This window comes from Emydura macquarii, unplaced genomic scaffold (genome assembly GCF_026122565.2).
Source record: "Emydura macquarii macquarii isolate MOO-44397 ecotype Brisbane River unplaced genomic scaffold, CSIRO-AGI_Emac_v2 contig_2481, whole genome shotgun sequence".
In the NCBI taxonomy this organism is placed as follows: domain Eukaryota; kingdom Metazoa; phylum Chordata; order Testudines; family Chelidae; genus Emydura; species Emydura macquarii.
Window position 1 is genome coordinate 3,513,677 of NW_027132618.1, and position 257,795 is coordinate 3,771,471.

At 41.7% G+C, this 257,795-nt stretch overlaps 2 protein-coding genes and 2 long non-coding RNA genes across 25 annotated transcripts; 1 reads left to right on the forward strand and 3 right to left on the reverse strand.

The window, feature by feature from the left end:
- Positions 1–26,696: 26,696 nt before the first annotated feature.
- Positions 26,697–36,195, reverse strand: LOC137163237 (uncharacterized). 6 transcript variants are annotated; one of them, XR_010922670.1, is made up of 3 exons: positions 36,172–36,195; positions 32,447–32,583; positions 26,697–26,894 (listed from the first exon to the last, which is right to left on the reverse strand). It is a non-coding gene; the product is annotated as an uncharacterized lncRNA (long non-coding RNA). The 6 variants fall into 6 exon arrangements; XR_010922671.1 differs by lacking the exon at positions 36,172–36,195 and adding an exon at positions 33,362–33,502; XR_010922668.1 differs by lacking the exon at positions 36,172–36,195 and adding an exon at positions 33,085–33,128.
- Positions 33,349–52,964, forward strand: LHX8 (LIM homeobox 8). 12 transcript variants are annotated; one of them, XM_067563395.1, is made up of 10 exons: positions 33,356–33,577; positions 34,123–34,281; positions 35,857–35,943; positions 36,019–36,180; positions 41,647–41,768; positions 43,418–43,638; positions 44,129–44,232; positions 50,751–50,846; positions 51,465–51,648; positions 52,648–52,964. In XM_067563395.1, the coding sequence occupies exons 1-10, from the start codon at positions 33,521–33,523 to the stop codon at positions 52,722–52,724; spliced, it is 1,269 nt and encodes a 422-aa protein (XP_067419496.1). In that variant the 5' UTR covers positions 33,356–33,520; the 3' UTR covers positions 52,725–52,964. The 12 variants fall into 12 exon arrangements, 11 of the variants coding, with proteins under 11 accessions (XP_067419500.1, XP_067419499.1, XP_067419501.1 ...); XM_067563399.1 differs by lacking the exon at positions 51,465–51,648 and adding an exon at positions 47,759–47,817 and having other exon boundaries at positions 33,349–33,577; positions 35,857–36,180; XM_067563398.1 differs by lacking the exon at positions 52,648–52,964 and adding an exon at positions 47,759–47,817 and having other exon boundaries at positions 33,349–33,577; positions 35,857–36,180; positions 51,465–51,601.
- A 374-nt stretch (positions 52,965–53,338) lies between these two features.
- LOC137163238 (uncharacterized) lies at positions 53,339–76,490 on the reverse strand. 2 transcript variants are annotated; one of them, XR_010922673.1, is made up of 3 exons: positions 76,446–76,490; positions 69,823–69,885; positions 53,339–54,665 (listed from the first exon to the last, which is right to left on the reverse strand). It is a non-coding gene; the product is annotated as an uncharacterized lncRNA (long non-coding RNA). The 2 variants fall into 2 exon arrangements; XR_010922674.1 differs by lacking the exon at positions 76,446–76,490 and adding an exon at positions 74,300–74,356.
- A 4,026-nt stretch (positions 76,491–80,516) lies between these two features.
- SLC44A5 (solute carrier family 44 member 5) lies at positions 80,517–243,321 on the reverse strand. Of its 5 annotated transcripts, none has more exons than XM_067563407.1 (22): positions 243,063–243,321; positions 164,253–164,301; positions 134,062–134,135; positions 125,596–125,680; positions 121,698–121,782; positions 118,565–118,693; positions 116,964–117,024; positions 115,630–115,753; positions 114,196–114,279; positions 111,535–111,647; positions 110,965–111,096; positions 109,852–109,951; positions 106,454–106,546; positions 104,726–104,813; positions 102,492–102,754; positions 100,751–100,845; positions 100,209–100,312; positions 97,695–97,768; positions 90,821–90,891; positions 89,134–89,222; positions 88,314–88,398; positions 80,517–82,312 (listed from the first exon to the last, which is right to left on the reverse strand). In XM_067563407.1, exons 1-22 carry the CDS (start codon positions 243,097–243,099, stop codon positions 82,206–82,208), a joined length of 2,142 nt encoding a protein of 713 aa, XP_067419508.1. In that variant the 5' UTR covers positions 243,100–243,321; the 3' UTR covers positions 80,517–82,205. The 5 variants fall into 5 exon arrangements, with proteins under 5 accessions (XP_067419508.1, XP_067419506.1, XP_067419510.1 ...); XM_067563405.1 differs by having other exon boundaries at positions 80,517–85,952; XM_067563409.1 differs by lacking the exon at positions 243,063–243,321 and adding an exon at positions 199,259–199,296 and having other exon boundaries at positions 80,517–85,952.
- Positions 243,322–257,795: the final 14,474 nt, after the last annotated feature.

Sequence of the window (257,795 nt, forward strand, 5' to 3'; positions counted from 1 at the left end):
AGAAGGTTTGAGTTAAAGAAAAGGCTTCAGAGAACCTAACTGAATGGCTGAACTCTTACCCTTCTTTACTTATTCCTTAGAAATCTGTCCACAGGCCCAAATCTGAAAGCTACCCTTTCAGTACACTGTGAGATACTGAGACCCTCCACTCCTACAGTCTTCAGTGGGAAATGCTTCCCAGGGGCAGCTCCCAGGAAGTGCTCAGCCCCTGGAGGAAAAGGCCCTCAGCCTTCTTTAGGACTAATTTGGATACCCTGCTTATGGTGAATAACATTTCCCTCCACAAATAGTCCCACTGGCATCAGTGGGGATGTCTGTGGAGTAAGGTGCTAACCCAACATGAGCAAGAACATCAGAAGTGGGTCCTTTATTAGGAGTGATATCTTTGCCATGCAACTCATCCCTCCAAAAGAGGAAACCGAATCAAACCAAAGTGCTATAATCTTCCTCTAGAGCTCTGTTTGTGTGAGCTCTTGTATGAAAAAAATGCATCAGTCTTCCACTCAGGATCCTGCAGATCTCACTCATACAAGCACTTCCATTGAAATCCCTAGGAGATTTGTTCTGCAGAACTGGGGTGCCAGTCAAGTTTTGTAAATCTGATGCAAGAGCTGGCCAGCTGACAGGATCAAGTTTGTCAAAATCCAACCCATTAGGAAACTGCTTTGCCTGGCTCAAAACAAAAAGTGAGAAAGTTGTTTGTTAGCCTCAAGTCAGGCTGTGATGTCATTAGAAGCTATTTCTGGAAGCCTTTTTAGTTTTTCTTTAGTTCTGTTAACTCCCTTACACTAGCCCTGAAGTGAAAAAGCTTCTTCTAAATTCTTTCAGGCTAAACCCTCAGATAAATTATCAGGCTAGTCTCTTCACCTTCCGGTTATCCCAACTATTTATATAATTCCACAGATCATTGTCAACACCTCTGTGCTGTCTCTTTCACAGCTATTATATTGTTTGGATAAATATTTACATCCTTCTCTATTTTCCCTGTTTCCATAGCAAGTTACTGTAGTGCTAAGGGCCAGGAAATGGCATTCCTGTCTTATTTAAGAACACGGAAATGTTAATTAAATCTTGAAGATTTAGCTTTACTTAAAAGAAAAAGAAATGACAATGAATTATTTAACTGAGCACTAATTTCACTCTCCTTCTGTCTTTGGACTGTGTTAGCCTGTAATATGTAAATAACTTGACAGTTTATCCTTCACTTGGAAACTTTGTCAGAAAAAGGGGAGAGTAGATTAGTCACAAAAATACCAATAAATGGCTGCTCATTTTTAAGGTCATTACACAAAAGGGATAGTCTCAAAAAAATGCAACAGTAATGAAGAGATACAAGGGCATGATAAATTAACAGGTAGAACCTATTTCCTTAAAATGTTGCTATTGTGGCATGAAGCACAGCCACTTCCGTTTTCCTATCGCTTCCTATAGGTACCTCAGGAGGCTGTAAAACGTATCAAATTTGGGACATTCTTCCCTTTTTAGCTGATGTAGGTCTGGCTATTCATAATAATAGAAAAGAATCAATGTTTTCATAGTAGATTTAGCTCTCTTCCTCCAAGTCTCTGGAGAGGCTTGGCAAATATACCCTTTGGGGCAGGGGAGTCAGTGAAGCCCTTAGAAGTCCATCATAAAGTGTTTTGCCCTTGCAATGCCCACATTACCTAATGTCCTTGACTGGGTAACATGGAGCTCTCCTCTTCCAGCTCTGTTTCTTGGATAATGGCTTCCAACCCACAGACCTAGCTCTGCATTGACCATCCATGAAACGTGTGCTCAAATCATGTCACAACATGGCTCCATCTTAGGGGGCAAATCCTTGCAAACTACATTGTTAGAATTGAACCTTCTTGAAAACCATCCAGCGGATGGGCTATGTAAAGACTTGACACATCACAATGCACCAGTCATATTGCATCATCTGGCATGACATGCTACTGAAACAAGCTGACATGAAATCACAAGACACCTGGAATGCGTGCCTGAAAAACGTGCCGGAGGGAACACCGGTTTTGAAACAGGGATGATTTTTTTTCCTATAGAAGCAAAACTTTTGTCTATTCATAAAATAAGAATAATAAGAATAATACTCGTCATTTAAAGGGAACATTTAATCATCAAAGAACTGTACGGATACCAGCTAATTAATCCTCACACCACCCTGCACAATGCCACAACAGGAATCAGTGTCAGCGCCAGGATTAAAGCTCAGTGGTTTCTGGTTCTCAATCCTCTTCTAAATCCACTAGTTAACACCTTACACTAGCTCCCCTGAAAAACAATTTTGCCACTCACCCATTCGCCACCTTTAAAGGTGTCTAGGTAATAATTATTCGTTGCGGCTTCTGGCAGATATATTCTTGCTAAATGCAGGAAGAGGGGACGAGTGGTGATAACCTCCTCATATCTTTAATCAAGAGTAAACACTTTACTGCCTCCCTGATGAAAACAATATTATATCCCAGTATTATATCCCAGTATGCTAATACTACAGAGAGCCCGCTGCTGACTCAGTTTAAGCTCCTTATTCTCATTATACTGGTGGAGAATAAGAAAAATTAGCAGGGCAAGAAAATCCTTCCAGATCATGCAGTTGTACACTACCACCACAACAGACGTAAGGCTGCCTATCCTCAGCTACCGTGTACCACAGAAGGCAGCCACTCCTTTCAGCAAGGGAAAATCAGCAGTGATATGCACTGATGGAAAGCGCGGCTTCCTCAAGTATCAATTTAGCACAGCAGGGGGGAAGAGCGGCAGTGGCAATATGCATTTCAAAGCAGGAGAAAAATGAAAGGGAGGAAGGGAAGGGATGGATTTGGAAGTGAAGGTAGGGGTGAAAAGTAACAATAGTGACAGAGATGGGTAAATAGGAGGGGTGGGTGATAAAGAATAGAAAGTGAGGCTGAGAAGAAAACAGGGAGATGGCACATGGTAAAAGCAGCGTAGAAGCATGATCAGACAAATGGGAACATAGAGAAGAAAGACAGGAGCCAAATTCAGAGGTGATATGCAAGATGGTGTAAGCTAGACTCCTCACACTAACTCCAGGCTTCTTCCAAAGCCCACTGTAGTCAGTGGGAGTCTTTCCACTAACCTCACTGTGCTTTGGGTCAGGCCTTCAGTCTCCTTGCACTCGGCCTCTCTTAAACCAACATACACTCACCTTACTGATGTCTCAGCATCTAAGCTGGTGCAATATAGGTGCTGAGGAGCAAAGGGAGGAATAAACTAAAGGCATTTTAATTTTCACCTTCTCCCCGGCTCTTCATTGTGTCGGTTCCATCAGCTATTATTATCTTCTCTGGGGAATCGCCTAGGGACTCAAAGAGGATGACATGCTTCCCTTTGTTCTAATCCATCCGTCCCACTCTTCCCCATACCCACTCAGTCTCCACAGACCGCCATGGGCCTGCCAATGTCTTGAAGGCAGCTGAGTCTGATCCATTCACAGATTTAGGGGGCACATTCTGGCCCGAGGAATGGGGAGCCATGAATTCCTACCCAAGGATAGGATAAATTTCAGTTGATCTAACCCCATTTCAAGAACTACCCATGAGGGCAAGCAGGCCTAAAAGTTGTGAGTTTACACGCATAGACATGAACCCAAATCTTGGGGAAAACTTGTAATACATTAATACCAAGACATGGCAAAACAACATACACAATCCACACCCGCCCAGTCTTGGTGACCAGCAGATGCTCCATTAACCAAGCATCATTCAGAGTCAAAAAGTAAATAAATACTTATGAACAGCCCAGTTAGGAACCTCTGAGTACAAGTAGGAGAGTTGGAGCCAGAAGGCTCCAGGTACAAGACAGCAATGAAATAGAGAGTGCCCTGTTTTGGTTCTGATGGCCATCATGGAGGTGGCTGGCCAATAGGAAGACCTAAATCTCCAAGCCAACCACCCTTCTACAGCAAATCAGTCCTGAAATTATTGCTGAAGTCCCAGCCTGTCCCCCATGGGCCTGCATCAGAGGTGAATCAAAAGGAAGTGCCTCTCCCCGTGTGTTCCTTCTTATCATCCAAGGCACACCCAGCTGGGGGACTCAGAAGGCATGTCTCCTTCTCAGCTCTCTCTGCCTTTTTGACTTAAATGGCTGGCAAAGGCACAGGAAAGATAAGAGATTTACTTTGTTCCCCATAACTCATTTCCCTCCATATAAATGCCAAACCTTTCCTGATTAAAGTGTCAAGCCTTCGATATGATCATTCTAGGGGCACCAAAAGCACTGTCTCAATGCACATGCTATCTCCTTATTGCCTTGACTACAGAATCTATAACTCAGGGATAAGACCATAAATCTTTGTGCCAAGACTCCTGGATTTTATTCCTGGCTGTGCCTCAGACTTCCTCTGTGACCTCGAGCAACTCATTTATCCTCTGTGCCTGAGTGTAATTGCACTGATTTACCTTACATGGATGGCAAGAAGCTTAATACAGTATATTAAAATTTGTAGAGATTTTAAATCCACAGCTGGCTGCAGAAAGTGCTATGGATTCACAAAGTAATTTGAGATCCTGGGCTATATTGCATATGTGATCCGTGCCTAGGGCAGCCACCTGAAAATGCCAAGGTCAGGGCAGGCTGTAAAAGGAGGGCAGATTCTCCCAACACTGGTGGGTGACACTGAAGTCAGACTTCCCAACCAGCCACAAACAATGCTTCTGATTCCCCACACTGGTTATCAAGAAGCCAAAATAAAAATATACACAGTCCCATTTACTGCATTTCAGTCTCTGGCTCCCAATCAGCCACTAGGTCCAGTAAAGAAACCAGTTATTTAAAACTCTATGCTGTTTACCAAAAAGGTTTCTCCTGACCCCAAAGGGTCAGCCACAGTACCAGATCTATATAAGTTTGGATCTTACCCAAAATACCACGCTGCCAGCCAATCCTTTAGTAACTAAAGATTTATTATAAAAAGAAAGAAACAAACTATAGGATAAATGTTAAATAATTAAAGCAATCAGGCACATACAATTGATTTGAAAGTCCATATATATCAGATTTCTAATAGAACTGTAGAGTTTGCAGGCTTATATAGTCCCTCTGGTGTACATTCAGTACCTGGATGGGTCTCAGTCCTTTGTTTCACAGCTTCAGTTCAGTTGTAGATGAGTTGATCCAGAGGTAGACTGAAGACAACTGAAGACAAAATGATGTGGTACAGCTGCCTTTTATGTCCTTTGGGCTTTGCCATGCTGCTTGTGGAAATTTACAGGAATAAGATGGAGTCCAGAGTCACAAGAGTAAGTCCTGATGACTCATCAGGTATATCTCTGGCTTTTCCCCCTGGGCCCCTTGTACCTGTGAATTTCTTAATGGGCCATTAAGTAGGCTAGTGCTGCAGCCATCCTGTCTGGGGTGTCGCCCAGACACAGCACAATTTTAAATACAGATATAGCAACCATATCCATAACTTCCATTACACATATAACACATGAACATAAACATCATCATCTTACTTAGTACATTATAGCCTTTCTAACAGTACCTGACATGGCATATCTCACACAAATTATTATGATTCTGATGTATTGATGTTATAAAATATAATAAATGCCCCCCCAATCCAGCCAGCGTCACAGCATATATGTGCAAAGTATTAGTAGCAACCACACATATCCTGCAGTAGAAATTTGCATGCTTTCTCGGTTTCTTTTTAAATAGATTCATAACATTTGTCCAAACTTGCACATTCAAACAGAACTTCCTGGTGATGTTCAACAATCATATCAACTCATACCATTGACTGAACGTGGACACTGAAATACTGCACAGAGAAACAGCCAGTTTTCCACTCCAGTGCTTAATCCCTCAAGGCAAACTTCACTAACTTCAATGGGAGCTGGGAGTGAGCGATACCCTCTGAAACTCCGGCCCTTATTTGGATGCTTAAACATGGATTTAGGCTACCACAATTGTTGGCTTAATTATGTTCCCTGTCCGGCAACTGAACCCACACTGGTGGATCCCTGTGCCTAGGGGGAACCCTATTGAAATCAGTATCCAACCTCACAGTTAACACTAGCAGTGAGAAGCAGGACGTCCCAGTGGCTAGCACAGTAGCCTATAGTATAGGAGAGCCATGTTCAATTCCTGTTCCACCACAGCCAACCTGTGTGACCTTAAGCTGGTCATTTAAGTCTCTTGGTACCTCAGTTCCACAGTTGCACTTTCCAGCCTCCCCAGTGTTGTGAGGTTAAATACATTAAAGATTGTGAGGTGCTCAGATGCTGTGGTGATGGGGGCCATGTAGAGGATCTTACATAGACAGAATCTGTTTACAATTGTATTATTATTTTAGTTGGCTTTTTGGGGCAGAGTCTGCCATTGACTAGGAGTTTGCAGTGATGGAGTTGCTACCACAAGGCAAATCTGAAATAATTTACTTTTTAAGCACTGATATTAGGAGCATAGGATCAACGTACCTAACCTATGTGTAACTAGAGCTTTCCAAGATCAGTGTAGGAAAGATGTTCCTGGTAGTCTGTGAGAAGGTGCTTTTAGCAGCTACAAATTGAGACTTTTGGAAGCTGGCATACTGGTCCTTTAGAACACCCAGGGTACTGGCTGTGGTTAGAGTGGGTGTGGGCTTGGGAGGTAAGAAGGGATTACGTGTTCCTGTAGAAAACCTGATGAGCAAAGGAAGTAAATGGTGCTCCAGCTGAATAGCTGGGAGAAGGCGACCAGAATAAGGGATTATCTACACTTAATTATTACAGCAGCACAACCGTGCAGCTGCAGTTGCATTGCTGTAGCACTTCAGTATGGATGCTACTTACACCAACAGGAGGGATCCTCCTATCAGCGTAGTTAATCCACCTCCCAAAGAAGTGGTAGCTAGGATGACGGAAGAATTCTTCCATTGTCTACATGGGGATTTAGGTTGGTTAACTATGCCGCTCAATGGTGTGGATTTTTCACAATCCTGACAGATGTAGTTAAACCAACCTGATTAGCTAATGTAGAGCAGGCCTACACGGCAATAAAACACCTGCAGCTGGCCCATGTCAGCTAACTCAGGCACACAGGACTTGGGCTTCAGGACTATAAAATTGCAATGTAGACATCTGGGCTCAGGCTGAAGCCCAGGATCTGGGACCCCAGAAGTGAAGGTACCCTGTGAACGGTATATGCTTTTAATTGACCCAGAGGGCTTACCTGCCGGGTTTCCAGGAGCTGACGGGGAGACTTGTTCACATGGTCCAACTGACTACATAGATTTTGAATGTGAAAAAGACTACTCCAGAGGGAACATGACCTCCCTTGCTGCCCACCCCCTGTTGTTTCTGTGACTGATTACATTATCTCCTAGTTTAGTTTTAAGTTATTCTTAGTTTATTTCATTCACTACATTTCTAAGCCTTTTCTTGGTAATCATTTTATTCCCTTGTCTTCCTTTCGTTTGGCAACAGCTGACCTGGCAGCAAGCCCAAAACATGGTAAATGACAAATCACTACCAGATGAAGCTATGAGTTTACACAGAATATATCCTCCAGCCACAGAACACTTTGAGGTCCAATAAAATTACTGAAGCTATTGAAAATTACACCCAGATCAATCTTTACCCCGAGTCCTCCTGGTTGGAGAAAACCATTCGTGCTAATTCTCAAAGCTGTGAATTGGATAAATGGGTTAATAAGCCCTAGGAAAGATGCAGGTTGGGAGTCAGTGAGAGCAGTGCAAATCTAGAGTGGCTCAAGCCATCACAGATTTATACTTGTGTCACTGGCCTCAAGTGGGAGCAGGAAGTGAAGAGTCTTGCACTCACAGAGTGAAGCCGAGGGCAAAATGCTCTGCAAGGAGCAGCAAACCATAACATCCCAAAATTACTGAACAAGGGACGACGCATTGAAGTTTACAAAGACATTTCTGATTTTTTGCTGAATAGATAATCTGACCCAAGAACGTGGCATTTTCAGAGCCTGAGATGCCATTTGGTGAGTTCCTATTTCTTGGCATAATTCTACAGCCAGAGAGTTCTGAAGCTTTGGCTATAGTAATGTTATGAGAGATACAGAATGACAAAGTGGATGTAAACTGAAATATTCTGAGTCACAAAATGTAGTCTGAAAAATGCCTGGCCGTGGCTAGAGCCCAGTGACAAAGGAAAGCCAGCAGAAACCTAAACAAAGAAAATACCCGGCAAGTAATGCCCGTCTGATGTCTTTAAGATGAGCAATGTAGCTGGGTGGACAAATGTTTAAAAGAATAATCAGAGAAAGGAAAAGACACGCTAACAAAAGTGTTATTTGGCTGCAGTTTTGTATACCCTAGATGCCACACAACATGTTTTTCAGAATAGCTAGAAAACCACTCCCTAAAGAGGGTGTTGTTTGATTTTGTGGGAACGTGTATAAATTATGGAACTGTCATATATACAAACACAGAATATGCAGCGTCTGTCAAGCTCACTTAACTGTTTCCAAATTCAATCCTCTCTCACTACGGACTGGTTTCAACATTTGTAAAGTATGATTAGGAGGACAGAACGATTTGTTGCAACCCAATTAGTGGGTGTTTGGGAACAGTTTATATTTAGGCTCGTTGCCTTTCAGGATATACAGAGGTTAGACGCTTGCCAGTCCAGGCTACCCAGAGAACAAACTGCTTCGCAGGAGTTAGTACTCTTTCAGCTCCCCATCAGGGCTGTCACTCAGCCTCCCCAGACAGTAGACCAAAGGGGCTGTGACACACTTCTACTTAGTGTGTCAGAACTGAAAATGTTCCTAGAACAGGAAAATGTTATTTTGCTTTATGCTCACGGTTTACATTGAGATCGTGTGCAGCCTTTCACAGAAGGGCAGGAGTCCTAAATTTCATGAGCTAATAGCATGAGTAATAATGAGCAATTATATAGCTCTTTTCTTCTTCAAAACCCTTTAAAAATATGGATTAAGGTTCAAAATACCTCTGTGAGGGGATAAATATTACTCTCTCTTCTTAAAGATGAGGAAACTCAGGCACCGAAGTTGAAATGCAAGCACATCTTCACACAGGCAAATTAATAGAGACATCAGCGAGATAGTAGAACCCTCATCCATCAGCTCCAAAACCACTAGCTGCAACCATTTGAGCTATAGGAGAATGACCCCAGTGCCCCCTAATCTCGGGTACTCAGTAGACCAAGCATGAGAGAACATCATCATCACCATTTCACTCATTCAGCCATTAAGCCAGTACTTGACAAAGCAACTTGCCCTAAGCCACAGAAAAAATAGATATCAGAGCCAGGACTAGAACCCATGAGGTTCTGGCTTGTACTCATGTACTGGAGTGATAGAAATACAGGGAGTTTTGCTTTGTTCATCTAAAAATGCCAATATTCCATATGTATTTCAGAAGAGGTTTTAGATATATTAGAACACCAGTGCTGAGTCAGGGTTGATCCTGCATAGTTTTCATGGTGGGAAGTCACACTGAAATGAAAGAGAGGGCCCGATTTTTGACAGCCAAATTCCAGCACTGGCAAGTGGGTAGGAAGTCTGAGAAAATAACCACAAAAAGCCTGACTCTGGCATTTTGCTCAGATCTTACTTTATTACCATCTGAGTGACCATTTTTTCATGACATGCTTTTTCTTTCTTTAAACAGCTTTGAAGGACAGCATCTCCTGAGAAATAATTCTGCTACATTGCTTATTGAGCTACGCTTCGGCCTGAAACCTCAGGCCAGCCCGGGGCCACCCAGGGCTGGAGCGGAATGAATTCCAGGCAAATTCCACAGCCAGCCTGGCGTTTCCTCCAGTGCAGAGTAGTACAGTAAATGGTTATAATAAGCACAGCAGCATCAACAAGCTCTGAGCATTTTGGACTGGGAAGTACAGCACTGAAATTTCAGTGAGCTGGTCGATGGAGGTAAAGGAAACTTCAAAGGGTCAAGTCTAGACGATACTTTCCTGTCTCAGAGAATCGCATGCAGCCTGAGAGAGGAAAGAGAAAGGAGGCCTGTCAACCCTCATTGGCCATAGGTAATGGTACAGGGTAATTTCTTCTGATAATGTCACCAAAAAAGGAAATCCTACAGACTAAACTCATTAAGGTCTTGGGGAAATGTCATATGGGGAGTTCTGTTTTTGCAGGCAGGAAGACAATAGGACTGAGCTTGTCTTGAGAAAAAAATATGTTGTGACACACCGATTTATGCCTTTTGGAGGTTCCCTTTTAGATATATTTTAGCTCTTAAAATGTAACATCCCATGCCGCAGTCAGAAGCTATGTCTTTACAACAAACAAACAAAAAGCAGCTGTACCTTGCAAGAAAACAAAAGGAAAGTGGATGGCTGCTACTTGGAAGCCTCTGAGAAACGTCACATCATTTGCAATATTTTACTGAAGTGAGTGACTTGTTAAATAATAAATTCCACTCTCATGGAGACCTGTCTCAAAGTTCACTAAAGACAATGACACTGAACGTCTTTTCATTGATTTTAATAGGCTTTGGGACCAAGTTGTGTCTTAAATCTGAGAATCTCCGAGCACTTTACAAACGTAGAGGAAATAATCCTCACAACACCCCTCTGTCAAAGGGGAGAATTATTTTACAGATAAGAAAATAGAGGCATAGAGACATATAGCATCAAATACTGCTCTGCTTTAAACTAGTGTAAAGCTGAAGTAATTCCATACAGTTAGAGGGATAACAATCCCAGGTTTGCACTGATGTAATGAGAGCAGATTTTAGCCCTAAGTAATTTGCCCAAAGCCACTCTAGCGTCTGGTGGAAGTATGAATAGAACTCATACCCTGATTTACAATCCACTGCCCTGTCGTAAACTTTGTGTATTTTTATAATTTGATATGAGGCGTGAGGAGAATGCCTAGGTCCCTACTCTTCTGAATGTATAATACTCAGATGAAATCTTCACTAACTGAAGTCAACTAAACTCCCATTGACTTCAATGGGGCCAGGATCCAACCCTGGATATTTTGTATGCTTTTAATATAAAATTATTTTAAAACTATACAGCAACTGAAATGAGATTAAGCCACAATTATTCCTTGTTTATCTGCTAACCTGCTAGAAATTCTCTTGTAAATTTAAACCCAGATTTTCAAAGAGACGTACGCCAATACTTAGGCATACAAATCCTCACTTCTGTGTTCACACAAAACCTAGCCCTGCCCTCGTACATGATGGGGCGGTTAGAGACTGTGCTTTGGCACACCCCCAAGTGCACAGGTGATCAAAAAATTGGGCTTCATTCTTGAAAGATAAAAAACCTTTTTAGGACTTTTTATTAGAGCTGGTTGGAAATCTTCCAGTGGAACATGCCTTTGATAGCAAATGCCAATTCATCAAAAGTGAACACCTCCACAGAAATATGTTGCAATTACTGAAAATTCATTCTGAAATGAAAATTGAAAGAAAGCATTTTGTTAAGGGATAAGAAGCATTCAATTTCAAACTTTTCAAAATGGACGGTTTTGATTTTCCATGTCAAAATGACTTTTCTTTTTTACTGACTTTTATAATTAGGCTTGGAAAGATTAGGTTTTTATCAGTAAATGTTGGTAAACATCAATTTCACCATACACACATGATGTGATGAGAAATATTTCCATTTATTATAATCAAAATTTACAGACAGGTAAAATAAGAAAAATGCCACTTGAGAAGTTAGAATTTGATTTAATAATATGTACTTGGAATATTTTGACACCTAAGATTGACGTGTGTTTTAATTGCAAAAAAGCTTTAATTTTGTTAATCTAGATGTCTACTGTCATTAAATAATTATTGTCCAACCCCCACCATTTTCAGATCTTCCATAGTTTCCCACAACTGTGAAAATTTAAATCAATAAAAATAAATAAATGTTTAAAAATAAACATCTATATTATCCACTGATATTATAAAAAAAAAAGAAATTGAATTCTGCTGCGCTTATTTATAATATAAATAATATAAATTAAAAAAGATTAAATCAAATCAAAACATTTTATCTGAAATGAATTTTTCAAAATTTCAGTGTAAAGAAAATTTTAATATTTTTTTGTTTTCATTCTGTAATTGAAGAAATTTCAAAATTATGAAACTCCCCAAAATGAAGAGTTCAGTCCCCATACAGCTGTACTTTAGATCATTAATGCATCTCTTACAGGATTCCCTGTTACATATTCTAAAATATCCCCCTAAACATTAAATGTCAGGGAAAAAAGACATACGTATTTCATTGGCATACAAATGTGTTTCCATTAAAAATCTTAAAAATCTGCACAGACAGGACCAAATTCTGCTGCCATTATTCAGTCAAAATCTCCCATTGAAGTCAATTGGAGTTCAAACAGAGCAAAAACTGCAGGATTTTTAACTCATAAACAGGGACAACTTATAAAATCTTATAACATCTACACTTTGAGATATTGCAAAACGTAATCAGACTTTGAACAGCATCTAAAAATGTAAATACTGCATTATATGGATTGAACCACCTGGCTAAAATTTTCTTTCTTGGAAAAGACACTTAATGTTAAAGTAAAAAACAAGCTGTTCTAAAATGCAATCAATTAAAACATAGTAGTTGTAATTCAAGAGGAATATTTTAACTAAAAACTGGCTTGTGTACAGAATAAGTCAGAAAGTGTTAAAATATCCTAGAGGTTAAATTCTCTCTGGCCAAGTAAAACAGGTATATATACACACTGTAAAAACAGAATAAATATAGGTCTATATTGTACAATCACACACACCATTTCTCTATGTGAAAGGAACCATTCCAAGCATCAAATTCTGACTTACTGGTACCTTACACATATGTGTATGCCAGAAAAATTGCATACAGACACATGGTGTTGCAGTAGCAGGGAGTGAAAGATAATCACTCCAATTCTGGAGATCCTGAAAACACAAAGAGAGCCTGTTCCACAAAGCTTCTATGACAAAAATCAAGCATGCACTCAAGAATGAGATGTAGATATTGGGTGCGATTTTCAAAAGCACTTATTCAATGTTAGCCTAACTCTGCTCCCACTGAATGGTAAGGCTCCATTTGAGTGCAATGTGAGCAAAGTCAGGCCAGCATTGAGTGCTTTTTAAAATCCCACCATAAAGACTTTTCAAGTATTAGAACACAGTTTCCATTCGAGGCTATGGAACTGGATAATGAGCTAGACCTCCAACCCACTGAAACGCAAATGAGAGTCAAGTGACAGGAACAACAATTAGCAGCACTAGAAACTAAGTAGAGAACTTTTAGTTTGGGTAACGTTCCATGCTAATGGCAATAGGCCCAGTCCTTTTCCCATTGAAATCAATAGGCTCTTTGTCTTCAGTGTGAACAGGATGAGTCCTAATTTGAGGCTGATCCAAGTCTAAATTAAACTTTTCAGAGGCATGTTACAGATTGTTAATCTCTTACATGAGGCACAAACCTGCTACCACTGAAGTCAACGGCAAAACTTCTATTGTGTCCAAAGATGCAGGATCAAATGCTGAATACATGATGATCAAATGGCTCTGAAATGCATTTTATAAAATCTGTCCCTGAGATTGATTATTAGTACTGCAAATTGCACACATATAATCTTAAAATAACCTTTTCCTTCAGTGTACTAATTTCAGAGGAAGATATTATTCAGTACCTCTTAAGCAGAATCCATTAACTTTTCAAAGCCTCCCGAAAATGACTGCTTTGAGTGAGGAGTTTTAAATAGTAGGAAGTGTATATTTGCAACTCAGAAAATATTTAAGGCATCACTTCCAGATCAAAGCAATTTTCCTGCTTTCCTGTTTGATAGCATCATTGTGTCTTTAAAATGCTTTTCATCAGGTCCATTTATTTGTGCATGGTCTTGTTTAGTACCTGTCTTTAGCAACAATAGAAAGGAGGTACAAGAATGAACAGATCCTGCACCAGTGATGTGAATGGGAATTTTGACACTGATTTCAAAGGAAGGAGGATTGGGCTCAAAAGGTCCTGCAAAACAAAAGGAACTCTCCACTCTCACTGAATGAGACTAGAGGTACTGAGCACCTCGTAACATCAGACCCTGAAGGAATAACATGAACCCTGCATAGTAGAAATCTGGTCTTTATCTGTCTTTGAAATTACATATGATTATTTCTGCTAATGTGTGTATCAGAAAGAATGGCTCTTGTCATCCAGCAGCTATTGAAAATGACAAATATATTTGGTTGTCAATGAGAATTAGTTTAAATTAAAAGACACAGTTGTAGACAAAGTTGCCTTATTTCAATTAACTCTGTATGGTGAAGATACTAACCAAGATCATATCCAATAGCCAAATGAAACTAATGAAAGTGTACACATTTTCTCTCTCTCTGCTAAAATTCATTGATTTTCAATTACACAAGGTTTAATATAGTCATTATAATTTTTGTACATAACATACACCCCTCTCCCAAAAGGGGTTTTAGAAAGGCCTGGATCATAATCCCGTTCAAATCAATGGGAGTTTTGTGATTGATTTGAACTGCAGCCAAAGCAATTATTACACATTATGATGATGATTAATATGACACATTATTATCTTATTTTCTTAAAATAACTCCTAAGAATAACTCCTGGTTCCGGTTATAAAATACATTTTTTCAACCTTGAATATTATTGTTATGTGTCTCATATTAAGATTCGTGACTCCTACTTTATTTCCATCTGTATACTTTTGCTGTTAAATAAAACGTATATAAAAATAACCACAATGTTGTGAGGTGAATTTTAAATCCTTTCTTGTAAATCATGATCAGGAATCTAAACATTCATGTAAATAAATGTCTCTTACAGCTCAGCTGTGAGGTGCTTAGGCCCACCACTCCAATTGCTTGCAATGGGTGCTCAGAACTTCGCAGGATCAGGTCTGTGGTTAAAAACTCACCTAATTATTATCAAATGCACGTATGAATGACACAGGCTCATTATTCACTTGAAATGGTTACTATATGAAGGCCATAACTTTACTGCACTGCATACTGTACATGAAGACACACTAGCCATGGCAAAGGAAATTCTGACGGTTCTGACAGAATTCTTTGTTCACTTATCCTGAATGCTCCCTCTTTTTTGTTACTGATGACTGCAAGGAAATCCTCCTAAACACCCCACTAATTCAGAGATCATGTGCATTTTTCACTTTTTATGCACCTGCATTGTATTCTTAGTGTTATACAGAAACATAATAGACACAGAAGCATCTCTCTCTCTCTCTCTATGTAAGGCATTTGCACCTATCATAGCATCTAAATGCCAGATGTATAAATCCTGTCTTAAGGAGAGCCTCAAGAGAGACAAGCAATAGAAAAAAATGAATAGCACTTGATGCAGACACTTGTTGGTGCAGCAGAGTTGTGGGTTTTGGTGTTGATTGGGTTTTTGCTGCTGTTAGTTTTTTGTACTGAATTTAATGAGCTTACAGTGAGAGGCTTCACAGAACACACGGGTTTTCAGTAAGGATTTGAAAAAGGAAAGAGTTGGAGCTTGACGCAGTACAATGGAGTGTGTGCAAACCTTAATGAAGGGTTGTTGCACAGATACGGCACCAACATCAGAAATGCTGCCCATTCTCACTGAGATGGAGCACCCCTCTCTTTCGACCTACATCAGTCCAAAGTGATGTTTAATGGCTATTTCCCCACCCCACCCCAACTTTTCCAAGCAGAGGAGACGCCTGGCAGAGCCAGAAGCAGCTCTTTGGAGCCACACTTCAGTATCACCTCCCCGTCAATCACTGGCCCAAAAGTTGTGTTCATATTACAAAGGCAGAAGGACATTCAGACTAATGCCAGCATAACAGACATGGCCATTCAATGATTACATCTACATAGGAGGGAGGCAAACATGTGAGATTACACGGGCATGCACAGCAGGGCACCAGGCTCACCTGCTATAGAGCTTCCTGCATTTCCCCAAATGGCCTTGATCCCACTTACCACCTAAATTAAGGCGTGTGGGTGGGAGATCTCCTTACTGTCAGCATGCACTCACCAAGCCATCCCTTTTAACGAGCCGGCCCATGGGCCAGTTTGACAATCACGTTGTCAATTGGAGCCCATGCTTCAGCCACTCGTGCTGTGTCCCCTACAAGAGAAAATGCCATGGACCAGGTTGGCTGCCCTCTTGCTGGAGGAATGGTTATCAGACTTGTGCTGCCCACAATCCCATAAGCATAGCTGTGGGCAGATGGCCACTGCATGTGTTAGCATATGTAGATATTTGCAGCAGTAATCATCATTCCAAACTTATCTGAGTTACTCATTCATTATGGGAATGATCCCTTAGTGATAATGACTCCCTTGTAGGTCTTTAGGGATAATAGCTGTTTGGTCAGAATCCATTCCTCCTTGATGTAATATCTAGTCATAAGTTTCACAGCTGAACAGTACTTCTCATAGGTTCCGTCAATGAATAGGTTCCATATGTTCTGCTCTTTCTAGGGCCTATGAAATGATTTAGCTCTGCAATAAGACCCTGCACATCCCATAATACACTGACATTGAGACAAAGCAGCTTATCATATATACTCTTGTGCAAGAGTTTGGTGCACATTCATCTATCTGAACATCTTGAAAAAATGCTAGCATAAAGCTGCCAATATACCAGACGGATTGCAGCTAAGAAAGATAAATGTACCTTCTATTTCTGAACTAACAGTGATTTTGTCTAACCAAAATTCCAGGCTCCCAAAATAAGAGTGATACAGACACAGAAATATAACTACAACTGTTGCAATATGTACGCACCAAAATAAAAATCATTGTCTCTCTGCGCTGTGCGAAGTTTGGACAAAGCAAGCACCATTGCAGACCCTGCTCTTGCTTCCCATATATCTCTGGATATCTGGGCTACTCTGGATAATGAAGGAAGGAAAGGAGGAAGCCACTTCAGCCACCTTCTCACTCGGGGCAAATCTTGTCTTTACATCTGCAGGCAGGTACAAAGGGGCCTCAGCAATGGAACGGATTCTGCTCTTGTGTGCAAGGAGAGGTGACAGGATTTGGAATGTTTCCCCCTCCCCTCCCAAACACAATGCGGAGCCCAGTGATTCGGGTCCTTACTAGGAGAGTGATCTCAGTTCTCTATTCCTCTTTCCTCTAGGCTGTCTGTAGCTGCTACTTTTGAGTGTGTCATCAAGTAGCTGGACCAATAGCCTACCCTGGTATGGCAGCTACCTGAGGCATTGAGTAAGACACCAACCTTTTTTGCCCTCCGTCCCCAATATTTATATTTCCATCTTAACATTGGACATGGAAATTAATATTGTGTAAGTGCCTGATACAATAGCCCTTGGAATCATTGACAGGCTTTCTTCTGTATTCAGCGGGAGCTAGATTTGCCCTAAATGAAAGCAGGACTTTTCCCCACAGTATATTTACTGTGCTTTGCCCAATCCTTCTTAAAGCGACCCAAGTAATAGCATTCCCCCCTTTCCTTGGGAGATTCTCCCAGAGCGTGATAGAGCTCACTTGTCAGATGGCCTTTCCTTACATTCAGACAAAGTTTCTTTTCATTCCATTCCTCCTCCTCCTTTCCCTGTCAGCCATCATAAACAATTCTTCTCCAGCCCAGGCATCTACACCCAGGCAGTACTAAAGAATTACAAAGCAGAGAAGTGTAGAAAGCTTTGTTCAGGTACTAACCTGAGCTGACTAGTTTTTAGAATGTTTATTTACAAAAGTTAATACAAACGCTTGCCTTTAAAAACCCCAGCAGTTTCCTATGTCACTCTGTTCTTCCCCATTGTAATTCTGAGTTGAAGCAATAAAAAAGGTCACCTTTAAAAGTCCAGGTAAAACATCACATATTTCATGAGGGCTCACACCTTTTAAAATTCTACTCTGGAGAGAATAGCTTCAAACTACTTCCTGACCCAGGTGTAGGTAGTAAAAACAAGGGATTGCATGACCACGTGTGGAAAGTTCTACTGAAAACAATGCATCAGACCATGCTAACAACTCATGGGCCCAATACTGCAGAGACTTAAGCGCAAGTAACTTTGCTTAGGTGAGTCTTCTACTAAAATCAGAACACACAGGTAAAGCTACTCAGATGCAAAAGTCCCATGTATGCACGGTAAATTGTAATTTTAAAATAGTAATTCTCTCCACATTGTTAAATAAATGTAATTTAAATATTCCTTATTGCTCTTTGAAAATTGAAGGCTGGACATCAAGGGGCCTCACTGATGCAGTGGGAGCAGAACTGGGCCCTTATTTTTGACAGTGATGATTAAGGTATTTCAATGTATTGCTTTTGTCCAGAGCCGTAGTCTGTCCAAGAATTAGAAGACATTTTCAGAGTATTATAAATCCTGATCAATATACTCTTCTTTTATGTGGTATTCTTAAAGCCGCTGGAAAAGAAAGAAAAGAAAAGAGCTTAACTCCTTCAACAACTGCTAGGGATAAGCAAGCAGCCAAAGGGAGCTGCCCTCATGAGCTGCACATGGTTTCCCCTTATCCCTTCCCCCTCCCAGGAGTATTAGAAATCCTTTCCAGATATCAACCACTGACTACAGCATAAGAAGTAGGTGCACTGGCAGAAAAAAACATTGTCTAGGTGCTTCATCCTCCTCTAGAACCATACACCTCAGACCTGATTTTCCTCATTTACATGAGTGTAAGTCAAGGTAAAACTATAACGAAAGCAATAAGATCCCTTTTTCCTACCATAAATACACTCAAAAGTCAGAACTAGATGCCTGACTGCAGTCTGCCCACTTTTTAAAAGTATTATATTGTGTATTAAATTAATAGAGCTTCTTTATGTATGCTATACATAATACGTATAATGCTCACAGAGGCATAATCTTTTTTAATAGGTCTTCCTACTTGAATATATATGCATACATTGTAATGGTTGTAACTCACAGACATCAGAATATGGAATCTTTTGCTCCTGGCAATTCTTAGCCACATGTATATCTGATGTTACTCAATGGGAATACTAGGGATGAATTTGGCCATCTGAGTCAACTTTTTTCCTGGCTTTCCTTCCCAACATTCCATCTAATTAATCTCTGTAACCAACATCATTTCTAGTCAGGGAACCTAGTTAAAAACTTCTGCTGTTTAATGGATGTAGGGCCTTCTTAATACACAGCTAATGGAAGTTGCATCAGCATGTAGAGTAGGAAATTAGTTGGGGAAAGGGCTCTGACCACGTCTTCCAAGAGATTAAATGAATCTACCCTTTAACATGTCTCAGAAGAATAGCCCTTCACATCTGACATTCTGTCAGAAAATTCTAGAGAAGGATTTGTATTAAGTAGTAAAGTATAGTCTAAGAAACTGTCTCTTTGTATCTTAATTATGCAGGTAGAGTAGTAATCTGAGGAAGTGAGGACATCTTTCTAAGCACTACATGGCAGTCAAGATTTCCAAGAGTGACTAGTGATTTTGAGTGCCTCAGTTTTAAAGTGCCCAATTTGACACACCTTGTAAGGGGACTGATTTGAAGAGGGTGGGCTCTCAGCACTTTCTCAAGGCCAGGTTTGTCCTGTTGGGCACCCAAAAACTGAAGCTCCCAAAATCATTAATATTTTTGAAAATATTGCCTGAAATATTTGGCAAACACCATCTCAGCTCAAAACCATCTGTGTGTGCAGTACGTAATATTCCTGCAAACATGTCTGACCACTGACTATGGAAAATGGGGGCCAGGATGACCCCACTCAGACAGGCAGCCCCAGTGAGGGCTGTTGGCTTACTGGCATGATTATGGCAAGCAGAATCTGACCCCCAAGACAATACATATAATGTTGCTCAGATATGGGGGAGGGAAGTCTTGTGTGATTAAAATATCTGCCCCAGGCTGCATTTGGTTTGGCATTCAAAGGCACGATGCAAATGAAAGAGGGTCCTGTGAAAGAGAAAGCTGCAATACTCTGCAGGTCAGCTCACGACGAGAGATAAACTGGCATGTGATGGTGACCTTATTTCTTGTCTATAGTTTTAACTTTTCCCCAAGTTTCTGCGCCTAGACTAGAAATGGTCCCCTATACAGCTGGTTACATTTAACCTTGACTATTGCCACCAATGGCTGGTTTTTAACTGTTTTTTGTAAGATATCTGTAAAATAATTGTAATTGTTCACAAGGGAAAGTGGCAGAGTCTAATATTGCATATTGCCTGGGACACCTACAAAGCGGTACTATCATGGTTAATTTAGTATAGGTTTAGATCACTCCCCACACTTCACATCTATCCCTCCTCTTGAGGCTCTGTGTTCTCCTAGTTTTTCTTTAACCCTCCCTCTGCTCCTTACCATCTTCTGCAGGTGCTTGTCTTCCCCTCCACAGTGCAGACTTGATAGTATTTTTCACATGAGTAGTATTGTTATTATTTATTTGTTACCGTATCACCTAGAACCCCTAATCACAGACCATTGTGCTAGGCACTGCACAAATACAAAACAAGACAATCCCTGCCCCCCTGGGAGTTTGCAATCTAAGTGTAAGACAAGAGACAACAACTGGATACAGACAGACAGATTGGGGGGGGGGGGGGGTGCAAGGAAACCAATATTGGCCAGCATCATAGGCAGTCCCTACCCACATTCTCCAGCAGAGTATGTAATGATGAGAGACAATGGTGCCATAAATGTGTGTGTGTGAATGTATCACTGCAATTATCCCTGTGGTTATAATATAACAGATATAGATTTCTTCATTAAAGGCCTACTCTTCTGGCAAACACCCATATACATACCAAATGTAAACTTATCCACATTTATCATGTCTTCTTTATAACAGGCATTTTAACTGAAACAGACACATAGCCACATCAGTTGATGAGATCAGGTAATAAGCCCTTATCATCCTCAGAAATGGAGCAGCCATCTGGCTCAATTGCTAATTTGCTGTGAAAGCTTAAAATCTTAATAGGTCTGAGGGCCCATAACCATGACCACCACTTACCTTAGCTACCGAGGAACCTGTGTGTTAGAGTTTTATGCCAAGGTTGTCCATGTGCAGAACTCAAAAAATGCATATGGAGATGCATGGGGGGCAGGGGGGGCAGAGTCTAGATTTCCATACTCTGCAGAGTCACCTGGTACCCTGAGTAATACCTACATCCCTAAGCCACTCGTTTCTATAGAGCAAGTCTCAGAGAATATAAACTCGGTCGGGAGCACTGTGCCAAATTCCTTAGGGGATTGTTCGCCTCTCCAGGGGGTGGGTGTTGTGGGACAGTGGAGAGGAGTGATGTGGTAGTTGAGTGTCCATACAAAAGGCTCAGCTCATCCCATAGCATGGGGGAAAACATAGGGGGAGGGGAGAAATCTGTAGGAGCTTTCCATGAGCAAATCAAGAGGGCATACCCTGGGCCATGCTATGCACACGTATCACTCTGAGCCAGGGCAGACACTGAGGTATGACCGGACCGGCTACATCATGTCAGTTCTTTCAGCTATTACTAAGGCAAGGCAGAATAATTGAAACCAGCCTGGTGAAGATCCGTAAGGCAGGTCTATACTCGCCTGTCTGTAATCTCCTCCTCGCCTAGGATTCCACGGGTCTTATTTCAGGCCGACACACACATTTCCTTGGGATCCCTCTCCCCAGCCATCCCACAAGAGACGGCCCGTGGCTAGAGCGTTTTCTAGCAGCCCTGTGTAAACGCAAGGCTGAAATGAACAGACTCCGGCGTCACACTTCAATGGTTTGCGGCTCCTTCCTGCTGGCCCCCGCGCTCGGCTGGCTGCGCGGTGCACAGACAGCGGGGCTCCGCGTGACCCGCTCTTGAGGTGCGCCTCTCTGCTCAGCAAACCCAGCCCCCTCCGCCGCACAGGCCCCCGAGCCGGCTGCGCCGCCAACCACGCCGGCCCCTGCCCATCGCGCCCCTGCCCAGCCCCAGCCTGGCCGGGGAGCCGCTGAAAGGATGGGACCGATTGTTCCTGCTCCTGGCCCCCCCCCCCAAAAAAAACCACAAGCCCCAGGGCAGGAAGGTGGAGCTCTCTCTCTCATGGCCAGTGGAGACACGGGAGCCGAAGACACGTTCAAGCCGGGCTAAGCACCTGAACCGTGCTGAGCAGCTGGCACCGCCACGGCTCACCCCCAGCAGACACGGGCTATGCCGGAGCCAGGCGCCGCATAGAAGGCGGCTAAAGGGACGAGCTGGGCTTTGAGTAACCGGTGTGAGCTTTAGGGTGGCATCTTGCCCGTCGGCTAACTAACAGACCCCAGCAGCAACACTCAGCCCCCAAGAGCCCCCACTCACATTTGCCTCCCGGTGTGGATCTGGGGTAGGCTGCATGGCAGGGATCCCGCCCTACCTTCCAGAACAATAGAGCAAGTTCCCCTCCTGTTTCCTTGCTTCGAAAAAGCCTGGTCCTCCTCGGGCCATCGCTTTTGAAAGCAGAAGTTCCCACTGACAGCAACGAGGCAGGATTTGGCCCCTCTGTTTCCACAGAGCACCGTCAGATAGGCATTACCTTCACTGGGGCAGGCCATGTGCACAGAGTGGGTTGGGGGTTTTTTTAAATCAAAGGTGGTTGTTTATTTGAGTGATTATTAAGTTTCACTTTAATAGGCCTGACTCCAAATATTTTTCTTTAGACATCTTTATTATTTTAATATTGTTTTCTTCCAGCAAGCACTCAATGTAATTGCTATCGACGTGCGTAAATGCATTGTCAGGGAGAATAAACATATCATTTCATTACCGTTTAGTATAGATTCGGCTCCGGTGGGTGGGGAAAGAGACTTTTAAAAAGTGAAGGTGTTTGGCTCACGTTCAACGGGGCATCATACGGTGTTGGCAAGACTTTTTCTTAGTCAGATGAGGGTAAAAGCTTTCTGACACAACCGAGTATGTTGAACTCCGAAGAGATATCAGAAACACATGTGCTCGAAGTGACCAAAGTAACAACAGAAACAATAACCGTAGGATGTACATTACAAAGGTCCCCACTGCTAAAGGGGGCCGGCGGGGGAGGAGGAAAGAGAAAGAGAGAAAACAACAAATGCATATCCTTCGATATTAAATGGCACTGCGATTTTTTTCCAGATTCATTTTGGCATGTGAACATTTTCCTGTGTATCACCATGAGTATTAGGGAGCTAAGAGGGTGGTCAAAACAAATATTTTGTCTCGTATGAATTGCTGTAAATAAGAAGCCCGTTATTCTATTATTACTCTTCTTGCCCGTGTATAATTTAGTGAAGTTCTCATCAGGGTGAAATAGTTGTATACATTCAAAGTGGGCACTTTAAAGAAAGAAGAATCTAGAAAACCCGACATAAACACGTACAAATATTTTTCGTATGCTCCTCTTGCAGTCCCTGTACGTTATTAAAAATGGATAGCATGGAAATATGCTAACACTGCTACTTGAAAAATATCCAGTTGTACAATTAACGGAACTGAAGCAGCAATACTCAGTTTCCCTGGCATAGTACATTTTAGCATTAGGGATAAAAAGCCCACCCAGGAAGGATAACGGCAAGTAAAACCATTGTATTTAATATAAGACAAACACATTGAGTGAAATTGTACGTTTGATTTCCCCCTCCACACACACTCCAAAAAAGCAGTTCATCTCAAGACCGTACTCATTATAACGTACTTTGTTTTCGCTACGAGCCAAGTGAAAACACGAAATTACAACCGCTACAGTTTGCATAGGGGAATATAGAACAAAATATTATGAAATCAAACTTTATTTGTAGAGCTGTAAAATTGTTAAACTAAATACAAAAAATCATTATCAGTCAACTCAAACTGTAGAGCAAGAGAAGAAAATTCTATTTATAGGACTACTTCTGCGAAAATTATAGTTGATTTCCTGTCCATCTCAGTTTTAATTGAATATCTTTTATTTAAAAACCCCACTGTTCTCCCTCATAGTCTCCCTTTCTTTCTAGGTTTCTGATGATATTTACTTCTCGCTGTTTCACTGAAACCATTTATCCGGATTAGGTTGATAGAGCTGCTCCAGTTTGCTTCCTCTGGGTAAAAGTCTCACACACACACGCCAGTTACAAGCTAATGGTAAATGCTGTTGATCTCAGAGATGCTAGAATTGGCGGGATATGTATGGAAACTGACAACACTGTTAACTCTCACTCATCTCTGACTAGTGTAAAGCCCTGTGAGACCGAATGGACGTTTGACTGGTAATTAATAAGCCACCCTCGGGAGGTCTGGCTGCGTCGGGGCTTTCTCCCGCTAGTGCAGAGCCCCTGCCACGGCCCAGGTTTCATTTCTGCCCGGAAAATACAAAGCGGGTTTAGAAGGAGGCAACGTGTTAGAGCAGCCGGGCTGGAAAGTCCTTGAACTTCCCTGCGCCGGCTGCAATGATTGTACGTCTGTGGGATCAGTGTTGAAATCTGGAGCCGGGCACGGGCGGTTTGGGGGGGGGGGTGAGTAGAAAGACACAGGGTCCATTCTTCGTTCTCTTCCCGCAGGCGCGGAGACGGGGCAGCTTCCATCCGCCTCTCCGCGGGAGCTGGCGAACGCGGGTGCAAGGCAGCCGAGCGGTGCAGGAGTGGGGGACGCGCGAGGGACAGCGGCCGGGGCTGCGGAGAGCGCCCGGGACCCTGCCTTCCCCCTCTGCCCGCGGGTAACGCCATCGCGGGGGCTTCCGAGCACTGTGGAGCGGGGGACACGCTCACGCCTGCCCTGGCCTCAAGATCCAGCTGCACCCTGCGTCCCACCTAACCTATGGCGTCCTGCAGCGCTGTCCTAGGACGTCCCGGGCCCTGGGCTCGGCCGGGGCATCGCGGGGAGAGGACGGGGGAAGACCGATGCTCCCGTCGGGCAGCACCGAGACCTGCTTACTGCGGGCCGTTCGTTCAAGTAAACATCGCCCCCGGCCCCTGGCCCGGCTTGGAACGAAGCTCGAGCGCCAGCCGCGCCGGGCGCACACGCCGCCGCACGGAGACGGGGCTGGGCTGCTCTCACCCTGTGTGGTATTTACACTTCAACAGGCAGGTGACTGTTCTCGGGGCAGAAAATGACCCCCCCTGCCAGGATCTCCTAGGCAGCAAAGGGCCTGAGTGATAAGGGCCGGATCCTCCAGGGCAGGCAGCCCCCATGGCTCGGGGGGGGGGGGGTTGGCAGGAAGCAGGGCTGGGCCGGGGAGAACCAACGCGTAAAACGAGGATTTTAAATCGCCCCCCCCCCCTTTCATGTCTTCCAGGTATTTGTTAACCAGGAAACTTTCACCCTCAGACCAGCCACAAACCCAGCCCCGAGCTCCGGTCAAGGCAGGGAAAAGACACAGGCCCGGTTCTCCAGCGCTTCCCTCCTGGAGGATTAGAGGATCACACGAAGGGGGCGGGGGGGGGGGGTTGCAGGCGGCATTCCCGTTCTCCTCCCCCAGGAGCTAGTTCCATTTGTCAGCGGCGTTCTCCTGGCAGCAAGCAGTGTTTATGCATCACATAAACAGAGGTGAACGGAATTAAAGGAACAGATACGATCCCGCAGACCCCTGCCCTGGGTGGTTTCTCTGCCCCGCCTGAGAGAACAGCGCGGAGGGGAAGGGCTGCCTGGATTATGGCATATAACTTCAGCCCCACGCGACATTTAGACCTCGTCTTCACGTTTGGTTCAAGGAAGGGGTGAAAGGCGCTGCACCTCTTATTAATATAATGTATTGCACTCTCACTACACAGTCACACCCTAGAGAGACTTTTATTCTTCAATTCAACCACACACTGGCAGGAGACGGATAAGAGAGTAGAATAAATGTCCTTGCACGTGAGGAGCATGCAGACGGGCATTTAAAAAAGTAAACCCGGCAGCAGCTTTGCTGTGGCTTTGATATCCAACAGGTCGGGGGGGAAAATACTCTTGCATTAAAATCATATTTCGACGCTGCCTGTACATTTTAGTCTCTTCCTAGCACCTGATCCAGCTGAATTTCACTACAACACAGCGTGTGAAAAACAGGACAAGCATGTTAGCAAACTTCATTCCTCAGTTGCAGAAGTTAATGGGTGCAACATTTGCCCGCTTCCACGTGCAGGCGGTATAAACAGGGCTGGGGAAATTAATGCAAAATTAATATATTAAAATCTTCAAGTATCCATTCAGACGTTTAAACTACCCCATTCCCACCATGTTCTCCTCTCCTCTGAATACTGGGGCCATTCAAGCTACTGGCGCAAAGTCTAGAGGAAAGCACTTTCCAAAGCGAATATCAGTTTTGCTTGCTTTCTCATCTAATCCGAGGACCGAAGCATCACCCTGTGATTTACTTGACCAATCACACTTAAGCCACGCAAGTAGAATTCAGAAATGATCAAAATAGCCTCACTTTCCCGAAACCCGTTCCACTGTAAATTGGAGAAAGTCACAGCCCCTCCACTGCTACCGTACAAGAGGAGAAGAGCCTAAATTCACCGAATCCAATGTTTGCTGTGAAGTAACTGGCCCAGCCCTGGAAAATAAATTAGCTGGAAAAGCAAAGGGCTTGTTCTACCAGCACAGCACAAAAGCACTTAGTAACACGACAAACTCCCAGTTACCGGAGGCAGGGCGCAAGGGAGAAGGAGAAAGAAACTTGCTGGAGGGTGAGTGGCAGGCTCTGTTCTCTGGCTCTCTTTCGTCTGTTAGGATGCGGAAGGGACCGTGTGGCCCTGTGTTATTTATCAAAGGACCAAGCTGGTCCAATTCAGAGAAGCCTGTCTTTAGGACTCTGCCCCGCTTCTCCCCTGGAAAGAGAGACGATGGCCAATGACGGGGCGGAGAACGGAGATCTGAGCACAATTTTACTAGCTACCCCGAGGAAACTAATGTTCAAAGCATCTGAGAGAATTTGCCAAGGGGACAGATAATGTTGTTAGTGCAGCCAGCAAATCACTGGGCGCTGAGAGCTCATGATCCTGCCAGGTGGGAAGAGAGAGACACAAGATCGTTCACCAGTCTTCTTCAATAATGCCTGTCAGCTCTGCCCCCCTGTCTCCGGGCCGCGCTGGGTCTGGAAGCGTTCATAGAAGAAAGAGTTAGGGACCAGTCCTTATTAACCCGTTGTTGTTGTCTGGTACCAGCGGAGGGGAGAGGGGAAGGCTACTAGATAGGATTTCATGGGGAACAGGTGGTGCTGCTGCTGGGAGCAGGGAGACAATTTGCTAGGGGGAAGCTCTTCTTGCTTGTCACAAGATGAACTGCCCCCACACAGGAAGAAGTGGGCATTGCTTAGTGCTGGTCTCCTCTAAAGGTCCTGGTGCAGGAGCCGCCCTCCTTTCTAAAGGGCTAACGTGCAGGACCGGGGGAGGGGAAGCAGTGGGGCACTGTCGGAGTTGAGGATCTTTGCTAGTATTTATTCGGGAGTTAGGGACAAGTTTTGCAGGCCTCACTCTGACTGCACACTGGTCAATACCCTCAAATCACCGCCCACCGACCAGCCTGGCCCTAATTTCGCCAAGAACCCTCCCTACGATTTCAGGAACGTGGGGAAAGCTAAGACTTGATGGAGACGCCACCTCTAGGAAATCTCACTGTGTGCATAGCATAGCAATCATTGAGCATTTCACCGGTGGGAAAACTGAGGCAGAGAGAGGGGTGCCTAAAGGCTACACAGCAAGCAAGGGCACAGGGGGAGAATGCAGTGATACAAAGGTGTGGGTGTTACAGTCACCACCTTGTAATGATTTAAGCCGCTAGAAGGTGGCTTTACCTTGGAAAAATCAGAAATATACTTGGCCTTGAAGAAAAATAATTTCGTTTCAACAAGACTCAAGAGACACATATACCAGAAATATTTCTGCTTTTAAATTAGGTCCATCCATTATTCATGATGCAGTCCATATTATTCCTACTAATTTAAAAACCATATGAAATTCCAGCAAATGAATTATTCTGCCAGTTTTCACTCCATCCCTGGCTGGTTGCAGACGGTGTGATTACAGAATTAGAGATAGCCCAGCCAGAATTAAAACCATGCTCTGAAATGTTCCTAGATTCTGTTTGCCAGAAGCTGGAAATGGGATGGATCAGTTGATGATTCCCTGATCTGTTCATGCCCTCTGAAGCACCTGGCATTGGCCACGGTGGAAGACAGGATATTGGGCTAGATGGATATTGGTCTCACCCAGTATGCCCGTTCTTATGTTCTTAAAATGCATGATTTTTAACAAAGGTTTGATTAGCAACAGAACAAAGGGAAGCTCACATTCATTTTTAAACAGCTCCGAGAAGACAAACTATGCAGAGCAACATCATAATATGACAAAGACCACACAAGGTACATTAAAGTCTAAAATAGACCCGTTCTTTCTAGTCCTTTCTGAACATAAGCAACCTACTGAGTCATGTCTATTCATTACCGTCCATCTCTTCTCCTTTCTTTTGAAGCACACCACCCGGCTATTTTAACCGACTTTTAAAGCAAGTTGATTGTAATGTCATTTGAGTTTCTAAGGACCACCATTTTTTCATGTGTAAAATAGTTTCACTATTTAAAATTTTAAACAGTAACATCTAATACGGTTACAATTACGTTGCTTGTGATATTAAAAGTAGGGTTTTTTTTTTTGTTTTGTTTTGTTTTTTGGGGGGGAACAATCTGGTAAATTGTTCTTATATGCTAGTGCCAGCTCTTTAAAATTATGCGTCTGGTAAAAATCTTTTTCTTCAGCCTTTTCTTCGTGCTGTATTTTATCGCAGAATATTTACAAAGTTTCTCCTGTATGTAATTGATTAGCACTTCCACCCCCACACTTCCTTGCATTATTTCTGAATGCTCAGCTGTATAAGAAACTCTCTCTCCCTGCCCCACTAGCGTGTTTTTTCCCCCTAAATTCAAGGGAGGTAATATTTTAATTCCCACACACACACCCGCTTCTGGACTAGTCTGATTTACATTCTCCGTAGAATCACAGGAGTTAGAAATGAAAAGGGAGCAGTAGTTCTCCAACCCATCACCCGGCCGGTGAAGGACTGTCCCCGCTCTAGTGTTTTGTGCAGTATCGGTTTCTTTCTCTTTCCCAGACACTGTTACATGTTAATCAACAGTTTCCGCTGACAGTCAGCCTCAGAGTCCCTTTCATGCATTTTATCCCGGAGTTGCTGGGTAACTCCTCTAGCTACGTTGTACTTTGATGGTCAATAGACTATAAACCTGATAGACTGTCAGAGGATTCGTCTTTCTCTAACGTTTGTGGAAAGGAAACCGCTTGTGTTCCTGCAGGTAGGAGACAGGAACAAGGGAAACTCGCTGTAGTCTACACCTCTGAAAGTTTTGAACTGTTGCAGGCATGCGCCTGGACCATCAGACTGCGCGTTAAGAAGCGATGCACTTGGAGAGAACGCGGCTCCGCGCAGAGAAAGATGGGCACGGAGACACAGCACTGAATGGGAAGCACCAAGGGAGGAGTCCGATACAGCGATGTTTATTCACTCCCCATCTCCGCCCTCCCCAACTTACAGCATCCCTCACCACTACCTCTCTCCCCAGAGCATTAAGATATTCAGCTCAGCAGAAATGGTAAACGCGTTTGAAGGATGCACGGCTATACCTAGAACCACTCTATATTACCTGACTCCCATTTGCATGAATTACAGGGGTTTGGGTTTTTTTTTTTACACTTCTGGGAGATAGAAAATGCCCTTCCCCCGACCCCCCCCCTCCCCCCGTCTGCTAAAACGTCTGTTCCAAGGTGTGTCTGTATCCAGCGCTTTAGCAAAGGCATTAATTTCCAATAAGTTTGATCATTCACTGTAATATCACTTGGGCTATGTACACTGCTTGCAAATGAGTTTCTGCTAGGGGAAGACATAGGCAAGAGAACAGAAAAATTATTGACAAAACTCAGCACCACTTTCCCAGCGAGATTAACAAGTCAACTAGAGACACGCAGGAATTCGAAACGGTGGCTCGCCCCAGTCTAAATCCTCAATTTACTTCTCTAGATTAGGAGCTTCCCCACGCCCTTTACGGCAAAAGGGCAGCAAACCCTGAACGGATTTTAACGTGGTCTCTTCTCTTCAGCCTTCTTTTACACTCGAGTAGAATTTAAATCAACTCAGAAGAAATAAAAACGCAGTGAAAGTGGTTAAAGCAGAACAGTGGCATTGGTTTTTCTGTCCCTAATCACATGTTCTAGGGCAGACACCGAAGTTTCTGAGGGGTAGCCGTGTTAGTCTGTCTACAGCAAAAACAACCAGAGAGTGCTACAGGACTCGCCTTGTTTTTACAGAAGTTTCTGTTTAGCAGCCCAATAGTGTACAATACAGAATGGGGGTGAGGGGAAAACGCCGTTTGACAGGACAACCCAAAGTGTTGTACTGTGTTCTGAGCAACCCGACCTGCCCATGAGACAGAGAGCGCTCCTCGCCCTGGGGGTCTCTCCCCCCAGTCAGAATTTCTCCTACGGTAACGGAATTAAAATATTCAATTATTTTAAGCTTGCGGCGATGCATTCCAGAACCCAATTTGGATGTAAAGACGACATTTCCCATCGGTCTTTTTCTCTTGGCCCTGGCAGCACAATCAGTTCAAAGCCATGCCAATGAATGCCCAAAGATGACAGTTGTGCATTGTTTCAAAGAAACAAAAAGAAGGGGGTTGTGTGGAACAGCGTATAAGAGAAGGCAAGCATTAAGACACTCGCAGAGAAAGTCTAGAGAGCCGAATGATTTCGGTGTTTCTAGCGTTTTTTTTTTAACTCTGTGGAGGCTCAGACTGTTGATATCTTAAAAACGAAAAAATATATCTACGGCTGACCCTGAGAAATGCAGGAAAATCTATTTTGCTCTGGGAATACACTGGGAATTCCTTCTGCCTGTTTGCGAAAGCTTTCTGTTTGAGAACAATGTATGGACGGACTGTGTTGGCTCCAACGTCTAATATTTCTCTCTCTCACAAAACTGTATCTAGTTATTTCAGATCAAGCTAACCTCCAGTTCCCAATGAAGTGCAACAAACACATACTGAACTAATTGGTTTACAGAGTGAAGGAAGGACACCAGACAAGCAAACACGGTTTACTCCAAGCAGTTCAAATGCAGAAAGCGAGCCGAGTTGAAGCAAACTGCTTTCAGCCATTCTAACGTTTCCGAATGGCTGATCGACACATTTTCCTCGATTACGAGCGCCCCAGAACAGATTCCGGTTTTGTATCGAATCATTTAAACCAGATTATAAAGTCTAATGCCACACAGCAGTTGATATCAACTGGGGGGGGGGGGGTGGGGGGAAGGAAGGAAGGGAGATCCTGCCATGCTAGGATCAGCTCGATAATTGCTTGCACCTTCTGGGTAGGTTCTTTTCAGGACCCAAACATGTGGTTATTCACTGTGAGGAGCCAATGGAAAATGCTGCCTAGTCAATTTAGGGGGACTTCACTACTTCAATTATAATTTACTAATTCAGATTTATTGCCTTTAAATATCAAGTTTCAAGGGACTACCATCAATGCAGACTTAATTTCATCCCACTGATGAAGGGGGTTTATAACGGGCCCTGCGGTGAAAGCCAAGGGGGAAAATATCAGTTTGATGCTTTCGAGAAGAATGTCAAGGTGGCGCACAATTAGGCGATTACACATGTGACGGCTCAGCCCTGTACAATTACAGCGCGCCTGGCTGCTCCTTCCTTTCACGCGCTCTGCTCCCGGGTTCTCCCTCAGAGCGGAGCAGCTCGGAGTGACTCTGCCCGGAGCATCACTGCGTTCATCGTCTGCCAGGCGTTAATTCAGGACAGCCTGGGGACAGAGGGGCGCTGGCTTCTCTTCACCCCCCAGTAACGCATCAGTTGTGGGGTGGGAGGGGGCAGATCTCCATGTCCATCTAAGGGCAGCGTTTTATGAATCAGTATCCTGTATTATAGAGGTGCAGAGCCATGCAAGCAAGGTAATATTTTTTCCAGCTGGGAGTTGTACAGGCAGGATTCTCATCACGTGTGGTTCAACGCGCGTCTCGATTAAAACCCTCTTTACAGCAAGGGTGGGGGAGTTTGCTTTAATCTTGGGATCTAAGCCTTAATGACCCTGATCGGTCACGAGAGTCCCTTACAGAGACTAAGAACCTCTAGAATAAGAGGGGAGCTGAAGTCAAATGTTCTGGGAAATTAAACTTCCTAGGAAGCACGAGCCTCCTCTCTTACGTTACTTGTTTCTATTTCTATCGTGTGCGGTCCTAAAATGAAAGCAAATGTAACGTTTAGCTCAGACCAGTCACATCAGAGTTGGGGCTGTGATCAGACGCCTGGTAAAAGTGATCTCAACACCATTCTGATGGCAAAGGTGCCAGACAAGTCATTTTAAAGCCACCACCACCCAATTTTGTTTAGAGTATATAAATAAACGATTAACCCAGCCTCTTTTCCCATCCGGGGAGGTATGCTCCAAAGGGGTTTTGTATTTTGAAATCCTCCAGCAGTTATGCCCTTCAAAATAAGTGCATCTAAATCTAAACATTAATACAGTGTGACTTTCGGATCAGTCCCACATTTTAATTGCGGGGAATGGTGATGTGAAAGCACCCCTCTTGAATTCAACATTTCTAAAGCTAGAGAAATGAGAAACCAACCTTTCCTGGAGCTCTTCAGTAGGGGTTGTGCAGGATCCCCTCTGGATTTTATTTTGCCAGCAGAAGTTTCTTCACCCTCCATCTCAAGAATCGGTAGAGAATCAGCTAACGCCACTTCCCGAGAGTTGGTTGTCTGTCTGCACAAGGCATTAGGCGGAATGTTTAAAAATACAGCCCTAGATGCTGTTTGAAACCCTAGCCCCTGTCCTCGGAGTTCAGCCATTTCGGGTGGCTTGGCTTTCTAGCGTACTAACTGCCATAAAGCTAGTCATAATAAGAACAAAATACTGTCTGCCTTGCTGTCCTTCGGACTTTACGTGCCAATAGTCGACATGGATATTAGGATTAGGTTGAAAACCAAACTATCTAGGGTACGATCGGTTTTAGGGTCGATTTTGGTCCAAAAAGAAATCTCCCAGGGCCCGATCCAGCAAAGACTTTTGCAAACGAACGAGTAACTGTAGACAGTGACTTTCTGAACTCAATGGAAACTCTCCGCCGCTGTGAAAGTTGTTCAGGTATTTCAGATTTCGCAAGCTCGCTCTGTAACCTGGATAACGTTTTCAGTTAACTCAACGGCTTGCAGCATGCTTACCAAAGCGCTGACAAAAATGCCGTGCATCTATCTACACATTTACCTTTAGCCCGCTCTAAAACAAAAACTGGGTGAGAGGAAGGGGGAAATAAACACAACTTTAATTAAAGCCACATGGCTATGATTTAGCTAAATACCTACACAGCAGCAGACAGAGTATTTACCTCACCTGCAAGTTGCAGCTTTATTCTATTATAAGGGTTCAGAACACCCCACTACTAGTTTGTTTGGTGCAACTCTATGGGGAATCGGTTCTCTCTCCTATCAGGAAAAACGCACCCCAGATAACTTACACAGAATCGTTTGCCGATTACGCTCACCTCTGATTTCTGGGAGACTCTCAAGGCAATGGACAGCCAACTCATAACAGGCTCGGTCCAGCTCGCCATGGAAGTTATTGGTGCTAATCAGCAACACACTTTATTCTTTTGGTCTTGATTTCAAAACTATAGCGATACCATAAGCTTTTAGCTGCTCAGATGTTCTTTTTTTATCTTAATGAGGGAGGTTTTAATCATAGGAACCTGGAGCCAGGGGTAAGACCAAAAAACTAGCTAGGCGGTTTTAGAATTTGTTGCGTTTCTCTGGGCGAAACACACACATTCGGCTTTGGATTGCAGTCGATAAACCCTACAGTTCACACATACTCTTGCTTTCCCTGATGTCTGTCTTCTTTGTTAATACAGAAAGAGATGTAACCTGAATCTCTGTTTAGGTTGGGGGGGAGAAGCTGCGGCAAACGATGAAGACAGAGCTTTAAAAAAAAAAAAAAAAAAAAAGTTAGTGGTGCTGATTTTTTAAGACCAAAATCTGGAGCAAGTTGGCTTGTAACGATAAAGATCTTAACATGTACAGAAGGCGGGTTTTACACGAGGAGGTGAGGCTAGAAAGCCAGCAAAAGGCTGCGTTTGTGGGGGGTGGGTTTTTTTTTCTTCGGGAGGTTCCACCCACTTGAAAACAAAACTTTTTTCTCTGAAGGGCCTCACATCAGTGAAGTTGCGAACAGGATCTTAAGAACAGCCTTGCAAATAGTGGCAACAAACGAGCCTTGGATTTTTTTTTTCTCCCTCGCCCTTTAAAGGTGCTTTTGTGTTTTCTCTGTCGGTGGAAGCGCTGCGGTTTCTGGAGTTGGTATGTGATAAGAGGTCCTAGCAGTGCCATGTATTGGAAGAGCGATCAGATGTTTGTGTGTAAACTGGAAGACAAGGACATTCCCGCGCTTGCTATTTCCACGGAGAAGGTGAGCTGATACTAGGCAAACCCCAGAAACGCTGCAGGGAACTCGCGTTGTCGGTTTCTCAGGGCTGCAGGCTAATGTTACTAAACTTCTGGCTCCATAGTTTTTCCAAGTTTCTTTATACGTGGCAGTGGATTATAATTTGAAGCACATCTAGATCGCTAAAGCCTGCCCCACGAAGGAAGAGGCCTGGAAAAACTATTGCGTTTTTAGACCCACTAGGGCCTTTCAGTGAGTTTGACTAAATGGACGTTCAAATCAGCACGTTGCTTTTATATCGAAGCTGTAAACCGATCCTAGTACGCCTCATTTAAATCACCAAAGCGGATTAGCTGCAATAGACCTTTCGTTTGGTAAATGTGTATCCGCAAAATAGAGCCCGAGCCTTTAATAGAGCTAGATCTAGGGGAGAAAAAAAAGTAGGCGGCTGTGACTATGTGAACTTGCCTAGGAATATTTCAAGTATTCATGAGTGCGCGGCTATTTTAGGGCCAAACACAGTGAAATCTGTATTTTATTTTGGTGCAATCAAAGATTTAAAAAAAAAATGCAGCGTGATCCTGAGCAAATGGTAGCTGTGAGTGGAAGAATAGAACGATCAGTGACGATTCAGCCCGAGGGATTGTGAAGCAACATTACATCCAATGAGCTGGAGATTTGTACTAGTTTTCTGTGCAAAGATTTAAGTCTATCATCTTTATATTTCTTCATTTTAAGGCACTAAAAGGTGGATTTTCCCCCTGCTATAGCTTTAGTGTCATCCCAGGAAGTGCTGGGGGGGGGGGGTGCATAAACAATCACATCCACACACCCGCCGAAACGCACCGTGTAGGTGCAATCGGGCCCGTTGGTGTAAGAGCGCTCCCCATTGCATTGCTTTAAAAACACCAAACGGGGACCTGCCCTTGAACAAAGGTGCGGGGTGGGTTTGGTGGGTGGTTTTTTTTTTAAATGGCCCCAAATTGAATTCAGCTGGATATTTTCCATTCTTCGCTCCGCTTTCCGCACCGGTTAAAAATAATCCCTGAGTGGCGCCACTGTTGTGGCTCATTGAGCCTTTTAAGTGGCAATTTACACCTTAAAGAGGCCAGGGCAAGTCAGCGGCGGCTCTAATTGCGGCAAGTTTAGCGAGCAGCCGCTGGCTCCCTCCACGCCGCAGCCTTCCCATTCAGCGCGGCGCGGCAACCAGCGCCCGGCTGCGGCAATTAGCTCTCAAGTGTCCCATTAAAGGCTCTTTCCCGTTGGGGTCCTCCGGCGCGGGGGCCGCGCTGCACGGCGCAGCCTTGCCCTTTTAATTGCGGTGATTAAAGAAACCACCTCCCCGCCCGGCTGCAGGCCGCGGGGGGGGGGGGCAGGGTATTAACCTCGTGCCCCCACCCCGGGGGTCAGGCGCGTTCCTAGGGCGCCCGCCCTCCCCGGCTGTGTGGGTCCAGCCGGGAGCGACCACCGCCCCCCATAGGAGCCCCTCGGGCATCGCCTCCTGCAGGACTGCGGCTCCAGGTGGCCGCAGCAGCCCCCCCTCCGCGCGCCGGGGGAGGAGGGTTGCCGCGCGCTCAGCTCTCTCCTTTCCCCCTGCAGTTCCCGGGGCTCATGGCCGAGGAGTGCGGGAGAGCGGCGGCCCTGGCGGGGGGAAGGCGGCGGAAAGGCGGCGGGGAAGGGGAGCTGGTAAGTGAGCGCGGGGCGCGGGGGGGAGCCGAGGGGCGGTCCGAGCGCGCTAACAGGCCCTTCGCTCTCCCCCAGGTGAGCCCCGAGGCGGCGGGGGACGAGGACTCCTGCTCTTCCTCGGCCCCGCTGTCCCCCTCCTCCTCGCCCCGCTCCATGGCCTCGGCCCCCGGCTGCCCCCCCAGCAAGTGCTTGTGCAGCAGCTGCGGCCTGGAGATCGTGGACAAGTACCTGCTCAAGGTGAGTGAGTGAGTGAGTGAGTGCGCGCCGGGCCGGGCCGGGCTCCGCCCTGGCCGTGCAGGGACCGCTCGGCCGCAGTCTCTGGGGAGTGGCGGCGGGTCCCAGCCGGCGCCGGGCTGCTGCTGGCTTCAGCGGCGAGCTCTCCCCTCTCTTGAGCTCTCCCCGGCTCCCTCTCATTAGCATCAGCTGCCTGGGCGGCGGTGCCCCTTCGCTGGGCAGGGCTCGCCTCCCCAGCCTGGCTTTGGGGATGGCTGGCTGGCTGCCAGGGGTTGTACCCTGCTTTCACCCCGTTCCTCTCCACGGCTTGCTGGGGACTGGAGGGGAATGCCACTCCCCATCCGTTCCGCTGTGTACCAAGCGCTGAGAAACACATTTGTGTCCAAACTACCCTGATGAGGGGCATCAGGCTTATCTGGCTCTTACAAACTAGTGCTGAGGTTTCTCTTTAGCGAAGGGCCGGTCGCTCTTCAGCCTTCCCTGAACGGCTGCCGAGCCTGGTAACGTGGATAGCGCTCAGTGAATAACTTCGCTTCCTTGTTTTAAAAACGCCTCTCTCTTTTAATAATGGTTCTTGGGGGATTGCTTCTTTCCCTCCTTTTCTTGTCCCCCGTCTACGATGCAAACGTTTTCAGATTCTTAGAGGCAAGACTAAAGAGCCTTTTTCCATTTGAAATCCTATCAGGAATTCCAGGCAGGAGGCTATCGCCTTTTTTGCTTTTAGTGAAATAACTTCAAACGTTTCACTATTTTTATCTTGTGACCAGCAAAACCTAAAACACTGAGTTCCAGATTCTTTGCCCTCCTATCTTCACCATTAACTGTCTGATTCTGGAAACCGTAATTTTTACTAGTGGTCTATAGTTAAACTATTAAAGAATGTCCTCCTCTTGTTTTTACCACCACCATGTTAAAATCCAGTATGTTCATTTTTCATGGTTTCAGATATTGGCTATTTCAAATCACATCCCTCTAATACTTTGGAAAATAATACTCAGGTGAGGTGAAATCCTAGCCCCACTGTAATTAATGGCAAAACTTCCTCTCCCATTTACTTCAATGGGCCAGGAGTTAGTTGCCTCTGGTGTCTTACAAAAATGACATGTTGAAATTTTGATATGGAGTATCTTTTTATAGCATATTTTAAATAAGTACAATTAATTGAATGGAAAACTAGCATTGTTGATTCAGAACTAGTTCTGAAATTAGATAGAAACTAATACATCAAAAGTACATGGCTGCTAATATAGGAACTTCCATGAAAAGTTTGGTTGGAATTTTACTAAGTACTTGTATTGTGAAAGTACCATGAAAAATTAATCCTAACACTTTGATTTCAGTGCGACTAATCACTAACTGTTAGAAAGGGAGTTACATTATTTTGCATTGTCATGTATTTACAATATCTAGTACAGAACAATGTCCCCATAAGCCACAATATTTTTATAAGAATTTTACAAGTTTCTCTTCAACCACAAATACTGGGATGCTTAATTCACAGTGTTGTTTCTTGTTAGTGACACTGAGTTATACAAAGTACAGTAATCCCCTTATTTAACATCTGTCAAGCTGCACTACTAAGTGCGCTACATAGGTGATGAATGACATGGGTAATGTACAAATCACCACACAGGCCCCTAACCTGAGTTTGAATCTGGTTTGTTCAAGAGAAAACCAATGGTCAGAACGTCAGAGTTTACTTCACATAGTAAAAGACCACACTATCTGTGACTTCTACCCACAACTTGGGCCTTGTCTAGGGCAGACAAAAGGGTGTTTAGCAAAAATATTTCAAGTAATGCTTAAAAACGTGGGAACACCTAGTGTAAATAGATTTAAAGTCTTAAAAATGTGTTAGCTGCTCATAGTTGGCCCCGAAGTTGGAATGAATTTGATTAGAGAGCTACATAGATATGTAAGTTCTGTACAGTTTGTCTGCATTATGGATGACTTAATTCTGCCTAGTGAAATTTGCATCATCTTTGACACACATTCTATACAGTTATTCTCCGCCCACTCCCAAAAAATACTGGCAGCCTCGGCATTTTATTTTCTAATCTTTGTCCCGGATCCTGCAATACATATGTTCTTAAAATTACATGTGGGAGAAGTCTCATTGCAGCCAATGGAACTACTCCCATGTGTAAAATTAAACACATGAGTAAGTGTTTACAGGATTGGGAAGCTTTAGTTGAAAGGCAAACAGTTGGTGCTACTTTGAGAGCGTTCTAGAATTTAGCTTTTTCTGGATTCCAGGAATATGTTGCCTGAGGAAACACTTCCTTTAAAAATAAGATTGAAAGCTACTCTGACCAAGGACAGTTTTTCTGTTCTGTATGATGCCTGTTACATTGTCACTAGCTAATAATAAGCCATTTCGTGCACTTTGATCATTCTAAAGGGAAAAATTGCTCTTCAGAAGTGTTTGAGATATTGAAACAAGTTATCTTTGGTGGGGATGGTTTAGTAGCTTCTGCAGAGGGAGAAGGAGCTGCTTTGCATTGGAGCAGTATTACGGGTCTCAAGTTTTCAATACTATGAGTCAGACCTCCCCAGGAAGGGGGAAAAAAAAAATCGAGACTGGTTTCAAAATCACAAGACATTTTAAAATCTTGGTTTTTCATTTGCCTTCTGGGTTAGAGCCTTTAGGATATAGTTAGGTTTGGATGAGAGACTTTTGGATGCACTCAGGTCCGGCGTTTCAGCTTTTTTTCCACAAACAAAAGGATAGACAATTTCCCTATCATTTTTTTAAAAGTCACTATCACTTGACTCCATAAATGAACCTCAACTTATCCCAACCCTCTCAATCCATTGTGAGAACTGGTAGCACTCCTAGAGGCATTTTAAATTTCTTTTCTCTCTCCACGTTTTCTGTTTGCCCTTTCAATTCAAACATTGTCTTGAGGGTTGGAGGGGCGAGGATAGGGGACAGCTTTATATATTTATGCCACTTTAATATTCATTGATGGGTTTAGACGGGGAGAAAGTTGATGGAGAAGAATGTCACTTCATCTTTCCTTCCAGGGGATCCCCATCTCCTTCTGTGAACCTTTTTTGATAAGACTGTCAGGGTTCTCAAGTGGCTAAAGTACGGTGGGATACGGATTCGAACCCAGGCTTACCAATTCCGACTCAGTGATTCCTTGTGACACTCTGCATAAATCACTTAGCTGTTCTGAACATCAGTTTTCTCCCTCTGATAGCTATGGAATTCACAATTTGGGTAGAAGCTGGAATATAGGAGCAAGTATCAATAGTCTGTACCACTTAAATGAGACAGGATTTTAAATAGATATAAATATCTAGTGTTCCATGCTCCTCAGATTTCTGACTCTATTGTTACCTACACTAGGAAACTGACACATTGCTGACAGTGGTGGTCACCAATAGGTCTCCTAAATCAATGTTCAGTATATGGTTAAATAGGAGTGGAGATAGGACAACACTATACTGAGGACAGTTAGTGTGATAGGCCGTTTCTACAGTAGAGTGCTAGCAGCATTAGGAACCCTATGGTAAATGAGCTATGGGCTGTTGCCAGCATTTTACGCATCATGCTGATTAAATTTGTTCATAGCAGTTTCATGTGACATGCTGGAGCTTAATACCAGCAGCTCATCTACATCAGGGTACGGCCAATGTTGCTAACACCAGTGAAGCAAAACCATTGTTAGCAATAGTGGGAAATATTTAGAAAACTTCTAGTGCATTTTCCTAGAGCCACTGAGATGTGTTCAGCCCAGATGCTTTTGTCCTACCTCAACTAGCAGTTTAACTATTTTCAACATTGTCGACAGTCATTACCAACAGGGCAGCTTCTTACAAGAGACCAGGTTTTTGAGAGGTGCAGATCAGCATTAAATTGTGATGTACTGATAAATCTGTCAATTTGTTTGGCCTTCGTTTCAATAAAGACTGCTGCCAATATGATTATATATTGAGAGAGAATGCTGGACAATATGCAGACAACTTTTCATTTCAGTATATTAGGCTGAAATTTATTTCTCCTCAAAGCATCCTTCATATGCATACATATATTTTTGTAGGTTGTGATAAGTCAACTATAGCTCTTTTGGCAGCATTCTGATCTTTGACTAAAGACACAACACTGCTCATATCAAATCTGCTACTCTGCTGCATGCAGTAAACAGATTTTGAAGATCCCAGAGTTTGAGGTATCTGAGGTGAGAATCTGACTCCGAGAATGAACATTTCTGAACCAGCTTGTTGTTTGGTTGCCACTTTCATTAAAATGGACTATCCATAATGTTACTTACTTTTTTATCATAACTGGGAGTTGTTAAAAGTCAGTGTTTGGCTTCTGACAAAATTAATTTATTGGTCTCATTTAACATTTGCAAGGACAGTGTAGAAAATCTGTTCTGGACTTTATCAGATAATGAAAATGGACAATACTACCATTATACACAAACAACTGATCTTGCCAAAACACTAGACAGACTATTAATAAAAATTATAGTTTTGTTGATAATTTACTATACGCTTTCTATGATTAAGGATACGTCTACTGTACAAGTGCTACAGCGGCACAGCTGCAGTAGCACTAGTGTACACAATTGCTACAGCAACAAAAGGGGTTATTGCATCAGTGTTATTCTTCCGTCAACCCAGCTGCATCCAGTGGGGTAGGGAGGGAGGAGTAGGGGATAAGGTCAACTTAACCCACATCACACAGCACAAGACCTTTTTCGTAGCTCTAAGCAATTTAGCTAGGTCGACCTAAATTTTAGGTGTAGATCAGACCAAAGTCAAACAGCATTATAGATTTTATCTTAAACTATAGAAATAATGGTTGATATTTCCAAGCGGTCTGGAGAATTTAAGTCCCAAACTGCTTTGAAAATCTTGGCCCATATACTTAATTACACAAGTGCAGACTCAATTGGTAAAACAAAGTTGAGAGCTAATTCGTGTCTTGTTTTATTTGGCAAATGTCCTCTGCACTTAAATTTCAAATCACTTTACATATCAATGGAATTTCGCGCTTTCTGTTAGGCAGATCTTTTTGCAGATAGGGGAACAGAGGCACAGCAGTTAGATGACTTTTCCAAGGTCACTTGAGGCCCAATTCTGCTTTGTTATTCAGCTGGTGTGAGAGCAGAACTAGAACAAGAAGTTTGTGTGGTGCCTAGCACAGAATCCAGATCCCCTACTTCCCATTACCATGCTTTAAACATAAAGCCATAAAAGCTTGTACTGGGGATCTCTATTAACTTCAATAGTAGTTATTAATTGACATAGGATTCTATAAAATAAACGTTTCAATTTTCATCTGCGTTGCCTTTCAAAACGGGTTGTTTTTTTTTAATGTATGAAATATGCTGATAGTCATATGTTCAACAAGGACAAAAGTATGGACTTCTGCCTCACTATTTACATAAATCAAAAATACTCCAAAGTTTGTGCTACCAGATTAGTATGTTTTCCTCTTCCTCCCTTTTACAGGTAAATGATCTCTGCTGGCATGTACGCTGTCTCTCATGCAGTGTTTGCAGAACCTCTCTAGGAAGGCATACCAGCTGCTACATAAAAGATAAAGATATTTTCTGCAAACTTGATTATTTCAGGTACATCAGATGACAATTAAAAATGAAGCTTATTTTTTTGAGGTGACAAGTGAATGACCCCCTGACTTTCACTGAATACAAGGTTTCACTCAGAGCTTCACTTTCACCGTCACTATTTTCAGTAGGTATTATGTACCAGAGCCTCAATTTTCTTAAGAGGAGCTTGGGGAAACCTCAAGCAGTCTATCTAAAAGTAATTGCATCATAATAGCTTGTAATATATTTATTTAATGTGCCATGTTGTATATAATCACCACAGCATTTATGGAAAAGACCCCTCACTGGTGAGGCCCATGAGGCAACTAAACTATCCACAATAGAAGTCAAGGCCCTTGCTGTAATACAGACCCTAAAGTTATCAGATCAATACTTTCCTTTGGTGCTGTTTCAAGTCTACAAAGTAGAGCTGTGGTGTTCTATCCACTTTTGGTTGGACTAAAATTCCTTATAACATAAGCAAAGACCCTTAGGGTACCATAGAAAAGTATTACAAAACAATCAAATATGATTTTGTTTTAAAAGTATCTCCATGCAACCTGTCAGCAGCATGTTCCAATAATTATAAGGTATTGATTTATGAGCAGTTAGTTTTGGAGGTGTGGCACTCAGTGCAGGATTAGGGTATGAGCCTGTGAAATGCAGATTCTACTAACTTGTGTTGCCTTCAAAGAGAGTTGAAGGGAATTTGCACTTGACAAAATCAGGAGTGAAGTCCTGGCACCTTTTTGAAGTCAACAGGAGCTTTGTCACTGACTTCAGTGGAGCTAAGATTTCACCCCAAGTCCAAAGCAGGTAGGAATATTCAACCATGAAGTAAACTGATCAGTTGATGATCTCTCTAATACCAAAAGAGATTAATTTAAACTAAATAGTAATTTAAAATATACTTAGCCCTTTTGAGAAACTAGGCCGGTTGTTTAGGTTTCTTGGAGCCTAAATTTAAGCATCAATTTTGGAAGATCTTGGTGACACATGTAATCCTAAAGAATAAATATCCATGCTTTATAATAAATATATTCTAGTCACTATTTTCTTCTTGAAAAGTCAGATTCTGATGGGAAAATATTTTCTCAGTAGTCTAAATATACTTGGATATTTGAAGTTCTTCTAAAGATAACAAAATTAGATGCTGTATTTTTTCTCCCTAGTTATTTCCTGGAATCTAGTCTCTTTCCCTGTAGAAGTTCTCTAGGTATATTTTCTGTTTTAACTTTGTTAGTGGTTGAAGAAATATGTGGTTGAATACAATAGAATTAAGACTACCCAAATTATTTGGGCAACATGAAATACGTTTGGATAACTGGGAGGTCATAGAACGCTAGATAAATAAGACAGGGAGACTGTTGACCGTGCAGAGTAGGTGGATATTTGATTCCACTTCAGTGATTAAATGAACAAGTTTTTCCCTCAACCTTAAGGAAAGTATTAAACTTGTAATTTGGCTGTAGCCCTGTTTTTAAAACAACTAGATGCAAACTTTTAAAATAAATTCTATGGCCATCTAACCAATGAACAGGGTCACTGCACTTGCTACGAACCCCATGGACTGTTTCCCCATCAAACTGTCACAAATTTTCCTATAGTGATAGTCTAGTCTTAGATGATTAGCTTCTGTCACTTACCTTTTTGTTTCCTCTTCTTCGTTGTAGGCGGTATGGAACCCGTTGTTCTCGTTGTGGTAGGCACATCCATTCTACTGACTGGGTCCGAAGGGCTAAGGGAAATGTGTATCACCTGGCATGTTTTGCCTGCTTTTCCTGCAAAAGACAGCTTTCCACTGGAGAGGAGTTTGCTTTGGTTGAAGAGAAAGTCCTTTGTAGAGTACATTATGACTGTATGTTGGACAATCTAAAAAGAGAAGTTGAAAATGGTAATATGCTGCTTTTGTTGTTAAATATCTAGTATGACTGTTGTTTAGCCTTAACTAAATTTGCTGCTTTTTATGTCATCTTCCTTTGTGAAAAGCAGTTCTCTAGTTTCATTAAGGCTAGAGATGCATGTATTCAACTAAAGTAATGTTCAAACTACCCAGTATATTTAACTCTTATTCTAATATTTTCATCTGATTTTCTATAGTTCTAAAGAAAACAAAGTAAAACATGTCTAGCTTATCCAGTTAGTCTGACATTATAGATGGAATGCTGGACCAAATCCTGCTCTTCCTTACGTCAGTGAAATCTGGATGTCAGTGGAATTACTCCAAATTAATACCAAAGTAATTTTGAACAAAACAGGGCCCATTTTACAATTCCATAATAACCTGCTAATAAATATTGAAAATCTGTTCCAGAGTAGTGTGATTTAGGACTAATATCATTCTGAATCATCAACATACAGAATTTTTTTTTCCCCCCCGTCAGGGAATGGGATTAGTGTGGAAGGAGCATTACTAACAGAACAAGACGTTAATCATCCAAAACCAGCAAAAAGAGCTCGGACCAGCTTCACAGCAGATCAACTCCAGGTAGAGGAAGCATTGTGAGCACTGAAAACTCATCCAGTTCAGAAATGCATAAAGATTTTATGCAATGCATGACTTCAAATTGATATAAATATAGTTGCATATGAGCCAACTCTTCTCTATGTTCTAAACTTTTTCACAAATGATCAAGACACAGCATGTTTCTGGGATACTTTGTTAGCTTTGGCAGTTTAATATGAAATAGTTACTCTTCTAGCTTTTTGTTTCCCTCAGGGCAGCTAGTAAGTCTGCAAAGTGGAAACCAAAATGTTGATTTATTATGGCTGCTTGATGAAATCCATTTAATCAGACATTTACATCACTATACATCATTACAATAAAGAGAGAATCTTCAGAATTATATATTAAGAAGACATACAATAGAAACATCCTTCATATGACTTATCTGGACACTAGTGTGTTAGAGTTTTAGATTTCATTATACCACCACAATCAGCCTTTTAATGACCATCAAGACTGTGTCCTCAGAATTGGAAAGTATTATATTCTTATCAGCATAAACATGAACTCACAGGTTGGCTTGAGTCAAATGAACCCTTCCTTATTTTATATGAAGAGGGGGTGAAATAATTGAACTACTTTCTGCTGAAGTTTATCTTTTGTGGCAGAAGGACCAGTCTCACTGGTATGCTTAAATATAGTGAAGACTGTAATACATGTGACCTATAAAGCAAGTATTAATGAAGACTATCAAATGAATATTCCTTGCTTCTCCCCCACCGCCTTTAAAAACTGACTTTTCCAAAGCATTCAAATCTTGTCTCTCTACCTATCAAAACACATTCTCTTCTATATTTAAGAATGGAACGTTGGCTTACTTTTCAGGATCTTGGTTTCAATACTCAGTGCTACCTGTTCTAAGACAAAAACATTTTTTTCATAGAGTGTGGGGTAGAGGCAAAGTTAAATACGGAAACTGTATTTGAAACTTAAGTAGTGTGAGAATATCACGGTCACAATTTGCTCTTTGGGTTTGGATGTATAGTATGAAGCATTTTCCAACATCCCTCTATACCAGCTCAGTCAGTGGATATACTTCTTATGATGAACACACGGTAAACTGTGTATGTGTGTTGGAGGGTGATGAATCAAAACTCTTGTGAGGTCAAGTCTGCTCTAAAGGGGGCTGGCTAGCTGAATCTCCTCTGTCACCAGGGCTTCCTCCTGCATCATGACTGCCTTGCTAAGATTTACGGCTTTGGACCTGGTCTCTGATGTGAAGTTGTTCACTGGTCGCTATCCCCCATGAAAAAAAATAGCTTTTCAGTCATGGAATAGTTCAGACCTTTGAAGAAGGACCTGATTTAGCCTTCTCAAGATAAAATCTATGACTAGTGTTAGCCCCATCATTACACAGGAAAAACAGTAGGAATAGATTTAAAGACTCCAGCTCCTACAGACTAAGGTGTCATCCCTTTGTGTTCCATTTCACATTTGTGCACATTCCCATTTACATGGTATAACATACCCTTTCAGTTTTTCACTCTTGCTCTGCACATTAGGGCCTTGTCTTTTCTCCTGAAGATCAGAATCATTCAGACGAAGGGGTAGTCTCTGGAAGAAGGGACACTATCCACCCTGACCGGAATAATGGATGGCTGCAGGTAGAATCAGAAGCACATATGTACTTGGTAGAGAGGAGGATGCAGTCTTTTCTGGGAACTCTGCCTGAGTGACAAATTGAAGCAAAACATTGAGACTATTTTCCATCTCAGTAATAAGTGCCTATCTTGGGTCAGGTCTGATTCTCAGGTCAGCAAGATGTTTCTTTTGCAAACTCAGTTTCTGAAACAGAAGATGCAGTTCAGTTCTTTAGACTATAATAGTAAAGCACTGGTTAGTGTGTTCTCATTGGTGTTGGACTCTTTAAAGATATAGCCTGTTACATAATGTTCTTGGCAAGCTTTTACATATAGCCACTCTTAACTTCGGCTTTTCTGCTGCCTTGATCTGACTTCTGTCTGGCTAGCCTATCCTGTTTCGCTGGCAGATGTAAAAAGAGAGTATTCATTAGGTATTACCCCTTGAGTGGTGGTAATGGACATGAGGCGCGTCAGTCATAATGTTGTAATGTGACCACTGGCGGAGACTGGTCTCTCAGTCCACTGTCAGAAACAGAGCTTGCCACTTCTGCCACAAGTCAAAGGAGTAGGCAGTGATCATCCAAACAGAAGTGCAACGTGTGGTGTATACATCAGCAATACAGGGAAGGAGGGCACAATATGAGTTCAGGTTAACAGACGCTTCTTCTAGGGAAGGAGAAATTTCCCTTCTCTTGCTTCCATCCACATTGCTGAGATTCTGAAATCCAAAGCAACTGGTTGAGCTGGAGCCAGAATAGGAATTGCACTAATCAGCATTCTTCCAAATTGCTGGAAATGAAACCTCTCTCGGGTTAAACTGATGGTATCCTACTTCCTCAGGAAGATTGAGAGAAATGTTCTTCAGGTTTTAGACAGGGTCCATTAGATATAGGATTAAATGACTTTTACTGTCCACTTGAACTTTAGCATACTTTTGCCCTTAACCTTGATGGGCAGAGCCTTTTAGATTGCAGTTTCTAAATTTAGCATTGTCCCAGAGGGTACAGACTAGTCAAGGAGTCCTTAGCTTCTGGAGTTAATGCTGCTTTCTAAATCACCATCTCTTCCTCAGGTAGAATCTTTTTGATCTGGGGCTCAGATTGTCCTACCCCACCAGGTACCTGTCTCTGCTTGGTCTTTCCTCTTGGGTCAGGAAGCTTATCTCTGGAGAAATGAAATAACACATGCAGTGTCCTCTTTATATTAAGCACATGAAGGCTTCCTTCTATCTAAATCTAAAAAAAAAAAAAACTCTGTTAGAAAGTCAGATGCTGTGTGAATGCCACAAGAACAGCTTGTAATACTTCATCTCTGGTTTTAAAACTGCATTCAAGAAGCTTATGGTGGCAGGTATAGCTAGCCTTGTCACTCTTCAGAATCATTTGACAAGTGCCTCTGTGGAGGTTGGGGGGGGGTGGGGAATGTCTCTCTTCCAGAAATATGTAAATCAGCTACCTAGGTGTGTTTTGCATACCTTGTGATGTGGCTAAAGAGACTATGTGGGAAGCCTCTGGAGATGCATTTATGGAAATCTAGGCTTATATATGTTGTAATCCATCCATCTATTCTTCTATGGTACCCACCCACATGCCTGTTTTGGAATTGGAAGGTGCTTTTCAAGTTCCCACTCCAATGGGCAGAAAATTGAGAGGTAGTATTCTTGGTAGCCTAAGCATCCCACCCTGTCATCTCTTGTGTTGGTGAAGATGGGACTAATTTCTCCCTTTAACTTTTTTATGGAGTTGTAATAGAACAGAATAGACTTTTTAACGCTCAGGAAGTCTGAAGAGGTTCATCCAGCTAACAGCCTTTATAGGAAAAATAACTTATTAATTGACTCTTGCATAGTGCTCTGTATTCAAAGCACTGTACAAACTTTGACTTCACAAGAGCTTTACTTTTTTCCTGTTTCCATCTGCTGGTAGGAGGACTTATACCCACAATATGGGCTGGCATATTGGGACATGGAGAACCCAATTAACAAGTAAGAAACAATCATTTTTTTCATATAAAGCTTAGAGACAGAATGGGCTTCTGTTTAAGACAAACTAGAAAATAGCTGCTGGAGTAAAATATCCGCACTGTAAATGAGCTAAGTCAAATTATGGAATAGATTCAGGCTTATAGCTTCCGTTTACGAAATCCTTAGAGGGGTGGGGGAATTGCTATTGCAAAACAAAACTTGGAAAAGAAATTGCAAATTAACTAATACATGGTAATATTCAGTGAGCAAAATCATTCTAGCTCCATAACCAATTTAAAGCATAATATAATGTATAAACCAAAGTACTTTATCGATAATCTCTTGGGCTGAATTCTTATTCTCTGGACTCTATTGTTATTCATACTCAATGCGAATCTTTATTGGCAAATCTAAATACTAGTGTGGGTCAAAGGGAAGGGGTAAATTATCTAAAGTGTTGGCCTAGAGAATATAGTCCAGGTGGTACTCAAGTGGGTTATATGATGTAGTAAAGAGGTGATTTTCTAAAGATATCCTAAATCTTGATTAAACCATTTCTGCTATGGATTCACCTCTACAAGATGTCAACAAGCTTCTTATGTGAACTGGACAGCTAAGAGAACCCACTAGTTTAGACTGCATCTAGCCTACAAATGTCCTCTTCCACATATGAAACAAAAGTATGTCATCTAACATTACCACACCCATTCACACAGCTTTACAAACTGTGGTCCATGGAGGGCTGGATGGTAACAGGGTGTTGACTCTTTTCATTGTGTCCAAATAAGAGAAACAGAACGCATGGAACGAGAAGATTAAATGAATATCAAAACGGGAGTGCGTGATTAACTCACCTCAAAAAAGACAAATCACTTGTGGGCCTCCTTTGTGCCACACTTCTTAATGGAAGCAATTCATGTAGTTGCCACTGGAATTTTATGATACTATTAATAGGAGAGGAAATGGTCCATGCAATGGGGAATGATGAGGTTCAACAAGGCCAAGCGCAGAATCCTGCACTTAAGACAGAAGAATCCCATGCACAGCTACAGACTGGGGACCAATGAGCTAGGCAGCAGTTCTGCAGAAAAGGACCTGGGGGTTAGTGGATAAGAAGCTGAATATGACTCAGTAGTGTGCCCTGGCTGCCAAGAAGGCATATTGGGCTGCATTACTAGGAGCACTGCCAGCAGATCGAGGGAAGTGATTATTCCCCTGCATTCAGCATTGGTGAGGCCGCATATGGAGTATTGTGTCCAGTTTTGGGCTCCCCTCTACAAAGAGGATGTAGACAAGTTGGAGAGAGTCCAGCAGAGGGCAACACAAATGATTAGGGGGCTGGAGCACAAGACTTGTGAGGAGAGGCTGAGGGAACTAGGCTTGTTTAGTCTGCAGAAGAGAAGAATGAGGGGGGATTTGATAGCAGCCTTTAACTACCTGAAAGGGAGTTCCAGGGAGGATGGAGCTAGGCTGTTCTCAATGGTAGTAGATGCCAGAACAAGGAGCAAGGGTCTCAAGTTGCAATGAGGGAGATCTAGGTTGGATATTAGGAAAAAGTTGTTCACTAGGAGGGTGGTGAAGCACTGGAATGGGTTACCTAGGGAGGTGGTGGAATCTCCATCTTTATTGGTTTTTAAGCTGCAGCTTGACGAAGCCCTGGCTGGGATTATTTAGCTGAGGTTAGTCCTGCTTTGAGCAGGGGGTTGGACTTGATGACCTCCTGAGGTCCCTTCCAACTCTAATCTTCTATGATTCTATGAATGAGAGGGGAAGTGGTCCATGAGACATTGTTTGGTTCACACTATGAAAAAGTTTGCAAACATATATATCGCAAATGGATGGACTGCATCATTGGTCCCTGAAGTCCAAAAATAAAGGAAAAACTAAATTTTCTGATGCCGCCACAGAATCACCAGCAAAGGGCCATGAATTTTCACTTTGTTAGATAAGGAAAATTCTCACATTTTATAATAGCACCTTTCATACGAAAGGACCCCAAAGTGCTTTACAAACTGTATAGTTTGTTTCTGAGCATATGAATTATTTGCCTGCTACTGAAATTCTCTAGTCTAGAGGGAAATCTCAAAGGGCTCATTGACACATGGTTTGGGACAGGGAGTGAAAATTTCTTTTCTAGTTTCTTTTAAAACTATTGGAGGAGTTTAGGCAAAATCAGAACTTGGTCAAGACACAAATTAAACTGACATCAGCTTTTACCAAAGATGCTAGTCATTTTTTAATGACAAATAGTCAAGTCTTCAGTTTCAGTGTTCATCAGAAACATTGCTGAGCCTAATCTCATGCTGAGCCATGACTGGCATTGCTTAGTGAGGTTAGCCAGGAGTAGGCCTGTTATATGCAGCCTGTGTGTCATTCATAGATGGATTAAAGGTAAATTTGGCACAAACTGAGGGCTTCAAAATTACATACATGTTTCAGGGCAGCTGGAAAAGGATTAAGAGGACATCCTCTTTAGAACACAGGATTTAGATTTTTTTTTCTTCTTTTTGGTCTTTTTGAACTGGTCAACCACAGGAAGTTCTTTCTGTGCCTCTATTATATATTTAAATGATGTGTAGTTTAGACATTTTATCCACCAACATCATTTGTGATAGTCTGCAGTGAATTCTCTGCCAGAATCTCTCTCTAGTACAGTCATATCTGCACTCTTCCCCCACTGACTAGTGCAAACCAGAATAAAGAAAAATTCCTCTTCCAATTCTAAGTGTCTGAATGTGGCCTTTTTGTCAGTCAAAAAATAAAGGACTATCCCTGAAGATACTGATTTTAAAAAGATAAACTAAGACAACGTGCTTGGGGATTAAAGAGCATTATTCCCTTAAACTGATCAAGGAATATGACCATAAATTTGAGAGAAACCTGTACTATTATCTGCTTTGCTAATGCTTACGATACTTAACTTTTTTTTAAAAAATCATCTCTTATCTTTTCAGGTTATGCAAGCACAGTTTGCTCAAGACAACAATCCAGATGCCCAAACACTCCAAAAACTGGCAGAAAGAACAGGCTTGAGCAGGCGTGTGATACAGGTGACTGTACTGAAGTTATTTCACTAACACACAGTCTGAGTTATAAGAATTGTTTAATACAGCAAGTAAGACAATTGCTAATTCCTTACTTAGAAAGAGATCTAATCTGGTCATTTAAACATAACCGCAGGTGTAAACCATCTTTGCTCAAAAGATTTGAACACTTTTCCTCAAAGCTGCTACAATACCTTGTACAAACACTAATTCAGATCCAGAATCAAACATTGTATTGGGGGACTCCCTTCATTAAACAATACCACTATGGTTGCATCATAGTGTAAGGGCTTTCCTATCCCTTTTCACTCAACCATGGCCTAAAAACATCACAGAATATTTCTATAAGAATGGCTGACTTCTATAATCCCTGACTAATGGGTTCAAACTTTTTTTTTTTTTTTTTTTTAAATGGAGGCTAGATTACTTTTAATGTTAAAAAACCAAACTGGCAGACTAAGGATACTTCAGCCTTCTTGTCAGCAGCGTAATGGTGATCTAGCGAAGGTGCTATGTGTTCTGCACACTGATACTTAACTCAACTTCAGCTGAATTCAAAACTTGAGGATTTTATTAAAGGTCAAAATAAAGTACAACATGATTTACATTTTCCCCCCCTTTCAGGTGTGGTTTCAAAATTGTAGAGCACGCCATAAGAAACATGTTAGTCCTAATCATTCATCCACTGCTCCTGTCACAGCAGTTCAGCCCTCTAGGCTGTCTCCACCAATGTTAGAAGAAATGGCATATTCAGCATATGTACCCCAAGATGGGACAATGTTAACTGCTCTACATAGTTACATGGACGGTAGGTACAGTAACTTACTGTAACACTCTTCAGATCTTGATACAAAATACCAATTTTTTTAGCTAAAGAAAGCATTACCAGGTAATGTAAATAATAGTATAGTAAAGAAATATGACTAATTGATTATTTCCAGTATTCTCTCTAATATATCTTAGCACCTATTACTTAGCACTATAGCTGCTCCCTTTGTTGAACTAGTAGAGTTGAGGATTTGAATATGTACTTTGTGTACTTTCTACATAATATAAATGCTGGTAATGAGAAATCATATTAAACAAACTTGATTTGTTGCTGTTCATTTTAAAATGTAATTATTGCTCATTTTTAGCTAATCTTAAATGAAAAAATGTTTGCTATAAACATTTTATTTTCCAGTTCAGGATTTTTAGACATCCTGTGTTTTAGTTTGGGATTTGCATTTAAAGAATTGGAGTTTGAGAGATTAGTGGAAGATTTAGCAACTTCATTGCAGACTAAGGCACTTTCCACACTGGTATACCGAGGAGCCTGGGTACTACACAATGGTCTCCAAACCAGGTTACCAAAATCTAGTTCCAATTTGTACTGTAGGCTGGGACGTTAGTTGTTTCAACACCGCACAAAAGTCTACAACACAAATTTGAACCATATTTGTAACTAGGTTAGGGAACAATGATATTACAACCATGTCAGGGAACCTGGTTACATCTGTTGTGTAGACAGGCTCAGTCTGCTTTCTTCCCAAGCTGCAGGATAATAGGCCTGAATGGGATATGGATGGAAATGGCACTAATAGCTTGTGACCCAGAATGAAGAAGTTGGAAACAATTGTAATGCCATTAAAACCGGCTAGATCCTGTAATTGTGCTAGAGAAGAGCTCTTTCTGAGGTCCATGAAATTAGTGCAGCCCACGTGTGTCCCAGCTTTAATAATACAGTGGGTTTTGTTTGTTTTTTTACTAGCTTGCCATGTTTTCTACTTTCAATGAGGTTGACCAAAATTTTTTTCTATTTTTGTAGCTCATTCACCTACAGCTCTTGGACTCCAGCCCTTGCTACCCCATTCAATGACACAACTGCCAATAAGTCACACCTAATTCCTTTTTTTCAGGGATATAAGCTATTAAGGATGTACTCTTAAGAGTCATTTATTGTGTATTAAAATATCATTGAAAAGATAGTAATGTTAATTTTTATTTAACATCCAAAGCATTTTCAAGACCATTTTGCTGCCCAAGTATGTAAGTATAGTTTGGCCTGCAAGACACTTTTATGGATTCTGCATAAATAACTATATGTTGTTTACAAGAATTATTAAACACCTTTTTTGTATTGTCTGGAAGTAGTCCACTCTAGTTATGTATTTGTTAATTTATTCGTCATCAAGAGCACTTTGCCTAAAAGAAAAGACTGATAATTGTGCAAAATGTTTACAATTCTTTGTGAAATTGTAGTTTATCATTAGTTTGTATCTGTAAGTTATTGTTATAAAAAGTAATTACCTGTATTTGAGTTATATACAGCCTATACTTTAAAGCTTATGTCTGTGAGTTGGCAAAATAAATTTCATTTGCAAATATTTTCAAAATGACCTCAATAAACCCTCTGTTGCAGCATGCTAAACAAACACGTTATTGTGTTTATGGTTGAACTATGAGTAATTGTAAAGGGCAGCATAGTTTTAATCTTAAATTTTAAGATGAGGTCCTTGCACATTAGATCTAAATGATGCAGGGAACTTTGGTCTTCCCCAGGATTATGCAATAATGTCAATTAATTTAAAAACACAAACAAACAAAAAAACCTTTGATAACCTTAAATTGTTTTGAAATATTTCCAATATACTCCACAAGATGAAACTATAACTAAAGCATTTTTGCATTGCAGAGCACAATACTGCCTAGTACCTTCTGGAGGGAGGGGAATAGTAGGTTAAAGCTTTGGATGGGGAAACAACTTCTCATGCCCTGTGTGTGAAGTAAATGAGAAACAACACAGACCCTATAACTGGATTTAGGAAGAGGATATTGCTGAACCAGCTCCTAGTTTTGACTTCAGTAGTCACTATCTCACTGAAGTGAAAGGGGGTTAGCTTCAGAAGCTCACACCTGAGAGAAGAAGCTATGGGGAGAGGAAATTCATATTTGCGGCAGCTACTGTATGAGCAACAATGTATATTCAAGGCTAGAAAAATGATGGCATGGATGCATTGCTGGCAGTTCCAGGAAGACTTCAAGGTTTGCAAGGCAGCCACTGCCTCCTGCAGGCCTCTCCTTGTGTATGTAAATTCTGTACCCTCTTCTGCCACTCTTGCTGAATTTCTCTAGCTGGCTAAAAACTTTTGTCTGGTGGAATTGCTGAAGTATGTACAAAGGGAGAAGTGAAGGAAAATTCTCCTCCCAATTCAAGCCCTCACTGGGGTCTGGACGGTGAAGTGCTTGCCTCCCTGAAAGAAGGGCTGGGTTTTGCAGCCGCAGGTTTTCAGTTGCCCTTATTGCTGTACTCTCATTCTGGAAAGATCTCCCCTTTGCTGCCTTCCTGCTCCTGGAAGGCCAGTAATGTGGAAGCTGCAGTCATAGAAAATTCATGAAACTTCTCTGTGGGAAAAGATTGCAGCCTAAGGAGAAAGACAGTGAAGGAGAAGGGCAGGATGGCAAAATAGCAGTCCAAGAAACTTCAGCAAAAGGGAGCAGCACTCTTGTGGAGACTTGCACAGCAAGTTAACAAAAAGGTAAACTATAGGCCATTTGTGCAGTTGCATGATGACACATACACCCACCCTACTTACAGGTGCACTACCAGGCATGGGTTTGGGGGTGGGGAGGGACAGATGTGCACTCAATAGGGCCACACTGCAGAGAACGGTATTTCTTAATCTTTTTCTCTTCTGACCTCCTATTAGGGCTTCCTTCTTCAGCAGAGATCTTCCAGAAACCAGAGTTCTGTAATGGCACAAGTATCATGGGTTGCATGAAGACTTCTGCCATTTGTCTCATTTGGGGATTTCTTCAGTGCAATAGGAATCCCCCAGAGGATTTCTAAGGAGGAAAAGATATAATTTAAAATGACAAGTTAAAATTTCTGGGGTGTTCCTACTTTGACTTTACTTGTCATAACATTCCAGCCCCAATTACGAGAAGACAGGGCTGTTGCAGTTAGTATGCTCCATGTGGTAAGCTAGAACCCTTGCTGATGTGTCAGTGAGCCATATTGCTGCAGCAGAAATAATGCAATGAACAAGGTGAACATTATTCATTTTCTGTTGCAACTACCTCGTTTAAGTGAATTAAAAACTGCAGATGAGAGACTGGTGGTAAAGTTCAGACTACTTGAAACTTCCCCTGATCTGGAGACTATGTCTAAAAAAGTGTCTAAATGCTGCTAACTTATGATAAAGTATTTACATTGTATTTGCAGCGTAAAGGCATTCCCTAAATTTTACTATTACTCAAGATATTGTAAGGTAGGAAATCTTTTTTTACTACAATCTGTTTGTAACTTCAGTCAACCACTAAACATACACAATGGTGTGGTGGAATGAGGAACTTAAGTGTGAGCACGCATGACTATTCTGTGGAAATTCTAGTTTTTAACGTGCAGCTGTGTACTCCAATGGCAAAGTACTCATAGGTACATGGGATGGGAGTCTATTGAAAAACACTTCATAGAAACACTTGTCTTTCCTTCTTTGCCTAGTTTCTCCCATTTTCTCTTCCTGCACCAATCTTAAACCACTACTCAGCTACCCTAAACTAATCGAAACAGTGCATAATGAAAATGTCATGAAGTTGATGCTGTGTAATACGTACAAACCATGACCCCTAAGTTTACACTATTCAAAACACCAGCTAGTTTTTAATGTTAAAAAGGAGTTCACTTTTTTAAAGGTGCAGGCTTTTAACTCTTTTGCACAAATACTTAAGCAGTTTGTGTCCATATTCTACTCCATTATTTAAGAAACCGAGAACTTGATCCTGCCCCATTGAACTCTACAGGAGCAAAACGAAGCTCTGAGCACCCAATGTTTTCTAGTCACCACACTCACAAGGGGGGGGGGGGAGGGGGGAAGGTGGAAAGTCAATCCCTGCTCTGAAGATCTTGCAATCTTAAACCAAATTACAGAGAGGGAGAGGGGGAATGGCTTGCAAGTTTGTTCTAAGTAAACTATCCCTTGCCAACATTTTTACTTAACTCCATTGGTAGGTGCCACTATTGCAGTTTGTTAGCTAAGCTGGATCTATTGTTCCTTCTGTGATTTTGTTTGTCACCCTTGACTTTAAGAAAATAGACAAGGGTTAATAAGTGAAACTCTTACCTGGTCTAGAAATCCCACAAGAAGCTGAAAAATAACTTGATAAACTTTTCATAAACAATATTTTGGTAATTTTAATCTTTCGCAATCAAGTCTGTAGAACAAATCAAGTCACTAGTGCAATTTAAAAAAATCTTTGGTTTCTGTAAGAAAAAGCTTTGTTCTGCTTATCTTAAAATGTTTCTTTTTAAACACTAATATTTAACAGGAAGACAAACCAAAATTGAAATAACCCCTTAACACTTGGTTTAGCTAGGCACATTGAGAGCCTTCCCCCAAAATAGTGACATCTAGTGAGAGTAAAAGATAAAACTAGATTTGCTATATGTGAGGCTAATGTAGCATACTGGTTTTTTTTAGTGAGTGCATGTAAATTGTTAATGAATTGATTCAGACTAGAATGCATGTTTACATTCTTGCTGCTTTAGACTCATTTCTCTTTCTCTACTAAAGAAAAAGCTTAACCTTTCACTAAATGAGCTACTGCACTATCATAATGGCCACTACTTTACCACTTAACAAGGTCTAGGGCACAATACATCAGATAGTCTTTAAGGTACTATAGGACTCCCATTGTTTTTACTATAGCAAGTTGGCTAGAACAAACTAATACATTTCTGTGGGCATAAGCTTTCGTGGACTGTAACCCACTTCGTCAGATGTCCATGAAAGCTTATGCCTGCAGAAATGTGTTAGTCTTTAAGGTGCTACAGGACTCTCATTGATTTTGCTGTATACAGATTAACACGGCTACCCCTCTGGAACATTTCTCTGTAATGAGTGTCTGTAACATTAGGCCAGACTGTATTCTCAGAACTGGCATTTTCTGCTTGTAAATGAGTGGATTGTCTCTTGACTTGTCTCTTAGACTGTGGCAGAATGATAACTTTAATCACCTCTTCAGCCCCCAGCCTTTCTTTAAGTGTTTCTGTAATGGGTATTTTCTTAACTAAAGCTACCTTTTACAGTGAAAAGGAGCCGGGAGCGACCTGTTCTGCAGCAGGCTCCAACTAAGTATGTAGCCAAGTGCTACATGTGCTATCATCTTATGGCTGTTCCAAGATCTTTCTAGACAAGCAGGTATCTGATGTGTGCTTCAATCAACACTTACTTGACAATTTGTGCCTTGGCTGGGTAAAGATCTCTATTTCTGATGGCTGAGGAACTAACCATGTGGCAGACAACGTATATTGGACAATATTACATTACTCAAATGACTTGGAACTGTATATTCCCAAACTGTGGAGGAGTAGGTTTATGATAAGACCACCCATTCTTTGAAAACAACGTACAGATTTTTCCAATAAGCATATTTCTAATCCCTGCAGTGCAAACATAGCATAGCTTTTCAATTACATTCATTCTTTGCTGTTGTGGGTGGGGGAAGCCCTGTAGATGGATGTTATGGAACACAAGTCAAATGCAAGGATTTACTATGTCATTTTAGTTCCTGCCTGCTTACAGGATTGATCCCTCCCCTGTCATGTGTTTTGTCTATGCTGGTGTTTAATGAGTAATGCAATGTGCCCTTGCCCCTTAGCAACGTCTCTTGGGAGACTATTCTACAGTCCTTTTTGATTTTCTCAATGACGTTTATCTTAATATTGAGCTGACATTCTCTCTCATCCTCTTAGTCATTAGTCTACCCCTTTTGGTTTATCAACACTTAGTCCCCCTCCTTGGGAATGGTCATTACTGTATACCACACTTGGTCTTGATTTAGACAAACTGTTACACTCCCAGACTAGGGCATGTTTTAAAACTGGGATTTTAATACATTTAAAATAAAAGCCCCACCAAACAGCTTGCACAAACCCCAGTGTTGCTAAGCACCCGCCAAACTACAGCAACATTCTGCTTTCCACAGGATCCCTCCCTTTTGACCTCCAATCCTTAAAGGGGACAGACTGCTAACATTCCCTTATGAGAGCTATGCTACTCTGTCATAAATGTAAAGTTGGCCTGACATTAACCCAATAGAATATTCAGTCCATCCAACTGACTTAGTGGTAGTAGTAGTCCCTGAGTTCCACAAAACTCAAACAGTTGTTCTCCAGTAAGTCTGTCTCTCATCTTTCACAACTTCTGGCACTAATGGTGGAAACTTCATCTCTTTAGATTATTCCACATTAAACAGGAATTTTCTGTAGCAAGCAGATAGGCAGTTCTGAACAGTTTAAATTCCCAAAGATTTTATATCTTAACACTTTGTATATGATAAATGGTACAACCTAAAATTCCAAAGCATGGAGCACATGGTGAGTTCTTGTGAAAAATCCTCCTAAACAAACATGATAAATTATATAAACTATATAATTTCTCAAAGGCAGTAGTCTTACTATAAGTTGATATCACTTCATTTACCATTATTACATCAGTCTTGGCTAGAATACAGGATAAGGTACAGAAAGAGGTATCTGGTATGGAATGTGACAAACATGAGGTTAACTCCCTCTACATTCACTAGCCTGATGATTGGACTTAGACACTGATCAGTTAGCATCCCTAGATATTTATGTCAATGTCTCTGGGGTGCTGTTTTCTCTAGGTGGACAAAAGTGTCAGTGGATTGTTCTGGTGACCTGTCCACTTGTGTACTGCTGGTGTCAGGGTCCATGGTCTCATTTTGGCATGCAACAGCTGATAGGAATGTCATATCAGTGTGATCATTAGTTTTTATGTGTACAGAATCAACATCTTTATTTCTCAGACAATATCTGACACCATCAAATAGTGTAGTTGGTCTTAACTCCTGCTCTCAGAAGCACTAGAGTTTGAAGGCCTGTGCTCATTTTGACCTTACTGCACTAGTTTGTCCTGTTCTGGGTCTTCCTCCAGGATGGTTTAGCAGGTGGCATTATAATTTACATCTAAGGGCAAGAAGTCTCAGAAAAATAAAAGAAACGAAGAACTAACATCTTTTCCCATCTTCTGCTTTACTTCATAGATTTAGAATATCCCCTTTCTTTTGAAGTAGTACATTAAAATTTACCTTCTATATGGGATCTTAAATAGCATGGTCCCCTTCTCTGGCAGATTCCTGACGTATTCAGTCACCTGATAAGAGGGGGATTCTTACCAAAAATAGGAGATTTTTGAGAATGTTTTAATGCCAGTTCATAGGTAAACAGCTGATAAAAGAAACTTTTCTCCATATAATTTGTTTTGGTTCTCAGGTGCAAATTCAGAGTTTTTAGGTAAATGTGAAAATCGTCCATATACTAAATAGAAAGGGGAGATTGCTGTAGCTTCATCGCATGTATAATTATAGGCATAGATTACTTTAAGGAAGTTCTAGGCTGACTTGTTTTTTCTGGCAAGGCCCTCAACATAGCCAGAAGAGTTCAGTTCAACCTTTCTACTTGCCCATTGCCCAATGGGTGGTGAGGGGTTGTGTGAGGCATTGCAGTTTCGCAGTAGTGATCTAACTTTCTGAATATATTTTTCAAACTCTTCACTTAATCCTTTTTGGGAAACCAATTTTAAAAACAGTAGTTGAAGATCTTCTCTACCACAGTCTTGCCTGGTTTACTGGTAACAGGGTAGGCATGGACAGACCTAGCAAAGTAATCCACTAGGATAAATGTATTCATATCCTTTATTTTTATCTAGCTGTAAGAGGTCTGTTGATACAAGCCCAAGAGTTCTGCTGTAACTATGTTAGTGGCGCTTTGGTAAACTGCTCAAGTTTCTTTTGCTTGACACAAGAACAGACGCTAGTGACAATGTCCCTCGTCATCTGCAGTCAATAGAACCAATCGCTCATGAGACTGATTACTTGCTCTGCTCCTATCTCTCCTCTCTCCATGTAGCTCTTAATGTACTTGCTTTTTGAATTTTCCAGAAATACTAGTTGATTTCTTGATCTAGCTTTCTCAGGAAGTAGTCCAGCCGTCTTTATCCAAATGCAACAGATACCATTCACCTATCAGGATGAAGATCTTATCACATTCTCCTGTGTTCTCTTGGTTATTAGGCCTGTGCCCCCAACGACTTATGAATAATTTTTACAAGAGCTGGAACTTGCTTTTGGGCTGCCAAAATGTCTTCTCAGGTGTGATCAGGGGAGTGTTTCAGGACTCTTCTGTCCAGTGGTCACAGTTTAATATAGCAGCCCTCCTGCCTAGTAGCAATAGTTCAGTGTGGCAGCCATCCCGCCTCATGGCCACAGCCTCTGTGACTGCAATCCTGCCTAAGGGCTATTGCTTGTGCAGAAGTAGGGGAATCCGGTCCCACCCTGCTCCACTGAGTTTCAACACAGGGCTCTGTGAGGCTCACTCAGCTGCTCCCCCAGCTTCGCATGGTGTCCAGCTTCTGTGGGTCACTTCCCAATGCAAGTCCGTGTCCCTTTTGGCTGCTGCCTGACTCTGTGGTATGTCACCTTTGGGCTTCTGGCCCGTGCCTCTGGTGTTTGGCGCTGTGGCTCCCCCTGTTCACCAGCTCGATACCAGCTCAGTCCCGGTCCTCCCTGAGAGCTCCCAGGGTGTGTCCAACTGCTTGGCTTGCCAGCCCTAGACTGAGCTGCCTGGTTGGTTTTTAAACTCCTCTTCCAGTAAGAGCACGCTTGGCAATGGCGTGGGGACAGGACCTCCTTAGCCTGTAAGTGTTCCTTAACCCTCTCCTGGCCAGTGAGGTGTTCCTACAACCTGTCACATCATGGAATAGGCCTTATAGTGGATGTAATACCCATGGAGCTGCCTTTATCACCAAAAGGTTGGTAGTAATAGCTGCTAACCAAGATATCTTTCCCTCGCTTTCTACATCCAAGGACTGTAAAACATCATCTTTGCTCATCTCCTCTGTGCATTCAGTCATTTCTCCATATCCCGGGGCATTCTGGATAAAACATCTACCTCCACATTAGATTTCTATGGGCAATATTTAACTTTGAAGTTAGTTGATTAATTTTGCAACCCACCTGGGTGCTGTGGCCTTCAGCCTGGCAGAGTGAAAAATGTAGATTAAAGGCTTATCACTGTGCTTGTGACAGCTTTTGCTTAACAGAGATAATCAACACAATTTGTCAGTTACACCCCTTTTCAGAGTTAGAAATGCTACCTTTCCTGAGTGTAGGTGATAATTCTTAGCTGCAGTTGGTGTTCTTGACCGATAACCAGTAACAGCAATACGTGAAAGCGCACTATGGAACTTTTAGTGCCTGGTAGCAGGCTCCACCCATCCAGTTAGCATGCGACAAGCTGGTGCACTGCAGATTTATAACCTGGCTTCCTGTGCACTAAGTCTCCCTGTAGGCAAGCCTTTAGTGTACCTTTCTGACTTCGATATAAGACTGTACTCAACCCTTACTGGAAGCATCTACATGTAGCATAAAAGGTAAGGCAAATTTGGGATGGGCCATTTATTGGTGGCCATCCTAGGCAATCAGCCGCTTTAAACTCTTTGGTATTGCCCAGTCCAGCTTTCTGTCCAGATCCCTCTTCTTGTCCTTTGGCTTTCTTTTTCCAAGTCCACTTTTGACTGTAAGTCAAATTCCAGTGGGATAGTCAACGAGTAATACAATGGCTTTGCAATTAAAAAAAAAAAAAAAAGTCTTAAATGTACCCTCATTAGCAGGTGATGAAACCTCGCCGCCTGTGTAGTTCCCCTGTGGTGCTTGTTGGCTTCTCTGCAAAAGCATGAACAGCCAGGTTGTCAGCTGGCTCCATCTTAAAACCATCAGCAGCCATCACTATTCCCAGGTAACATCTCTCTCTCTCTCTCTCTCTCTCGGAGATCACGTTTAGAAGCCTGCAGCTTAGTACCAAGTTTCTGTATGTGGAGTAGGGAATCTGTTCCATGTCTCCATCTCTGTAGAAAACTTTGAACTCAGCATCTGCTGGGCCATTTTCCTTTATCTCTGATAAATGGCTCAGGTTCACTGCTAAGTTAAACAGATATTGATTACTCCCTCTGCTTACAAGCTGTTCTCCTCTTTACTGCCTTAGTTGATCCTTGGTACTCCTCCTCCCCGCAACACTGATGCCACCTATAAGGATTTTATCTGCTGAATATCCTCTGAAATTTCATATTTGCTTTCGGTAAACGTCCAAGCACAGTCTGTCCCTTCCAAATGCCATGTTTTAGTAGTTTATTGATAGGAACATTTATCTGGCATTTAAATGTTGACTAGTGTCTCCTAATGTCCAAATAATCAGGCCATTGAGTAGCAGCATGTGGCTCAAACATTGCTGTCAAACTTTCAGTACCCAGGCCCGCATGAGTCCAACATATTTCATTAGCAGGTTCTTTTATTTTAGTTCCTTCTCACTTTCAGTAGGCACAAGAATTTCTGGTCCAGTGGGCAAATCCCACTGCCATTTCCAATCTGGCCAGTTTCTTGAGTGATTCTTTTTGCAGGGCATCCTGCCTGATGATGGCCTTTGCACCAACATCTGAAACAATGGTCACAAGTTACTGCCTTTACCAGCACACCATCTTTTTTGAAGTTGCCTGTCTGCAGGTCTCCTCCCATGACCAGTGCCTTTCTCATGTGTCTGAACAGCCTGTTTTTAACGTTAGTGTAGTTTAATGTTAGCCTTTCGTGTCTCATTTATCAATAGGTTACCTTTGGAGACTCCTTTCCCCTTAAGCAGAGGTGTGGCTTCTCTTTCTGGCTCATGCTCTGTATACAGTGATCTCAGAGAAGTATACTTTACTGCCTAAGGCCATGTCTATGCTACAGAATTATGTTGACTTAACTTACATAAGCATACAGCCACCACAGTTATTAAATCACTTGTTTGTGCACACTTTGTTCCTTGTGTCGGCAACTCGTGTCCTCACCAGGAGCACTTGTGTCAATTATTCTGTCAGTGTCAGGTAAAGTGACCCGATAGCAAGTGTGGAAAATCAGGCCTGGTGCTAGGGAGTAATAGGCGCCCATATAAGAAAAAGCCCTGAATATCGGGACTGTCCCTATAAAATCAGGACATCTGGTCACTGTAGTATGTGGCAGTATGTGCTGAAAGCTAGTAAAAGTCGACGTAAGCAACACAGTGACTAAACTGACACTGCATTGACTCAATTACATCAACGGTGACTCTGCACTACTTGGGGGGATGGTGTTACTAAATTGGCACAGAGAGGCACTTAAACAGGAGCCAAATTTAAGTGAAGACACTTCCGCAGCTAGGTGGAAGCAAAGCAGCTTACACCAACCTACCCATGGAGTATAGACTAGACCTTAGTTAGAATGTTCTCCATTCCTCACCTTCCATTTTTCTCTCTCACTTGCAGCCAGAGTTGATTGATTTTAAACATGTTTTGCTTTTATACTTTAAGATATTTTTCTAAAGAAAATTACCAACCTATAAGAACCAGTCTATTAAAACATGTTGATTTGCAACTAAATATAGCCTTTACTCTAAATTTGGTGCTTCTTTTTGCTAACCAGGAGGATACACTATATCTAATATGCTTATTTAAGCAGTTATTTCGCTTAATTTACATTTATTCAGTTTCTTAATTTTTACATTTTTATTATGTTGAAAATGGTGAATGATGCATTTATTTACTAAATGATGATTAATTAACTTGTCATTGACATTAAGCTCTCTTTGGATGGAAATTCAAATTCAATTAAAATGCACAAAATCAGCATTTAATAGATTTATTTAATAAAACTAGCTCAAATATACTTGATTCATAAGGCAAAAGGTTATCAAAGCATGTTTTGTATTTAAATCTAACTCATTAAACAAAGGAAGTATCAGTAGTTAATGTAACATTGTTTCTGGTCACCATGTTCAAGATGTTAGAACTAGTAGATCTAATCCTCATACCTAATTTCTATTTATAGATTACACGAAAACAAGTTTTCTTGATTTTTCAACTCCCAATTGGCTTCTTTACTCTGAATGAACTAAACTCAAATGAAGAAACTATTCTCTGTGCACATCCAGAAAAGGCCCATGCTCTTAAAAGCTGGCTTAACACTTCAATAAACTCTTATTCCAGGTGCTTAGCTAGTGATTTCCACCAGTTCAGTGGTGTGACTTTCTTTAAAACAGCAAACATATACTGCATAGTATTTCTTTATAGTATTTAATTTACATTATTTTAATACACATATGTGCACCCGCACACAGTTTAGGATTAACATAGGTTGTCAACATAAAATTTAAATAGATATCTTAAATAAATACTTAATTTAAATAAAAAAATCAGATTTAAATTAAAAATACTTTTTTAAAAATAAGGTTTCATCTGCAACCTGTTTCTTTTTAATTAAGGTCACATGACTGTCTGAATGTTGTCATTCTGCAGTCCTATTGGGACTGGATGGGAGGAAACATGCTTTGTACAAGGACAGGATCATACATTTGGTTAGAGCCAGCTTCTTGTCAAGCAAACTTTACTTTATCTCAAACAGAGTTCTGACTAGATGACTCTCTTGGCTCTTAATAGCTTCTGGTAAAGTTCAGTTGCATCTTTCCCCTGGTAATAGAACTTTTTAAGATGCACCTAAACTTTGGCAGGCTCAGATAAGCTTTCCCTGTTGAATAGCTCCTGAAGGTATACCCTAGGCAAACTGCACCTACGTTTTCTGATTCAGTGTACCCCTTTTGAATCAGATTTTCAACTTGATAAGACAAGCTGCTAATGCTTTCCTTGAGATGAGGTGGGTGGGCTAATATCTTTTACTGGACCAACTTCTATTGATGAGCGAGACAAACTTTCAAGCTTACACAGAGCTCTTCTTCAGCTTTAGCTGTTCTTCTCATGGGGGTTGCCAATCTGTTATTTTAAAGTCTTTTTAGACACTGGCTCTGTTTTCTGGAGTGTGGTTGACTCATCTTTCTATGGGGTTGGACTTCACGCTTGCTTGAAATTTCAGTTTTTCATAATACTGTTCCCGAATGGCTCAACTTGTTTCAGTTTGATACTTTTCTGCTGAGGCCCTGCTGTGTTCAAATTTATCTTAACTGCAGCTCACTAGACAATTCCTGATCTTTATTATTTAAGTGGTTTGTTATATATTTAACTAAAGAAAAACGTTTTAGCTGCGATTTTTCTGCACACTGTCCCAGAAATACTCAGAGTTGCAGATTTCTCATAAATGCTCATCCTTTACCTGTTATAAGTGACCTCCCACTTTCATATGAAGGAACGCTAACTTTTTACCAGCCATAGTGCTTGCAAACAATTACTTTTTCCCCTTATGTTTCTGGAGAAAACTCTCTTTTCAAAAATCATTTTTCTGTTTTCAACACTTTGTGGTAACTTTATCAGAAACAAGCTGTAACAACAAGGTTAGTCTTACAGGTCAGATCACTGCAATTCAGCCTCCTCGTTAAAAATCCTCCTCACTTCCATAGGGTGAACGCTGCTCCTTTCCCATTCCTCTCTGTCTAACAAATGCATAGGAATCAGTCTATGGGAAACCAGGCCCGCTATTGTGGGGAACTTTCCTTGCTTATACACTACCGTAGGAGAGTTGACAAAAGGATCTGAATCCCTGCTTCCACTCTCTTTACTCAGAGGCCCACCTGACCTTGAGAACTCCCCTTCCACTCTCCTGTGTGGTGGGGTCCCTGTAACCCCGACAAGGCTGGGCCCAGAATTTCTGGGGCTCAACACCCAGTTTTGCCATGGTCCCTTAGGGCAGGGGCTAGGAGTCTCCACTGTGGGGTACTAACTCTGCACTGGGCACTTCCCCAACCCACTAATCATTGTATACAATGCAAAGCAATACAATTTATTAAACAAACAGCAATAACAATCAAATAAAAAATAAGAAAAGAAGAAAAAGGTTACGCATGTGGTAAAGGGAGCGGGTGGTTGCAAACTACAATTGCTAATACAGCTTGTGTTCAGTAGTGGGGAGCTTGATGGGACCAGAGACCTCTTTAAAGGCTGGAAGAAGGGGAAGTACCAAGGCTGGAGGCAACAGAAGTGCTGCTTCCTTTCCCCACAGTCTCCATGTACATTGATGGTATAATGAGAAGTAATAAGATTAATCTTCACCAAAGGAGATTTACATTAAATATTAGGAAAAACTAACTAAGGATAGTTAAGTTCTGGAAGTGGGTACCAAGAGAGGATGTGGGAATCCCTGTCACTGAAGGTTTTTAAGAATAATCATCAGGAATGACCGCTGTATACTTGTCCTGCCTCAGTCCGGGGGAGGGGAGAACAAGACTAGATGACCTATCAAGGTCCCTTCCAGCCCTACAATTCTAGGACTCTATGTCATGAATGTAAGACAGTGCCAGGCTGTAGATTCCCCTCCCTCAGCACCGTCCTTTGGTAGATTCCTGTTCTCATTCAAGTGCCTCTCCCATGTCAGTACTCCACTTTCCATGCCCCAAACATCAAAGGAGTAGTCCACAAGTCCCATCAGCTACTTTCTGGCCCCTCTCCTAGACACTGTAGGACAGCTCCTGGACCTTAGCCCTGGGCATGGATCCTCTCCCAGAGCAGTCAGGAGATGAGAGACACTGGGAGGAGTCATTCTGCTGACTTGCTGGCTTCATTTCCTTCCCTAAGTGCATCTTGTTCCTACAGCAAGGGTAGAATTCCTAGCTACAAAACATCCATCACAATTTATCCATTTCAGGCAGAAGCTTGAGGCAACAGAGAGGCTTTGCATTAGGCCCTATGGGTTAATCTCTAGCTCTGGAAGTAAGTCAGATTTCATAGTTGGACTGCCCACTACGAGCCACCAGATGTTTAAATCTGGGGCCTGTTAGCCAAAGCACCTATGCTTACCTTAATCATGGGGATGGTGCACAGAAGGAAAGCATGCAGCCAAACCCTATATCATGCAGACTTGGCAGATTAAAAAAGTAATTAAGGCTTAAATTGCAACGGGAAGCAGACAGGGAGCTAGTGTATACTTTAGAGCATTTAACTAATATGTAATATGGCCAACCCTTCTAACATTTTGAGCCACTGCTTTCTGTATCTTGAAGCCTTCAGGTATAGTTCCATTGGATTCATGTTACACTAATTCAATCTGGATCTCAAAGTGATGGAAGACCCTGATATGATCCACATCTGACAGAAAAAGTTGTAATAAATACAGAAACTATTAATATTAAAAGATACTTCTAGCCACCAAGTGCACCTCCAGTTTATTCCAGTAAGCACAGGTCCAGAAATATCCCTGAACTTGATTTACCCAGGACAGGCACACCAGCAATAAAGGGGAAGGCACCATTCTTGCCCTACTTTCCAGTAACTTTTCCATGCAACCGCATCAGCTCAGTGTTATCTGAGTTAAGTTTAAAATCATCTTCCCCTCCTCCAGAGTTCTAATTTGTCCAGGCATCAGGAAAGCACCATTCAGGCCTTATGAGGATGCACTATAGCTGAAGTGTGGAACATGAGAAAAAGTTCAAGCAAAGGGCATTACCGCATCCAAGCAGAGCTCTGGATCAGTCACCAAGGGCTTGACGCAGGAATGGGACGGTCATCAAAACTTAACAACTTTAACTTTTTCTGAAATGTAACAAAACTTTATTACAGTGGAAACTGCCTAGAGGGAATTCTGATAGAATGAAACTCCACTGAGATTGAAGAGGCCTGATTGCAGAAAACTCCACTGAGATTGCAGAAATCGGATATGGAAACAATAAAAAACAAAAACAGGCCCTGGTGATCCACAGTGCTATTGCCATATGGCCAAGTTACAGGGTAGAACCTCACTGCATTGTTGAGCTGTCAAAGTGGTTCAGGAATTTGAACTGGAGACATGAACCTCTCTTTTAGTACTGGTGTTTACACACCACATGCTCCAAGCCTGTCGTTTTTGCAGTAAGAGGGATATGAAAAATGTTTTGATGAGTACAAACACATTTCTGTTATGTGGAAAGAGGCTTCTGAGCCTGGGCTTTCACTTTACCCATTGACTCAGTCCATGGGGGAATCCCTCTATAACGAACATTATACTGAGGGCCTGCCTACGCACAAAAGCTGTACTGCTTTAACTATATCGGTATAGTTCAAGGGTACAACTCCTAATGTGATCACAATTATACCAGTATAAAATGTGTTTATACCAGTCCAGTATAGCTTATACCCATATGGGAAGGGGACTAAGATATACATCAGTGTATCTTCATACCAGTATAATTGTGTCCATATTAGGGATTGAACTAATATAACTCTATTGATAAAAAAAATATCCCTTACCAATAGTAATACCATTACAAAAGCTGTATGTGGCGCAGCATTCATGAATGGGGAACATTTCACTTTCATTGTGGGTGGGACCTGTGTGCGTCATGGTTGTACACAACTTTGCTGTTCCCTATTTGGCAATCCATACAGTAAGTGTCTGTGCCCTTAGGTGTCAATCCTGCCACACAGAATTAGTCAGGATCAGGCTCTTAGATTGCAAGCTTCACAAGGGATAGTGACTTGGTTCTCTCTCACTGTTTGGTACTGCACATTGACAGCACTGTATTAACAACAGTACCTAGCACTGTAGCTCAGAAAACTTTACACCGGAGGGTAGCCACATTATTCACGATTTTAGTGGTGCTGACCCCACATAAGCCATGAAAAATCACAGAACTGGCTTAAGAATCATGAGGGTTTTTTTTAAAATGAATTTTGAATTATTTTTATTTGCTCTCTGGTTTCTGAATCTATAGGGTACATTTGCTTCATGTTTAAGCTTCTCTCTGCAACCAGGAGAGCTAGAATATTTTTTTAACTGAGATTCACATGCAGTCTCTTGATTCCAAAAACTGGAGCCTTAAAAAAAAAACAAAAAACTTCACATATCGCCAGGCTTCCCAGAAGTGGCCATGCTGAATTTCACAGGTAGACAGTAGGTGACCACTCCCCCCCTGAAAAACCATCACACAGCAAGTCAGCAGCAGAGCTGGGAAAAGGACCAAAACGACAGACTCCACCTTGTGCCCTATCCACTGGTCTGCACTGCCTCCCTGCTAGGCTGACAAATTCCACTTCTGCATGAAAACTGCATTTCCCTCACTTAATACAACTCCCCACTCCGCTCTAACAGTTTTTCCCTGTTCGGTATTTATATTACCATGTGTCAGCTGTAACTGTTTTGGACATTGTGGTTTAGGGTTGTTTTTTTTTTTTTTTTTTAAACACCTCCCACAACATCTCAACAGGAACTAGCCACCCCCAAACAATGATAAACAGCTGCCATCACAAACCACACCATTATTATTTCCCAAGTTGTCCCCATGGGAAAGAGCTCCTACCCTCCTCCATATAAACCCTGTTACCAAAATACAATCAGCTTAGAACAAGTCACAATATGCCAGCATGTAAAAAAAGTGACCATTTTTTTCTTGTTTAGATGAAGCCAATGCTTTTAAGAAATGTATTATATAAAAGTGCACAAGAAACTGTTTTGAGTTTTGAATACAAGTTAGTAGGTCAGCCAAGAAAACTATTAACTTGAAATATCATTAGAAATGTAATTCAAACAGTATGCAAGATTTCGTTTGCGGAGCACAAGAACTGGTAGCAGCCATGCATTCTGCACATTTAGAAGCAATCAATGGAAATGTCGGCAATGTAGAAATAGGAACTTTAAAGGCAGTGTGGCAAAGAGCAATTGACTCGTTATAAATAAATCTGACTGTTTTCTCTGCTATACATATTTCAGTTAAACCTTTTAGGGTGGACAGGACCTTTCAAAACTATCTTTACACTTGCTGTGTGAGAGTCACCAAGTTAGCTCCATTTCTTCAGAGCTCAAAAACAAAGCAAATTTTGTTATTTAACAACTGTAAGGGAAAGCAAAGGGAAAAAACTATGCTCAGTATTCTAGACTAGGCTTCAATGGTCTTGAAAACATTAGTCCATATACAATTGAACACACACATTGTATTCCTGTGTTATGAATTTAATATAAAAGTTGAATGATCCCAGAAATACCTATGGGATACACTCACCAGAAGCTGTGAGGTGTCCTCTTTGGAAGTATGTTTCTTTCTCCTCTGTCCTCCTTCCTGTTACTAGTTAAAGAAGATAACAAGGTAGATGTAGCTCTCATCACTGCAATCACTGGAGCTTTAATCCAGTTTACAGTAACATTTTGTAATCAAAAGTTTAATCAATTATTGGCTTATAACGTGATTTTATCCCATTAACGTCTCAGGACCATATGGGAAAAGTTTACAATACCCCTCTAATGAAGGCTGCACTTTTATGAACATTTACTGGAATCTCCAGATCCTAACACAGAGCTTAATCCTGTGAGGCCTTGAGTGTCCTCATCTCCTTTATGGGAGCTGAGTGTTTGCAGAACATTGCAAGACAGAGGACTTTGAGAAACACCCCTGAGGGGCCAATGCAGTTTTTTATTCATTATGAATTATGTGCTCATAACTAGTGTAAAATAAAATAAAAATTTCTTTACAGTCCGACTTTGCATCCATAAAACATCAGGTTTTACATTTGTCAGTTTTCCAGTTTTTCTACTGACAATACACTTGATTAGTACATCTGTTTTTGTTCTTTAGATCTTTGTTAGTGGAAATCTCATTTTTACTAAAATGCCCATGATATGACTTCAAGGACATACATTTTTATACTCCTGTTCTGTACAGTCATGTGGTATACTGTTTTAATGTTTTATTATCCATTAGAGTTTGTAAAGTGAATTTGGATCTTCAGGATTAAAAGTATTATAAAATGTAAAATAATGCAGCAGTATTAAACTACAAAACTCTACTGTAAATCTCTGAGGAAAATTACCTTTCAAACTACATAGTATGACCTTCCCATAGTCTCAGAGAAGTTTGTCCAGATATCTTTGTAGTATATTGAAATTCTGTGTGAAGTTATAAATTTCTTATCATTATAGCTTGTCATTACTTTCAGAAAGACTAACTGAAACACGCAGCGAGAGAAAAATTGTATTAAAGCTTTCAAAATGGACATCTACTTCTGTAAACTCAAATGCCAGAAGAACCATTAAATATTAATATTGAATTGTAATGGTTAAAATGTTTTGACTGCCATAAGGGATTTCACAACGCAGAACAGCTGTGAGATTAATAGAAAAATTCTTCATGAACTACCGATGTACTTACTCAAAAATTGTCTCAAGGAATTGGAGCCGTATAAAGAACAAACAAATAAATAAATAAAAACAACAAACAAAAGACAGAAGGGAGGGAATAGTGATTTTGGAGGTTATCATTTGGAGCAAATTATGCATCAGACCTTCCCCTGAGACTACTTAGATTCTTTTCCAAATGGTAAAAACTCAGACTCATTCAGGCAGCAAAACTGAAAGAGATCACCTACAAAGCCCAGGCAAACCAGCAGAAATGAGAACTTGGGAGTGCATGAAATGAAAATTGATCCAACACAGGAAATTGACTTGGTCAGTTGTGTAGAAAATGATGGCAACCAGAGACTGCATTATGAAGCTCTGTAGAAAACAATCTCTTCCTTTCTCACCCCAAGCCATCTGCAGATGCATAGATTTCTGGGAGGGAAATGCCCCTATAGCAATGTGCATCTGTAACGTAACAGGACAAAGAAAACCCAGGTAGTACATGGTAAAGTTCAGGGCAAGACAAAGGCAGATATAGTATAGTGCAGATGTGCTTTGATCCCAAATTCTGCCACATTTATTCTACAAGAAGTCCCACGGCAACAGGATTGCTTGTGGAGTATGGATATCAGAATCATGCTTTTAGTCAATTTATTTCAAGTGACCAGAGACTTCACCTCTGCAACCAGCAGATGAAAAGGAAGCCAAGCAAAAGTTTTTACTAAGGCCCACACTGGATCGTGCCTTAACAAGGCTAAGCAAGTCAGTAAGGATTTTCCCCCTCCTTCTGAAACCTGAACTAGGGCTACCCAGGTAATATCTCAGGTTTGGGGAGCACAGAGACTGTGAGCAGATCCTCCTCTCCAAGAGCGAGTGGGTGAGGAGTAAGACGAGCCATATCTCTGCTCCTGCCATGCACTAGCAAGGAGAACTGGCAAGCAATGTGGAGGGGAAATATGCTGCACCCCATAAAGTGGTGTCACAAATTACTGAAGCAGGAGCTGATAGGGGACTGATGCTTCCCCTGGGCAATATGCAATTAGAGGCAACTAACTTTGCTGCGGAAATATGATCACCAAGGAAAGCCTGCAGCTCAGAACATCAGTAATCTAGAGAAAATGAGCGTAGGCTTTAAAAGTCATCTGGTTATGGATTAAAGTTTCTATGGCCTGCAGCCAATGATAGATTGAAATGTAATATGAATGTTAAGAAAACGTTATGTGATACATAAAACTCATCAGTCAAAGTCTGTTTACAAGCATGTTTTCAAAGGAAGGAAGAAGTAAGTTTGAAGTTTTCTGAAGCAGGACAAAACAACCAATAGCCAGAGCCAGCTCCAGCAGACGTAAAGATGCTGAAGTAGTTAAAAGAAAATCCAGATTTAATTAAAAATAACTCTGCACATATGGGGACAAGGTCTTGTTCTCGCTGAAATCCCCTACTGATAGCTGTTATATTACAAAGGCACTCTTTCAGCACGATGATGTATAGCCCTATGTAATCAATCATCTGAATTCAGAGATGATGGTTTATATTGTGTTTAAGCACACATGGTGCTGTTTTATTAATTATTATTATTATGCTCAAAAGTGTCCTCAATGCTTTAAAAGAGCACTCAAAGAGGGGATCCCTGACCAATTTCATAATCGGATGATGCTTTCGCAATGCGATGCAGTAGAAGCCATGGTCCCTTTTCCTAGAAGCTTCAAATCTTAATGACAGCATCTTTCATCTCTGCCAGGTGTCGTGGGGTCTCCATTCCCTTCTTCACCTTCATAGGTCAGGAATTTTTGGGTCTAGGGCTACACTACATTTACAGTGAGAGCATACAGTGGCGCAGCTGCACCGAGGCAGCTGTACCACTGTAAACTCTCGAGGCCATGTCTACACATACAGCGCTTCAGCGGCACAGCTTTATCAGTGCAGCTAAGTCACTGCAGCAAGTCTGGTGAAGAGGATCTATGCTGATGGGAGAGAGCTTTCCCATTGGCATAATAAAACCACCTCCACGAACGTCACCTCCACAAACGGTAGTGTAGACACAGCCTGAGTAATCCCTGGGAGCCTCTCACATACAGATTTCCTCTGTCCCATTTGAAAGAGGAAGGCAGAAACCGCTATAGCAAGTTTCTTCTGCCTTCCTGAGTCTCCACATGGGAAGTAAGCATGCTAAGGATCTAAATCAGGGGTGGTCAATAATATTCTCAGAGGGACCACTCCACAAATTTTGATAAGTCGTAGGCCTGGGCCACTTCCGGCTAACAGTCACGTGACCAGACGCTGGAAGTTCGGGTAGTGACAGGCCGAAAACTGCCTGATGCTCCAGGGTAGCTTAAGCAGAGCATTGGCACCAGAAGCAATGGATTGGGTGGGCCTGCTTTCAAAGTGCCCCAGGCCCACCTATAGCTACGCCCCTGCATGGCAGGCCAGACAGAAATGTTAGACGGGCCGTATGTTGCCCATCCCCGATCTAAATCATGCCCCCACCTGCCCTAAAGCGTGTGGGAAACTGCCTTGAGGGGAAGTACTGGGGGCAGCATAGCCAAGGGAAGCCCTGAGAGAATGGCTCCAAAGCAGAGGTTTTTTGCTCTAAGACCCTTCTTGCATGTGGGGTCCTTGTTTGGAGCATTCATCTGACCTTTCTTGGGCTTCTTCTAGTGCTGTGATTAAAGGGACACTGGCAACTTGTTTTGGTTTTTAAGCTCACCAATTTGACAGGACACTTTTCTGGGTAGGGTTTTCAGCTCACCTCTTTTTGTTTACAAGGGTCTTTAGTGCAGACCCAAGAGCACCATCACCAAACTTCATCAAACTGACGCCTGCCCCTCTCCCTTTCCTCTCTGCATACATCTACCTACTGCCTCTTCACTTTCAGTTTTCCCATTGTTACTGGTAAACACCACCTTGCACAGGGTAAGAAACAACAGACACCTGACTTCCGCAGGGAAGCATGTGGCAATGATGATATACCAGCAACTGACCAACACCACCATAACCCTGCTGACTGCACAATGTAAACACGTTTTTTTAAAAAAATGCTCTACTCCTCTCTCTGTTAAAAGAACCTTAGGGGCTGCCTGTAATAGACAAGAACATTTTCAGAGGGAGTTGGAAGGGTCCCCTTAAATGAGTGATGGTGTAAACGTGAATTAAGAGCCTCTGAGTGGCACACAAACGAGAGCAGAGTAACTCTGCATTTCTGATACGCTATTCAATAATTAAATCATGTCAGAACGTACTCACTCTTTTGCCAATAATATGTTTCTCATTGGCACCTTTTCCTGTCACACCTGCCTATTTCAAAGTCCCATTGACAAGAAAACTAAAAATCTTTATGGTCATTGTTTCTCCAGCCTCACACATACCAGATCACAGTGACGCTCAGCAGCACATATCTTGCAACCATTAATGATTCTTCTCTGATTCTTTCCCCAGACTAAAGCCGGTGGCTTCTGTTGTAACCCTGGCCCTAGCACCTGCTACCCTTTCTATCAAGAGGGGTAGCATTAGGGCCTGCAGCTGTGATGCAGCAGCATTGAATGGTGTCCTGGAGAGAGACAGCCAATGAGAAGGCAGCTAGAGCTGGGGAGCTTAGCATCCACCCCAAGGAGGGAGTGGGAAGCTGGTTAGAAAGGAAGGTGGTGGCAGCAGCAAGAGGCAGTGCTAGGATAAGCCAAAGGGACCTGAACCTTGAAAGGCAGTGTGTTAGGAGCCTGCCATGAGGGGTCTAGGGCTCGTGACCGATGAGTTTGATCACAGGGCTGTTGACAGAAGAAATATAGTTTGGGTGCCTGGGGAACAGCTACGGTACCCACTGGGTGAAGAGCTGTTCACAGGTGAACCTGGTGTGGTCATTGCAACATCAAAGCAAAGGAGCATCACAAACCAGAGAGAGGTGAAGCCGGACTTTGTAGTTGAGGAGTAAATTCTCTCTCAGGGTGAAGTGATGCCGGGTGCTGTTAAGATCATCTTTTATTGTGATGGTAAATTACAGTTTGTTTTCCTAAGCAAGTATTTGATGCTACTTTGTTATTTATTGTATTCCAATATTATTGTTCCTGCCACATTTGACTTCCGTTTATAACATTTAAAATTCTCTCCATTGTGTTCATTTGTCTCTGCCTCTCCTCACGGTCGGCATAACCTGGGTTGCGGCACTTTATCCTATCCCCATCTCAAAACCAGGAGCTTCCTCAACCACAGCTCCGCGTTTGATACGTAGACCTCTCCGGTGCCTTCGCTGTCTAGATGTTGGGTGTTATCCTGGACCGTGAACTGTCCTGCTCTTCCCTTGGCTCCTGCATCTGTAATCAGCCATTACCCATCTGCTTTGCTACATTGTCTCTGCTAAAAGCCTCATCTGTAGCTCTAGTTTGATACACAGCCCATCCCTTTTGAATTATGCCTACCCTATTTCTCCTTCCCTGCTGGGAAGCACGTGGTCTCATAGCAGGCAGTACATGAGTAATGATGTTGCTCATAGGGCACAGTTCTACTCTCTTCGCTTAAACTGTGCAAAACGCAGAGACATACCATGCCAGAGTAAAGCCTGTGAAAGCCAGGAGAGGGGAAATCATTTACTTTTCCTTCTCTAAAATTGTCGATAGTTGTTATAAAAGTGGTTCTATGCACAGTGCCAATGACTGAGGACCAGAGCCTAGCCTGACCTGGTGTAAATGGACATAGCTTATTGACTTTGGTGCTGATATGCCTCTTTACACCAACTGGGGATCGGGCCCTAGATTCCTCTGTTTGGCCAGAAAACAAACACAGCGCAGGCAGTGGTGCTGCCATCTTCCTCCCTCTACAATGTCAATGTGAGTCAGCATTGCCTTGGAGCAGGTAAAAGGGTGGGTTAATCTCCTTGCCTATTTAGTCCTTTGCCTCCCAGCTGAGATGGTTAGGCCAGGTTGTGCTACTCATTGCCTGCTGCTATAACGGATAGTGTCAAGATGGGATAGTACTGATATCCATGAAGGGCTTGTCCACCAAGACCAGAAAAAAATATTGCTAGCCATTAAAGATGCCACTGAGGTCAAAGATGTTTCTAGTAGATTAAGAGTGTAAGAAGCTGGGTTTTAGCTACTACTTATTCCAATTCAGATATTTTTCACTCTGTGTACATGTGAAAGGTTGTTTATTTATTGCCTTTTGTCCATATTTTATTGTCACCATCACAAACCTAGTAACCAAATGATCAGATTCCAAACTTCAAATAGTGACTCTGAAGCCTATCAGCAATTTCTATTTTTAAAGAAGTGAGAACAGGGAGTTTTCTGAGCTTGCAATAATAATTTAATTCTTGGTATCCTAAGCCAAAAAGACAGATTTATAAAACATGGTCTCAACTTAAGAAGCAGGTAGTGTGTGATATTGAAGAGCAATTTCCTGAGGTACCATCTGTAAAGTAAAAGCACGTCCTGGGCAACTATTGCTGTTCAAGGAGCCAGTCCTGCAAACACCCCCCACCAGACATGGTGCATACTGCTGTGAATCAGAGGAACTACTCACCATGATGAGCGCTATCCCTAGCAGTCAGTGGCTGCAGAACCAGCTCCAGGCTTGTGCTTTAGAAGGAAGGCTGGTGGAAGTATTGCTTTAATGGGCAGCCCATCTGAAGTCACAAGCTGCAGCAGATTGACCAGCTGTCTTTAACCTTTGTGATTCTGCTGTAATGAACAGCAGGGGCTGGTGCCCAACGTGAGTGGCGGAGCTGCAGCTGGCAATTAGATACCTCTGCTCCTCCCCACACACGTTCATTTCTCCCAAATACAATCATCCTGCCAAACCACTTGGGGCTTTTGCCCTAATAGTTTTCTTGCTGCAATTGCTCCTGTTCTCCTCCTGAAAATGAGCCAACATCCCCAATCTGTGCCCGGTCCATGTTCCCCTTTTCACCTTTCCTCACCAAGTCTGAGGCCCTTTCGCTTCCCCTTTCCTCTCTGTGCTGCTTCACCAAGGCACGGGCCCCTCAGCTGCCCCTTTCCTCCTGGGTGAGAGGCACCTGCTGATGCTTTGTCATCTCACCTGGCTGGGGCCCCTCCTGCTGTGCTGTTCCTGAGGTAAAGGAGGATCTCCGAACTGAGGCTGCTCAGACTCTTGGGTGCCCTAGTCCCCAAGGATTAAAAACCCAGCCTTTGAGTATGTGCAGCCCGCCACACTGCTGTATACTTGCAATGGAAGAAGGAGGGCACCACCTCATTCCCTCTCTCTCACTGGCCCAATGACTGGCCAGGCCATTCCCCCTGCTCCAACTGCTCTTTCATTAGTTATGCCACAAGGAACAGCTTCAACCAGAGAGCCTGAGGGCTATCCGGATATCTTATCACTCAATGGTTGGAGCACAGTCCTGAGCGGTGGGAGACCCCCCCAAGTCAAAGCCTTTCTCCTCCTCTGGCAGAGAGGAGGGCATTGAAGCTGGGTCTCGCACGTCCCAGGCAAGTGCTCTAACCACTCGGAGACAAGTTAGGCAGCAGCAGCACCTCCTCTTCTGGCAGCTAGCTTGTGAATGGGGCCTGCTCTGGTAGGGGCAGGCAGAGGTTGCCTACAGGATCAGGCCCTGCATGTGACTTAGGTAACCACATGCCTATGTTAGGGCTGGCAAGGTATTTAAAAAATAAGGGACTATTTTCTTAGCACCCCCACCCCACTCCTCCTCCTCACCATTATTAATGATCAGCAGGACTCACCTACAGTCACCAGGAGCGTTTCTTGCTGTTTTTTGCAGCACTCAGCAGTTCCTGAACTTGCTGTACTGAGATGAAAAAATAAGGGACGTCCCTTGCCTTAAGGGACTGTTGGCCGCGCACTGGCTCACGAATTGCTCAGGAGTTAGGCAGACGCTAGGAATCCAGGTGTCTAGAGTGGGGCAGCAGTGTTCATGCCCCAGGCTCTGAGCCTGAGGTGCCTCAGGAACTTTGCCAACAGAAAGTGAGGCGCTGCCGCCAAGTGAGTTTAGGGACCGCTGGGATTAGCTGGCAGCCAAGCGGGGGGTGTGTGGATTGCAGTGGTGCCATGCATGGGGACTCAAGCGCCTAACTCGGGCACCGAAGTATCTTTTGTAGATTGCACCCTGAGTGTTTTTAGCACCCCTGGCCAGTGTGGGGATGTCAGAGAAGCAGGTCCCACAGAGGCAGAGACTGGAACTGAAACAAACTGCCTCCCTTATCTGCGCTTGAGGGACGCATGCAGGGGCTAGGAGCCTGAATGACAAGCCCAGCAATGAACCGCAGCCCCTGGAGAGCCTGGGAGATGTGAGCTGTGCCAGGACAGACGCTGTGTTTGGGAGGAGGAGTTACCAGCCCAGAGCCTGATTGGTATGCCTGGGCAACTAGGAGAGCCGACACAGGACTAGGACATGTGAGCTGAGCCTGAGGGGGACCGTGGAGTAGAGAGAGCTGGCAGAAGGAAGCTGGGTTAGAGAAGCTGGAGAGAATGCAGCATCTAATTTGTTCTCTGCCACAGAGAACCTGAGAGTCCATTTTGTCTCCCTTGATGTGAGGGAAGCCTGCGCTGCAGCCCCCTTCCCCGCAGCAGTGGCGGCTGCGGGCCCGCTCCTGAAAGTTGCCGACCCCTGGTCTAAAGATTTGCATTATTAACACAATACACTGGGATATCTATTGTTAAAGGTTTCTGTGTCCAGCTAAAGATGCTGCAGTGTCCTACTTCCTCAGTTTAAGTGATAGTTTTGAGCTGTTATTAAAAATACAGCAGCAGTCTGCCCACCAACACGCAAGCGCTCTGAGCAAGTGTGTAAGAGTGAGGAGATGTGCGATGTTATCAGTCTTATTTCTATGTGTTAGCTCTCTAGATGCTATAAATGGCTGTTGGGGGAGTTGTGGAGGCACCTGAGGGTGGGGGTTGCAGCAGGCTTGCCTGGTGGTGGTGGAAGGGTGCTGGTTTTTTTGCGTTTCCAGCGTGACACCTCTAGAGCCAGGGAAGGCCTAGACTTGCAGCCACCAAGGACTCAGACCAAAAGGGACAGCTGTCAGTGTCCCAGCAAGGGTCACCGCCCCTTTTCAGTGAGCTCTAACTCCGCCATCCTTGGGGGCTATGGGCTACTGCAGGAGTGGGGTGCATTTTGAGGTACTGCTAGGATAGAAACCAGGGCCCATTGGGCCTAAGGTGGGTCACTAAGTCCCTGAGAAGGACAGACTAAGGGGGTCTGCCACCTGTGGAAACAGGGGTGCCTTAGGAGGGGACTACATGCAAATACCTGGGCAGACAGATGCTTTGCAGTTTGAGAAAGTTACTTCCAGAAGCTGGATATTCCTACATTACTCTCTCAACCTCACCCGAGGATATGCCCAGAGGTTTTCAAATGTTCTTTGAGGAGCTCTCCAATGGTCCCTCTAATCAGTTTCCTGACAGCGAGCTGGAGCTTTTTAACCAGGTATGTATAAGACAGCAAATGGTAAGTCTCATATTTTAGTATTGTTAACTCTTTGCTGTCTCTGCAACTACCACCTATCACTCTCTGTACTACCTAGGTACTAATAAGGTCATTTAGATTAGTGAGCACTTTCCATACTGGACTTCCCAGCCAATTTTGCTCTTTACATCTACCACATTCCAGAAGCTTTTCAAGTTTTTTTTGTTCTAAAAAAATGTTAGTGTTTCCTAGTCTTCTGCTACGGCAGGAAAGCTTTGGAAAATAGGTGGATCTTGCCACACATCTGCTGAAGATGCCCAGGTTTGGCTTATTTCTTGCCCTTCAGTTGCTTTTTCTAAAGTCAAACATCCCTTAAAATGAGAGTGCTTTGAGTCTGATCCTACAACAGCCTCCATGTGGGTGTAGGGCTCCACTCACACTGAGGCTGTGGCAAGAGACCCCCCACTCATAAGAGGTCTTATGAGCTTTGTCCAATTTAGTTTCTCACAGAATTTTTGCCACCTTTAGTCAAGGGAAACTTCTCCATTCATGTTCACTGGCATGTTCTGTGCCCTTCATAATAATGGGGATCTAACTAATGTAAGAATATTAAGATCATTAATTAGATTGTAAGGTCTTCCGGGGAGGGTCCGTCTTTCTGTTATGTGTTTGCACCTAGCACAGTGTGCCCCCGATCATTGACTGACAGCCTTAGTCACCACTGTAATATAAATAATAATATTAAATCTCCCTGTCACCTCTGGGTTCCAGTTCACCACTCATTCCCTTTAGTGTCAGCCCAGTAGCTTTCATGTTATGGATATTGATCCTTTAATTTTTTTTTAAGTTGTACAAGGTACTAAGGGAGTTGAAGAAGCATGTGCTAAAACAAATATAAATACATTAAGGAGAGTTCTTGGATTCAGCCTGAATACTCCTAATTGCCACATTGCAGTGATGCATCATTCTGGGGGTGATTTTGTTGGTGAGGTTTATTATAATCATGTTGCTGCCAAGTTTCTGTTATCTGCAGGTAATTCCTGGAGTCTGTTTATTAAAGGAGATGTATTAAGATGTCAGTGGTGCCCAGGGCGTGAGATGGATACACTTATATAGTGTAATGTAAATCTAACAAATATTTTTACAGTGAATTTTCATGAAGGTATTTAAAAGTGACACACCGAAATAAAAGCAACAGCATAAAGACATCCTTCTTTTATATCTAAATCTTTATTAGAACAAACCCCAAGAGCTGTAAAACAATAATTAACAACAAATTTCATTAAATATTAAACATTTTAGTTATCAAAGATATTTAAACAAGACATTCCCAATATTTCTGCACAGCAGAAGCAAACATATTTTAGAGCGCAGAGTGTCATATGCTCACATTAGTTTGGTTTTGGCATGATAATGATAAGTCTCTAAAAATCACTTTAAAAAGACAAATGTGATAAGTTAAAATGACAGTTACTTCTCTTTCATTTTTCAATCTTTAAATTGCCTTTTTGTGATTTTACATGTACTTATTTAGAATAAAGGCTTATGGGCCCTTCTGTAACATATAGTAACAGACAATCGGTTTTTATATTAGTAGAGTTAGTAATTTCACTTAAACATGAAGCAGTTATATTCCAATAATCTGTATCAAAAGTTAGAAAATTAAAGATCATTTATAAAAACACTTCCAGAATAGTTCCAGAGGGGTAGCCATGTTAGTCTGTATACAGCAAAAACAACGAGTCCTTTAGCACTTTAAAGACTAACAAATTAAACTTATGTAGGCATAAGCTTTCGTGGGCTGCAACCCACTTCGTCCGATGCCTTCCAGAATAGTACATAATCAGTCTTGAAATGAAGCATCTATTTTACATTTGGGCACATAAAAATACATATATAACATTGGTGTAACAGATACCTATTAACTTCCCTTTCCATTCTATTTTAAATACCCAGGACCCAATTCTACCCTCAGTTACCTAGGTACAATGGGTTATCTCTGAAGCTGAAGTCCAAATGGGCCTCAGTTAAAGAGTTCAATATTCCATTAATTAGATTTAGAAAAGTTCACTAAAGCAAACCAAACATTCTTGTATCATTTTCTTTTTGTAACAAAACCATTCTCTTTTGCTTTCTTGTTGGAGCATATAATACATTTTCATGATCTGACAATAGTAAAAGGGAAATTGTGCATACTGCATTATTAACAAAATTGTCAAATGTATTTAAATTGCAGTTGATTTTATATCATTTCATTTCAACTAAGCTGAAAGTCTTGTTTTTCCTATCTAGCAATTTCTATTTTGTGGTTTAAATTATGTATGTAAACTTCAAAATATAAGCTGGGTAATAATAAAAGCCAGTAAGGCACTTTTGTCATAGAGGACAGAGTTGTACAGGCTCAGTGACTGGCAATTACTTAAAAGACGACATTCTATACTGCAATACAGAGATAATTTGTTAAGTATAATCATTTTTATGACCATTTATTTTTAGAAGGATATTTAAAGACACTCTTTTTAGAATAAGTTTATATGGTGATTTCAGAAATCTTTTTACTGTCCTATAACAGAATATGCAACAGGAAAACATTTCATACTTTTAACATGCTTACATTTAAAAGAACATTCAGCATCTTCAAAACTTCCAAGCCACTAGAATTAAAAGCTAAATAGAACATGAAGAAGAAACAAATCTTAGTATAAAAATGTTCCCATCTTGGTTTGGTTTTTTTTGTTTGTTTTTTAAACAGTTTCCTTACCAATTCTGATGGCTTTACATAGAAGCTTTGGTATAAAACACACAAACAAAAGCCAACAATTAATAGAGTGTTGGGAAAACAATGCATCAAGCCAAGACTAAATCAAACATGACTGGGTGGTAACAACATTGACTATTTTCTAATGTTTCTTGGTTTCTACATTCTGTTTGTTCAAAATCTTCAAGAGAGATTTACTCATGTAATAGGGTCTTTCTGCAGAGCCATCATGTCTTTCTAAATCTTCCACTAGGAGGAAGAATGGCACAAAGTAAATGATCAAACCAGCACAATAAGAAAAGTAACAGCACCACCTGCTGAACTCTTACAGCACAACAGCACTCTTAGCTTTCTAATTTTTCAATACTTGATATTTTGGCATTTATTATACTGTAAACACAGCTGGAATAATAATAATCAGCCTTTTGTCACTACATGGGCCTGCCTCTGCCCTTAGAAATCAATGGGAATTTTGCCATTATCAAAATCTACATAATACACAATCTTACCATATCATACTTAGCCCTAAATTTAACTTCCCTAAAGTAAGAAAGTACATATTAATTAAGTTTTAGCTTCATAGTAAAACAAATAAAGTAAAGAGCCAAATTCATTGACTTCACTGGGATTGTGTGGGTTGTAAATTGGCCAAATTTGGCCCAAAAGATTAGTTAAGAATCATTATAATAATCAGGCTTAAACAGTCTTAAAAAATAAAAGTGTGATTTATTTTGCAAGCTAATATTTGTATTAATTTCTGCCTAATTTATTCCAAAATATAAAGTTCTCTATTACCAATTTGAATTTTAAATAATGTCAGCTGATTTACTGACTGCAGAATTAAAGCGATATTGCTTTGCGTTTTCACAGTTCTTAATTGCTTCATTAAAAATGGCTTTTATATTTTCTTCTCAGAAACATTGTTCATTTATAGTCTAATTCTCACAAAATAGTAATGAATGGAGGAAATTTATATAGATATGTATATAAACAATCAATAATTCAGTTTAAAACTTTTAGAAATTCTTCTAGCAAATGCATAGGTTTATTTAAGAAACTTCTAATCATATGACTGGTTGTATTACTACTATTTATATTGTCATATTTCTATTAAACTCTATTACATTCATACGAGAAAAAGCACATTGTACTCAGAAATATGCTTTTGCATTTGAGCACCAGGTAAAACTCTTCAATCCACTGCAGAATTATAGATCGCTCAACTCAGTCTTTCTAGATGCAAACTAATGAACGAATTACAGTAACATCCTATATTACATTAAGCCTGATCCAAAATAGCAGATCAACAGATTTTTAGATCATGGAAGGGGAATGATTGCACGTAGCCCCCAACAGTTCATTCTAGCCTAAATTTTCAAAAGACTTGCATTTTTGTTTCTCTCCATTTTTAATACCCAACTTGAGATGCCTTGTAAATCAGCCTGGTTTTCAGAGGGTGGGCGTTCAGCACTTTCTGAAAGCACCCAAGCACCCTTAAAGGTGTCCCAAGATGGGCACTCAAAAATCAAAACTCTCAAAAGCACTAGTCACTTTTGAAAGCGTAGGCCTTTACCTTTAATATTTTAAGGCTCAAATTTAACTCCTCATCCCTACTTCACAGTGAATTCCAGAGTTCACTGAGTGAAGGAGAAACAGCACATGAAAGTGATTCATCTCTAGTACTCCACTCCACAAGATCTCAAGATCCTTCCATTCCCCAGGAGTTACACCAACCATATGCATGGACTAACTCACCTATAGGTCATCTGAGCTCTGGATTCAACCTATGGGTCAGTATAAATAAACAAAATTACCTGGGAGTGATGGGAGCTTCCTACTCCTCTCCCATTCACCCAAGTGCAGGATGGAGGAAGGCCCTCCATTAATCTTTTTTGTATTACACTAACCCTTGCTTCTTGGTTGACCTTGGGATTGGAGCTCTTCTCCAGGGACTAACGTATGGTGTCTTAAAAATCCATTCCCATATGATTGACCTTCAGACAACTAGAAAAGAACCTACCCCTGTGTTATGACACTCAGGGTCTCACTGTGATGTAGAGTAATTTCCAGGAGCTCAATTTCTGTAGTAGTAACGGAGCTGGATGATGTTGCAAATTCTACCCTTGTTTAAATGGACTGCGATGGAATACTCCATTCAAACTTCTGTAGCCCATGAAGGCTAGAACGTAGTCTCACAGGCTTTGTGTCTTTGTATGCTCATGGGACGTTGGCCCATTGGGCCTCCTTAAATTTTAGAACAATTAGTATTTAAATAGGTTGGAGTATTTTTAGCCCAATTCACAAAAGTAACATCACCTTGAAAGGTAACTGCTTTCCTCCTACTTACAGTTATCATGTATCTTTGTATTACTCCTCATAATCCTCAGATAAAATGTAGGGCTGATCCTGGGAGCCCTACACAAGTGGAACTGTCATTGACTTCATGGTAGTTCCACCACAGAAGGCTAGCAGAATTGGGGTCTGAGAGTTTGCCTACATGGCACCAGAGGGCTCTGATTTATAAAACCCTCTAATGCATTGTACTCTAACTGCTCTGCATATACCCTACTGGTATGCTCTAAAACGTACTTAGTTTGCATTAACTAACTTGGCTAAATGGATAGTGCTCTGCTTTACCATGTGGGAGACTCAGATTTGATTTCCTGGCCACTTAGTCCACGGGCTAGCAAGAGCTGAGAGCCATGCAGAAGACAATGCATTCAGCCCTTAGAAGGAGGGTGGATCTTGCACTGGTCAGTAGGAAAAGCCCCTCTAGGATGGCCTCAGGAAATGATAATTCCTTGGAACTTATGAAGGGCCATGGAGACCTGCCTCCATGGAAAATGGATGCATTTCAGTTTTTCCTTTCCATACTTCAGGTGGAGCTCAACATCATCATAGAACCATTAGGCACAGGGGATACTAATACAAGGGCATCTCCCATCCACATCAGATGAGAGCTATACATGTTTCATCTTGCCTCAGGTGGAAATAGAAAGATTGTGGGAACCACAAACCATGTTCTTCAAGCTCCTACGGTGAGGTCAATGTTTAATCCAACTTCTGTTTTAAAAAGAGTTTTGTTATAACAGACTTCACTACACAGCAGATTTAGCTGTAGTCTCCTCTGGCTACCTTCTCTGAGACTGAACCTGTGTGATACCGACTCTCATTTATTAACATACACAGTTTGTAATGGAGGTGATAAGAAGATCGACGTAGGGAACCATTAGTACATGTATATAATCACAGTTTAAATAGCTGTCAACCAGCTTGTACAGTAAAAATACAACCATAGCACCATATTTACAAATTCAGTACCATCTGCTGGTTTGCTAGAGTCTTGATCTATCTTTTTTATGGCTAATTAGGTTACACTGTAGTGCTTTCAAAAATTGCCTGAATATTGTTTACAAATATACACTTATAAAAAAGAATTGTTATCAAAACTGCTGTCATCTGAAACAGCAATCTGTGTTACAAAAGTTATTAAAACACCATTAGCTATCGATAAAAAATGCTTCAAATTTACATTTTCCTTTTTCATAGGCACTCTGTAAACTAAAATGGGGCCTTGTTTCACAGCTCTTAATTTAAGCATTTCCCTATCGATTTAGATGTTATCAAATTGCTGATTTTTTTTTTTTTTAGACACAAGGAAAAAGAAAAAAATCACCCATTAACCAGAAGCATTATTTACAGTTTTAACTTTTGCCTAGTTTATACACATCCCACGTAAAAGTGATATTGTTTTGATTTTCAGCAATTTTTAAAAGTTATCCCAGTGCCTTCTTAGGGCTTAGTTCCTTCTTTCCCAGAATTTGGTGCAGGCTAGCTGACATGTAGTAGGGTTTTGCTGTAGATCCATCATTTCTTTCCAAATCTTCACCTGAATTTGCATCAGCAAAAGCAGCAAGCAGCAGTGCAAACAAACGAACAAACATACAAGGGTAGAGAATTCAACAGGAGGAAAAGCAGAAAAAACAACATTAGAAAATTTGATACCAGACAATGTAGCTACATTGTTAAGTTGCTGGTGGACACTGGAAAAGCACCAAGTTCCACTTTTTCCCCAATCAGAGAAGGTTTTAAACCAAAACAGACAAATGTCAGTGCAGGGCTCACTGGCATTCTAAAGTTATGCACATCAATCCTTTTAACTCTTCCAGTTCTTTTGTTTAAAATCACACTGGAATTTCAGAAGGGCTCAGCACACACAACTAGGGCCAGAAAAGCTTGGCTTTGTGGGTGCTTAGTTCTTGAAAATCTGGCCAAAAGTGTTACAAAAGAAACTGCTGGGTTTTGAGCACTGTTGAAAATCTGTCCCTAAAAGGAGCTCTTTTGAAAATCTGACCCCATACGTGCACAATGTTTCACTCCCATAATACACAGCTGTACATGGCACAGGAAGCAGAATGGAATGTAAATTCCAAATAATGCTCTGGAGACTCAGAGTTTTGCCATACAAGGAAAGAAACCTACAAGAAAATATTAATTTCCCCATTAATATTAATGCATTTCCCTTCTACCTTCCCAACCCCAACAAAGACGTACAAACAGTGAGTGAACTAGTGAAAAGTAGGAGATATCTTCAGAGCTGCGACATGATTTACTGCTGCTTATTAATATTATATCACAAACTATAACAGAATGATTTGTATCCCTCTGAAGTCTGCTCAAGACTGAATGGATTTGCTGTGCCTTGATTGAACTAATAAACTGTAACACTTTGCATGTTTGTACATTTCATGCAAGGATCCCAAAGCACTTTGGAAAGGCAGGGAAAATGGGACCTTGAGTGTCCCTAGTCCTGCAACGTGATGGGCATGATGCTGCTTGTGCAGATCATTTTGCAGGATTCAGGCCTAAGTGTCACACAATGAGTCAGTGGCACAGCCCAAAATAAAAAAAACCTTCAGGTCTCCCGACACCTAATTCCCTGCTCCAAGACATACACTGCTAGTGCGTCTAAGATGGCCACCGGTGCCTTGTGATCAAATGGAGAAGGAAACTGCTTGTGAGCCAACGGCCTCCTCCCCCTGTGATTCCTCTCTCATGTCAGTGTATAAATCCTGATTTACACGGTGTGAAAGGAGAAACAGGCCCATTGCAATAAATTAATACTGATGGTCATTAAAGGTGATAGGAGTTGGTCAGGAAATGATTTTGATTTACTTTAATCTGTGTCACTTCCCTGGCACCCCAGCGTGCTCCCAGTCATGTGTCACTGGTGTTTTGGCCTGTTCTAAGGGAACAGAGGCTCCAGGAGGCAAGGGCTGTGCTCAGGGCCTGATTCACCACTTTGTTTCTAACAATGGGGTTAGACTTCGGAGGAATTAGAGAATTTACCCCAATGTGAGAAGAGACTAAGCCCCTTAGTAGTGCTTACCTGCCTCCAAGTCCCTACCACAATGTGCACTTAGGAACCCTCAGCCACATGGACTATTTGACTAGTTAGCACAGTCAAATAATGCAGCCAGATGCAACGACGACCAGTTCAATATACTTCTGCCAGGACTGCTCTCCTTATAGTAGAATCAACTCTTTGTTTTAAATTTCATTAAGTCTGGCAAATGGAATGAATGCCCTGTAGTGAGCACACCTTCTGATAATTAGGGTCTAAACTGAGAGCAACTGATTTCTCCGGTGATTTGAGCATTCTCTGAACAAGAAGTCAAACATGCTCCTAACCACCTCCCTTTTAAAAGTCAGCTCCGGTTAGTTATGCGGTCACAAGAGGCTGACAGGTTTAAAATGGTATCTTCAGGAAATTTCATGTTAAGTCAGAATGAAGCTTTTGTCGTGGTTATTAGCACGAAACCAAAAGGACAGCGACATCATCAGCCACATAGCACATTTGCTGGAGGAGAACATCTGAGTGCAAAGCCTGTTGGCATTAGTACGATGTCTGAGTGACCTGTGTCGCTGGACACATCTGGTTACAAAGCACTCAAAAGCCAAGCGTTAGTAAAAATTAGGAGCCATTTAATGAACAAAAAGCCAGATACCCCAGTGAGCCCCAGATACATTTCACTAGCTTGGCAAATAGGCTAATGAAGGCATATCTGATGACTGAGCTTTACAATCCCCCGTCGTAAAATTAAACCACCTGTATTAAGAACAGCAGCAATTCCTTATTCCCACAATATGCCAGCATGTCATGTGAATTCTGTAAGGAAACTGACAAGGTAGCTCTTTACCTGCATGTCATCAGAAGAGGGGTGTCAATGAAAGAGGACTCAATACTTACAAAAGCAGAGGAAAAGTGTATCGACGCACATTGCATAGACACTAAAGAACCCATGTGCAACTAGGTAAGAGCCAATAATGACAGTCTGCAAAAAAAAAAGAACAAAAAACCCAAACACATGCATTTGACACGATCATGGCAACATTACCTCAAAATCAAGAGCTTAGACTGTTAAACAAACACGAAAGGATTTATTTACAGCTCCATAATTCTGCAGTAGTCTTGCTGCTGAAGCAAAAGTTCACAGATTAAAGTCACTGTGCGGTGATGTACAACTGTCACTGGTTTCCAAGATGGCAGCTTGGGGCCATGTTGTCCTCAGTGCAGGAATACCCACATGGGAACTAAGAAACTCTGTTCCCTCAGATTGCCCCTTCAAGAAACAGTGCCCACCCAACCTGCAGATATCCCAAGATCTATTGGGGAAGCCACAGGGAAAGCATTTACATAGGAGCCAAGTGCTTTCTCGTTGCTCTGTAGACCTCCTCTCTTAAGAAGAGATGCTGCAATTGGTTCCCCATCATCTACCCCAAGCACTGTCTGTGGAGGTTTGTACAGAGATGGCATGGAACCTAACGTTTCTGCACGCAGAAGGTTTGAAGTCCCTTGAGGCTCCCTGCTGCACCATAGTGGTATAAAGCTACCTGAAATGAGTCAGGGAGGGATGGAGTTTGGCAGAGCTGGCTAGCCACAGGAAAGGATGCTGCACCCATTGACAGGATGGTGGAGCTGCTGTTGCCAGTGTGTGCTCCCCAAGAACTGACACAGAGCTGCCCTCTAAACTCTCCCAGTGTCCTAAGAATGTAAACTGCATCCTTACCAACAGGGGTACCCAGTAGTAATTTAATGTTGGTGCTTCTTGTGTGAACACCGGTATTCTGTGTGTGAAGAAAAAGAAGGCTAGGACACCTGCAAGAAGCACAGAGTACAGACCTTTAGTTATTCACACAGGTATCTGGGACTTCACTCTCATGAGGAATGGGTAAGAGGCACAGCTGAAAGCACACTCTGGCATAGGTTATACAGGAAGCTTTGAACAATAAATCTCTAAATATTAATTACCCCCAGAATCTGTATTCTGACCAGAATGGAAATGGCATATAAATGAATTATCGTAAAGATACTTGTGGGGCCAGAAAGACATGAGTCAGTTGTTTTATTTCAGGAGTCAGACTGGGTTTTATATCAAAACTAATAAATAAGAATACACAGTACAATCAAATGTATGATAATAAAAAGGACCATCAGACTGATGTTTAAAAAAATAAAAAGAGAAGTGAGCAAAAGCCTGCAGCTTTAGCTTGCACTCTTTGGAGGAACGTTTAACTATTGGAGATTAAAAACAGAAATGACATAGCTACTGATAAACACACTTCATGATAAATCTAGAGCTACATACATTAATTCATCAGCACATTTGTGCTAAGCAGAACAGAAAAGGGATGTTAATGAATTATCCTAAAGAAAGTATCCTTAAGGAGGAGGAAGACCTCAATCTCTGCATTTCATGGCTCACATTTCAGAGACTGTGTTTCAATCATATTTGCCTTTCCATTTTTAAAGTCAGTCTACAGTAATGACAAAAACATTGGTCTCAGATCTAATTTTCATCTGCTGGTAAAAATTAATCCATTTAGGATTTTGTGGAAAAACATACAAAATATAAAGGTGGGCATCTATGAAATCATGTTTTGAAACTCTTGTGACAGTTTAAGAAGCCTGAAGGGCACACTGTCAACTTGAAATTTTGAAATGGACCAATTTTTAAAAAAAAAATTGTTTTCTGCCACAGCACACTGTAAACAGCATGTTCTGACTTTTATTAGTATGAAAGGAAAAACTGAAAGAATGTTAGAACGATTTTGTCTGCTCCCCTGCTCATATCTGGAAGAGTCTTTTGGACAGGCCTGAGTGTAACAGCAGAAAAGATGCTCAGGCCCACCCCATCTCTGCTCTACTCCACTTTCTCTCTGTGCACACACCTGCATCCTGCTTGCTGACAGTTCAGTTTCAGTTATAGTGCTGCTGTTGCTGCTGGTAAATACTCTCTTGCACAGCCTGGGGAAAGGTGTGCACCTGTAACACACTGGAGATTGTATATCACAGGTTCCCCTCTCTGCCAGATCCAGAGAAGATATGAGGCTATTACAATCAGGTTGCACCTTTAGTTCATGGTGTAGCGGCTTAGGCTTTTAGTTCTGGAGGTCCCTAGTTCAATCCCCAGTGTGTCAGCTAGAATAGCAGCCATCACACACTCACACAAGAACAGTAGAAGTGACTATACAAAAAATGCTATAAAATTCACAAAGTAAGCTGGAAAAAAAAGAGGGAAAACATGCTTCTTTGGGCTCAATCCTGTAATTCTTTAGTCATATGATTGGTGCTTATGGTATCGAAGTCTGCAAGAGCAAGTCCTTGATGTGTGGTCTGACCACACATAAGTTTAGCACATGGTAGGCTAGCAGGGATAAGAATCAACATTACATTGAAATAACTGACTGACTTACCTACACCACCAGCAACGAGAATTTTCCCAAGGAATAACAAGAAGTCTGTAACTTTGTCCAGCACCGCAACTCTGTTCAACAGAGGACAAATGATGTTTAAGTACCTCAAAACAGAAGCTCTCTATGCTTTTACATGAATTCCATGGAAAATTGATGAAACTGGGTCAGAAAGGGGATTTTCTTGCACTGGTTCTTTGGCCATCAATATAACAATGAAAGAAATCAACATGGAGAAGATAGAGGAGGATGGCATTTTAAAATTCTAGTTCTTAAATGTCCAATCTTGTGACGGGCTAAAGACTTTTGACTCCTAATGAAATCAATGAGAGTGGAGAGCACTCAGCACCTGGCTGAACAGGGAGGGCCATTTTACAGCAAAACTGCTGACAGCACTTGAAAGCTATTCATTGGATGTTACTCTTGGTGATAAAGAAATTAGCATATTTCTCTATTTCAGCTCTTCTTCATAGCCCGATCATGGGCAGACCAGCCCTAGCAGGAAATGTAGGAGGCCCAGCATCTGTATGTGCTGTTAGTAGACTTGTGTCAGTTTCATTCAGTTCTTGCTAGCCACATTGTCTCTGCTTTCAGAATGCACTGAAACCTCAAAGCTAGGCTGAGGTGTCTCAGCACAGCAGGGGGCAATCTCAAAGCAGAGAATCAGCCCCAGGTGAATGTCTGCCAGGAGTCAGAAAAATTGACAGTGAGCCTGCGTCGCTAATCATACTGAAAAAAACAGGAAGGAAAGGAGGCCAGAATGGAGGCTTATTGCAGGGAGTCTCTGATCAAAATCCTGCCTGACTCATGGCATGGAAATGAGACTTGTGTTGCGAGACACCTGATGACACTGAAGGCTATGTATATGGTAATGTAATGTACCTGCTCCCATGAAAGATATACATTCAACAACCAAATTAAAGAAAAGAAACCATCATTAGCCTTTCAGAGTTGGGAATTAGAACTAGAATACACGGACTAGAAAATCCTCATTCAAAACAATAAAAAGATTGGCCTGGCTCCTAGCTATTGCTCTTGGTGACTAAGAGCAATATCATAAAGCATAGTTTCTCAACCTGTGGTACGCGTACCCCTGGAGGTACACGAGACACAAGCAGGGAGTACGCGGCACAAAACCCAATGAAGAGAGGCAGGCGGCAGCCACCCGCTTCCCGCCCGGTCCCAGCTCCCAGAGTGGAAAATTGAGTGTTGGGGTACTTATTAAAATTTTAGGGGGTACTTGCTACTTAAAAGCTTGAGAAACACTGTCATAAAGAACAGGAGTGGAAGCGATAGCTAGGGCTATGATTTTGTCATGGAGGCCATGGTAATCATGAATTTGAATAAAGTCTGTGAAATCTTGGAAATGGCTGTAAAAACATACATGATTAGGCCCCAAATTGAGTGGTGTTGCTACCTGGTGCACAGTGTCACCACTCAGGTCTGGCCCATCTACCCATGTGACTCCGTCTACAGAGGGGTGGACAGGCCAAACCTAAATACTGCTGTGACAGTGTGCGCCAAGCTGTAATGCCCAGAGTGGGGAGCTGGGCCCAGCTGTGCAAGACAGGAGCTGCTGCTGTAAGGTAAGTACAAAGGGGCTCGATCACCAAACTCCCCCCCTCCCTCCCAGACACGCACCTCCGGGCCTATCTTTCAGCATCTCCCACTAGACTTTTGGGTATGCTGATGTAGTGAAAACGACATTGTTTGGTGATTTTTTCAGACCTCTGCCGTGAAATTTACTAGAGAGACAAGGTGGATGAGTTAGTATCTTTTATTGCACCAACTTCTGTTGATGAAAGAGACAAGCTTTTGAGCTACAGGCCTGGTCTTCATTGCAAAGTTAGGCTGACATAAGCCACTTTGCGTTGACCTAGTTGTGCATGTATCTACATTTAAAATTTGTTTTCCATGGATGTAAGTGCCCCGTTACAGCAATGCAGTAACACTGCCTCCCTGAGCAGCGTTGAGCCAGGGTTCCTTCCCCTTTAAAGTCCCGCAAATTTTTGAAATGCCATTTCCTGATTGTCCAGCTTGGTGAGCACACCCAGCAGTTCTCCATTGTTGTGTGCAACTGCCCAGCTGACCAAGCTGGCTATACACTCCAGATGCACTATGGCTTGGAGTAGACAGGAGATATTGGATCTCCTGGGCCTGTGGGGAGACGAGGCTGTGCAAACACAGCTACGGACCAGCCACAGAAAAATGGGCATCTCTGAGTAGATGGCTCAAGGGATACAGGAGAAGAGGTACAACTGGGACAAGCAGAATGCCATGTGAAAGCGAAGAAATTGCAGCTGGCATATCAGAAGGCCAGGGAGGCGAATTGTCAATTCGATGCTGAGCTGCAGACCTGCCGCTTTTACAAAGAGCTGCATGCCATACTCGGCAAAGAACCCACTACCACCCTGCAGAACACCTGTGGGTACCTCTGAGGAGCCCAAGTCACAGGATGTTGGTGTGAACAGCAAGAGGGAGGACAAAGAGGAGGGGGATGGGTGACATGCAACCAGGAGGTCCAGCTATGCCACGAGCCAGGATCTGTTTGAGGCTCTCGCAGTCCAGTCAGTCCTGGCAGTCGAGCATGGACGAGCCCGATGCAGGGTAAGTGTGTAACTGTATATCTCATTACAATGATAGGTCCCTTAACTTAACTGGACACAGCTATCGCCTTTTCATTAATTTGCTCATCCTAGAAAAGGTGGCGGTACAACAAAGAGACAGAGTTACCTGGTTTTCATTCCCCCGCAATGTTAGGCAAGGGGGAGGCCATGCAGGGCAGATAGTTTATGATCTCAATGAAACTTCCTTGGAAGTTCTCTGCAGTCCTCTCTGAAGGTTTCTAGGGACAGCAGCCTTTATTTCTTCCTCCGTAGTAGGACACTTTCCCATGCTAGTCACCAATAACTTCAGCAGGCACCATTGCAGTTCACAGGCTAGCAGCATACAGGCCCGAGCAGCTTTGGGACACCAGCATCAGCTGTGCTCTCTCTGCCTTTGTTACCCTCAGGAATGAGATATCAGCTAAAATCACCACTGTCTGTGGAAAACAGTGCCACTTTTCAGTGCCACTGCCCTGTACTCATACTTTCATGCAACCGAGCAATTCCCTCCTCATTTCCTTCACTCCTGCAGGCCATACTCACTATGGCCGGTGCTGTGAGTGATGCCAGATACAAGCACCCCAAAGCAGAAGTGTGCATGAGCGTGTCTTACTGAAAACTGTAAGGGAGCAAGGAAAGGGGGGAGTTCGGAATCTTAACTTTCACTTTTCATTGTGACTATATTGACAATGGTGCCTCTGTGTGTTTGATTTGCAGCTGCTGCTGTTGCGGCCTTGAGCAGTTCCCCCTCCACATCCGTGGAACACCTGAGCCACTTGAGGAGAAAAAAAGAGGACTAGGGATGACATGTTCAGTGAGATCCTACAAGCCAGTGCTGCATCAGATCATGAGCAAAGGGCCTGGAGGGTAAACACTGCAGACAGCCTGGAGAAGGAAAAAGGATACAGGGTTTCAGCCCAGGAGTCCCAGCAGGAAAAGGAGAAGGAGATTCACCAGGACGTAATGGGACTTCTCCAGATGCTACAGATTCTTGTGGACCTACAGGTTCAACAATCACAGAATCGCCTCCCTTAGTGGTCCATGGAGAACTCCATTACAGCACCTCCCTACACACCCTCAACATTCCACATGGTGTCAGCGGCCACATCCCTACCCCTGCCTCTCCACGCCGGGAGACATTAAGGGCTACCACAGTTTCACGCACACCGACCTGTGAAAGCCGTGGTTGCTGTAGGTGTAGGTGCAAATGGACCTGAATGTACTTTCCCTTTCTTAAGTTCTGATTCATTAAGTTATTAAGTTTTTAATGTGTTTACTTTTAGATTGCACAGTTTTTTCTTTGAACTGGGTGTGTTCCTGAATAAAATTCTATTATTTGGAAAATAATTAGTTCACAATATATGCTGCAGAGGGCCTTGCAGTTCTGAGAGCACCCACTTGTTACTGTACATAGCTCATAGGATCAGTGACAAACAGTGCAATAATCATAAATGTACACCGTAAAATTAATAGGTGCATTGACATTATATTCATAAATGTGCACCAAGCACCACACAATTCCTAAGAGGTCCCAGAACAGCAGGTCCAGGTAGAACACAGTACACCACATGCATTACTATGGCTCTCTGTTAAAGTGCTTTTCCAACGCCTCCCTGAGCCATACAGCTCCGTGCTGAGCTCTCTAATAGCCCGTGTGTCTGGCTGTTCAAGCTCAGCAGACAGCTGCTCCACGTCTGCCCGCCACCCTAGGGGCAACTTTTCATTTTTGCTTCACAAATATTATGTAGGACACAGCAGGCAGCTATAATCACCAGGATGTTTCTTCCCCACTGAGATCCAATGTTATGAGTAAACAACGCCAGCATCCCTTCAATCTATCGAAAGCACATTCTACTGTAATTCTGCACCTGCTGAGCCAGTAGTTGAATTTTTCCTTAGTGCTATAAAGGTGAGCAAAGGGTAGGCTGAGTGTCCCAGGATCACTAATGGCATTTCAACATTGCCAATGGTAATACGCCGGTCGGGAGAGAAAGTTCCTGCTTGTAGCTTTCTGAACAGTCCTGTGTTCTTAACGATGCAAGTGTCAAGCATTTTCCTTAATCAGCCAACACTGATGTCGGTGAAGCATCCACGGTGATCCACCAATGCTTGCAGAACTACAAAAAAAGTAGCCCTTTCTGTTGATGTACTCTGTGGCAAGGCAGTCTGGTGGCAAAATAGGGACATGCGTGACGTCTATCGTTCCACTGCAGTTCAGGAGCCCCTTTGCTGCAAATCCATCCGCTATGTCTTGCACGTTGCCAGGAGTCACAATCCTGCACAGCAGAAGATGATTAATGGCCCTGGCCACTTGTATGACAATGGCCCCCAATATGGATTTTCCAACTCTAAAATGATTTCCCACTGACCGGTAGCAATCCAGCATTGCAAGTCTCCACACTGCAATTGCCATTTGCTTCCTCACTGTCAGTATAGCTTTCATTCTGATGTCCCTGCACTGGAGTTCTGGGATGAGCTTGGCGCACAGATCCAGGAATGTGGTCTTGTGCATCCGAAGGTTCTGCAGCCACTGCTCTTCATCCCAAGCCTGCATTACAATGCGATCCTACCAGTCAGTGCTCGTTTCTTGGGCCCATAAACAGGCTCCACCATCTGCAGCTCCTCCGTGAATGCTACCAAGAACCCTGACATTGCTATGTCCTCCAAGAAATCGTTATGTTCCGCCCTGATTTGGTTATTCTTATGGCTCTGCAAATACTGGAGGATTCTGCGTCCTGTGCTTGCAATGCTTATGACTATAGTGCAGACTCCATGCTTCTGTCAGAGATGGCAGACAGAGAGGAGGCCTGCACAAGTTCATGGGATTTTTAAAAAAAGGCATGAAAATTATGGGCTATACATGACATTATAGGATGGAGACAACTTCATGCTGGGGACCCCTTGGTCCCAGTCACCCTTGCATGACTTGTTTCTGCCTGATCCTGCATTGCCTATGCTTCCCAAGAGACCATATGCTGGATGGTGGTGGGTTGCACATGGGGATATCTACCCATGCATTATGCCTCAATACAAGTACCCCGGTGAGTATTTGCAGCACTGATGAAAGGAGTCAAGTTTGCACGCACACAAGTAATATACTAACTATGGCAGCTTTATGCCGACAGAACTTGCATTGCCCAAAGTTTGTAGTGTAGACGTGGCCCCAGAGAGCTCTTCTTCAGCTCTGGGAAAGGCACTCAGAGTATCACAGCTAAATACAAGATGGAACAGATTGTTTAGTATAAGTAGTTAACGCATTGTCAGGGACCATTCACAGTGAAGTGGCCTTGCAATATGTGTTAACTACTTATGCTTAACACTCTGTTCCACCTTCTATGTAGTTGTCACACTCTGAGTACATGTCCCTGACCTGAAGAAGAGCTCTAGGTAGCTCTAAAGCTTGTCTCTTTCACAAACGGAAGTTGGTCCAATAAAAGATATACCTCACCCACCTTGTCTCTCTAATATCCTGGGACCAACATGGCTACAACACTGTAAACATGAAATTTACTAAAGATTTCCATGCCAAAATTGAAGCCTTAGCAATAGCTCTGAGAGGAAACAAAGACTGTTTAGCTTTCCCTTCTGCATGGAGACTGCAAAGGGGCGGTGACACTGTTCTGACATTAATCCTTGATAACAGGAGTAGAGACCCTGACCTCAGCATGCAGTCCTTTGTCTAATGCTGGCATGCAATGGGCAGAGGTGTTAACTGAATGGCTGCACCCACCAGGAAGGGGGGTGGTTCAACACCAGGAGAGATACTATTAAAGACATGGGTTTAAAAAGCAAAACACACCCTTCCTCCTTTGTCACTCTCCCAGCCCTCCCTCCAAGTTTCCTTCCAGGGCTTTTGAGGGTTAGATCTAGCTGTTCCTCTTATTAGGAAATGTGAACAGACCCAACTTCAAGCCTTGCAAACTGCTCCCAGATACCAAGGTGATGGGCACCCTTGCCCTATAATGTGTGTAATACATCAACAGAAATTTCTCAATTGACCCGTTGCTTTCTTGGCAGCCCTGCTACCAGGCCTGCCTAGCCACCTAAAATGTCAACCAATTAACCCACAGCAAAGCTGTCTGTCAGGTTAGATAAAATCATCCTAGCTCAGGCTACTGAATATCTAGCTCTATGGCTTGCCAGATGCATGATGAGCTGCTAAAAGGGAGAGCTATGTGTAAAAGAAGGACCAGTTACAATTAATTTTCTAGGGGAAAAGTGAGTTTCCTGGCCTGGTGTCACTCCCAGCACCAGGAAACATAACACCTTACCTCACCACGTTTCGCATTAGCAGAAAGAAAGCTTCCTTTGCTGAGGTGCAGAAGTTTTTACCATATATTGCAATCTGCAAAACAGAAACAGTTGATGCTAACTCTATAACCAGTCAGTGACAGCCCTAAGTTTTCTGGGCCCTGTAAAGCTTTGCATATGGAAGGCCCTACATAGTTATTTTCCCATCTGTGACCAAACCCATCCACCTCCACACATCCATAAACCATCCCACAAGACACTTCCTGCTTCGTTACTTCTCCCAGCCCACCCTCCACTCCAGATCACCTCTCTGTGAGGCTCTGCAGTCTCTGGTGACGTGCAGGAAGGAAAGGCAGGAGACAGAGACAATACTTAGGTTTCCAAGTAGAGCAGTGGAGGAGCTCAGTCTCTGCCACAGCTTCTCGCACCTGAATCAGATGGGCCTACAGTTGAGGGACTCAGGATGGCAAGTCGAGGGGAACATTGGGAGAAGCAGTGTGGCCTAGCCATCCACAAAGAAGTATCGAGTCACCCTTGTGATCTGTGCAGGATTCGGCACAATAACTGAACACAAAAAGTTACTTTAAAACAAGATTAAGGCTACAAATGAGCCAGAAGGAAAACCCGGGCTCCAAATGCCCCTGACCTTTGGGGAAATTCAGTCCAGATCTCAACCCTGCAGCTCAGGTCTTTCGCTAGTGAAGGCCCAAACTAACAATATCCATTTAGGCTGTCCCCCCCACCCCTGCCCTTAATGCTGCTGGTCTTATTACACAGATCATGGACATGATTCAGATCTCAGGATTCAGTTCTCACCCCGACGTATATCAGGAGTAACTCCATTGAAGTCAGTGGAGTTACATCAGTGTAAGATTGGAGCAAGATCAAATCAAGCCCAACTCGTTCAGAGCTCTGCAAAATTGCAGCATTATCAGTGACCGGGTCCTGCTCTCAGCTACTTCTTACTGGCTTTAGCTGAGTTAACTTGGATTTACACTGGCTCGTATGAAAGCACAGTGTGTCCAAAAAAGTGTAAAGAAGGGCAACAACTTTAACAGGGACATGGCTTGCTTTTCTTGGACAATCTCAGTTTTATTTTAATGTAGGTTGTTTAGTGCTTTTATTTTAAAACACACAAAACAAGCCCAGACTTTGTCTACATTGGAAAACTGACTGGCACAGCTATTGCAGAATAAGCTATTCTGTACTAGCTGTTGTAGAACAGCTGCCTGTGTGGAGACTCTATTCTTGAATAAAAGTGACTTTATTCCAAAGTAATTTCCTTGCTCACAAAGTGTAATAAATTCTCTTTCATTCCAGAACAGAGTGTCCATGTGGGGGAGATATTTTGGAATAGTTAAATTATAACAGAATAGCTATGCTGGTCAATTTTCCCCATGCAGATAAGGTCTTAGACAGAAAAAAATTCCTCCCCTGAAGACTGCATTAATTCTGAGATCCCTTTGGAGTGAATGAGGTTTTAATGAAACCATTACAGTGACTTCCTCTGAGATAACAGCTCTGAGACTGCAAAACACTTTACTGAAATTGTTTCAGGTCAAAACAAGACAACGTGGGTGAATTCTGCTCTTGTTTACAAGGTGGTAAAACTAGAATCTCTCCCCCGAAGCCAATGAAACTCCTCTGAAATTACACCACTGGAACTGAGAGCAGAATTTGGCTCTATGATTTTACTGGCAAATACAAGTCCTGAATGTTCTGTAGCTTCCTTGTTAACAGCAGCACATTTTAACAAAAACATCACGTTGGTATGTAATATGCAGTGTTCGCAGGATGTGGTGACATTCCTGTTGAGATCAGTGTTTGAAGCAGGTTAGGGGAAGTTAACCAGTCATGCTGTATCTCCATGTCTGATGGATACTTGTTGGGGGAGGTGGGAGAAGCAGGATGGTGAGGAGGGGAAATAAAAAAGGATACTACCATTTTGGGGGCTAGGGGCATATGAATTTCCCTGAAGTCACTAAAATCCAAGTCTTTACCTTCTAGAGTCATATAGTGACAGACTGTAGCCAAACTTAATATACTGCACACTCCTTCTGGCAGCTTGTAGGGTACAGACACTGCACATCCTCCTAGCACAGGTATAAACAGTAGTGTAGACGGTGAGGCATAGCTTGAGTCAGTAGTGTTAAGACATTCCACAATCTTAAGATATGTGCCTTACGCCATTCTCCACACACCCATGCGGTGTCGCCCATGTCTCCACTGCTATTTTAAGCAGCGTAGTGTGCCGCTGCCTCCCTGCCGCTGAAGACTTTCCCTATTGTAGTGAAAAGCTGCAGCAACAGGGAAAGACTCTGGCAGCTCTCCCGTCAGAGCCTTTCACTGCTCCACCTCACTACAAATCACAGTGTGGACACAGCCTGCTTGTCACCTCAGCATGTAGGTACAAGTACCCTACATGGCCCTGCCAGTGGTGTGCAGTGTACGCATACTTTGAGGCTTATATCTAAGATACTGTTGGTAGTGCCCCAGGCATCATGCTAGAACATGCTGAGAGAGAAAATACTCACCATGATGTAGGCATTTCTGTTTATGAACTTTATGAATTTTTCCAAACACCAAAAACAGCATTTGAGGCAGCAGAGCAGAAATCTCGTAAAGGAGTTCTGAGTACCTACAGAAAAGAAGGGAGAGCAAAACATGCAGACACATGATGGCTTAGTCTTTAAAACATGAGAGGCTGCCCACAATGGATGGATCCTCTGAGATTGGTCAGTAGTTGAAACATTGCCTGCTCTATCTCAGACGTGAATCCTGTTCCATTACTGGAGCAAGGAATTGCAATTTTCTCCTCCCTTCCAGAGTGAATCTAGCCCGCTAGCCTACATTATATCACATTAAATTCCTGCATGAATTCTTATATTAAGCTTTCAAGGACAAACACTCGATTGGAGTAAATCATCATAGATCCATTGACTTCAAAGGGTACTACAGTGATTTATACCAGTCCAGGATTTGCCTCTTAAATGTTTTATAGCTGAAGAATCATCTCGGAAAAGGAAGGAAAACAAGATGAGTTCTTAATATTCTACAGCAAGTTCAGAAATCTCACCTTTCAGTTTGTGATCCAGGTACTCCAAGATTATTCTAATCAGCTGGACTATTGCAAGAATTAAAGATCCAAATGCTAGTGAACCTGTATGGTATCTAATACAAAACAAAGCAGTATTATACTGTGTTACAGGAGACAACAGCACTATATAACTGAACGGACCCTGGCAAATATCACAATAAAATATCTTATAAATTGTGAAATCTGCAAACAGTCTTTTGAAAAAGATTAACGACAATGCAAAATTTGCTAAGAACTTGATGCTTATGAAAGATTTTGAAACATTACCTCTACTAAATACTGCTGTATAGAGTCCTGCACGGATACATAAATTTGGATCCACATCCATGATAATTAATTTGTATCACACTCCACCTTTTATATGTATCCCCATCTGCAGCCACACCGGCACTAGCACCCTATCTCACTGTTAGAGCCCTGCCCGGATATAAAAATTTGGATCCACAAAATGGTAAACAATACAACCGCATCCACAGATGCAGATATCTGCGGATATAAAGTGGGTATCCGCAGATTTGCAAGGCTCCATGAATAACCCTAGTGTTAGTTGAACAATTTGCCCTGCTAGATACAACTATAAGAGGTCTGACTTTCTGTAATATTATGGTATTTTTTTAATCACTGTTGCTCTTCCAAACAATACATACTATGTTGATGTAATATGATTTAAGGAAGAGAGACCCAAGGATAAATATTAGTTGAACATTATTTAAGGGCTTGTCTTCACTGCAGAGTTAAACTGAGTTATAAGTCAAGTGGCTGCCCCTAACTCAAGTCCTGCCCACATACAAAAAGTCTTAGCTGAAGCATAGAGATGCTTTTAACTCAAGTTGTCTAGCTTGCAGGAGGTATAGACTACAGCTTGAGTTGGCACAACTCATCAACTGCTACCCAGTCACTCTGTGCTGCTAATCCAATCACTCTCTTCAGTTCTGGAAGAATAGTAATTATTCTGGAATAATGTCACTTTTATTCTGAAATCTAGAGCCCACACAGGACAATTAATAATGATATATAATTAGTCCAATATAGCTATGCCGGTTAATCTCCTCATTAAGACATGCCGTTAGTATAAGCTAGTTCCCTTATACCTGCTAAGGGAAGACATATGTATCACATGATTGCTATAATTACAATAGGCCTACAACTGTGTTGTGGTAAAAATGTTTATATCCTTAATGTGTTTTCCTTTGTTAATTTTAACTAAAGATTATTAATATATAGCTGAATGCTGATACAATGTAAATGTACAAATTTAAATATTGGGTTTAAGTTTAAACTATACAGTGCTTTTAATAATTACACCAAAGGTCAATATGATCCTGATTTTCAATAAAGCAAAATGCCCAGACCCATGCACAAAAATGTGTACATCCACATATCGTTATTGTGTTTGCAGTAAGATAATTTATATTTTTTAGGTGCCCAACTGGCCATTAGTGTGTTGCAATAACACAAAGGTGCAGTAATTGCTTGTATAAGTTAGGCGTACAATTTGTCAGAGCTTCCCGCTCTTTTGAAATTCAGGCACTTAATTAATTTGGACCTGATCTTCATACCACTGAAGTCAATAACAAAATACAGATCTGTAATGATTAGGATGATCGAGTCCTTAATGACTAATCTTTCTTGTTTTCCTTTGATACTCTAAGCATAGTGAAATCGTTATGAGCAGTGCTAGGAAATATGAAGAGATTAAACTCCAGATTCTTCTCCTTACCGTATTGCTCGTCCAAATGAAGAAAAGAGTGGGCAAGGCGGAATATCAGCAGGTTTTCTAAAGGCCCAGTAGTAAGAGGCAAAGGCACCAGCAAGAGTACACTGACCCAGTGCAATTGCAAAGTTTACCAGCCAGAGAAAGACAAAAGCATTGGAGAGTTGAAAGATGAAGATGTATTTGTAGTACATGCTTTCTCCTCCATAGAAAGCAAAAGTACACTGAGCACCAACACATAATTTGGTCACATTGGTTGTATTAAAAGTCTGTTTAGAAAGAAAAACAAACAAAAATAATCATAAGCAATGAACAGGGCATGTCAGGACAATTTCTGAAATTAAATGGCTTAGCACAAAATATTCTGCTAGATGTTTCATTAACTCATTCAATCCTGAGCTCCACATGGAAGTCTAACTGAATTAAAAAACATTTACATTGATTTAAATAATTAAAAACTAAGGCCCTGCTTAATTTGCGATATTGTGGAAATTGCGGATTCCACAATATTAGGCTTCCACTGCAATTTTGTCAGCCGCGCATTAAGGACTGTAATATAGTTGCAACAAAATTCTGGTTATCAAAAAAATTAGCATGCATAACATAATAGTTGAGTGTTTATATTGTTCCAGCAATTTTTTCTTAAACAAATAGGTCTTTTCTGGCTTTTCCAAATTACTGTAGTTAATAAAGGTCCAGTATTACTTTTTTCACGATTTTCCACATCTTGTCCGCAACTCAGCCACAATTATTTGACAATGATCCTGCGATCCAAGTAGGAACTTATTAAAAATCCAATACTAAAAAAAGACTTAGATATGCGCTTAACTTAATGCTCTGTGATTACTCCATGGGCTGCTCACCATGCATAAATGTAAGCACATACACAAGTCTTTGCACAACTGGGCCCTACGGATCATGGCCGTATTATCTATTAGGCACAGTGCCTAGGGCCTATGAAACTTTCAGGGCCTACGAAAAATTTTCTTTATATATAATTTTTTATTTTTATTTTAAAAATTATTTATTAATAGCTTAAAATCAAATGAGTTATATCAGTCGGGGGGCCTACGAAGGCAAGTGTGCCTAGGGCCTACGAAGGTCTTAAAACAGCCCTGCTACAGATTCAGGGTCTGAATTACACAAATCCCCTCTCCTGATACACAACTTGTTCAGTTTCCTTACAGAGCAGCTGGTCAGGTTAAAGTCATATTTATTTAAAACTCACGGCTAGATCCTCAACTTGTGTAAATAACTAGCTCAACCAAAGTCAATGGAGCTACGACTTTTTACACCAGCTGAGTGAGGATCCAGTCACAGAATTTCTTATCCGTCTAAACTTAGATTATTATAACAAAAATTTTTAGAATTGAATTTACTTTTCTCTATTTGTGCTGTTTCCTCTGTCCATTTGTCATTTGGACAATGAAAACAGAATGATCAGACTGGAATCTCTTTCCCCTTCTGGTTCACAGACATCAGCAGAGTGCTATAGTCTTTGGAATGCGTGCATTTCAGGGCAGTGCTTTCACTTAAAACAAGCTGTTTCCATGGACATTTAAAATATCTGGAGACATTTCTACTGATGCTAGGTTTCATAAACATTTTTAGTGTCGGAAGAACCCGCAAAACATACAGAATCCGATGTGACCTAACTGCTCCCAATAAATGCCAAAAGATTTGAGAAGTGTTTTGTAAATGTTTTTAACTTATCCTCATTGCTATGATAGGCAGTATTGTCTAGTAACCAAACTGCAAACTGAGAGACTTGGTACCTAGTTGGGTCTCTGCCATTAACTTGCTCTTCAAACTTGCCCTTGGACACATCTCTAAGGCCCAAATTTTCAAAACTGGCCACTGATTTTGGATGCCTTTTGGTACCTCTCAAACTAAGCATCCAAAAATTGAAGCACCAAAAAAATGAGTGGACATTTCTGAAAATGTAAGCCTTTCCCTCTGTATCTCAGTTTCCCCACCTGTAGAACAGGGCTATTAATACTTTTCTCCCTCACTGGGGTGTTGTGAGAATTAATACCTGTTGCTTATAAGGTGCTTTGAATATACACAATGCTACCTAAGCGCTAAGTATTATGTGACCTATACAAAGAACGAGTGGGATACAAATATGCATGGTCTTTAAATGTGTGCTGCACATGTACTGAATGTCAATGAATTAACATAATTAGCTCCCTTCCCCCACACACACTTTTTCCCAACAGGCAGGCATTAGTTATGCTTACCTCTGGGTCACAGGTCAGGTTTGCATACTTGCACAGCGTTTGATTAGCCATGACTTTATACACAGGTTCTCCTGATGTAGACAGGAAACTGAGTGATTGTATTAAGGAGGAACTCATAGAACCACAGGGCCCTAAGTGCCGTCATAAACGAAACGATATAACAGGGAACCACTAACCCTAAAACCTGTGTGGGTTGAAGGGAGATTCTGTTTCAGAGCAGCACTTTTCCTATGCATGAGGCCAGTATATAAGCAGAAGGCCTAGCATGTAACACCTACATTTTCCTCATAGGCTACAGAACACTGCAGAGCTGTCTGAACTCTGCAGAGCCCTGACCAGACTCAGGGAAGGAGCTACCTCCACATTCCTCTCAACCCCCTCTGCACATATAGCTATGGCAGCATGGCCTAGTTGGTGACCATACTGCCAGTGGCTCTTGGCCAGCTCCCATGCTCGGTGACTGCCGAAGCGGGGGTCAGAGAGGATGAATTAATACTGCTCAGAACAAAGATAACTGAGACTTGTTGTCACCCAGTGACACGTTTAAGGCCACAGAGCTTCCCCTGACAAGTTGCAGGGCTTCCTGACTCCTCCCTCTGCTGCTTGACAAACCTCTGTGTAGCAGACAGGTTTCACAGAGAGATTGGTACTGGTAGCAGTCATGCCACGTGGGGAGCAGAACATGCTGTGCAGCTGCCAGTGAAAAACACGGCAGAGTGCAAGGGAGCAAACTGAGCCCCAAAATTAACTAAGAAACGAATGCAGGGCTAAGGAATATGAAGTCCTATGCAGGCCATACTCTCTATGGGTGAATAAACCTTGTGCAGCAAGCTCACACAAAGCCATATGTACCACTTAGACCCAGGTTAAGGACTTAAGTGGTGCACAAGGCCTGGTGAGAACCCACTGGACTCTGGGATGAATTCCTCCATGAGATTATTTTTTTTTAAAATAAAATACAGAATCCTGCTTGTACACAGTAACCCATTGTACAGTAGAGAACAACCCTGTGTTGGTGGGGAGATGGCCTACATGACCTGAGAGCTCACTCCAACATCAATGATTCTGTGAAGGTGTTATCATACAGTATCCGTCAGCATGATGGAACAGAACATCTCAATGAAAGAGAAGTAGCATAAAGCATCTCATGCACCCCCTTCATAAGATGTGAGAGGGAAAGAGGGAAACACATCCAGATGCAGGGCATTTCCCACTGTACTGTCCACTGGATCCACAAACACACTCGCACCAGGTGTGTGAAACATCATTGCCATCTCCAATTGTGTGTCTGATCCAGCACAGCCACACCAGCCACTTTAGAACAAGAATGGCAGAAGAAAAGTGCATTTATTTATTCCTTCTGTAAACACTAGGGCAGATAAACAGGCAGGGCGGGTGAGAAGTATGTTTTCCAGTGATGATGTCTGTGAAAAATACAATCCGTTGGTGTTAGAGTTCTTCAGAGCCTCCTAAGAAAGCACAATGGGATTCCAGTCAAAATGAAATGAAAGTTGCAAAATGAAGTTTTTCATAGTGATTTCTTTCCAAATCAGCCATGAAGAGAAGAACCTTAGTGGAAACAGGTATGCAAGGATTTTGCCTCTACCTTCAATGTACTGCTCATTCTGAGTGAAGGCCGATGTGAGCATTTACATAGAGTTATTTGGCAAGCAGTTCAGATACTACCATGATAATAAGATACAATTACTTAGACACATAAAAGGATACACAGCTGTCACTGCCCAATAGGAAATGCAGATTGCAATGAGAATAAAGGTGATGATTGGGTAGAATAACGTGGACATTATGTAGCCAATAGCCCTATAAAGGAAACAAAATAGGGTTGAAATCAAGAACGATAACAAAAAAAAAAATCACTTTTTATTAACCCTGTAGCATTAAACTTTTCACTTCTCTCTTCACTGACACTGGTGGTGTCACCTAATGCTGGTATCCCAGAGCACTGCCAGTACAATCTCCTTATTGCCTCGCTTCTGTCACCTTCTTGTTTTGTCTCCCTACTGTCAGCAACATAACCCTTCCTCCTCCCTTCGTCATATGGCTGCCCACCTCAAATCTGTGCTACATCCTGTTCCCATTCTCATTCTTTCCACTGACTTTGCCCTCCCTGATCCTACCCCTGCTACCTTCCTTCAATCCTGGGTCATAAACCCATTTTGCTCCCATATCCCCCCAGTTGCTGTCTGCCTCTGACACTGCTCCCCCCACTGCCTATCTTCTCCATATTCCCAAACTACCCAACTCCTGGACTCTTTCTTTCCCCTTGGCCTTATACATCCTATAACTTCCCTGAATCCTCCCTGCTGCCTCCCTTCCTAGTTTTCACAGATCCAGTCTGCTTCTGGACCCTGTGCTCTAATGAGCACTGCCTGCTGTGGACCCTTTACTCTCTACTTCTCCCTTGAGTCCCAGTCCATTTTGCTATCTCGCCATTGTAATGTATTTGTTGGCTCATGCAGGGGAGGGAGTGAGGGGGAGTGGCCTATGTTTGCTGGCCCACAGAAAGGATAAAGGGCTTTCTACTGCTACCAGTTAAGGAAGCTCTCCTTTAGTTCAAGAAACAGAGGCCTATGCTTTAGTAGCTGACAAACCAGACACTAGTCCCAGTGAGTAAAAAGCATGGGCAGAGCCTGGGCACTGGTAACTGTAGTCCCTGTTCTGACAATGACTCCCTCTGTGGCATTAAGTAAATCATTTAAGCCTTCAGTGCCTCTCTTGAAAATGCCTGCACCTATCTCACAGGGTAATAATGAGGACGGTTAATTCTTAGATACCACAGTGACAGGATAGGAAATAACTATACAGGTAGCTCAGTGTGTGTGACTTACAGAAAGTGTGCCAGTTGCCTAAAGCATGTGGACTGATTACACTGCCCTCTTATTTTCCTTTACATTCTCCAATGCACCTCATCCCACTCCTTCCAAACTTCTCCTTCCTGCGGCCCTTGATTGCTCCTCGGACCATTCCACTCTCCCTTTTCCCTCTGGCTTTTCTTCCCTAATCCCCATTGGGTTACTCCCATGACTTGTTCACTTCTGCTGCCAGCTGCTTGCCAGGAGCCAGTTCCCAGAATGGAAATGAAAAACAAATTCACTCCACTCCTGCTGTTAAACAAGACCAACCTGGGTTAATCCATCATGTATCGCAAAAAGGACAATGGCAACATTCTAGTAACATTTTCATATTGCCAAATCCCACGAGGATCTAGAGGCACAATACGTTCATTCTGAGTCATACAAACATACACCATTTTATTCTATTTAATAAATAATCACAGATCAGTCGTTTTCAGCAGTTAATGATAGGCTTGTTTGTTAATAGTAAAGCCACAGACAGTTTACTCTAACAAACTGCTTGTTAACTAGTCTAACAATGGATTCCAAAGAGCTTATTCCTATTATAAATTAAACTGTACTGCAAAAAAATAATTTGATTCCCAATCATTAGCAATTTATTTCCCATCATCCTGACTACAGGGCATGGTACGTTAGGTGTGCAGTAATTACTTACAGAGTTTCACCTCATGTGTTATACATGAGTGTAAAAGTATTGCCCTCAAGTGACCTTTCAATGTAGCTGAAAAACTAGAGGATGTTATTATCTCCCAGCAGGAAGTTTATGAAATTTCTGAAGTGTTTCTATTTGTCACATTTTTGAATAAAAGTGTCTTAGTGTGTAAAATGTTTCCAAATTATAATGAACAGGAACCAAAGGGTAGGATGTAGTGCTACCAAAATCGACTGCTATTCCATGCATGCATAGCTGTAGAAAGGGGAATAAGTACTTGGTTAATTATAATCAGCATTCCCTATTTCCACAGAAGACTCCCTAGTCCTGATACTACAGGCACTGGGATGCCAAAGAATGTAAAATAAAAATAAGGGAAGAAGTCACAGATTCAGATTCACATTTGGCACCACTCCGATTAATTTGGTAGCACAGTGACTACCAACCATCTACTAGCTCTCTCGACTAAATTCTGTTCTTGGTTACACACGTGTAGCCCACCACTTGATCAAAAAATGTGTCCTCGTTTCCACTCCATAAAAGTCAATGGGGTTTCACTGGTGCAACTGAGAAAATCTGATGCACCATGTTTACTAGAAGGACCAAGTAAATGCAGGGAAGTTGTTAAAATAAAAGTATAAACTGCTACCTGGAAACTGCTACAGGTAGAGGTGTTAACTAGTCTATTATTGCACATAGAGTAAGAGACTGAGGGAGTCCTCTATTTCGCTGACACTAATTCATCTGAGCAATAACTGAAATCAATGAGTATAACACACCTGGATCTGAGGGCAAAATTTGACCTTTGTTAGTTACTTTTTTCCCCCCATGACAATCAGCTATGTCCCAGGATGGATCTAAGCCTTCCAAATTGATTATATCAAGGTTCCTCCCACTCTCCCCACTCCAAAAAAAAAAAAAAAAAAAAAAAAAAAAAAAGGTTAAACCCCTCACAGTAACAATCCCAGTTTTTAAAGGAGATCTTTAAAACACATTTACTCTCAAATGGCACTTTCTCTGCACAGTAACATTTTCAGAAGGCTTTTGAATGTGGAATTTTCAAAAGCACCTCAGTCAACAGGCCTGGGCTCCTCAGTCACTTTGACACTTTTGAAAATCCTACTGCTAGTTGCCAATGAAACTTGACCCCATTTACAATGGATGTCAAGGGCTTGATCCTGCAAGTCCTTGTCTGGTGCACTGCAGGCCACACAAGGTTTTTCTGCTCCTTTTGCAAATATGAAAGGAAGCTCTATATTGGCACAAGCAAGGTTGAGCACTAGATGTAGTCCTCTCTGCTAAATGAAAGTATATTTGAAGACGTTTGCACATCTGCTACCTTAAAATGGGAAGGGGTGGGGAATAGGTGTGTCTGAGGATACAAGGATTTAATTGCACTCCCTCTGCCAGCTGCAAAGCCACATGCTCATCCATGTAGGATGGGCTTCCCTGAAATCCCTGGCCTGTTTAGCATCTTTTACTTTGTGCTTTTATCCACCACATTCTGCCCCAGGCAGTACAGGATCAAGTCCCAACAGAGTATAACAAGGAGGATATTACAACTTAAAAAAAAAAATCAATAAATCAAAGAAACATACCTACTTCCTTCCTGCAAGAGTGCAATAGCAATCCGGATCCGATTCCTCAGGAAGATCAGCATCAGTATGATGATGACTTCCACAATACAAAGTATTATCACTGCAAGCACAAAAGTTCAACTCATCAAAAATCAAACCGGCACACTGTCTTTCTACATTTCTACATTTTCACCTTGTACTTTACATCCTGGGTCTGAATTCCAAGAACCCCTATGCTGGAGCACGCTTGCGCTCTCTCTCACACAGCAAAGGCCAACATTCCATCCCCATTTAATACATTCTTGGGAAATTCTGCAGTAGCTTCTAGCCAGAATTCGTAGGGCCTTGACAGATGACATTAGAGTTCGTAACTTCCAAAGGAAAGCGAAGGATTGCAGTGTAAAACAGTTTACAAATATAATCCATTTATTGAAAACCATACGAGTGTAGCACTTGGCATTAAAGATCATTTATCTTTAATGTATTCTATTAAAGTAAACTTCTGCTTATTCATAAACAAGCATTTTTCAACGCTTACATTATACCACTGCTAATTTGTAGTCTCTGGACATAGGAAAAAGAATATAACAAAGATAGCGAGTCAGCCTGTTAATTAGGAGAGCTTGATTCTGATCTCCATTACACTGGTGTCATTCAGAAATAATTCCACTGAAGTCAATTGCCCAGTTTTATACAGGGCAAACCAAAATCTCAGTGAGGTACAAGGAGGGAATAGGGACATGGAATATTCTCTAAGGGCATTACTTTAAAGAGAATCGCCTCAGCAATATGTGGTGAATGTTTCCCCATTAGCTCATTGACCCAGACTCCCTCACCACCACCAATAAGACAAAGAAGGACGTCATAATAAGAGCGGTGTTCTTCCCAGTGTGCATGTTTTCCATAATTCTTAATAATGTGTTTAGATCAGCTTTTAGGCCAGATAAACTAGTAATCCTGAAAACTGCACTATATAATAAAAAGGCTTCACTGCACAGAGATCCCAGAAATGTAGCTAAAGGAAAATATTTGTTCAGGAGCTGTAACAAGGAGTACTTCTTAGGTTGCACCAACCAGCTGATATTCCTTCTCCTGGTTAAGAATTAACAGAAATGAATTTGAAGAGGCACTTACTAAACGCTAACCATGTTTGCCTCAGCTGCAGGTATACTCTGAAGTCAGTCTGGAAGCCAATGTCGTAGATAGTGAGGTCAGATCCAGGGGTCCCCTGAAGATGATCATACTCCCAGTAACAATGCCAGATACCTTTGGAAAAACAAAGCAATAAAGAGCTGAGTGTGTCTGAAGAATTTGTAAACACAAATGAGCCTTTGGGTTTTTGCCTTCAACATATCATACAGGAAAAACTATAAGTGATCATGAGACTAGTGGGTTATAAACCCACATGAACAAAAAAAAAAATCCTGGTGCAAATCCAGAAGGCCTAATCCAGCAAGCACTTATTAGTGGGTGAGTAGCCCCATGCCAATACACCTGGTGGTAAATGTTTGCAAGATTGGGGCCACAGAAGAAGATTCTTTAAAAAAAAAAAAAAATCGATACCTCGCCAAAACTATGCAATATTTTACCTGATTAAGTACAATTTAATTGGCAGTAATTACAGATTTTCTTGTACAAACATCAGCAGTAAGAACAAAATCTCTCTGCAGTTCCTCATTAGAGAGTCCAGGAAATAACACCTACCATAGCCTATAATTCCAATCACGCCAAGGATGAAAATCCAGAAGAGGACCCCCGCTGTGAACCTCAGGAGCACCAGGAAGAGCAGGCTCACAATCATTGCAATGAGCAGACCACTGGAAAGACAGGAGACAGGAATGTAAGGGAAATAGGCATGAGCAGCCCTCCTCCATGCCCATTCTATTTACTGCAAATGGAGGGTCACTCATTTGCACAATACAGAATGACTGGTCTAACATTTTATTCCAAAACCTCCTTTTGCAAGTCTAATGAGTGGGTCAATGTTTTAACGTTTGGATACCAGCAATTATTGGAAACCAGTCTGTCGGGTGATAAGTTTCTAGGCAGTATGATTACATTTCATAAACACATTTATAAATTATAGGCCAGCTCCTTAGCTGATGTAAACGGGCATAGCTTCATTGAAGTGACTGTACCGATTTACACCAGCTGCGATTTTGACCCAGTGACGTCTTCAGTACGTGGCTTAGGCAGCAGTGGAGACGTGTCAAAGTGGGAGGATGTGTACATATATGGCAAAACTCACTGGTTTAATTTATGTTCTTAAATGAGAACTTCTATTTTAAAAAGTAGATAAAAGACTTTGAATTTGAGAATAAAACAAAATTTCCTTTGCTATCCTTCCAAACAAATCATGTGCAATGCATTGGAGTTGGGAATAATATGTGCTTTAAAAGGAAGAGATAAAAGCTAGCCTTGGCAATGACCTGCCAGCAGTGCAATTGGGAAAAGACAGCTACCTAGTGAGTGTCTTCCTTTAGCCTACTCAGATCAGCGGCAAGATAAGTGTGAATTCTGCTTTCATTCCCAGCAAGCAAGCCACAAAGAAAGAGAAGATAATGATGGCTGTATAAACCCTTTACACGTGCGCAGGCATCTGAGCGTAAAGTCATAGGAGATAACAGCCAATCTCCTCTCACATATAACCACAACACAATACAAATCAGGTTAGACACACTAGTAAAATATTTCATTTCTTAATGACTTTAGCAGATGCCAAAACCAAATAATCGAATCCTGGACTTTGAAGACATACTCACTGAAATACAAAATCCATAGCCATTAATCTAGAGTTTGTTTAGTGATCGCTCTCCTAAGTGTCCTATCAAAGATGTGAGACTGGTCAAACTCAGTACCACAAGAGTGTGAGGGCAAGCCAGCTCTTTGGGCTTATAAACCTTACAGATGTGCAGCAGACAATGAAAAAGAAAGAGTCACATCTTGCTTTGGAGATCTCTTCACCATAACCTGCACAAGACATTCTAAATCTCCTCTCTGCCCTGTGTGGTTGCTCCCTTTCAAAAATTCACTCAAGGACATCTGCTTTCTCATTGAATGGACTTCCTCCTCAAAAATAGCTGACCTATTTGGCGGGTGGGGCCCTGATTCAGGAAAGCATTTAGTACATGCTTAACTTTTGGCATGTGCTTAAGTTTCATTGTCTTCATTAGGACTCATGCACGTGCCTAAAGTTAAGCACATTCTTAAGAGCTGCCCTGAATACACATGCTTTCTTGAATAGGGACCTCAGAACTGAAAGCTGCAGATTTTCCTGGGTATTATGGAAAGGCAGGAGCCTCTCCATAGTTAATGTTGCAACCCACCAGCTTCCATTATAAATGCCTACATATCATACCTATAACTTTGGCCTGGAAAATGTGTTCTGTCTGGAAATGGCCAAATTTACTCTGAAGCCAAAGGAGGAAGTTTTGGAAAAGTATAAAGAAGATTCATCCAACAGTTTCAGAAGTACAGATCATTCTGAGAAATGAGTAAACTTGCCAGTATACTTATCAACTGACCGTAGAAACTACTTGTAATTGCTGTTCTTAGAATAATCTATTATGTGTAGTGTGTTATCAGAAGAGTTTAACAGTTCTTAACACAGCTATCTGTCTGTAGAATTGCATTCAAGCCTGACCAATGTGTCATTAATATGCACATTATATAGGCACTGATCCTGCAAAGACTCACACGTGTTTAACCTTCCACGCAGTGAGTAATCCCACTGATTTCCATGTTATTGGTTTAAGGTTAAGCATGTATTTTAGAATTTGCAGCTTCAGAGCCATTCTTTTTTATTTTAACATTTTAGTGTTCAATTATATTGTGAAATTAGTACAGGAAGAATTTATTTCAGGTCCAAATTAAGAGTTGATAAACTGCATTTTTTTATACAATTAATTTGCCTATTACCTGGCAGTGTAAGATTTATGAAGGCCTTAACTATGCATTTGCTTTGTTTTGTAAATGGCATGACAAGTTACTACACTGTTATCACTTAGCAAATTTAACTGATTTTTTACATAAAGATTTTTGGTTTTGGAATAATGATACAGATGGGTCATGAAGAGACAGAAGAACCCTCATTATTTTTGCGTATGGTAAAATGCACACAGCTTTAGTAGATCTTCCACAACTGATGTGAGGCTGTATTTATGAATGACATAGCAGGATACTGGATTAACCTCACATTGTGTAGAAGATCTATGAAAAGTGCCATGATACAAATATGTGACAAGAGGAGACTCTTGGAGTTTAACAGTAGGGTGTCAGACATGCACATAAACGAATAATTCTTCTACACTTTGTACCTTCCCAGGTATGAATGGAGGAGCCAGGAATATCTGTAAATAAACTTACATTAAAATCCAATGCCAGGAACTGGCATAGTCTTCAAAAATTTTCATCCCAACTGATCTTGCATCAAGGACATTATTGATGCCACTTAAACAAAACAAAATAGAAAAAAAGTTTGACTTACATGGAAGACCACAGACCTTATTTAAGCAGCAAACAGGCACTTAATGTAGTTACAAAATATAAGTTATGCCACAAAGCATTTTTAGAACAGGCCTTTATTTGTAGCATTTGGTTTTTCAGCTAATCAGAGTTTGAAATCCAATTGCCAGTAATAAAGTTATATTATGAGGCTGTAGCTCAGATTTTGTGCATAAATGAACATCAGTTACAGTAATATTAAGTGAAGGAAATTCCACTGAGCTTGAAAGGCCGCCCAAACTGTTAACATTCATGCAGCTGAGGGGGAAAAAAATATAACGAAAAGCTCTAAATAATATTAGTATCACCAGATACAATCACTTATCACATCATGAAAATATAGTCAGCTGATCATAAAATCTGCTGTAAACCCCCAGAAGCCATGCAATAGTGGCTCCAATACTACCAGTACCAAAGATGCGAAAACCTGCATAACAGGTTTACTGCAAACCAGTAAAGCAATAACTTGCCCAGAGGGGAATTTTTTCCCTACCCCCCATAGTTGCCAACATTAAAATATTTCCCTAGGACAATGCTAGGAAGAAATAAAGCCAGTGCTTGATGAGAGCTGGGGACAGCTGGAGTCGGGGGCCTGATAAGCTGTGGAGTCAGCAGATTGGTGAGGCAGGAGAGGTTTGAGGGAAGGGAAGGAGTATGCCCTCTGGTCCCAGCCTGAATGGGGACTCGATGGAGGCTGGAGAAGCTGCTCTGGGCCAGCAGTTCCCTCTCTTCCTGGCTCAGTCCCAGCATGGGACATGCTAGTTCTTTATGTGGAGAGGCTTGGGAGGTTCCCACATTTACCACCAGTCCCAGATCACTGGCTAGAATACCCACTCCTTGGGACGGGTGTTAAAAACCAGAGGGCAGATCCTCAGCTGGTGCAAATGCCACAGCTTCATTGAAGTCAATAAGGATCTGCTCCCAGGACCGTTGGCAGGGATAGCCCAGGCAATTAGTGAGTGGCATGTACCCTGAAACTCTATCTGAAGTTAACCTTCCACAGGGAGAACCAATAGAATAACAGAACCAACCTGACAATCAACCACAAACAACGCACCTCCACACTGAATGGAAAAGCACTATATAAAAAAAATCCTTTGCCTGTTTCCTGGTATTGAATTTTTAAAAGCACTCAAATACAGATCTGTCACTTCAGTACATGGTCTCACTTGGTTAAATTTCAGTCATTTGCGACAACCGATTTTGATTTATTTTCTACCTATGCATGGATTCATTGACCCAGAACATGCACAAAGGTACCACAAAAGAAAAACACAAGAGGGAGGAAAAGCCTACTTCGCAGCTTCCCTGAGATCAGTTACACTTCTTATCTTCCCTCTTCCGTCTTTGAATGTCGTCTGATTCGCCACAGTCAGAATGCCGTTCTTCGTGGAGAAGTCAGGAAAGCATCTTTTAAGAACTGTTAAATAATGAAAAGGGTGGGTAATACTATACAATTATTTAATTTACTATCAAACTTCACTTTAAACTTTGATGTTTTTTGCCATCAAATTCTTGCTTAGCTGTGTGTAAATCATTCAGATAGGTAGTGCGGCCCAGATCCACAAAGGTATTCAGTTGCCTAAACCCTAGACCTAGGTACCTAAGGCCCAGTTTTAGGCACCCACTGAATCCACAAAACCCCCACATGGCTGCTGCTTAACCCTGCAGCCTACACTCACTTGGCTCTAAACTTTCCCTACAAAACTTCCTTCAGTGCCTAAATTTCTGCTTCTGGTCATGCACTCTGCTGTCTCCTGTAGGTCTCCGGGCACCTAAGCCCCAGCACAATCCATCAATCAGGTAAAGGTAGGCACTCCTCTGCCTATCTCACCTCTCGGGCCCAATCAGGTAGGAGTGCTCAGAGGCCACCTACCAGATCAGGCCCTATTCAAACTCTGGCCAGAGGAGGACGTGCTGATGCCACCACTGCATTGCTAGGGCAGCGGATAGAGCACTCACTTGGGATGTGGGAGACCGAGGCTCAATTCTCCCTCCCTGACAACTGTGAAGAAAGGATTTGAACAGGGATCAGAAAAGCACTCTGACCACTCAGTTGGAGCTATTCTGATCTGGGGCTCCCTCAGTCCCACCTGTTGAAGTTGTTCCACTAAATAAACACTCCTTGGAAAAGGGAACTCTGGAATTACACTCCTGTAACTGGGATCAGCACTGGACCCCCCTGTGTGTATTCGGAAACACTTCAGTGCTCCCTTTTTACCTCTCCGCCCTGCAGAGCCTGTACAGCTGTAGATGGTTAGATCCTAATTGGGCTCATCTAAACTCCAAATACAGGGCCATATTCTGCCCTTCCTGCACCTATGCTATTCACCGAAGACAATGCGGTCGCTTGCCCATGTGCTTCTGAAGGAGTAACTTAGTCTGCAGAATCCTCATTACTGGGGGTGATTCATGAGGCAGAAAGAATCCAACTTGATCTGATTCCAGGTTGAGTTTTCACAGCTCAAAGTTAGAAAAAAAATCTTTATACTTGTAAACTATGTAACATTAATTTGTTCGCCATTGACAGACAATGCAGAGCCCCATCATGACGTCAGAGTGGAGCTGCACTTTAATAACATACACACTAATCCTCTGCTGAGACACTTGCAAAAAGTGTAGCTACTCACAAGGCCTGCTTGGAATGATCATCGAAGGGCAATCTTCATCACGGATAACTTGAGCAACAGACTGAAAAAAACCAAACAGGAATTGGGGAATACAATGCAGAAGAAATAAAAACTGCTCAATCGGAGAAATTTTTACAATCAAGAAAATGTCCCATTTTCCCCTCATTTGTTTCTTAATCTCTTGGCATGATTTCACTGGTGACACTCACATGATAGAAGCAAGCAACCTAAGTATCCCTGGATGATCATGGGCAGAAATAAAATATGCTTCTGGCTTTTCTAATGGTAATCAGATAAAAACAGAAGGCATCAGACCTGACTCCGAACTACTGGTGCTTTGGCAGGTGTTTTTGTCCCTCTCTCTCATAGGAAAAAAAAAATGACAACATAATTAGCACATTTAGCTTCGGGCTGATGTCAGAGTTGCAAGGTGTTCTTATTGTGGGAGGAATATTAAGGTCCGTTTGAATGCTAACCCATGGGATTTCAAAAATGGTCACCTTATAGCAATTCCCTGACTAAAAATATGGAGTGGGAAGCTGCAGGTGACTTACTACAATGCCTGCTGATTCAGATACAAAACTCTCTAGAGTGAAGGGGACCTTGTCAGTACGTCTGAGCTCTCCTCCACTGTGGACCAGTGCAGCCTAAGCCTATGAACTGGAGAAAATTGACATCCATGATATGGTATGTCTATACTGCAATGTAAGCCCAGGCTCAGACTCAGGCTTGAGCCCAAACCCCCCTTCCGTCTACACAAAAATCTGTCAGACTCGGGCTCGGACCTAGGGTCTTAGGACCCTGTCGGGGTGGATGGTCTGAGCCCAGTCAAACCAGGACCTAGGGTTTGACCCTATTACTTTGCAGTGTAGATGCAACCCTCCTCCCCTTGACTCAGATCCTGGAATCTGCCAAAAGTATCTCACAATCCCATAGGCAAACTTCCTTTGTTCTCTCCGTCCCAAGAATCTTCAACTGACTCCAGTGAAAATGGAAGCAACTTTCCACTCCCTTGCTGCAGGTCGGTGAGTCAGCGTTAACCCTTCCATTGTCTTCTGACCACCAAGCTGTAAACACGTCACCGGAAAGCCTTCTGTGTTTGCAATGGAGACTGAACAGAAGAAGCTTTTTGCAAAGCACACTGCTCTATAGTCACAGGAGCACAGCCAGATTTTGGAAAATCTCTGATGAGAGGCCAGCAACATTCTTAATGTAGGATTAACAGTCAATGTAAAAACACAAACCCTGGGTTCACTAAACCAGGGTCAGCTGACTTGAGTCCCACTAACCCTGGGATTACACTGCAGTGCAGACATACCCTACAGCACCAAAGTCCACAGCCTGGAAGCCTGCAGATATTTTCCATTGAATTGAGCCTTCAGTAATCACTTAAGATTTGGGGATTTTGTCTGGTTAGGAGCCCTTAACTCTTGACAAAAATCAGAGCTGAAATATGCTTACAGAAGAGATCATCAGTTGAATTAATTTGGCATAGCTCCATTGACTTTGATGATGCTAGACTGATTTACATACAGTAAGGATCATGTATCGTTAATAGCAGAATGTATCCCATCTATAGTTATACAGATATATATACACACCTTCCCAGGCTTATTAAAACCGGGTTTGCAGAACTGTCTGTAGTAATCCCAATAACTTTTGTTATATCTGTAGGAAGCTTGCATATCTATGTATGTTGCAAACCTGTCTGGGCACTTTGAGACACAAAGCTGTAAGGGAAAAAAAAAAGCATAATGATACATTGGAAAAAAACAAAACAAAAAACAAACAAAAAACCCCAAAAACCAAACACTCATGCTATCAAAACAGCAAGACAAAACAATGGCCATCTACAAAAGTGCCCTGGTTTATCAGATTGCCTGGAGCAATGCTTACTGTAGCATTTAGAAAGGGACATAGTCATTTGGTTTTTGTTTGAATCTCTAGACAAACATTTTTTAAAGCTTTCGATAAGAGACAATTTCAAATCTCTCCCCAAGGTCTGAACCTCCCAACAGCTCTGCCTCCAAGTCTTGGTAGTATTCATACATTCTGATATACGTGTACAGTTTTAAGTTCGGTTTTAAATACCTTTTATTGAACATACACATGAAAAAATTCTCTGAAAGCCTTGATCTACCTTCTAAGCACAGGCAGCCCTGTATATGAATATGCAGGTGCAGCAGAACAAGATGAGGCATGGCACACAACACTTTCTCAGTGCAGTTTTAAAGACAACTTTGATCAATAAATCTGATTAAGCTAAAATTGCTTCACCCTCTTACACAGTAGCGTCAGTCAAATCGGCTTTCCGTGATGCTGGCCAAATGAAGTTCGGCTAATATGCCTCTGAGGGGCTGTACCAAATTAAGTCTGTAAATTGCCCTTTACTCAAGATAAAGTTCTCAACGGTGTCAAAGTGAGTCAGGTGCACATGCCAAGGGTGAAATTCACATCACCCCAACTAAACCCAAAGTTAGCAAGATGTGTGTGAGAAACTAAGAGCTGGGAACGACTGAGTCTACCACGGGTAGGCTGCTGTTCGGATTCATGTATTGGAGTGGTGGTTGCTGCTTCAGCACACACACTATGCAGGCGTTGCTGATCACTGGGTCCACATAAGCCTTGATCTGTTCTGCCCTCCTCGATGTTCCTGTGTTCTGTCTGGTCTGAGCAAGCAGAGAGCCCACCTCTGTGGCATGCAGTGGCTTCAGAGAGACTGCACCCCCTGCAGAGCTACTCTGTCTGGACCCCCTTCTCTTCAGAGGACATGAATTTCACCTCCAGGGCAGAGCACACAAGGGCCCTAAATAATTCTTTTACATTATGAATGTGTGAGGGAATGCTTATACCGGGAAGGAATCTTATGCCACAGGCCAGGCCTGGGTGGGTGTAATAGTCTCGTCAGATTAGCCATGGGCCAGGGAATGAAGAAATCTGAATTCTATCCTTGTTCTGACAATGAATCGCTGTCAGCACATCACTTACTATAACCTCAGTTTCCCCATCTATAAAACTGGCACTGGCATTTGCTATGCATGGGTGTGGCATGGCAACATTTAAACACTGACTGTAAAGGCCTCTATAATCCGTAGCATTGGTAAGGCCTGGTCGTGACAGAAGTAGGAATGGAACTCAGGCCCCCCTGATTCTCAGGCCTGCGCTCATTCAGCTAATGATCTGGCTTGGGGGATGGAGCGGAGGAAGGACCACCACGACCTGCTCTAAAAGTCCCAGAGTGACTTATCAAGCCAAAATGGTTCTTCAGCATTTCCACAGCCAGTGAGTTAAAAGTCTTTAGTATGAATTATCATCCAAAGACTATAGAAGGTCAAAACACGCTTCAGTTTCACAGCTATGTTGTGAACTTAAAAACAGATCAATTAAAACACAACCTATTTATGATGAATATTTCACCTTGCTTGCCTCACAATAGTGGCTACTTGACTACAGCACAGACCACAGTCCAAGGATGCACGCTCGACAGCAGTAGCATTGACTATGTATTTCTTAACATTATGCAGTATTCCCTGAGTCATAAGAAGCTGCCACACACTGTGCTAGGTAACAAACTCAAGACCAGAGCAGCACAAAGCAACAGAGAGCTTCACTGAATACGCTACCAAAGTGACAGGTACTAGCCTGTGTTACTTGGTCTACACACTAGGAACTTATGCTGGTATAACTACTTCGCTCAGGGATTTTCCACACCCCTGAGCAACGTAGTTATACCGACAATCTCTGGTATGGACAGCACTATGTCAACGTAGTTGTTGTTTCTTGGGGAGGTGGAGTACCTACTAAGCATTGCAGTGGCACAGCTGCAGAGCGCTACATCTCTGTCTCTGCCTCAGTGCCTGTCTTCTACTGGGATTAGCAAGCAATCAACTAGGGATTAGCCAAACCAAAGGGTTACTTAACATTAAACAATCGTGTTGATTACTACCAATTCCTCAGAAGGGGTGTAACATGTTTGGACAAACTGTGGCCATGTCTATACGTACAGCGCTGCAGTGGCACAGTTGTACCAACACAGCTGCACTGCTGCAGCGCGTCTGGTGAATATGCTCTGGCGAGTATACTCAGAGCTCTCCCATCGGCATAAAAAAACCCACCTCCACGAGTGGCAGAAGCTATGTGAGTGGGACAAGCTCTCCTGCCAACATAACGTTGTGCACACGAATGCTTATGTCGGTGTAACTTATGTCACTTGGGGGTGGAATATTCACACCACTTAGCGACATACGTTTTGCTGACATAAGCTGTAGGGTAGACATAGTCTAACGCTGCTGTCAGTTGTAAACAAGAAAATATGCCTTTTTTAAAAACATGGCTGGTTTGGAAAAATCCGTGTGCCAGTCAAAATGATTTTCTGAAATATGGCTATAATAAAGTGCACTAACTACATTGCTGTACAGTACTGGTGCTATATTCATGACTGACAATTAGCCAAATCGGGTCACACTCATATTGGGAATTTTTTCAACTCTAAATTCAAAACAAACAGTACTATGCACTTCTGTTTATTTTCGCCTGCTCATGGTTAACTGCATACGCTGTATGTGCTACGTTGTATACTCAGGGTATATTATACACATACACTGCACCACACTCTAAAATACAACCAAACTATCTTCTACAAAATGCAACTAGTTGGTCAAAAGACTTCTGTCACGTTTTAAGCAGCAGTAAGCAAGAGGCAGTGAGAACGTTTTCTCCTTATATTTCGCTTACCTGTGTTGTAGGGCACTGTAGGTTTATTAGCACTAATGGGCTGGCACACTTCAGAATGTTAAAGTAAAACAAAATGGTCTTGTTCCTATAGAGAAATAGGTATAAAAATTATTATTTGAATATGTATCGATGTTTAGAAGCTATGTTGACGGCCATCATACTCACAAACCATGTATGGATTTACAATATAGACTATCGATTGACATTTTTTATTTTGTTATCCTAAAAGACTACTGCAAATCCCAGGTGAGAAATGAAAATCAAGCAGAAACTGAAGTGCCCAAGCTTAAACGTATGTTCAGCTTGGTTTGAAGAGTAGTCATTCTGAGATGCATTTTCCTGAACAGGAGCCTTAGCTGACATCTGTATGTTCTTAAGATATTGCCCAAAACCCAGCTCCAGAACTGGAAGGCTGGCGCTTTACCTGGTAAACCACCTCTTCGTGCTCTGTGGTTCATCTGCACATGCTGAACCTGGTTTGTACATACAGCACATGAAGTTACTACCAGCACACAGCATGCTGTACCAACTGATGTTTTCATGTTAATCAGAAGGTGGCACCAAAAATCAATCAAGAGTTTTTTGTTGCTGGAAACATGAAGCAGCTGCCTGAGAAAACCAGAATCTGGAGCACCTGAAAGGAACTGTCACAAACCCAAGTACTGGTCAGAAGTACAGCAAAACTGCAACTGGCAGTGCATGAGAGGGAAGGGAAGGGGAAGAAGCCTTCTGACCCTTCACCCTTGCACCAGGGCTAGTCACAAGGTGGCCGGGGCATGCAGCTATTGCAGGAGACTTGCACCAGCAGCAGTGGAGACTACAGTGGGTTGGAACATTTTCATTCCAATGTGGAACTAAAACCAAATTCTGAAACCTCAGAAGTGGCTGTGAAACGGAATTGTCGTCCTGCGTTCAGCACTAGTGGAGACCTCCTCAAAGGGAGCAGGTATGGACAAGGCCATGTGGTCCTGCTCCATCCACAGTAGGCAGCAAAGTTAGCTGTGTGTGAGGGGACTGCATGCTGCAGCCTTGCAAAAAGTAATGGAGAACCCCCTGCAGTGTGTGACTCCGCCAGAGTCTCATGGCAACACAGTCCCATCCCACTCCAGTGCATGACTGTGCCATAAAGGCCAATGTTGGTTTATAACATGTAAGTACTGCAAACTAAGTCTGTGCGGTTGGGAGTAGCTCATCTGGCCTGAGAGTTGAGAGGCTCAGGATGTTTTGAGTCAGACCTGTTCAGTCATATACTAGCCAATGAAGTAGCCACACACTTCTAGCAAATGACTCCTGATCATTAGCTGTTATTTTCAAATCAATTGAGTAAAATTTTGGGCTGAAATGTCCTAGCTCTGTAAGAGTACTCAGCACAGCCCACGTCATTAACAAACTGTTTTACTCTCGTGTTAACGTGTTTGACTGGCTGCTGACATTAACAGGAGACAACAAAGATAAAGGCATAGGGCAGAGGAAAGTGGCCACACAGAGTTAGGTTTGAGCCCTTTAAGGAAAATTGTATTCTATGCTTGCATTGTGCTCCATATGAGTCAAGATTATAACGAGATTAATAGATGGATTACAAGGAGATGCAAAGGTGCAGAATTCCCCTAGAGAGACACTGAAGGCAACACAAGGTGGAATTAATTTCACTGTATGGAACTCATTGCAGTGCAATTGTTTTGTCAGATGATCTACGGATCCTGGACTGTTTTTACGTTTCACAGTTTGTGGAATATGACTTACTGCAATATTTGTGGGGAATGTTTGAGGCTATTAATATAGACACAAGAGTCGTAATAAAGAGATTGCCATCACTCTCCATGGGAAAGCAGCATGCAGGTATCAAAGTTGGCTTTTGAGGCCCACAAACCCACAGACTGAGGTCAGCCTGTGGGGTCTGCAAACCCCATCCTCCCTGGGGTTAGGTGGACCTGCCAGTGGGATCAGTAAAGGCACTGCAGGAGCCCTGGTTTTTGGCAGCTTGTCATTAGGGGTGAAAGTTTATCAGGGATTTAAAAAACAAAAAATTCTGAGTTACTCGTGCTTGACATTACAGCTGACCAGGATTTGGGGCTTGTGAAGCGCGCAGCTACGTCCTGTCCATCTTAGGTTTCTGGGGGTCAAGAAAAGCTGGTTTGTGATTGTTTAGAGGGGCTCCCCAGTCTCCCAGTGATGTTAGTGCTGGCATAAGCTCTCTTGTGGCCACTAGCCAAATATTGCTATGTCACGTCTGGCTTATCTATTTATAGCAAGCTCCTCAACATGGAAAGTGAGTGCAAACTCCCAGTCTCAGCAGCAAGTCAACCCACCACTGTCCTCCCCCCTGCCCAGGAAGGGAGAAGAGACGGAAAGAGGATTGGTGTTTCTATGAGGCAGGGAAAGGATGATGTACGAGGGAGAAGTAAAGGGGAAGCGCAAAGTAACAGAGAAAGGGAAAACAAGTGAGCAATCAAAAGAGAGAGAGAAACCGAGCACACACAATGGACAACAGAAAATGGGTGAATGCAAAAGAATCCTTCTGCTTCCCCCACAGGGAGGGAAGCCCCCAGCCACCAATGTCACTATGTGTATCTGCTTCTCCAAGCTCTGTGATGGGTGGATGAGTGAGTGTCCAGATCCTGCTTCCCTACTGCTTTGCATAGCCCCAAGGAAGGGTTGGCACCTGGTCCAGTTGCCTCTCCTGATCCCCCTAGGACTCCTACCTGGGGCAATGCCTCCGGACATTTCTGCCTCCCTATGCAGGGAAAGGTGGAACTCTTCGAGCCACTTCCCTGCAGCTCTCCCCACTTCCATGCAGGACTCTGCAAGAGCAAATGAAACAGACTCCCTCCAGGCATCTCCTCTGCTCCCTTCCCTGTCTTGGGAGGTGACACTATCTCAGGTGTTCCTCCACACTATTTCCTATCTCCATGCAAGGGTCCCGGTGGAAGCCGCTATGGCTCTGGACACTTGCTTCCCCAGTTTCATCCCTGCAAGCTGAATGGGAAGAGGAGTTAGTGGCAGCAGAAGAGCTGTATCAGCTGTGGGATGGAAGTGGAAGTGGAAATAATATCAGTGATAATGAAGTGAGGGGTGTTTAATACAGACTTTAAAAAAAGCAAAAAAACTTCCCTTTAATGTTTCATGGCTCCAGCTTGGGTTTCATAGAAATAATGTTTCGACCCATATAGTTTTTTTCATCTGCAAGCACTTCCCAGGATTAACTAGTCCTCACAGCCCCCCAGATGAACTCAGCATTGCCACCCACATTTAAGGGGTTGGAAAATAAAGATGTGTTAAAACACTAGCCCAAGACCCCAGAGAGAGTCGGGGCAGAGCTGTCTGTCTCCCAGACCTGAGCTCAGGCCACACGTCCCTTTCTCCAGTAGCACAAAGGTCACAATTAGATAGCAGCTGACAGTGAGAGCTCTCTCGTTACTTTCAGCTGCTGTTTGGCACTTAGTACCTGCTGAGAAGGGAAAGGCTGGTTTGTATAAAGTGAGACGCAGTCTGCCATACTTTTGGGTTATTCCTCCCAAGGGATGAACACAATAATTTCTCAGAGGACGTATTAGTTAAATATCCTAACCTTAGCTGTCAAAACCAGTGGCAGCCAATCAGAGTCTTCACTTCTTATAAAAACACTTTAAAATACGACTCTCTCTGCACTTCACGGCACAAGCCATACTTTATAATAATATTTTACTAATCAAGTCTCCATACTATGTGAACAGCTGCATTAGAGTAATAACTCAGGTCTACATTTCCACTAATCATCTTAGCTTTTCAGAAACCTTAATTGGAATAAATGCAGTAAGCTAAGGGTGGAGGTTGCTTCAGCCTCCCAGTTTAATTCCCAAGAGACTGAGGGCTGATGCTGCATGAGAAATAAAGTCAGATGAATGCTTTGAGTACTCACTCATTTATGGTGTCCTTCTGGCCGCAGAACTGCCCATAGCTGTCAGTTGGATAAATCACCTTCCTGGGGTCACCATGCACCCACGCTGTAAATATATACACAGATATATGTATATCTTTTAACACTATATTCCAAATGTCCAGCAGTAGCCTACTAATAGTTCAAGTTCACTAGCAATTAAAATGCACCACCTGTCATGTTGCTATTTTAACCTCTCCCAATAGCTACTGAAGAGAATTGATTTTCCTTAACCATAGATTTCTTAATGAAAAAATAAAATAAAATATGGATGAATTGGTCAGAAAGTAAAACATTTCTCTTTTTCCTTCAGGACACACATGTCTGGGTTAGGGCCAGAGTATGAGGTAATGCACTTAGAAAATAGTGGTTATTAAAAGGAGAAAGAGGAGGCATTGCAAAAGCTTTGTTGGCTGAAAGCCACACAGTGCTATAGAGCTATATCAAAGACCAAACCGAGCTTTTGCTTAGACCCATGACCCCACTGAAACGAGTGGGGATACACGGCTGGGTGAGAGGGCCGGATTTGGTGGCGACTGAATCTAACGGACATTGGGTCACATTAACATGGGATGCAAACCCCCATTTCAGGATATAAAACCACTTGCTCTCTTCCTTCTTAGTAATTTGTGCCACCATTTGTGTCTACAGCTCTCAGCGCTGTGGCTGGATATGCTGAGTTGTTCAGTACATAGTCGTAAAGACACAACAAGTGTCCGAGTAAAAGAACCTCAGCCTGAACTGGAGGATGCTGCTTCTATTCCTTCCTCACCTTCAAGCACGGAATGATTGCTCCTGAAAATCTCGTTTTCTCAAACTGCTTATTTCCTTTAGTGCAATCCTTTTCCAGTCAGGATATAGTACACCACTGGGAAAATAACCATTAGTATAATTTTTTTCTAAGCTACAGAGGCCAGATCTGAGTAATCCTCACAACTTCCCAGTAAGCAAACTCTGAATAATTTTGACTGCCCTTGGCTATCACAATTTTTATCTATATCCTCCCCATAACAAAATAATCAGAATTTCACCACACATTCTATCACCTTACATGTGCAGGATGGTGCCGGCATATTAGCCCACACAGTATGCCTTACATCCCTAAATCTGGCTTCCTAATACAACTGCTGCAAAATGTGGTTGGCTTTAATTTATTAACTGTGATCATTCCCCAGCCTTTTCTTTCCTCTGTAGTGTGAAGAGGAGGCTATTGCCATTATGATTATTTTCAGTCCCTAGTTTCCTCCTCTCAGCCGGTACACTGAATGTCAGGAGCCACTTAGCATATACTTTAGGCCCTGATCTATACAAATTACTTTGAATTTGTTCCTCTATAATTGCCCCACTTTTCTGTTGATTTTGTGGTGCTAAATTTAGCCACACTTGAAATTAAATCTTCCTTAAGGTCATTGCAATAGCAGGAGCACGCTACAGTGATGGGTGGAGTGGAGAGAGAGAACCTCTACAAGTCACAGAACAATAGATGTAATACTTGTCCTTGCAGACTATGGGCTAGATCTGCAATATACCCTCCAATGACTTTAATATAGCTGAACCGCTGTATACCAACTCATAATTCACTATGTTATCTTTCACCCTGAATGGTTTTATTTTACTGACACTTTTGGTTTATGGCTCTTATGCTAGTTTTTAATTCATTTTAATAATGTTTCAGTTACACCACACTTTTTAGTTTGTAAAATAATCTGCTGGTTGGTTTCAAATACCTTCTAGATATTCAGATAAATTCTATTTCCTCTGTTATCTACTAAGGCCTTGACTGCAATGTACAAAAAAGTTCTGCACCTGGGAGAAGACCCATTGACTTCACTTAGTAATGTGACCTAATGAAAATATGTATTAGACATGAAGTTCCTTATATGAATCCATATGGTCAGTCTTTACTACATTAGATATATGTACATTTGGCTTACAAAAGCATCTAAATTCTAGGTGAGTGGGGGCTGTTTCTGTGTTATACTGTATGCTTTCCTCCTTCATGACTGTATGACAATAGGGAGTTTTCTTTGTTCTTCAAATATTTTCCTGCATTGTGTGCAGTTAAAATACAAAGCCAAATGGATCAGTTTTCTCCATTGATACCAAATGTGTTTAATCCCTTATTTGTATGCTCTTACACAGGTTTTCTGTATCAATCTTTCCACCACCAAATTAGTTTTCAAAAGTATTTAAAAATTACTAAAAGAAACCAGTTGTTCCTTTCTTAACTGTATTTTCTCTCAAACTAGCACAGCAGGAGGCAGCAGGGATAAAGCCTGTTAAATCAGATTCGAAGTAGTATTGAGATTTCAGTAGCAAAGCTTCTATCGGCTATTGACAACAATATCCCCCCCCTTCCTAGGTAGGTTATTTTACCTACAATTATTTTTTCCCCATGTCAGACACAATTGGGGGGGGAGGGGGAAGAACGAAGAGAACTGCAGTATAACTTTGCTAACCATCTCAGAACATCACTTACACACAGAGAAATCAACTCTCCCCCCAGTGCTCAGCAAAGACCAGAGTGCTGTAAGGAGGCTGCCTGTGATAGCAGGGGACTGGATGAGATGACCCAGAAGATTCCTTCTAGTCATATGTCCCTATGACCAAGGCTTCCTTTTTTATATTTATTTAGACCTAAAGGGTATGCCCAGGCTCGGACTGGTGCCTGGTATCTAGGACTCTGGGGGGTGAGAGGGTCCCAGAGCTCAGGCTCTAGCCCACCCCTCAGGGTCCTAGAACCAGGCGCCAGCCCGAGCCTGGGACATCATACCGTTTAGGTCTAAATAAATAAAAATACTGTTTGCTTGCACCCAGCTACCCAAGCAATCCAGATGGCTCTGTATCAGTGACCCTCCTCTTCAATATTTGTGATTTCCCTATTTTTTGTGTCATCTGCAAATTTCATTTTAGGTCTTCTAATAAAGAATGCAGATGACAAAAATTGGATACTACATCTACTTGTATGCATTGAATCATCACTGGCAATCAAACTGTATTCAAATAAACAAATTACATTTTGTTATGTATTATCCTTACCGTGGTAGCATTTCTCCCCATTAGTCATCATCCAATGCCCACTGAAGTCATCGGAAAGACTCTTATTGGTTTCACCGAGTTTGGATTAAGCCCTTAACTCACTAAGTCTCCAAACTAGATCCTTTGCAATGGGCTTCCTGGGCATTAGTGGAAATTAGTGAGGTACAAGTGCTGGAACATTTTGCTCATACTTTTATTTCTTTTTGTGACGTATTCTGAACAGTATTTCCAGTCTTTTCAGACTCTTGTCCAGTTGCCATTATCAAATTGCCCATACCTATTCATTCATATCTGCTATATGGAAGCAGGGAAAATACATCTCAACTCATTTGCAAAGAGAAACCGAGAAGAATTGGTCTGTTATAGTTGATGGAGATTTAGCATTTGATTAATATTGCAGCAGAAAAGAGAAGAGGAAAGACAACTATTACTTTCTTTGTGAGTTAGGATTATTTTCCCAACATTGTTCTATGTGATGAACATCCCATTTCCTATCCTATTCAGTGTAGAATTGTACCTAAATCAGAAGCCTCCATTGACAGTGCAAGATTATTATCATGATTAGCCTCAAAACAGTAGTGTTTGAGTCTACTTGTTGCAGTGCACTATTGGTGACCCAATATCAAGTACTAAATGAAATGGAATCCAAGCGTATAAAACCTTTATGCCAGCAAAAGGTTGTGCTTGGTCTGATGTTTGTTAAGATCACAGTTTGAATGTTGGCACACACACAGCTGGGCTGAAACAAATATCAAGCAACCCAGCTTAACGATATTACACAACTGAGTCAGCCTTCACTGTAGCAATGGGGCAGCATATGACACAGGTTCAGCAGTTGACAGATAGGGCTCCACGTTTGGAATAGATGCAGTTATGTCATTATCCTGTCACTGATGTGGAGCAAGTACACAAGAACGATACCAGAAATGGCTAATGTCTACCATTTTGAATGTTTGCCAAATACATTCCCTTTTTTGTTTTGTGTTTTGCTCTAGGATTGAGTCAGTGGTTGCAAATGCTGGAAAATTCTGTCAAGGAGAAATTGTGATTAGAACAACTGCTTCCATTGACACTTAAAAACTAACTGCAAATCTGTTTAGATTATCTGAGTCACTCCCTCAACAGTGTGCTTCTTAGGAATGCAGGCTTTCATATCATTATTTTGTTTCCCTAAAGGTATGTTTTTAATGTTTTAATACATGGAAGAAGAGGCCTGCCAAATTGTGCTTATGGCTTTTAAACACAAGCAATTTACAAATGCAGTGAAGCAGATAATAGGACAAATGATATTGAATTTGTAAACCCATGCTGATGACACTGCTGTTGCAAAAACTTTCCTAGAAGCAGGACTACTATATAAGGAAAGTAGTGTTCACTACTTCACAGGTGGCCTACCAGCCCAGTGGTTAGTCCCCAGTTACGCTCCTGATTACAGATCACCTGTTCTAGAAGAGTACATTTTTCGTAGCTGGAGCTATGAAATTCAGGGGAGGAAAAAAATCGCATGAAGAGCAAGGAGCATCTTAGCTGAAGAACACCCATGATCTCAAGTTCCCATTTAGAATCTAAATCCATCAATCCTTTAGTAGAAAACAAAATTATGTTAAAACAGAAGAAAACATGAAGTGGACCCTTGAGGATAAGGATTACAAGTTGTAGAGATGGTTTACTTTGATACGCGATCATAATTCTTGGCTTGGCTAAAGCACAGTGAAGGATAAAAACAGCATTGTTCCTTTAATGTAAAAGAGACATCTGGAGAAATTTGCTATTGCAAATAATAATGTTTGCACTAAGAGCATCTGAACTACACATGGTGAAGCTATTGATTTTGATTCCATTCTTGGGAATTGGGGGAAAGTGATTTCTCTTTGTTCCAGAAACTCTTCAGGAGGCTGTGATCAGGTTAGTATACATACCACAGCTCAGGAGTGAATCTTAATCATACTCAGTTTTGTTCCTTTTTAATTACTCCATCCTTTGAAGGCTTGAGCATTTTCTATGGTAATTCATTGGCTGCCCTTCACATGCATTTTGCTTAATTAAAACTACCAGAGATTTTAGGCTGACTGGTAGATTATTCTTTTTAAAGTCTGTCCTTGATAAACCCAAAGTTTCCCAAATAAATATGAAGGACTTTAAGGAATAAAAGTTTCATTGAATGTTAAATTGGCACTCTTTTTTCATCTGTAAAGTTAGCACAATGATAGCTACTAATAACTCATGCAATAAATATTTCTGTTCAGTATAATCATTCAACAGCAACCATCACTGAAACAGGATAGAGATAGGCTATCACCATAAATCACTGAATTTGAGTTTTCAAGGAGATTAGGTTACCTTTTACCTAGACCCCACTTCAGCCCTCTTGAAACACACACCAAGCCAAATTATACCTGCGGTTACCTAAGTGCATGCACAGCTGAGGCCAGTGGGAGTTGCGCACACATAGCTGAGGGTACAAAGTGACTCACAGATTTTCAGTCAATAGCAGCTAAAAGGGAGGGGTTTCAGTATTCCTTTTCTTTATCAAGCCAAATGACATGTGGAGCGAAGAAGCTATTCTCACATAGTTAAGACATCAGGGAAATCTACTCTCTTATTTCTATAAAAAGCCAAAGGACAGGAGATGCTTAAAGCATAACTCCTGATGGAGAATTGATTTATAATCTATTTTCTCTTCATATGAACTTTATTGTCATGCGTTTTCAGCGGGGCTTGCATTTGGAGTAGGACCCAGGCTGATCTCATTTAAAATAAGATAGAGTAAAAGAAAGAGTGAATAACAATAGGAGAACAAAGAAAAAGCAGATCTAGATTTGGATCTGTTTTATGAGTGTTCAGATGAAAGAATTTGGATCTGTCCATCACACAGATAAAAATAATGGCCAGCTACAAAATTTGGATTTGGATCCAGGTTGGACTCCAAAACCTCTCAATGTTTTATACCCACGGATTTGGTTAGAAGGTTTTTTCCTAATAGGATTCCATGGCAGGTGCAAATGTACCCTATATGGACAAATTCACCATCACACCCCACACTATCTGAGACCACAGAGTCAGGAAAGAGAGAGGAATCTCGCCAACCACTCAGTTTTTGCCTCCCTCAGCTTATGCAACGTATTTCATGCAGAACATGATGTTTGGAAACTGTACATGCAAAGCTGCCATGAAGGTCTAGCCAAAGGATTAAAAGAGATTTATGCAGTGCTGGAGGGAGATTGTACAGGCTGGCAGGAAGATCTGAATGCACAAGAATGCTGCACAACTACCAATTGCTAGTGCTCACCTTTGTCTTTCTCGGTCTGCTCATCAGTGTGCCAATACTTTGTCTGATACAACATCCAGCGTAAGGGCCACTCACCTGCCCAACTCCTCCACTCAGGCCATGTGTTTGAGAAGTGAAGGAAGGAGAGGACCAGAATAACAACACAAACAAGCTGAGCAAGTAGGGGGCCAGGAAGAGCTGGTGGGGTATTAGAGCAAGAGGAGGGAAGTAAAATACTCCACATGTGGGATACTCCTGGCTTAGGTGGGCAGCTTGTCAGGCCTGTAAGTGCAGCGTACAGTCCTGCTGCTACTGCGCCAGGACTAAGCCATCTCCTTCTGCCATTTTCTGACCCAGTGGGTGATAACACATATAGTGTCCATGCTCTGACAACTGTTCCTCGTGTCTGTTGTAACTGTGATTGCAGTTACTCTCTCTCACACAAACAAACACACACACACACACGAGTGCTGATATCATCTTGGAATTAAACAAGAGGCCAGTGGGGTAGAGACAATGTAACTGGGCAATTAAAGTAAGGGGGACTCACATCGTAGCTTCACACTACAGCAAACAGCACAAACAGCAGGACCAAAAGAGCAGGCAGGGCTGAGATGAGAGAGCATATGCAAAATTTCACACACACGAGCTCCAGTAGCAGCAGCAGATACAGACCAAACGGATCACCCCCATCCCCAAGCAGGATGCCTTTGATGTTAATGTAAGCATCAGAATCTGACCTGCGCAAGGAAGCCACAGGACTGCAGACAAGCTAATGTGAATGTAACTAAATAATGCATGAATACAATTAGAGACACCCTTCTCCCTTACCCTCTACCCCGTACTGTACCCAAGAAGAATCCCACAGCTAATGAAACCATTAAAGGATTGGATCTATGTATGGCACACAGGCACAGGCCCTTATTAATAGATTAGTTAACTCTTTGGTCTTATGCAGATTTTTTCCGTCCACATATCTCAAAGTGCTTTACAGAAGTAGGTATTATCTCTGTTTTATTGATAGGGAAACTGAGGCATATAGCAGTTACATTACTTGCCCAACGTTGCACAGCAACTCAGTTACATAGTCATGAATGGAACACAGGTCCCCTGCCTGCCAGCATCATGCTCCATCCACTAGAAGACCATAGTTGTCTGTTATAGGATCAGTGATTAGTGCTAGCTTTCCACTGGGAGGACCCCCGTCTCCTATTATTGCTTGCAAGTGTATTCACTTTGTTTCCCTTCCCTTCCCTTCCCTTCCCCCTTCCTGAAAGCATGATGCAGAGACTCAGAGAACGAATTATGACTTTAGGGATGCTGTGCCAATGATATATTCTAATAAGAGGCTGGTACAGATTCCTGTATGTTTACTGATTTCTACTGGTTGTGTAAAATCAATCTTGCTTATTGTCATCTTCTGACACTATGCATAGCAGTTTGGTTTTGTACAGTAGAGAAAATACTAACACAGAATTTAAAAGATTAATGACATTTCTTGTGTCTCAGCCAGGACCATATTGTCTTTTATTAGGAAAAGAAGTTCAGCCAAAGATGCAAACACACAGTAACTGTATTTGTATGGTAGCTGGCATTTGCCCTCACTCATTTAGATTCTCTCAGTGAAGTTCTCTCAGACAAGCAAACTAAAATGATTATTAAGGAATATCCTGATAAGCAAACAGCTCTGTGTCCCACAATTAAATGAAATACTCTCTTTTATTGCTCCATTCATTGCTCCCTTAAATTATCTCTCTAATATTTTAAAGAATGCAAAGCCTCTTTATAAAAGCCATGTTATTTTCTAGCTTTTGTTTTGCTTCTTGTTTTTTGACAAGTGACAGGTGGTAGGATTTTCCTGCCTCAATTATAGTTTATGAGAGCAAAATGATTGAACCTGGCATTTTTACCTGCATACATTTTACTTTGGATTTTTCATCAATAAACACATTATTTGCAACCTCTCCCTGATTATAACATTTAATGTTAGCAGATCATTCATGATTTGCTTCTAGGAAAGACATTGCTCATTGGATTAGAAAGTTTAATGTTAATATAAGTTAAATGGACTCTTCAATTAAAAATGACACTTATTTACTCCCCCTGCAAGAGAAGCTACTACTGTACCTGTGTTTACTTACCCAGAATTCCTAAAGCAATGTAACCCAGAATGACGACTATGAAGATTACACAGCACACAACATCCGTACAGTGCCTAAAGACAGAAGGGAACATTTTAAAGAATTAGAGAAGTGTCCAATATAACTCCTTTTTTTGTAAATGATTGGTTCATACATTACATAGTCAGAAGCAACCACAGACATCACATGGTCTAACCTCCTGTATAACAAAGGCCTCGGGACTTCCCTGAATTAATTCCTGTTTGAAGAACATCATCTCTTTTAGAAAAACATCCAATCATTTAAAACTTGCCAGTCATTGAGAATCCACCACAACCCATGATAAGTTTCAACAATGGTCATTTACCTTTACCATTAAAGATTTGTGCCTTGTTTCTAGTCTGACCTTACCTAGCTTCCACTTCTCCTTCCTAAACTTATCTTCACAAGTCTGCTTTTGAGGACTAGAGAGCAATAATCATTCTAGAGGTGGGCTAAAGAGTGTTTCTAGTTAAAAAGAAAGTAAATGATTGCCTTACGAAACTGAACCTCCAACCTGGCCAAGGAGTCTAAACAAGAAGACATGTGAATTAGGTCCCAATCGCTACCAGTTGCAGCTGGTGTAAATCAGCATAGCTCCACTGAAGCCAACGCTGATTGAGCCAAACTGAGGATCTGACCCTTAAAGGCAGTCTGTTTTGAAAAGTGCAGACTTAATTAGCTGTACTCTTTAATGTGTATATATATTTATTGTATCTATCTATATAATTAACAAAATTTTCTACCGCAAATTAACTCTGGTAAATTAAAGCCATTTTTACAAGCACAGGCAGAGGCACGTTCTCAATGAGAGGTTTAGCCATGGTGAATTTCAAGTTTCAAATGTCATCTATTTTTGCCTCATTTTTTTAAAAGTAGATAAAGTGTGTGTGTGTGTGAGAGATTCGACTTGAAACCCACAAAATGGCTAAAGAGATCTTGCCAGAGTTTTAATTAAAAGTCCCATCATTCAGCTGCAATCTGCATGACTGTTACAATGAAGAAAGCCCAGAAATACAGTCCCTAAAAATTAAGAATGGAGGATTATACATAAGGATTTATAGCTCTTGGATTCTTCTGGCCAAAGTGATCCCCACTAGAAAGGCCAGTTTGAGAAATATGAAGTACAGAGGACATTTAGTTATAGGTTTGAAAGGAGGGGCTGAAGAGTAGCTCCAGATACCAATGATTGGGAAGCGGGACCAAAGGGGGAAAAGATGACACAGCTTTTAAACTATTGGAAAACTTGAAGAGAAGTTCCTTCCAGATGTGAAAAAGGAACTAAGAGTGAATGACCCATGCACCTCTCCACAGAGAAACAATCTCAGCACTAGGGCTGGAGACTTCTAGTGAGGTGAAGGAGCTAAAGGCTCCACGTCAGTGTAACAGTGGGGATGTGTTGAGGCAATCTAATGAAGGAGAGTTTGTTAAACTGAAAGAACAGACGATGGAGCCCTGCTTGTTCCTTAAGCTATTGTTCTCTGCAGATGAAGCTTTTCTCTCGTGCCTGTAATGAATGTCTGCCCAGTAGATAAATGACAATGTATTACAGTTATGAGGAAAACTTTAATCTGAAGATTTAGATTTTATTTGGTATCACAAAATGCCATTAATAAATAATGGATGGAAATAGAGTCACTTGCATCCTTTGCTTAACACCAGCAGAAGCATTAAACCTTTTTAAATGTATGGCTAACATCTGCTTCACACTAATTCTGACACTTTACTCAAGCTCAATTTCTCACCCTATCCGAGGGGCTGCTAAATGGTGCAGTGTTTAATAAAAGATGCCTCAGGTAAAAAGACTAATGGCAAGAGAACTAGGACACTGCAATACTTTATAAGTCACTTGTTGTCAGAACCCCCTTGAACACATGATATTTATGATTATGTATGATCAAAGACTCTACCCATGTGTGCCGGCTCATCCCTTAATATTTTGTAGTCACTCAAGTGCCGGACGTTTCTACCGCCTCACACCATTTTCTGTTCCGGGTATGACACATATTTTACTGTTCCTAGCACAACTGATCCTGGCCTCTGGGTGCTGCTATAATATAAATATTAAATAATTATAATAACTGCACAGAAACTATTTTGGGCATGGTTTAGAGAGTTCTTAAATAATTTACTGGGACTATTCCTTGCATTCCTCTGCCTGTCCAGCCAGGTGCCTTAGTTACCACGGGTGAAATCCTGAAGGCAAAGGCAAAAGTCCTGCTGACTTTGTAGGCGTAGGATTTCACCTTATAAATCCAAGCCTTGAATGGGACTGCCTGCAACGGCATGTGGCCCACTGGTGACTGCCAGCAGCAAAAATCCAGAATGGCCAGAGACTGGACACTAGAAAGGGAGGACTCTGAGTTACTACAGAGAACTCTTTCCCAGGAATCTGCCTGGTGGGTCTTGCCCACATGCTCAGGGTCTAACTGATCATCCTATTTAGGGTTGGGAAGGAATTTCCCCCCCGGGTCATATTGGCAGAGACTGTGGGAGGAGTTTGTCTTCCTCTGCAGCATGGGGCACAGGTCACTTGTTGGGCCTCTGTAACTTGAAGTCTTTAAATCATGATTTGAGGACTTCAGTAACTCAGCCAGAGATTAGGGGATGTATTTGAGGAGTGGTTGGGTGAGGGTCTGTGGCCTGCAATGTGCAGGAGGTCAGACTAGATGATAATGATGGTCCCTTCTGGCTTTAAAGTCTATGAATCTATGAGGGATCGAAAAATTAAAACAAAAATATAAAACATCTCAAGAAATGACCTAAAATAACTCTTCTACCAATATCATGTTACACCCTTAAAGTCACTTGGAGTTTTCAATGCTGGGAATCTCACCTCCCTAAAAGGATTAAGGTTCCATTCCCACTCCTGAAGAGTCACAAGATATTGGGAGATTACATTTTTTGCTGTAAGCAAGACTAAACTGGTTTTGTTTTGGAGCAGAAATGGTCACATGTAGGGGAGAAATAGAAACATTTTGGTGGTGAGTTGATTTTGCTGTTGTATTTGTATTCAAGACAAGGAAACTGTGAAGCTGCTCAGGGGTGGAATATTAGAATAAATATTAGTGGAGATGGATTAAGGGGCAGAGTGATGAGAGAGTGGACGATAAATGTAATTTATCATATGGCCCCAGCACTCTTTCACATGGATATCACTGCCATGTGTTTATAATATATTGGTACATACACACAAAGATTAACAACAAAGATACCCACCATCCTCATAGGTGCAAAAATTACAAAAGGAAAAATGTAACAATTTTTTCACCCCCAAACACTGAATCTAAACATTTTCCAAGCAGCAATGACTGCACAGACAACAGGGTGCTGTAACAGAGTATGATAATGCACACAGACAATATTTATAATGATTCTCTTTTGTCATGAATTAAAATGCACTGGCCAGCATGAAATTCATTGAAAGCATGGCTGTATTTGAAATTTGCAACGTTATTTTGTCTTTTTGCTGTTCAGGTTCACCCTAGGATCTTGCCCCACTTTTTGTTGTTAGCCTACCTAATCTATTTGAACATTACTGTTTCCACAGAAATAAATCACTGATAAGGCCATCAGATTCATCTTAGCCAGGTGAAGTAATAAAATAATCTCATTTGATAAGTGCACATTTCTGGCTCCCTTGCCAGATTTTATAGCCTACTGTTGTCATTTTGTTTAGTTTATGGGTACTGCTTTGCTTTCTGCCACCTTTCAGAAATGGATTAGCTTACTGGCTTTCTTACATGTGGCAGTGCAAAAAAAGAAAACACTTTGTTCCTGTGTTTTCCTGGAGGTTAGTAAAGTGCCTAGCACATAGGGGGTACTAGTGGAATACAGATAAATAAATAATTATATAAATTAGGCTATCAATATGGGGTATCAGAGATTGGAAGCACATCTGACAAACCTTGCATTTCATGGCTAATGATTCTGCTTGGAGACTACCTGCTTCTGCTGGCTTCAGCCTCCAATTCTACAGTTCATAATGTCTCATGTGTGCAATTCTGTCCAAGATGTTGCACTAGCAAGAAGCCATTATTCTTAATATTAGAGTTTTACTATTATTATGATAGCACAAAGGGATGCAGGTCTGCAGGTGCTATGCACTATGCAAACATATAAGAAATGAGACAGTCTCTGCCCCAGAGAGTTCACAATCTACATGCGTGAATACAGACAATTGGAAACATGACCCCTTTGTGGACAAATTTAGGGTGACCGCTAAGGCCTCAATCCTACTCTGAGCTCAGTGTTAATGGAGTTCTGCCTGAATGCAGGGGTCTGCCCACACAGAATTCTCTGTAGGACTGATATATGTTTGGAGATCCCTCTAAGGAACCATGTTGTGTGAAAGAGAATGTTGGTCTGTTTCATGATCTAGCACTAGTACCATGAACAGAGCTCAGGATCCCTGACTTCATTGTGGCTTGAACTGAAAGATCATCTCAGCTGGTATGGATCTAAATAGAGTGGCTGGCACTTTTATCAGACAGACAATGTGGTCAGGCCAAAGGGCACTATTCAGCAGAGCTGAGTAAGTATTTGAGTTGGTGGCAGATTCAGTGTGTTCAGAGATACTCCTTTTTGAGCAAACCACTCCTACTATGGAGATCAGAAAGTCCAGGAGAAAGGTACTAATGAGGTTCTAATGCAAATGGTGCTTTGTTAATCTATCAGCATAAACACTAGATTTTCTTAATTTTTCTTCAGAGAATTTTTAATGAAAGGGGTTGAACTGAGCTAGCCCACGTTGGCTCACTGAGTTGTACTTCTCTCTAATGGCTGAATCATGTGTGCCAGAAAGCTTTCATTTAAAAAAATGGTTGCGAAGGAAATCAGCAAAATGTGAACTGGAAGTAAGCCAATGGTGTGATGTTTGTCAAGATCCTGCAACAGGAGCTCTAAAAAAATGGAACTCCCCGATCAGCTCAGTGGGGTGTGTAACATCCTACATCAATATAGATCCCCGTGGGCTGCCAAAGATACATGCGCTAATTCAAACTCCATTAGCAATGAGGAATAATCTGTTTCTTGCCAGAACTCCTCTGCGTCAGACTCTTCAAGTTGTTGACTCTGAAGCCTGACGATGACAATTTAAATGTCAGCATTGTTAACTCTTTCAATACTGACCACAGAGCCCAAGAAAGGAGTGAGAAGATCCTATCATGAAGATCAGCATAATCTACTGTGGGCAGCACCTCATTTTAGAGTCATGAATGGGCAGAATTTGTGTTGTGGATGGAGCTCAAGAAATAACTAACACTTATGGTTTTTTCCTCAGCCTGACCCTTAAGGGAGATAACTACAGGATTATTGAAAGTGAACATTTACATTTCAGAAGCATCCATAAACTGCTAAGCACTTTCCAATCACAGCAGAAGACCCAGGCTTTGCCCCCATGAGTGTACAGTTTTAAAAAGTTCAAGTTTTCAGACCGTCAGAAAGACAGGTTGAGATGTGAGAGTGAGTGGATAATGGAGGTCGGGAATAGCAAGGCTGATTTGTGAGTCATTGGTGTAAAGATAGTAGTCGAAGTTGTGTAAGTGGACAAGATCATCTAGGGAAAGGGGGCAAAGGTAGAAGAGGAGCGGACTAAGAACAGAACTCTGAGAACCCGCCAAAGATCTAGTTGGGAAAGAAGGAAGGGGATTGGATGTGGATATCCAAGGTAGAGTCAAAGGCAAACATCACCTACGTATTTAAGCACCAATCACCTCCACTGTTGTAATGCTGTGTTTTATAAACTTCATCTGCTCATAGCTTATATCATATTCTTGGCAATGGCAGGGTAAAGACAAAAAACGTGTGGCTCTAGCTTGAAACACTGCATCATTTCTTGACAGTCAACATTGAAACCTTTATGAATCATGATTTTTATGCGAATGCACACTTATGTGACTTTTCCAATGTAGGTCACATCATTTGTTCCTACAAATACTTTACACGAGTGAAAATACCTGTTACATACTGTGACTCTAAGCACCCCTGTATTCACACCCGGCACACTATTGTAATAATCTTTGTATAAAACATGTCTTGTGAGGTATCATTTGAAAACTAATAACTCACTGATCATTAATATTCTTGCATGATCTATGTATGCTATGGGTATGCTGGAATTATAACCAAAATGTGTTCAAACCAGGTATTTAGAGAGATAAAATGGTGAGGTAATATCTTTTATTGGACCAATTTCTGTTGGTGAGAAAGACAAGCTTACACAGTTTTTCTTCAGATATGACCTCACCCATTTGTCATTTCTTGGGACCAACAGGGCTACAACAACACTGCATACAAAGCGGATATGTAGGGGGAGTTGTTAAACAGGTCTGCCCTAAACAAAGGAATCTGTGTTTACCTCAATTTACATAGAAGCAGTAAACAGATCTATCAAGATAAGAAGTGGAGGCACACCTCACACCTCATTAAAAAGTGAGGGAGAAGACAGCAGCATGTCATTTATACCAGTGTTTTCGCAATGACCGGTTCATGGACTGGCACCGGTCCCTGAAATCTCCCTGACACAGTGTAGGAAGGCAGCAAGCCGCTCCCTTGTATCAAAAAGGTTGAGAAACGCTGGTCTACACTCAGCAGGAGAGAGAAGGTTGGTCTGGGTTTTACTTTTCAGAAGAATCCATTTCAAAAGGCTTACAGGTCTATAAAGACAGGGGTGCTGAATCTCAAGTGATAAGCAATTGAATCAACTGATTGTATACAATATTACGGTATTATAAAAGTGTACAGCTAATGACACACTGGTGATTTATATTATTAACTGTATATATTGATACTATATAAGGAATGATGAATACTCATTGATACTAGGCCAGACAGTCTGCCCATATAGGAGAGAATGTCCCAGCTACCTACCTGTTTCCCATGTAAATTAAGCATGGTGGAATCAGAAACAGCGGAAGCACAATTTGTATAGAAATCATACAGAAGGATGGGAAGCCTAGAGGAAGAGGAGAACAGCATGAGGTCATCCTGCCTCTTGAAACTAGTTTTTTGAACTTTGGAAGATATATGCAAGAACAGAGTTCATTTTCGGCACCATCACTACACAGACACAATAGGCCAGAGCTCTTGCAAGGTGACAAAGATGGGTCCTTCAATCAAGGTGGGGTTGAAGTCTCTGGAATTGAATATTGATGAGAAACCTGCTTTGGCAAAGATCTGTCACCCAAGAAGAAAAGAGAAGCCAGCCCCTTGTGCTTCTGTGGAAAGTCCTCTCTGAGGTAAAGTCAGCCATGGCTAGGAAGAATGACGACTAATGAGAGAAACCATCTTGAACAAAGCCTGTATCTTCCTTGATTAAGTTTTAAACTTTTAGTGTTTTCATATTTATTTGCTAGTAGCCCTTTCTAACTTTATTTCTTTTACTCAGCATCACTTAACCTATGTCCTAGTGTTAATAAATTTGACACCTCTTAGGGGAGGATCTATTAATGGAGATTATTTATAGCCTAGTAAGGAGGAGAGGATAGAAGAGGATAAAATATGGATAGGACCTGATGAGAACAGTCAAATAAAAAAGAGTCCCATTTATTACATCACATAATGGCAGTCAGCTAAAAAGTGACAATTTTTTAAAGTGCTTACATACAAATGCTAGAAGTCTAAATACTACGATGGGTGAACTTGAGTGCCGCATGTTAAATGAGGATATTGATATGACAGGCATCACAGAAACTTGGTAGAATGAGGATAATCAATGGGACACAGTAATACCAGGGTTCAAAATATATCGGAAGGACAGAATAGGTTGTACAGAATAGGTTGTACAGGTAGGGGAGTGGCACCGTGTGTGAAAGAAAGCATTGAGTCAAATGAAATAAAAATCTTAAATGAACCAAACTGTGCCATAGAATCTCTATGGATAGTAATTCCATGCTTGAATAATAAGATTATCGCGGTAGGGATATACTACCAACCACTATTACCATCCGGTAATAGTGACTGTGAATGCTCAGGGAGATTAGAGAGGCTATAAAAATAAAAATAAAAACCTCGATAATAATAATGGGGGATTTCACCTATCCCCATATTGACTGGGTACATATCACCTCAGGAAGGGGTTCAGAGATAAAATTTCTCAATGACATCTTAAATGACTGCTTCTTGGAGCAGTTAGTCCTGGAACCCACAACAGGAGAGGCAATTCTTGATTTAGTCCTAAATGGAGCACAGGACCAGGTCTAAGATATAGCTGAACCACTTGATAATAGTGACCATAACATAATAAAATTTAACATCCCGGGGGGGGGGGGGGGGGGAGGGGAGAGAGAGAGAGAGAAACACCAAAGCAGAAGGCCATGGTAGCACTTAACTTCAGAAAGGGAAACGACACAAAAATGAGGAAGTTAGCTAAACAGACCTTAAAAGGTACAGTGCCAAAAGTGAAATCCCTGCAAGCTGTATGGAAGCGTTTTAAAGACACCATAATGAAGGCTCAATTTAAATATATACCCCAAATTTAAAAACATAGTAAGAGGACCAAAAAAATGCCACCGTGGATAAACAACAAAATAAAAGAAGAAGTTAAAGGCAAAAAAGACATCCTTTAAAAAGTAGAAGTTAAATCCTATTGAGGAAAACAGCAAACAGCATAAACTCTGGCAAGTGAAATGTAAAAATATAATTAGGACGGGAAAAAAAAGAATGTGAAGAACAGCTAGCCAAAGACTCAAAAAGTAACAGCAAAAATTTTTGCTAAGTACATCAAAAGCAGGAAGCCTGCTAAACAACCAGTGAGGCCACTGGACAATCGAGATGCTAAAGGAGCCCTCAAGAAAAATAAGGCTATTTTGGAGAAACTACATGAATTCTTTGCATTGGTTTTCACGGCTAAGGATGTGAGGGAGATTCCCAAACCTGAGCCATTCTTTTTAAGTGACAAATCTGAGGAACTGTCCCAGACTGAGGTGTCTTTAGAGGATCTTTTGGAACAAATTGATAAATTAATCAGTAATAAATCACGAGGACCAGATGGTATCTACCCAAGAATTCTGAAGGAACTCACATGTGAAACTGCAGAACTACTAACTGTGGTATGTAACCTATCATTTAAATCAACTTCTGTACCAGATGACTGGAGGATAGCTAAGGTGACACCAATTTTTTAAAAAGGCTCCAGAGGCAATCCTGGCAATTGCAGGGCGTAAGCCTAACTTCAGTACTAGGCAAATTGGTTGAAACTATAGTAAAGAACAGATTTATCAGACACAGATGAATACGATTTGTTGGGGGAAGAGTCAACATATTTTTTGTAAAGGGAAATCATGCCTCACCAGTCTACCAGAATTCTTTCAGGGGGTCAACAAGTATGTGGACAAGGGTGATCCAGTGGATATAGTGTACTTAGATTTTCAGAAAGCCTTTGACAAGATCCCTCACCAAAGACTCTTAAGCAAAGTAAACAGTCATGCGATAAGAGGGAAGGTCCTCTCCTGTATCAGTAACTGGTAAAAGACAAGAAACAAAGGGTAGTGGTCAGTTTTCAGCATGAAGAGCAGTAAAAGTGGTGTCCCCCAAGGGTCTGTACTGGGACCAGCACTGTTCAACATATTCATAAATGATCTGGGGAAAGGGGTAAACAATGAGGTGGCAAAATTTGCAGATGATACAAAACTACTCAAGATAATTAAGTCGAAAGCAGACTTTGAAGAGTTACAAAGGGAGTCACAAAACTGGGTGACTGGGCAACAAAATGGCAGATGAAATTCAATGTTAATAAATGCAAAGTAATCCATGTTGGAACACGGAATCCCAACTACACATATAAAATGATGGGGTCTAAATTAGCTGTTACCACTCAAGAAGGGGATCTTGGAGTCATTGTGGATAGTTCTCTGAAAACATCCACTCAATGTGCATTGGCAGTCAAAAAAAGCTAACAGAATGTTGGGAATCATTAGGAAAGGGACAGATAATAAGACAGAAAAATATCATATTGCCTCTTTATAAATCCATGGTATGCCCATATCTTGAATACTGCATGCAGATCTGGTTGCCCCATCTCAAAAAAGATATATTGGAATTGGAAAAGGTACAGAAAAGGGCAACTAAAATGATTAGGAGTAAGGGAAAGCTTCCATATGAGGAAAGATTAGTAAGACTAGGACTTTTTAGCTTGGAAAAGAGACGACTAAGGGAGGTGATGACAGAGGTCTATAAAATCGTAATTGGTGTGGAGAAAGTAAATAAGGAAGTGTTATTTACTCCTTCTCTTAACACAAAAACTAGGGGTCCACCAAATGAAATTACTAGGCAACAGGTTTAAAAATGAACAAAAGGAAATATTTTTCATAAAACTCACAGTCAACCTGTGGAACTCCTTGCCAGAGGATGTTGTGAAGGCCAAGACTATAACGGGGTTCAAAACAGAACTAGATAAGTTCATGGATGATAGGTCCATCAATGGCTATTAGCCAGGATAGGCAGGGATTGCTGTTTGCCAGAGGTTGGGAATGGCTGACAGGATGGATCACTTGATGATTACCTGTTCTGTTCATTCCCTCTGAAGCACCTGGCATTGGCCACTGTCAGAAGACAGGATGCACCATTGATCTGACCCAGTAAGACCATTCTTATGTTTTATTTTACTATAAACCAGCACAGTATGGTGTTTAAAGGGAGGGATGTATTTGCCTCCAGTTAAGTTAATAAGCGGTCATGTATTTTTGTGTCTTTTGGGAATAAACAAACCTTTTTCTCTGAGCTGTCCAGGAGAGGGCTGGACACTACACAGCACACAATTTTGGGGAAATTTGCAACTGGAAGTGTGTTGGGGTCACCCTGCAAATAGCAATCAAAGCTGGTGGAAGCCAGAGTGGGGCTGCAGACAGGCTGCTAGGGCCAGAGATGCTGAACCAGGGCTGTCTAGCACAGACAGTCCAGGTGTGACCTTCATTCAGGTAGGCTAGTTGTGAGCAGCCCCGGTTGGGAGCTGCACACAGCAAAGCATTGTGAGGCACTCAAAGTTATAGGGCAGGCATTGACAACTCCTCACTCTGTCAGTTCCTCAGCTGCTGTAAATCAATATAGCACCACTGAAGTCAATGGAGCAACACTGATTTACACCAGCTGAGGATCTAGCCCCAAGTTATTGTGGAAGGAAAGACTGAGGACTGAAATCAACTATACCACTCCAGTCAAAACTCCCTGTACTAATCTACCAGCTTGATTGTTATCCTGGGGACAGAGAGCTTTTAGCTTGTTTCAGTGAGTTTTTGTATCTGAGCATATCAGAAATATGTCCTCAAGAGATATTCCTATATTTAAATTAGAGATAAAAAAGGAAACCAGACCCATTGAATGGGAATATCTCCACCTATCTGTTTGAAAGATATGATTTTCAGTGCAATTTTATATGTACATTTGTATGGTTGTATGGTGTCTGTCTACAGAGATAACTAGGTGTATACAAAGAGTTAAGACCTGAAGTAAATGATCTGTTTACATTTTGCTACAAAATTAGTCTCTATTGTTAAGAACTTATTTTACATAAGGGGTAAATATGATCCTTAATGTTTTAAAGTCCATGCTTGCAGTATATAATCATGCTGTTCCCCTCAGTCTTCTAGTGTGTGTGAAATGTTAATGTTCATTGAAGAGGAGAACTGAAAACACTTGCCTTGAGAGAAGTATAGTGTGGCTATGCTTTGCACAAGCTTCCTCCCACAGCTCTGCAAATGCACCCCTGCTCTAACCTGCCAGACCCCACTTATTCCATTAGGAAGCCTCTTTTGAGCAGAGTCTGCCCACTGTATTGAAGTGCAGTGTTTTGTGTAATGTGGATCAGTGTTCATGAGAACTAAATAAGGTGCGACCATGGAATTCATTTGACTTGTGACCTAATTTCAGGACTGAAATCTAAGTTTCCAGAGGGAGAGGTTGTGATACCAACACACCATGCAATCTTCTATTCTATTGCTAACATTTGCTTTTATATTTTCTGAGAAGTTTAAAAAATTGGAGACAATTCTAATAAAGTATTGTAATCATCATGAGTCCAAAGCACATCATTTTCCTCTCTATTTTATGTTCATGTCTGGGCTACTCATCAGCAGACTGAAATGGATTATGTCAAAAACTCCATTTTCCCAGCAACTACCAGTATTAAATATTAAACACATCCCGAAAGATTAACACAGGAAGGCTGAATGCTGTACAAAGCTTGTACAATGCAAGTGCACCAAACTAAGATTCATTTCCCAGCAGAGCCTGGGATTGAGCTAATATAAATTCTAACAGAATAGCAAATTGTGAGACCTTATCACAAGGTAATAACATATTTCATATTCTGATGGTTAAATAATTTTTCACATTGTAGTTCAAACAAAAGGTGTCTGAATGTTAAGCCCACCTACGTTGTAGTGTAAGTATAATGTATACAACGAAAGGCATTTTAGTCTATAGACAGATTTTCAGTCTGAAGCTACAATAAAAAGCCATCACCAAACCTGACAGTAAATCTAATTATCATGTAGGTCATTCACACATTATATGGTCCTAAGTTTATTTTCTAGATGGTTACACAGATAAAGAGAAGAAAAAAATCCTGTCTATTTTATTAGTTCAGTCAGGTGAGTGGGATCCAGGAAGATGAAGTCTTGTGGTAATATCCTGCTTCTATTGAAGTTAATCTGAGTGTTTCCATTGGCTTCAATGGGGCTAGGATTTCACTCCAGATTGAAATCAGAGTCATAAGCACACTGAAATATAACTGATTCAGAAGATCACTCCTTGGGGCTATGATTTGTGTGTTAGGGAAAATGCCTGTGCATTTTAATGAGATATTTTCTGTCCCCAGGCAGCTGCCCACTGGTGGATCAGAGGAGAGGGCAGGAATATTGTAGAAAGATATGGCATTAATGAGCCCCTTACTGAAATACTGTGTACCGTTCTGGTGTCCACACTTCAAAAAGAATATTGACATACTGGAAAGAGTTCAGAAAAGAACTACAAGAATGATTCAAAAACTAGAAAAACATGCCTTAATAGTGAGAGATTTCAGAAGTGCAATCTATTTAATTTAGTCAATAGAAGGATAAGAGGTGAATTGAACACAGGATACAAGCACCAACATGGGGAAAAGATTTCTTATGGAAGGAAACTCTTCAATTTAGCAGGAAAAGGTGTAATGAGCTGAGATCCATTGGGTGGAATCTGAAACTAGACAAATTCAGATGAGAAATAGGGCCAAAAAAAATGTAACACTAAGGGTAATAACTGTTGGAACAACTTACTTAGAGATGTAGTGGATTCTTCATCACTTGAATTCATTAAGTCAAGACTGGGTGTATTTTAAAAAGATATGCTATAGATCAAACAGAAATAGCAGGCTTTATGCCGAAATTAAGGGGTGAGGTTCTATGGTTTGCAGAAGGTCACACTAGATGATCACAATGGTCTTAAAATCTATCACTCTATGAAACAACCGGGGAGAAGAGAGAAGAAAGCAAACTGAGTCTGAAAGTGAGATATTTATGTATTTATTCATTAATATGGGATTTACCTGTTACCTTTACTCAATGGTCACATACATAGACACTACCCACTGCCAACTAAAATGTAAGAAAAGCATAGAGCTGTCCCAGAGCCCTAAACACAGCACTCTGACTTTCAACTGCTGTTTACAAACCCTTATTCAATTAGTAGCAAAAGCAGTAGGGAAATAAGACTTGTATGAACATGCCTCTACGTGGCCACATGTAAAAGACATTTATCACCACCCAGTATCTTTCCTGATGCAGTCTCTTCCTTCTTTAACTACGCAGCCCAAGCTTTTAAGGATTTTGTTTTTAAAGACTGACGAACACCATTTAAGTCATTTAGTTTTTTGTTTTCAGTTTTATAATAGCTCCTCAAAAATATGCTGTGAATTTTAAAAGGCTGATTGTTTCTTCATGGGGGGAGAGGAGCATGACCCTGGCAGAGTGTAACTTGTGGGGCTACCAAAAAAACTAATATTTTTGGTTACAAAAAGTCAAAACATTTCATTTTGACCATTTAAAAACATTCTGTTTTCAGTTTTTCATTACAAAACATTTGTTTTGAAATTTGGTCAATAAAAAAAACCCTCCCAAATAGAACTCCCTCTCCCCCCCCCCCCCCAGGCCAAAGTACTGTTGACTCAAAATGATTTTTTGTGTTTTTCAATTTGATTAAAAATTCTTGAAAAAACTGGTTTCAGTTCAGATCAATCTGGATTTATCATTTTCGGTTCGGTTCCCAAACTCTGCTCTAATTTAAATCAAGGAAGGAATGTGTGTGTTGGGAGTGGGTCACACCACCTGTCCTTGCAGAAGATAGCAATGGTGAAGTTCTACTGCACAGAAGGCTCCAGGCCAAGGTCTGAACCTTGAATAATAAAATATTTGCCTTTCTTCTATAGCATCTCAAAAGTGCTTTACAAACATTATAAGGTAGTTAAGTACTATTGATCCTATCTTGCTTATGGGAAAATTGAGGCAGAGACAAGAACAGAATCCAGATGTTTTAGCAGCTTGTCTTTAGCTTTAACTAGTCTTGTGCTTGAGCCATAAAACTATCCTTTCTAAGTATGCTCAAGGTAAGTAAAGAAGGAACATAAAGAGTTCTGAAGGAAAGCATAACTCCATTTTCCTAGAGCATCCCTGTGCGGAAGGAAAAAGGAGTCTAAGAAGAGGAAAGGGAATAAAATCACAACCAGTGGAATTTACTAGGGGATAGGCAGGAAGAAAAAATATTTACACATCAAAGCCTTTATTGTAGACCTCCTCCACTTATCTGTGGATAGAGTATGCTAAAGCTTTGCTCCTGCACCCAAACTGGGAGTCCCCTTTCTCACCTGATCTCAGCTCTTCTCTGAAGTTCCAAGACCCTAATAGTGTATAGCCAAGAGACATTCATTTATGCACAAAGGAAAATGGGCTCATGAACTGCAAAAACGTTACCAAGTTAAATATGCTGAACAGCCAAGTAGCTAGGTCTTACAATCTTCAGTCAGCTGGGATGTGGATTTTAAATTTAAATTTGCTTTCAAGGATAGCAAGAGCTAACAACCAACTCAAAGAGAAATCATGCCCTTGAAGAGATAACAGGGAACACCACTACACAATGTCTTACCAGTAAGAGGAATGCATGAGAAAAATAAAGAAACTACATAAAAGAGAGGAAAAATAACAGAGGATAGGGGGATAGTTCAGACCAACTCTGAAATAAGAGAGAATTTAGAAGTGGCTGTATGATTCAATTATACAACAGCAGTTTCAAAAATGTGCTATGACATTAGAGATATTCCCTTGCTGTAGTTTAAAGAAAATCTGGATGGAAAAACGACAGTGCATTTCATACAAGAAAACAGTCTAAGTGCTTGAGGAAAAACTGGAGATTAGAAGAAGTTTATGTTTTTGCACCTAACATGGTGATATTTGGTAACCTGTTAAAATATCTCAAAATGGTATTGGTGAGGGAAAAAATTCCTTATTCCTCAATAAGCACAGTATGGATTACTGAACTTCTTCTGAACACTTACCTTGGCTAGCCTCCCCTGTACCATACGCTGCTGCCTCTGTTCTCAGCGTGAAGCACTGAGACCACTCAATAACACCTAGTTCATTTGCAGCACAAAGCAGCCCAAAACATCAGGAAAAGAGTCTGATTTAGTGTCTTTTGGGAGAAAACCAATTGTCTTTAGCATTGTGACACTAGCTAGAGTGTTCACCATTGCTGAAGGGCCTGATCCTGAGAGGTGCTGAGCCCCACCAACTTCTGTTGGCAGATGCAGTTCTCTGAGTTTGAGAATATCCAAAAAAATCACCACATGACAGTGGCCTTTTCTTACCATTCCATAACCATGTGGAGTAAACAATATTTTCTCATGGGTGTCTGATCTGTGAGGCCTTCCTTTGGCTCCAAATTACACTTTGCTGTTCATATACTCTGATGGACTTCACTAACTAATTCTTGTAGGGATTCAAGAGTTGGGGTTGGGAGATGGTCAATGCAGCACCAATAAGTCTGTGTGATACATGGAAGTGTCACTTATAATCATGAATGTGCACCACATTTCCTTACTGTCATGATGATACAATATGGAACTGTGACCCAGTAATCCCAGGGAAGAATATATTGTAAAAATAGCAAGAAAATGCCATGCCTAAAACATAAAAATCACTCAACTGTGAATAAAAATATATCTCTGCTCCTTCACTATCTCTGCAATTTGAATGTGTTAATTAATTGAAATAATTTATCCTTCATAACTATATATTTAATCTCAAACACTTAAACACTTAACAAATCTCACCTGGTCAGAATAAAAATATAGTTTCTCCTTCACTATCATTTAAAGTTCACATTGTAAACTTCTTATTGATACATTTTGTCTATGAGCATGTGTACATTGCCAGTCATGTTATCCCAAACAGCTCAACTCTACAAAGGTTGTATCCAAAGAGAACTCAGTCCTAATTTTTTATTTCCCATTCCATCAGATAGCAACTGAGGACATCTCTATTTAGCTTAGGATGGTTGCTCTAATGACTGGGTTTCAGAAGTTCTCTAAAGGCACACATAGATGGAGTTCAAACTGATGGCCAGAGAGGTCAGAATGGGCATTGTGGGACACTTCCTGAAGACCATTTACCGCAACAGAGCTACGTGCGGTGGCTTTATTTTGTTGCAAAATCAGGGGAGTTGGGTCAGCAAGGAGAGAGAAAACAGATACTACTTGTACTGTGTTAGGAGCTCTATTTTTTCTGATAACTCATTTGATATTAAATAAAAATCTTCTGCATTTTATTAAACATTGCTTTTAATTAAACATCAATTGGCTTCAGCAGTGAAGAAATGTAGATTCTATATGGGTCCATAGTCCAAATAGTTTACACGTTTCCTTATTGGCATTCAAAAATGCAGCAATGCCTGTGAAATCCCTAAAAAAAAAAAATCTGCCCATGAAAGCAGCTCCAGAAAGAACAGTTTCTAATGTACGGAACCTTAACTTAACCTTTACTCAGTTGTGCAGTTTGGGGAAGCTTGCTTGTTATATTGAAATTCTATGGCCTGTGTTATACAGGAAGCCAGACGACACCTAGTGGTCCCTTCTGAGTTTGGAATCTAAGAATCAGTCTTGTGGAGTGGCCCAAAATGCCCCCCTCAGGAACAGGACCCCATTGCATTCAGCACTGCGCACAGGCTGACAGTCCTGCTCCTGAAAAGGTTATAATCTAAATTTGTTCTATTTACATTTGTCACTTTCATTTCCTGCTTAAGTTGACACATGGTTTAAATGTCCTCTCTAATGTTTTACAATGACATTCAGCATTAGAATTTGAGAGGGATCAAGTTCACCCATATTTAAGATATAATTCCATATGCGCAACAGTACAAACATTGTCTCACAGTTTAAATACCAGTAAAGAGAAACTCCCTCACAGCCACCAGCTTTTGTATTATAGGTCACTTATCACACCATGGCAACCCATCTTTTATCCTAATTCAACAGGTGCATCCTACCACTGGGCAAGCCCACGCAACTGAATACCACTAAATTAAAGGTGGAGAAGAAACCTAAAGATAGGTTCTGATTTGCTACTGTGGGACTCTGTCAATAACCTGGCTAAAAGCCGGAGGACAGATACCCAGCTAAAACTGAACAGCATGCAGTGTATGTGCACAACAGTGCCTTAAAACTCACCTTGCACTCTGCAGTTCTTTCTCCAGGCAGGGCCGTTCCCCCTGCACTGAGTTAGAGCAGTCTAAGAGTTACTCTAACTTACAAGGATTAAAACAGTCCCAAGGGGCTAACACTGCAGGCTGGGATCTGTGTGAAATAGAGCTGTCCCATCCATGCCTCCTTTACTCCGTCACATTACCTTTTCTCTGCCATGCTGCCTGGAAGTAGGCAGACAGAGGGGCCTAATATCCTCTTTTCCAAGAAAGGATCCTACCTGCACTAAGGTGATCCCTAAGGATGAAATACATTGGCTTTAGGTTCAAATTGCACCAGCGGTACAGGGCAAAACAGCTACACGCTTTAGATCAGGCTTTTAGACCTACAAAGAGAGCAGTCAAACTTATCATCCTAGCTGCAATTCCTCCCCCTCTCTCCTTGCCAACGCAATTCCCCTGATTTTGCAACAAAATAAAGCCACCGCACTTAGCTCTGTTGCGGTAAATGGCCCTCAGGAAGTGTCCCACAATGCCCATTCTGACCTCTCTGGCCATCAGTTTGAACTCCATTGCCCTGCAGCCATCCACCCTCCCTCTTTAAAATCCCAGGAATTTTTGAAATTTCACCTCCTGCTTGATCAGCGTGGAGAACTCACATCTCATCTTCCCAGCTGACCACGGCGGCTCCACGCATTAAACATTCTCTCGCTTGGAGCACACCGGAGTTTCTGGATCTGATCAGCATTTGGTGAGAGGAGGCTGCGCAGTCCCAGCTCCACTCCAGCTGAAGGAACTGATAGATACATACTGTCAAATTTCTGGTTTAATGGAGGAGAAGGGCTATGAGCAATGCCACGTGAAAATCAAGGAGCTGTGGCAGGAGTACCAAAAGGTTAGGGAGTCAAATACTCGTGCTGGTGCAAAGCCAAAGACCTGCCACTTCTATGAGGAGCTGGAAGCCATCCTCAGCGGTAACCCCACCTCCATCACCAAGAGACCCATGGATGCCTCCAAGAGCACGCAGTCAGTGGACATCAGACCCCACCCCAATGAAAAAGTCATTCATGAGGAGGTCCAGTTGGAAGACGATGCAGAGCAGGAGATTGGGTTGTTTCCCAACATGGGGAGCAAGGACCTCTTGTCTACCCAGGATGGTTCGAGCCAGTCTCAGCCCTTCAGCTCTGGTATGCAGGATGCAAGAGAGGGATGCTCGGGTAAGTGATTTTTTTGAGCTTATGCTGCTTGGTTACATGAGGTTCAGCTGTCCTTTGCTTTGTTGCATTATACCACTGGTTGAAGGGATAGCAATGCAAAAGAGAGTAGCTGTGTTTGCATGTGCTTCCCATTCCCGTTCAGTTAGGCAGAGCTGCGGAAAAGTGTGTTAATGCACACAAATTTCATGGGAATCATCCAGAGAGATCTCCAGGAAACTTTCCTGGAGGTACTTGCCAATCCTGTGGCGGAGATTCTTCAGCAGAGATGCTTTGTTTCTTCCCCCATTGCAGGAAACTTTCCCATGCCAATCAGCAATCACTTGCACAGGGACCAACATGGTACAAAAGCAAGCAGCATAGGGGCCTGCTTTGAACCTCTTCGCATGGAGGAGATGCACCCTAGCATCCCTGCTTACTCTCAGGAGTGAGATATTGGCTTATATGTACTTGTAGAAAATGATGGCACAATTTAAAATTTTGTCCCTATCTACCTGCATTAGTACCCCAAACAATCACCCAGAATGTTTTCCCCAGTTTGAATGGCCCCTCACCCCGGGCACAACTTACCATGCCCTGGGTGATCGTCAAGCTGTGCGCTTGCCAGGAGACAGTGAGAAAGAGGTGTATTTTACAGTAATGCATCAATGCTGTTATTGCACTCACAATAATGCTTCTGTTCATTGTTTATTGTGCTTCTACAGATGTGCCCTTGAGGGAAAACCCCTACACACCAGGAGAGCATTTGTGGCTAAGAAGAAAACAACCTGGAGGAGCAAATAGAAGATGTTCCAGAACTCCTCCAGTCCTCTGAGGTGGAAAAAAAAGAAAAAAAAAAGGGCATGGAGAGAGACAGTCTCTGACAATCAGAAAACTGATAGGCAGGAGAGGAGGGAAAATCAGGAGCAAGTGATAGCAGGTCACGAGTGCAAGATAAAAGCCATGGAGGAGCAAATGGAGCTGCTAAAGTCACTTATAATGCTGCAGATTGAATTCATGCATGCTTCCTTCCCTACCTTCTCATGCAGCCAATACTGAATTGCTTTTCATGCCCTCCCCAAACTCCACCCACACATTCCTATCAAACTCCAGGCCCATCTTGGTACCCCATTCACTTCATCCCTTCAGATAGCTTCCAGAATGACAATTGGACTTACATCCAGCTGTCATAGCCCACACTGCCTCTCACTGCTTTCTCCCCTCCAGCCCAGCTTTTCATGTGTGTTGTGAATACATGTTATTTAATAAACATACTCTGTGAAGAATAAGCAATCTTTGTTTCTTGCATATGGTGGCCGCACCTCTCATTGATACACTGTGCAAGCTGGATAGCAGTCACGGCATGGCGCAGTGCTGTTTACAAAGACAACTTGTTGGTGTTCGTTGTCAAAATAGTTCCTCAAGGCCTCTTTGATTCGAACGGCCCCTGGTTGTGTCCTTCTAATAGCCCTGACATCTGGTTGTTCATATTCAGCCAGCAGGCAATCCACCTATGCATCCCACCCAGCAGGAAACTTTTCACCCTTAGCTTCACAAATATTAAGGAGCACACAGCAGGCAGCTATAACCATAGGAATATTATCCTCATTTAAGTCTAACCAGCCATAAAGACATCGTCAGTGAGTTTTTAATCTGCCAAACGCACATTCAACGGTCATTTGGCTGCTGCTCAGACTGTTATTGAAGCACTCCTTGCTGCTATGCAAGTTTGCCGTTTAAGGCTTCATGAGCCATGGCAGTAAGGGGTAGGTTGTGTCTCCCAGGATCACTATAGGCATTTCAACATCCCCCATTAGAATGTTGTGGTCTGGAAAGAAAATCCCTGCTTGCAGCTTTCTGTACAGGCCAGTGTCCTTGAAGAATCCTGCATGATGCACCTTCCCTGACCAACCCACGTCGATGTCAGTGAAATCCCCACAGTGATCCACAAGCATCTGTACCATAGAGAAGTACCAATTTCTATTGATGTACTCCATTGCAAGATGGTCCGGGGCCAAAATTGGGATATGCATACCATCTATCACCCGCCACAGTTAGGGAATCCCATCGCTGCAAAGCCATCCACTATTTCACACACATTTCCAAGACTCTGAGTCCTTCGTAGCAGAACGTGATTAAGGACCCTGCACACTTGTGATAAAACAGCTCCAATGGTGGACTTCCTGACTCCAAACTGATTAGTGATCAACTGGAAGTTGCCAGCTTCCACACAATGTTCGCCATGCACTTCTCCACCAACAGAGCAGCTCTCATTCTGGTATCCTAGCACTGCAGGGCAAGGGCAAGCTCCAAACAGAATTCCATGAAGGGGGCTTTGCACATTCAAAGGTTCCACAGCCACTGCTCATCATCCCAGACCTGCATAACAATGTGATCCCACTACTCAGTGGTGGTGCACCATGTGCAGATGCGCCATGAATTTAAACAGTAATCTGGTGTTGTTTGTTTGCATGGCACACAGCAGGTAAGGCGCCTCAGATTCCAGTTCTGATTGGCAGCTCATGACCAGCCACAATATGTTCTGAATACTGACAACAACAGTGAAGAGCAGTGCAGCATCCATCCTTTCAGGTAGAAATGGCAGGAACTCAAGAAACTGGAGCCATTGAAAAATGCCATGAAATGCAGTCGGGACAGAAATCACTGTATCATGGAATGTTGAGCCCGCAGCCAGGATGCTCTGCGATCCTCTCTGCCTTCCCAGAACCCCTAGGGGCACAAGGTCGAGAGTTGCACAATGGAATAGCTGCCCACAGTGTGTTGCTCTCACCATCAATGCTAGAGCACCAACTGTGGATGTGTTTCAGCGACACAGTGAGTGCGGTGTGCACAAGCACAAGCGTTGGAATTACAGCACTTTTTGATCATCGCTGTAACTTGCGTCAGCAAAACTTTCTAGTGAAGACAAAGCCTAAGTGTACACAAATGTCAATGCTAATTTCCCCATTTATCATCCATTATAACTATTAGGAAGAGTAAATGAACAGCTATTTACCTTTAGCCATGTGTTCCTGATGGAAAAATGTCATTAAGCAGAGCACTAGAGAACACTTTCCTGCTTAATTCCATCAGTGAAATATCTAGTCAGCTTTGCAACAAATCCATATATACATTTAAAGAGTGTGTATGGTGGTCATGTGTCCCTGAACACTGGGAATGTCTCTGTTTTCAGAGCTTGCCTCTGTGTTTCACCCTGAACCCTATAAATTCCAGCAGACTAATCATGTGAATGAGCTGCCAGCCAGCTGAGCTGGTGGAATTGATGCCATGCTGGTTAAATGCTTATGCAGTCTAAGGACCACCCCCATCACCAACCTTGGTGCACCTTCTAGTCTGCCCTGCAAAATCTCAAAATGGGCATCCAGCTGCACCTTCCACTGTAGGCAGAGTCAGATCCGTATCCTGTCAGTTTGGACAATGCCGTGAAGGATGAGCCTGCAGACAACTCATTTGTACCAGTATTACTATATACAGGTGGCCATCTGCTGACCCACCTGGGCTGGTATCCATGCTTGTGCTCACCTCTGCTGCACCATAGGGAGGAACAGACTGTGGCAGGGCTTGACAGGAATGACACACAGGACTCAGAATAAATGCCAGAGGAAGGGAGAGTGTGGCAGCAGGAAAGCGGGGGACAGGAAGTTGAGTGCTCAAGAGAGGAGAGTAAAGGGGGAGAAGACTGAGGGATACGGAGTAAGGGAGAGAAGGTGAGCAGGGGGAAATTGAGGAAAAGAATAACACAATAAAAGCACAGAAAACATAAGATAGAGGAGCAGGCGACTTCCACTGTCTTCCCTCCACCAGTGGCCAAGTCGCTCTTATGCACATCTTCCTTGACCTCCAGCCAAATGATCTCTTCTGAAACCCTTAAATCTAAACATTTAAACTACAAATACATCCCCTATGTAATTGCATGTTCACCTGTCATTACCATTCCTATATCCCCAAAAAGGAGGGCAATAAAAATCCAGGAAACGGAGCGTGAAGGCTACTGCTGTCCTCACTTCACGCCCTGGAGCCTAGGTACTGCAGGGTTATTTTGCTGCAGTGTGGGATCTTAGTAACTTTTGCAATGCAATATTTAAATCCTTACACGAATACATATTGGTAGTAATATGTACTGCACTTAATATGGTAAAACATAGCAGTTAAATTTCTCTGTACACACCCAGACACATACACACATTTACAAAGCCTCATTGCTAAATTTGTGAAGAAAATTCTTATATTAGGATTTATTCCCTAAACTTTCATGATTTTCCATTTATTTCCAAACTATCAATTTTTGGAAGGGAAAGGAAAAGAAGAAATACATTTGTCAGTGGAAAAGGACTGTGTGTGTGTTTAAGGGACAGCTTTGACTATAACTATGCTGCAGTTTTCATCTTTGCCATCATTTTTATTCTGAGAAAAACAGAATTAATAAATAATTGATGGTCCTCTGTTATTTACTCTGTTCACCAAGAGGATGGTAAATGCCAGTGTAGAATATATTCTCAATGTTGCATTTGCATTCAGAAAAAATGAGCAATTCCACATAATTTTTTTGCTGTATTCTGCCCAGTTTTACTTTCCCTGCAACCTACTCAACCCACTCACGTGTTAACAGACATGCTTTCCCCTGCAGCACTGGCCACTAAATGCATTGGGGTCAGATTGTACTGACAAGAGATTTTGTAACAAAGGGGAAAATGTTTCAGAACTAATATATTTCTTCTAGTTTTAGGATGGATAGTATCCTTTCCTTTTTCCTGACATTTCCATATTATGCTGCACATTTTGACAGAGGACAGAGACAGGCAGACAGTCTCAAAAGAAGCAGAATGAGAACTGAATAAATTTAAAGGACTGCAGTATGTTATCGTAGCAATTAAAGATGTCTTCTTGATAACATCATCTTGGAATTAGCATGAGTTGTTTGGCTGAGAGTCACTTGGCACAGCCATTACAGTTTAATCCTTTTCATTCAAAAAGCTTTTTTATTAAATACAACAAAATCCCCATCAACAGCTCCAAAAATGACAGTATTGGCAAAGTGCTATACACTTAGCCCTGGTCTATACTACAGTTAGGTCAATTGAACTAACTCTGTACACATCTTTCCTAAAATGCAGCTCCCACCAATGTAACTTGCTCACTACATCGACTTCTTAACTCCATCTCCACAAGAGGCGTAGCACTTAGTGTCAGTGTAGACAATGCATTGCTTACATCAACTGTTACTGCCTGTCAGAAGCCATCCCACAATGCCCCACACTGACCGTTAAATCAGTGCAAGAATTTCTGGTGAACACGCACACCACTGACGCAAGGAGCATAGTGTGGAGGTGCAAAAGCAGTTTAATTACTGTGGTGTCTGTATATCACTGTAACTTAGGCCTTGTCTACATTAGAAAGTTTTGTCAATGCAAGTTACAGTGGTGATCAAAAACCAGATCACCTTGCAGCTGAATATGAACAACCAGATGCCAGGGCTATTAGAGGGGCACAATGGGGGACCATTCGAATCAGGGAGGCCTTGAAGAACTATTTTGACAATGAGCATCAATAAAGTGTCTTTGTAAACAACACTGTGCCATGCTAAGACTGCTATCCAGCTTGCACTGTGCATCAGTGAGGTAAACTACCGTGTGCAAGAGACAAAAAAAGATTTGTCACAGAGTAGGTGTTTATTAAAAAAATACTTATTCACAACACACAGGAAAAGCTGGGCTGGAGAGGAGAAAGCAGTGATGGGCAGCGTGAGCTATGACAGTTGGGTGTAATTCCAGCTACATTCTGAAAACTGTCTGAAGGGGTGGAGTGAATGGGGTACTGGGACGGGTCCAGAGTTTGGGTGGTGTTTGCGGACGGCATGGAAAGCAGTTCTGTATGGACAAATGGGGGGTGGAGGAGGAAGAGCAGGAATTCAGTCTGCAGCATTCTGAGTGACTTTAGCAGCTTTGTTTGCTCCTCCATGGCTTTTTTCAAGCACTCATGACCTGCTATCACTTGCCCCTGGTTTTCCATCTTCTCCTGCCTATCAGTTTTCTGACTGTCAGACCCAGTGTGTCTCCATGCCATTTTTTCATCTTATTTCTCCCTCAGAGGACTGGAGAGGTTCTTGGAACATCTCCTCTTTGCTCCTATGGGGTGGTTTTCCTATAAGCTGCAGGTGCTCTGCAGGTGTGGTGGGGTTCCCCCTCCAGGGCACATCTGTAGAAGCACAACAAACAGAAGCATTATTGTGAGTGTAATAACAGCATTGATGCATTACTGTAAAAGACACCTCTTTCTCGCTGTCCCTTGGCAAACACGCAGCTTGACAATCAACCAGGACATGGTGACTTGTGCCTGGGGGAGGAGGCACTCAAGCTGGGGAAAACGTTCTAGTTGGTTGTTTGGGGGTATTGATGCAGGTAGATAGGGACAAAATTTCAAATTGTGCCATCATTTTCCACAGGCAGGGGCCATATAAGCCAATATCTCACTCCTGAGAGTAAGCAGAGATGCTAGGGTGCATCTCCTCCATGCAAGCAGCTTCAAAGTGGGCCCCTACGCTGTTCGCCGGTGTGCCGTTTTGGTCTCTGCACAAGTGATTGCCGAATGGCAAGGAAACGTTTCCTACAATGGGGGAAGAAGCAAAGCATCTCTGCTGAGGAATCTCCGGCAGAGGATTGGTGAATACCTCCAGGAAAGTTCCCCAGAGATCTCTCAGGAGGATTCCCGTGAAATCTCAGTGTGCATTAACACACTTTTCCACAGCACTGCCTAACTGAACAGGGGAATGGGAAGCACATGCAAACACAGCTACTCTTGTGCATTTCTATCCCTTCAACCAGCTGTATAATGCAACAGAGCAAAGGACAGCTGTACCGCATGTAACCGAGCAGCTTCAGCTCAAAAGAATCACTTACCCGAGTTCCACTCTTCTGCATTCTGCATGCCAGAGCTGGAGAGCTGGGACCGGCTCAAACCCTCTGGGGTTGAGAATAGGTCCTTGTTCCCCATGTCAGCAAACAACCCAGGTCCCTGCTTCACATTGTCCTCCAACTCAACCTCCTCATCCATGACTTCTTCGTCAGGGTGGAGTCCAGCGTCCACTGCCTCCGGGCCCACAGAGTTATCCATGGGTCTCTTAGCAGTGGAGGTGAGGTCACCACTGAGGATGGCTTCCAGCTCCTTATAGAAGCAGCAGGTCTTTGGCTCTGCACCAGAGCGACAATTTGACTCCCTAACCTTTTGGTACCCCTGCCGCAGCTCCTTGATTTTCGCACGGCACCGCAGCTTGTCCCATTCATAGCCCTTCTTCTCCATTAAATGAGAAATCTGACCACAGGTACTGAACTTCCTTTGTCTGGAATGGGGCTGGGACTGCCCAGCCTCCTCGCCCCATATGTCTATCAGATCCAGAAGCGCCGGTGTGCTCCAAGCGGGATAGTGTTTGGTGCATGGAGCCTCCATAGTCAGCTGGGAAGATGCGATGTGAGCTCTCCACACTGACCAAACAGGAAGTGGAATTTCAAAACTTCCCGCGACTTTAAAGAGGGAGGGGCGGATGGCTGCAGGGCAGCAGATTCAAACTGATGGCCAGAGAGGTCAGGATGGCATTGTGATACACTTCCTGGAGACCATTTACTGCGACAGAACCAAGTGCGATGTCTACGCTGATGCTTTGTCGCTAGACGTTTGGCACAAAAAGCTCTACCCCTCTCGTCAAGGTGGTTTTATTCTGTCGCATAATCAGGAGAGTTGGGTCGGCGGTGGGAGGGGTGGAGGATGGACTGCAGTATGCTCACCACTGTTTTGTTAACCAAAGTCAGCTTTTTGTGCCAAAAGTCTCTAGTGTAGACCAGGCCTTAATTTTGTAGTGTGGACTTGCTCTTTGGCTCCTGTAACATTCCATTCACCCACCGCTTTTTAACATTTTAAGCATGTGCAATCACTCTCCCTTCTTTTAAAGAGACAAAAAGAAATGAAAACCCATGGATCATCACAGCTAACTAACCCAGGGTGGAAAAATCAGAACCAGAGTCTCTGGTGCCCTCCTGAAGACAAAGCCACAAGATGGTAAAATAAATGTCCCAGTACATGTATGTGGCTTGTAAAGGGAATGGATCCAGGTCAGCAATCTCACCCGACTTCAACCTACACCCTCCTCCTCTATCAGGTAGGCTGCTTGAAAGCCTTGATTTTCATTGCCTCCTTTCCCCTGTTGCATTCCCTGTATCCTAAACCCCTTATTATTACAAGATGTGGGTAGGATAGAAGGTGCAGAGGAGAGTTAATGCTGGTTCTATCAGCAGCCATGTCTCATTGCACATCCAGCCAGTCCCCAGGAAAGCATGCTGCAGAAAACAGTCTCTTCCCAGCTCAGCCCATGCTGCATTTATGATGATGAAGTACAAACTACTAAGAACTCAGATTGACTCTCAGATTCCAGGCACTACTTACAGAACTGGTGACTAGAAGGAGTCTACTTCAATCGTGGAGAAATCACACATTTTCACAGATTGGTCATGGCACAAATAGCGGCCAGCAGCAGCACAGAAGTAATGGTGGCATGGTATGGTACTGCCACCCTTAATTCTGCACTGCTGCTGGAAGGAGGCGTTGCCTTCAGAGCTGAGCGCCCGGCCAGCAGCCTCTGCTCTCTGCTCTGCCTTCAGAGCCCGGTGGCCAAGACCAGATTTCACAGTCCGTGACATGATTTTCACGACTGCGAATCTGGAAGACCCCTAACAATCAGACTCCAAACAAAATCTTTTTATTGTGAATTGAGTATGTTTTATACAGCATCACTGAGACACAATGAACATGAAACCCCACAGTGCCAATTTTGCAGAGCAGAACCACACTTTAAACTTAGATGGAGTTCTAGAGGAAGAAATCTTTCAAACCCTCAGTTTTAGGCTCCTTTGCCCCAGAGTCCCACTGACCTCCATGGAGTTCCACATCTGCGGAGCCCTGGGCACAACTGAGACCTTAGGATTATGGTACCGCAAACTGATACTCATGGTGACTAGTTAAGGGCGATGCAGGGATACATATAAAATGTCTATAGTCCACTCTATCAGCCAGTTGTCAGTTTCTGGGATGTGCCATTGCTTCCATTATTTCTGCATCCACACCTGCAGATCTGGACAAGAACAACTTGGCAGCTGGGAGTCTCAGGTACCTCCCATATGTGAAGAAGACTACCACTTTATTCTCTGATCAATGCAAATCAATTACCTATGAAGTTGGGACCAGGTCAGTCTGTTTACCAGAAAAGAACAGACACACATTTTTCCCCACCCATTATACACATACAGATTTACATGCATTGCAGCCAGGTGCGTACAAATCATTTGCCAGATTTACCTTGTGTACGTGTCTCAAACTCTTACTCGTATAGGCAAAAGGTATGTTTACACCTCCTTCGTTACTCTCTTTGGAAGTAGGAGGCTTCCAAAGTCCCTGGGACAGAAATAGATGCTAGAGTAATGTCCCTCTTACTGCTGTTGATTCTGCAGGGAGTTCCTCTGAGGATGCACCTGGTTCACTGGAGCCACTAGCTAGACTGTATTAGGTTGGAACTTTGGTGCAGGTTGTTTGTTCCAGCTCCGTACTTTGGAAACTTTTACTGCCTGTTATGGCCCATTGCACTTTAATAGATGTCTTACATTCCTTTAGGAGGGAGATATTTTAAAGGGTTTTTTGCAATATCATTATGTTTTCTACCATTTTCCTATTATGTATAGTGTCTATCTAAGTTGGTGGTGCCCATCCCAACAGTATCTGAGCACTTCACAGTCTTTAATATATTTATCCTCACAACTTCTCTCTGAGATAGGAAGTGCTATCATCCCTATTTTATAGCTGGGAAATCTGTCGCAAAGCAAGGAACTGAACCTGGATCTTTCAAGTGCTAAGATAGTACTCTAACCACTAGATCATCCTGTGTGCGTTTTATATAAGGGAAATCTTCATTAGCGGTCAGAAGAGTAGGTCATAGGACACACAGTTGAGCTATTCTGATTTCATTCAATAGGAGGCAACCACACACATGCACACTAACCAGTTCATCAGAAGAGGATGATTTGGGGCAGGGAACAATTTCAGCAAATACCACCAATGTGGCCACTGAAAACTATCATTTTTACAACTAAAAAGCTAAAATAATATGTCCAGAATCTGGAATTATAGGGATGCTTCTTTGTTACCATAGGTCATTACTGTCGAAAGATAATCAGGAACAGAAGAAAACAAAAAAAAACTTGCAAGGAGAATTTTTCCTCCTATTTGCTGCTTGTTTATTTTGAAAAAACAAATATCAGGGGAAAAAGTGTAAAACTCCACGAATCACACATTAAGATTTAAAAAAAAAAAGCCTATAAGACCATCAGGAAAAAATATGAAGTCCCCAGATTGCATTTCTCCCCAGAGCATTATAAAATCCACTGAGCTTACATGAGATGGTGGTTTCTCTAAAAAGATGCAGTACAACTTACAAGTAGAATAGCATGAATACCTGGCATGGCAGAGATTCTCATGGTAACTGCACATTTGTAACAGTGAATCACAAAGTAAACAGGTGGATAAAACCAAACATTGTAAGTTAATTTGTTAGGCTGCCCAAGAACTATTGCAAAGTAGTTAGGTCTGATCTTGACAGATGCTGAGCATCCTCAAGTCCCATTATTAGCTCTACTGGAAATTTCACCTCAGTCAGAACTGCAGGATCAAGCACAAAGCCTGAACCCTGTTGAGTTGGGTTTTTTTCTTGGTTACCAACTTCAGAACCTTACAACTCCTCGGTCTCATGGGATGTCACCGTTAGTAGGCTGCTTAAACATATGATTAGATTGGAACATTTGGGTTCTGACTTTCTAATCCTTGCTTTCAGAGGTAGGCCCTCCAACTTCAGTGGGACTACTCATGTGACTAAGGACTGTTCATGTGAGTAAGAGCTGCAAGATTGGGCCCTGGAACCAGTCCAATGATTATGAGCCTGATGCTTGCCAAGTAATACCCTTACTACAGGAGTAGTCACACTAAAATCAATGTAATATTATAAGGAAGGTACTGAACAATGAAAGGCTGGCCCTGGATATGGGAGTGGTGCAGGAAGTTCCCAAGGTGCTGAGTACAGCCACTGACTCCCCCTAGCAATTGGAAGTCCTGAGTTTAAGCAAGAATCACCTCCAAAACTTTCCCCTGGTAAAAAAAAAAAGAGAGGTGACATCTGAGCAAAATCAAACATCATTTCTCCATTAATGGCATTCTTAATTCTCTATTCACAGTAAAACTAATCAAAGTTTAATATACTAAGATATTTACCTGTTGTGAATAGGTCCGCTGAACTTTGGGTCAAATTTCCTTGGTTCACCTGCATTTAAAATAAGATTATTATAAAAAACAGATCCTGGTAAAAATATGAACTATGTTCTTTTAGCAGCAGTCCTTCAGGAATATCTTTCTGAGATGCTCAGTGTAACCAGTTCTAGTAAATTAATTCTTATGAGCAATACCAGTATCTCAACACTTAATTTGATCTTGTCTGTGATTCCAGCAGAGGTTAGAGCTTTGGGTATCTCTCTTAGGTACTTATATAGCCACCATTACTGTAATACCAACAATCTTTAATGTATTCATCCTCACAGCACTCCTGTGAGGTAGGGAAGTTCTAGCACACCATTTTACAGACAGGAATGTGGCACAGAGAATCTGATCTGCCCCAGGTCACACAGGGAGACTGTAGCAGAGCAGAGAATTGAACACTGAACTGAATAAGTCTCCTGAATCAGAGGTGAATGCCCTAACCACTGGATCACTCTTCAAGAAAACTAATGATTTGGAGCCATGTTTGTAGCTCTCATGCAACTATAGAATCTATACGGACAGACTGACAGAATTCTGCTTACTCTAGGCTCTTACGCCATGCTGCTCATGGTTGATGGCTTTTACAGGGGCCAGTGCCACATCATGGCAGTATGCAGGGGTAATATATGGTCACTAGCCTACAAAGGGATTGATGTCAGCTCAGTTTGCCCTTCCCTTGCACAGGTGCTCACAGGAGATAATGAGGCACGCCTGGAGACTGCAGGCCAATCGAGTTACCCAGCAGGTAGGAAGGAAACTTCTATGGGTCTGATTTACCATTGCCCTGCATCTTTTATAGTCCTTTATGCCAGGGAAAGTGAATAGATAGGAAGCATTTTACACTGCATGACTTCACTGGGTGTCAAGCAATGGTGAATCGGGGTGGATGCTTGAGAGCCAAAAGGAGAGGACATTCTGCAGTGAGAAAGTTGCCATACCTCCTCATACAGGAGTGAGGTGACAACTCAGGCTGTAGTTTCTGTTATTTTATGGTGGCATGAGATGAGTGTTTTGTTTATTTGTTAAAATTGTTTCTTGCTGAACGCCCTGATGAATAAAAGCCTCAAAAAAGAATGTGGGCAATTTTTGTTGTTGGTGGTGTTCAAGGTTTTTGCTAGTCCACCTGGCAAGCCATCCTGCCACTTACATTCCTTTATCCTGCCTGACTCTGTAGGCCTGGCTGTGGCAACAGAATCCTCCACAGGCATCAGTGAGAGCAGTGCATGAGAAAGGAGGGCAGGACTGGTCTGGATGGTACCTATTGACTGAATCTGTCATCAACAAGCCCCACCCCAGAGAACGGCAAGCCTGCTGAAGTGGCATGTTTGATAACAAAAGTTTAACTGTCTCTGTGTTGAAATACGGGTTTGAGAATGACAGTAACAGAAATAAACATCAGCTATGATATAAATGATACCAGTAACTATAACCAGATATTCCTTGCTACAGATAAGCTTTTTGCAAAGCCACAATATTCATATAATAATCTGTTTTCCACTCATTATTTCATATAATAGTTCTTCATGGTTCTCAGGTGTTTGTTAACAAATTTATCAAAGATATCTTATAAAATGTTATAAAATACATTTGGCCAAAATAAAGAAAGTAGAGTGGTTTTTTTTAAAGAAATTATACATGGTCATTTCCGCAATTATTTTAACCAGGTCACTCTTCCCAATGTGTTTCTTCTAGATTCATACTTCATAAGAGAGTAAATTCTCAATGCGATTTAATTCCTTTTGGACTTGTAGCTACTTATTCCCAAAACTACTTACAGAGAATATAATTGCAAAAGTGTTAGTTTGAAATAAAATGCTTTCTTTGCAATTCTTTCCCCACGACAAGCCCAGTTAAAAAAAAAAAAAAAAAAAAAAAAAAAAAAACCAACCACCATTTGATACCTGGTATTTTGCAGATTAATTCAGTTTTCAAATTAAGCTGAACATTTGCTGAAGTTGTGGTTTTGTTCATTAAACTCATAATAAGCCCCAGAGGGTATGGAAGAGGGAGTGCATTATTAGAAAGAAACCAAAATGAATATTCTTCAAGGAAAAAAAGAGCCAAAAAATAATTTAAAATCTCTCACTGAAAATTTTAGCACCTTTCTCATGACCTTCAAAATGTTCTCTACTGGTTCATTACTATTTTAACAAGGCTCAATCTGAGTTCTAAAGTAAAGGTACCAATTTCCCTGGACCTCTGTCCTCCCCCTCTCCCCACGCACAGAGAAAAACCTATAGAATTTCATGGAAATGAAATCAACAAAGTTCTATAAATACTAAATAGGCTTCCACAAAATTGACTCTAAAACCCACAGAATTTAATAAACAATGAGATATTTTTCAAGGAATTTGCAAAGCAATCTATAAATTCTAATAGAAAATCATATCCCTGCCATAGAATGCTATGGGGTGACTGAAACATTCTCTGGAAAGGATTTCATGGTCTATTAAGGTCAGTAGAAATTTCCTACAAGGGCCATTCTGCTAGCTTCCCTCGTCTCTCTTTGCTTCTCCTCCCTTTGTCTTGATTACCTGAGACTCAGCAACTCCCAGGCATAATGGGACACCCAAAATCCCAAAGCAACCTGGTTTTGTGCGATCTGAAAGATTACCTACTTCTCTCTAAAATTTTAAAATACATTATTACTCATTTTTTTCATGCAGAAAGAAAAATCTAGCTTTTGTACACAATACTAGCTATATAGATTACTACAGCACAAATTCACATTTCTAATCCATTATAAGATTATATACACATTCCAAACATGTATACGAACGAAAAAATGAACACAAAATACAATGCACGTAAAATTCATGACTGTCCTCTCAAAATTATTTTCCCAAATAAACCGCACATTTACACTTTTAATTATACTTTCCTCTCTCTCCCCTCGCCCCCACAGAATATCCGATATAAACAGTTTATATCTTCAAAACAGCTCATCTAATCCCCAAGTTTATACACCTTCTCCAACACAGCACCATAAGAGAAGGCGTTTGTTTGTTTTCCAACGTTTTAATTTAACAGCTAAAAAAGTTACTAATGCTATTTTAGCCCAACATTTTATTTAATCCAGAGTTCATTCTAACTGCTACATTCCTTAACAAAAATTTGAAGATCTGTATTAATTCCATAGGCTGACTTCCCATTTCTGATGTAAACTAGCTATGTGAAAAATTAGTAACAACTTCAATTAATGCCACTGTCAAATCCACCTGACAACGTCAAATCTCAAGGCCCAGATCCACAGATGTTCTCAAGCACCTGAACGCCAGATTTAGGCACCTAAATCACAGTTTTAAGTAAACCTGAGATCAGCAAGCCCCCCCACTCAGCTACTGCCTATATCTGTAGACACCTATACTCACTGAGCACAAACATTGTCAGGGTAAGAGTTCCTAGGACACCTAAATTTCTGCCTCCAAGCATGTGAGTGCTGCTGCCGCCTCACTCCAGGCATCCAGCTGCCTGAGCCCAAGCACAACCCAAGAAACAGGGAAGGTAGATGTTCTCCTGCATATTATCTGTAAGTGTCTTCTGAGCACACCTACCAGATCGGACCCTATTCAAAATCGGGGAAGGGGGAGCAGAGGGAGAGAAGAGGTGGTGGTGATCTTTAGTCCAGTGGTTAGGGCCAGGGTGTGGGAGACCCAACTTCAATTCCCCCTTCTACCAGGTGGGGGGGGGGGGAATGATTTGACCAGAGGTCTCCCACACCTCTCAGGAGTGACTGAACCACAGAGCTGTAGGACATTCTGATGTGGGGCTCCCTCCGTCTCTTCTATTGAAGCTGTTCCACTTTGTATAAATAGAGTGACTGGAGCAGAGAGATTAGAACCTGGCTCTTCCACCTACCAGGCAGGTCCCCAGAACACTGGACTATAGAGTCATTCTCACTTGCTCTCTGGTCCAATGACTCTAAATAATTATACAAAGTGGAACAGCTTCAACAGGAGAGACTGATAGCCCCCCATCCGTATTCCTAATTAGTGGTTACAGCACTCTCCTGAAAGGTGGGGGAGACCTCTGGTCAAATCCTTTCTCCGCATCCAGCAGCGAGGGCACAGGGGAGGACTGAACCTGGGTGAGAGGCTAGAAGTTATAAGGTAGACATCACTTCCTCAGGAATTCTGTGTACAATGAGGCAGGTGTCTAAGCGGTTTCTTGTGAGAATGAACTAGGTGTTAAGCTGCCTGACTCCAGGACAGAGATTCCCGGCTGTGGACTACAAACAGAGCTAGGCATCTCTCTGCAGCCTGGATTTAAGCAGCTAACTCCCTGAGGGAATTAGGACACTCCCCTCTTGTCAGTATTTCGCACTGGCTAGCTTAGGCATCTCCTCAGCTAGCACAATGGCTCTTGTGGGTCTCATTCTTAGGTGCCTCTCTCCCCCCATTCATTGTACAGGGAGCCTAAACACCTGACTCCGCCTTTGTGGATCCCATTGTTCTTCCAATGATTTCCTGGGTGTCTAAAAGGCATTGCAGTGGTCAGGCTAAGTCCCTTGTGGATCCAGACCCAAGTTCCTTAGGCCTTAATTCTGCAAACCCTAATGTAGGCAAGGAACTGTACATATGAGTAGCCCCGTTAGGTTTTTGTGCCTAAAGCTACACAAATGCTTAAGTGTACGCAGCATCAAGGCCTTAGTCTGCATTCCAAACTATTTCCAGTAAAAAGATTATGGGCCAAATTTGCCCCAATAAAACTCCATTCACTAAAATCAAGAATGAATTTAGCCTGGTCGATTTTTGCTGTTTACTTACAATGATGACCACTAGAAAATTATGTTTCTCTCTGTATGGCACAGCTGTTCATAAGAGGAGACAATGTACTATGAATTACATTCTTTGATTCGTGCATAGCAGTGCAGGGCATTGGTCTCCCTAATGCAGTTACATGTTCTAACTGTGTAACTAATAGCATATTCATGCTGAGTAACCACATGAATGCCAACGATGAGCCTGGTTACATCAAATGGCTGGGCTACATGAGTAGACCATATTATTCTGCTTCCATTGACATTAATAAAGTTGAAAACCTTCAGTCCTACATTTACAAAACTGACCAGTGAATTTGGATGGCTCAGTTTTTGGGTGCTTAACTCGGAAGGCCAGAACAAGGCCTGACTTTCAAAGGGCAAGCTCTCAGCACTTTGGAAAGCACCCAATTTTTCAGGAAGTGTCTCAAGTTGGGCACCAAAAATCACTAGTGAGGCTTCAGTCTTTAAGAGGTGCTTCTTTGAGCCCCAGAATCTATCTTTAAAGGAAGGTTAATCTCATAACACCTGAAAAAGAAACAAGCAGTCCTGGAGTCTTGAAATGTCACCTATTGTGAAGGAAGGATATCCTCATTCACAGGAACTCATTGTGCAATGAATTCAATCTGCAATCCACCAAAGATACTGCATGGGATATTCTTTCCTTTTAGAAAGGCACCAAAAAAGGTTTGCAATATGCCTTGAATAAAGAAACTCATCTAATTTACTTCTCAGTACAATGGTCTTACATTTTTCAAAACTCTTGTTTCGTTTGTTAAAATGCACTCCTCTCTTGATCTAAGCCATTGAAAAACTTGATTAATGCAGCCACATGGTTACAAACAGGGACAATGTTCAGAAGTAAAATTCTCCCAGACCCTACCTCTCTAAATACTCTCCTTGTTTACCTCCATCCATGCGCTCTGCCCTTCCCTCAAAGAAAAGTCTGGGAGAACAGATGGGCTTTCAAGTGTGTCCTCCAGGGCACAAAATTCAGGATGTAGCAAATCAACAGGAAGCAAGTTCTAAGGTCAAAGACCCTTCAGTGGAAATACTTTGCATCTCCAAACCCCTCAAGTGTAAACCAGGAGACTAATACCCCAAATTCCATGGTATAACAAGAGGCTTGGGGTGGTCTCTAAGCACTAAAGATCCAAATCATTTAAGGCATTCTGTTAAAATCAACACTATAAATTATAGTTCATGGGGCACAGGCATAGTGTTCTTCCTGCAAGAAATTCCATTCAACACAGAGGCCACCACCTGCATGTCAAATTAAGAGTCAACTTACTCTTAAGGTATAGATGCAACATAGAGCATAGTGCAGTAATGCAGCTATGAAGATACACCTCACTGTGGCAAAGGCCATATCCAAAAGGAAAGGTTGCAGCTTTCTGGTGGAGTGTAAATGATGGGAACACTCCAGACAGCTGCTGCTATCTGGACATCTAGAGGAGCAAATAAACTCCTCACACCCCTAAATCACAAACTTCTGTAACAAAAAGGCTGGCAAAATGCTTCAGCTGAGGAAGCCAATATCAACAGCCTTTCTTCCAATTGTCTCCTTCAATTTAATACATTTATACCAGTCTCATCTGGATTAAGCCTCCATCAGCTCACCCTCATCAAAGCCTTGACGCCAGTTAACGGAGAGGCTAAGTTGCTTAACTGTGCCATCTATGCACTGGAGACTGCACTGCCCATACCTCCTCTCTATCTCTGCAAATGGCTTTCCATACAAGTTGAACACTAGGAATGACAGAACAGAATACTGCAGTATCCTATATGCAGGACTGGAAGTTTTAGATTTTTATTGGTAAATGTTAGTACACATTGATTTCATTATACATACACAAACCAAGAAAAATATATTTCCATCGATAAAAATTCTTTACCAGACAGGTAAAGAAAGAAAAAAGCTGCTTGAGAACTTAGAATTTGATGTAAGGATATTTAGTTTGTATATTTCTTTATGTGACATTGATAATTGGTGCTATCACGGTTATCAAGTTTCAGGTTTTTTTTGAATCTCAACGTCTACAGTCATGAAATAATTCCTGTCTGACTCCCCCATAATTTCCCACAACAGTAAAAACTTAAGATGATTGAAAAATTCTTGAAACCCATGATTTTGCACATGTGAAAATTTAAATAAGTAAAAATACAAATGCTTAAAAATAAACATTGATAAATCCCTCCAAATTATAAAGAAATAAGAATCCAATTCTGTCAAGTTTACGCACATGGGATATTCTTCAAGTCCTCTTGGACAAAACAGAATGGAGCCAATCTAGTACGATGACTCTATCTTTGGCCTGCAGTGGCATCAACACAAGCAGTGTAAAAGAGGCAGCTCATAGAGCTAAGAAGATCAGCAAGGACATTGGATATTTGCCATTCATCAGAAAGAGATCATCTACTGATGAAACCAATGCAGTTTCTATAATATACATGTGCAGGATCAAACAGGTCTGAGGATCCAGATATTGCCAGTGCCGGATCTCCTAAAGACAGTCAATTTGCAGTACATTGTCCCATTCACAATACTTAGAACAAATTGCCTGAATAATCATTGATTGACATGGTGACATATTTCTGACTAGAAAGCTTAATGGAGATTTAGGCAGAAGAGACAACAATTAACACCACAGATGGGCAAGGATCAAAATGAATGAATATAATTAAGGAAGGAAAAGGGGTATAGGACGAAATTGTGAAATAAACCTCTAAAAGCCATCTGTTTACCAGGGATGATGACAGCACAACTTCTCCAGATCCACTGTTGCAACAAAAGGCTCATCCTGGATTGTTACATTCTCCTTTCAGTTCATTTAGAGCCATTCACAGGGCTTGAAAGTGCTGTCAAACAAGTGTGAATAGGCAATACAGATATGAATAAGCAGGTATCAATAAGGATACTTATAACTATGAAGACAGTACATAGTTTGATATGCAGAACTAGAAATATTCCTGTTTCAAATAGGCAAGTTAAATGATCATCCCAAGGAAGCCCTATATTTTTTAAAGCTGCAAGAGTGCATTTCTCCGCACCATTCCTCATTCTCACATAGCTCAAATATGGCTGAAGAGACTTGCCCCAAAATTTCTAAAAAAAAAAAAAAAAAAACCAAACCAAACAAAAAACCATAACAAAACTCAACTTACAAATGTCAAAGCATTACATGTACACCTATGCAAGGTTTCAATGTAGTAATTGCAGATTTTTACATGTTTACAGTGACTTCTTGCTTTACGGTCAGCTGAGCACACACCAAAATGAAAGAAGTAACCACTGTTAACACAGGAGAAACCATATATATTTCAGTTCATGTTATTGCAAAAAAGGGGTCTGTTTTGCAGTCAATATTTTGATTTTTAAATATAGGGAACCTTACAGCTGTATTTAAAATGATAACGATTCTTCCAACATGCAAGGACATAAGCTTTTGGAGCAGGTAATTTTATTCTTTTCAAACAAGTAAAACTGAGTTACTGTTGATGTATGAGAAGAGCACATAAATGGAGACATACTGTTTAGGTTTGGCAGTGCAAAACATTACACTATTTCCTAATAAGCACTATACATAGTATTGATTGTTGTTTTGTATGACCTATGTTTAGAAATGTTTGTTTTAACTTTGGGCCAAATTCTACCCTAAAATAAGCACACAACTCCCATTGTAACCAATGGAATCTGAACCTACTTTTCAGAGAGCAGAGTCTAAGAAACCTAATATTAAACATATGCCATTTATATTTTTATTCTACCAACAAAAGTTAGTGTAACATGAACTTCAGTCATGTTACAATCTCATTTTAGAGACTATTTTTTATTATTAACAATGTTTTTAAAACTAGCACATTTAGCAAATGCTAGTTTCATTGGTACAAACCAGTAAGTAAACAGGTCATTTTAGTTATCCAAAGCATAGCAAATCTAGTGGTTTCTGGTGTGCCTCTAGGATGTAATGTGTTGGCAATCACATAAGAAGCTATTGAGGGGAAAAATGTGATGGAAATCAATAAGCAGTGTGTTCACCTAGGCGACTTTTTTTTTTTTTTTTGCACTGCATTTAAAATAACTACGTTAAAAGTAAAGTTCTTCCATATACACCTAGACACAAAAGAGCTACTAAAGAAAAATGCTTAGGATGAGTCAATTTATCATAAATTCACAAAGCAGTTCTGTAGCCAGTGATAACATCTTTCCAACAATCTCCTATCTTCTACAGGTTATTGATGAGAACTAGGGGTATGTCTACACATGAAATGTAAGTTGACCTATATTAGGTTGACTTACGGCCACCACTGACATAATTAGGTAGACATAAGCTGCCCTATGCAACCCAACTGTCTAGTATAGACCAGCCCTAAATTAAACCAATTTATCAGTTCTGCCTCCCACTACAATTCAGAAAAGATGCAAGATAAAAGACCCCTGAAAACATCAGCGTTTCTGCTAGGGGTATTATAGAAATGAAATATAGAATGGTGCACATTTCCAGCACAACATGCTCCCAACAGCTGCCAACTTCAAACAGTCTTTACTTCGTTGCCTGTGAAACTTAGTCGGACAGCAGAACACTCCAACCAAAGTTCCAACACAGCGAATGTCAGTGTCAGAGGGACTCTGCTTCAGTGATACGAGGTAATACAGAAGACAATAAAGGTAAGTCTGAAAGTTAAACCCCACCTATAATAAACAACACTTACAGTAAGTTAAACCAGCAATGACATCCATCTAGGTGTCAGAGACATACACCCTCTAGTATAATAAAATAACTAAGAAGCGGCAAAGTCCATGTAGTGCTCAAATTCACCTTTATATCCACAAGATTTTAGCTGCTGTGCGAAAAGGAAACAGTTCTTTACACACACATTACATAATATATCTATCTATATATATATATATATATATATATATGTAGAGTCAATGGAGCTATACCAATTTATACCAGCTGGGAAGCTGGCCATGTGTGTGCATATGTGTAAATATTCTCTTTCTGAACATTGTCTAAAATCATGTAAGCAATAAGGTTTTATAGAGTGCCCCCTTTTCAGATTCAGGGCCAGTAAATCTACCATCTTTGAAAGCTGTTTGTTCAGTTCTGCCTCCCTTTTGTCATTCATTCCATAGCAGCATTAAGCTACATTTCCACAGTATTGTTCACTCAAGTATCTAAGAGCTCTTTCCACAAACTTTAAAAACTGAACTGCATTTGCATTTTAAAAGCCTGACAGCAAAAGGCAGACTTCCAACTTCCTTTTTGAAGATAATGAAGATAAAGGCAGGATGCAATAGTAATGTATACTCTCAGTGAACATTTCAACATGCATTTTAGCTTCCTCAGTAATGTTTAAATATTGTGCCACCCAGTAATGCCGATGAAGTTATGCCACCAGCATTTCCATTAAAACCCCTGAATTCATATTATTTGGGTTTATAAAAATATACATAAAATATGATCATACTGGAAATGATAAAAAGTATCTTCTATGATAGACAGTAAGTACCCTCTTTTCCCAACAGGGAGGAAAGGCTGATCAGCACCTTACAGTACCAAGCTGGAGTAATAACGTTATGGTGAAAAGTGCTAATGGCTCACACACTAGAGGTCATTGATACATAAACACCCAGAATGAAACTACGCGTAGAAAATTTGAGATGCCACACAGCAACTGTCTGTTCTTGCACTGCCTCCAGCATGACCCACTTGCCCTTTCCCTGGCCTTTCTTCCCCCCCCCCCCCCCCTTCCTATTGTTGTTTCCTCTCTCCTTGTTCCCATCTACAGTCTTCTAACAAATCAAGTCGACCCTATTCCTGGTCATCAGTCTTTCTCCTATCAGCCTTCTGTCCAATTTCATTGTCATGCTTCCTAGTATTTATTATTTGTGTTGCTGTAGAATCTAACAGCCCCAGTCATTTGCCAGGACTCCGTTGTGCTAGGTGCTGTTCAAATACAGAACAATGAGACAGTTCCTCCCACAAAGAGCTTACTTCGTGAGCATACTGAGGTCACTCCATAGGATGCAGAGTTCTCTACAATGGCAACTTTGGGACTGACCATAGTATTTCCTTTCCCTAAAAGGCAACAGGCTCTGCATTCATCTTGCCTTCTCAGCACCTGTATGGGCATCAGGGACAACATGCCAAAGACTGTTCCCAAGAAGATGTCCCTGGCTAGTGAACAGGAGCAGCAAACAGGAGAGTTTTGTGAGGGAGTTTTCCAGGTGAAGGAGGAGAGACTACATGAAAGGACAAATCTTTTGTGCCATTTTGGTGCAGTTAAACCCTTCATTTCATTTTTTACTGATTTTTACCAAAAAGTCCCTGGGTTTTACAAACAGTATTATTCAGATTTTACCAATTTTCACCCAATTTTGAACCACTCGAGTACCTGAAAATACAAATTACGTTAAGAAAAGTCAATCCGGTACATTAGGTGGATGTGTTTATGTTAATAATAAATTAGTCCAATTTTAAACGCAAGGCTGTCTGTTAAAATAAGGCAATGTACTGAAAGATACAGACACACATGCATATGTATATTTAGAGTTAATGTACAGTTCTCATGAAATAAACCACAGCATTAAACAGCTCTTAATTTCAATATTCATATTTTTCCTCTCTTTGTTGCTTTTTTCTGTCCTTCCATCTCCTGCTATTTACCCTGAAAACTGTGAAGTTAATTTTAATTTTTGTAATAAACGCTGCTAAATTCTTGGGAAATTTTGCATAAAATAAAACTAAAAACAAAGGGCCATGGTTAGCGAGGAACTCAAAGAAATATATTTTAAAAGCTGCCTTTACTCATTAACTAAATTCAGACTTTGATCTCATGCCTCATATCAGAAAAACCTTATCAAAATTACTCACAGGCCCAGTACAATAAACACAGCAGACCTCATGACTCTGTTTGTTCACTTCCACCCCAATAAGCCCCTAAAATATCATTTTTACCACAAAAGAACTTTGGCAAGTTTATAGCTCCAGAACATCGAGCTGTGTGTGTGGCAATGCCGCTGGAGAGAACAGAACATAAATTGTGCTGTCACATTTAAGCCGCCTAAATGAAGAGTGAGTTCAGAACAGAAGGCGCAGGCAAATTGAGAAGAAACCTGATAACCTTTGATGTGCAGAGGCCTGCACCTGGTTTACAGCGAAAGGCTTTCCATTGATTAAACATGTTTAAAAATTACTTCTTTCTAGTATGATTTAGAATCTAACTTTACTACATACTAGCACTCTGTGGCTAACTACCTACAGGATACTAGACTGTGTCCACCACCCAAAAGCATCCCAGCAAAGGAAATGGGACTCGGAAAGGGGAGGAAATCTGCAACCCCTGCTTTACTAGGTACAGAATGCTCATCGCCCCCACTCCAGGAGCTGCTCACTTCCCACCCACCTGCTGGGGTAAGGTCGGGTATCAAGTGTTCAACTCTTGCTCTGTCCTGCTTGTCTCGGCAGCTGGAACCCAGATGTTAGGAGTCTGCATGGGAAGTGATGTCTTTCTCTCCCTTCCTCCTCTGCACTAACACGTTAGGGTCAGCCAAGATCTCGCTCCCTTCCCTCCCACAGCCCATATTATACATAATTTACCTGGCAGGCAGGCAGGCAAGATTTCTGAGCCTCTGCAAATTAGGAGCAGCCTAGATTTTCAAAGGCGCAGTGAGTTTCCAGTAGGGATTTACTTTACTTCTAGACATTCCTCCAGTTAGCCTACATTGTACTGATGAAGCTTGTTAATAAGGGCAATTTCCTGTGTTCTCAGGATGTCTGCATATAGCAGAACAGTTTGATAACGTAGCCAGTGGGGCAAGATATAATGTGTTACAGTAAGCGGGCTACTTTCTACAAACAAGCTCATCCTTAACAGTGCACCTATCATGGTAATTGGCTTCAGTTGTGTTAGTTACAGCAGTGTTTCGCAACCTTTTTGATACCAGGGACCGGCTTCTTATACTCTGTCAGGGAGATCTCAGGCTTCCTATACTGGGTCAGAGAGATCTCAGGGACCGGTCCCGTCCATGGACCAGTCGTTAAGAAACACTGAGCTACAGCATACCTGTATAGATTTTGATAGGGTGCAAAGAAAATGCACCTTGGGAGACATATACATTTGTGGATCACATCTGAGTGCAAACGAACTCCACAAGATTGCTACAATGAAAGTCAATACCTTCTAACTTTCAGGCAAAAGGATAAAAATAGACAAAGTGCTCCAGAAAATTATCTCTAACTCAAATGGAGATTTTCTTCTCCAGCAATCAAACAAACTGGGGAATGCTATGAGACAGCGACATTCATTAACAAAAATAAGCCACTGCACTACTACAAATTCCTTCCAAGGGAATATGGCTCACTACCAACGTCACTATGCTTATTGAGGAACAGAGCAGTTCAACAGTGGCTCAGCCTGTCTTGTTTTTCTTTTTCTAAACTTTGCCACAAATCCATCATGGAATATGACTTTTTACATAAGGAACACTAAATACATCCAAAGTCAACACACATTCAAATTAATTGACAAAAGTAAGATATGACATTATAGGAATTTATTCACTGAAAACACACATTTATCTGTGATTATAGTTTCATGTAACAACTAACCATGGGCGTTCACTGCTTGTTCTCACTCTTCTTCTCCAATGTACACATCAAGTCCCCTACCCAGTTACTGAATTTGTCTCTAACGAAGGAATAGAGGGAGTAGATTGAGGAAGAGGTTTTTGTTGTTGTTCTAGTTAAACCTCTGTTAAAAAAAAACAACAGAACTCACTTGCCAAGTGTTGTATCAGCAACACTTTGAAAACAAAGAAACATTTAATTCTTAAAGCTGATTAAAACCTTTTGGCGTTTGGGAGGCATGAAGGAAGTAGCCACTGGTATGGAATACTTACATAGTAATTTTCTTGCTGGGATTAAAAACTGAGATGATAATCACTCTTCACAAACAAGACATCTATTTCATAGGCTTTTTTATCATAAGAATTTTAAGTTGAATTATTGTCCCATTACAATAAATACTTCAAATGATATTTAACTTCCAATTCCAACTAAAAAAGTCTAAATAATAAACAAAATTACTTCTGTCACACTTGATTTAACTTAAAATCGCTACAGTGTAATAATTTGCCTATAATTAAAATCAGTTATATTTATACAAATTCTACCTTCTATCTGCCATTATTTGTAGCTGCAAGCTCCATACTGGGAAAGAATACACAATTTTGCAAATAATGGAGGAAGTTAGCTAAAGGCATTTAGGGCCTGATCCAAGCCCATTCAAGTCAATGGAAAGACTCCAGTTGACTTCAATAGACATTGGCTAGAGCCCTTGCAAAGCATTTCATTTGATTAGAACACAAGCAGGTAGGTAAATTACCATGTTTCCCGTAGTAGTTTTCTTCTTCCCTAGCCATATTACTGCTTCCTGATCAGTTTAGCAAGCTATGTCTAAGTGGGGTATTAACTGCAGACTTCTGTGCTGGAAGCAGTTTCCCCAGTAGGCTTAATCCACAAAAGTACTATTCAACCAGGTTTAAAAATAAAGCTGCTTGAGTAGCATAGGCTCCTCCAGTAGGAATGGAAATTTACAAGGGAGGCAGGGCTTTCTGCTATTAGAAAAATGATATCACCCACTGCCCCACCTAAATACACCAGACCAGTCTGGTGCTGTAAATGTCACAGAGTGAAGGGAAGCTTTCTTAAAGCTCTTACTAAATTGTGTCATATTTATGGGGGGCGGGAACAGGACACACGAAGTTTCATCTGGATGAGAGTTAATTTGAGAAAGTGAGAGTAGGGATCAAAGTCAGGCTTACTGCAGAAGAGCAAACAGACTTACAACTATTACCATGGAGCCTCTATGGAGCTCCCTGATTGCCAATGTGTGGCAAAATAAAAAGTCTTTGGGAAGATACAAGTATCGACATGTGGCAAATTCTGCTGTTCTTGGGCAAATATATGTGTGTATATATGTAATAGCAAGAGAAGGACACACACATGTATACTCTATAATGTCTATATATAATATAGATTTGCATAGATACACATTCTCTCTCACACACACACACACGCACGCACTTCCAGATTATTTTTTTTTAATTCTGTAACAGCTGCAATTCCATGATGTCTTTTTTGTTGCTATGGGGCTTGTTAGTGGGAGCCAAAATGAGACTGTCAGTTAAGCATGGCCCATTTATTTGGCTGAAAAAAAATTCTATGATGAGTGCCAATGTCAATTCATTGTGGATTTGAAAAGATTTTCATTTCCATCAATTCCAGGTGAGTGGAGAGTAGCAGCTTTCATCAACTCACCTTGCGTAATTAATTCCACTCACTACAGTTATCTTGCTTTGATTATTGATATAATAAAAATTGTATCTATGTATAAAGAAAAAATTGCTGTTAATTACTTGCAAGTGTGGAGGGTTTTTATATATGGGAATTAATGTTGCGGGGATTGGTTGTTTGTATGGGGTTTTGTTTTTTTTATAGGGGTGATGTTACATCTAAAAAAATCACAATGTTTTTAACTCTAGAAAACAGATTGAAAATATCATCCCTTTTATTGCAATATCTTTTCTACTAATATTAATTATATATTGATATGGTGATAGTGCCCAAAAAGTGTAAGGGACTTCCCACACCCTGAGGAATAGACAGTACTACTACCTTCTGGGGAGATGGAGATACCCTGCAATACACCAAGGATTAATCTGGGGTCCTATGGAGATTTGTGATTCACAGCCCTTACAATAGGCTATCTGTCTGCTTTAAGTCTAAAATATGCACATTTGACACATGACATGGCACCAGGCTTAACAAGAACTTTGCAATCATTAGTGACAGTTGGACATGTGTCAGGTGGTAATTACTACAAAAAGTTAACAAGTTTTATTTATTACTACGAGGCTAAATGGGAAAATAGTTGACAATCTGAACATAATGATCTATGGATACTACCCTACTTTACTGGAGAATATTAAAATGAAGCCCTGATTAACTGAATTGATGTCCCAGAAAACCAGATGAGATAAAGACACACTGATTTGACAATGATCCTCAGGGTATGGATACATTTGAACCCAGTTTCATTTACTGCCCTCATCTCACACGTCTAACTCCTGCAGTTGTCAGTGGGCCTGTGTCCTTTTTCCCCACACAGGCTAGCAGATTCAACGCTGACAATGTATTTGAGCAGCGCAGACTTGAAAACTTCTACTCAGGCTGGCTCCATAAATGCCAATCTTTGGAGCCAATAAGAAAGACTCTTGGAAGAATCCCACAGACTTCACAAAAAGTAGATAAGTGTCAAGACTTCAGTTTTTTTTTCAAAAAAATATTATTTTTGTGTAGTGGCTAAGGCCTTGAAAAGGGGCAACTTCAGAAATAAAATTGTTTGTCTATGAAAAGGTGGCATCAACCCCATAGGAAATTTTTGCCTTCCTTAATATTAATTTTATTTTCTCCTGGGTTTTCATTGTTACAGCATGTACTGTCCTTCAAAGGGCAAGCCTGGACCTGCACACCCTGAACAGGAAACCCAGGGCATCTCTCCATGGCAGCCAGAGAAGTGGCCTGTGTAAGGAGCACAGGAAGAAGATGTGGCCAGGAATGCAGCTAGGGCAATGGAGATCAGCAGCGAGTGACAGTAGTGGCTTGCTGGTATGAGAAGTGGTTCCCTGTGGAGAAAAAGCCTGTGAAAGAACCAGCAAAGCCTTCTGGGTTCTTTCCTAGAAAAGGGGTGGAGGATTGCTAAGCACATGACATAACTTTACCCTGCAGGGATGCCAGCCTCACATCACCCCTCTAACTGTCCTTCTCCACATAACACTTTACTAAACAACCCTTTTCCAATATAACCAACTGCTTCACTAGACATCCGCAAATACTAGTGTTGGGGGGGGGAGAACAAGAAGTGCAAAAAGTAGGCAAGGTTTAAGGTTATGGTGCGTGGTCAGTGGTGTATGGTAATTGTTGCATTGGTACAGTGGGCATAAGTGGAAGGAGGATAGAAAGTATGTACCTTTAAGTGTCAATTTTAATTTGCCTTTGTGGGGGTGTTAGGTATGCTATATATGTAGCAACTCTCATGCTTCACAATGAAGCTTTTTGTATTACTAGAGAGATCCAGACGGTCGACTCACAATTTTTACACTTTTGAAATTCCAATGACTTCACTGAAATTACTCCTGACTTATGCTCTTTCCGTTGATGTCAGTGGGCTTTCTATGAGGCTCTTATACTAGTGTAAGCAAAAGGAGAACCAGTTCCATAGATTATAAAGTACTCTGGAATTCCTTGGCTTGAAATAAACTACAAAAATAAGCTAACTATTATTATTCAAACAGTTAAATTAAGCTGTTTCTACAGATTTTATATCTGCAAATCCAGATCTCCATTCATAAGGACAATCTTATGGATGGTTACACACTTGCATGAGTTGGATTTAAAGGAATGTATATACATGAAAGTCAAAGAGTGCAAGGATTCTTCCTCTTTTTCTAAGTTTGAGAAAAGTATGGATTATTTCTCAGTTAAGCACACAAGAGCAATGGCTCCTAACAGTGAAAAGCTTTTTACTATGTTTACTCTAAACTCCACACAAAACACACACAACTTTTTACCTTACTTTCAGAACTCAAAATACCAACAGTGCTATGAACCAGCTGTGAGCTAGAAAAGCATCTTGGTATTGGTTTCCACATGAACACTTCAAAACACACCCACTTTTCTTCTAAAATTCTTATCTAATATAGGGCTTGAATAGTCTCGTTTATTAAACTAGCTGTACAGCAGGTAAAAATGCTGGAAACAAAATTGGATGTTGTAGTCCAGTGCCTACAAAATGTTCCCACATTAACAGCTCTTAGATTATGATGCTAGTGCTTGTGATCTGGGACCAGACTAAAATGTCTGAGCATGTTTGTGCATGCCCTACATTCTGCTGTCTGTGAAATGGACTGTTTATTTACTAACTGAAGACAAGATTCTACAATCCCAAAAATGACTGTGCTTTTGCTGCCAGTTTTATTATGACAGAAAACAGTACTTCACAGCTCATGCCTGGCCAAATCCTAGTAATTCCACCTAAGTCAGTGTGATTATTCATATGAGGAGGAAAAACACTAAATATCTGTCTTTTTTAATGACTTTTCCCCATCTTCCCTATTTAGTGCAAAAGGAAAGAAGATAACTGAAAAGGGAGACAGAGCAAGCAGGTTTTGGAAAATGAAGATACTAGCATGCCTGCAAAAAATTACAGAATCAGAAGTTGTCCCAGCAGGGGCTGCTTTTGGATGTCCTCTCTAATGGATTCATCAGGTTTGAGTCATGGGTCTAAGAACTGGAGGAACATTTTTTCTTGGTGAATTAAACAACACAAAAACTAGGGGTCACCCAATTAAATTAATAAGCAGCAGGATTAAAACAAACAAAGGAAGTCCTTCTTCACACAATGCACCGTCAACTTGTGGAACTCATTGCCAGGGGATGTTGTGAAGGCCAAAATTATAATGGGTTCAAAAAAGAATTAGATACATTCCTGTAGAATAGGTCCATCAATGACAAATAGCCAAGATGGTCAGGGATGCAACCCCATGCTCTGGGTGTTCCTAGTCTCTGACTGCCAGAAGCTTGGAGTGGATGACAGAGGATGGATCAATCGATAACTGCCTATTCTGTTCATTCCCTCTGAATCACCTGTCAGCCAGTCTCATTATGAGTGAGCTCTCTTCATTATACTGACCACAAGTACACTATTTCCCTGCTTCTTTGCTATGCTTTAAGTCAATGGAATTAAAGAAGAAGGGTCGCCAAACTATTGCAGTTTTTATATGTGCCTGGCTCCGTTTGCACAGCGTCTCTCAAAGTCTGCGTCAACAAATCCTATATTGCATACAACCCATATCTGTTTGCCAGCTGTCAAAGTAAATTTAGAGTGCAGAGGGGCATATTAGAAAGCACAGAACAGAGATTGCTAAGCACATATGTACACTAGCTTAGAATTTTGCCAGCAAGCTATTAACCAGTCCTAATGAACTGCTGTTTTCTATTTAGAACACTATTAGTTTCTTATGGTTTGTTTCTTTCTTGTTGGTATGTTTGAGCCTCAATGACACCATCATGTGGCTAAAAAAAGTGTCGCCTTTAAGTACACATTTATTAATAAGTAATATAATGGGGCCTGTACGTATATGCACTGATTCCCTCTATGGGAGGTAAACAGATCTGCTCAAGAATTTATACAAAGAATGTGAGCCCTAATGCTACAGAGAGCTAGTGGAGATTTTCCAACAGAGCAAATAGCAGAGATAATTTAGTGCTAAAGGCCATGAGTCCACTTGTCATCCAATCTGTGCAGTCATTGAATGTCTGAAATCTTATTGGGGTAGGCAACTAGGTGCCATTGTGATGCCCTGCACCCCCATGTTCACCCTTACAGTATAATTGTGTGCAATTATGTCACGTTGCATGCAAAGTATGTCACGTTAGATGTCTTTGGAAGGCTCATGATGTACTGATCATTATTGTTATAGTAGTGCATTGGTTGCAATTTTGTGTGTACAGTTATGAGGCTGCACTATGTAATATTCCCAAAGATGTGTCCTCATAGCTTAAAACAAGTCCAGGCAAAACTCTCCAGGAGCACAGGGGCAGTTCACACCTCATCAAGGCATGTATAGGACAAACCCAGGTCAGCCTTCCAGGAACAAAGGACTGTCCTGGGCATCAATGGAAGGATTAACTGGACTCTCAAGCTCCTTCCCTTGGTCAGTTTGGAACCATGATGAGATAATGCTCACTGACTCAGGACATGGATAAGTCCATATAAGGACATTGTTAGTCACCTGACCGGGGTGAGGCGGAAGGAGGGCAAAACCCCAGAGGAGAGAGGGAAGGAATATTATAAAAAAAGGGAGACATTTGCCATGCTCAGTCTCTTCCGCCTCCAACCACAAACACCACCTTGCCATTGAAGTACTGACCAGAGCGGGGAGCCTGGCTGAAGAGAAACCAGCCAACCTGTGGTGAGAATCGCCTAAGTTTGTATGGTTGCTGAAAGTGTTAAGCTTAGCTTAGAATGTGTTTTGCTTTTATTTCTTTTGACCGAATTGGACTTGTTATGCTTTGACTTATAATCACTTAAAATCCTTCTGTAGTTAATACATTTGTTTGTTTGCTCTAACTAAAGCAGTGTGTTTGGTTTGAGGTGTATTGGAGACTCTACTTGGAATAACAAGGCTGGTGCATATCAATTTCTTTTTTAAACTGATGAATTTATATACGAGTTTACATTGTTTACATTTAGTGGGCATAACTGGACATCACAAGACAGAGGCTCCTAGGGTTGTAAAGGCACTCCTCTCTGAGTTCAGGCTTCGAATGGTTACTTCCTTTTCCTATCAGGCTCCAATTCAGGAAATCATCCATAATCAGGTCAGTATTTAAGTATGCATTTAACTTTTAGCTTGGCCTTAATTCAAAATGAAGTCAGTTCCACATTTTGAGGTTTAAACTGGTTTACATGGATTCTATTAACAACTGTATCAGTCCCTCAGAGCTTTCCTAACTCAATTCTACATTATATGGCAGACTATACCATGCATTCTTTATAAGATTATTTAAAATAGATTATGGAATGTGCCATTGAATTATTACTTTAAAAGTTAATTGAAAATTGTTGTAGAAAATGCTGTGGTGGCTAATTAGGTACTTCAGTAGTTTCCTGATACTCCCGCAGGTGCCTATATGCTGTGGTTGGTTTATGCAATAAGAATAAATTAACTGAGCTTTTTGAAATAATGACCTGAAGTCCTGTACACTGTTTACCTTTACATCAGTTTAACAGCATTTCATGTTATAGGTGAAACTTCACTTATTTAGGCTCAACAAATGGTATATGCAACATTTGTGAAGTTGTGGCAAAAATCAGTTAACGAAAACGGCAAGGTGGCAGACAGTGATCAAGTGATGTCAATGAGATGTGGGTGCAGGAGTCTGCCTCTGTAGACTCATTGCAAGATCAGGGCTCTAGTTCAAGAGTGTAAAATAAAGGTAGCATAATGCACAGTATTTGCTAAAAATTCTCAGGTCTTAAACTGAATCTCATTGGTAGCTCTTCTTCCATGCTATTGAACTTTACATTATTCACTTGTCCATTTATAAATAAATAACCTAGTGCAGACAGACACAAAATGGTTCAATGTCAAGCTACTTCTAACAGTGAAAACTAGCTTTTCCCCTCCTCTTAATTTTTAAGCAAGTAATTTACATAATGCAGTATATATCAAGGTTAAGTTTTCCTTTCAACATTGAGATCCCTCCAATTGCTGTAAATTTACTCAAAAGCACTTTCTCCTATGCCTCTTGGGGCAAGTTCCCAGAATGCAATGCTTTTAGATGATCTAACAGGCTGCCACTGCAGATGGAATAGCAAACTACAAGGGTAAATTGTTAATAATAATTAAAGCTGTTTACCTCCTCATATGACAATGCTGTCTCATCTAGTTTCCTAAGAAAAACATTTTGCAACAATTATTTGTGCAAGTCATATAACAGGAATGGGACATGTCAAAAATGCAAAGCCTCCCTCCACGCAGATCTCAACCCCACAGAGAGCTCTCTGGGAGACTTTGGAAGTCAGGCATGCTTCCCTGGAGGATGCTGATCCCCTTCCCAGCTGTGCAGGAGGGTGGCAAAATCTGGCCCAGGCTCAGGCACTTAAGCTTTATTTCACTGTATTTTCCTACATTAATCATATATTTTCAGTGTGCTGTGTCATCCTCTGCAAGTCAGCCACAAGGTAAAGTGAATGACAGCAAATCACACACTCAATTAACTACCTTCTGCATGAACAAGGAGCAGGCAATGCTTTTCTGTGGGTGGCTCTTGGGTACTTAACACTGCATCTATGCATGTTTAAAATCAGACAAAAACAGGATTCCAGCCTCATCCTGCTTAGCCAGCCCCACGTGGCCAAATTTCTAAAGCTTCCACACTAAAATTCTTCTGAAATTAAAAACATTATGAGATACCACCCAGATTTTCAACATACCAACTTTTATGTTACCACCACAGGAAGCACAGAACTGATTATTAAGGCAGTTAATATACTGTAATTTAGTTGATCACTTAATAGTAATCCCGCAAGGCTGGCAAGAACACCAAGAGTTAGCAGAGATTTTACAAAATTCCTTTCAACATGAAATCATATAGGTGTTTGCAACAACAAACGATGGATAGGGTTATACACAGAGTTTCCTGAAACTTGCTTATCAGATGTTCCCCACTATTCTTCTTCAGGACTAAAACATTTTCTGAACAGTCTGTCTCTATTTCTGCCTATTAACTCTCAGAACAAAATCCTGCCTACTGTAGAATGAAAATGTTAATAATCATTAATCTTCAACATACACATCTCTGTTGTAAAGCAACTTGCTAATTGGTTCTGTTGGTGCACCCAAATAACTTTCAAACACCCATGCTGAATGACACCAGGATGGTTTCAACTGGTAAAGTAAATCTGTTTTAAACAGGTCCCATTTCAGGTCGTACAATGTCAGCTTGTATCATGACAATCACTCATTTGTCACTCATTACTTAAGGCTCTATTCACCATTAAAGATCCATGGCCTTTTGCCTGGATTCCTTGCCTTCATGGCCAGGCCAAACAATTGTATGGAGATGGGTCACTGTTGTGAGAAATTGGGCCAGAGAAAACGGATCAGGGCTGCACATTTCAGGGTCTATTCTGGCTATGCTCACACACATTCTCTCTTTGTGAAATATAAAATAAAATAGGAACATGGCTTGTTTACATTTTCTTCTTAGAAATGTAGCCTACATTTTCAGAAATGTGTCATTTAAATGTATATATTTAAAGGAGGCAGATGCTGAAGTAAGTGTTTTGCATGAAGAAGGAAGAACCAGACCAAAAATATAAAAAAGTTACATATTTCAGAACTGAGGAAACAACAAAAAAGGCAGTTGTGTAGTTAAACCTGAATGATCAATTTTTGCATATGTGCTGCATTTCATCATAGTTTGTGCACTCCAGAGAATCATAGAATATTAGGGTTGGAAGGGACCCCAGGAGACCATCTAGTCCAACCCCCTGTTCAAAGCAGGACAAAATCCAACTAAATCACCCTAGCCAGGGCTTTGTCAAGCTCTACCTTAAAAACCTCTAAGGATGCAGACTCCACCACCTCCCTAAGTAAACCATTCCAGTGCTTCACCACCCTCCTAGTGAAAATGTTTTTCCTAATATCCAGCCTAGACCTCACCCACTACAACTTAAGACCATTGGCTCCTTGTTCTGTCATCTGCCACCACTGAGAATAGCCTAGCTCCATCCTCCCTGGAACCCCCCTTCAGAAAGGTGAAAGCTGCTATCAAATCCCCTTAACTCTTCTCTTCTGCAGATTAAAACAAGCCTAGTTTCTGCAGCCTCTCCTCATAAGTCATTTGCCCAGCCCCCTAATCATTTTCGCTGCCCTTCACTGGACTCTCTCCAATTTATCTACATCCTTTCTGTAGTGGAGGGTTCAAAACTGGACACAATGTGGCTTCACCAATGCCAAATTGAGGGGAATAATCACTTCCCTCGATCTGCTGGCAATGCTCCTACTAATGCCAAGAATGTTGGGCTGCAACAAGGCCACACCGTTGACTCATATTCAGCTTCTTATCCACTGTAACCTCCAGGTCCTTTTCTGCAGAACTGTTGCCGAGCCAGTCGGTCCCCAGTCTGTAGCAGTGCATGGGATTCTTCCATCCTAAGTGCAGGACTTTGCACTTGTCCTTGTTGAACCTCATCAGATTTCTTTTGGCCCAATCCTCCAATTTGTCTAGGTCACTCTGTAGTCTATCCCCACGTTCCAACATATCTACCACTCCCGCATCTTAGCGTCATCCATGAACTCGCTGAGGGTGCAACCTATTCCAGTTCAGAACAGAGAAATGACTCTCATTAAAAGGATTAGCTTATTTGATGCGTTTAAGGAGAAAACATAGAATGCATTTGTAGTTGTAGACCCTCTTTCATGCCACAAACTGGGAATGAAATGAGCACAAATCCAACCCTTCTTTTGGACAAGGGAGCCATCTTCAACCTTTGCAATTTACTGTCTAGGAAATAAAGCACTTGGGTTCTTTTGGATGAGACTTGAAATTGAAGTTCTGACAACTTAGCAATAAAGAGTCAATAACTTTTTAAAAGAGCTCGGAATACTGGTTGTTATTTGGGTAATTAACATTCTGCCTATCTAAATTGAGTTCAGTAGTAATTAAAGTCTTCACTTCCTGTCTTAAACTGTTGCTGTGCACTCTGCTAAATAGCTGCTGCATTACATCCCAAAAACGGATGCACTACTATAGTAAGTGAAGTGACTCCTCTATAAGCAAAGTTTGTTAGGGACCTGTGGGATGAAAGACACTCAGTACAAAATATTATTGAATTATTAATTTTCCAAAAGATAAGTCTCAAACAAAATGTGTGATACTTGCTCATATCGGCTGTCAACATAGCACCAGAGACTCAAATTATGGCCAGCAAATGCTAGCTATTTGTAAATTGTATTTAAATTTTTGCTCATAGTGTTGCTTTTTATATGGGTTATTTTTACATGTTGCTGACAGTCACTGTTTGAAAAGCTATCCTAAAATCTCCTTTTCCAGTAATCTGAGCCTAAAACACAAAATATACAATAATGCTCAGAAAAACCGATTTCATTAATTGAAAAGACCTTTTTTTTTTTTTTTTTAAAAGAGGTTCAGGGACCTGAATCATAACAATCTGCAGAAAGTCAAGCAGACATTTGCAGCTACAAGCATGCCACATTAACATAGGCCCTAAAATTCTCAGTAATTAGTAGAACAGTAGACTTCTCCAACAGAAGGTGGATGAGGGAATGAAACAATACTCTATGCTTAAGTAACTCTCTGTGACTAGGAATTGCAAGTCCCCCTCTATGCCAATACACAGAGAATTGGAGTGATTACAGAGATTTAGCAGCTTATGCTTCTATCTCTGATGGTCCCTGGAGTGTTGATCAATTGGGTAGATACAGAGATGGAATCCTGGACATCTGTGGGTCAGACAGGCAGGTAATGTTGTGAGTATGGACATGCATATAAACCTTGCTTTTCTAGTCTAACCTAAGGGTCTTAAGATACTGTATTCCAGTTGACTAAGAAAAGCTGTCTTCTTTTGAAAAGGCTGCCTTGGGTCCTGTGTCACTCCCAAAGAGGGGTAAGTCTCTGACAGGCATCTAAACTCATTTGGATCTGCTGGAGGAACCTGAGAGAAACAGAGGTGCTGAATCCAAAGACCCAGTCTTGGAGAAGTGGAGCTGCAGGGTCTTCCTTGTGGCGGTCTAGTGCCAGCACAAAAGAAGTACCTCCCAGAGACGCTGTGTAAAGGTCAGAGACCTAGCACACCCAGGGATCGAAGACAGTTGGTGATAGCAGTGGGATGGTGTCTGCAATGATAGTGCTTTACAAAAAGTGACCACAATAGTAAAAACAAGTTTAGTCAAAGCATGCGGTAGGGAGGGTTTATGTTCTGAGTGGATAAAAGGAAAAGGAAAATGATGCATGAACAACTCCCTAAAAGGCAGATAACAAGCTGTGCAGAGGGAGAGTAAAACTTTAAAAGTGAACCAAGGCTCAACTGTTTGACCTACTACATGAGGACGACAAGGCAAAGAATTAAGGTCCAGATCCAGCCAAAGTTTCCCGAGAGAGGCCCAGTTCACCAGGATTGGTTGGGGGTGGAGGGTGAGGAAGAAGCAGAGAGACAGATACCAACAGAGTTCAAGCAGGACAATCACAGTGTCCCTGAACAATCACAGGGGGTCCTCAGGACCAAGTTCCTCATCCTAACAGCTAGAGTGGCAAAAATTGCAGCTTAGGGGGGACAGTAAGGCTTCAGGTGCAGGACTAGGGACTAAGTTGGAATGTCAGAAGCGGGTTGATCGTGAAAAGACGGGATCAAGTGAGCCAAATACAAGGAAGCCAAATACAAGCAAAAACAGTGAAAGCAATTTGGAAACTGAGAACCTGAGGAGTAAAAAGAGGTCACCATGCAATGGTAAGCAGGGAGAAAACATGGGATGCCAAGACCACAGGGAGCACAGATGCTAAAATATTGCCCCAGTTTAAGGGGAAGGATTGATGTCTACCCCACTGCTTTTGAGAAGGCTTGCGATTTAAATCAGATTCCCCCTATGGATAGGGCCCAAAAATACAGAAGTTGTATAATCATATGGAACGGATTCAGGGAGTGAACTATTTGAAAAAGCCTTATTGCTTAAGTTTGAACTGATATCGGAGGCTTACAGAAGATGATATTGAGGCATCCAAAAGAATATGGAGGTGACGTATATCAAGGCTGCAACAATATGGGGAAGCATCTCTGCAAAGGGGGAACAGGTGCAGGAGTTACTGTCCTGGAGGCTTTTCTGACTGGTGGGGTTAGAACAATTTTAGGAGCTGTGCCCGCGCAACATTAAAACATGGCAAGTGGTCCAGAACCTAAGGGTTGCATTGCACAGGCCGACTGGCAGATGAATTATGGACAGTAGGTCTGGTTCAGACAATTCAAAGTGGGGCTGGTCCAAGTAAAGGTCCCAGAAGAGGGTTACTCAGATTTCCCCACAACTGGGATTTGGGTAAACCCAAAGTGGAGGTATCAGCCAACTCAAGCAGACCATCACCGAGAGATCCCACGGACCTGAGACGTGATATATATAATAGGCCTGGGCATAAGTGGGCAGAGTGCCCAAGGCTCAGTTTCCTGGGGTCTGGCCATAGCCTGTGAAAGGTTAACCTAATGAAAAATCAACTGGAGGAAATGTCAGCTCCTCAAGTCTTTGGTACCAACAGTATAATGAAAGATCTAGAGGAAGGGGGCCTCTTGGCTAGCTCCTCTAAGAGATATAATGTTCAGACTGCTGAGTTTAACCCTCAGGCTCTGATGTCCCAAATTCACAGGGTTTCCTCAGATCAAGCAGTGGGTGTGTGTGGTTGAGGGTGGTGAAGGGGGGCAGGGCATAGAGGTGAATGGGAAGAAGGTCCAGGGCTTGTGGGACACGAGTGCTGAGGTAACTGTGGCAGTCCCTGACATAGAAACTCATCAGGTCAGCTAACTCTGAGGAAGGTGTTTGGATCCCCAGTTAAGGTGTCTATCCCAAAGATATACTTGAAATGGGGTATCAAGGAGGGGCATAAAGAGATTGGGGTGCATGACCAGTTACCTGGGGAGGTGCTGATGAGAAATGATTTGGACTAGCCTGGCAGAGACCAAAGCACCTTGCTTCTTTCCAGGAGCCACAGAGTGGCACCCAATCCTTACCTAAGGTCAAAGACCAGCCCACATGGGGTTAGAAAGCTGCTGCCTCTGGCTTGGAAGAATGCGCTCCCTGGGGCAGGGCTGAACAGAGCTGGGACTTGAGACTCCACAAAGAAATAGGAAAACTGAGGCACAGCTGAGAAGTGCTCTGACTCCAGTTCCAGCCAGTGAGGATGGCTGGGTTACACTCCCTGCCCCAGCAGCAGAGTTTCAAACAGAACTTCATAGAGATCCCTTTTTAGAGAAGCTGAGAACAATAGCTAACTCTGGCAGTCCAACCCTCTTACAGAAGTGTGCAGGAAAGATTGCTGTGGGAGAAGTGACACCATTACAGGGAATGGGTTATCCTGAGAAAACTGAATTTTGGGGATAAGAATGCAGTGGATGGTCCCCCAGTCTTGGAGTAGCTGAGCCGCAGGACTCGGTCTCGCACAAAGTGAAGGGCCTGGCACTGAATAGGTATACTACCAAAGACTGTGTGAAGGTGAAAGACCTAGCATTCCCTGTGGATCAATGACAGCTAGAATTTCATTTTAAACATTATTTTAACAGCAAGCAAAAGAAATCCCCCCCCAAAAAAATCAGAGGGTGCCTGACAACATTGTTACCTTGAAATGCCTCATCTCTACCGCTGAAAATAAAAGATTTGGGATATAAATTACTCTTAGCCCCAAGAGAGGTTCCCATTCTTCATTTACTGCATGTGGCAATTCAAACTATTTCCAGAGGACTGCAGGGCTGCTTGTATACTGCTAATAAACCAGCATCAGTCAGCATTAGGCATTTGACACAAACCAAAACGCATGCAACAGTATGTTCCTCTGCGAAGGTGCAAAGAGGCCCCAGCTTATCTCCATATGTTCTAATGCCTTCTTTTTGGATCCCTCCTCCCCATCTTCCCTGGGACAATACTCACTGCAGTCAAAATGTAACTGAACAGCAATAGAACATGAAAGAGACAGCAACAGGAGTCTAGTCAAAGTGAGGGCAGCGCAAATAAGCCTCTCTAGTGTTTGTTCACACTACAAAAGGTGCAAGCTTAGGTCATATGCACTTGTGTGGGCGGCTGATCATTTGAGGTGTTTTCTTGCTTGACAAGCCACTCACATCTCCTCCTTGTTCCACTGTATTTAAGAGATGTCTAGTTTTGATACATACTTGTATAGGTCTGAGGCGCTTGCTCTTCCAGCAAGCTAGACTGCTGACCCATGAATTGAAGCAGGTGAAATTTTGGAATGAGATTTAGGACACAGTTGTTGGTAAACTGGGAAGGAGCTCAGGATCAGAAAACAGGGAAGACTTCTGGGTCCAGGCTACTTTCCCCGGGTAAATCTAGTCGAACGGTGGTGCTGCTATTGCCTTTCCCCCTCAGCAGAGCCTCCAGCCCTGGCTGTGCTGTTATGTCTGTCAGATGCTGCTCAACACCTGACTGTGTTGTAATTTCCTCCAATTCATTTCATGCTGTAACTTACTGGATGCGAGTATCTTCAGGGCCAGATTTTCACAACTAAACGTGCAGAAATGCATATGGCATTACTGCATGTCCACATGTACATTGGAAAATTGTGCCAGCAAATGGCCAGCCAGACTCATAACTATCAAACTGCATGTGTGAATCAGGTAATTGTGCATCTCCATGATTATATGTATAAGCCTGGTGCACAAGTTTGAATGCACAATTTTGAAAATCTGGTCCTTGGTTACTTGCCTAACATCAGACAGTAAGTAGCTGGTAGAACTGGGAATGAAACCCTAAAGAACTGGGAATGAAACCCTAAACCTCCTCTGCGCTTTGCCTGGCTATTTTAATGCCAAGTGAGTTAGATTAAGAATACCTGCATGTTGCCTGTTCTCAGTCTTACTCACTGAGCTGGAGCAGCAGGGATTCTTTGTGAAAATTAGACTTTAGACATCATAAAAGATAAATGATGCATGAATGTCTGATGCAGAATGGTTATAATTATCATTTGTAACCTATTACTCCATAATATGTCACTAATGTTTAATTTTCCAAAATAATTACATTTCCAGTTCATAGGAGTGAAAATATGAAAGCAACTACATGCTTTTTCCAATTATTTTTAATGCAGTGACTGGTTTGAGAATGAAATCCCAAAAACCAAAAAGTTTCAAACCAACCAACTTATTGTTCTTTTCTGCCCTTTTTATCTCTCTACATCTCAGACTCCATTCCTTGCATTATATTATCTGAATGGCCAGTTCTTGTTATTACTCTCTTGCATGGCATAAGCACATATGTGTACTGCTAACTGATGTTCTTCCACATCTTCCTTTTCTTTTGTTCAGAGATCTTGCCTCTAGGTAGGAATTTTCCCCCCATCTGTGAGTTGACGATAATGATTAGAATCCTCCTCTTGACAGGATCTCCCTTCGTTTCTTCAGATCCCAGCAGAAGTTTCAACAACTAAAAACTATCTTAATTACCAAAAAAATTCAGTTTCGGTTTGAAACAAACTGAATATTTTTTGGATTTTTCAGTTCGGCAACTGAACTCAAAAAATCATCTATTGGCTCAGTACTACTCTGACATTTAACACAAAAAGCTAGGAATTTCTACAGTAAAAGTCTGAACTTTGAGATATCTGCATGTAATGCCCATCTTCTTTGAAGAGATGGTTCAAGATGGTTGAAGAGATCCTTTTCCACAAGCCACATGTAAATCCAAGGATCCAGAAAGGTTTATACACTTACACAGATGTTCTCTTAGGCCTTATCTACACTAGAAAGTTTAGTTGATGCAAGTTACAGCGATGATCGAAAAGCGCTGTAATTACAATGCTTGTGCCTGTCCACACAGCACTCATGTCGCCAAAGCGCATCCACACTTGGTGCTCTAGCATCGAAAGTGAGATCAGTGCACTGTGGGCAGCTAGCCCACTATGCAACTCACCACCTTGTTTCACTAGGCGTTCTGGGAAGGCAGAGAGGATCGCAGGACATCATGGGTGCAAGCTCAACGTCCCAGGATGCAGTGATTTCCATCCATCATTCGATGGTTTTCCAACTGCATTTCATGGCATTTTTCAATGGCCCTCATTTCCTGAGCACCTGCCATCTCTATCTGAAAGGATGGATCCTGCACTGCTCTCCACTGTTGCTGTCAGTGTTCTGAACACATCGTTCTGGCTCTGGTGCTCTTTCTGCAGTATATCACGAAGTCCCAGCTGGAACTGCAATCTGAGGTCCCTTACCTGCTGTGTGCATTACTGTTTGCATTTATGGAGCATCTGCACACGATGCTTTTTGGGCACATGAGACAAGCACTGAATGGTGGGATCACATTGTTATGCAGGTCTGGGATGATGAGCAGTGGCTGCAAAACTTTTGAATGCGCAAAGCCACCTTCATGGAACTTTGTCCAGAGCTCAGTTCTGCCCTGGACACCAGAAGGAAAGCTGCCCTCTCGGTGGAGAAGCACGTGGCAATCGCCATAAGGACGCTGGCAACTACAGATTACTACAAGTCGGCCGCTAATCAGTTTGAGTCAGGAAGTCCACCGTTGGAGCTGTGTGCAGGGCCATTAATCGCATTCTGCTGCGAAGGACTGAGTGTCTTGGAAAAGTGTGCAAAATAGTGGATGGTTTCACAGCGATGGGATTCCCTAACTGTGGTGGGGCAATAGATGGCATACATCCCGATTTTGGCCCCGGATCATCTTGCAACAGAGTACATCAATACAAAAGGGGTACTTCTCCATGGTACTACCGGCACTTGTGGATCACTGTGGGCATTTCACTTTGACCAACCCATGTTGATGTGAGAAGGTGCATGACACATGCATCTTCAGGAACACTGGCCTGTTCTGAAAGCTGCAAGCAGGGACTTTCTTTCCAGACCAGAAGATTCAAAAGGGGGATGTTACAATGCCCATAGTGATCCCAGGAGATGCAGCCTACCCGTTACTGCCATGGCTCATGAAGCCTTATACAACCAATTCTCCCCAAGAACTGTTTGCTGTTGTATTAACAAGCAGTGGTTACACATACCAATTGTACCAGTCCAACCCCTGAGACTAAGAGCATACGGTTTGGAGAAAGTGCATCTGAACATCTGTAGCTGCTGGCAACAGAAGAGGAACCTCAGTCAGGTTTCCCTGCACATCTAAGAGAGTAAGTTTAACTAAGTCTCTTTAGTAAATCTCTGTGTGCAGGAATTGTAGCAATGACCTCTAACTGTAATAATTTATGATACATTTTTCTTCATTTTTTTTGCACTTAATATCTAACATAAAAACAATAATCTCAAAAGGAAACTTAAGAAAAAGCCAAATTCTGCACTTTCTTAAACCTATGCAAGCCCAGTGTGACACAAGCATGACTAAAAGCAATGTTAAACAGTTACACAGAGTATGACTAATTAATCTTTCCCATAGAACTACACAATGAAAACTCAAGTTTATTTAAGTTAAAATTAGTACGGTTATATTACTTACAAGAACATGTTACACAACCACTTCAACTGTTGCTTTGCCAGGACAGTGATGAAACACCACTATGTCTTGCCCGCAGAACTCTTGTCTAGTAAATTACACCGTAAGAGTCTGGTCAGCCTTCACATTGCCTAACTGTTTGTGCTGATGGCCAGAAGGATTTCCTAAAAGACCTAAAATGCTTTATTGTCCCTGTACTGCTAGTAGAGGGCCTAATTTTTTTCAAAGTTGTGCAAATACCATTTCATATGCAATCACAAGCACAACTGTATGCCTAGTGTAACAAATAATGGTAACCGGAAGCAACAATATTCAAATTGTGTATTGGCTATTTGCATATGTAAATGAATCTGCTTGTGCACACACAGTGATTGCACATGCAAATTGGGAATGCAGTTGCACCTGCACTCTTATCCCCACAGCTGTGCACAACTTTGAAAATCAGGACCAGGAAATGGTGGACCAATCTGAAAGGTTTAACAAAAAAGACCTACCATTATCTAATTACTATTTCAATATATTTCTAATAAGCAGGCAGAGTTCTTTAAAAATAGAATTACCACCATACAGCAGATGATGACTTCCTGGAGATTGTGGACTTTTAAATCTATTGTTCTCTTAACAGATGTTCTTCAAAATGAGGGCAACTGTATTAAAATTAACATCTCTAACACATACATAAAATGCATGAATATAAGCACTAGCCTTTCTGAATAGAGTCCATGTGCAGCACATTCTCTGTTACAATGAACAGTGCACCAGCTCTGAATGGTTATTCTTGAACCGCTAGGCATGTAGCTACAAGTGGAGCTTGTAACATTGTTAATTAATTCTAGTATTTTAATAGGCAGCCATATTAGAACACACACTACATTTATTTTGCCTTCGTCTCTGAAACCATTGCCATTTATTGTAGGTTGTACTGTACAGTCTTACACTAACAGCAGCTCTATGTGACTAACACAGTGAATATATTCACAAAAGGATAACATAGGCTGGTTTGAATTTAAACATTTGCTTGATCAGATAAAACCTTTAGAGTTACACAGTAAATGGTCAGAAGTGATCCTTTATTCCAAGCTTTTCCATTCACTAACACTAACAAAAACTAGTCTTCTATCTACTTTTTTTTTTCCTTTTATAAAAGTTCACCCAGAACGAGAAACCTGAATTTAAACAAAATGTCTATGTTTTTAGAAATGAGACATGCTTGTGGAAGTTGCCATTCTCTGGATAGGCAGCCCCCTCACTGTGTAACTGCAGTTTCAGACAAAATTTGTATGGTATAGTTAGCCACACAACTTTGAAGCAGGCTCAGTTACTGGTGCATGTGAATATTAAAAATTAAATACTCCAACATCACTTAAGTTTTCTTTCGTAACAGGAACATTTTAGCATTTTGTAACAGAAACAACTACCAACTTACCAGTATCCTGACATTTAGGAAATAATATTATACCTTGTCACTGGTTTCAGGATAAAAAAGTCCTCATTATCTAAATGTTGTTCTGATTGGTTAGGATTTAATAGCAAGAACAAAGTTTGGAAAAAAAACCAACTCGTGTGGTGCACTTCATACCAATAGGGAACTTACCAACAGGGGGCTTTTCAACCTAAACACACTCTAAAGACTGAGCTGCACACATACAAGGATCCAAATTACCTCTTACTAAGTTCACTGTGTGAGCTCTAGTCTTATATGGAAGTCAGCTGCTCTTCTAACAGCAGATGCTGCATTACTTATTTAACCATTCATTTCTGGATCATGTTCTGTCTTCCTTTTGACATCGAAGTAGATGCACTACATCTATTCTAAAATATTCAGGTGTTCTTGGAAGCAAAACACTTTGCAGATTACATTAGTAACTGCTGAGTGCAACATAAGGCTTGTCTGAGCAGTTTTTACACTGTTATATCAGTTTAAAAACTGACATTTAAAGCCATACACTGCCCTAGTACTGTTGCAATATAAAGGTGCTTATATCAGTGTAGTTTAGTCTAAAAATTTATGGGATTCTAAACTGATATAGTAAGAGCACTAAAAAAAAAAACCTTTGTGTGTATAACCAGTTACATGAAATTAGTAAAGAGAAAATTGCACACACCCCATGTTGGCTTTTCTACAATATGGAACAAATGGAATGCTAAAGAAATCCTGTTCATGAGAGCTGCTTACAAATCCACCCCAGTTCTGTTCCCTTTGTGGGAATTCTGCTATTGACTTTAATGTGTCTGATCCCACTCCCATTTACTAGAAGTGGGCTGAGAATGTAAAACTCGGAACCAAGTACAGATGTTTGACAGCTCCAAATGTAGGAATTTGTCAGATTTAAGGCTCTGGTTCATTGATACTGTCTAGGAGGGAAGAAACTCTTTCTCCAAGGTGATGTAACCACTTCTGATAGCTTCTCTAAACTTTTTACACAAATGACACAAGAAGCCCAATCCTGCTCTCACTGAAGATCAACTGCAAAACTCTCTGTTTAGATGGACGAATGGATGTTAGTAGATTGAGAAGTGGCCTAAGTAAAGATACACCTCTCAGAGAAAAGACTTACAGTGGAAAAAACCTCCAGGAAACAGACCAACAGATTAAATCAAGAGAGGGGAAGGAGATCTTAAGAATAGTTATTCTTCTAAGCAACACTTAAAAGTTATTTTTAATGAGCTACAAAAAGATAAGAGAAGAGAGAAACAAACAAAAAGAAAATTTGTTTTCCTGTAAGTGGACGAGACAATTCCTTCCCATGAAACATGCTTCATGATCCTGAAATGTCTTAAACAAGTCCCAGAAAGTAAGCATTTTATAGCCCCATCTCAATTTTATGCACTGTATAATACCTTATGCTTGAAGAACAATGTTAAGCAATAAAATCATAATATATCTGAGAGACCGCTGGCTGAAACTACAGGTACTAATTTATTAACTTGAAAAGCTTAATATTTGCATGAGACGCCTAAATGTCAGGTTCTACTTTAACCTCCAACTTCCCACTATACATGGACATATTATACACGTGTGTGCAGGATGAACACAGAAATATGGAGCATGCTTATGTTAGGGCATATTAAAAAACCAAGAAACAATCTCATGGGCAGGCAGAATAAAGTATAACTGGAGCTCCTCTCTCTCAGTAGCTGACCAATTTTAAATTTGAGAAGTGCTGCTAGTCACTGACAGAGGATAGAAAGTTCCTTCTGGCCAGTTTCAAGGAATCGTAGCAGAAATAAATGCAGCAACTTGGGCTCTTCAGCCTTATAACTGTCTGCTGAACCTATCCTATCCCTCTATATTTTCCACTGGAGGTGCCCTCCCTTCAAAGGTATTTTGAAGAAAGAGAACTACTTTAGTAGCATGTGATAAACATCCCAAAGAAAAACTGTAATTACCATGGGTAATGTCAGCACCCAAGAAACATCCACCTTCATTTCCAAGGTCATGAAGTCAATTTCTAGCATATAGATTCTGTTTGATGTGACACACCCACCATGTGCATACTGGAGGGTTGTCACTCTTACCAAAGAGACCCACTAGGGGAAGAGAATCTGTCTATAGCTAGAGCCCAGCAAATCTAGATATCCAATTTATAACCAGAGATATCCACATCCCTGTCTACCGACATCCCGTTAGCATTTCTTGCAGATCAAGATCAGATGGTCAGAGAGTTCAGGACCTCCAGGACTTCTGGGGCAGGGCTGGAACTGCTGCCAGCTAGGGGCCAACTAGAACAGGGCTGGGGCAGAGCTGATCAGCTGTTAAAATGGAGGGTGGGGCTGATCAGCTGTTGGGCAGACTGGGCTCATCCAAGTGGCAAAGGCTTAACAGCTGATGGGGGGCTGCTGGCTCCAAAACAGCAGTTAAATCTAAAAGAGGGAGGGCAGATTGCAGGTCAGGTGAAAGTTATTCTAGGAGATGGACTCAGATGTGAATCCACATATTTGTATCTGTGCAGGGCTCTACCTATAGCCTCAACCAAATATAGCAAAGCATTTAAGCACATGCCTAATTTAAAGTTAGGCAAAACATATGAACACATGCCTAATTGAAGTTTATAAGAGTCAGATATAGGATACCCTCTGGGGTAAAAACTTTAATTGAAGCGACTGCTAATAAAGGACTCAATCCTGAGTGCCTGGGTACTTAGCACTTTTCAGGAGACATTCAGCAACTCACAGGATTGGGCCCTAAGTGACGGCTCATGTAATGACTCATATGAGTGGTTTTACTGAGATCAGAGGGACTACTCAGATCAGTAGCAGCTGGAGGACTGGGCCCCAATTACAGTACTTACATTAATGAAAGAACAATAGCTCAGTCCACCACTCTTATCTCTTGGGATCTTGAGGAGTTTGCACATTAAAATAAGCTTGGTAGCCTCAAGTGAGAATTTGTCTTCATTACTAAACCATCACAATGCAGTGTTGGCTTTGAAGAGCCTCTGGTCTGGGATAGCAGAGGGTTCTGCCAGTTTGGATAGGCAGTGTGGTGACGGGAAGGTTCCACATTGCCTGTGTATGCTATGCTTTCCTTCCTGAGGATTACGTTAACCCACTTTCTTTAAAAAGCAAAAACTCATTCTAAACACATATTAAATGTGGCAAAGGTTCAGTAATCTCTGCAAACCTAAAAAAACATCACTATTAGCTACTAATTTTATAGCGATCATATTTTACTGACATAATTGGTTTCTGTATATATTTTTTTAAAACTGCAATTAACAAGCAGAATATTCTTGGCACTTACACTGGGATGTGAGATACTAACACCCCAGGGTGACATGTGTCCATGTGTTATTGCATGATAACATTTCCATCATTTATGCCTTAGCTAACAGACTACCCACTTCCTTACTAACTCTGCTAAAATGACTGTTCTGTTAAGATAGCATTCCCCTGTTAAAAAGCAGATCTCCGGGGAGTTCCCCTGATTAAAACATAAATAGAACAGTGTGAAGGTTTACAATTTATGTTCCAGTAATCTGTGTCCTCCAACATCACATGCACTGTAATCCCTTTCCTCCCATATCATATGCTCTTGTAATCCTCTTCATTTTCCTAAATCACATGTCCTCAAATCCTCCTCCATCTTGAATCTCAAACTCTTCTCCTCCACATATCTATTGTAATCCTGCTGTACAATACGGGCTGGAGGCCTGCTCCTGCATGATGGATTTTCATTTTGCTCAACCTTAGAGGTAACTGGCAATAAAAGTGTTTTATGTGTCTAGTATTCATAGTCATCGTGGTTATACGGGCTGTAATTTAATGTCTGTTGTGGTGCTATTCATAAACCATTCAAAATGTACTTTTCAGCTTTAGAATGCCACTTGATTGAATTACTATTTAGCATTCAATTTGGTGTCCTTTTATTATTCTGTATGAAAACCGCCAATAAGCATTTTCAGCACACTCAAGATAACATGGAGCTTGCAGTAAGAATAGTGCTTTACAGAAGCTATATCAAAAGTTCTTATAACTAGAGAGGAGCATTTGGAAGCAAAGCATTAGAGAAAGTAGTTTTTAAAAAAAACAGTACTGAAACAAAGTCCCTGAAAAACAACAAACATTATCTTCCGTGGGAATGCCAGGTACCAGCTAGCTGCCATAATGTAGCTGACTACATAGCCTACACATTTTTAGTACATGTCCCAGACCTGAAGAAGAGCTCTATGCAGCTTGAAAGCTCTATCACCAGCAGAAGTTGGTCCAATAAAAAGATATTACTTAACCCGCCTTGTCTACCAAGCCTAGAGTATTGATTTTGCTGACTCAAACTGTTCTGGCAAGTCCATTAGGGATGCAAACACTGCAGACCCAATCCAATTCCAGAGCTCTCCAAGCAAGATTCTGGTATTGTCTTATATGGGTAAGCCAAACTGTCTTTGAAACTTGGAGTTACTTCCTCTTTGATGTTCTCTGTTCTGGGACTCCTGTACTGCTGTAACAATAAGATGGATCTTTCAGTGTGTGGTAGCATGCGCCACATGGTAACTTAATTTATGGCAAGCTAATGCACTATGCATTCACAATGCGGTTTGCCGCACACTTGCCGTGCACTAAGTCTCTATGCAGACAAGCCAAAATACTACGTTATAAAACTGGAGCCCTCTCTAGCTCTAATGGAGAGATGAAGGAAAAAGAACTCCATTGAGATCAAGTGGCAGCTGAAGGAACCGGGCCAAAATTTCCTGTGTCTTGTGCGGCTGCTGCAGAAATGTGTACGGCAGGCCTAGTTTTTTAGTTCTGCAGAAGAAGACACATTTTTCTTTGAAGGAGAAAAAAGGATGAAGCAATAGAAGACTAGCAATAGAATTCTTTGGAGAGTTTTCAAGATCAAATTAACTTTTAAATGGAGCAGACTGGATGTTTTCCCACTAAGGTCTCTGCTTCCCTGTGCTTGGAATAAATCTAAGGCCCACTGCTTTTCTTTATTTTAGCATGACCTTCACCCCAAACACATATTTGTATGAATTTTACTTTAGGGAACAATTTTAAAGGAGTGAAACAACGGTCATAAATGGTGAATGTCTGCTACCAGTCCAAGAACACAATGTTGCTTATCCACATATGCCGCTCATGCTGTTTTGCTGTTCCACTGGAGTCTGAGGCTACTGTCAAATCTTTACCTTGGAGTAGCACCAGAGTTGACCAGTCAATACCTACGTGAGGGTTTAGTTATTTAATCCAACCATGCCTTTGAATTCTTGTTCAGTTTCCAGCTTCCTTTAATCTGTAAACCATGTACTTCTATCACCAGGAATTGTCCTGCCACGCTGGAGGAAAAACAGGAGGCAATGGATATTGTTTAATCTGGCCACAACTTTATTCATTTACTATATCTGGGAGTAACTGGCAATAAATTGTACAGTGCAGGTCAGCACTGCTTCCTTAATAATTTACACATAATCCCCAACCTGGTTCCAGCCACCCAATTGCTGGGACCGTGCTGTCTCCTCCTCATAAGAGAGTTAAGGGGGTTATAAAAGGAGGATGGTTGGCTCCCTGCTGTATCAGATGTAGGAGCCCCGAATCTCCTTCCTCAGCTCCCTTCGAGAATGCTTTTCCTTTCAGTCCTTTTCCAATCCATTTTATCCAGTAATGGTATCCCTTCCATAATGAGTACCTGCTAGACATTAAGACATCTGCCACAGGCTTTATGTACTAAATTATGATATTATAACCTAAAGCTCCTGCCCCATGCCACCGGATCCCAAACTCACTGCTGGGAAGGCAAAAAAAAAACCAAAAAAACCCCCATGTTTCAGTCAATCCGCCAGTGAGGGAAAAATTCGTTCCCAGTCCTGAAGGAAAAATGGGAGACTAGCGTGAAGCCCACAGTGGACCGTGAAGGAACCCAGTCCTTTTTTAGACTTCATGGGTGGGACGGTGGGTGCTGCCAACTTGATCTAGGTAAAAGAGGGTTTTTCTGGGACTGCACAGGGTATAAATACCATCCCCCTTCCAGTCAGTTCAAAGCGAGTGCCCCCCAATCTGGTCCAACCGCTTCTTGTTCCTACTCACTCCCTCCAAGTAAACTTTCCCCTTCCTCCCCCTATGCTACCAGATGCACAGGGAGCCTTTAAAGGGGAACAACCACTTTTCTTCCAGACAGACAGACAGCAACCCACTGCATACAGTTGCAGTGAGCACATTTCATTGTGTTTATGACTAGTGATGGGCTCCAAGCTGCTGAGTTTTAAATCCATATCAAAAGTTGAGGTAGGGTTGCCAATTTTAGTTGGACATATTCTTGGAGATTTCATCACATGACATAATCTTTAATTAAAGATTAATTTAATTTCCAGCAATCCCGGAGGACTGGCAAACTTGAGTTGAGGAGGTGTTTAGATTCAGGAGTTTGATTCAAGCCCGTATCTAGTTTTAACACTCAGGGCCAGATTCTGCTCTAGGTATAGTTATGCAAATCCACATGAATGACACTGACTTCAACTGATTTGCTACAGATTTAAACCTGTTTAGCTAAGAGTAAAATTTGGCCCTAAACTCGTTTAGTTTGTTCATGAAACGCCCACTGATTTAATTAGGTTTGTGTAACATCACACAAACAGACTGCACATAGTCATCTCTAAAGAAATACCAACTACAGCCTACTCAGTTTTTCTGAAGAAATATAGTATTATGAAGTAAAGCTTAGCTCATTGCTGCTCCATGTGATTAAGACCAAATGTTATATTAATTATATTGTATAAACTACACAGTCTGTTTACTGGTTCACTGGAGTGCTCAAAGGAAAAACCATTAATTAACAAACTCCCAATACAACATTTAAAAATATAATCTGAAACCAGTTTGGCAATTATACCGAAGATCTTAATTACCTGAGAATGTTACAACCACTTCTGCCCTCTTTGGACAATCTTTCTGGCTCACTTGGTTACTTTTGCTTCATTTTGTGTTATTATGGAAGTACCAAGTTAAGATGGAGGCCCCATTGTGTGATTTGTTGCACAAACCCACAGTGAGTTCAGGTCCCAAAGAGCTTGGTATACTATTTTGAAACAGTATACTCCAATCTCCCGATATGTGAGCTATTTTATTTTGCATGCTTGTTGCAATATTTTGCAAGATCACTTCCACCTAAGCCCTTTTGAAATTTCAGCATATGTTAAGAGAAGTCAATGTTTACCCTCATTACTCCAATAACGTAACAATATTATTCTTTGGAAACAGCAAGAAAAGTCCTTGGTATTTTAGAGAGAGCTGATGATGATATATGTTATGGATTGGCTGGCAAGCTCTGGAAGTTATATTGCTACTAGAAAAGTGAGATGGAATAGAAAAATAAATAATTCTTGAATATTTTTTAAATATTTTTTTTTCTTTACAAAGAAAAATGTAGTGGTTATGAATGCCCTAGAGACCAAAGTCCTCTATTTAGCCACTTAGTAGGAACAACAAAGGCAGCTGCAGTGAAAGCTATCCCAGTCTGTCCAACAATACGCTCCAACATGACCTGGAAGGACTACTCTAGAGTTGAGACCTATTCAACCTTTAGCTTCTCTATGGAGATTTAGGGCCACATGCTCACATAGGTGCTGGAACTAGGAGTGCAGGGGATGCTACTGCACCCCTTTGGCTTGAAGTGGTTTCCATCATATACAGGGTTGGCAGTTTGGTTCAGTGGCTTCACCCCACTATACAAATTGTGCTAGCACTCCTGGATGCCCAGTTGGTATAAATCAGCACAGATCCATTCGCTTAGTGGAGCTCCACTGATTTACATCAGCTGAGCATCTGGACCATAAAAGTTAGTCATACCATTATCATAGGCACTTTTTTTTAGTTTAACTTGCTTTATTCTTGATAATGCTGTTTACACTTCTTACATGTTTGCCTACCAAGTATTCTGCAGTAATTGTCTCATTTCTTTTGTAGTGGATGGTGGCATTAATGTAAAGGATGTATTTCTACTTCATTTCTAAATGATGAGACCATGGGCTTGTATCTGTTCCCACATCCATGCCATTGACTTAATGGGAGCGGGATTTGGCCCAGGATGATGGGCCAAGAATTCCTACATTCTGTCAGCTTTTTTAAAATGAGAGAGGGGGGGAGTTCTTAAAGAGGAACTTGTACTCATGTCGCTACCAGTATATACAGCAGTAATTACAAGGAAACATGCAGAAAAGTGTCAGATCTGTGCAGAAAAGAAAAAACAATTCTAATCATATCTAGTGTTAGAAGCAATAGATTTTGCTTTTTAAGAAAATGATTCAGGAAGTGTGAACCACAGGTTTGCCCTTTTCCAGTTCCCTAAGCTTTTGCTCTGCCATAGCAGATCTGCTATGGACCGATGCTTTGAAGGACCTCACCACTCTTTACTTCATTGGGAGCTGAAAGGATCCAGCATCGTACAGTATTGGACCTTCTGTGCAGAAGGATTGTCATGTGGTTAAGACATAGGACTAGTAGGTCTACAAATCTGGAATCTGTTCCCTATCTGACACGCACTTCCCCTGCATAACTGGCAAGCCACTTAACTGCCCTATGCCTCAGTTTCCCTATTTGACAGAGAGCGGTAATACTTCACCTCTGAGGGGTGTTTTGAGGTGCTCACTACCATGTTGATAAATAAAACATTAATAAAATATTAAAGCAAACGATACTTTCTAAAACTTTGGTAAATAGTTTTCAGCAATCATAAAACAGTAATTTAGTTCTGCAGCTATGTATTTTAACAGCTAAGATTGTTTAAATGATCTAGCTACATTTTAATGTAGTCTTGCACATTAACATCACTATTTCACCACTGCAGGAGCCCTTACAGAACATAATTCCCATAAACTGCCATTCACAGAGTCCAAGGGACAGACAAGGGGAACTTGAGGTTCACATTAATCCTATATTCTGTAAGGTACCAAATCACATTTACATTGCCAACCACTGCTGCTGGTGTATCTGGCTCTAGCTGGTTTGTTTAACATTTCACCCAAATTCTGAAGCCCCAGAATACTTTTTGACTTGACCTCATAGTTCATAGAAATTATTTAAGTTTAAGTGTGCTGGAATTGACAGTGCAGCATATCCTCCCTAGGATGTTCTTCTTTCTTTCAGAGGACAAACTACTGTGGCTGCAGCATACTAATTATAACTGCATTCAAAGAGTGTATCCATGGAAACAAGGCGTGACAGCACAGTTACAGAGATGTTCTGTTTTGTACCAGAAATGAGGGGTTAAGCGAGTCAATGCAAGTATGATTGTCAGAAATCCTGGCATAAGAAAAATGTGTTTGCTCCTAAAGTACTGCAGTAACGAGTGCAGGTACGGTAGCTCAGCTGCTGGATAACTGAACTCATCCCTGTATCTGGGAAATGTTTGACAAGCTCAACTGGCTTTTTGGACAGTCTCCAGGGTTTTTGCCTCCCTTGCAAGTTACCTGTATGTTTGAAGACCACTCAGTTTTTACAATCTAGACCACACTAGATCAACCAGCCAATCTTTTTCCTTTCTTTTCTTTTTTAACTACAATTCTATTCTGCCTAAACAGAAATGTGTGGGAGGGATACAACTTTGTAGATTTATGTACAATTATGTTAGCTGTTTAGAACTAGTACAGCAAAAGATCAATCATATTGTAAAGCATGGCTCCACTGTGTAAAAAGAGTGCTTTCTTAATCAACAGACCTGTTCCCAGGGCCCTTGTGTGTATTAGAGTCTTATCTACCAACTTAACTTACAATAGTAAGTTTTCACTCCGTCAGCACTGAAGAGCTGACAGTAAGCTGGACACTAGTCCTTCTTCAGAACATAAGAATGGCCATCCTGGGTCAGACCAATGGTCCATCTAGACCATTACTGTATCCAGACTTCCGACAGGGGCAATGCTAGATGCTACAGAAGGAATTAACAGAACAGGGCAATTATCGAGTGATCCAGGCCCTGTTGTCCTTTCCCAGCTTCTGGCAGTTACAGACTTAGGACACCCAGAGCATGGAGTTGCATCCCTGACCATCTTGGCTAATAGCCATTTATAGACTTGTCTTCCAGGAACTTATCTAATTCTTTTTTGAACCCAGTCATAGTTTGGTCCTTCACATCATCCTCTGGCAATGAGTTCCACAGGTTGACTGTGTATTGTGTGAAGTAGTACTTCCTTTTGTTTGTTTTAAACCTGCTGCCTATTAATGTTATTGAATGACCCCTGGTTCTTGTGTTATGGGAAGGAGTAAATAACACTTTCATCACACTATTCATGATTTTATAGACCTTTATCATATTCCCCCTTAGTTGTCTCTTTTCCAAGACGAATAGTCCCAGTCTTTTTTATCTCCCCTCATATGGAAACTGTTCTATCCCATGAATAACTTTTGTTGCCCTTCTCTGTACCTTTTCCAATGCTAATATAAAACTTAGTAGATGTATATGCAAAGAGAATGGCTTAGTAAGTGCCAATGAATTACATATGTGCAAATCTGCCACAGGTATCACTGGTGACCTAACAGGAAGACAAAGTTGCACAAGTGTAAGGTAGGGGCTGATCTGGTCTGCTTTATTACTAGTGATTATGTGCAGGAAGCAAATGACTCAGCTTGACTCTCAAATCACAGGTCCGTCAGTGATATATTTACATCAGGGCTGCCAGTGACATAAATATATATCCCTACAAATATTTCCTTTTTAAACTGAGCAGATTTGCTCTGGAAGTCACTGAGATACAATAAACATGGACCCTTACATTAGCATACTACAAAGAAATACTATCTTTAGGAAAAAGATAAATATCCAGATTCCCAATCCTGCCACCACTTAGGCAGAGAAGGAACATTACGCATGTGAGCACTCCAAATGGATTGCTTTCAGGTAACTCCTTTTTAGTACTTTGTGACTTTCTTTTGCAGCAGAACTGAAGTTAGAGCTCCAGTATAGTGGTAAATAATACTGTTAGTTTATGTGTTACTGTTAGTTTTAATCCAATTTCCAGTTTAATTATATCCCCAAATAAATATTTTTGTTAAACTCGGGACACACAGAATTAAAATACTACAAATACATTTTCCTTTGTATCTTGACAAATGTATGCCAAAAAGTATAAGGGTCTTGATGCGGTTCCATAGAGGGTTGCAGGATTTTAATTTTGTCCTTGGCGGGTTCTGCAGGTCATCATGCCACAGGATCCTTATACTTGCATTGACATGGTTATGAAAGTGAGATGTTCGGGCAGCTCTTCTAATCAGTGAAGGCTGGATGTGCAAAAGGACCAGAAGCCAGTTGACTCGGATAAATTTGAGCATCCCTGAAACTATGTGCATGGCGTTATTGAGTTGAATATCGAGGAGTTTAGTGTGACTACTGTGAGACCACACTGATGCACAGTAGTCAGCCTCAGAATGTATCAAGGCAATTGTTGCAGTTCATACGGTCCGGGGACTGGAACCCCATGATGTTCTGGCCAGTTTCCTAATAAATGCGACACAAGACCTGACCTTATTGCAGATGTTCTCAAGGTGTTGTTGGAAGGTCAAACTCTGGTCCAGTGTATCGCTGACAAACTTTGGGTTAGCCTCCTGGCTGACACTCTCACCACAGAACTGCACATCAAGTTTGGTATTAGACATTTCATTGTTCAGATGGAAAGCGGTCACCATGGTTTTTTTCGGGTTAGGCTTAAGTTTCCAGCATTGGAAATAATTAGCCATTGTGCTAAGATCTCGGGTTAGGGTGCTGCTAATGGTATGGAGGCTTGTGTGCTGAGCAGCTAGGGCAATGTCATCTGCATACACAAATTTCCTTGACTCCATCATTGGTATATCTGTGGTGTACGAGTTAAAAAGTATCAGGACCAGGACAGAGCCCAGAGGGATGTCCAAATTAAGCGTTCTTGGTCTGCTGATCCATCCATTAAGGTGTACCTTAAAGCAGCGGTCCCTGGCCATCACCGCCAAGAGATAGATTGTTCAAAGATCTTGAGGAGGAGGCCCTGTCTCCAGACAGCATCATATGCCGAAGACAAATCAACAAGGGTGATCCCTGTCTTCAACTTATGTTGGAATCCTGCCACAATGTGACTGGTGAGTGCAGCTACTTGATCATAGCAGTTACTCTTTTAGGGAACCACATTAAGACCCCCACACTCAACTTCAATGCTGAGGCTCAATGGAGAGCCACATGAAGCATTTCAACTGCTCAAAACAAACAGCTCATCCTTGACCCTGCCAAGGAACCCCCGCATTTTGATTTAAGTCAGAAAGACTACCGCAGATTGAATTGCATCGGAACAGCTCATGCGAGAGGTGGACAAACCCTCTTTCAATGGAAAAATGAGGCAAACACCTGTATGCGACTGTGATCACCAGTCACAAACGAGGGAGCACATCATATCTGAGTGCTCCCTTTGTTCTTTCATCGGGGGGGCCTGAAGGACATTCACCAGCTCACTGCTGCAGCAATATGCTGGCTATCAAATCAAGATACAAATTTGTAATCATTGCAACCTACCCAAGCCATACAAAAGAAGAGTAGTAGTATGCCAAAGTCTAATTTCTATTTTCAGTGTACTATATGTCTTTAAATAGCATTTGGAGTCAAGTTGCAACACCCAAATATGAGAAACAGAGAAATACTCAATTTTTACTGCTATGCTTATTAATTCTATGCAGTAGCTCAAAGACTGCACTTTCACTAATTAAAAGAATGACCTGAATTTATTTCATATCTTCGCCTTCATTTTTCCTTTAACTGTACATTTTAAGGTAAATGTACTTTACCATTTACGTATTTCAGAAGCTATCAATATCTAAAAGTGAAATACAAGGTAAAAGGTTCCAGGCAAAAACCGCAACCCAAAGGCCAAGACTACTATGTTGGAGATATGTCTTGGAACCTCACTTGACCCTGTCCCACTAGGCAAGATCAAAGAATGTTATAACCTCATTATGGAACAGCATTACCACCCATGATTATAACACAGAGTAGTCCCTGTCATGCAGGCAACACTAACCTGTGTTATGACTAGATCCACTCCATGGATCAGGTAGGCTTTGTCAATTCTCCCTAAATGTCATTCAGGCTCTGAGGCACATTCCCAACAGTAACCCCAAAACTCTCACTCCGCTGCATTGCAAAAATGGCTCTCTTGGCAAGAGAACTTGCAGCACAAGTTATTAAGTAAAGGGCCCGTTAAATAATTCTCTCCTATCTGATCAATTGTTGTCTTAATCAGATGCCATAGCTCCCAGAAACAGATGCCAATGAATCATGCTGCTGGTGTCTGAAGGAACACTTAATAAAATTAGACTTACTAAGAAAAATCAATTGACTTGTTTATAATGTATATAATCCCGTACCAACCCCTCCTCGCCAAAAAACCCCTTCAAATTGGAAAGCCAAGCACAGAAAGTTTGTGAATATCAGAATTAAGGTTGCCTGTGCAATTTTAATTCAGCCTCCCTTGTATATATGCATTTGATACCATCTTTAAGTATATCATATTAACATACTATTTTCCCCCACAAGACTCTGCGTCATTTAGTGCACCAAAGGAATGGTGCTCAGTGAATGAAGCAGCTGTTGCAATATTTTTACCCTCTTCATTTATGATGCAATTCAGGAAAGCACATTAAGTATGCACATAATTTTTAAGTCCATACTTGAACATGCACTTAAGCAAGTTTCTCAACTGGAGCCTAAATGTGTGTCCCAAGTCCTACTGGCAGTGGCGGCGGCAGCAGCAGAAAGTCGACAGAGTTCTTTGGATAGCCCATCCAGGTCACCTCCTGGCTTACCTAGCAGGTGTGGGCCATTCAGGTGGCTGCAGGCCTTGGGTGTGCCAATATAACTTCCTGTGGGGCCTGACTTTCCAGGTTTCGTGAGATGGTGCTTTACCAGGTGGGAATGTCAGAGATCCAGGGCTTCCAGAATCCCTCGGATCCTAACACCCAGTGCAAACAACTGGCTCATCAGTGGCTCAGTGTAATTTGGATAGAAACATTAATATACCAGCAATATGCAGCTTTACAGTTGGCAGAGAAACCTAGACAGTAGTAGAGTAGAATATTTTTGCATATTTGCTTTTTAAAAAGAAATGTATTAGCAATTGGCATTGTGATATTCAAGCCCTACATAATGACTGGAACTAATCAAGGAGTACAAAAATGACTGGCAAGTATTTCCCAAGGAATGGTGAATTTACCCTGTAGTTATCCCTGATGTTGTATTAGTCATTGTCCACATGCATTCAAATGATCATCATCATCTGCATTCAAACGTTTACTGCAGTGATAGTCTATTTGTCTGTACTGGCCAGGGTTTGTCTCTGTTAGAGCCCAACCCGTTTGTGATTTTTCTGTGTATCTCCTCCTCTGTTTCTGTGAGCATAATGCCAGCCATGAACTAAGCAGAGAGTCTGACCTCCTCTTGTCTACACGAGAAAGTTGCACTGGTTTAATTTATATCGGTTTTTAAACCAATTTAGTTAAACCAATGCCAACCCGTGTGAACATTCACTCTTATTCTGGTTTAAGAGTGAATTATTACAGTTTATCTTAAATCAACATAAACTAAACCATACCAGAATAAGCCTGTTTTTGTTGTTACCTACCCCTGGATCTCTAGCATCTATTTCTCTGCAGACAACATTCATGAATCCCAGAGCTTTCACAAATCTTAACACTTCAGGGAAGAATCTGCTTAGTATTAAAGGATGTCTTCTAAATTTTGCAACTGAGTGCAGAATACTGCAGCAGGTGTTATCTTCCATAAAAAAGGGCCGACATGGGAAAATTATTACTTTCCCCATCAGATTCTCTATCTTTACTGTCTTTTCATAAGGTGAAAAAAGATGCCTGGTATTCTTCAGAGCTGAAATTTGTTTCATTCAAATTAAAGCGCTTAACTGATATTACGATTAGTAATTGCACTTGTACGCCCCACTTCATGTGACTGTCTCACAGTGCCTTAAAACACAATGGTGGATGAGCATTGTTATCATTTCACTGGGAAGCTGAAGTACAGAGAGACCAAGTAACTTGCCCAAGGTCAACAGCAAGCTAGTGAAAGAGCTCCTGCTCCAGTATTAGCATGTAACTTTAAGCACGAGTAGTCCCATTTCCTTTACAGATGTGGTTAAATACTTTGCTAGATTGAGGCCAGAGTCAAAAAGACCACAGTTCTTTTCACCTTCCTGTAACCACTGTACCACCCAGCCCCAAATTAGAAATAATATTGAGATATTTTACAGGAACTAGTTCGTTTTCTCTAGTGCTGTCTTGTTTTCCTCTTCCTCGATAGGGCTGAAAGCTTGCAGCTGAAATTCTTTAGAGGATGCCTAGGTTGCCTGATGCTGCCTAAAAACTGATCTTCATGCATTTGGCAGCCAGATCTGCTCTTCGCATGCTTGCTTTCCAGACAACAGCTGCCCATCACACCAAGACTTTGAGGGTAACAATAATCTCTATGGATGTGTTATATTTCAAGATGAGTCAGTGCAGCAGGCATGTGAAGAATTAAGAACACCGATTATCATGTGATACAGGGAATGTGCACACAGTCTCTAAATAAGTCTTAAAAATATGGCACTCTCTCCCACCCCTCTGTGATATAAGAAAAACATTTTAATCTCTTTCCTTTACTAACAGGATTTTTATTTGGAGCTGGATTATTTTTATAGTACCTAATTAGGTAATTTGTATTTGCAAATGCTCACATATCAATGCAAAAAAACCACACTGATTGTAATAACTAAGCAGTTCATTCCAGTGTGTGTGTGAGAGAAACAACTAAAACTACAGACTTTTGATTTAACTGTCTGATTATGAATAAAGGCTGATTGGCCTTGAAGTAAATGTACTGAAACAAACAAACTGCATTGGTCTAGGAGGAAGAGCCCAAAGTATATCTACGGCATTTCAGGCAACACACTAGGTAGGATAAAAATTCTATGTACATAGCTTTTTCATGGCTAAACAGGAACTGTGATCCAACTGGGAAACAAACCCATCTTAGTACGAGTGCTTTCAGTGTCTCAGTAAGAAATATGCAGCCAGTTCAGTGGCTTGTCAGTGAGAATCTGCGATATCATGCAGCATATCAGAATTTGAGTCCTTTGTTCCCCAGGCTAGCACAGGCTGGAAGGCACACTAGGAAAACCTGGGGGTAGAAAGGAAGAAATGTGTGCTGCTGCCCATCAGGGGTGAGCCGCTGAAGGGAGTTTTTCATCTGACCCCTTGACACAACCAATGCTATGCAAAAACATTCAACATCAGGAAAAAAAAACCCACTCAAAATGAGCCTTGTGTCACTTCACAAACTTTAGTTCAGGCTTACTAAGGTTTAAGCACACGAGCTGTGGCTGTTTCAGTGATTCACTAACGCTGCACCAGCCTCCCTCGCTCCTGAACCTCTTCTCAAACTGAACCCTGCAGGGTTTTCATAACGCTATGAGACTACAGTCAGACAGGTAGAGAGGTCAAACTGTATCAACCCCAGACCCCCTACCCCTCTGACTAGAACCTATTCAAACTCCCTGGTATTTTTCACAGCTCAGTTCCTATGAATTAAGGAGTCCGGGGCACAGACTTCCTTGAACAGGAACTTTTTTTTTTTTTAATCCCTACCCCATGGGCCCCCTCCTTGATGTGTACCTTTTCCTGGCTGCTGATCCATCAGCAACTGCCTCCACTCTCCCTTCTTTAGCTGTCCAACACCGCTTGGCTACAAGTGGACTGTAGGCTGCACACTGAAACTTATTGGCTCATGTTAGAGAGCTGTGCACACACAGAAAGGAGGGGGAAATGCATGAAAGAAAAACAGAAAAGGGAAGTGAGGAAACAGGACAGCTACAGAAGAAGGGAACCAACATGTGAAAAGAAGAGAAGGAGAAATGACAGAGTAAAAGTGGCATAGCGGCCCTGTAAAAGAAGCAGACTCACAGAGGCACACACTATAGTGAGAAGAGAACAGACAAAAAGGAGAGCTGGGTCCAGAAAGAAAAACACAAGGAAAAAAATGAGACACAGAGCTTCTAAATTACTGAGTTTTAACATACCCCTTATTACCTCCTACATCTTTGCAATATGTTCTTGAAAGACATCCCACAGTTCTGCTAATTTAGGACCGTGTCTGGTGCTGCTGATAATTGGACTTGGTTTAACTCTCTCTGCCCTTAGGCATATAACGAAGTGAGTGGGGCAGGCAGTGAACTTTCAAAACTACCTGCCACTGCAGATTTATTTTCTGAGTTTCATGAGTTTTTGTTTTAAATCCCACTAGGACAGTGATTAGCACTAAAAAGGATGGTGACAAAGACAACCTGCTCCCTTTATTTAGTCATTTGTGATTTAACCTATCTTCTCCATGGCTACCACTTTGCAAAAGTCCAAATGGGAGATGCTGCCCTTTAAAATGAATTAAAAAGAGTTTAGCACACAAATATTCCTACTGAGTGAGAGCAGGAAGCTTGAAATGATGTGGGAATTAAGTTTTCTGTAATATGTTTAAAGTTCTCTATTGTATCAGATTTAATATAATTTATTAACATTACTCTTTAAGATCGTCCCTGGCATTAAACAGCAGACAATAAAAAACACTGAGAAACAACAAATACCAGATTCACCCTTGTTCCGCTAGCATAGACTCAGAGAGATTTGCAAAAGCACCTTAACGAGCTGGGCATCTAACTCCTATGGCCTTTCAATGAGAGGTGGCCACCTAACTCCCTTAGGCATTTTTGAAAATCCCACTTTGGCAAAAGGGGTCTGATGGTGAAAAGTGAACCTCCCCCTGGGAGGACAATGCAGTGGCACACTGGGGGAAAGGGAGGGGTCAGTGTAGGAAACCACTGTGCAAGGACAATGATCAGGGCAGGTGGCGAGTGTGCCATTAGTGGCTCCCTTCAGCATAGCTCTGATGGGCTCTGACTGGAGTTAGAACTGCCCTGCAGTGGAAATCTTAAGAGAAGTTTGTTAACAGAAACTCCTTTATTAACAGAAAGAGATGAGGTGTGGAGGGGGGGGAAGCACAGCTCTCTCCTCCCCTAGGCTTTCTATAGGCTCTCTTTTTGTTCGATCTGCTTTAAAAATTGACACCACCTGAACTCCACCCTGTCAATCCCCTTTGGACTCAAAGCGTTTGCAAATATGTAATCTATTCCTCTATATACCAGCTTTTCTGACTTTAGGTTTGTTTGGGACAGAGGTAAACCTAATTCAACAATAATAATTAATACATGGTATATTTAGACCTTCCAGGCCAGCTCCTTAGCTGGTGTTAATCAGAGTAGGTTATTAACTTTAGTGACGCTGCACTAGTTTAATTCACCTCAGGATCTGGCCCTCACTAATTAATATCCACAACCTCCATATTAGGTAACCACTGAGACCCTCATTTTGCAGAGCGAGAGGGAGATTAAGTGTCTTGGCCAAGGCACATACTGAGTCAGTGGCAGAATCTTAATGCGACTCCAAGAGACCTTGGCTCCCAGCCCACAAGAGGCAGTGTGGTCTAGTGACCAAGCACAGCTGAGAGATATGAAGCTCCCTTGCCCACTTGTAATTATGAAATGTTGGTACTGAAAAAACAAAAGATGTGCTATACCTCTGGCATATATATATATATATATATATAAACCTAAAATGTGTTCTTTCAAGCCCATACCGCTGCATGCTCAAGATTGCCTGCCAGGCTAAATTCTGCAGATAATGACTCAGGAAAATTTCTCCAGAGTTGAGCTTTAAGTTCAGAACAGAAGCAGCTGATAGTACATTTCATGCCATCCTAGGTGAAGCTGTACACGTGATGTATCTGTAAATTGGGGATCATACCACTTATTTCCACCACAAAGTGTTGCATTAGTAAAGTGCTTTGAAGAGGAAAAGCAGTATTATTTAACTAGTGCTAAAATGAAGACTATGGTTTCATGGATCTTCCCTAAATTCTGTCTGAAAAACAGGTATTTTCTTTCCAGTCCCTTATTGTCTCCTTGCTTTTACCAGACATTCTGAATATCTTCTAAAATCTACTAATTTCTTTCATTCCTTCTTCAGAATTGTTAAATGTATCCCACCTGGCCTTGACATTTTTGTGCATCTTTATTCTAATTTCCTGGTCACCTATTCTGTGATAGCCCTCCTTGCTTTAGGCATTCTTCTTCTTTCCTTCCTTGTGAGCACTGAGGCAAAAGATTCATTTAATATTTTTTTCCAAATCAATGTCTACAATACCCTTTCTGTCAATAAATTACCCTGTCTATCCATTAGAGGCCTCTCTACCACATTCACTGACCTTTTGTGCCTCATGTACTTGTAATATTAAAAGCCATTTTTCCTAATCTTATCTGCATTTCTTCTCCTTCATGTTTCACCTTTGCTTTTCTTGTCACTTTTCCTCTCCTCCATTCATATGTAACCTTTTACTTTTCTGTACTTTTGGTAATTTCTTTGCCACAAATAATTAAGGGTTTCTTTGGTTCATCATATTGGCCTTCTATAATCCTGATGTACTGATAGCTACTCAGTATACCTTTCCTTTGGGGACATAAATTTATCTTTGAATAATTTCCTTTTTTCCCCTCAATGTCCTTTTTCTAATCTAGCTCACTGAATTTTGATCATCTTTCTTGTAAGTCTGCTCACAATATTCATGACAACATAGGATTTCTGGCAAGAAAGCACCTTTATCAAGGTTGGCTTCCTTATCCATACAAGTTGGAGAGAGAGTTCAAACCAAAGAAGGGCAACTAAAAGGATAAAAAATTCAGAAAATAAAATATACGAGGAGAGTTAAATAGCATAGACTAGAGAACAGCTGGTTGAGAGGCAGCAGATAGTGATTTACAAGTACAAAGAAGGATGTTATGAAGATGAAAAGGAGCGATTCTTCAAAGATAACATGATGAGCAATAATGGGTTTGTTTTTCCAATGTTTAGCATCTTGTGTATTAATTTACCCCCAACATGAAATGGTTGAAATTGTTGCCATCTTGATCTGTTACCATTTTACACCCACTTTGCACAGATGCAAATGACTACACCAGGTGCAAGAGAGTAGAGAAATAGGCCCAATGGATTTGAAGTGCAAGTGGAACATTCTCTATCAACTCCACTTATGCTAAGAGAATCAGAGGCTGCCCCTGTAAAAAAACTTTCCAACTGAGCTGGGGCAGGAAGAACACTAGAAATGTGAACTCCCAAATGTTGCATCTCTAAAGGCAGTCTTCTCCCCCATGTGGCAGAATAAGGCAGGGCAGGGTTTGGCCATTAGTAGTACAGCTCCTCGGAGAGCCATGCTGCTGCTGTACAGGGTAGGACGAATACAGTCAACACACAGGGCAGCACAAAAGAGATTATCCACAGAGTTGCAGCTTTCTTTCCCCAGGATATCACATCCCTGCCTCCTGAACAGGTTCCTCTCTCCAAATCTTTCACCTTGTGATGCACGCATGGAAATCCCACCAGGAGATACAGTGTTTCCTTGATCCTTTCTTTCTCCCCATAACAGGGTATGGCTGTCTCCCATGCACCCCCTCCTCCTGGCCAGGGGTGTCTCTGGGGTTCCCTGTTAATAACTTCTCACTCAAGGGGTTCCTTATTCAGACACCACACTTTTTCTGAAGTCAAAAATACCCTTCCATGGGGTTTGCATTTATTCACAAACAATAACTCAAAATAAAATTCAAAGTTCCAAATTAAAGTCCCACAAAGATTCTTTTCTCTTTCTACTCCCAAGTCTCCCGGCCTGGAGAGCTTTTGCACTCTTTTCCCTCGCCTACACAAGGTCTCTCCTGCAGTAGCAGGCTACTCCCAACCCTTCCTTTCTGGAATCTTAATCTCAGGATATAGCTATGCCCGCTATGCCCGCTCAAGCCTAGCAATCGCTGTTCTCCCTAAGCATTTCCTGCCTGTAGCTTCCAGCAGCTCTTTATAGGGGAATCACCTGATCCTTCTCAGATGGGGGTTCATCCTGTAACCACAGTGGGTTTAAACCCAGGCTCTCCAGCAGTGGGCAAGCCACATTGTTATACCCTCCACTGGGATTTTTTTTTCCTATTTTCTCTCTCATTTATCAATAACTATCACATTAAATTCATAACAGAAGACAAAATATTAAAGAAAGATGATAATCAGTATCAACAATTCCTAACATTTTGTCTAGAAAGGCATATCCCCAAAAACATTGTGAGGGAAGAAAGAAATTTGCATAAATCTCAGTCTTCTACTTTCAATCTCATACAGCAATTAGGGCTTCTTAGATTAATGATTGTTCTTATATCAAACAGATATTAAGATACAGTCAGTGCTCTCAAAAGTCTAATAAAAAATCTGTTGGATCAACATCAGGACCAATGGGATTTTAACATAGCAAGGCACAATATTCTTACCAGTGAAGTAGCCTGTCTAGCTACCAGTGCTATAAAGAAATAAGAAATTTATTTAACAAGGGAATATTCATGAGCAATTTTAATTGCAATGGTTACGATGCTTGAGTAGGGTTTTTGCAAAATCATTATGATGTACAAAACGGAGACAGAGAAGTAGGTGTGGTATTGTGGGATTTATTATGTTTCGTGACTCTTTGCAACTTTCATTTGTTTTTTTATTGCAAGAACAACAGCCTATGCCTTTTGCAAATTTTAAAAAAATTAAATATACCACATTTTTAGACACAATTTGAAAAAATTCACAATCCAGAAAATAGAAGAACCATGTACATGGAAAGAGAGAGCTATGTCTTCAATGGCATCTATTTCTTCATGCTTTTAAGCAGTAAATTTCCTTCTCATTAAATAAGCATTGACTGCCAATCCTGGAACTGATAACAAGACTTCTGTCGTGTCTTTCACTCTTTAACAGTTCTGCCGCTCTGTGCTGACATTGGACATCACCTAGTAAACTTTTCTTAGGATGCATTTTCCATTAGTCTACTTGCATCACTCACTCCCTCTAGGTAAAAGGCATTTTGGGGCAGGCCAGGCCCAGGATTATGATGGAGAAACTGCGGCTTCTCTAAATTATGCCAGAGGTTGGGTCAGCATGCAGCCAACGCCAGGAATGGGGAAGCACACAGATGACTTAGGGCTTGTCTTCACTTACCTTGGAGATTCGGCGGCAGTCGACCGGAGTAACTCCCGTTGACTTCTCTGCAACTATTCTGCATGCCGTCTTCACTGCACTGCGCTGACGGGAACCGCGTTCCCATCAACACGGCGCTACACCACTTGAGAAGGTGGTCTTAATGCGTCGATTTCTGGATCAACTGAGCGGGTCTTCACTGATCGCTCAGTCGATCCAGAGAAGTCGATCCAGAGAAGTCGATCTGACGGCGGCAGTCAGTGAAGACATAGCCCTAGAGACATCTTTGCCTCTCCGGGCCTGCTCAGCTGAAGATCCAGCCCACAGTATTTTCATTACAGTGCTAGATATTTGAGATCTGATATGGGTGTGAGCATTATCCATCTGACCTGACATTGGTTCTAAAAGTATTCACTTTGGGGCAGTTTTGACCAGTGAGAGAAGCAACAAGGAGTGGAGAAACACGAAAGGAGCCCAAAAACAGGTATTTCTGGTATGGCTTACAAGTTCAGCAAAAACCCCCAGAACATGGATTAGGTTTGAAGTCATCTTTGGGTGAGATTGTTCAGTCAGTTCTAGTCACATCTGAGCAGAGTCCACTAGAATGGTGTTGTACTGTAAACAGGTTACAGTAAACAGTGATATTAAATTTAAGTCAATAAGTCCAATGCAGATTGATGATTTGAAGCACTTTTCTGTATATTTGTAGGTCTTGTTGATACTGGATGCTTAGTGATCAGTGACCGGGCATCTCGAATTGCACAGGGCCTCCAACAGTCTCAGCACCAATATATAAAATTCGCTCAACTGATTAATGTTCCAGTGGAATTGCAAACAGGCTATGTCAGTGGTTTTCAACCTATAGTCCACTGACCCAGGTGACTATGGACTGCCAAAGGTGATTATGAAAATAAAATTTCAGATCCCAGAAAAGACATTCGGTTTTTCTGATCAATCAAAAGGATGTGAATACCTCCATCTACAGGTAAAAACCCAGACCTGTTGTCATTCCCATAGAAGCCCACAGCTTAGTGCCCTTTCTCACACTGGGTCAAATGCCGTGCCAGGTACAGGTAATAAATATATAGTTGAATTCTGTTCAGGCAGTTTTTAGTCTAAGATTTCTATGGTGGGGTCCACAGACCATAGGTTGAATTTCCAAAGGGGTCCGCACCTCCATACAAAACTTTTTAGGGGTCCGCAAATGAAAAAAGGTTGAAAACCACTGGGTTAGCAATTGTCAGTTGACTATTGGAATTTCTCAGATTAAATTATTAACTGCAAACATCAGTATAAATACTCACTATGGGAATCCTAGTGTTAAATTAAAGAATCCTTTATGATATAAAGGAATTTCTCTGGCTACAAATCCTAAATAGCCCCAAATAAGAAGTAACTTTTCTATATATTGTAATAGATATCCAAGGAACTGAGAAATACATATGAAGGTGGGGCTTCCAAAACAAACATTTTCTAAAACATATTTTTTAAACTATCACTCTCGTCTCAAAATCAGTGTTTTATCTGCTCTTATTACCACCGGAATGATATCTGCAATCAAAAAAGTATAATAAGAGTATCCACAATAATAATAGTAATTATGCCAATTTTACAGATGGAGAAATGAAGGCACAGAAAGATGAAGTGACTTGCTAAAGGTCACCCAACAGAGCAGTGGCAGAGCCAGGAATAGAATCTATGTCTCCCGTGCCCCAGCTCCATCTATAAGGCCACATGGCTCTGAGGAGAAACCTGCATACATCTACCAGTTCAAAATGCACTACTCACTGTCCACAACACTATCCATAAATAGGCTGTAGTCTACAGTGCTGTCAATCTGGACGCTTTCATCAACACTCTATTCATTTATTTAACAAGTCTTTGGAAGATATTGAAGTTAAACTTCAAAAACATAATTAAATTATGGGGTCAAAATTACGACTGGAATTTAAGATTTTGCAGACTTTTTTTCAAAAAGGTGGGGGGAATAAATGCTTTGATTAAGATAGTTTAGTGGTATTAGCTGTTGGCTGTGGGACGAAAATACAGTTCATGCAAGTTGAATTTTAACTTGATGAAGCAACTAAAAATGCTCATCCATTCAGATTACTCAATTAACTGAACAAGGCAGACATTTTTCCTAAGGAGCTGTGGTATGTACAATGGTAGTGTTTCAGTTCTTCCTGATCTACTACTTCCAGAATGGTAGAGACAGGCCTTTCGTATTCTTTTTTTAATTATATTTGTATCTTTTTCATTAAACATTTAAAATACTTTAATGTGTGTTTATTATACATTAACCCTCCCCTTGCAGCCTGTATCTTGTATGTTAGTGTGATGTCTCTGTACATTTCCCCAGCCTCTCTCCCTTGCTGCAACTGCAATATTGTACTTACACTCAGGCTGGAAAGACAACACCCAACCTCCCTTTAAACGGCAACTAATGCAGCATGATTAATTGGAGTGAATAGAGTTCTCACAAGGAGCTTTGGATGCACCTCAACATGGCCAGAAACCAAGACACCTGTTTATGCAACCAACTGGGGGTGAAATGGTGCTCTTAGGGGCTTATTTTATGGACACATTTCAAAATAAATGGGGGAGGGTAGACAGGAGTTATCTTGTGGCCAAGAACAACAGCACATTTCTCCATATGTCCATTACAAAAAATGAGTTGCCCACCAATTATGCTCAGTAGGTGGCCATGTGGCATCAAACTAAAATAGGATTTCTGTCATCCTGACAGCAAACGAAGCTGAGAAGGATTAACTATTCCAAAATCCATTTCTGGTTTAACACATTGTATGTAGAAAATTGCTACATTCTTCATACAGATGGTCTGAATTACAAAGTAAGAGAGAATATCAAATCCGAACATGACTTGCAGATATATTTCATGATAAGCTATAATATTATTTGATCTTCTCCATAACTGTAATAATCTCTAACAGGAATATGTGCTTATGTAAATACTACTCTTTTTTTATATCTAAAGGTTATATTCCCATCAAGTGAATCCAACTATGCTAGATTATAAACTCGGTAAATTCAGTACCTATGAGAATTTGACAATTTTGACAAAATGCATAATTACTTGTTCTGGCTTCTGGAAATATACATTAATGTATAGTGAAATGAAATGAAATGATTCCTAAATGTTTGCAAAGAAATATACAATTCTCTAGATGATTTCCTAGCAGAACCTTATAGGTAAAGAATAGCATTTGTTAGTCCTCCATGCTGTAAGAAACTCTTTAATTGAAGAAATAAGTGAACTGAGCAACAGTCATATTATATTTTTGAAACTTACAACAAGAAGGGCTGAGTAATACAGTGAGTTAACAATAAAAATATCTTGCTCTTAAACAGCACCTTCCATTCAAGGATCTCAACCACCACATTTAGCCTTAACACCCCTGGGTGGTAGGTACATTATTATATATTAAGGTTACAAATGAGGGATTCTAAGACACAGAAGAGCCAAGACCACCACACAGAAAATCTGTAACAGCCAAGTATAGAAACCTAGTGCTTGACTCCCAGGAACATGTCTAATCAACAACTCCAGCCATCAGCCTTTCTCCTGGCTTCATTACATACAAAAATTACATTGAAGGAATGTTAAAGTTGCAAGCACAGCACTCAAAAAATTCACGGAATCTTAAAGTAAAGGCTGCCTGTCAGTTAACTCTGTAGTCTTGTGCACATGTTATGATATAGTCTTTAATTATATGTTCACATGCTATTTCCCCCTCACCCAGGATCCCTGTCTCATTTACCACATACCCTCTGTCTCACCCATTGAACTTCCAGACCCAACTCTGTCTTATTCACCATCCAACCAGTGTTGGAGCATCGAAGCAGTTATGTTTTCAAAATAGATATAAAAAAAACATGCAAATACAAGGACACAAAATTGAATTTTAGACCTTCAGGCCTGGATTTTGTCCCTTTAAATATGTCCCACTCATTAGAGAATTCAGGCAAGATTTTGTACCACACTTCACATTCCCTCTTATTCCTCTTTGGTGTTTTCATAGTACTGTACAAATGGTATTGTGATCACTAGATAGTAGCTAGATGCCCTCAGTTTCAATCTTATTTGTCATCATTGGTCTCTATTCCTAGAAATCATTTTAGAATTGCATTGAGTGTTTTCTGCTCAAGCTGAATTAAAAAGTAGGCCTGTTCTATTTCTTGAAACATGATCTTTCCTCCACATATTCTGCAAGCTTGTTATGATCACTAGCCACTAGATCATTAGCCACATGCCTACTTTTGTACTAAGATTTTTCACCCAAATATTTATTATTTCTCTCTGCAGATTCAATAGCACTACTCACCAACAGACCCTGGAAGGGTTTGCAAATATGAATTTTCAGCTGTAAAGAAAATTTGCTGAAGTGTGGCCGTCTGCCAGTTTTATGAAAGACACAATCAGCTGCGTGGGGGCAGGGCAGGATGACAGAAACAGACAGGCAAAAGGAGGGCTGTTATGCAGATCTTCCAGCCCAACTCTTTCCTCACTGTACCCCGGAGAGATTCACAGAACTTGGAGGCTACACCAGCAATTAGGCTGAAGGAGTGGTCTGGGCTGCAGGTGGGAAAGTCCTGCCCTCTTTTAGCTCCAGTTCAGTTTCTTAGGCTGGTGACAGGATTTCGGCCAAAGTCAGAAAATATAGCAATACAGGTTAGGGAATCAGAGTTGTACTTGTTCATATATTTGGACAAGTGAAGCTTAGCGTTAACTATACATGCAACTTCAACATTTGCTAGTAAAGTCATTGTGATGTCTCATGTACAAGTATTAATAAATCAAGCCTTAGTAATATAAGACTTCCCAAAACAGTCTTCTTTTGAATATTTGCTGAGAGATAATGAGATCACCAGTTTTGTGGAACAATGCAGATATTAGCAAACTTCTACTGGATTTTAGTTCTTAAGGTTTTTTAAAATTTATTATTAACTGAATTAATCCAACAATTTAACAGACTGAGCCAAAGTAAACAAACATGCCAATGAACCACCCCATCTTCCACTCCCACAGCTTACAGAAGCATGGTGAAGTAAGACAGGCATAAACATGAGGAATCTCCATTCCCATTCTAAAGTTCTGTCTGCTACATATTTCACTAATACCCAGCACTACAAGCTTCGCTTTCTGCTACCGCAGCACCACTGCTGGGGAGTTTTGTTTGTTTGTTTTTTGGGGGGGTGAGAAGGGGGCCCTATAACCTACGGCCCCAATCCTGCAAACACTTTAGCACATGCTTAACTTTGCTACCATGAGTAGTTACAGTAGTAAGGTTAGGCATGTGCATACGTTCCTGGGACTACCCATGCATATTTTAACTTTACTTCCACAACTCCTCCCACAGACCAATGTACATGCTTAGCCTCACTCCCATGACTAGGTATGGTACTAAAATTAAACATGTACTAAGGTGTTTGCAAGAGCGAGATTTATATTTGCCTAGACCAGGACAGTCCTGCAATACCTACCAATAATGGTCAGTGAAGTAAACAGATTATATACCTCCCAAGTATATTATTAATTTGCACCACAGTAGCACCTGCAAATCCCAATCTAGGATGAGAGTACCATTACAAATACATAACAAAAAGATAGTCCCTGCCCCAGAGAGTTTATAATTTAAGTAGTTATACTACTAAGAAATATTTATATTAATATAATAATTGCACTTTATAGAATACTTGACATTTCTACAGTGCATTTCATGTGAGCACTTTACAGACATTTACACATTTTTATTGTTAATCTCATCAACCAAATCTGTAAACAGAAGCACAGAGGGATGATCTGCCTCTGGTAACACAACAAGTGAAATGGCAGAACTTGCAACAGAACCAGGAGTCCTGGCTCCTTGTCTTGCTTTGAGCACTAGACATTGCTTCTTTTCACAAGTGATGAACTAATAATGATGGCATTTTTAGTTGTTTATTAACAGATTTTCTAAAGAATTCTGCATACTTCAAGACATTTGACAAAGTTAGGAAAAATTTCACAATGGAAATTCTGAAAATTTTGTGGCAATCCTTTGCAAGGCAAAACCCAGAAGTCTTGGTTCAGCCCGAATTGCAATTCCTTCTCCCAGTTTTTTTTTCACATCATTTGGTAAACTCCAAATCTTGCTTTTCAAAATTCCCCTATCAGTTTCTTACTTCCATTATGTCTCTACTGTTCCCATATCTGACTTCTTGAAATTATACAACTCCAAATCAGCAATCTTAAAACTATGCTTCTAACCTTTGCATGGAATATATTTTCTATTCTCTTTTTAGCCTCATGTTAATGAACTGCTGTCAGTATCGGCTAAAGATTTAAAAAAAAAAAAAAACTGAGGCAATAATTTGGGAACAGTGCATCTGTTTCTCTAAAATGATGCCTCTGCTCTCCTCCTGTTGTGTTATCAGCTCTGATCTTTGATTCTGTTTTGCATGGAGGCTAGAAACAAGTTGAAATTCACTAAGCTCTCATTCTGCTGATGTACTGGAAAAGAAAAATCAAATCTTTTGAAAGAATATGCCACCACAGCCCCAATTCTACAAACACCTACACATGCGCTTAATGTAATGCACGTGAGAAGTCCCACTGAGTCATACTTCTCACCTGTGGAAGTATTTGGAGGGCTGGGATCTATAACTTTAATTTCACTGCTCTTTCAGACAGACATAAAGCGAAGGCACAGTGTATTTTTAAAGATAACATCTCACATAATACCAACTATTGACTCCATAATTCGAATACAGATTGCCAACCATAGGAATCTGCCCACAAACTGGGGGCACGATATGGTTTTATGCAGTGGCATGCATAAGGAGGGGCAAGCAGGGGCACAGCCCCCCTCCAGTAACTGTCGGTGGCACAGAACCGCTTCGGTTCCGAGGCAGCACGGGGAAGGGTGAGCACCTGCCGGGTTGGCGGGGGGGGGAACAAAATGTGCTCCTCTAAAAGGGGTCAAATTTAAATTCCTGCGCACACACCCGTTTTTTTCATTTCCTCACTTAAATCCCTCCTTTATGACCATATATATCCAGTGGTTCTGGCACTAGGGTTTGAAGAGGTTTCCATTATATAAAGGCCTTGCAGGTTTGTTCAATGGCTTTCAGCAACCCACTATAAAAATTGTTCCAATGCCACAGTATACACCCAGAGAACAATTGTTATTGTGCATAGACAGAGATGCCATGCCTCAAATTTCTACAGAAAGATATGCAATAAAGCTCCAGTTGCCTGGATAAGTGTTTACCCCGTTAGTTTATATGGATTTTATTTCTTTAAAAGAAAAAAAAAACTCTTTTGAAGAATTCACTATACATGTAATTAATAATCCAGGCATTGTAGAATACCTGAATTCTTTACTTTTCAGAAACTGAGGATGTCCTCTAATGTTAACAATAACAGTGCATGATGTAGGAAAGAGTTCATTATTGTACAGAACTGTGTGATCTCAAATTATTTGCTTTCTTTTATTATTGATCTGCAGCTCTTTTAAAGCCCGTTAACCCACTTTGATAACATAAATTCCAATGATGACTGTTTCTTTTCATTCTTTTTTCAAAGTGAGAAATTAAAAAGTATTAACTTGTTAATTCATTCAATCTTGTGCACTCTAACTAAATCACAACACTATCTTGAAAATATAAGTACATCCAGTTAGAGCAGATAATGAAAATCTCATCGTGAAATTAAGTGCATGATGTTGTTTTGTTAAATCATAATCCATCTCCCAGCAGGAGGATACTTCTCAGGTCAGGAGAAGCCTGTCAATTGCTTTCAAAGAAAGAAAAGGTTGTGAAAATGAAGTCAGTGGCTAAGGGCCACCTTTCAAATTCGCTGCATGGCCCTTTGGCTCAACACTTCACAGGATTAGACACTAAAATACCTTTCCATACTACATCAGCATCTTCCTCCTTATAAACCCGTTCATTTTCCCTTCAGTCATTCCCAATCCCTAAAATGTAAACTGTTTTTGGAGCCAAAATCCATCACTTTGTAAGTGTAGTGAACCCACAGATCTCAGGGGAATTTACACCAAGCGATCAGCAAAATCCTACAATGCTTGTTCTTGGCTTTGTTCCTCAGAAAGAATGAGTCCCCAGAGCTGCTTTAAACCTTTAAAAGCTTTGTTTGCAAAAACATATATGGATATTGTTTATTTAGATCACCACTGACAACAAACTGGATGGTTCAGATGATTGGTAATGGCATAAGGAGCCCTTTACCTTATCTGGTTCAAATTCTGCACAGATTGGTCCTGGCAAAGCAATATTAGCATTCAATAACTGCAACGCTGTCCCAAAAAACCCATGATATTCACTCACCTCTCCTGGAGGTAGGTCTCCTCCCCTCAACTAGGGCCAATACTAGCCTTTTTTAGTAGTGAGAGGGCCACCCTGATGCACACCTATCTCCAGTGCTTGAGGTTGCAGCCCTTTCTCCATCACCTCCAGAACCCCTTGCTGAAGTTCTAGCTGTACTTTCCCCCACACGTGTTTGTTTATCCACATCCTATTAATTGCCCTGCTAAATCCAGAGACATCCTCCTCCACTTCCTCTTGCACTAACCAAAGTGGCCATCTATCAGTCTAGAAAGAGAAAGCTGGATGAGGGTGATATGATTTGTGTGATTATGGGACCTACTTCCTTCCACTTTTCAACTGACATATCCAGGCACTGTCCACTGACTCCCTTCACACCTTTTTAAAGCAGTGGGTGTGGTCTGGAGTTCTCTGCTTGGTGTCCCCTTTTGGATCCCTTTTTTGAACCTGTGACCCACTCCTGTTCTGTTTTTCATTGTCCCAAGCCATTCAGCTGACCCCTGTGGGTTGTTGCTTTTCTTTTTAATCCCTCCCCTCTGTTGAACAGGAGGGCTTTCCTAGTCTCATTACACAGGAATCAAACAAACCAACACCATTCACCAGCACAACATTCACTTTGTTTTTCCCCTAATTTACCTTGGTGATTGCAAAATAAGCTTTAAAACACCTCAATGCAATAGTCTTTTGCAGATGGGACTCCCAAATGGAGGTAGGTAGGCTGCTTGGAATATTTGTTATGTTCTACCTGTCACAACATTCCCTGATTCACAAGGGTCTCCCACCCACTAGTACAAATTAACAAGGTTCTACTGGATGTGAGTTGCATAAAATGGGGAGCAAATACAGATGATGTATGCATACACACTATATACATCTATCACTTTTTTCCCCATCTATAAACTACTTTTTCATTATTATAACTTTTCTTCACTTTTATAGCCAAGAGTAATTTTCAGTTTTCAGAATTAAAGAGCAAATGTTATCATCTATATTCAAACTGCAATACTTCACAAATCCCTCTCATTCTTTCAAATTACTTACTGCAATAAACATTACAAGAGTTCAAATGTGTTGGCCACAGGGACATAACATTTATTATCTTCTTGCTGTTTGTAGCTGCTGTCTAGATACTAGCACAGATATCACATTGTACAGAAACTAACAGAAGGGGGTATTCACAGATATAGTTCATTGCCCTTTTTCAGCCACCAGCAAAGCAATGGCACAAAAACGATTTATTCTGCAGCAAAAATCTAAAAATAAATACTGTACTATTACTACATTATTTGTTAGTCAGCTGCTTCTTATTAATCTGATCACGTCCAAGAATCCTAACTCTCATGGAAAACTACAAGTGATGAAAATTACAATTAGTTGTACTGTACCATCCAGTACAAATAATCTTACATAATAAGAACCAGAGCCATTATTCAAAGTATTCAATTATTTTAAAATACATTGATTATGAAGGACCCTAATTCAGTTAAAAAAAAATTCTAGGCTTCATGACACAAAGGCCACATGAACTGCATACAACTGGTTCAGCAAGATCTCTCCCTCCTTTTGCATATTATACTGTCCAGGAAAAAGAATCCACACACAGACATTGGGTAGAAGCTTGGGAAGCTCATATAAAGGAGAGCTCCCCTTCCCGAAGACAACAGCATGCTCACTGGAATTTATGCTCAATCCACAGCTGCTGGAAGTTATTTTAGTCCTAGACTGGAATAGATTCCCACCATGATCATGCTGGAAGTATGTGCTTGGACAGTCAAACTATAAATTACAAAAAAAAAGAAAAGAAAAAAAAAGTTGATTTAAAAAAAAAACAAACAAACAAATATACTGGGTTTCCTGCCAAGGGAGAATTTCCCCCTTCTTTGGAAAGCTCAACGTCCTCCGTTTAGTAGTGTTGGTGGGGGCTGTTTATTTTTTGTCCCCTTTGGGCCCTGGCTCCTTGACTTACCAATTGGCTGAGGTCAATCAGGAGGGACATTCTAATGTCTTCAGCTTAGCTTCATGAGTAGGACTGAGACACCAAAGTGATTGTTTGGGCAGAATAATCTCAAGGGGCTTGATTCATTGCTGTATCTGAGTTTTGCGCAGCCAAAGTACCAAGGAGGCAAAAATGACTTTATGCCTCTCTGCACCTCCACTACTTTGGTGTGTTGGGGCTGCTTTGGTCTCCAGTGCAAGATAGAGCAGAGTCAGGGCTGGTCTAGTTGCACTTGGTGCCTGTGGCCCAAGAGTTCTTTGGTCAGCAGCTAAGAATAGCTGGGTCCTGTCAACACTTCACCCATGCTCTCCCACTGTGACAGGACCTGTTGAGGAATGACACAGAGCCTTTACATCAACTATATGACATGCTGGGAGTTCCCCTATGATAGAGATATTCCCCAGTAGGCAGATCTGCCAGCTTTATAGACCCTTGGCACAAACACAAGTGACATAAAAGGGCCACAAGGCAACGGTGAATACGGAAGACAAATATTCTGCTTTTTCATAAGGGTTGGTTATTATAAGAGAAGTTAAACGCTAGAGGCAAGATAAAAGCTTTCTTACAATGAATAGGCTACCTAAAAAGGGATCACAAAGGAGGTGGCTTTGTGGGTTCTGGTGAACTTCAGTCTTTCCCGTTATCTATTTATTAGAAATATCACTTACAGTATGTAATCCTGAAACCACAGAAAGTGCCTGCATATGATTATTACCTCCTCAGTTTTTGTTTGCTTTTTCCCAGTGTAGCAGTTCTTAGCCTGTAGTGAGTGGGCCACAACCCTGAAAGAGGTCACATTCATTTATCTGGGCAATCATTCTCTCCCTCTCCCAAATAGATTTTCTCAGCCATTTTACCACCAGCTCCTAGTGCCAAAAATGCACCACATACAGTACTACTCTGCCAATTTCTGCAGCACCTTTGAGCACCATGGAAATCAGTGCAAAAGAATTTGCAGTTCAGCTAAAGGAGACCAGTTGCCTGTGGCTGACATCTGGTCATGGTATGATCAAGTTTAGGAACCAGCACTCCAGGGCATTGCCCAAATCAGCTATTATGCTATGTTCTGACTTTGCTGTTACACAAATAAAATAGGTAAAGAACTGAAGAACAGGGTCAATGTTCACTTCTAAAAGCACAGGAATAATCATCTTTCCTCAAACACAGCCTGCTGATAACATCAGAGGCAGACTAATCACCCACCTTGCAGGCTTAAGTGTTTTAATAGTTCTAAGTCAATTCAATTTACATTATCCTGATCAATGCTTTTGTTTTGATTGTATTAGGGAAACAGTCTTCATCAAGCATACTCAATCTCCCTGGCTTTTTTGGGCATGACTTACAGATGATAGGAAAAACACGCAATTAATATACTCTACACAATTGCTTTTATAAGTCTGGAACAGGTACCAGGGCAACCAGAAGAAGCAGACACTCACTGTTAAGCAGCTGTGGATGGCTATGTACCTTTACACTTCAGGAGTGAGTGCACAGCTAACCGAGTGCTTCCACATCCAAGTGAAGATCGATTACTGAGCATGATTTGATTACAAGAGCAAGCAGCATAGTCAACCCACATTCAGCTATGTGAGCCCTGTGCTTGCTACTCTACATGCTTTCTACTGAAGCATAAGGACACATAACTTCCTGACATGGAGGAAAGCCGGCCAATTAACTAATGCAAACAGAAAGACTAGAAAAAAATACTGGGAACAGGACTGTCAGAAAGATACCAGAATAGGCAAATTTAATTCCTCCCTGTCCTTAGCCATCTCCAAGAAACAGTGTCCGTTCCAGCTTTGACATTACTTATCTGCACAGTGGCATAAGCATTGAAAGGGTTTCATCCCCTACAGCTTCCGATCTAAGATGCATCACCACACGATACAACAGGCAACAAAACAGAGTGTCATATGGACTTTACAGCTGGAATGTTTCATGGAACAGGCGGGTTATTTATGTGACAGTTTCATTTGTTTTCTTGCTAGTTCACAGAGTTGCATTTTGATAGGTGATGTGCTCAAATCTATTTACAGTTGTCCTCGGTGAAAACCTTAGGGCCAGACTGTCCCTGGCCCTGGTGAGGTTGTAAGAAAACTCCCTCAAGGCCTCATCCCTCTTGCATCTCCCCCTAGGGCAGTATGACTCTGCACCAACTCAGAGCTGTGGCTAAATGCCTCAATCTAGCCCTGGGTGTCTATTCAAAACAATTTTTCTTGGATTAGCAGCACCTCCACACTGTAATTCAGCACTTGCTTTTGCCATTTAAAGTCAATTTATTGTAACAAACAGCATTTCACATTTGATTGTAGTATTTGTTATTTGTTTCCAGTAGCATCTATAATCTGCTGGTCACTGTAAAAACACAAGAGAAGGCACAGACCGTGGTGCAAAAAGCTTATATTCTAAAAAGGCAAAACAAATAGAGGGACAGAGGAGAGAAGTAAAGGGTAGAACGTGCAAGCAAAATAGCGAGGTGGTGACAGTTGGCCATGAAAATGGGCTTTTTTTTAAAAGCAGAAAGATATAGACTATGTCCCATAGCCCCAGTTAGTTTCTTGTAGATACCTCAGCAAATGTGGGTCTTCAGTCTTACATAAGTGGAGCCAAGTTTTTATCCACAGGATTACTTTATTAGAAGATGAAGTTCATTATAAAAAGAATTGCAACTTCCACATCACAATGCACTAAAACAATTCAGACTTTTCATTCTACTTCACTACATCCAACTTCATAACTAACTCAAGTGGCTTCCACTACATAACACACTGTATCCTGGGATTTTGTTCAGGCCATGAAACTAGCCAGTGTTTTGCTTACTAACAGTAACACTCTGAACAGAACTGAAGTATTGGAAAGATATGTACAGAGCCCCCCAACTAATTTGAATATATTAGTTCAAAATAGTATCACACAAAAGGGCTATAATTACTTATCATAAATAAACAAATTATTCTATCTCTAAACCTATCTTGAATAGCAGCCTTTAGGTACAAGCATCCATGAACTGTGCACTGTTTCTGAAAAAGTAATTAATACCCTACATTTCCAACAACAGATATCATGTAGGATTTCGTTTTGAACGTTTGCTATATATGGCAAGTAATCATGTTGCAAAATGTTTTGATTAGTCATTAGGTATTCTTAGTGTTCAAAGATATTTGTTGCTATTGTGACAATATTAGTAATAAGCTCTTAGCCCACACACCAAAGGGATGAATGTAGGCGTTCCACTGAAGATGAGGCAAATGTGGATTTTTGATAAGGCCAATCAATTGATTTTACAGATGACTAAAGTTTCTGCAACCAACAGTCTCCTTTTTTAGGAAGGCACCATTAAAACAAACCTTGAGTGAGAATTAAATTTAAAACTAAGATTTACTAGGAAAAATATCTAGGTAATGTGATGTTTTCCAATTCCTGGGCTCTGGAACTGTTTAAAGCTTTAAGACTACACTAATAGAGTTTGCTGAACTGAATCAAGTTGTATAAGCAAGAACTTAACAGACAGATGCTACACTGTATGTATATAGAAATATAACTGAGAAGTGGGTGGTTTCATACAAAATATACACATTGGGTAGGATTTTCATAATCTCTCATCATTGGCCTAACTCTGCACCCATTCAAGTTAATGGGAGTTTTATCATTGTCTTCAATGGAAGCAGAGTCAATGTTGAGCATTTTTGAAAATCCTACCCAAAATGTTTTGCATTTACTGGACACAGCACCTTTCTTTCACAGGTCTCATTGATTTTATAAAGATTGGTAACAATTCCTATCTCGACATTACAAAAGGGAAAACCAGCACACAGAAATCGAATAGGAGAGCAGGACAGAGAATCTAGTCTGCTGATTACCAAACCCCCTGCTCTGATTTCAGATTAACAAGATAATTAGCCAGATTCTGACCTTAGTTACCCTGGTGTAAATCTAGAGTCACTCAAGGGAGTTATTCCAGATTTACACCAGTGTAACCTAGACCAGAATTTGGCCCAGTGTGTTTAAACATGAAAACAGCATCTAAATGCTATGTATTATTATTTCTTAGACAGCATGTTTGTAACAGGACATAAAAACAAAGATAAGCAGCAAAGGAAAATTGAAAAGATGTTATAGCTAAAACCTATCAACTGCTTCAAAGGACAATGTGTATTTAAGAAAAAATTTTAAACTGCAAAATTTTGCAAAAGTTTGTTGGGAAAACACTTTGCATCTCTAGTGATGCTGGTAAGAAATAAACACTCTCTGTGTCTGAAAAAATATACTTTATCCATTTCCCAAGTCGAGTAGTGAACTCTTCCATTTTGAACTATTAACAATGCTAGGTGTGGGAAGGCAGGCAATAGTCCAGCCATGGCATAAGACTGGAGCAAGATGCAAATCTAGTTAAGGCTTCAAAGTCTTGGCATCCTAGAAAGCATGAGTGCTGCCTTCCATGTATTTAACTCTGACTAATGACAGAAGAGGTACATGAGACAAATCCACCACTATTACTGAAGCTGCACCCTTATGGCACAGTGATTGCATTCCATTTGTATGAGGATTTATGACCCAGCTTCTGCTTCTCTCTTTCAGAGGTGGTGGGTTTTTTAAAGCAGCAAGCCAGCCCAGTGGTCCGGTGGTAACAAAACACAGTGCCGCTCAAAGAATCAGAGTTCATTTCCAAAGCTTGACCCTTTTTCTCACTCTGACTGGGACAGGGAGAGTTATTGAAGCCAGACTGCTCAGGCTCTGAGCTGGAAAACCTCACTCTAATGGTCCTCCCCATCTCCAGGGACCACACAGAGTGTGAGCTGGTGGACTTTGAAGAGACCACTGTCTAGACCTCTTCTGTTTTAAAAAGAATTGCTGTTAAGTGGGGCCTTATGAGATGGGGGCAAAAGGAAGAATAAAAGAGGAAGAAACTGCTTTCAGAGGACTCACTCCCTGCCCCAGAAATAAAAAGTAAAATCTGAGAACTCTTATTTCTCTCTGGAGAACCTGATTCTGGAAAAAGGTGAATCTTCTATGTTAAACAGGCATTAAAAGAAACAAATATATCATGCACTGTCAATTTCATCCTGTGCATTATATGAATGAGCTTCCTCACCTGTCTTAAGAGTCCCTTCAGGCTTCTAAAGATATACAACACAACTATACTGCATGCATGAGTGGGAGAGTTTTCAAAAAACAGGAAACAAAGATATTGATGGACTATCTAGGAGTGAACCGCAACTGAATATATGCCATAGTAAAAGCATAGAGAGACAAGGTGGGTGAAGTAATATATTTTATAGGACCAACTTCTGTTGGTGAGAGAGGCAAGCTTTCAAGCTATATAGAGCTCTTCTGCTTGTCTCTCTCACCAACAGAAGTCGGTCCAATGAAAGATATTAATTACCTCACTCACCTCATCTCTCTAATATCCTGGACCAGCATGGCTACTTCAACACTGCATACAGTAAAATCATGACAAGTAGTCATCAGTGAAGCTCTAAGCCACACTACTGCATTATCATCATGTTGGTCTCAGTGGCAGTCATTACATCTGTTTGTTTGTATATTTCCTTGTATTTGGCTTGAATAGTAAAAACGATCATATTGTTGCAAACAAACAAATAAACAAACAAACTGCTGATTCATTCACTTGGAGTTGTTCTATAAAATGTTTAACAGTCATGTTGAAAAATCTCAGCAGGATGTTAAGAAAAAAGTCTAGCGAGAACAATCAAGCTATTGCTAAATGGAAGGATTCACTAAGCTTGACAGAACTGCCATTAATCCACTGGGTTATTAAAATAGCACTAACTATAACTCTGCTACAGTTATGGCTCTGTTGACATTTCTGTGTAATCCCTTATTTTCAGAGGGATACAGCTCAGAGAAAGACAGCCACTATAGACTGAAACATGCCATACGAAGGTCAATCATGCAAGGAGTTCTATTATATGCAGCTCCATTTAGGCCGCAATTTTGTTAATTTCCTCCAGCGTGGTCACATCACCATGTACCCACACTGATATGAAGATTGTGTGGAGAGAGCAATTGCTCTAATCTATGTATCAGAATTGAATGTGAGTAAAAATATTAGACTGTTGTTTCAATATATCACCGTTAAATAGTATTTTGGAGGGGATCATTCATTTTTCCCCAATATGTATTAATACATGCATGTTAACATAAGTTTTGACTGAGTCTGTTCCATCACAAAGTAATCTAGCTCATTAGCATGTTTTCTTTTTGTATATCTTCCAGTGGTGTTGTGCTTACTCTGGTGAGACAAATCATTAAACAACAAATAAGCCACAGCAACTGAATTGTGCATTACCTTTATATCAAGGCAAGCATATTGTAATGATGTTTTCATCAGCTTTTCCAGTTGGAAATCCCAATTTCCAGGGGGTTCTGATTCTGCCACCCTTTTTCATGTTGAGTAGTACCTTTACTCTGTGAATAACCCAAGGGAGACTGCTTGTGGAGTGAAGCACTCACTACTCAACCTAAGCAAATGTTGCAGAATCAGGCCTAGGTTGTTTTCACATAAAATTTTATGACTATCTGGGCTGAAATTTAGCATAAGAATTTTGGTTCAAGAAACAAAAGTAAATAAAACAAAATATCCGTATGGGCTAATTTTAAGTTCTGCAATAGGAGCAAAACCCTGTTTCCTTACTTACATGGGACCAAATCCAGATATTTAGCGCTTTTTAGGATATAGCCCATCAGAAGTCCCAGTGACTTCAGCTGGGTTATTTGTGTGAAAAAGATGAGCAGACATAAATAAAGCAAACAGGATTTGGCCTTAAGAGGTTTGCTGTTTGAGATGCTGTCTGATGTGGCAAATAAGTTATTTGGACTATTATTTGTACCGTATCGAGAATTCTTTTGAGTCCCGATCTTGCAAACACATGCATAGCTTTACTCATGGATGTTGTCTCATTGAAGCCTATGGGAAAATGTACATGAGTAAAGTTGTCACATGATAAACAATATTGCCTTTGAAAAATATTGGGTAAATATTCTACATATTCCATTGGGTAAATTATCTACATTTAAAAAAAAAATCCTAAGTACAATATATTCAGAATAGTCCAACAATAATAATGCATGTCTTTAAAATTCCCTGGACACATATTTACATGATACCCCTATTGTAGTAGACTCTGTCAATATGATTCATTTGTAAAGTCCTTAAGTACATATTTACATAATCCATACTTTAAACAATCCTGAAATACATATTGACACAATAGAGTGTAATCTCTCTAAAAAGCAATTGCAATCCATTGTGTCTAATCTCACACAGTTCTGTGAGGGATTTGTCTCTTTATTTTGTCTTTTTCAATACTACCATTTAATTTAACTCACATGGGAAAAAATAGGATAACTGTGGGCCTAATCCTGCTCTCACTGAAGCCTATGACACAACACCCTATCTACTGTAATGGGTTTACATTTGAGCCACAAAACTAATGCAAAATATGAAAACTGATATTTAATTCTTAAATCTTTCTAGATCATTGAATAATCTGTGTTAGTGACGCTACATACTTCTATACTTTGGAATATATAAGCACAAACAACTAAGGATAGAATTTTCACAGTCCAAGTAATATATTTGTCAGATACCTAACACTAGAATTATGCACAGACATGGCACAAGAAAATTGAGCACTCTCCAGAATTTACAGTCAGTGAATAGTTAACTAGCATTAATTAAGTGTCACTTCTCTAATCCAGGGCCCAATCCTGTTCCAGGATCAAGTTTTTTCATACTTGTAGCACACAGTGATCTTATTCATATGTTAATTTCAAGGATCAGCCAACCGACATCCACTATAATCTGGGGCCTTGTAATTTTTTTCCACAATGTGACAGTTCATTTAATGCTCATGAAGCTGATATTATAGTAACCTCCAACTAAAGCCATGTAGTATGTGGACAGGCGCTGTGTGAGGGTCCCTGCATAGCTCTGCCACAGGCACCTTATTTATGACCAGCACTTCAATTTCTCTGAAACACAAGGTATAGTTGGTACTAGGGCACTTAAAATTTGCAATTTATTTCCTGTTCCTTGAATGATTTCTAAGTGTCTGACCTGATTACAGGCTAGTGAGTCTAACATTTTAGTATTAAATAGATTTGCAAACATACATCTATAGCCTTAAATGGTTGCTTATAATTACTTCATAAAATGAATAAAGACAAAGTTTGCAACACATAAACAAAGATACAATCATATTAAATAATAGCTTGTTATTTATTAAATAATGATAGTGTTTTCATGTTCCCACCCAAAAATTATGTTAAAATAACATTTAGATTCTTCAACATGGAATTTTATAGTGGGAAAAATAGTAAAAAGCTACATTAAGTTTTAGATCTAGTTATCTTTCATGTGTTTTTTAATAATTTTCCTTGGTACTTCTATTAATGATAAAAGAAGTGACAGTTTGAACAAATGTTTATTTCCTTAAAATTCATATTCTCTTCTTGTTTGATCCTACAGTGATGTTTAAATACCTAAATTAATTTCAACAGTAAGAGAGAAATGTTAATACGTGCAGGATTAAGACTTTACCAAAGGATCAAACAGAAGATTAAGTAAGGTACTAAGGGAGATTTTTATTTAAAAAGTGATATCTGCAGTAATAAACTAACCAGGACACAAAGTAAATTGCTACCTTTTAAATTTTTTTCTCCCCTCTCCCAAGTTTATTCCATTGTGAAAAACCTCCATTAAGTCAATACAAGTCAGAAAATGCAGTCATACCTGAACCTTTTGTACCTACATACTGCAGCTGTGTCCAAAGAGTTATTGATTTATCTGACATACCATATACAGTGCAAAACCTAGATAAAATGGACCAAATTTAAATCAGTTATAAGGTGCAAATCAATTTAAGTCAATGGAGTTACACTCACTTATACCATATTTGAATTTGGCCAAGTATAAATTAAGAGGTGATGGAAAATTCAGCCTTGAAGTGCCAGTCACCTGCCTGTTGAAGTGTAAATACCACAAAGGGAGAGGAATTGTTTTGGGTGGTATAGAGATATTACTAGGAATAATGGGATGAAATTAAAGGGAATATGAATCACAAAAAAAAGTAATTATAGTAACATATCTTAGCCTGTGGAATGCTCTCCCAAAGGAAGTGGTGGAACCTGCAGTGCTTGGGGAAATTTAAGGTAAAACTGGGGGGAAAATAGTAAATGTACAATAGGATAAAATTTGCATTCGCAGAGAAATAGACTAGATGACCTAAGAGGTCTTCCTGATGTTTATTGTACAGTACTTTTGATGCATATTTTAAAATGGTGTCCCTTTTTGCACCTGTAGTTTCTGAGTTCACTGAAGAGGCACTTTGAAAGTGCAAGTTAGGTGATTGATTTAGAGGAGCAAGCAGATTTTACATATCTAAATAACCTAAATTATTATTAATATTTATTTGCATTATGGTAGCACTTAGAAACCTCAATGAAGAACAGATCCTCATATTGTCTGAAACAAGATTTTTTAAACTGTGCCCTCCTCCGCCAGACCATTCCTTCAGTGATGTTATAATCTCGGGTTTACATCACAATTTATTACTATTGAAATAACTGATGATACAAACACATAATTGTGGCATTGCTAACAGCCTAATCCTACACCACTGAGGTCAATGGGAGTTCTGCCATTGGTTTCAACAAGCATAAGAAGTAGTCAAGTGACAGAGGTGAGTATTTTGATTATAAATGAGAGAGCTTTTATTTTGTTTTAAAAAACCCTCAATATTAAGTTATGATGAGAAACAAGTGCCAAGAATTTCTTTGTTTTTCACTTCTAGTGGCAATCTTCTGTACTGAGAAGATCCAACAGCAGACCAAAATGTGGAGGGGGGCAGTACTTGCTCTTTTACACATGGAAAATATGTATTCCATTTCATCTTGATATCTTTCCACTGGAAGATAGCAACTGGAAGATCTTTGTTTCTGGGGAAACAGATATGTCCCTTTCACACTGAAAAAATCTCTGTTGGAAAGATAGCCTTGGTAAAGTCTGCATCACTGTTCTTGATATACCCTTCCTGTTTTATCCATTCTGGGGTGCAAGAAACCACATTTCCCTGTAGCAAGTTTATAACTGTTCTAGGAAAGAATTAATCCTATTACCTAGATTTAGGAAGCTAATAAGCAGCTTGCTTCCAAGGATGATCTGATAGTTCCTTCATGCACATGAATGCAGAGAAACAACGTGGCTAAAAAGAGATGTCGTTTACAGAAGAGGATGCCCCCTACACAAAAAAAGTCTGCACATTTACTAAAGCCTTTTTTCCAGCTATGTTCACTCCAACAGCAGTTCAGGCATTGACCATCTTGGCTTTCCGTCAGCCAGTCCAAATCTACTAACTCATCATCAGTTAGAGAACTTGTTAGCTCAGAAAGAAAGAGAGAGAGTTAACAAGCTGACCAGAGAGCCTACAGTCTGCTGTCAGCCAGGAATCTGACTGGAGATATCTCTTTTAAAAGGCATTCAATTGATGCCAGAAGTCAATAGACTAAAGCTTTTTGAAAAAGGTTTGCTGCTGTCATTCAAAAAATAGTAAAGCCATTAGCAGTCTGGTGAACTGGGGTTCCAAAGAGAGAGGCGAAGGGCACCTACTCCTCCAAAAAATATGAATGGGCAGGTACATAGCCAGCTATTAGCAGAGTCAGGAAAAAAAATCAGGCTGGTGAGTGGCTGGCTATTCTAGCAATTTCATGTAAAAGGCATTCAGTGTTGCAGAGCCTGAATTTAGAAGGTATTTCTTTCACTTTTATTCTTTTTTAACTCTATTTCACAGAAGAAGGCTTGTAAGGTAGAAAGATTAATTCAAACTTGCTTGACTTCACTACAAGACCAAAGTAACTATTTCAAATGACCCCTAAAAGGAAGCACATGGTGAACAGTGCCTTTAAGAAAATAAGCATATCCAAAAGGAGAGAGAAAAGAAAGTAAAAATGCAATTTCACATTTATCAGCTAAACTAGCAAAAAATCTAGTCAGTACATCTCAATTTGTAGTTTTGAAGAAGTACATGTTGAAATACAAGACACCTTTTTCCAAACAAATGCTTTTTTCCATGTAGCATCATGCCAAAGGACTGCAGATGTTCTAAAGTAACAAGTTATGAAAATGAAGCTAAACAAATGTTGTGTGATAACACAATACAATTTCCAAGACTTCTTTCCATTTATTTTCAAAGCAGAGCTCTCCTGATTTTAAACGGTAAGTGAAGGAATTGTATGCTGCACTTACAGGAGTAAGAATTCTGTTTACCAGGCGTTGTCCATTTCTAAATACTGTGTTCCTGCGATCCTTCAGTGAGTGTTCTTGTATCTGCTTTTCTACACAATGAATATTTTAGGCCTTGTGAGGAGTTAAATAACTTCAAAGACATGAGTCAATATTTTGGAAGCACATACATTCCTTCCCTGAAGTTCTATGATTTCTGGTGAGGTTCCCCAGACCCCCAGGGGTTTGTTTATGTCACCCTTTCTTCAAATAATTCCCTGATTTTCTTAGACTCATCCTGCAATCCTTACTCAGGCAAGAGTGTGCACAGGGCGAACAAGCAGGGGCAGAGCCCCACAAAAAAATCAAAAATCAAAGGGGGCCAGAAGAGAAGACCCGGGCTGTGGTGGGGTCACACACAGTTCCTCTGGCCCCCCTCTCCCTGCCACAGCCCCAAAGCCAGAGGATCTCTATGCAGCCGCCCGTTTTGCCATAAGGAACCCCAGGCTACAACACCCAATGGCTTGGATCCCCACTGGTTCCTTATGTCAAGGATGTACTGGTATTTCTTCATAACATCATGTGTTTAATGTGCCCTTCTAAAAGCAATCAAATTTAAATTCCTATGCTCATGTGTTTAATGTGCCCCTGTACTCAAGCAAAAAACCCACTAACAGGGAAGCACTAATGGATCAAGTGCTTGTTCAAGATACCATTGGCTTCCATGAAGGAACAGCTTGGGTCCTTCAGGGCCTAAGGGTGAAAATTCAAATAGTCAATTTTTGATCAGACAGATCCAGTTATCAAGTTTTATTGCACAATGGTAAAATCACAAAACTAGGTTTTCTGAGTTATAACCATGTCACACAATACTATTACATATTGCATATTACATATTACATATTGCATATTACACCAAAGCAAGAGATTTATTGTGCCACTGATGCCCCTTAGTATAAATTATCTCAGAGTACGACCAGCCTGTTAGGATGCAGAGAAAAGGAGGCTTGTTTCTAAGAGGTTTCTGCTCATTTGGCAGATTAAAGCCGGAAATATTTTGCCATGGAAATCTCATGCATAATTGTAAAAGGAAAACTGCACTTGGTATTACGGAGACGCCTTTAAACAGATTAAGGAGCCTGCTAAACCCTTTCCTCTGCCGCAAATGAATCAGCTACTCAGGAGCAATTAAAGCAGAGCTCAAGCAGGGAGATAAAGTTGTGCCCCCCGGTGACCTTCTGCTGAGGATGCGACGGCTCGGCAGGCAGGACTCGGACAAGGAGACAAGCTGCCCGCTGAGTCCCAGCACCCAGGCTCCAGGCTCCGCACCCCGCCCCAGCCACAGCATCCTCCTGTCCAGTCCCGTCCCCCCCCATCAGACCACTGCGAGGCGGCCCAATGCCAGCGCACTCTATCCGCCCCCAGCCCCCTCCTACCTTTGCACCCCGAATCTCAGGCTCCGCGCCCACATCCTCCCACCCTGTGTGCACAACCCCGCACCCCCGGCTCCAAAATACTGTCTACACACGCCCTAGCACGCCAGCTCCAGCTCCCTGTCCGCGTATCCCGTCCCAGCACGCCACCTTCCCCAAAGCCACCCCCCTCCAAATCCTGGGCTCTGGGCCCCGCTCGCCTCAGCGCCCCACACCCCGTCCGAGTGCCCCTGCCCCTGCAGAATCCCCGAGCCAGCCCCCTGCCCCAAGCCAAGCGGCGGCGACGCACCTGCTCCGGCTCCGGGGCGCAGGCGGCTTTCCCAAGAGATCTGGCCTCCGCTCGCCCGCATCCCTGCGCCCACCGAGCCCCCCAACCTAACTTCCCCACCTCCCCAAAGAGGCAGCAGCCGGCCGCTGGGCGCCGGGGAGGGAGCTGCTCCCGCGCCTCTCGCCCTGCGCCGGGGCAGGCAGGGGAGCCCGAGCCGCTGTGCCCCGGGAGCTGCCGAAGGAAACAAACTCTTGCCGCTGCGGCGGCGGTTCGCCGGCCGGAGCCGCGCCGTAAACAGGCCAGATGGAGACGGAGGCTCCGGCTCGCCCCATCCCCGGGCACCGAGCGGCGGCTCAGCCTGGCCGCGCGGGGGGGGGGAAGGCGCTTACCGTAGGGAGCGGCGGAGGCTTCCCCCTTCCTAGCCATCTTCCCCCCGCTGCCCTCCGTGCTGGCGGAGCCCCGAGCCGCCGCTCCTCAGCGTGCTCTTTGTTGCCGCGATGGCATGGGAGGCAGCGGCAGCCTGGCGCTGGGCTCCGCTCCGCCGCCGCTCCCGTCCCGGCTCCCGCGCCCGACACCGGCTGACCCCTCTTGTCCCGTGCGGGCTCCAACCAGCCGCTGCGCCGAATCCGCGGGCCGGAGGCGGCCTTTGGGCAGCTGCAGGGAGCCGGGGGGGGGGGGGAGCTGTGTGCTCGGAGGGAGCCAACCCGAGCTGGCCTTCCCCAGGCTGGGCGGGGGGGGGAGATAGGCGGCGTGACACCTCCTGCAGCACCCAGACACCCCCCTCCGCCCGCAGCGCCCCCCTCCCCCCACAATGCAGCACGCAGGCAGCCCCGGAGCGCTGCACGCCCCCCGCCCGAAAACAACCCGCCTCCCGCCCGCACCTCGGCTGCAGCCCGGCCCGATAACTTCGGCAACTCCTGCGCAGGGCCGGGCCGGGCCGTCCCCGGGGGCGCGAGGAGACGGGGGCAGCGGGGCGATTCGCGCGCCGCGGAGGGCTGGCGGGCTGCAGGGGGGAAGTTACACAGCCCGGCTTGCTTCGAGTGTGGAGGCCGGAAGCCGAGCTGCGGATCTGGGGGGTGGGGGTCGGTTCAGCTGAGGGCAGCGCGGAGCGCTCTCCCCGTCGGAAGGGCAGAGGAGCGGAGAGCGCCCCTCGGCAAGCCTCGCCGCGCGGCCGCCTCCCTGGCAGACTGTTGCGTTCGAAATGTTGCCCCGGCTAGAAACTCTCCCGCACGCACAAGCGGGTCGGTGCTTGGGCTGTTGGAAAGTGGCCCTCGGAAAGTTTACTTCCAATGTTGTGAGGCCGTGACGGAGCTGTCCTTTCGCCTCGTGCTGACGAGTGTTTGGGAAGGCCGCACGGTCTCACCACGTGGGTCAGACAGCTGTCCCAGGAGGGGAAGAAGCAGCAGCATCCTACACGCTTTCCGCATGGCCCTCTGAGAGAAGTGAGGCTGAGTACTCTCCCCAGACTTACACATGGAAATATATTTGTCGTTCTCCTGCTCTGAATGCATTTCACGCTCAGATAAAGGGCCAAGAGCAATCTCAGTCCAGGCATAATCCCAGGGATTCCCAGCAGAGTGCATTCCCTGTGACATTTCCCCACAGCAGTGAAATACACAGCTAAAGGGTCACTCGGTAAGAACCGGGAAGGCTTAATCCACTAAACTCCATTTTGAAAATCATTATGGCTCAGTCAGTGCCGCAGCAAAAGGGCCCTGTATTCAAATCCCAGCCTCAGATTTACAGCTCTGTCTATTGATAGGATGATGTCATTAAGATGATTCAGCAGTATGTTTCTGATCCCTGGTTTCCCTCTCACTTTTGCAATAGCCCCGTGTAATTCTTGAGAGAGTGTGCCTAGAAGACCAAAATTTCTAATTTGCAGGTATATTAAGACATTTGGGGAAGGATACTATCTAAAGTGTGATGGAAAGAATGCCTATATCAATACTTTTTTGAAAAGCATGATCAGATTCTCAAATTAAGGTGCTAATAAGTGCAAAATAATATTACTTATACTGATATGCATATGAAAACTAAACTATGGGAGCTGTCCACACACATTTACTGAAACAGCAGGATAAAAACACAAAAGGAAGACCAGGATTTTCAGTCATTTTACCTACAAGTATTGAAGAAACAGCTGCAATCGGTCATTCCTACATATTCATTCCTGTGAGGGAGTCAAGTTTCACCAGCAGCAACATTTGTTTTCCCTTTGCAATGTTGTTACAGCCAGAAGAGTTAATGTTCAACAGCTCTGATACTTGTGTGTATTCTGAACCCTAACATTTTATATTGCTGTCAAAAATGAGATTTTACTACTCGTTAGCACTGCAGAACCACTGCAACTTTGGGATAACAAATAAGATTCTTTCTTGGCTCAGGTAACATCTGAGATGTTAGATCTAAATCTAAATCCCCATTGCCAAAGTGGCCTGATGTATAAACCAGAAAGAGAACACAATCTAACCTGTAGATTCTAGGTTGAGCTTTCTAAGCCAGTAGTTAACAAACCCATCTATTTACACCATGGGAGCTTGCGAGGGCCTGAGTTCTCCTCTCCCTCCCCTCAAAATAGGGATTGTATTAATAAATAAAGGAAACACTGAGTTTGGAACAGAAACTTGTTTATCTTACTTCATTAAAAGTGGACAAAGTTAGCCCTGGTACAAAACTACTCAGAGTGACAGTGACATTCAACAGCTATTTTATCATTTTTTAACTCTGTCACCCCCCAATTAAAAAAATTGTCTATATGCCAGTTACAAGTAAAATGAGCAAAGTTGGTCTGAATATCACTGAGACAATAAACATGGAGCCCTGCGTTACCATTTATAAAGTCACTTTTCAAAGCACAACTACCTTTTATGGTAACAAAATGGGTAGGCTAGAGAAGGGGTGAACTCCTGCTCCAAGGAATTTGAATTTGTCTTAGGCCAAGGGCAGGTTTCTCTGGCAATGGGAAGCCCTTTTCTCTCAAAGGAGTGGACCCAGAACATATGGAGAGGAAGGGGAGGTTTGCCTTCTCCTTGCCTCAGTTTGTAAGGATTGATGTCCCTGTGTTTTGGGGTAAGACGTTCCCTCAGAGTGACCCCAGTTCATCAAAGTATATAAACATGTACTTAACTTTGCTGAATCTGTGTGCTTGTGTTCAATGCAAAGTTAACTCAAGTTCTTACTTGAGTGTTGCCCCTAATCTAAGTCCCATCCACACTCAAAAAACTCTCACTCCAGTACAGTGGTGTTTTACACCTGAGCTGGCTGGATATGCATAAGGCTATGTGTACACTGCAGCTGGGAGCAGTCTCCCAGCTGGGTAGACAGATTGGCACTAGCTCTGCTGGAGCTAATGCAGTAAAAATAGCCATGTAGTTGAGGCTCAAGTTAGCTACCTAAGCTCAGCCCCAGGGCATCAGGGGGCCCTGAAAGCATGAACTGGAGCTGCAACCTCCACACTTCTATTTCCAGGGCATTATCTGGAGCCAAGGTAGCATGAGTCTGTCTACCTGGCTCACTCCCAGTGGCAATGTAGACATACGACCTTGATGCCACTAACACTCAAGCGGCAAACACAGCCATTCTATAACAGGGATGCAGGCAGATCACATATAGCAGGCACCTGGTAATTCTCAAGAATGTGGCTGGTACCTGCTGAACAAGTGATTTACAATTTAAATTTAAATTTAAATTACTGGCTAGCTACATAGCTCTCCCTTTCTTCATATCTGTTCTCATTTTGATTTCTTTCCAGGTTTCTCCTTCTCTCCTTTTCTAAATTAATAGAAGTTGCAGAGAGATGGAGAACAGTTGCTGCAATTGTAAATTTAAGTGTAGGGGTATATAGGCTCTTAGCCTTATTGTATTTAAAAAAAGGATTGAGATTAAACCAGTTTAAATGGAAGGCTCTCAATGATTAAAGGGCAAATCCAGACCCACCACATTACCAGAGGTTCCCCTGAGAGCAAAACTATCGGTTGTGAAAAGGGATGGGCTGTATATGGGAGAGGAGCTGTGTGGGGGACAGTTCTATATGATCAAGGCTATGACTAAATGATCTTCTGGCTCTCTCTTCACTGCATTGGGGAAGCATTGCGTCTGTGAAGAGGTACATTAACCAATGAGCTGAAGTAGTCTCCTTGGAGCAGCTCCACCTCTACTTCACAGCCTATGGGGGAAGATTCTTCCTCATGTAGATACCTTTTACTCTGATTGGACATTGGATTTGATTTTCAGAGAGGGTTACAGCCAGAAGTAATAGAATTTACAGATCCAGTTCTGCAGAACAGCGCTACCTCTGGGGCCTCAGTGTGAACCCAAGCAATGTCTCTAGTGGGAGGGAAAATTGAAACCAAAATCTGACATCTATGGATGCCATCAGCATAATTACTAGAACCAGGCACTCCCTCTCTGTAGTTTAATCAGTCACGTATGTCCTGAGAAAACACACCCATGCATGCTAGACATTCTTTTGATTAGGATTGTTTGATTATTTATTTGATTGGCAATTTTTATAATTGGGCTCCTGTGATTTTCTCAAAAGAGTAACCCATGAACATCATATGTAGTATTAAAACAAGTTTTACTCATGTCATGGCCCAGTCACTTCAGCTGGGATTGTCAAAGGGCCTAAGGAATTCTGGCCCCCAACCACCATATCAAGTCGTTGAAAATCACAGCCTTCACCTTTTCCTCATTGTCTGTCTTTATATATGTGTATATAAATATATATGTAGATAGCAATCTTTCCAAGACAAGGCTTGTCTCTGACTATGTGTTTTTACAGCACTTAGCTCAATGGCACTTTAATCTTTGCTGGGGTCTCTAGGCACTACCGTCATATAATTAAAAGCAATAATCATCAGCCCAGTATCAGCCTTATCATCAGCATCTCATTCTGCCCTGAACAGATGGGCACAACTCCTGTCTACTGCTAAGGGAATTTTACCCTAATATCTGGGGACAGAATTTGTTTCAAAGTGTAAATTGTGTACTGTCCTTTGCTGCAGCTGCTAAAAATAACCTTATGTGACTTGAGGTTCACTATATAATTATTCTTAAAATTGCATTTTAAGCCAACATCCACTTACACTTTGCTGTCCGATATGTTGCTTTTATTTATTGCCAGATGATAATATTTCTGTTACTTTATCTATTTAAAATTAATGAGAGCATCAATACAAACGTTTATTAAAAATCCAGACGGCAGTCTCTTACCACAGCACCCTCTACTGTTGCTTGCGATTTAATTTTCATATTAATTTGAATTTACGCATTACAAGTATATAAATAGTGACTTCTGTGACAAGATAGGACAAACCACAAGTTAGTCTTATTGATATACAATTATTGTAAAATGGAAGCTGTCTTGGCTTTTCTATGATTCAATGCAGATCATCATTCAGCCTTCCAGTGACTCCAAAACTGACCTACAAAACTACCACTTCAAATACAATCCTAGTTACTAGTGAATGACCAAAAGTTGTTAGTATCTGATCACTATGCTGTAGTCCATATGAAATGAGTTTGGTGGACTGAGTTCAGTTTCCGGTGGACAGTGATCCATGCTGAACAATCAATACTACAATTGGCAATAATCATCCCTCATGTTGGTAGTGGATATTGGACTTCCCCAGCGGCACTCTAGAGTGGGGATGAGGTACACTGGGGAGAGAGTTTAGAGAAGCTTGCTCTGCAACTGTTCAACTTCAGTCTCAGAACTGCAACTTCATACTTTTATGAACACTAGTTCACATGATATTTTTAATTAAAGAAAACTAGCTCCCACTTCAAATAATCCTACACAGTACTATCCCTTTCCTCAGCCCTATCTCCCCCCAAAGCAACTTCTTGTTTCAGCATGGTTTTGTTGTCTCATTCTTTAATCAGGTCATTAAAAAACGGTTTAGAAATAAATTAAACTTTTATTCAGCTTGATGCAAAATTAAGAAATGTGTCTCAGTTCTGCAGTCCAAAAAGACTGGCTACTGAAAACATATACTTGTATATCATTATGCTCTCTCTTTCACTGTACACAATATTTTCCACATTACTCAAACATTTAAGTGGTAAAAGCCGGGATGTTTTCAACAAAGAGTTCCTTTCAAAAGTACTTAGTGGTTCTAAATATTAGAGCTATAAGTAGCTTTTCCCTACCCACACAGCAGCTCTAACCATAAAATACTTTTTATTAAGTTACTGTTTCAACTTCTGAGCCACTCTGTTAAATATTTTTGACAAGTAGATGCTTTCATTGCAACTAGGCAGCTCTGTTAAATATTTTAAATATGGATCTCCCAGGCTGAAAGGGAATAAGAGCAGCATATTTGAAAAAATGTTCAGCTGCTCAAAGGCTCAGTGCAGCACATATTATATTATTATTCTCTAGGTTGGATTAGGACCCCCCAAGATCACTGGTGCTTTCCACACACAGTCACAGGCAGTCCCTGCCCCAATGAACTATTTTGTTTTCTTTGGGGTTTTTACATCTTTAATCTGCCTATATTTCACTCACATAGCAAATTAAAACTATGGTTGTCCACCTAAACTGTTTATAAAGTTTCTTCAGACACTAGGTTTAATTCTACCATTCACATAACATAGAAGGGAATACATAATATTTTAAAACAAATTAAGAAGGGATAATCTTATCACAAAGCATGAGGCATAATAAGTACTCTTCCTGAATCTGTCATTGACTAGCTTGGGTAAATCACTTAAGCCAAAATTACTACTTACTTACCTGAGGTTTAATTCCTTAAATTTTATAAAGTGTTTTAAGATCCTCAGTAGGCAGATGCTAAAGGAGTGCAAGATACCATTTTATGTGTCATTAAAGTCTGAGATTTGGGGCTTGATCCTGCATTTTTGTACATCCAAAATTCCCAGTTAAGAGTCAATGGAAGTTTTGAGTGTGCCAGGAATGCAGGGTGAGTCTCTTTAATTGTACAATTTTTTCTATAACTCCAGTGTGAATGTTTTTAAATTGGTCTTCATTACTATCCATTATTCTCAAAAGTTTGTGTTAAATATTCAAATAAATGTACCTCACAATTTTTTCTGAACTTAAGGCAAGCAACATACTGTGCATATGCATGCTCAGTGTCCTATTTAAAAAACTCCAAGACTTGAACAAATGTGGCTTTGTAATAAAAATAAGGCACACCCATCAGTCATTACTGAAGTTTTGAAACAAAGCAATGTTTGAGTTATCCAAACACAAAACAAAACAAATATCTGAAAATGTTTATAACTGAACAGTGCATACTTTTCACATACAAAAAAATATCATGTAGGCTTTCTTCCTAAACTTTCCAAAATACATACATCACTTTTGAACTGTTATCAAGTTAAAAAAGATACTGATTTTGATAAATTTGCAAGAGTCTAAAACCAGCCATTTAGAATAAAGATTCTCTCTCAGCCTTATCTATAGTCACTACCGTGATAGTACATTCAATTATTAATATTTTTTTTTAATAAAAATGCATTCTGCAACTTTATTGAAGGGAAATTGCTGTGGTTGTTAGGTTGCCCTATACTGAAAGTTATCCCAGTCTGTAGGTTTTGACTTCAGGATACCAATGCTATAAAATGTATTTATTTATTTTTGCATTAGAGTCACTAATCTGCACTACATGACTTTCCCCCCCCTTAATAAAAATATCGTAGTAGATCCTGTAGTGAGGTCTGATATTGCTAAGACTTAATTAAACAACAGATATACTGCAGTACATTTACCAGTAATAATAAGAATAATAAAAATGCTTAATACTTATATAACATATTATGAAATATTAACATATAATTAGGCTTATATTACAACTATCAAAATTAATGAACTGAGCATATTTTGCAGTGCATTATCCTTATTTTTTATTGTGTTTACTTGCTAATTTACACAATTCAGCAATAATAAATGGGTCTTCTGGTCATTAGTATGAAATAGTATGTTCTATTGTATTAATGAAGTGGGTTAAGCAATATATAATCTATACTGCAGAAAAAAAATTCTCACAGGAGGAATAACAAGTAAAATGTACTGCAGGCTTATTAGCAAAGATGTAGACAGGATGCTCACGCAGAGGAAAAGGACAGAGAGATCGTCTTTCTCTCTCCTATGATGAAGGATTCCAGATTGGAAATGCCGCACCTGCATCCCGGTCCATGGTTCTACATCCAACAAAGATGTCTAAAATTCTCTGCATGTTCACTTATCACGTGAACGGTTATGTTCATGGCATGCATACTGAGAAGTTGGAGAAAAATATAAAATACTCTTTCTGGAAGGTTGCTATGTAACACTACTTTGATTCTTAGAATCCAGAACAACAACACACTAACCAACAAACAGAAAGAGAGAAAGCAGGCTGCTCCTTAATGCAGTGAGGTGTAACTTATCCCAGCTTGTTCTTGACTCTAACTAAACAGTTCCCTCTATAGACCCATAGGCTGCAAGCAGGATCAGGAAACAACCCCACTCTTAAAGTGATAGCTTGCAATTCCAATACAGTCCTCAATATACCACATGAACAAGCTGAGCCTGTTTCTGGGGGACCTCAAAGTTTGAGTGTCTGAAGGTCTTGACAAGGCATTGGTGAAGTCTGACATGGAAAACCCCACCTTACCACTGACTAGGAGACATGAGAAGTAGCAGTGGGGAAGCAATTATTTGGAGTCTGGAGGGTTTGTGTCCTAGCTTTGAGTTGCCTTTGCTTACTGCTACTGCCCCTGATTGGGGGCTTCTTATTTCCCTCCCAGCTATTGCTGATGCCTCCTATTCACAGAATCACAGAAATGTAGGACTGGAAGGGACCTCAAGCAGACATCAAATTCATCTCCCACACTGAGACAGGATCAAGTAAACCTAGGCCATCCCTAACAGGTGGTGTTCAGTCTGGTCTTAAAAACCTGCAATGATGGGGATTCCAGAACCTCCCTCGCAGTCTATTGTCCGCAATGACTGCACCAGCCTTGACTCGGCTTCTCTAGAGTGAGTGATTGTGGGCAGGGCTCTCCCAGTTGTCAGTGGGAGTGCTAAATTTCTTGAGACCCTGCTTCACCTTGTCGCTGTATCAGATCTTTGGCCTTCCCCTGCATCTCAGGTAGTTCTTGAGTTGGCCATAGAGCACAATCTTTGGCAGACAATCTTGAGGCATGCACTCCATGTGTCCCAGCCATCAAAGCCTGCGTGCATTCAGCATAATCTTCATAGACTGTAGGCTGGTTCTCTCAAGTATCTTGTTATTGGTGATCTGTTGGTCCCAAGTAACTCCAAGGATTTTTCTTGAGACAGCAAAGGTGGAATCTGTTGAATCTCCACTCCTGCTTCAAGTACGTGACCCAGCTTTCACAGTTGTAAAGGAAGGTACTGAGGACACAAGCCTGATAAATGGACACCTTTGTATTCAGAGTTAGCAGCTTGTTGTTCCAGACGCGTGAGGTAAGTTTGCCAAAGGTGACAGAGGCTTTGCCAATTTTCACATCAAGTTCTGTGTCTAGGCTAAGTGAGCAGGTTAAAGTTGAGACAAGATAGCAGAAATGATCCCCATTGTCCAAAGCTTCATTACTGATACAGACTTTAGGTAGGTTGTTAGTGCCCTGTTTTCTTAATACTGATTACCATGCCGAACTTGATACATGCATCAGATAATTTATTCATCATGATCTGCAATTCATCAGGTAAATTAGAGACGAATACAGTGACATCTGTGAAGAGCAGATCCCGAATCGTGAGTTGGGTGACATGCCTTTTGCTCTGAAATCACCTGATGTTAAACAAGCTGCCATCCATCCTTGATTCAATTAGTATGCCAGATAGAACATTTCTGAAAGCATACTTAAGAATAGAAAAGAAGATGCCAAATCTGGTAGGCATTAAGATGCAGCTTTGCTTCATGCCAGTATCAGTGCTAAACTTAGATGATGTTTCATTTTCATACTGGATAGTTGCCTTCATTCCCTCATAGAACTCCTTAAATAGGGAGAGCACTTTTTGTGGACAGCCAATTTTCAACAGGATTGTGTATATGCCACTCCTGCTGACTGTGTCAAAGGCCTTTTGTAGGTCAATGAATGCTACATAGAGAGGTGCCTATTGTTCATGGCTTTTTTCTTGCAAGATGCGCAATGTGAAGGACATGTCAGTTATGGAGCATCCAGCTCTGAACTTGCACTGGCTCCAGTGGCATACTGAGGGAGTCCAGCACCCTGGGGCTAAGCCTACATTTGCAGTCCCCCCCACGCCTCATGTTCCCCCCTCCCCCCCCAGCACAGGGCAGGAGGGGTCCTGGCGCTACTCCCCAGTTGCCCTGGAGGTCTGTACCTGCAGGGGAGAGGGGCGCCTGAGGAGACCCAAATACAGGCTTGGCTCTGCCCGCCCCCCCACACTTATCTGTTGCGCAGCACCCACCTCTCCCACTGCAGCCCCGTAGCCCGGTGCCAGGTCGGATGGGGGTGGCATCACCCCCAGCCTGGGGAGGCACCAGGCCAGCCCTCCACAACATGTGGTGGGGGAGGTGCTAATGGGCAGCCCTCAGAGCCTTCTGCATCCCCCGCCTCCTGCGCGTGGTGAAGGGCCAGCCCAGCGCCTCCCCTGCAGGCCGGCGCCCAGGGGCCTAGCACCCCTCTCCCTCAGTACGCCACTGACTGGCTCTCAGGATAAACTCTCTCAGCAAGAACTTGGAGTCATTTCAGCAGGACTCCTGCAAGTACCTTGCCAACCATTCTATGCAGAGATATCCCTTGATAATTGTTGCAGTCTGCACTGTTCCCTTTATTTTTGTATAAAGTAATTATGTTTGCATCTTGCAGATCCAGGGGTATGTGGCTTTCTTCACAGCAGGTGCAGAGAAGTGCAGGGATGTTGCTCACAAGCTTTCTTCCTCCTGCCTTTAGGAGCTCCAGAGGTATCTGATCACTTCCTGCTGCCTTCCCAGCAGGCAGGTAACAATCCCAGCAGGCCAGGTAACAATCAAAAGACCTAGCTTTTATATAGTACTTTTCACTCAAAGAATGTTACCTCGTTATACCCATTTTACAGATGGGAAACTGAGGCACAGAGAAATAAAGTTACTTGCCCAAGGTCACTCACCAGACCAGTGGCAAGACTAGGGAATAGTCCTAGTCCAGTGGTCTTTCCACTAGGCTCCCTGGTTGCTATGAGTCCTCTGTGCTCCTTTCCACTCCTCTACATTTTGTTATAGCAGAATGAGAATAATGATCCTGCTTTGAAATGTTTGCAATGCATAGTTACTAACAGTGCCAATGAGAGAAATTTCATCAATGGTCTATGTCCCAAAACCATGACATTTTATTACATGGCATTTATAACAACTTTAAGCATGTGAGAGAAATCTTCTTCATCTCCTGCCCCACCATTCCCCACAACATGTAGCCCTCCCCCAACCAACATTTCCCGCTCCCTCTCCCCTTCCCATTAAGCCATTAGCTGGCATAGTAGATGCCATTAATGAGTAAGAAATTGCTTCTTGCTATTTCCTGCCCTATGCTGCTGCGTACTGTGACACACTGCACCCCCCATGATTACCCTTATAGTGTAATTGTGTATTGTTTCATGCAAAGTATGTCATGTAACATGTTTTTGGAATGCTCATGACATACTGAACATTATTGTTATAGTAATATGTTTGTTGCAATGTCATGTGTATGGTTATGAGGCTTTGCTATGTGATATGCCCAAAGATGTGTCTCATAGCTTAAAACATATCCAAGCAACACTATCTAAGCAGAGGGGTAGTTCGCAACTCATTATGGCTTGTATAGAACAGAACAATCCAGTTCAACATTCCAGGAACAAAGGACTGGCTTAGACTTCAACAAATGAATCAAGAAAGGACCTCAGTGACTCAGGACATGGAGGGAATCATACACAGACTTTGTCACCTGACTCTGAAGTGGGGGGGGGGGAGGGAGCAAAGCCCAGGAGGGGAGAAGGAACATTTTTAAAAGGAGAGACATTTTACTGTTCTCTCTCTCTTCCACCTCCATCTGCAAACACCACCAAGCAACTGAAGTGCTGACCCTGGGGGGAGCCCGGCTAGAAAGGAATCCAGCCAGCCTGTGATGAGAATCATCTGAATTTATAAGGTTGCTGAAAGTGTTTAGTTTAGAATGTGTTTTGCTTTTTGTTTTCTCTTGATCAAGTCTGACTTGTTTTCCTCTGACTTATAATTACTTAAAATCTGTCTGTACTTAATAAATTTGTTTTATCTAAAACAGTGCATTTGTTTAAGGTGTGTTAGAGACTCCATTTGGAGTGATAAGGCTGGTGCATTACAACTTCTTTGTAAAAATTGACAAACCAATTATGAGCTTGCAGTGTCCAGTGGGCAGCACTGCACATTGTAAGATGGAAGTTCCTGGGGTTGCATCTGGGACTGGGGGATATTGACTGGGGTCATTCTGTTACATGATCTAAAGAGTGACTTGCCTGGAGCACTCACTCACTAAGTTGGGAGCAACTTGCTTGCTGGAGACTGTGCATGATTTGCCCAGGGATCTGAGTTCACACAGCAAAGCAGAGTAAGATGGGCTCCAGGAGTGGGGGATTGGGGTGACACAGCAATTCACCAGTCCAAATTGCAGAGGGGAATATCACAGTAGACATATTTTAGGCAGCAGCTTACTGGAGGAGTGTGGGGGGCGAGGGGGGAGGGAAGAGGGGTCACATGCTACCTTGATTATGTATCCTGAGCTGCACTACCCCCCTCCAGCTGGGACTCAAAGGCCCAGTCCCTGCTTCACTTCAGTCAGGCTGGGAAGCCATGCCCCAGGTCCACCCACTCTGCTCCCCCCCGTCCAAACCAGGTCCCGTCCCCACACACACTGGCCAGCCACCTCACCCCCAACCCATACAGGGAGAACGTATATATTAATTATTCATTTTCTGGATTTCAGATGTGTACATTTGCATTACCTTCAGTGCCCCCAACCCAGATCATAGCTTGCAGGGAGAGGAGTTCAGAAGTTCCATGAGCAGGGTCACTCAGATCAGACACAGTTAGCAGGGAGAGGGGCTTAGACCCCTCAGATCCCTGACCTCCCTAGCAAACACACAGAAGAGGAGAATCTAATTCTGACAGCCCTCCACCCCCAACTTCCTCTGCTACCCCTCATGTTCTCCAACCCGTCCCACTTCCCCCTTACCTGAGCTTCCCAACTCCTCTTGCCTCACCTACCACTCATTCCCATTTATCTCCCTTCCCAATCGATCCTTTGTGGCAGACCTCAGCCCCCTTCCCCTATTACTACCTACTCTTGCACCCACTACTTACCCTCCCCTCCCAGTGAGCATTCACCCAAGTAATTTATATTCTTATCAAAAACAGTTTCAGTACCTTCTGAATATTCTGCTGTCCTTGGATTACATCTTCCTAAACTAGGGGTTTATCTACACATAGAGTGCTGCAGCGCATCTGGTGAAGATGCTCTATGTTGATGTGCTCTCCCACTGGCATATAAAACCACTTCCGTGAGCAGTAGTAGCTATGTCGGTGGGAGAAGCTCTCCTGCCAACATAGGGCTGTCCACATCAGCGCTTATGTCGGTGTAACCTATGTCACTGAGGGGCGGGGCCAGATTTAGGGGCAGGCAACCTCCTGAGGTGCTGGGCTTGGGAGGCACCAGGCTCAAAGTGCTGTTTTTGATGTTAGCAACAAAAGGGAAAATGAAATGTTTCAAGTAAAATGTTTCAGGTATTCCATATGCAAGGTTGGATTAATGCAAATACTTTAGGGGCTGCAGCCCAGGGCCTCGGGCTAAGGGGGGCCCCGCAAAAATAAATCCCGGTAGCTGGTGAACTGCCCATTTGGGGATGCTAGCCCCCAACCCGCCCCCTCTGCCTGAAGCCCACAGGAGAGTTAATCCGACCCTGTCTGTATGTGGATTCATTTTTCACTAACCTCCTAGAATATTCTGGACCTTTGTAGAAACTCATGAAACCTTCCAGACTTTCTGAGACCTACGTTTCTCAAACCTCCTAGAACATTATCAGCCATGCCCTGGCACGTACATAAAGGGTGGGGCATTGCCAATCAGTCAGTGAAATCTAAGAACAAAGCGAAGCAAGAGCCCAGCTGTGATATTGTGAATCTTGCTTTACTATGTAATTGTGAAAACGTATTTGCATTTTAAGACTTGAAGAGTGTAAATAGTTTAAAAATGCCATTGTTCAGTCTTTGGTTCTCTGTGACACCGTGCTTCAGTTCGCAAGGGCAAAGTGAGAAAAGCGACCTTTTGAACTACAGGACTAGAGTTAACATTCAAGGCTGTCATCTGCTGTAACATTATTTCAGAGCGGTCCACCCAACACTGGTGCACAGTTCAATTTCTTGATATTAATACATTTCACTTATTCTTAAATTAAAAAAAAAAGTTTCTATAAGCTTAGAGGAAACACAATTTAGAGCTAGCCTACCTCACTACCCGGGACACAGGCAGCTTTTCCCCCAACAGGCTCAGAGACATAGTAAGTGACCCATTCATCTCATGAGTTTCAGCTCTGAAAGAGAACAGCCCATGGACCTGATACAGCCTGAAACAATAGCTGTGACACCTGTGAACTGCTCCAGTCAGGTGTTCCCTTCCCCAGCGCAGGATAGTCTGAGCTGTGTATCAAGCACACCTGTTCTCAGCTCCGCACCAGAAGCGGTCATGCTGCAGTTCTGTTCTGAGCTTCCCACCTAAACAGGTGGGGCTTTGTCGGCCCCATGGGGTGGAGGGGAGAGAGGCTCAGGCAGTGGCGTACGGTGGGACTGCAGTGCCATCGGGCCATATATATATTGGCATCCGGCAGCAGCGCCCCGCGGTGGGGGGGAGGATCTGCGGGTCCGTGTCCCGCTCCCCTCCCCGTCGGCAGCACCAGCAGCGGCGGTAGTGCCCCACAGGGGGGCTTCTGCAGGCCCATGTCCCTTTCTCCCGCACTCCGCCCCCATGACTCACTTGGGGGGTAGCGAGAGGGGCTCAGACCCCCCGGAAAGGTAAGCCCCACCCCAAGCTTTCTCGCCGGGGTGGGGGATAGGAAGAGAGATGGCTCCGCCTCCCCAGCCCTACACATAAACGTGACCCTTACCCACAGTGTCCCTCCCCAAGTGAGCGGGCAC

What these genes read in the sequence shown, in the direction of transcription:
- SLC44A5 (XM_067563405.1), bottom strand. Translation starts at nt 243,099, where the DNA reads ATGGCTAGGAAGGGGGAAGCCTCCGCCGCTCCCTACG. An exon ending in ACCTGACCTGTGACCCAGAG is followed by an intron (nt 102,755 to 104,725) that starts GTAAGCATAACT and finishes CTTTCTAAACAG; the next exon opens with ACTTTTAATACAACCAATGT. An exon ending in TCTCGTTGCTGGTGGTGTAG is followed by an intron (nt 89,223 to 90,820) that starts GTAAGTCAGTCA and finishes TGCTTCTTGCAG; the next exon opens with GTGTCCTAGCCTTCTTTTTC.
- LHX8 (XM_067563393.1), top strand. Translation starts at nt 33,521, where the DNA reads ATGTTCTTTTTTTATCTTAATGAGGGAGGTTTTAATCATAGGAACCTG. An exon ending in ATAGGAACCTGGAGCCAGGG is followed by an intron (nt 33,578 to 34,122) that starts GTAAGACCAAAA and finishes CGCCCTTTAAAG; the next exon opens with GTGCTTTTGTGTTTTCTCTG. An exon ending in TGAGCAGGCGTGTGATACAG is followed by an intron (nt 50,847 to 51,464) that starts GTGACTGTACTG and finishes CCCCCCTTTCAG; the next exon opens with GTGTGGTTTCAAAATTGTAG.